This window comes from Thalassophryne amazonica, chromosome 10 (genome assembly GCF_902500255.1).
Source record: "Thalassophryne amazonica chromosome 10, fThaAma1.1, whole genome shotgun sequence".
In the NCBI taxonomy this organism is placed as follows: Eukaryota; Metazoa; Chordata; class Actinopteri; order Batrachoidiformes; family Batrachoididae; genus Thalassophryne; species Thalassophryne amazonica.
In genome coordinates, this window is record NC_047112.1 from 18217543 (window position 1) to 18470038 (window position 252496).

At 41.6% G+C, this 252496-nt stretch overlaps 1 protein-coding gene across 1 annotated transcript; it reads right to left on the minus strand.

The window, feature by feature from the left end:
- Nucleotides 1-2042: 2042 nt before the first annotated feature.
- On the minus strand, nucleotides 2043-226053 carry lrrc7 (leucine rich repeat containing 7). Its single transcript, XM_034179499.1, is given in 34 exon segments — nucleotides 2043-2487; nucleotides 7370-7444; nucleotides 17152-17244; nucleotides 17449-17717; nucleotides 18273-18486; nucleotides 27761-27880; nucleotides 32789-32950; nucleotides 35031-35243; nucleotides 37540-37788; nucleotides 38005-38324; nucleotides 38327-38354; nucleotides 38578-38812; nucleotides 39566-39790; nucleotides 40277-40786; nucleotides 47169-47382; nucleotides 50055-50166; nucleotides 51748-51870; nucleotides 52084-52302; nucleotides 57422-57546; nucleotides 58341-58440; nucleotides 58667-58736; nucleotides 61194-61309; nucleotides 61915-62044; nucleotides 64213-64230; nucleotides 64429-64501; nucleotides 68138-68282; nucleotides 68398-68472; nucleotides 71020-71083; nucleotides 74287-74343; nucleotides 75075-75164; nucleotides 79476-79554; nucleotides 88278-88395; nucleotides 99812-100014; nucleotides 225983-226053. Coding segments are annotated over 34 exon segments (4980 nt in total). The 5' UTR covers nucleotides 226008-226053; the 3' UTR covers nucleotides 2043-2376.
- Between the last annotated feature and the right edge of the window lie 26443 nt (nucleotides 226054-252496).

A 252496-nucleotide genomic window follows, 5' to 3' on the forward strand; every position in this document is an offset into this window, starting at 1 on the left:
TTTTGGAAAAATGATTCTTGCGCAAGGTAAGCAAATTTTGGTGGCGATCCAAATTTGCCTCTAGATTTTTATTTCACAACTGTAAGTTGCGTTTGTCAGGAGAAATCCCGTCCTTCTGGCAAACACTCAAATCTTACAACTCAAGAACTGTAAAACTCTCAAAATCCATTTTTTTTTACACATTAAACACTGGGAGGTCAAAGCACTGCCTGCTCCCCCGCCCCCCAAAAATCATACAGTCCTGCTTTTTTTTTTTTTACTGAATTTTGGGTTTCAAATAGGAAGTGCACCAGAAGCTCTGAAATGCTCACACTGCCCGCTAGATGGCGACAAAGCCTGTTCAAATGTGCAAGAACATCTCGACTGTTTATTCATTTGAGAAGTTAAATTTTGGTGAAAATAAGACGGGCTGACAGAAAAAAATCAACTTACAGTTGTGTCCCTTGATCTTGTGGGTAACTTAAGTTGTCGTATACCTCTTTCAAACATTTCTCGAGCTTTCTTGAACATTCACTTGCGGGCATCGCAAAGATCAAACAGAGATTAATGTCAGACTTGCTACTGCCCTCTTCTGTCAGTCGATGGAGGTAGTACCGGTAATTAATGCACACGTTGAAAACCGCGGACATTTGCAATGTTTGTGTGCACCTTCCCATTTAGTTTTGTGAAAATCCATTCATTATTTTTTTGGTTATTCCCAGAAAAAAAAACAAAGAATCTCAGGTATAATCTTCCTGGTGGAGGTAGAAGATAGATCCAACCAAGCTCAAAAAGTGCCCAACCAGACCCAAAGGGGACTAAGACGTAACACAAAGAGGACTAGACAGGAGATCGCACCAACCTGTGATGCATAAGTACTAAAACACACACACACAACTTGCAGCTGGAGAAGATAAAACAAAAATCTTGATGTTCTGCAATGATCTTGTTGCATCACATGATCACAACTCGTAGTGAGACGCTCCCATTTATTTGACATACTAACACAGATCTGGGATTGAACAACCGGGCCTGAGTAGACCGAATACAATTTGGATCCGACCTCACTCCAGCATTGAAGTGGGTCTTAATTTCAAGGAACTGAATGTGCCTGTGAAAACCTCCAGTGCTGCCGGGGGGCGGTTGGCGGATCAGATCTGGGCCACAAAGAGCTCGGAGGATTTGGGCCTGTTTAAAAAGCAACCGGGGCAGGGAAGACTGTCGATATGGCACCGACAGAACACGTTGCCTGAAACGCGACGATACAACACATCTCCAGTCAGAGTCAGAGGCGTCTACAAACTGGTAGAAAATATCTGGTCAATGACTTGAAAGCATTAATTCACGTCACTTTGTTGAGAAAAACCTCAAAATATGGCACAAATGATTGGGAATAGTGCTAGAATGTGTGTGTGTGTGTGTGTGTGTGTGTGTATGGCAGTGTGCACGTAAACATTTGCATGACTTGCACATGAGATGGCACTGCAGGACAAGGTTGGTTCTGCTGAGACTCTTCATGAACAGAACCTCAAAAATATTGCTTTAGCTCTATTCAGCACATTTGTGCAAGCGGAATTCTAAAAACAATCAATCAATCAAACAAACAAACAAAAAAACAGAACAGCAGCAGTAATGGACTTTGAAAGTTCTTCTGTACAGAAAAAAACTTTTATACTCTATGGTTTAAAAAGTTTTCACATCTTTTATCCCTGTATGCTCATAGGAAAGAAATAAGAATGTAGTTTATTAACAGTAATTAATATTAAACGCTCGTCTGTCCAGGCCCTAAGGAGGGCGTAGATTCAGAACGCTGCACCGCCGAACATGTACACAAGGCAGAAAGTCTTAAAATCTGTACACTGGAGGCAAAAAAAAAAAAAACAACAACAACAAAAAAAAACAAATAAAAACAAAAACCTGCTGCAAATATGAGGGAAAACAGAAAGAGCAGAACAGTAAATACAAAGCAAAGACAATGAAGAACATGGAGAACCCTGCGCAAACAATACAAATCAGTGGAGAAAAGCAAATTATATATATAAATAAATAAAAAATACATGACTGCCTGATTAACAAACAGATTACAAAATTCAAACTGCAAACCCCGTGCAGCGACCCGACGTGTGAAGTCCTTCTGTCGCCCATCAGCACTCCGACCACTGGCCAACACAAGAGCAGATATGTTTCCTATGGTACATTTGGCACTAGTATTTGCCTTTGGTCCAGCAATAGGCAAATAATGTCTGTGTTCCCCTAAAAAGGTTTAAAAAAATGTCTTGTTGTCAGTTCCACAAGCCTCCAGCAGAGGGCACATGGTGTGGCGTGGGATGGCGATGAGCAGAGAAGCATTTAAAAAAAATTTTTTTTCCTCTTTCTTTTTTAAATATAAAACTATTTTTAATGCGTGCTGCTGTCTCTCAAAACCACCAAGTCCACCGTCCGCTGGAAACTCTTCAGTAGAGAGACGGCTGTGTCGTGCTCCATGTGTAAAAAACTATGTCCGTTAGCCTGCAAGGCAAACACGCAGCACAGTCAAAGGCATGTGCTTGTGCGTATGAGTGTGTGTGTGTATGTATACATGTAATCGTGTGACGTATGTGTGTCTGCGTGTCTGCGAGTAGGAGGGTGGAGGGTCACTGCCATCACTAGCTCAGAAACACATCACTGCTGGGGAAAAGAGAGAGCATGCTGTGGAAAGAAGAACAGGGCAAAGACAAAAACCAGTCTTTAGATGACATTCGTCCAGCTAAAGTGTACATCTGTGGAGAGAAGGATAAAGTGGGGGAGGGCAGGGAGGAAGACGAGACGAGGGGAGATGGGAATGACGAGGGCTTGGTCTGGGACGACAAAGTGTTTGTTGTTTGGGGAACAAGGTTCATTTTGCTCACAGATTTGATATTTCAATTTCAAATTATTTTCATTTATATAGCGGCAAATCGCAACAAAGCTGCCTCAAGGTGCTTCACACAAGGTCTAAACTTACCAACCCTTAGAGCAAGCACACAGGTGACAGTGGTAAGGAAAAACTCCCTCTGATGATGTTGAGGAGGAAACCTCAAGCAGACCAGACTCACAGGGGTGACCCTCTGCTTGGGCCATGCTACCGACAGTTTGCAAAACAAATATACAGGCAATTTTGGGCATCCATGCCAGTGCACAGGATGGCAGGCTTGCAGAAGAAGATATTATATATTATAATACTGAATTATTCCTAACACATGAAAACTATTTTTCTTCTGCATGACATCACCAAAAGTAGAAAGATCATGGCTCTGGTACCTGGTTTGATATACCGTATTTTCTGGTGGGTTTTTTACTTCTTTTTTACTGCTTTGGGAGGTTCTCTGACTTGTGTTCTGAATTGACTTATTTGTCAAAAAATAAGGGTGTAGCGATACAAAAAAACAAAACAAAACAAAAAAAAAATCACGGTTTATGTTTTCAGTCCATTGTACAGCCTATATCTTCAAGACACCAGATTGAATCTTGTGAAATATACATGTAAAAAAAATTGTTACTTCTACTCCAGTGCAACTAATAGTCCAGACAATATGGTATTCCTGGTCACTCTCCATGTCTGTGTCCTTAGCAAAAACACTTTATGTACATTGTCCAAGTACACCAAGCTGTTAATGGGTACTGACCTTGGATGGGGAAGTAACCTACGATGGACTAACATCCCATCCAGGTGGAGTTCGACTCTCTAACTCTACCCTACAGTATCTGGGAATAAGCACTGGTACCAACGGGCCTCATAGTACTTATATATTTCTATCATAGTTTGTTAAGGTAGGTGATAATAACTATAGCAAGGTATAATCAGTCCAGAAGCAGGAAGCCCTCACGTCACAACCTCTACAGTCATCAGTGTTTTGAGATTTTTGACCACAGGTCAACTTTGGGAGCATGCATTGGCACCATGCATCATCACACCATGGAACGGCTTTGGGTTCTGGATTGCAGGCAGACAACCAGTCCATCCCCACCTTCCTGAAAGTCGCTGTCTATCTGCTGCAGTCAGGTGAAATATGGACATCTCCTTGGCCTTCTTTTGCTGGGGTCCTCAACAGTGAGGAATCTGGATCATGTACAGAGAAAGACCACATGGACAAAATGTCACAGCTGACACTCCCTGACTATGCAAGTGATGCTTCCCATCTGAGTCGCCACAAGTAGCAGTTTGAGATAATAATAATTAAGTTAACAGGTGACTCTGTGGGATAAGAGGCAGGCTACCAATGTACTTCCTGGAGCTCACTTCCAGGTGTGCACCTCAGGTGACCTGCCTGTTTTCATTGGACAAGAAACTTTATTTGCATTGTCCCAGTCTCCCAAACTCTAAATCAGTATCAGCCTTAGCCGGGGAAGGAATATGTGATGGACTTTTGTCCTGTCCAAGAGGAGCCATAAACTCTTATCCACTTCACGCTATGGAATCCAGAGGTAAGTACCTCCCCGATAGGCTTCAGAACATGCCAAGGGTTTACTTCTACAGATGCTGAGACATTGACAGCCAACAGGAAAAGTTTTTGCCTTATATAATCTTGTCATTTCTGAACTTTGTGTGGAATTCGCACCGACTGTCTAAACTAGAATGTGGACCTCCCCACAGTGATCCAGCTCTCTGTTGACATCAGACAGAGTGGTAGGAAGAGGTGATGTGAGGAGATGTTGGAAGATCCATATCACCCAAGAACCAAACTCTGCTGAGGACCCAACAACCTAAGAGGTTTGCTAGACTCAAACTCTGACATTTTGGTGACTCTATCTGGTTAAATCTTCCTCCCTTAAAGGAGGGATAGCTCACGTTACTCAGGACTGACAGCCAAAGTCAAGTTAATCTACATCCAGCTTGAAGTGGGGTTATTAGATTTTAATTTCCATATCCCCTTAATAACAAGCATGTCACTCCATCTTTCATGGTCATCTTCAGAAAGAAGATTGATTATATAAAGGCTTAAGTGCGAGTAAAAGTGGATTGGGTTTATAGCAGATGGTAGTGGTGGTGGTGGCTGGAGAGGGGAGGGGGGGCAAGGGCAGTCACGCCAGATTTTGATTGAACAGGTACACACACAGGGGCAGAGCATACAGACTAACCTGCTGTTAATCTATGTTTTGTGATGGCGCCATTACTGCAGTGGCATTAAACTGAAATCAGCTTCACTGGTGCCGACATCATGCTTTGGATTCCACAGTGAGAAGTTGTTTCCTTTGAAGGACACACTCATAAGAATTATTTGGGTGTCAAGTATTGTTACAGTTGGAGCTGCACAGGATGTTTAGGAAAGTATTAATTTGTAATGAAGGGTGTTTTCACACATACTTCTGACTTTCAGTTTGGGACGAACCGAACAGCAGGTGTGAAAGTCGCCTTGTACCACAGTTCTTTACCGATCTGTGCCCAAAACCACAATCTGGTGCTTTTCCAGTGCGAAAACACTTTTCGGATAATTTTGGACTTTCAGACAAATTACAGGAAGTTGAGGCAGATTATCGTCATGCATTAAAGAGTAGAAGAAGAAGAAAGAAAATTGACAATTTAATTAAGAAACCTAATTAAAATGGGGTAACTCTGCACCGCTGTACTAAACAACAAACAAACAAACAAACAAACTGCTGGATTTACTTAATTGAAGTATGTCAGTTGCACATGACCAGAATGTATCTAAATAATTTTCTTATGTTTCTAACTGAGTTGCTAATTCTGATCATGTGCAACCACTGTACATATTTAAGTTATGTTTCCTTTTTTCAGAGTGTCCTTTACCTCTCTTTGTTAAAGATAAAACATTTTTGTTGTGTGCTGCTGTTTCAGGTGAGAAAAGTTGAAAATTGTTGTGCTGTGATGTGGTGCAGAGGAATCGATTCTTTTTCTCCAATCAAATGGAACTTTTTTGTGTGTGTTCAAAAGGAACAATATAATAAACTGACATATGTGTGTGTTTAAGCCAATCAGTGTCAAATATTGGGAGCCGTAGCCTACACTGATGATGACATCAGGACACAAGCATGTTCAGAAAAGTTCTTTAGTCTGACCACAACATTGCAAAGTGAAGACAAACTCAAAGGACCAAACACATGCAAACACAAACCTCGTTTCAGACCTTGTTCCAGTCTTTGTGTGAACACGCCCTAAAAGTTCTTTCCCATTACAAAAAAAAAGAACCAGAACAAAGAACTGGAGCTACATGACTACGGAAATGAAAGAAAAACAAACACACAAACCCTAGAACATTTTAAAGTGGTCAGAGTGAGGTTTATCCAAAGGCGACTGGACTGGACTTCGTACTTGGTCGCCAAGAAGTTTCCAAGTAAGTTACTGAGGAAGTCAATCGAAATGGGATTGAATTTATGAAGTTGTTGCATTACAGTCATATCAGACACTTCAAACATATTGTGCAACTTTGGAATATATTCTGCCAGAGGGAAAGAAGCACTGTTGAGATGGTCTTTAAGTAAATAAACAAATAAAACTGTCAAAATTATGCAAGGAAATGTAAAAAATTTGCAAATCAGAAATACATAGAAAAAGAGAAACCATCATGAAATTGCTTCAGTTTGGAAAAACAAATGAATTAAATGAATTTAAAAAAATTAAATGAATTAAATATTACTAACTTGTTTCGTTAAATTAGATTAACCTAATTCATTTGAGTGTGATCAACTGAAGCACTTTATTAAGTTTGTTCAACAAATGTATAAGATACTAAGCTTAGAAACACTAAGTTTAGAAATAAATCTCTAAAAATTTCACAATCTTCACTTTCTAAATTTAAATCATAAGCTTTAATTTCATAATTATGACTTATGAATTAGAAATTCAGAATGTGAGCTTCATATATTTATGATTCATAAAGAGGAAATTCTGAAAGCCAAAATAAAAAAATAATAAAAAACACTGAATAATATATCAATCAAAATTTACATTTTTGAAATAATTATGACTTAAAACACTAGAATTTTACATTTTTATGTCATAATTTTGACATACTGCTGGAGTGTGTGTTTTTTTCAACTGTTCATTGCTTAGCTTTTTCTTCTGGCAGAAACTGGCTTTAATAATAACTAAATTACACTGGCATATTTTAAAATATACAGTTTAGTGTTTTGTTTTATTGTTTCTACTGTTTCAACACTATTATTGTTAGAACATAGCACATACTGTAAGTGGAATCTCTGAATAAGGTTGTTGTTAAATGTAAAAAAAAAATGTTGCTTAAAAAGTTAACTACTTTTCAAACATCAGAAAAATGCCACTGATGTAATGGCGGTTGGATTGCATCCTCATGCAACCTTCCTCTCGTGTCCTGCTAGTTGATGTGCCTTCTTGTTCAGAAAGAAGGAAAGGGGAGAAGGCAGAATGTGGCTGACGGGCAGTGAAAAGGTTTACCTGCATTATCTTGTCTCCAGGCTGCAGGGCCAAGGCGGCTGGGCCGTCATGCTGTACCCTAGTAACAAAGATACCCTATAAGTCAAAATGATACACCGTTAGGACAACACAGGGACACGATGGTTTAGAATCTTTGCCTTTCTTATCCTTAACCCCTCCCAAGAAACTGTACATTTCTAGTTATACTTCTGACAAAAATTCTCCTTGGTCCAAATTTGGAGAATCATGTAAAAGTACTGCAAGTAATTCTTAATTTAATGCATATACGTAATTTTATTTCTCCAGTGTCTAAGTATGTTTCTCAGAGTTTAATGTCTATATCAGTTAATGATGGAGGCCTCCCAAAAAGACAGACTACAAGAAAAGGATTTGGTATGCAGGGTAAAAATGAAAAAAGTTGAGAAAACTCGTTAATTTGAGGCAACCAGCTGCACAGACCTTTTCAATTTTCTCAGTTGAAGGATATTAGTTGTGTCAAAGTACACTAAAAGTTTCCTACTGTTATGTTATACTACTAATAGTACTAGAGTATAGTAGTATGATACTGATATAGTAATAAGCATTAACTAACAGTGACTTAAGAGTTAACTAATGTGACTACGAATTAGCATATTCATGGAACTTAATGTGGTAATAAGCATTAACTAACAGTGAATTAAGAGTTGATGAATGTGAATAAGAATGTGAATAGGATGTTCATGCTATTTAATGGAGTAATAAGCGTTAACTCACAGTGAATTAAGAGTTGATGAATGTGATTAGGAATTATTAACATGTTTGTGCAATTTAATGGAGTAATAAGCGTTAACGTACAGTGAATTAAGAGCTGATGAATGTGATTAGGAATTATTAACATGTTCATGCTATTTAATGGAGTATTAAGCATTAATAAAGATTATTCATGGTGTTCAGTATCTTCATAAATTATTAAATGTATGTACCTTATTTAACATGAACACCATGAATAGAAGATAAATACAATTAACTCTAAATTCATTCTTACACTTATTGTAAATGTGTTAACAGGTACTTTACAATAACTAGATTTCAACATGCAAATTTTGTGAATTTTGTTGAAAAATTAAAAGATAAAAAAAAAAAAAAAAATCCAAAAAGTCTGTGCAGCAAGTTGCCTTAAACTTTTACATTTTCTCAGTTTTTATTTAATAGTGTGGTACCAATATGAAGTTAGAAGTGGCAAATATGGTGCATTTACAGTAAATGTAACAGAACTATCTATGTTATACAGTTACTTAATCAAGCAAATTAAGAGGGAGGGCAAACTATATTTCATCCTCTGTTCTTCCTGTCAATAACCCAAGGCAGAGATTGTAAAAACACAAACATCTTTTCACCGAGTGCTGAAAGATGTTTTGGAACACAAAGTGTGGGACAACGTGGCCGTGTTGACTGAACACTGTTCAACAGGTTGTGTACGTGTTGAACACAATCGTGAGTTTAACAGATAAATGTGTCGTTTCACCAAAAACGATGTGACAGTACAGCAGCACTTACATACTACAGTGTGAGTGAACAAACACATTACATGTTAAAGCACATAGTTTAGACGTATTAGCTTAGCCTGTATATACACAACATTATACAGCGAGCTTCATAATGATATAGATTGCTTTTTGGTGGTGAGATTCTGTCTCTTAAATGGTTTTATGTTTTCTGTGAAACAACAAAATTTGTGATCATTTACACCATATAATGAACATGAATACATTAAAGGAGAAGGCCAGCTTTTTAGAGGTTATTTTATGCTTTTTTTGGGGGGGGGGCTGACTATATGAATTTAATCACTCAGGACTAAAATTAGTTTAATCAGCACATTGTTTATTTGGAATGCAAACACTGCATTAGCATGCAGAAGCTAAATGGCTAATTAATTAAAACCTGAGTAACCCACTTTCTGAACAGGCAAAAATGCCATTAGAAGTGCATGTTTGCTCAATAAATGTAAATAAATCTTTCAAAATTACTGATTACACAGTCTTTCCTTAGCCTGGCCATCATCTGTTGCTCCCATCTACTGTGAATGATTACAAGTCAAAGGCCAAGTAGTAGCTCATCTGGGGGGGGGGGGGGGGGGGGGGGGTGTTTGTGTTTTAAATAAATAATGTGAAGATTAAATTCATTTTTATCCAGAGTGAAAAGATGACCCCCCCCCCCCCCCCCCCCATGTGAAAATAGAGCAGAGGCTGTAATTTCCCAGAAATCTCCTTTAAATGTCATTTCTGATTATATAATCAATATAATAACAATGGGGTCCACCTCAAATGGGCCGGTATCAGAATCCATATGGAGCTCACTGTACACACATTAAAAAATTATGATAAAAATATATATATATTTGTCACAAACAAATCAGACTGCAAAAACCTCAACTCCAAAATGCATTCTCTCTGAGAAAAAAGGAGGCAGTATTGCAAACATACATAATTGACAATATTTGGGTGCTTATAAACAATTTCTATCCACAATGATGATCTCTGACAGGAAACAGGATTTAGGATGTGAAGTTTTTGCAGCTCAGTGACCATGTTTGCATCATATCTCCAGCGATGACGACAATCCTGCTTGCTCTTGACAGGCGCTTGAGTAGAATGACAGCAGGTCTCATGATGATCAGGAACAGACAATTGGATTTTTAAACCTTTGTGATTATGATCAGGCTAAAATCCATGTTCTGTTCCTCAACACACCCCCATCTGTCGTCCCTAAACTAAGACCGAGGAGCAAATGCATCAAAGCCCGGGATCCCACTTCTGTCAATAGAGGAAGTGAGTCACTGTATCCACTCACTGAATCCTAATTAGACAGAAGTGAAACTGATTCACTGCCCACATCGAGTGTGTCAACTCAAACTTCACGAAAAAACATTGAAAAAACAAATAAGTTTATTTTGGGATACCAAAAACCAGCTCGTCTTTTGACCTGTCTCCATAATTATTACGGTACGTCCAGAAAGTATTCACAGCGCTTCACTTTTGTTACAGCCTTATTCCAAAATGGGCAATTTCTTTTCCCCCTTCAAAACTGTACTCACAACACCCCATAACGATGACATGAAAAAAGCTTATTTTTTTATTTTTGCATGCGTACTTAAGTATTCACACCCTTTGTTCAATACTGTGTTGAATGTCAGCTAGTTACAGCATTAAGAAAGACTTTACAGGCTCAAGTCTTCTTGAATATGATGCCATAAGCTTGGCACACCTATCTTTGGCCAGTTTTGCCCATTTTTCTTTGCAGCATTTCAAGCTCCATCAGGTTAGATGGTGAGCGTCGGTGCACAGACATTTTCAGATCTCTCCACAAATACTCCTTACTCTTTTGAAAAAACTGATTGGCCATTTGAATTTTCAATAAGCAGCCAGGTAGGGGTCAACTAAATAATTGCACAGGGGTCTGTTGTGTGAGCCGCTGAAGAGGAGGTACTGCTGGCCCACCACCAGAGGGCACCCTGCCTGAAGTGCGGGCTTCAGGCACGAGGGGGTGCAACCGCCTCGCAGGAGCAACCGGGAGTGACAGCTGTCACTCATCATCATCACCAGCTGTCACCCATCACCACCATCTCCACAAAAGCCGGGCAGCAACTCCACCTTGCTGCCGAGATATCGTCTTACCTTCAGGTAATACTCTCAGCCGTGTTTGGTGCCCAACGCACGTGATTCTCTTCTGAACTGTTTGCAGGTGTCCTGATTCTCTCTACTTGAAGCTGGAGGCCGGGTTCGCGGATGGTGGAGGAGTGACGCCTTTCACTCCGAACTCCGAACTCCGATAAGTAGTGACTCAGACTCTGCATAAACTATGTTCTTGTTTCGGAGGTGGAGGTATTTTTCCCACCAGAAAAAGGAGAGACTGTTGCTGACTGTTGTACTGGGTGTGTACACACACACCCACCATTAACTGTTTCTGCCTCCTGTCAGCAGTACCAGGTCTGACAGCTGGAGACGGTGGCCACCTGGGGACTCACGACTTGGTGGCTCCGGTGTGCTTCAGATCCGTTGGCAGTGGAAATCGTGTGGAGCTTCTTCTCTGGACAGACGTCTTCTATCCTCGAGCCTGCCCACACGTCACCTTTATATATATTGACTGAATTCAAAATCTGTGATTGTCTGTATTTCGTTGTGCACATTCACAACATTAAATTGTTATCTTTTTGGCTCATCCATTGTCTGTTCATTTACGCCCCCTGTTGTGGGTCCGTGTCACTACACTTTCCCAACAGGGTCAACATTAAAAGGTGCTGCAATCATATTGAAAACTATACCACATTATTTGTCTGATCATAAAGATTCCAAAAAGGTATAGTTTGGACCATCTGTGACTGAGTGTTATGGAGTTATGAAGTAAAAACAGCAAGAATGGTGACAAAGCCCAATTTCGGTTTGTACAGGGGTCAAAAGATAAAGTTACTCCAATTTTGCTGAAAAGTGATTCAAATTATTGGTTGAGCTAATAGGATTAATAAATGGAATAGTTTTGACTATGTTGAATGCTTGGTCTGCAAAGTAAAGTTCAAACCATGTCGGCGTCCATTGGATTCTATGACATGTGACATACGAGTATGTTACACCATGAAGTGATAACTAAGCATGACACATGGTGGAAACTGCTCCTTTTTCAAACCCTGTTAACCAATAATATGAGTCATTGTCCTGTTGAAAGATGAAACGTCACCCCAGCCTGAGGTCAAGAGCACTCTGGAGCAGGTTTTCATCCAGGATGTGTCTGTACATTGCTGCATTCATCTTTCCCTCAATCCTGACTAGTCTCCCAGTTCCTGCTGCTGAAAAACATCCCCGTGTTCAAAACACCACCATGCTTCACTGTAGGGATGGTGCCTGGTTTCCTCTAAACATGATGCCTGGCATTCACACCAAAGAGTTCAATCTTTGTCTCATCAGACCAGAGAATTTTGTTTCTCATGGTCTGAGAGTTCTTCAGGTATCTTTTGGCAAACTCCAGGCAGCCATGTGTCTTTTACTAAGGAGGGGCTTCAGTCTGTCCACTCTACCATACAGGCCTCATTGGTGGATTGCTGCAGAGATGGTTGTCCTTCTGGAAGGTTCTCCTCTCTCCACAGAGGAATGTTGGAGCTCTGACAGAGTGACCATCGGGCTCTTGGTCACCTCCCTGACTTAGGCCCTTTTCTCCTGATTGCTCAGTTTAGACAGGTAGCCAGCTCTAGGAGGAGTCCTGGTGGATCCAAACTTCTTCTATTTAGGGATAATGAAGGCCACTGTGCTCACTGGAACCTTCAAAGCAGCAGAAATGTTTCTGTACCCTTCCCCAAATTTCTGCCTCAAGACAATCCTGCCTCAGAGGTCTACAGACAATTCCTTTGAATTCATGCTTGGCTGTGGGACTGTGGGACCTTACATGTAGACAGGTGTGTGACTTTCCAAATCATGTCCATTCAACTGAATTTACCCCAGGTGGACTCCAATTAAACTGTAGAAACATCTCAAGGATGATCAGTGGAAACAGGATGCACCTGAGCTCAATTTTGAGCTTCATGACAAAGGCTGTGAATACGTATGTACATGTGATTTATTAGGTTTTTTTCCTGTGTGTGTGTGTTTTTAATAAATTTGCAAAATTCTAAAAAACCCAACAACAACAACAACAACAAAATCACATTGCCATTATGGGGTACTGTGTGTGGAATGGTGAGAAAAAAAATAATTTAATCCATTTTGGAATAAGGCTGTAGCATAACAACATGTAGAAAAAAACTGAAGTGCTGTGAATACTTTCTGGGTGCACAGTACATCAATGAATTCTGACGCAGAGTAAAATTTCTACAAGTGCATAAAGCTGTTGTTTCCTGCACTGCAGAAAACTTCAATCTTAACCTTAAACCTAGATAATGGAGTGAAAGTGAAAAATCATCTCTGCTTTGATTAACAAATATCTCTTATAGCCATGAAGAAAGGGATGTGAACACACTTCAGCAGATATCTGGGATCAAATCTGTAATAATTTCAGATAAATCAGTGTATAAAATCTTCACAGAGGAGGGCAAAAGATAAACATTGATGTGTGTTTTACAATTAAACATACTTGGGTAGCAGTGTTTTGGGCAATAATTAATTGGTGTCAGTATTGCATCAATGATCCTTGTTTTGACATTAATCACAGGAACAAAACATAGATATCTTTAACTTGGTTTTATCTAAAGCAATCACAGAGTCAAAGGTGGAATAGAATCAGTTTGTGTGCAAAATGAACAACAAGGGTGCTGGGGGGGGATCAGCCAAAAGGAAGCTCAACTTGTTAGTACAACAACGTTAGCACAAAAAAGAACTTTTGCCAGAACAAATGTGTGGAAGCACATACTAAAAGTTTGCGAAAGTCCCCCTGTGGCTTTTTCAAAATCAAAGTGTGCGTCCAAAATGGCTGCCTATGCTGTTTTTTTTTTTTTTTTGCTTCTGGAAAAACTTAAGAATTGTATTTAAGTGTCTAATTATATTTTACAGCATCAGGAAAATCTTTACCATGATCATTTTGGATATGAACTCCTCAGACTGCCACATTTTTAGATCTACGTAGATGATGGATAGGATATAAAAAAAACTGTGCGTGTTCTCATCATTCCTTTGATTTCCTCCTTGAATAGTCATTTTCATGCTGTTTAGATTGTTTTGTAGTTTGTTTGTTGTCATGATGTGTTCCTCGTGCCTTATACATACATTTCAACACAAATGGGGTTTTAATCCTTTCCGAAAGGAAAGATATGTAAAAATAAGTGAAATGGCGGCCATTTTGGACACCATCTTGGATTCTGACAAAGCCACAAGAGGGATTTTGAAGACTGAGTCATGATTGTACAAATTTTTCTGGACCTATCCTGAAATGTTCAGCTTGTTCCACAAACCTTCCATTTTTGATGGTAAACCTTTGGTCTATATTTGTCGAAAAACCAATGGTGAAACAGTCATTCAGATGCTATCAGTTTACACCTGTTGAATGGGTGAGTAAACCCGACACCCGTTTAGCACAGATCACCTGCATTTCATTCCAGCCATCAGAGAATGGTATTTCAGTGATTTACTGATTTCCATTCTGGTGTAGATACACATTTGCTTGGCTGTGTCTCAAACGGCCATGTGTAAGCTGAATGTTTAAAACACTCTTCTCATAAACTTTCTATTTTTAGACCCCCGTGTCTAGTCGGCTAATCAACAGTTGAAGAACAGCGCAGAATCCGTCATTGTCACTGTCAGCAGATCAAAGTCTCGAGTGCCTAAAAACCACATGCCATGTCCCAGAATGAAACAGTCTTCCTAAAATAGCTATAGAGCTTTGCAAGCATTGCAGCTCAAAGACGAGACCAGGATGTTTCTAGGATGCACGGCCACGCACAGAAGGCCTGGGGGATCTATGACTCCAGATATAGGCACAGTGACACAACGAGGCGAACGCAGTAACAAAAGAATTCAACAAACTTTGCTATATGTCATCTTGGACACATGTGGACATGACTATTTGTAAGACATTCAAGTATTAATGTGCCCATGTTTTAAAGCTGCAGTGTGTAGGATTTAGTGTCATCCAGTGGTGAGGTTGCAGAATGCATTATGCCAAAGTAGGTCACAATTTTTTTTTCTCTTCCCATTTTGACTTCTTTTGACATGTTCCATAGCCTTTTCTTGTAATATGCTACATATATGATCCTTCACTTCACAAAAATAAGTGTCACACTCAACAGACTGCAACCAACCGGCAGTGTATAAGGGAGCAACCACCATCATGTTTTTTTTCAGTCTTCTGGTCATGAGGTGAAAGGCAGAGTAAGAATGCCCCTTATGGGCTATGGCATCAACTTGGGAGTGCAATAGACCATTGTTGCATTGTTTGCCAGGTGTGTAGTAGCTTGCTCTGCGTTGTGTATTTGACTCCTCCCATTCCCTCCCCTTGGAACGCAAACTCACGCTTTCCGGCATGGGAGGCAGACAGTCTGACCTGTTGGCTAAAATCTGGGCTCTGGCCTGAGTGGCCAGAGAATCCTGTGGATGTTGGGGGACTGAGGCCTACTGACTACCATATGCACCACGACTCCTGCTAGCCTCCATCACCCCCCCACCCCCACAGAACCTCACTCCTAGCTGGCTCATGGCACGAATGTAGCAGTTTGCTTTGCTTTGTGTTATGATTTTGGCTCCTCTCACTCGCTCCCCTTGTGAAGCAAACTCACAATCTCTGGCATGGAAGGCGGCTCTCTAACCAGAAGGCTAAAACCCAGGGCTCTGGCCTTGTGGCCAGAGAATCCTTTTAGCTCTTGGGGAGTGAGGTTTAGTGACTACTATTGCACAGCGACTCTGGCTGGTCTCCGTCACACTCACCTCCCTAAACTTCACTCCCATCTGGGTCACGGTACCAATGTAGCGGCTTTGCTCTGCATTGTGATTTTGACTCTTTCCACTCGCTCCCCTCGGGACGTGAACTTACAATCTCTGGGATGAAAGTTGGACTCTCTAACCAGAAGGCCAAAACCCAGGGCTCTGGCCTTATGGCCAGAGCATCCTTTGACTGTCAGGGGAGTGAGGCCTACTGACTACCATACGCACAGCGACTCGTGATAGCCTCCATCACATGTGCACAATAAGTACTCTGGTAGTTGCTTACGTGGAATGCCATGGGGTGAAAAGCGTTAAGTGAGCACTTCTCATACATGCATGCTCCACGGACATGGCTGAATATCGAGAGAACACTGTGGTAATGACCGTAACTTGCCCAAGGAAGCGTGGACAAAGTCCCTTATACGTATCCCAGACGCAACATTTGGAACAATACGACCTTTCTGGTCGGTAACACGTGCTTCACACTATACTGTCACAATCTTGGAATAACAATTTGGCATCTAATCAGATAGCGTAAGTGGGACTTCACACTTAGTCGCGGGAGATTTACACACCCTCTGAGCATGCGCATCCAGTTTGTAACATCAGACTTTTGGGGGCGCAACATGGCGGCTTCCATGAAGGTGCTTGCTCTTGTGTACATGTGAAGAGCTCATTCTATGCTTCTGAAAACCCACTGATTCATTTCTGCATGAATGCAGATGGTTATAAATGCTATATTCCTTTTTTGATAATAAACTCTCCAAAATCCCACACACTGTAGCTTTAAAGCCCCATTTTCCATGTGTGTCAGGAATGCTATCCGGTGGAAAATCTGTGCCAAATCAATATGCAGATCTTCTATGGTGACACCAAGGAAAACTAGAGAAGCCCAAAGAATTTAGTTCAACATTTGGTGTGGGGAGGCGAAGGTCTAGAGTAGAGGTGGGCAACAAGGGTCAAGATGGTGCAGGTTTTAGTTGCAACCAATCGCCTCAGCAGGTGGTTTTACTGATGGGCTCCTCCCCTGAACTCAAGGAAATCACCTGCTGCGGTGATCAGTAGCAAGTTAATCCTGAACCACTGTGACCCCTGGTCTAGCGATTAGAGAGGTGGGCCTGTGACCAGAAGATCTTCAGTGTGATGCCCTCACAGACTGGGGAAGGGGGGAATAAAAAAAAATCACTGAGGTAGTTAATGCCCAAATTTCTCCCGGTGTGCAAAAGCTGCACTCTGTCAAACACACAACCCCTATAAGTTTGTGACACAACTTCACGTCAGAAAGTCAGTGAACCAAGTCAACTGCTGCTCCACAGACAGACAGACAGACAGACAGACAGACCCAGAGTAACAAGCAGCAGTTTCCATGGCAACTCTGAGGTAAAGCTGGGGAGGCTGTGATTGGCTGCCAGGCTGGGTGGATCGTACCATGTCGGAGGGTTTGAAGGGGTTCCCTTGGCCGCTGATGCCACCAGAGATACTGAAACCCAGACCGGGACTCTTCTCTATTCTCACACACAACTACAGAGAGAGGGATCAGCAGAGAAAGAGGGGCAGAAAAACAAAATGTTTGCACACTGTAGTCAAAGAAGACTTACGTGATGTCATGTTATGTTGTGTCAGCCATATTGGGGGGGGGGGGGGGGTGTTCTACCCTCTGACTACAGCAATGACCAAGAAATATTTGTGTAAGACTGTGAACAGATACAAAAAGGCGAATGGTACCTGTTCCTGGAAACCATCCGTGCTCTTCTGGCCTTTTGTCTGCAAGAGGCAGCGAGCACTCTGAGGCCGCGGGTTGGTGTGCGTGGTCATGGCAACCTGGTTGCTATGGCTCATGCCCTGATTGCCGTGATACTGAGGGTTGGTGGCAGGGAGGGAGGGTTGATGGGATGTGTGGGTGGTGTGCAGGTTGTACTGGGACTGGTTCCCAGATGGGGAGATGGCCATCGGCAGGCCGGCACTGGGGTATGCCTGGCTAGAAACGGGCAGGGCTGAGCAGAAGGAAAACAGACAATAGTATAACTTCATCACAAGTGATTTGAGAAGCATGTGGCGCAAATTTATGATGTATTTTTACTCCCAGAAACAGTGACGTACGGCAAGGAGTGGGTAAGAACAAGTTAGAAGTTATGAATACAAGTATAAAAGTCATTTGTTTGAGTGTTTTTACTGTTACTTTCATGTGTTATCTCCACATGTGTCATCATGATGACACGTGGAGATAACACAATATTGGTTTCTCAAAATGCAAAAGATGGAGAGCCACGCCCTACTTTTTCTGGGTCAGGCTCAAAAATTCTCAATTTCCCATTGTATACCACAGAATTTTTATTTTTATTTTTTTACAGTCAATGGAAAATCTTTTTTCTTCTGATTTCACATTTTGTTTGAATGAGAGGATCAGAAATTTAGCTCCAACTATTGTATTATATAAAAACCATATAAAAACTCTAATTAAATTACAATACAAGTTGACAAGTTGCTTTTCTTGCTTGCATCCATTTTTCTCACTCAAATAAACAGACTTTTGAACAGCCATGATTTACCTTGAGGCATGGAACCTTGGTACTGCCCACCTCCTCCAGAGGGAACAACAGACAGGGCCATCCCAGTCTGGTATTGGCCCCCCTTATTCATCATGGCGGTTTCATAGCCCTGCTGTCCAACAACACGATGGGGGTTACCGGATGAAGAAGAGGAAGTGGAAGTGACGATCATGGTGTTGTGCGACTGGTGGGAAGGGTTATGGGGATGACCACTCTGTTGAAATAAAGCAGTCATTGGAGAAGTGAATCTTGATTTGTATCCTTTTCAACAAACTCATACTTCAGTAGGTATACATTTCTAGTACCGGGTTTCATCGTGTTTCACCTTCAATTTCGATTATCAATTTATTTTCATTTATATAGTACCATATCACAACATAGCTGCCTCAAGGAACTTCACAAAAGTAAGGTCTAACCTTACCAACCCCCAGAGCAAGCACACAGGTGACAGTGGAAAGGAAAAACTCCCTCTGATGATTTGGGGAAGAAACCTCAAGCAGACCAGACTCAAAGGGGTGACCCTCTACTTGGGCCATGCCACCGACACAATTTACAAATCAATTTACAAACCGAATATACAGGAAATTATGCCGGTGCACAGGACAGGAGGGCTGCAGAAACAGACACCACCCCCATCTCTGGATGGAGCCACACCTCAAACAGAGAGAGAGAGAAAAATAAACAGAATCGGCACTGGAAAGACAACAAATACAGTATAATTTGTCAGCATTAAGCAACAAGAAAAACAGAAGAAATACTAAGGTGATCACTGGTCACTAGCCCTAAGCTTCACTAAAAGGCCCAGAATTTAGATAAAGTTGAGGCTGCGGCATGCTCCATTTCCTAATAAAATAAATTTAAAAGGGTAAAAAGCATAGTAACATACTATGCCGGTATGCTAGCCATATGAAAGGGAAAATAAGTGTGTCTTAAGTCTGGACTTGAAAGTCTCCCCAGAATCTGTTTTATTGATGCAGGGAGATCATTCCACAGAACAGGGGCATGATAAGAGAAAGCTCTGTGACCCGAAGATTTTTAATTTTTAAAAGGTTTAATTAGGTCAGCTAAGTAGGGAGGTGCCAGTCCGTGAAAAAATTTATAGGCTAGTAGCAGAAACTTAAAATCTGATCTCACTGGGACAGGAAGCCAGTGAAGAGACACCAAAATGGGTGTAATGTGGTCAAACGTTCTGCTTCAGGTCAATAAGTCTGGCAGCAGCATTTTGAACCAATTGGAGAGCCCTAATGCTGGACTGCGGTAAACCAGAAAATAGAACATTGCAGTAGTCCAATCTACAAGAGACAAATGCATGAATCAGGGTTGCAGCATCAGGCACAGACAGGATGGGACGAATCTTCACTATATTTCGCAGGTGGAAGAAAGCAGTCCTCATAATATTTCTAATGTGGAGGTCAAAGGACAATGTAGGATCAAAAATTACCCCAAGGTTCCTCACTTTGTCAGTGTGATGTATGACACATGAGCCTAGGCTAAGCGTTAGCGGGTCAAATTGATGCTGATGTCTCACTGGACCAAGAACCATCATTTCAGTCTTATCAGAGTTTAAAAGTAGGAAACTGCTAGACATCCAGCTTTTCACTGATGCAAGGCAATCTTCTAAGGATTTAATGTGGATGAGATTACTGGTAGTTATCAGCACTTATAACTGAGTATAATCAGCATAGCAATGAAAGGTAACCCCAAAGCGCCACAATATGTGCGCAAGGGGTACATAAAGGGAGCTATATAAAGGGAGAAAGCCAGGGGGCCTAAGACGGACCCCTGTGTGACCTCAAATTTCATGTCACTAAGGTTAAAGGTAGTGTTATTGTACAAAACACAGTGAGAATGACTGTTCAGGTATGATGTCAACCACCCAAGGGCACTCCCAGTAATCCCAAAATGATTTTCCAGCCTGTCAAGTAGAATATGATGATCCACGGTATCAAATGCAGCACTGAGATCTAACAGCACCAGAACCTCAGTGGTATCCGAATCCATTGCAAGCAGAAGATCATTCACCACTTTAGTGAGAGCCGTCTCTGTGGAATGATATTTTCTAAAAGCAGACTAAAGTGGTTCAAAAAAAATTCAGAATACCTTTATTCTTTGTGGCATAGATTCAACAAAGTGCTGGAAGCATTCTTCGGCATATTGGTCCATGTTGGCATGCCCCACTAGTCAGGGGTGGAGCCACAAAATTTTGGTGAGGGGGCCTGATTTGTTGGGCAATCTGCTCATTCATTGAATAACAGCGTAATATTGTCGTTGATATTAAAAAAAAATTGTATAATGCACTGTTAATACTTAAGAAAGGTTACTGTATGAAATGCTGAGGGGTTTAGTTAATCTTGTCATCAAAAGTAAGAACTAGCCTGATAGTTTACTACACATCTTTGACTGACTTCTTCAGACTGTCTCCAGTATCTCAACTTCAAACTGACTCATCAGGATTTCCAGGATTTGAGATTGCTCAAACAGTCCTGGTCATTTGAGGCACTGAGGTCATGACCTGAGCTTCAGCTGAGGGCATTTTGCAGTATGTGGTGATCACAAAAAAGTTTCCCAACATCAGAAACTTGCAACAGCATAATCACCAGTGAACTTTTGACAGGCTGGCCTACTTCTATGGACACATGACATAGGGTAAAAATGATATGAGATATGCAGCTTTTTTCAGTGGAAGATATAGACTAAGAAACTGTGGCAGACATCAGGTTATCAAGCTTAAAAACTTTCAAATTTTCTTTTATTTGTCCTTTTGTCCCCCCTTTCTTCAATTAATTTTACTACATATCTACTACACCACCACCAGGCTGAATCAATTATTTTATGTGATGTATACAACATTTTGACCTACAGTCTGAAAGTCTGAATGTTCCAGCACATCATCACACCAGCCAACATTTTTCATATCTTACTTTGTCTAGTTTTGGTGAGGCCGTGCCCAATGTAGCCTCAGTTTCCCGTACTTTACTGACAGGAAGTGGCACCAGGTGAGGTCTTCTGCTGCCGATCTGCCTCAAGGTTTGATGATCTGCTCTTCTTCATACCATTGTTGTGATGAGTGGTTATTTGAGTTTGTAGTGCTTTTCTATCAAATCAAATGAATCTAACCCTTCTTCACACACATCTGCTATCAACAAGACATTTTCAACCCCCGGTGATGAGACATTTCTTCATTTTCAGACTGTTCTCTGTCAAAGCTGGAGATGGTTGTGCATGGAATTCCTACTGTGAAATACAGAAACCAGCCCATCTGGCACCAACAAACATGCCATATTCAAAGTCACTTATATTCTGCTGTCGAAATAGTTGAGTACTTGTAGTTTCTGCCATAGAGTTACTACAGAAGCTGTTGAACTGCTCATTAAGGAGTTTCTGGAATAACTTAATCAAGTAGCTGCAAATGCAAATGATTACAGCGGTGCTAATCTGTAAATGAAGGTGGCATCTGTTCCTATAGCCATGTTTTTGAGTCTGGGTGAAAACAGATAAGAGAAGGGCCACAGAATTTTTCCATTTTCTCTTACAATTCCCTCTTTTCTCCAAATAAAAACTGACAAATGTTACGAACACTACAATCTTTAACCCCTCTGTAACCACTACTGGCCTCTACTGGTGGTTGGCTCTCACTGCGGTATTGTATCACTTCCTGTTCCGGAGCACAGCTGTGTTTTGCTGTATCTGTTAGCTGTTTAATCTGCGCAGTTAGATTGATCTAGTTAACTAGATAACGATTTGTTTCACAGTGTACTCTTCACGTGCCTTAACTAAAGCACTCTCTCTGCTGAATCACCTCTAAATTATTTACACATTATTCACTTTGTGTGTTTTTAGGAATCCGCTAGCTTAGCGCAGCTACTAGCTCTTAGCCGGTTTAGCATGGCAGCTTCTCCTGTCTCTCCCACACTTTTCTGCTCTGGGTGTGAAATGTTTAGTTATTCCTCGGCCTCCTTTAGCAGTAATGGTACTTGTAATAAGTGTAGCTTATTCGTAGCTTTGGAGGCCAGGCTGGGCGAATTGGAGACTTGGCTCTGCAGCTTGGAAAATCCTACAGCTAGACAGGCCCCTGTAGTCGGTGCGGACCAAGGTAGCTTAGCCGCCGTTAGTTCCCCTCCGGCAGATCCCGAGCAGCCAGGAAAGCAGGCCGACTGGGTGACTGTGAGGAGGAAGCGTAGTTCTAAACAGAAGCCCCGTGTACACCGCCAACCCGTTCACATTTCTGACCGTTTTTCCCCACTCGGCGACACACCCGCCGAGGAACAAACTCTGGTTATTGGCGACTCGGTTTTGAGAAATGTGAAGTTAGCGACACCAGCAACCATAGTCAATTGTCTTCCGGGGGCCAGAGCAGGCGACATCGAAGGAAATTTGAAACTGCTGGCTAAGGCTAAGCGTAAATTTGGTAAGATTGTAATTCACGTCGGCAGTAATGACACCCGGTTAGGCCAATCGGAGGTCACTAAAATTAACATTGAATCGGTGTGTAACTTTGCAAAAACAATGTCGGACTCTGTAGTTTTCTCTGGGCCCCTCCCCAATTGGACCGGGAGTGACATGTTTAGCCGCATGTTCTCCCTGAATTGCTGGCTGTCTGAGTGGTGTCCAAAAAATGAGGTGGGTTTCATAGATAATTGGCAAAGCTTCTGGGGAAAACTTCTCTCCCCCTGCCATCCCCTCATTACCCCATCCCCGTAGAGACGGTGCCTGCTCCCAGACCACCAATAACCAGCAAAAATCTATTTAAGCATAAAAATTCAAAAAGAAAAAATAATATAGCACCTTCAACTGCACCACAGACTAAAACAGTTAAATGTGGTCTATTAAACATTAGGTCTCTCTCTTCTAAGTCCCTGTTAGTAAATGATATAATAATTGATCAACATATTGATTTATTCTGCCTTACAGAAACCTGGTTACAGCAGGATGAATATGTTAGTTTAAATGAGTCAACACCCCCGAGTCACACTAACTGCCAGAACGCTCGTAGCACGGGCCGAGGCGGAGGATTAGCAGCAATCTTCCATTCCAGCTTATTAATTAATCAAAAACCCAGACAGAGCTTTAATTCATTTGAAAGCTTGTCTCTTAGTCTTGTCCATCCAAATTGGAAGTCCCAAAAAACAGTTTTATTTGTTGTTATCTATTGTCCACCTGGTCGTTACTGTGAGTTTCTCTGTGAATTTTCGGACCTTTTGTCTGACTTAGTGCTTAGCTCAGATAAGATAATTATAGTGGGCGATTTTAACAGCCACACAGATGCTGAGAATGACAGTCTCAACACTGCATTTAATCTATTGTTAGACTCGACTGGCTTTGCTCAAAATGTAAATGAGTCCACCCACCACTTTAATCATACCTTAGATCTTGTTCTGACTTATGGTATGGAAATTGAAGACTTAACAGTATTCCCTGAAAACCCCCTTCTGTCTATCATTTCTTAATAACATTTACATTTACTCTGATGGACTACCCAGCAGTGGGGAATAAGTTTCATTACAGTAGAAGTCTTTCAGAAAGCGCTGTAACTAGGTTTAAGGATATGATTCCTTCTTTATGTTCTCCAACGCCATATACCAACACAGGGCAGAGTAGCTACCTAAACTCTGTAAGGGAGATAGAGTATCTCATCAATAGTTTTACATCCTCATTGAGGACAACTTTGGATGCTGTAGCTCCTCTGAAAAAGAGAGCCTTAAATCAGAAGTGCCTGACTCCGTGGTATAACTCACAAACTCGCAGCTTAAAGCAGATAACCCGTAAGTTGGAGAGGAAATCGCGTCTCACTAATTTAGAAGATCTTCACTTAGCCTGGAAAAAGAGTCTGTTGCTCTATAAAAAAGCCCTCCGTAAAGCTAGGACATCTTTCTACTCATCAATTATTGAAGAAAATAAGAACAACCCCAGGTTTCTTTTCAGCACTGTAGCCAGGCTGACAAAGAGTCAGAGCTCTACTGAGACGAGTATTCCTTTAACTTTAACTAGTAATGACTTCATGACTTTCTTTGCTAATAAAATTTTAACTATTAGAGAAAAAATTACTCATAACCATCCCAAAGACATATCGATATCTTTGGCTGCTTTCAGTGATGCCTTTATTTGGTTAGACTCTTTCTCTCCGATTGTTCTGTCTGAGTTATTTTCATTAGTTATTTCCTCCAAACCATCAACATGTCTATTAGACCCTATTCCTACCAGGCTGCTCAAGAAAGCCCTACCATTAATTAATGTTTCGATCTTAAATATGATCAATCTTTATTAGTTGGCTATGTACCACAGGCTTTTAAGGTGGCAGTAATTAAACCATTACTTAAAAAGCCATCTCTTGACCCAGCTATCTTAGCTAATTATAGGCCAATCTCCAACCTTCCTTTTCTCTCAAACATTCTTGAAAGGGTAGTTGTAAAACAGCTAACTGATCATCTGCAGAGGAATGGTCTATTTGAAGAGTTTCAGTCAGGTTTTAGAATTCATCATAGTACAGAAACAGCATTAGTGAAGGTTACAAATGATCTTCTTTTGGCCTCAGACAGTGGACCCATCTCTGTGCTTGTCCTGTTAGACCTCAGTGCTGCTTTTGATACTGTTGACCATAAAATTTTATTACAGAGATTAGAGCATGCCACAGGTATTAAAGGCACTGCGCTGTGGTGGTTTGAATCATATTTATCTAATAGATTACAATTTGTTCATATAAATGGGGAATCTTCTTCACAGACTAAGGTTAATTATGGAGTTCCACAAGGTTCTGTGCTAGGACCAATTTTATTCACTTTATACATGCTTCCCTTAGGCAGTATTATTAGACAGCATTGCTTAAATTTTCATTGTTACGCAGATGATACTCAGCTTTATCTATCCATAAAGCCAGAGGACACACACCAATTAGCTAAACTGCAGGATTGTCTTACAGACATAAAGACATGGATGACCTCTAATTTCCTGCTTTTAAACTCAGATAAAACTGAAGTTATTGTACTTGGCCCCACAAATCAATGGAGTCATTTTTGATCAGGATATGTCCTTCAATGCGCATATTAAGCAAATATGTAGGACTGCTTTTTTGCATTTGCGCAAATCTCTAAAATGAGAAAGGTCTTGTCTCAGAGTGATGCTGAAAAACTAATTCATGCATTTATTTCCTCTAGGCTGGACTACTGTAATTCATTATTATCAGGTTGTCCTAAAAGTTCCCTGAAAAGCCTTCAGTTAATTCAAAATGCTGCAGCTAGAGTACTAACGGGGACTAGAAGGAGAGAGCATATCTCACCCATATTGGCCTCTCTTCATTGTCTTCCTGTTAATTCTAGAATAGAATTTAAAATTCTTCTTCTTACTTATAAGGTTTTGAATAATCAGGTCCCATCTTATCTTAGGGACCTCATAGTATCATATCACCCCAATAGAGCGCTTCGCTCTCAGACTGCAGGCTTACTTGTAGTTCCTAGGGTTTTTAAGAGTAGAATGGGAGGCAGAGCCTTCAGCTTTCAGGCTCCTCTCCTGTGGAACCAGCTCCCAATTCGGATCAGGGAGACAGACACCCTCTCTACTTTTAAGATTAGGCTTAAAACTTTCCTTTTTGCTAAAGCTTATAGTTAGGGCTGGATCAGGTGACCCTGAACCATCCCTTAGTTATGCTGCTATAGACGTAGACTGCTGGGGGGTTCCCATGATGCACTGAGTGTTTATTTCTCTTTTTGCTCTGTATGCACCACTCTTCATTTAATCATTAGTGATTGATCTCTGCTCCCCTCCACAGCATGTCTTTCTCCTGGTTCTCTCCCTCAGCCTCAACCAGTCCCAGCAGAAAACTGCCCCTCCCTGAGCCTGGTTCTGCTGGAGGTTTCTTCCTGTTAAAAGGGAGTTTTTCCTTCCCATTGTCGCCAAGTGCTTGCTCACAGGGGGTCGTTTTGATCGTTGGGGTTTTTCAGTAATTATTGTATGGCTTTGCCTTACAATATAAAGCGCCTTGGGGCAACTGTTTGTTGTGATTTGGCGCTATATAAATAAAATTGATTTGATTTGATTTGAATACCGTACCTACATTAGATTTTGTAGAGATGTTATCACACTGCACAGTGCCTCTTTTTTCCACTCATGACATCATTGGGTATTCTGCTAACATTCACGGCCCCAAATGTTCCCTGTGCTGAAACTAAGGGAATGTTACTCCCTACACAGGGAACAGTTGGGACAATATTTAAACTGAGCATCATCTGCAAAACCAAGTGTAGACTCAAATTTATTACAGAGTTCTTTTTCTCTTTCCACTGTAACTGTCCATGGCAATTTAAATCAAGGTGCAATCTTCTATTGTTTACAGTAACAGGTGTTAATACAAGAGTTCAGAATGACAGGAACAATGAAAACATCCTCTGTTGGAACCATCACCTTATCATGGTGGAGAGGTTTGTGTGCCCCTATGAACCTGAGAACTGTGTTGTTTGGCACTTTTGTGCTCTTGGTAGGGTTTTCCTTGTAAAATTGGTCTCAGGAGAAAGGCCAGATTAAGAATGGTTCACAATGACTCCACGGAAAAACGAGGAAGAGGAAACGTGACCCCAGCCTGGAGAAAGCCCGGGGCCCCCGTCTGGAGCCAGGCCTGGATGGAAGGCCTCTCAGTGAGTGCCTGGTGGTCAGGCTTGCCACGGAGCCTGGCCGGGCACAGTCCAAAAAGGTTACGTGGACTTTCCATCTCCACCCTGTAGGCTCCCCACCCACAGAGGGAACAACTGGGGTTGGCTGTGTTGTCCCATGGGTGGTAGTGAAAGTCGAGGGCCTCGACAGACCAAACCTTCGCATTGAAAGGAGCCAGCTGAGGTGGTTCAGGCACCTTGTAAGGATGCCCCCTGTGCACCTGGCCTGGGAACGCCTCACTATCCACCAGTCAGAGGAGGTTAATGTGGCAAGGGAAAGGGACGTTTGGGGTCCCCTGCTGGAGCTGTGGCCCCCAAAACCCGATCCCGGATAGACGGTTGTAGATGTATGTATGTATGATAAACATAAGAGGGCTGATGCAAACCTGCTCTGAACAAACTCGACTTCCTTGTGATTTCATTATGGCACAACCAATCAATCACAAATGTGTTGCTGATCAATATACACTTCAGAACATCTCTCTACCCCTACTAGCTGCAGAGAGACAGCAGAAAATACTTTTTTTTTTACCATGTTTTTGGTGACCTTAACCATTGTCCAATCATCTCCAAATGTTCACCGTCTTGAGAGATCTACCCAAGAAATATTCCCACCAAGTTTGATGAAAATCCAGCCAATCTCTTTTTTTTTTAAGCTATCTTGTTCACATCCAGATACACAAAGGACTGATTACAATACCTTGCTTCCCCGCTGCACCACCGATGTGCAGGGTACTAAATGACAAATGCCACCCTAACATTAAGTGATGCGTGCCAAACTTTTGTTGTTGAGTATGATGTCATCAACAACACACGACACTGTTGGGTCTTACCCACAACAGGTCTCACCTTTTTAATGAGGTTGTCAGGTGGGACGTCCCTCCTCCCAAGTGAGTAAGGAGCCCACTGACTGCTCCCTGACCCCACCTCCTGGTCATTATCCAGCATGGCAGCCTGCTGAGAAGGGGTCTGAAAAAGAGAAAGAGACACACACAGACACGACTCCTGAGCATAAACTCCTTCATAACATGCTTCACGTGCCAGCCTTTGCCCACCTGATGTCGGTAAATATTAAAGCTGTGCGGCCTTTGGGTTTATTAAGGGCCCTGTCCCACTGGCGTTTAGGAGGATTTGCGGATGGAATGCGCACAAAAGTGGACCACATCCGCCAAACAACCGCAATAACCGTGTAACATTCCCGTATGAGTCGGCCGCCATCCGAACACGTCCGTGATCATCCGTAGAGGCACGCATGTCCGCAGCCAGGATTTTTGAGCGGCTCAAAAATCCTGCTGCGGATGAGATCCGCATCACTGCCTGAACACATACTGAAGACATACGCAGGACATACACAACCAACGCGCCGCATATCCCCTGTCATCCGCTGATATCCGCAACCGACGGGTTGGCGCGGCTTGGCGGCGGACCGGGACAGCATGCAAAACGGATATGACGCATGCCCAGCACGGCCACATCACGGTCGCAAATGGTATGTTGCGCATGCAGACAGAGTGGGCACGGATGAAGCGAGTGCATCACGGCCGCTGTGCCCCTCATGAGGGCGCCTCCGCGGTCGCCATCGCTTCTGTTCCCTGTTATATCCGCTTTTCTTCCTCATGTATTCGCTGATCCACCCCGGGACCTTTGTCATTTCCGCCCACCTTTGTTGCGGACGCTCAGCTTTTGTCTCCTCATTTCATGCACAAATCCTCCTAAATGCCAGTGGGACAGGGCCCTAAGATGCAAGTCATAAAAGGAATTTTCTTTGTTTTCACTATAATTTTATTCCTTAGCATTTAAATAAGGGATTCATAATATGACATTACCAATATTTTCAATTTCAATTTATTTTCATTTATATAGCGCAAAATCACAACAGAGTTGCCTCAAAGCTCTTCACACAGGTAAGGTCTAACCTTACCAACCCCCAGAGCAACAGAGGTAAGGAAAAACTCCCTCTGAGGAAGAAACCTCAAGCAGACCAGACTCAAAGGGGTGACCCTCTGCTTGGGCCATGCTACAAACACAAATTACAGAACAATTCATGGATGAATATACAAGAAATGCTATTGGCACACAGGACAGGAGGGTCGCCAACACAAATACAACTCCCATCTCTGGATGGAGCTGCACCTTAAACAGAAAAATATGATCAAAATTCACTCTGTCTGGAAACAATTTAGAATTTTTAACCCCGAAAGGGAGAAATTCAAGTGATCAGATGTCATGACATACATCTGGCTGAGAAATCATAAATCATGTGGAGGCTTCCCCTGATATGCACGAGGATCCTGGGAAGGACAGAGCGACTGCCAATTTGAGGAAAGAAAGGCAGCATGACGTCAGCTGGCTGTTTACTTGAATAAAATAAACCAAGATGGTGGAAAAATGCTCAGAAAGAGTTTATTTCTACACAAACCTAATAGGTTTCTCATATATTTTGTAAAATTTAGTAAGAAATAAACACTTCTAAAAACACAGTTTTTGAAAACAGATAACATGTCTAACGTGATTTACAAGACATGTTGTAGATGTTAGCATGCAAGTCCCGAAAATGCACATCCAGCATGAGCACACGCGCTTCCTCCTGCAGTTCATCTGCACAAGGTGTTACAAGGAAAAGACAATATTCACCATGGAATTTCACCCAGATAAATATTTCTGTGAAGGCTCTCAGTTGTCCAGGTGGTCCTCGCGTCAAGCAACCCAGTCCAGATGAAGAGTCAAACTTCTCTACCCAGATAAATATGTTCTCTTCATTAAAATGAGCTGTAATTTTACGACATTACAAAAATAAACCTACATTAAAATACTTGGATTTCAGTAGAAACTAAATGTTGTCAGTTTTGAAAACTTATATATATATATATATATATATATATATATATATATATATATATATATATATATATATATATATATATATATATATATATATATAATGTATAAATTCTCATCTCATGGCCATTTTTAAAATGTACTGTTTGATCGTGTTTATTTGGATTATTATAAAAATATACATGCACAGTAGGTACAAATATACAAATTAATTGAGGATTACACTTAAAGTGTTCATAATGGTTCTCAAAAGGAAAAACAAGACATTTGGTGAAAATGGTTTTGACAGAGAGAAAAAAATTTAAGAAAATTTTTAAATAAGCAGTTGTCATATCACATCATATAAATGTGAACTTAATGGTTAAAGTATTGAAGCACCACATGTTCATCACAATACAAGGACTATGTGTGTGTGTATGTGTGTGTCTGTGTATGTGAGTGACAGAGCGAGAGAGAGAGAGAGAGAGAGAGGTGGTTAGATCAAATTATACATACACACTGGGTATAAATATACAAATTAATTGAGGATTAATTTTCAGAGGGAAATCTTGCAGGTTTGAATTCACCAAGATTGTCCATGAGCCCAAAGCTAATTTTTACTTTATCTGTACCACGTAAAGGAACTAAAACAACACGTACAATCCAGCATACAAAAAAAGTATAACATCCCAGGGTGGCAGCTGCAGCCATGTCAGGGCCAACATTTAAAAATACTCCCAATATATTTAAAACTATCTGACATTATTTGTCTGATCAGAGGAATTCCAAAAAGACTATCTATGACTGAATGTTCTGGAGTTATGGGGTAAAAACAGCAAAAATGGTGACAAAAGGTTGATTTAGAGAATAACCGTGTTGTGTCTGATGATTTGTGGATGTTCATGCTTGTTATACGGTCGCAAATTGAGCTTTACCGGTGACGTGTTAGCTTACCGTCGAGGCAGCGTTGCTCCAACAGCGATCAGGACGCAGAGTAATCCATCAAATGTGAAAATCCATCAAACCCACATCACTACTTCGCATGGTAACTTAAAATCACCCATTTCAGCATCGTCATCGCTACGTGACTTTCTCTCACTACACGACTTTCTCTCGCTCTGAGCTGACACCACCATTACTGACATCTGTGTAGCAGCGCGTGCGGTCAGGGCGCAGAGTAATACATGAAATGTATTACCAACGGTTGCTTATTTTGCGACCTTACACCCGATATTATACAGTCTCACATGATTAACCAATCACATTTGTGGAAAAAAATATACAGTAACTGGATTAGAATTCAGTTTTATGGTGGTCAACAGTTAAAGTTGCTCCAATTTTGGAAACAAAAATTATGCAAATTACTAGTTGAGCAAATAGGATTAATAAACTGCATAGTTTTGACCGTGTTGAATGAATGTTTGGTCTCCAAAATAAAGGTCAAACAAGGTCGATGTTCACTGGATTCTATGACATATGTTACCCGTAAAGTGATAACTAAGCATGACAGATGGTGCAAATTATTCCTTTTTAGAACCCTATTAGCTCAACCAATTATTTGCATCCATTTTTGACACAAATCAGAGCAACTTTCATTTTTGATCCTTATACACGGAAAATGATCTTTGTTATGATTTAGGGATGTTTTTACCTCATAATTCTATAACATTAAGTCATAGATAGTCCAAACTACACCTTGGTGGAATCTTTATGATCAGACATATGAGTTCTGTCCAAAAAGTATCAGACCTTTTTATTTTTTTCAAAACCATATGGATTTGAATCATGTGTGCTTGCATGAGCCAACCTTGAACCTTCATGCGCATGCGTGATTTTTTTCACGCCCGTCAGTTGCATCATTCGCCTGTGAGCAGGCTTTGTGTGAGCACTGGTCCTCCCCCCTCGTTGGATTTTCATTGCGAGGAAAATGTCTGAACGATTTGGAGCTTTGCTGCATCAAATTTTTCCAGAAACTATGAGAGACAGCCAGGTGGAAACCATTCGGAAGATTCAGACGGCTTTCGGTGACGATCCTATGGGGATCACACAGATTAACGAGTGTTACAACCGGTTTAAAGACGGCGCACAATGGCGGAGGGTGCGCCGCGCTCCGAGCGGCCATCGACAGGCTGAAACGATCAAATCATTTCCAAAGTGAACCCTGTGTTGATCCGGGACGTCGTATGACTACCAGAGAAATTGCAGAAGAGGTGGACATCAGCACTTTTTCGGCACATTCCACTGTTACAGGAGATTTTGTAATGAAAGACATGCGGAAGTTGGAAGTCTCACAGGACATGTTGTGACATGTCCAGCTCTTACACAATTCCTCGGATACTCACTCGACTGAAAAGCCACTGAAAGCCGTCTGAATCTTCCGAATGGTTTCCACCTGGCTGTCTCTCACAGTTTCTGGAAAAATTTGATTCAGCGCTGCTCCAATCGTTCAGACATTTTCCTCGCAATGAAAATCCAACGAGGGGGGAGGACCAGTGCTCACTCAAAGCCTACTCACAGGCGAATGACGCAACCGACAGGCGTGAAAAAAAATCACGCATGCGCACGAAGGTTCAAGGTTGGCTCATGCAAGCACACGTGATTCAAATCCATAATGTTTTTGAAAAAAATAAAAAGGTCTGATACTTTTTGGACAGACCTCGTATAATGTGGTGTACTTTACAAAATGACATTTTTATATTTTGACCCCTGTGCAATCTTTCATTGACCCCTATTGGCTACAGCTCCCAATCTGGGATGGCCATCATATATTTATGTATGACTTATGGAGATCTTAGTATACTGAGGCTGGATTGATTGATGTAAGTGATGTTTGGGCACTTTAAGTTGTACAGACAGCCTGGTTGGCTGTCTGGACATGGACGAAAAGGACATGGACGAAAAGGTTTGTTAGAATTGAACAATTAAAAAAAATGACATCACACAATTAATTTATATCTCATATAAGGTGTTATTGTGCAGCTGCAGCTATCTTGCAGAATTCCTGTACCTGTGTGTGCAGTAATAAGACCAGGGGTTGATTGTTCTCGGTGGGATACTCACAGCATTAGCAGATGGAGGAGGAGGTAGTGGCAGCCAGCGGCCAGTAGGGGGCTCATGCTTAGTGTTATTGTATAGGTTAAAGTTCAAAGTGCTGCTGCGCCCCTGGCTGTGACCCTGACAGAGCATGCCCAGCGTAAGCGTGTTGTGCTTTAGGACACCACTCTGATTGGAGAAGACAACATCACGTGACATGGGTGAATGTAGGGGGAGGGGCAGAGCCTACAGCAGGCTGCAGCATGGTGACAACACACTGTGAGCTCCACAAACAAACAAACAACACCAATAAAAACAACAACAACATCAACAGTGCAAAGTTGCTGAAAGCACAGAGAAATGTTAGCGAGTGATCAGTCAATACACACAGAGAACATCGTGTCAAACAAGCAACAACTGGTGAATAACTTCAGTCTTGGCTAAAACATTCATCAAGTGATTTGCCTCCTGTTTCTTGTAGTTCTGTCTGGTGCTTCGTATGAGCAGAATCTTTTCACGTCTTGTATTTTGTGTTAAGCATAACTGGCCTTAAGAGAAAAATGGATGTCACATGGTCATTCACTCCCATTATGAAAAAGTGAAGCCAAAATACTAGTGGTCAACCGATATTGGTTTTTCGATGTGTCCTATATTGGTGGTGCCTGATATGCAATGGTAAAGGCACCTTGACCGTTGCACGAGCTTGATCCCCGCACTGCAGCGCGATTCAGCATGCCAATGCAACCCGCGTTGTGCTGCTGGACGCCGCGCTATAAAATAATCATTTCATAGCCGGTGATGCATTCTTATGAGTTAGATAATGTATTTGTAAAATTATGTTTATTACAGATGTAACAGCTCGTCATAATTGTTCAGATGTCCTGCGCGCAGTGAAACGCATTGACTCACAGTGTTTTCGAATAGGTTGTGCAACGTTCACGAAATTAATGCATGCCAGAAGTTTGGAACATTTCAAAATTTTCTTTACGCACTGGCACGCACAGTTCATGTGCAGTTTACAACACTGCCGCACTGGCACGCGACTCAAGATGTCGTGATGGGAATCAAATTTGTGCAAGTGTCAAGGCACCTTAAGTTGTTCTTTTCTTTTTGTGATACTATACAATGAATTAATAAGAATGAAACAAGAGAACAATTTGCTGTAGTTTAACATTTATTTAACACTGCCACTGTTTTTTTGTCAGGTCATATTACATCTAGCATTGGTATGTTTTCCACTGTTTTAAGGCACCCATCTGCATGCAAACTGACAGAAGGGAGCATCACAGCATAGTTCCACAGAAGCTTAACTGACAAGCCCATTTGTCATACATATATCATATATCATTGTAGATTTGATTTTTTTTTTTAATTAGTCAATGATGGCAGCATACTGTTAACTAGCTGCCTGTTTAATCAGCTGATGCCATCTTGATTTTCTGATGTCACTTACTGTAAAAACAGATGTGAAGTATGAGAAAATAAGCGCAAACAGTAAATCTGAATAAATCAATAGTTTGCGTTTTTGTCACATCTCCTCGATTAGCACGTAAACATTGTAAAAAATCGTTGGTGTTCTGGAAAAGTATTGATCCATACTCTATTTTATTACTGGAAAGGTGCAAAAAAACATCCGATCTGAAATGATGAAGCACCACAGTGCAGCCTTGCTACAAGGTTTGAGTCTGAATCATCACCAGATCTCGAAATAGCAGGAATCTAAACCTGCGACTGTAAAGGATAGAACTGGGTATTAACCCCCGCTGCCTGACGTGTGCCGGATGCTACGGCGTCAAAACTTCGCTTTATTCGGCGGATTTAGTGGCGTTTTATCTGCGTATTTGCGGCTAGTACGGCGCTCAAAACGCCGGCGAAATGTTCCGCCCCTTTCCACCGCGAAAACAGCCAGAACTACCACGAACTTTGGTCTACGTACTACCCGCCGACAAAACCGTCTATGTGTAACCTGGGTTTAAGATTATGTTGAAAATAATTTTTCAAGAAGCATTATAATCACCTACAATTGTCACCTCAGTTTACGTATCACAATGCAGATACTGTTGCATTGCATTTCAGGACATGTGGTTCTGTCAGCACATATCCACAGAGGAGGGAGTGTTGCAGAGTGACAGTGTGGAGTGGACACACATGCAGCCAGACAAAAATCTGGTCAACCTTGCGACACAGACACGGGACATGGAGAGCTTTGGAACGCTGTGTGCATGTATGTGTTTGTGTGTGCATGCGTGTGTGCATTACACAGACATACCCTGTCCAGCCGTTTGGCCTCTATGTGCCGGAGCAGCTGCTGCCTCCAGTCCGCAGGCATCTTGGAGGTGATGTCTTCAGGTTTCTGCTGTACAATGGGCCTGACTTTGATGGTGTCATCTGGTGATTTCTCAGGGCAAGTTGCCAGCGTGTAGTCAGGGGGCATCTTCTCCAGCAAAGCAGCCATGGTGGGACGAGCGGACACTGGACGGGCCTGATGAAAGAGACATACTTAATATTTTTAACCAAAAAACAAGTTGGACCTAATAGTAATCAGTAAGATATTTCATGATGTCAGTAGAGCTTATGTGGCTGCCAGGTTTTGTCTGTCAGTTGACAATTCTCAACAAACGTTCTCAACAAATTTTGCTCCTTTCAGAGAAAGAAGAACCCAGCAGGCCAGTTGAGGAATTGGACTGTCTGGGTTTACGATGGTCTTGGATCAAGACTAACATCATGGCTAACATCCCGGCCATCAGAAGTATATCTGTATGCAGTGAAAGTGTCGAATGTGTAGACACTTTCAGTTATCTCAGCAATGACATCCATTCATGGGAATACTATATGGAGTCATGAGACTATTAGACAGAGGTGTTTGGCAAAGCTGATATCTGTGTAGACGTATGGAGGTCCAAGTCTTTAAGGTCCTGGTGCTTCCTGTCTTATTGTATGTTTATGAGACTTGGACTCTAATAGTGACCTAAAGTGATGCCTTGATGTCTTTGGTATTGGGTCTCTTCAGTGGATCCTCAGGTACCACTGGAATTACTTCGTAAAATGAATGGTTACTTGGGGAGTCTCAGAGGAGGAACATTGGTTGCATGGTGAGGGAGTATCAGCTACAACATTTTGGCCATCTGGAACATTTCTCTGTGCAAGATCCACCATGCAGGTGACTCAGTATTGAGGACCCCGGTAGCCTGAGATGACCAAGAGGAGGACCATGCTACATCTGGCTGGAGCAGATACGTAGATGGCTACTTTCAAAAGATGGGGATAGACTGGTTTCTTGCCTAGGTAATTGTCATCCAGGACCCAAAGTGGCTCTGTGGTATGGTGGATATGGTCATGAACAGCACCACAACATGCTGCCAGACCTGACCTGACCAAATGTTGTTTGAAAGAAATCAAATACACAAAGAGTTCTTTTAATTTTGTTGTTGGTCGGGATCTCAGCATGGATTGTGGTTTACTGAGACTCTCAAAAACGAATATGCCAAAGCGGATTAGAAAGAATACATATCACAATGCAAATAAACAAGTGGAATTTTGTGCTGATATGGAAAATGGTTGCAGTGCAGTGATGTTGAAATTGATGCAATGTACAGTTGTGTTCAAAATAATAATGTTAAAAAAGTGAGTAAAGTTCAACATGTCATTTTTTCAACAATGGGACATTGTGGGGGTTTCTTGCCCACAGCTTGGCTTCACGTAGGCATCTTTTAATTGTTGCAGTACCCACAGGTAACTTTAGACCTTCTTTGATCATCCTGGAGCTGATCACTGGCTGAGTCTTTGCCATTCTGGCTATTCTTCGATCCATTTGAATGGTGGCTTTCTATTTTCTTCCATGTCTTTCTGGTTTTGGTTGGCATTTTAAAGCATTTGAGGCCATTTTAGCTGAGCGGACTATCATTTTCAGCACTTCTTTGTACGTTTTCTCCTCTCCAATCAATTTTTTAATCAAAGTATGCTATTCTTCTGAACAATGTGTGGAATGACCCATTTTACTGATTTTCACTGAGAAATGCAGGACAACCAGCGTGTACAACATTTGCTGCCTTCGGCCTTAAATAAGGGTCACCTGTAAGGGTGTAATAAGGGTCACAGAAAGGAAATTGCAGACACTGCTTTTTTTTTTTAACAGTCATGTTTTGATTTGGAATAGAATGTGCAGTGTTACCAATGCATATGAGTGTATGGAAATAAAATCTATATTAAAGTTTTTGAGCTTTACTCACCTTTTAAAACATAATGCTATTATTTTGAACAACTATAAGAACAAAGGCAGCAAATACTGGTTACGTATTTATTGTTTCCTAACACATGAGATAAAAAAATTCATGTGAATCGGTGATTTCCAGCTTTTTCCATTTCTGACTCTATAATTGGAAGGCAAGTATATCTGCAAGTTTTCAAATACAGTGTCACTTTTGGTAAAATCATTAAAAAATGGGATCTCTGATGACAGTAAGTTTGTGCATTTTTAATTCCTGTGTCAAGCAGCAACCATCAAGTTTTGTAATTTTGCACGACTCCTCCCAATGAGTGTATTTATAATCCCTCAGAACAGTGTGTCACTTGTGAGTAGGGGTGAAAAAATGTCAATCTTCAAAGCAAATTGAACATATAATAATTATTTTTTTTATCCACCTTTTTATTCCATGCTTTGTGTGGGAACAAAGGAACAATGGGTGGTCCTTACTCTACACGTCCCTCTACAGACAGTGCCTCTGACCGCCCAAACCTGTTCTTATATATATGAGGAAATGTGCAGAAATGCAGTTTACCTGAGACGCTCCATATGTCTCAGTACTATAGCTCCTGGCAGACAGGGGGCGGCGTTGAGTCAGGCTCTTTGTTGGATAACCAATCATGGGCTTCTTCTGCTCCTGGTAGGTGGGGTAGTCATCATCATAGCGGCCATTTCTTTTGTTGTGCATCAACTGGTTCTGATTGCTGTCGGCCATATTGGCAAGAGCCGAATGCTCCATGGGAGAGTTGTAGGCAAGAGCCCGACCATAATGAGGAGGGTCCACCTGAGGCGAGGTGACAGAAATGCTACTGGTCATAGTGATCATGAAATTCAAATGGCATTCATACTGCTCTTCTTAGGATTATCGTGAACGTACCATATTATTGTGACTGATGATGAATATACAAGACTGCAGGCTTGTCATGGTTATTTAATAGCATTGCTAAAAATATGCAGGACAAGCATGCTCATATGCACATGCACAGTTCTGCATAGTTACCTGTTGCCTGTAATGATTTTCTTGCAGTGCCTCCTGCTGGGCTTCATGGACTCTGCGGAACAAAGCCAGCTCTGTAGAGCTTACCAATGAATCTGCTCTCCTCAAAAACCCTGGTCTGGAACGCTGTGCTGGGATTGGCTGCTGTGACTGGGTGGGCATACCATCTTGGTTGATTGGGATTTGGGGGAAGGAAAACATCTCCAGTGGAGGGTAAGCACGATATCGAGGGCTCACTAACTCCTTGGGTAACGTTTTCCCAGGCTGACTGATGTACTCCAAGGCTTTCACTGAGTGGTTGACATAATCTGGTGTGTTGGGAAGGGGGGAGGGACCCGGCGGTCGATGGTCACCTGAATGGTTGGAATAGTTACCAAAAAGACTTTGTAAACTATGACATAAAACATTTGCAACTTATTTTTTTATTGTTCATCTTTTCAAGGAAAAATTAAACCTATTACCTGGAAAAATCTGATTGCTATTAGATGTTTGTGACTGAGATATTGATCTGTAAGTGAGATCATCTATGCACTTGTTAGTAGTCCCTCCATTAAGAAAGACTAGATGGCCACTAACCTGTGGGTTGTAGTTTTGATCAAAGTGATAGGCCTTCTGTGGTATGGCTGGTTTTTGGTTCTGTCCTGACTGGTTCTGGTTGCTGTTTGTATGTCCTGGGAAACCCAGCTCGTCGTCCAGCATGGGGGCAGACTGAGAACGAGCCATGCTTGTCTGCTCCATAGAACCTGGCAGTTCTGGACGATCCAAACTTGTTTGTTGCTCAATGGATGAACTGTAACTATCCACTGGAATACTGCAGAATGAAACAACAAAAAGAAACAATACTGCAGGAAAGGGGCATAAAAACTCTTGCCATTGGTACTTTTCTTTTTTAAAGACAAATATAAATATTTTTTAATAAAACCAATAAAAGATTCCTTTTGATATGACATTTCTGTTCCTGTTGAGCATCTGTCCAATCTGCACCAATCTGACGTCAGATTAAATATTTGCTGTAGCAGAAAATGACAATAAACAATAATTATTAAAAACTTTAAAACGTGTAACAGATACTCAGCAATACTTCCAATGCAATACTAAAACTATGCTGGGTGTCACATGATTGATTTTGGCTCGAAATTTCTTCAATATGTATTCATAACTTTCATTGTTGGTAGACTGTACAATGTGTCCAATTCAGTGATTTGTTCATGCTTGTGTGTTGCTCATTGGCCAATCCTTTTGAAATTGAATGAATAGATATTGAAGGCAGGGTCCACCTTAAATGCTAGTTTGTATTAGCTTGGTTCAAATTCTAGGGATGGTACAATTCTGTCAAATTTTAACTGAAGGGACGATCGTTAAACTCATGCATCGTTTACCCCTGCATCAACTGAAACTGACCTTCGCAACTATTTTTTTTTTTTTTTACTCTTTTTACCCCATAACTCCATGCCATTCAGCAGTCAGTCCAAATTATACCCTTTTGGAATCTTGAAAAAAAATCTTGCAGAAATTATCTCAACAACACTGAGATCAACAACACTGTTACTAGCATTAAACCTACCTGTAGACCTTGTAGGAGCCTATGTCAATCTCATCGATGCTCTGTGACTTCTTGAACTTGGATCTCGTCTCCTTTATCATGGGGGACAGGCGGTCCGAGCTTTTACTCATCACCACGGTTACCTTGTTGCCCCCGCTGACATTTCTCTGATCCTTCCTATTCTGGTCGTTCTGGTTGTTGTGGTACGTCCAGCTGCCAGGCAAAGGCCCTGCCACTTGTTCCGTTCTTGTAGCAAACCAATAAAGTTAGACAAGTTAGAAAACCTTTGAAATATTCTTAATACTGGAGCAGTTCTAAACTGCAACCTCCATTAAGGCTGAACAATGCTCATATTTTAACTATAGCCAGAAGAATGAGATCAACTCAAATCAAAAGCCCTGCAAATAAGCAGGAATGGTGCAGTGATATAATAGAGATAAGTCCTGTACAGGCCCTGAGGTTCTTTGTGGGTGAAATGCATGAGAGTTCACGACTCTGCCCTGGAAGGGATGCCAGTGCAATTCAAGTTACTTCCCCAGCCAAGGCAGGTACCCATCAACAGCTGGGTGGAAGATCTACATAATTAGATTATACAGACCAAACAAGGAATGGCTACTTTTAACCACAGAAGACTGTATTGATGCTGCAGTTGCAGGGTTTTGTTGGAAGCCTGCAAACATATGTCACGGCTATCTGATGGACTGGTAATATGCTTCAGGTGTCATCATTTACCTTCTGTCTATATCCTTGCGGTCAGGGTTGGGACTAGAGGCAGGTGTCAGGTCCAGCTTGGAGGGAAAGGCAGTTCTGTCTTCAAGTGGGCTGGGGGTCCGGGTCCAGTTCTGCCAAGGATTTTGGGAAGCATGTGAACCGGAGGCTTGGTTGTCATTGTCAGGGGTAGAACGCTGGTTACCATGGAAGGGGAGTGTCTGAGTGTCCAGCTCCAAAGGGACTCCAACAATCCGCTCCTGTCGGAGGAGGGGACGGCGCCCATGTGTGGACTGGCTGCGGGGTTTGGAGCCAAGCGTAGGGTTTCCCTCATTTGCGTTTGATGATGGGGGGTCCAGAGGAGATTCCTCTGCATCAAAACCCGTGTTGTCATAGTGAGGAGCTTCAGCCCAGTCGAAAGGCTCACTGAGTGGGCGTCGATCCCCGCGCTGCTGCAGGGTTCCTGATGGAGGGGTTTCTCTTTGAGATAGAAGGGGCTTAGAGTCAATGGGTTTGGGGAAGGACTGAGCCAGTCTACAAAAAAACAAAACAAAACACAATTTTTACTGCAAAAATTGCTAATGTGAACTGTAATCTCTCTCTCATTTTATAATTTTCTCAGTGACATTTCGTGCAATAAATGACTCGAGGTTTAGTTAAAGAGATCTGTGTTTTGAACCTCTTTGTAGTTTTCAATTTGCAAATACCTCTTTTCACAAGTACATCAAGAAGAGGACAAATTGTGATCTGTACTGCACCCCAGGGTCCTTGAAATAACAACTTTAATGCTAGACGGTGTGTTGAATCTGCAGTGGCTCCTCTCAAGTGGAGATGCACAGGAAGAAGAAGGAGAGAGAAAAGTGTTTTTCTCATTGTTAGAGCAACATTAAGGCCCCTTCACGCATAGCACGATTGAAGCCGACTAGCGCATGAGGAGGAACTGCATGCCATTCGTGAATAATCAGAGCCACCTCTAAGGGCCCCGTCACACATAGTACAAATAAGAACAAATCAGGGCGAATCGCAGCGAAACAGCCCGAATGAGCGAACCACAAAAACATCGAGCCGGCATCAGGAGGGACACATGGTCAGGCAGGTGATGGGGCACTTGCATGAAATGTTAATATGTGTGTACAGATGGGGACTGACCAGCCCGGCCCAACACACGTGTCTTTTGAGCGACACCCTGCAGGACAGACACAGCGTCATGTGGAACATAGCTCATGTGGGTGACGTGACATTCAGATCACCTGCTACGTGTTCACATGATGTGATGGTCCGTTTCACTGTTTTCACCTGACAATGTGCATGTGCCCATCACAAAAGTGATATACGCTTTATGTATTTCCACATGATGACAGCAAGCACACAGACGATTGTCACGGTTGACAATCAGTCTCCACAGCAGTGGCGCGATGTGGTGCAACACGTTCCAGGTGCTTGCACTGTGTTGGTGCACGCGCATGCACGAAACCGTCACAGTGGGATCTTTTACGCCTCCCTGACCATGTGTCCCTCCCGACGTCGGTTCAATGTTTTCGTGGTTTGCTCATTCGGGCTGTTTTGCTGCGATTCCCCGATTCGTACTTATTCGTGCTTTGTATGAAAGGGCCCTAACATCAGTCTGAAACAGACAGCACAAACCAGCTGGGTGTTTTTCTGATCGCTGTCATCTGTAATTTAACATTAGTGCAGTGAAATGGCAGCTGCATTGTTACAAGGATGATACCGTTTCACACATCTGTAGAAAAGAAAAAGTCCACATAGCAGTGAGGGAGATGCAGTATTTTAACGCATCTCTCTGACCTTAACTGTAGGACTGGAGAGGTGAGAAACACACTGAAAGATGGAGGGAAGAATGGAGAGTAGAGGATGGCAGGATAGACGAGGGAGAGACAAATGAGAAATAACAGATCCAATGGAGTGATGGTGTAGTCGAGAGAAGGAGGGATGAGAGATAGTTGGAAAGAGGGATAGAGTGAAGGACAGAGGTGAAAGTGACTATGAGTCTGTGCATCTAATTAAAATTCATTGGATCTTCCCAGGGCTAGATCTAATTTGAATCCACACTTGACAATGAAATTAGACGTTTGTGCTGAGATCACAATTTGGGTTTCATTTGCCAGTGTAATATGTCAGAACAAATGGAAACAGGTGTTCTCACTGTTTAAAAATAGGTTTTCACCACACAGAGGCTTTTGATGGAACCAAAAGCTCTAACCATTGCTCCACAGTGTGTTAACTATGAGAATAACTGAAAATGACCTGAATTTAAAAGTAACTGAACATAAAATTAATTCAATATAAACTGACTAAGAAGCTAATTGAATAAGATAATTGAAGAGTAAACAAAATCTAAAACTTTATATACTGTAACTAAATATAACAATTAACTGAATCTAAAGCCAGATAAATCTTATACTACCAGAATGTAAAGCTAACAAAATAAGCTAAATGTAAGCTGAATCTAAAACTTTATATAACTAAGTATAACAATCAACTGAATCTTTAAAGTTAGCTAAATCTGACACTATCAAACTATAAAGCTAACATAATAAGATAACTTTAAAGTAAGTCGAACATATAACTTTATATAACTAAGTATTAAAAAACAATTGAATCTAAAGTCAGATATATCTGAAACTATCAGCTAATATAATAAGGTAACTGTAAAGTAAGTCGAATCTTAAGCTGGGTTTACACATAACAGCAAATCACAAATGCCACGAAGTATACATTCTTGGCCGCTGATCACGAATGTGATGATTCGGGGCAGAGGGGTCAGGTGTCCTCAGGAACTGCTGCAACCTGTTACCACACTTTACGATTACTGGTGAATTACGTGTTGCTGGTGAATTATCAGGAACCATTATGCTCGATCAAGAATAATGTTCCGTGTTGTTGCACGCTATTGCGCATAACAACGTATCGTAAAGTTCTGTCACGTTGTGAATGAGGCGAATTGTCTCCACACACACCCCCAAATTCATCCAACCATCAGCTGCTGAACAACTTAGATTGCTCCAGTTTGCTCCTCAAAACACAGATTAATCCACAGCAGAAGAACTTTGTGACTGCATGCTTAGTTGGGCTCTGTGCTATAGAGTGGCGCAGAGGAGGAGACAGAGCCAGATGTGTGGCTCCACACGACTCTCGTCTCGCTCGTTTTTGCAAACATCAGGCACATGCAGCAGGTGGAACACTTGCAGGAGCGCGCTGAGTAGCACTAGAATGAGACTTTTAGCTGACTTGGTGTCACTGTCCTTCTTCAGCATGCCGCAGTAATGAAACTGAATGCGGTGCAGCAGGGTTTAATTGTGCACATGTCAGAGAAGAACACTGTCATGCTCTATTAAGGATCACCACTAATCAAGATGGATCAACACGCTCAGTTGCGACCTCCACAACATGAGGCGAAATGAGGGTGGTGCGTGACATTCGTGAAAGATTTTTTGACAGCCAAAAACGTGCTCCACGAAAATCACGAATATCACGCACCTTCTTCTTCTTCTTTGTCTTTTGGCTGTTCCTGTTAGGGGTCGCCACAGCATATCAATCACCCTGTCCTCTGTATCTTCCTCTGTCACACCAACCACCTGCATGTCTTCCCTCAGCACATCCATAAACCTCCTCTTTGGCCTCCCTCTTCTCCTCCTGCCTGGTGGCTCCATCCTCAGCATCCTTCTCCCTATATACCCTGGGTCCCTCCTCTGCACATGTCCAAACCATCTCAATCTCGCCTCTCTGACTTTGTCTCCAAACCGTCCCACCTGAGCTGTCCCTTTGATATGTTCATTCATATTCTTGTCCATTCTCATCACTCCCAAAGAGAATCTCAACATCTTCAGCTCTGCCACCTCCAGCTCCGCCTCCTGTCTTTTTGTTAGTGCCACTGTCTCTAAGCCGTATGACATAGCTGGTCTCACTACTGTCTTGTAAACTTTCCTCTTTACTCTTGCTGATATTCTTTGGTCACAAATCACTCCTGCCACCTTTCTCCACCCTGCCTGCACTCTCTTCTTCAGCTCTCTACCACACTCTCCATTACTTTGAACAGTTGAAATAATAATAATAATAGTTAAACAATATTTAAACTCATCTACTTTCACCACTTCTACTCCTTGTAACTGCACTATTCCACTGGGCTCCCTCTCATTCACACACATATGTACTCAGTCTTGCTTCTACTGACTTTCATTCCCTTCTCTCCAAGCTATCTCCACCTCTCCAGACTAGACTCAACTTGCTCTCTACTCTCACTACAGATCACAATGTCATCTGCAGACATCATAGTCCATGGGGACTCTTGTCTGATCTCATCCGCCAACCCTGTCCATCACCACTGCAACAAGAAGGACTCAGAGCTGATCCTTGGTGTAATCCCACCTCCAACTTGAATGAGTCTGTCATTCCAAATGCGCATCTCACCGCTGTCACACTATTCTTGTACTTGTACATGTCCTGCACAACCCTAACATACTTCTCTGCCACTCCAGACTTCCACATACAATACTACAGCTCTTCCACATACAATACTACAGCTCTTCTCTTGGCAGCCTATCATAAGCTTTTTCTAAGTCCACAAACACACACACGAATATCACGCACAAACATGCACTATTAAGAAACCTATTCAGATGTGTTAAGTCACATTAAGAATGTCAGGAATGTGCCAAGAATGACGCAAATATGACATTCCTATGTGTAAACGCAGCATTAAACTTTACAGAACTAAGTATAAAAAAATCAATTGAATCTAAAGTCAGATAAATCTGAAATTACCACAATATAAAGCTAACAATCAATCAATCAATCAATTTTTTTATATAGCGCCAAATCACAACAAACAGTTGCCCCAAGGTGCTTTATATTGTAAGGCAAGGCCATTATAACAGAATAAACCAACTGTAAAGTAAACCAAATCTAAAACTTTCTACAAGTAAACATAAAAATCAATTCAATCTAAATTCAGATAAATCTGAAACTAGCGCAATATAAAGCTAACAGATGAAGCTAATTGTAAAGTAAACTAAATCTAAAACCTTATATAAGTAAATATAAAAACAATTGAATCTCAAGTCAGCTAAATCTGACAGTATCAGAATATAATGTTAACAGAATAAACTACTTAAGTAAACCAAATCAAAAATTATATAAGTACAAAAATCTATCAGAATATGAAGCTAATAAAAGAAGCTGTTAAGTAAACTGAATCTAAAACTTTTATATAATATAAAAAACAATTGAATCAAAAGCCAGCTAAATCTGACACTATCAGAATATAAAGCTAATAAAATAAGCTAACTATTAAGTATACCTAATCTAAACATTATATAATAAAAACCCAATTGAATCTAAAGTCAGCTAAATCTGACACTATCAGAACATAAAGCTAGCAGAATCAGCTAACTAAAGCGTAAACTGAAAAAAAAACAACTTTATATACGAGGTCTGTCAATAAAGTATAGGTCCTTTTTATTTTTTTCAAAAACTATATGGATTTCATTCATATGTTTTTACGTCAGACATGCTTGAACCCTCGTGCGCATGCATGAGTTTTTCCACGCCTGTCGGTGACCTCATTCGCCTGTGAGCACTCCTTGTGGGAGGAGTTGTCCAGCCCCTCGTCGGAATTCCTTTGTCTGAGAAGTTGCTGAGAGACTGGCGCTTTGTTTGATCAAAATTTTTCTAAACCTGTGAGACACATCAAAGTGGACACGGTTCGAAAAATTAAGCTGGTTTTCGGTGAAAATTTTAACAGCTGATGAGAGATTTTGAGGTGATACTGTCGCTTTAAGGACTTCCCACAGTGCGAGACGTCATGCAGCGCTCTCAGGCGCCGTCGTCAGCCTGTTTCAAGAAGAAAACCTCCACATTTCAGGCTCTATTGATCCAGGACGTCGTGAGAGCAGCCGCCACGATGCTCCGCCACAGGAAAAACACCTCTGTTGGAAGCCTTAAGGACAATTTGGAACATGTCCAGCTGTTAAACAATTTCTCATACACTCACTCCACTGAAAGCCATCAAAAGCCGCCTGGATTTTACAAATGGTTATCAACACGGAGGTGTTTCCGACGCGGACCCGTCCGCACGTCTTTCATTAAAAAAATCTCCTTTAACAGTGGAATATCCGGAAAAAATGCTGAAACCGACTTCTTCTGAAACTTCTCTGTTCTCTCACGACGTCCTGGATCAATAGAGCCTGAATGTGGAGGTTTTCAGCTTGAAACAGGCTTGACGACGGTGCCTGGGACCGCTGCGCGACGTCTCGCTCCGTGGGAAGTCCTTAAAGCGACAGTATCACCTCAAAATCTCTCATCAGCCGTTAAAATTTTCACGGAAACCAGCTTAGTTTTCGAACCGTGTCCACTTCGATGTGTCTCACAGGTTTAGAAAAAATTTTGATCAAACAAAGCGCCAGTCTCTCAGCAACTTCTCAGACAAAGGAATTCCGACGAGGGGCTGGACGACTCCTCCCACAAGGAGTGCTCACAGGCGAATGATGTCACCGACAGGCGTGGAAAAACTCACGCATGCGCACGAAGGTTCAAGCATGTCTGACGTAAAAACATATGAATGAAATCCATATAGTTTTTGAAAAAAATAAAAAGGACCTATACTTTATTGACAGCCCTCGTATAAATACAAAAATCATCTAAATCTAAAGCTAGCTAAATCTGGCTACTAGAGTCAATTGACAATAATTGATTTTCACCCCAAAAAAACACCCCTAAAATTGTTAATTCCCTCAACAAGATGGGGGACAAAAATACAGTGGAAATGACGTTGCAGTCTGCTTTAGTCTTTCATTCTTTTATTATTATTTGTTTTTAACCATCTCTATGGTAGATCAGTTAGTCGTGAGTCGTTGAGGTGAGACGGTGTAAAGCAGTACCTGCGCGGGTCTGTGTATACCTGTTGGTCCAGTGCGTCTGAGGGGCCTGGTCTTTACTGGGGGCCGGCAGGGCGGGATTGTGTGGGTGTGTGTGCGAGAGCGTGTGTGGGTGTGCGTTGGCAGGAGGGTTGGAGGAGCCCGAGGAGCCCTGTGACGGGGAGTAGTCAGAATAGGTCGCAGAGGAGCCGCTGTGGTTCAGACAGTGGAGCTTATCCACGTCTTCATCGGTCGACTCTGGACACAAACAAAGACAGAGTGCTCTTTTATTCCCAATGTCACGTGCCTCTGTTGACCTGTGCTGATGTACTTATTGCAAAGTGCTGTTGGCGTAATCGCTGCCTGGCTTTCCTCAAACGATCTTAAGTAGAGGTGCTTGTATCGACACAAATCTGAGGTGACATAAAACGCGTTGGGGTGGCTACATGCATTTAAAGTCAAGACAGACAAGTTTCCATGATGTTGACTGCATGCACAAGAGAATACAACACATTACATTACAGCTACGTATATGAAAAAGCACTGGGACGTCTGCTTATGAGGGGCTTGTTCTTTAAGATCAAGACCCTCATCAGCAGTTGAATTGTAATGCCATAGCGGAGGACAGCTTTGCTGAGGTAAGCGGCTAACTATATAATTGGTATACGTAGCACTATATAATCAGTTTATTTCCATTTAGTGAGGTAAACATGCACACGTTCACTTCCGCAGGGGTCCCCTCTGTGCTACAGGACAATTCTAATGATATTTTAACCTGTTCAGTGGTGACAAGAAGTGATTTCCAGAGAGTGTTTCCAGCTTGCTCCATGCCATTGCATTCCATAGCCGGTGACAGTGTTTGGGTTCAAATTGAATATTGTCAATATTACTTTCATTTTTTGTTCCTGAGTGAAAAGATGACTTCCAAAATGTTTGAAAATAAAGACAATAGCTTGCCCCTGTGCAATTCTATTGTGTAACCATGATGATGTTTACATTCTAAATCAATACTGCACCAATTAAAATTCTTCCTGTCCCAAGTGAAAAGATGAACTAAAAAAAAAACCTGAAGATGGAACCAGGCTGAATAAATAAATAAATAAATCAGAGTAAATAAGAGTAAATAAATGAACTTATTCAGCTCTTCCAACAGGGTCGATCACAGTGTGTTGCTTATAAGAGTACAGGCCTGACCCTAGCCAGGCCAAATTTTATTTTATTTTTTTGAATTGTGCCAATGGAAAATAATACAGACAAAATGACAAATAATGTCAAATATCCATTCATTTGGAAATCAATAATCATTTTGGTGTGTTCCCATCAGCACTGCAGTGTTTCTGCAGTTTCTTTAGCAGTGCTACTACAGCCAGCTAAATCTTTCTACATTTGTCTTTGATTATGGCTCTGATAGTGATTGTAGCCATTAAGTATTCTTTAATATATACACTTGTGGGATTTTGTTTTGTTTTTTCTATGTGATATCCACTTGGTAAAAGCAGAACACGTTTAACTTTTTAAACCAAAGATCAAGCTATAGAGGACTATGGTAAAAATGGATACATAATGAGCAGATCACTGCATTATTACAGTGGAACCTCAGTTTAAGAACAACTTTGTTTATCAACTTTTTTTTTTTATGAAAAATGCATCACTTTTCAAACAAAGTCTTGGTTCACAAACTCCTCCGCCGCAGTAGGTGGCGGTAATGCACCATGTTGGGTTGGAATCCTCCAATAAACTCGAAAGAAGACGAAAAAGCAAGACAGTCCATCTTTGGAAGTTTATTAAATCATATATTTGGGGACTGTGCAGTGGTTCTCCTAACGGTTTAGTTTGTTGTGGACATTAATCGTACAATAAGTGGAGCTAACGGGAAAAGCTACCAACAGCTAAATGTGCTAATGTTGCAACAGGGGCGTCTGATCCGTTCAGAAGTTTACTTACCTGTTCTTATTGTCTTGTCTGTACAGGTAAGGTGAAATTAAATTGTCTATTGTTGATTACACCCAGTTCTTATTTTACAAAGTACAAAGTCAACCGACTTCTCAATTTAAATTTATTTAAAGTCACAGTGAAAAACAGGCCTGGATTCTGAAGAACGTCTCTTTCGCAGAAGACCCATCTGTTCAGAACCCTGAACAAAGGACTAAAACAGTGTTTTATAAAACACAACGTGGGTGTGACAAAGACGGATCTTATGTCGCAAAATCCTTCCCTTATTGGTCCCTGTGGGCATTAGAGGAGGTCCAGCCCCTGCCCATAACCTGTGCGATAACGGGACATAATATAATTTTTTATATTGTAACTTGAATCTCTTTGTTCTAAGTGGTAAACCCCGTTCAACCCAGTTCCACATGCACGTTTAAGCAAATAACAGACTAAAAGTATACCAAATTAAGAATATAACCATTTAAGTAAAGTTAAAAAGGTAAAAGCAGTGTTCTTTTTGGGTCCAGGAACTGATGAATCCTTTTTACATTTCTTACGGCCAAAACTGGTTTCAGTTAAGAACAACATTTAGGAACCAATTAAATTCTAAAACCAAGGTTCCACTTAATTATTATTGCAGCACCAGTAGCCCTGAAATAAATCAATTTAAAATTCTCAGAGAAACACTGCTTCACATAAAGTTCTCCAGCTAGAAGACTTTTTTGTGCCTGTTGAACATACTTCCATTGTGTTGTGAAGCTTTGCAGCATGTCTGTGGTTGTTAAATTGATGCAGATAGTGTAGTTCTAAGCATTTCCTGCACTGGCTGGTGTAGCTTTGAGTTGGAAGTGTTGTGGCGTCTATTGGCCACCACACTAAGTGTCTTCAAATGGACCATTTTACATTTCTGAATTACTGAGGTGTACCAGCTTGTCAGTGTGCCCACATCTATGTGCAAGATGCACCTCTGCATGCATGTGCAAGTTTTCACATGACTGTACCTTTCTTGTCTTTGCCCAACAGCACCACCTTTGGTTTGTACATCGGCGGTTCCACCAGTGTGGGCCTCATATCAGAGATACGGATGTCGTTGGGGGAACCACCCATAGAATCCTGCAGACAGATGATCACAGAGGTTCACCTTAGATAAGAAGCTCTTCCAATAAGGCCAAACAATCCATAAATGCACCTTGCATTGTGATTAAAAACATTATTAACCAGCCTTGACTGAATCTACAACTTCATAACTTTCTATACTATCCAACTGATGCTGAAGATTGCATTATCTTGTTTAATTTGTCAAAAATGCCTCAGCAATCTTTAGTCAGACTGAGTGATTCTACATCAACTATTGGCATTAGGTTTGATAGAAAACAAACATTTACTGATTATGATAACATTCCTACTTGGTATAGAGTTGCAAATTGTGGATAATGCTAAAAACACTACTTGACTCTTTGATCCATAACCAACAAAATTGTTTAAAGACCTCACTCCTGAAAATTGTGAACCTGTCATATCTGGTTCTGTTCCTGTTTGTTTTTAATAAATATCTATTCTCATGAAACCAACCCCAGATCTGGGTTCACTGGCAAAGCCACCTTTCTGCTCAAAAGTTCTTGAAATTTGTTTCACAGCAACGTGGCTCATCTTGTTGATAATTATCTCTTTGAGCGGCTGCACTCTTTGGATAGTTATTCTTTGGAGATGACACTTACTACAGTGGTCAATGATCTTTTGCTGGCGACAGACTCAGATACCACCACAGTGCCACTTCTGCTGGATCTGACTGCACTGTCCGATACAGTTCATCATCACATATTGTTGGATAGGCTTGAAAATTATGTTGGTATTACTGATCAGGTTCTTTCTTAGATAGCATTTATCTATATATAGCTAGAGTTCTAACCAGCAGAAAACGTTTGACCATATTACACCAGTTTGGCCTCCCTTCACTGGATCCCTGTTGAAATGAAGTCAGATTTTAAGGTTTGGTTATTAACATACAAAATAATCATGGACTAGCTCTTCCCTATCTGGCAGATTAAAAAAACTCCCTCTGGTGTTTTTTTGAGGAAGAAACCTCAAGCAGACGAGACTCAGAGGGGTGACCTGCTGCTTAGCCCATTCAGATCAGATAAATAAAATACAAAGACTCAGGAAGTATTCGAAACGAAATCCAGGTCAAATCAGGTCCAAAAAGTCCCAGTTGTAGATTGGTTAAATGTTGTAAATAAAAATCCAGTTGGGCAGGAGCCATGGGTAAGTATCTGGCTACGTCTTCAGCTTGGTAGTATTTGTTATTTTGTTATTGTTTGTGTGGCCAAAACATGGACATCCCACTGAGTCTGGTCTGCTTGAGGTTTCTTCCTGTAACTAAAATAAGCTGCTGCAGTTTTTCTTTACCACTGTTGCTAATGTGCTTGTCCAGGAGGAGGGTAAGGTTAGAAGATACTCATATAAATTCCCATGGAGCATATTATGTTGTGATTTGGCAGTATATAAATAAATTAATTTGAATTAACTATATTTTATTCATACTGCCATTAATGTTACACTGACTGTAAAAAAAAACCTAAACCAAATAAAAATTTTCATTAAACAAACAATTCTTAAATTATATTGAATGGTGACACCACAAGCACACCAACTGTATTATCCACTGCACACTGCATGCATTTTATGTCTAATAACCTCAGAGCTCTCTGTCATATCCTCTTTGTCCGTCCTTTTCGGTATATCGATGCCAGAGTTATGCATTGATCCCTGATCTATGAGCTGATTCTGAGAGAAGTCCTGCATCTCTCTGTCCGTCACCTGCCAAAACACGGACAACTTTATTTTCATCAACGTATCAAATGCAACAACTAAAGAAGACGACAGTTTTTGTCTTATACCTTTGCCATGAAAGACCTCATGTTGCTCTGTTGATTTAATTTGTTTGCTAAATTTGGTGGGGATTAACAAAAATAGGTTTGCTAGTGTAAGCCTCTGTATGTCTTTGTGTGTATGGGATTGTGCGTTTGATACCTCTTTGGGAGGAAGTGGCCATGGTGGTTCATATGGTTCTTTGTTGAGATGTGTGTGTTCCATGTTGGTTCCAGCCGAGGTCGCAGTTCCTGTGCTCAGCTGGTGTTGGTGGCCATGACCAGGGTGTACAGTTTTACCCACAAGGCTTTGCACTGACTTGACCATGTTTTTGAGGTCCTCCGGGTACGGTGTCGGATAGCGCTTTAGGTTTATCTCCACCTACATGCAGCAACACATATGGACATGAGAATGAATTCACACGCACAAAGGTTAGAACTCAGAAAGAACCATGATCCTACTGGACATTGTTAACTATTTGCACAAAGGAATCACAGCCCATTGTAATTCTTGAATTATAGTTTGTGTCATGTATTTTAGGCTAAATAATGTTGATAGTACAGAGACATGTTGGGATAGGTTCACAGAATAAGACAAGTCATCAAGAAGAAAATTTTTGAAATAAAAGTGGTTAAGCGTTGGGCTTGAGACCAGAGGATCTGTTCAAATCCCAGCCTGACTGGAAAATCACTTAGGGCCCTTGGGGAGGGTCCTAAATCCCCTAGTTGCTCCCGGTGTGTAGTGAGCACTTTGCGTGGCAGCATCCTGACATCGGGGTGAATGTGAGGCATTATTGTAAACCATTTACCATTTACCAAAACTGCAAGAAAAAAAAAAAAGCTGAAATGAAGCAGCATAAATGCCACTTATGCTCAATTTACATAATATTCATGGCATTTAAAGCAGGTTATAAACTTGAAAAAATTAAGTTAACTTTGATTGCAAAAAAGAGGAATGGAGTGTAAATCATCAATCTTCTCATATAGTTTCTCCCTACAGCTCAGTCCTGAACCTCCTCCACACGTATCCAGTTTGTCTTCACACCTACCTTTGCTCTATGCTGCAGAAGCCCTTTGGCAATTGAAAAGTAGAAAAAAGTCTCTCTTGCTGTTTCTGTAGGCTTTGTCATAATTATGAGTATGCACAGTACTAGACTTCCAAGGCTTTGAAAAGCCTCTGTGTGTGCCATGTAAAATTGAGTGAGTAAACAGATAAATGAGTCCAACCCCTCTAAATTAACATAACCCCAAAACAATAAATGCCATCATCACATAAGACCCCAAATTAAAATGGCATATAATGAAATTAAACTAATTAAACACTGGTGTACTTTGATGTACAAGATCAATAAAAATTTCCATAAACCAGCCTGCACCTACTGGATATTTCTGGGATTGTTCTCATCATTACATCCATAATAGAAATCAGGAGCAAATGTGGTTGAAATTACATGCAGCTTCAAATTAGCTGTATGTCAGTTTCTTTCACTGTCAAACTCGAATCTGGTAGCTACCAACGCCACCGGTGCCTGCATAGTACGTCAGAATAAACCTATGCAAAAAGTAGTAAATAAGCTAGGAAGGTTTGTGAGATAGGAATTGGACTTCCAGTTCCTTATGAACTGGTGTCCTATACAGGGGTCGTTGTAGACTCTCATCTGAGTCACATGACAGGATCCAGGGATAAGCACTGACCTGATGGGTCTCACACCTTGCATACAGTGCATCCAGAAAGTGGAAACGGGATGCACCTGAGCTTGATTTTTGAGTTTCATGGCAAAGGCTGTGAACGCCTCATGTGATTTCTTGTGATTATTTTTAATAAATTTTTAAAAATCTCAAAAACAAACTTTTCACATTGTCATTATAGGGTATTGTGTGCAGAATTTTGAAGGAAAAAAGAAAGAATTTCATCCTTTTTGGAATAAGGTTGTAACATAACAAAATATGCAAAAAGTGAAGTACCGTGAATATTTTCCAGATTCACCATATGAAGACAGGTGTGTGCTTTTTCAAGTCATGTCCAATCAACTGAATTTACACCCGGTGGACTCCAATTAAGCTGTAGAAAAATGTCAAAGATGATCAGTGGAAATAGGATGCACCTGAGCTCAATTTTGAGCATCATGGCAAAGGCTGTGAATACTTATGTACATGTGATTTCTTAGTTTTTTATTTTTAATAAATTTGCAAAAATCTACCCCCCCCCCCCCCCTTTTTTTTTTCTGATTGTCATTTTGGGGTATTGTGTGTAGAATTTTGAGGAAAAATTTATTTCCTCCATTTTGGAATAAGGCTGTAACATAAAAAAGTGGAAAAACTGCAGTGCTGTGAATAACTTTCTGGATGCACTGTAGGAGTTACTTCTACTATTTAATTATGACTTTTTCATTTGTAATTATGTCTTACTAGTTCACAACTATAAAATAGTAGAGGAAGCCGGGGCACAGTGGATCACAAATGTTTTGTGGCAGCAAAAACACATTATGCATAGGTTTAGGTCATTCTATTGTGGATTTAATACAGCAAGTTATTGTTTATAAGGCTGTGTTATTTATGTCTCCCCAAGTGTAATTTACAGGTGTTTAAAATCGATTTTAAAATTTTTGATTCACTGTGCCCCAGACACTAATTCACGGGGCACAGTGAATCAACTTAGAATATAATGAAAAACACATGATTCTAAAGATTTCTTCAAAATTATTAAACATATGTTGATGCATATACAAACTATAATCCAGCAAACCAGTTTGTGGATTATACTACAAAGTCATATTTGTGTATTTGTCTGCATGGCAGAGAACACAGAGCTGAACTATAACAAACTTGGCAAGGTTGGCTATAAAGCAGATCCATCGTTTTTTCCAACTTGGAAGGGACGCATTTAGCAAATTTCTTAAGGCCCCTTCACACACAACACGATTGAAGCCGACTACAGCACAAAGGAGGAATTGCATGCCATTCGTGAAAAACTGGAGCCGACTCAAACACCTCGTACACCTGTCGCTACAACCATTTGTGCACAAAAGTGGCTGAAAGACAGCGAATTCCCTGCACATGCTCATTCGATCCCCCTCTCGGCAGGTGTTGGCCAAATTCCGGGTGTCACACACAAACATCTAACACTGCTCGCTGCACACTTAGAAAATGTGGGGCTATTTGCGCACCTGGTATGATAGTAGACAGCAGATGATCACATTCAACCTGTCTGAAAATTGTCAAAGTGCAACACGAGTGTGGAGTCACCTAGCAACACACATGGGTGTAACTGTGCCGGCTCCCCCCTCCCCCAACACACACACGCACACACACACACACACACACCATGAAGTCAACATTGTCAGCTGTGGCTGAAGGTCCCGGAGTCCAGTCGCTTTGCTCATATGTTTTGCTGTGGACATATGGAGCCTGTCAGCTGACCACAGACTGTCAGCTGGATGACACCATGCATGCAAGGTGTCAAATTAAAAACACAAACATCAGACAGATGCAGGACAAACATAATAATACATACATTAAATTAAAATCACAGAGCAAAGCAACAGAGAGTGAGCCTTTTTGTTCTGTGAGCTGCGAGATCCGCTGACAGAGGTGAGCGTGTCCCCCTGTGACGTGCAGCTGGTCAGATATCTGTGCTCGCATGTCACAGCTCGCGAACACCTGTACTGGCTTATAAGATATGAAGTCACATAACTACAGCGTGAAGTGCGATGTCGGCAGGCTGTCCTCACGTGGAAATAAATTAAAACACATATTGCTTCAGCTGACCGCTGCATCAGTGCACCGCAATGCTGATGAATATTGTGCCATGCAGGAAATCACCCCGTGGGACACCCCCGCGTTTTGTCAGTTATTACGGTGCTTTTTTGCCATAATTAAAGACTTCCTCTTAGTCTACATCGTCTAATTTCTCTTTTTTTAAAAATGTGTTTATCTCTTTGTTGATTTTAGGCATTTTACGCTTCTGTTCTAGGACAGCGATGGTAGTGCAGTGGATGTCGGCAGGCTGTCCTCACGTGGAAATAAATTAAAACACATATTGCTTCAGCTGACCGCTGCATCAGTGCACCGCAATGCTGATGAATATTGTGCCATGCAGGAAATCACCCCGTGGGACGCCCCCGCGTTTTGTCAGTTATTACGGTGCTTTTTTGCCATAATTAAAGACTTCCTCTTAGTCTACATCGTCTAATTTCTCTTTTTTTTAAAAATGTGTTTATCTCTTTGTTGATTTTAGGCATTTTACGCTTCTGTTCTAGGACAGCGATGGTAGTGCAGTGGTAAAATTTCTGTCTGTTAATCAGAGCTTTTGTGAATTGCAGGTTCAAATCCTGCGGGCGGCATGTATTTTTTTTATTTTTTGTTTCCATAGCAGTGCACGATGTGGTTCCACACGCTCCAGCTGCTCGACTGTGTTCGTGCATGAGCGTGCGCAAAACTGTCGCCTGTGCAACCACACATCCCTCACGACAGCAGGTGGAATGTTTCGTGGTTCCCCGTTTGGTGTTTGGTTCGTGGATTTTCTTCCGGTTTCTGCGTCTTTCGTGCTATGTGTGAAGGGGCTAATGTGTGTTTTAGGTTCTTGACTGGGGTGTGAAACAAGTGGCTCGCATTATGTGGTACTCACATGTGTGCTTTACTGTTCTTTTTCAGCTATGAAATTAACAACAGAATTGTTCACCTAAAAGGATGAGTGACAGATGTCTCCGTGCTTGTACGCTGCCACATTTTTGAGCAGATACAGGATCATAATGAGGCTGTCTTGCTTTACTCATACCCTCCTAAAAAGCTTCAAGTCAACAACGACTTCTTCTTTTGGCTGCTGCCGTCAAGACTCACAACAGCAGATCATACATCTCATCTGGCCCTGTCTTCTGCATCTTCCTCTGTCACGACAACCACCTGCATGTCCTCCCTCAGCACATCCATAAACCTCCTCTTTGGCCTCCCTCTTCTCCTCCTGCCTGGTGGCTCCATCCTCAGCATCCTTCTCCCTATATAACCTGGGTCCCTCCTCTGCACATCCAAAACACCTCCTTGGCTTTGACTCCAAACCAGCTGACGTGAGTTGTCCCACTGATGTGTTCATCCCTAATCCTGTCCATTCTCATCACTCCCAAAGCAAACCGCAGCATCTTCAGCTCTGCCACCTCCAGCTCTGCTTCCTGTCTTTTTCTTAGCACCACTCCATCTAAGAAAAGCAACCTAAGTACCGTCTTTTAAACTTTCCCTTTCACTTTTACAGTTACCCTTTTGTCACAAATCATTTCTTCCACCTTTCTCCACCCTGTCTGCACTCTCTTCTTCACTTTACCATGTTTCCCGTTACTTTGGAAGACGTTTCAGTGCAACTAACGAAGTTTCCCTCATGAGATTCCAGTTTAGCTGCATTGGCTTGACTAATGCATCTTATCCTGAGGCAGAAGCAGCAGCATTAATTGCTCATTATCACCATTAGTATCAAAGAGAGAGAGACAGAGACAGAGAGAGAGGAGGCTGACCTTGACCTTCCCAGAGTTGTCTTCTTCTTCTTTTTTGTCCTCAAAGTCGAAGGCTACAGTCATCCTCTGCTGTCTCTGCTCCTCCCACAGTGTAGGATTAAAGCTGTCACTGTCTGACTGGTAATCTGCACACACACCATGGAAAGGACACAAACTGAAGCACCTTCACACTGAAGGTGCCTCAACACTTGTACAAATTTGATCCCTGCACTGGCACACAATCTGGCGTGCCAATGAGTAAACTTGTAATATGTGAACTGTGCGTGCAAGTGCACAAAGAAAATTTAGAAATGTTCAAAATTTCTGGGACGCATAAATTTCGTGCCATTTGCGTGAACTAGTTGTGAACATTGTGCAACCTATTCAAAAACACTGCATGTCACTGCGAGCAGGGAACCTCAAATTAGATTATGAAGGGATGTTACATCCATAATAAACATAACTTTACAGATACGTTATCTAACTCATAAGAAGGAATGAAAATGCAACTGTTTTACCAGTCCATTACAGTATTACCTTTGAGACAAGATTCCAAATGCATTTACCAGCGCACGATGTGCACAACACAACCTGTAGCTGTAGATATTTTCTCTGTGATTGTGGGAGCGATGAGAGAATGGTATCTTCAGCCATGTTCTGAGAGCAAATGCATCGTCGGCTACAAAATTATTATTTTATAAAGCATGGTGTCAAGTGGGACACATTGTCACCACAAATTGCGCGGCAGTGCCGGGATCAAATTTGTGCATGTGTCAAGGTGCCTTTACACTGTACAGACATTTACTCTGTACACATACCCAAGAACTAACTGTAAAGTCAAATGGTAAAGAGTATCGTAGTAGTAAGTGCAAAAAAAAAAAAAAAAAGAACAGTTTAAGATGTCGTTCGAGCAGCTCACATGCCCACACAGGGTTTGTACCTTCATCATGTCGCGGTTGCTGAGGAAACATGTAATTGGTCAAAACCTTCTGTTTGGTTTCAGGATGTGCTTCTGTCTGCAGCGGGATCAGAGCTTTGGACTGCAAACAAACAAAACAAAACCATTAATTTTCTGAACATGTTTATTCCAATTCAGGTTCATCGGGGGGGGCTGGGGGGGGGCTGGAGCTTATCCAAACAGAACACGTACTTATAGACCTGCTTAAACTGGGAACAGCAGCCGGTCCCCAATAACGCCCTGTTTGTGTGAGTAATATGTAAATATGTGTTTGTCATCAGGTTCAGGCTGTAGGAGGAGAAAAGTACCTGATTGTCAGAGAGCCAGAGAGCTGCCAGGTCCTTCAGCTTGGTAAAGGTGAAAGGTAGATTCTTTAACCTGGACACGGGAATCGGGGGGGGGGGGTGTAGAGAGAGGATGGAGGGGTATCAAAGAGAGAGACGTCTCTTCTTCCCACACGCTGTACAGCTTGCAGAGAATGTAACCATGGCAACATACAGCACTTGCCAAATCCCATGGTAACTGAAGGCCATTTGAGTAGCTTCAGACTGAAACAGTCATTGACAAAGTGAAGCGTGCATGATTCTGTGCACGAGTGTACGCACAGGTGACTCATAGATCAGCCATCTGTGTGTTTGTGTCAAGACGTTCATGAGTCACAAAACTCTCTGCACAAGGGTCCAAATCAGGTCTCAGGTCTGTGTCGTAGTTCAGATTTTATCACCCGCTGACTGATTGGCCCAGGACAGCGCGGGTGATACAGGAACACACACTCTGTCTGATGCATTTCATATCAACCCTATAACCCTGTGGTAACAAGTTGGGAAAATTGTCAAACTAACTGGGGACAGTTCTGTCCTTTTCATCACATCTCGTCTGCACCATCAATGCTGTCATGCCACCCAGTGTTCAGAATTAGATGCGTGTTGATGGATGCAACTTTTGAACCCTATGCCTGGTTTAAAACAAAAATGCTTGTTTGATTCCTTGGATGAAGCAGAGTTTGGTGCACCCTATGACATCCGTTTCTGCCATCACTGATTTTCCACCATATATGAGTTTTTTTATTATAATTATTTTATTTGTTTAGGAAATGCCTAAAATGGTCAAGGCCAGCCACCCCTTTTATCCAGTCTTGAAGATAACTGGCACAGTTGATCTAAAGACCAACCTAAGCATTCATTCTTTACAGCCAATTGTAATTGAGGGGGAGGTTGCCACAAAAGAAGTGAGGTCATACTTCAGGATCGCTTTGATTAGATTAGACAGAACTTTATTATCTCTTGGGAAGACTCCCTCAGGGAATTGAGGTTCCAGCAGCATGCACACAGGATAAGAAGCACACAGAGTATCAAAAGTAAACGTAAAAACAATTTGCAAAATGTAAATACAAATATAAATACCAGAAATACTGCTCGCTACGGACTTTCTGGCTTAAGGTGCCCTGACACTTGCACGACTTTGATCTGCGCATTTGCATACACTTCCTCATGACGATCCCACCCACTGTGTTCCCAGCTGGATGCCGCGCGTTGTGCACTGAACACTGCGTATGTAAAATAATTATTTCATAGCGGATTAATCATTTTCTCTCAGAGTTGGATGTTGAAAATGCCTCTAATCACTTCCAGAATTACAGAGGACTGTTCCAGCTGCCACTTTTCTCTCTCGCGCGAGCGCTTAATAAGGTGGAGAATGCATTTGGAACCGTCTAATAAGGTAATTATTTGTAGTGTTTATGTGAAATGGTTTGGTAGACTCTTTTGGAACACCAGCGGCTGTGTGTGTTTCTCCAGGTGAACTGGAGTTGTGTCAGGAAGGGCATCGGCGTAAACCTGTGCCAGATGCCTATGCGGATCTGGCTGTATCTGCTGTGGTGACCCCGAACAATAATGGGGGCAGCTGAAAGGACAACAACAACATGTTGTAATAGTTTGGTAAAACAGTTGCATGTTCATTCCTTCTTATGAGCAGCTGTAAAATCCTGTTATAATCATTCGGACAAGCTGCGCTGTGATGAGGTGCGCTGATGCAATCATTCGCACTCAAGCAGCGTTTTTGAATTGTTTGCGCAATGTTCACTTGAAGTTCACGTAATTAATGCATGATGGAGATTTTGAACATTTCAAAATTTTTCTTTGTGCACGTGCACAAAGCCATGCACATTTTTACACCGTTTTACGAGTTGAGACGAATTTACTTTCCTGCACAGCAGAGTGTGTGCAAGTGTACGGATAAAGTCATGCAAGTGTCAGGGCACCTTAATACTGGTCCTCTCCTTCCCGCCCCCTGTCTTCCTGTCCCCCCCCCCAAAGTCCTCCTCCTTCATGCATCAAAACCAAACTTGATCCATGGTGTTTGTTGAGACACTTTTGATGAGGAAGCACCAAAACCTGGAGTCATATAACCTCCATAGCGTGCTGCTTTCAGCGGGAGATACTCATCCATGAGATGCCTCGTTTTCCTTTGAACATTTTAAATATAGAAGCAGTCATTAGACCGAATACATATGCTATGAGCTGTATCAGCTGTATCTGGATTCAGATGAAACTGTATTGAGGACAAACAGTGCCGTGCACAAGCCATGAACTATACTCATACATATACATATTTGTTTAACTCAAGATATGATCCAAATGCTTCAGATCACAATGTCTAAGGAGTCATTATACCTTTTTAAGCAAACCAGTATATATGTCACTAATGCCTTTGGTACAGACACTAATGTTTGCATTCAAAACTACATCACAGGTCCCACTGAACATCTACTTGTGACTTCAGTGGGACTTGAACATGAGTCATCAAAGGTCCAATTTCTGGTTTATCTGGTTTTACCTGTTGTCACTTAGGTTCAGGACCCGCAGTTTGGTCATCTGCCCGATTTCATCAGGAAGGAACTCCAGTTTGTTGGACCGCAGTGACATCACTGTCACATTCTTACAATTACCGATCTGAAACACACACAATACCCCGTGTTATATTCAAGTCTTTGAGTGCTGGTCTACATGATCCCTTATTCGGTTCTCTTTTGGGTGCTGTTGTCTGCAGATGAAATCTCAGTCTGCCTACACTTCATGCTGCAGGGACTCTAGAAGTCAGACCGTTGTTTCTTTGCATTGTGGGTACTTTTCGAATACAACTTGTGTGCACTCAGATGCTTTACACATATTTTTATGACAAATCTTAAAAAATATCAAAGACGAAAATGATTATACACTGCAAAAGCACAAAACCTTACCAAGTTTATTTATGTAATTTCTCAACAAAATGTCTAAGCTGCTCATAATATCAGACGCAGTCACTTAAGTAACATGCCAGTAAGATATAAGAACTTGTTTCTTTCCTTAATTTGATGTCATAAGCAAAAGCAAATGTGCAAAACAGGTCATAAAATTTTCCCAGCACTGGATATGTATGTCTCTTGTTTGGTTGACAGATGGACGACTCAGGGAGGAGGGCAGAATTTTACTTCAGACCCCAGAGAGGTCAGGAGCAGTTTTTTTGCACCTGAAAATGTGTTGCCTAACACCGTCGGTGATTATATGTACATGCCCACCTCTCGAGGCAGCTCAATGAGGAAGTTCTCGTCTGCAGCAAAGGTCCTCAAGCTGTGCAGGTAGCCAATGGTGGGAGGCAAAGACTCCAGCTCATTACAACTACAATCCAACTCCTCCAGCAGAGACAGACTGGGCAAGAGAGACAGACAAGGATGCAAAGGATATCATCCTTCAGGCCACAAAAAACTGCTGTCACTTCATGTGAAGAAGGAAGAGAACTTCATGTTGAAGACTCAACAGCCAATCTGCTGTTCATAACATTTGGCTTTCACAAGGTCAGAAGTCTGATGATTTGTCACTTAAAGGTGTCATTAAGTTACTTTGTTCTGCACTATAAATTTTTTGTTTGACGTTCTTCAACGTGGATCCCAAACTTCCTTCTCTGCCAAGGCTCACAGGTACATCCACGACTGTCCTTCTGCAGGGCACCCTGACCTCCCTCCACGATCACCACTGGCCTAGAAGCACTCCAACAGCAGGCTAATGCTAATGAGACAACAATTCCACCTTAATGTACTGTCACTGTTAACACTGCATTAGCCTGCTATTATTATTCCCAACACAGCGGACCATCTGGGCCACCATACGGTCTGACCGTAGAGCCAAGGAGCAGGTCTGCGGACATTTCACTCATTGGACCGCTCATTCTAAAACAAAAATCAGTCCCTTGCCCACTCAGAGTACTTTTGATGTTAAAACATGCCAAAATGTGGCTTTGATTTATGTCGTGTTCATGACAATTTTAGTTTTGCACCCAGAATTCTGCAGAACAAATGACATAACCTGAACTCCACCTTGGTGCCAAATAAACCTGTGAATAAGTGATGTCTGAAAAAAGTTTTTTTCCCCCTTGATCAGAGTCATTTAGTACTGAGTATCTGCCAATACCAAATCACAATCAGATACTTGTATTTTCCAAGATAATACACTTGCACAGGGCACAGTGCAAAGTACATTAAAGCTAAAGTAGTTTATATGCTCAACAACTGAACAACTCTGCAATGCATTAAGAAAAAAAAATCTGCAATTAACTGCTTTTTAATTTTATTTTAAACTAAATTAAGTACACAAACCAGTTTATAAAGACATGGCGTCCCAGTTCCTCTTAGTGCAGCACTGTAGTATTTACATCAATTAAAAAAGGATATGATTGTTATGGTGTTTTAATTCTCACATCTAGGTGCCAGTAATGATAATTAAATGTGTGCCAAGTTTAAGAGAAGGTAGCAGTACACAGTCCTGTTGACAAGCACTGGTAATGTGCTAACAGATTGCCAACTACCAATAAACTCTACAAAAGTAGAATAGAAGGTAGCAGAATAAGATGAATGGGTAAACAAAAATCTGCATGGAAACTTCAAGGAGAAAAGCAGCATCCTTTAAAATAGACAGTTTGGGTATTTGAAGTGAAACAGAGCGTAAATATGCTTTTGAAATGCCTAAACCCATCATCACAGTTAACTAAAACATTAAGGCCTTTACAACAAACCAGCAGCATCTTATCTATAGATTACATCATGTAATGTAGTTATGGGATGCAGAAATGTTAAAGGGACACATTTGTAATACTTAAACTATGTGCCAAGAACCCACACACTTACACATTTATACTTATGAGTAACTTGTTCATGAACAGATTAGAAAGGGTTACTAACATGAACAACATTTATGGGTAACAACAGATTTAGTATCAAGATCTAGCAGGGATCTATAGTGTGACTTATTGAGGCTAACACACCGGACTCGTCAGGAAGATAAAATGTATCCAAAGCGTGCAGATACAAACATGTGCACAGATTTGTGGTTTTGATACCAAGTCGCTGCTCAGCTGCTTCAACATGCACATTACTTTTAAAAGCTACTTTATATTTTTCTTGCAAAACGCATCAAAATGGAGACTCTACAGAAAAATGTTGTAGTTCCATTTTTTAAAATGATCTGTCTTTGCCGAACAGGCAAACACTCATTCACAGTAACTTATGTGAAAAGTAACCAATCTGATTTGTGCAACTGAATCAGGATTGTGGATTATAACGGTAATTACTGCAATCCTTTTACAATCCATCACCAACCACTCAGCTGTATAGAGGCCAAGATAACTGGTGTGAAGCAAACTTTAAATTATCACTCAGTAAATTTTAGTTTGGCTTTAATTTAATGTAATATGTTTGGATGTAATTCATGTGAAGTATTTTCCTGCAGCTGCAGCAGCCGGGTTGCGTGTTTGTATCTGTAACGCGGTCGAACATCTGTCTGTCTGAACGCACCCCGAGATCCTGGAAGCTAAAGTTACTCACCCGTGTTTGGGCTTCGCACTAACGCCGCAGCAATGCAGCAAACACAACACACAGAACCCCCAATCATGAACCAGCAAATCAACACAACTGACATTACTAAACAAGATAAACAACAACCCACCAAAGAAAAACACCAAAGAACTGAAGGTGTTTATGAAATAAAAACCCAAATTTGACTTATTATTATTATTATTTTTACATTTGCTTGTTGCTTACCTCCCAATGGTGTTAGGCAGTGAGGTTAGCTGGTTGTCATCCACCTTCAATGTTGTCAGTTTCTTCAACATTCCTGCACAACATCCAACATGCATGTTTTCATGACGAGTTCTCACGATACGATATATATCAAGATACACCGACTGCGATTCGATATATCTTTAAATCAGACTAACAAGTGTTTTTAACTGTTTAAGATATATTCACATCACCTACAAAAACATGTTAGCGATCTAAAAATTATCAGACCAAAATTTATTGGACGATAATTGGTCGGATGATGGTTTTCAAAGTTATCTGAAAACCTAATTCGATAATGAAAACATTAGCTTCAATAATTAGCGGTTAGCTGATTAGCGGAAACTGTGCCCAACACTGTTATGCTAAATATGACTGAAATTAGTCAACTGATTCTTGAGATACTTCGCTAACAAGCGAAAACAGATGGACAGATGAACGAACATGTTGATCGCTATATCCTTAAAAGTGATATGATACAGGCCTCAAAAGATGATTATCGTGATACACTGTGTATCGTTCTGCCCCCAGTTTTCTTCTCCACCCCGTTTAGGAAGATGGAACAATAGGTAGCTGGGGTGTGTAAAGTACTGCCACAACGAAAGTGTACTAAAACTATGGTTGCTAAATAAGTTGAGCAAAGGTATTACAGTGCAGCGGAAGGCAACAGTGTCAAGGTAATCACTAACACATCCAGTCTATTAGGTACAAAATATCAACAATCAATGACTCCACATGATGGACCATGTTGTGGAACTCAAAAATTAAGATCCCACTTGGATGGGACTACTCTGGGTCCCGCTGCACTGCAAGTTGTATTTAAAGACATTTATGATGTATCTACGGCTAAAATACAGGCCTGAAGTTGTATTGTGATGTAATGGTTACCCCTAAAAAGCATAGTCCCCACAGTAGCACTGCAGCTACACATATGAGTAATGGATGTAAAATTGTGGCATCCATTCATGTCTGTTTTTGTCCTGTACAAATCCTTGTCTTATTCGTTAAAATGCGATCCTTTCCAGCTGATGTCCAGCAAGTCAGTCAGAAAGTTTTGTGCATGCTCAAAACATTGTGCAAACATCAGATGGAGAGCTTCCCAGCTGGTTGCATGTTTTGTTTACTGTTTTGTCCTATACTTGTTCGCTAGCGTGCCAGTGGATGTCTGAACATGTTCATTTTATCCATGCGTTATCTATTTGTCTTCTGTTCGCACCCATCGGTAAAGTCACCAACATTCGGTCGTTGTCCACTCATTCCATTAGAGTCACAAATCCAATGGAGATCCACTGATTAGTCAATTTTTGACAGCAGACAAATTATTTCAATTCGTTACTAATCAGTTAACTCAATTAATCACAGTGTGGCTACACCTTAAGGACTATCAATGCTGTTAATAACCAAGTGTCCAGTCTGTTGATTATACATTACTGTTGACATGCAAATATCAGCAAGACACCATGACCACATGAGGTCCCAGTGACATAAATGTGAACATTTAAACACAGAAATCTATGTTTAAAGAAAGTCACTTATCATAAGCAAAAAAGTATATGCAGATATCACAGTGACAGTCCTATTACCCCATCTCCTCCACATGAGACCATAATGGGAATATAAAATTCTGAAACTCAAAAAATTAAGCTGCACTCATTATTATGCAAATGGAACAATCTTCATGTTCCAATATGTACTCCAAAAGAAGTACACATTGTGAAAAAGATCATTTTGCACCATTCAGTATTACTGAGAAACTGTTGCCCAAAGATTATTTTCCTCTTATTATTATGCAAATATAAACAGGATTCTTGTGAAATCTAATCAGCTAATCTACATTCTAAGGGTTATGCTGCTAATGAAGGCATTCAAATTTGTGACAATATCAAAATGAAACATCCACTCCACATGAGGTCTCAATCAGAAAAATATAAATGTTCTACTGCACAGACTCAGCTCAGGTCTGGGATTATGTGCCGGCAGTGGTGGGCACAGTTCTGGTTTAGCTTTTAGCTGTAAGTTCCGCTAAATTGTTTAGGTATTTATCAGTTTAGTTTTATAAAAGTTAACTTTTCAGTTAGCGGATTAACGGTTATTGAAGCTAACTTTTTGGTTAGCTGTGCCCACCATTGTGTGCCGGTGTTGCTTCAAACCACATATGCCACTCAATGGAACTGCTCTGGATCCTGATTTGCAACCACCCCAACAGACCACGAGTTCATTTCCACCTCCCAAATCAAACCATTTATTGACTTCAGTCATGTAAAACATGGATGTCCTCTTGGTCTTTTCTACAACCCCAATTCCAATGAAGTTGGGACGTTGTATAAAATGTAAATAAAAACAGAATACAATGATTTGCAAATCCTCTTCAACCTATATTCAATTGAATACACCACAAAGACCAGATATTTAATGTTCAAACTGATAAACTTTATTGTTTTTGTGCAAATATTTGCTAATTTTGAAAAGGACGCCTGCAACACATTTCAAAAAAGTTGGGACAGTGGAATGTTTACCACAGATGTGTAAGTTGCCCATGTCATGGGCACTAACACACCCCCATACCATCACAGATGCTGGCTTTTGAACTTTGTGCTGGCAACAATCTGGATGGTCTTTTTCCTCTTTTGTCAGGAGGACACAACATCCATGATTTGCAAAAAAAATTTGAAACGTGGACTCATTAGACCACAGCACACTTTCCACTTTGCGTCTACAACTCCCCCTGGATGGGACACCAGTCCATCACAAGTTATTTCCCCAGCCAGTGACTGTTGCCCATTTTACAACTGAATGGACTGGCATAATGCAGGCTGGATCTTGTCCAAGAACATGGACCTGGAATCAAACCCTATATATTGGTAGCCCACAGACCTACCTGCTCCTCCAACATAAGTCTATGTATGTATTTTGTATGCATTTTGTCTGGTATGTATTTAAGGTGAAAATGATAACAGTGTGGTGGTGTGTCCTTGCCTCAAGTGGAGGAGTTTAAGTATCTCGGGGTCTTGTTCACGAGTGAGGGACGGATGGAGCGTGAGATCGATAGATGGATCGGTGCAGCATCTGCAGTGATGCGGTCACTGTATCAGACCGTCATGGTGAAGAGAGAGCTGAGTAGGGGGGCAAAGCTCTCGATTTACCGATCGATCTACGTTCCGATCCTTACCTATGGTCATGAGATTTGGCTCATGACCGAAAGAACGAGATCGGGAGTACAAGCGGCCGAGATGAGTTTCCTCTGCAGGGTGGCTGGGCGCTCCCTTAGAGATAGGGTGAGGACCTCGGTCACTCGGGAGGAGCTCGGAGTCGAGCCGCTGCTCCTCCATGTCGAAAGGAGTCAGTTGAGGTGGCTCGGCATCTTTTCCGGATGCCCCCTGGACGCCTCGCGTGGAGAGGTGTTCCGGGCACGTCCCACTGGGAGGAGGCCCCGGGGAAGACCCAGGACACGCTGGAGGGACTACATCTCTCGGCTGGCTTGGGAACGCCTTGGGGTTCCCCCGGAAGAGCTGGGGGAGGTGTGTGTGGATCGGGAGGTCTGGGTGGCTTTGCTTGAGCTGCTGCCCCCGCAACCCGACTCCGGATAAGCGGAAAAAAAATGGATGGATGATAACAGTGTCTTAAATAGTTGGTCTGATTTTTTATAACATCTTTATGTCTTGGCATGTGCATGACATCTGTGTCTATTTACCTATAGAGTCAGGGAGGTGCTGCAACATGTTGGAGGACAGCAACAAGTCTTCTAAGGCTTCACAGCCTGAAATATCCGTGTCCAGCGTTTCAATTCGATTCTTTGCCAAATCCAAGTAACGCAACTGACGAAGCTTCCCTATCGACTGCAACACACACACAGGTGACGAGAAGAGGGTGACCAAGAGGATATAAGTGATAAAAAGTGTTATTCACCTGTCTTTTTCATTTTAAAACATCTGACTGTGCCTGTATTCTTACCCCTGGTATAGACTGTAGAGAGTTGTTATCCAGCCACAGCTCCTTCAGGTTGTGGATCTGCTCCAACACCTCTGGCTGAGACACAGAGTAACACACAATGATGTCAACACAAACATATTTCTATCATAATGTGGTATAATGATAAAGAAAGGATGTTTCATTCCACCCAAGATTGCAGGAAGTTCAACATAGTGTACTTACAGATGCATAAATAGTCCAGAGACATCGTCAAAAAATATCAAAATAATTGTTTGGCACATATGTAGACTAATATGTTTGAAGTAAATCTGGATATTGAGCCCTATAGAATTTTGACCAGGAGACCAAAGGAAGCCATTTTTCAAAATGGCCACGTTCTGTATTGCGGTTAGAGGGGATGTGTCATTAACTAGATATTGATCTTAATAAGACCAGTCATACACCCTAAACCATGGTGCTAGACTTGATATTGTACAAATCAATAATTATTATGACCATATTGGCAAAAATTTGAAATTTTTTTGTAGATTTTCCCCCAAAATATAATCATATTGACCATTTTCAAATTTAATGTGATAGTTACTTTTGTGACTGGCACTGCAATATATGAAATGTAGTACCACTTCTGTTGTTCGATTATAATTTGAACTGGTTTCTAAGCTAAAGGACAAAATAACCCTTTTTGAGAAAATAGACATGGAAAAAATGCCTTATTTTTGCTTAAATAAGTGAACAATAAAATTTCTATTTTCAATTATCTGAAAATATTTACTGTGCCCCCCCCCAAAAAAATTAAAATAAATTTGAATTATTTTTCCAAAATGGCAATTATGTTGATTATCCTGTCCAAAACAGTTATAATAATTAATCAGTTAACACTTCATAAAACCTCCAATTCATATTCAGATTATTATCACAAAAACAAACAAAAACAACAACAAAACATAGTAAAATGTTCAAAAAGTAATGCCCCCCCCAAAACAACTGTACTTAACATGTTTCTGAATGCTAAATGTGAAATGTGCATTGTGCGTGCAAATTCACAGAAATGCGCATGAAATCATGTGCTTACTAGTGTGTTGCCAAACTAGAGCCTGTGCACAGGCTCTAGTTTGGGTAATGTTTATAAAATAGGTAGCTGCCACTTCTCAATAGTGGTAACAAATTGTGCAAAGTTTCTATAATGATTTTAACTGAAAATCCAGGAAATTAAAGTTAGAAAGTTTTATGAATAATTGTATTTATTATTTGGCACATTTAGTTGATGTCATGTTTTACAACTGGCAAAGTCGAGACGTTTCCTTGGTTCAAAGCTTGTCTGGTTGCCAGGGACTGATTAATGATGAGATCTATGTCCGTTGTTCACTCTTGTTACCCATCTCTAATTTCTCCAAAAATATTAGTCCTATCAACATGGTGTTCATCCTTGACCCAAAATACATAAACACACCAAATGGCAAATGTCGGCTCTCCCCAGTTTCTCCGTGATCGAAGTTACACACACATACTTGAAGGCCACTTGGCTTTTAATATATAGATGCGTCATGAGAACAAGCTGCCTTGCTAACACAAATATCCAGATAATGATGTCCCTCCTGTGACTGTAATATTGAATGGAGGCCATTTCAAATAAACAGCTACCATGGCTCTACTGGGTAAAATTTAATATGTCTCAATATCCAGATTTGCTTAGAATATATACATTATCTAGGTGTGCATGAAAAACAGCAAAACTGAACAATTGTTTCTTCATGCCTTCACTGTAACACAAAGCCATTCCACAACTTTTTTCAACCTTATCTCTGAGTCACTCAAAATTATTGTTATTTTTTGGTTTTGTTTCAGCTGCTCACATTTGTTTGGGGATCTTCCCTTCCTCTTCCTCCACTTTAGGTGACCAGTCATCAATCAATGCAACAACTATTTCCAGTGTTTGAAATATCACCTGAGCATTGTGGATTGTCCAGTAAACATTTGTGTCAAGTCCATTAAATTGATATTTAAACCAATCATAATGACGAAAAAATAAATCAATACTAAAAAAAAAGACCCGCTGGATGAACACAATTATGAGCAGAATTTCCATCTAATAAATATATGTAGCACCAACTCAAATAAAGCACATCCATGTAAGATAATATAATTTTATTTGAGTTGGGACTACATATATTTATTAGATGGAAATCCCATCCAATGAGTCAATTTTTGAAGTGCACTTCAAAAATTGACTTATTGGATGAACTCAATTATGAGCAGGATTTCCATCTAATAAATATACTATGTAGCCCCAACTCAAATAAAGCACATCCATGCAAGATAAGTTAATTTAATTTAGTTAGGACTACATATATGTATTAGATGGAAATTCCATCCAATGAGTCAGTTTTTTTGAGTGCACTCAAAAAAAAAAAAAAAACAAGACTCATTGGATGAACTCAATTATGAGCAGGACTTACATTGAATAAATATTGTAGCCCCAACTCAAATAAAGCACATCCATGCAAGATAAGTTAATTTAATTTAGTTAGAACTACATATATTTATTAGATGGAAATCCAGTCCAATGAGTCAGTTTTTTGAGTGTGCATGTATTCAGCATTCATGAGCAGATGTGTCAGTTTAGACTTATTTATTGTTTCTCACCAGTTCAGAAAATTCATTGCTACCCAGATCCAACCTCTCCAACTGGTTCAATCTGTGGATGGACCTGTGAGAGAAGAAATGTTAACTTTCAAGATTTTTGCTGTCTTTTTTTTTTTAAATAGTGGGCCAATCAGTGAGGAACATGTCAGCAGCTACATCAGTTATGATTTTACAGTTTGACATATTTCAAATAACATATTACAGATAACATAACAATAACATATTACACTGATCACATATATCATATCTTTATACCTGGATTAGTGCAATGGACTGCATTTATATAGTGCTTTCCATCTGAATCAGAAACTCAAAAGTGCCTTACAATGATGCCACATTCACGTCTCTTCTATCGATAGTTTTGAAAAATCGAAACTGGGCAACTTAAGCTGCTCTCACAGGTCACTAAATTTAGCACTGTTTTGTGCAATCAATAGGCTGAGTTACAATGCATTGTTGATTTCCACAAGCAGTTTCCTCCTGGCCATGCTGTATACCAAGTCCTCCTGATCAGGCACACCACTTGGCAAAAGTTTGGAAAAGCCTTTTTTTTTTTTTTCTTCTGGAGGTCAGATGGACTCCCAAACACCTTGGCCTGACCCACAGTTAACTGAGGATGGATTGGGCAAAACTTAGCGTACACTTCAGGCAAACTCATACTCAATTCTTGATATCTTTAACACTTTCCATGTTCCGGTAGTCCTGAGTCCAGCACAAAACGTGTTACAAGGTGAATTTTTACGATTTGTGCCTTGCCATTCCGAGCTATATCACTAGTACCCAGTGCCGAGCTTGTCCAGGCCTAAAAACTTCTTAAGCCTCAGATATGGTGGTCAATAATCATGCGTTTGGTGTCCCTTAAGTTCAGAAAGGCGCAAACAAGAACTGCGTGAGACCTGAAAGACTCAGACTACTGTGCCAGACTACGAAAGAAGAATACATAGTATTAAAATGTCAACGGCACAATGTGCTGTTTCAAGTATAGAATCATTTTCATGGGGTTGCACAGGGCAGCTGTGACTTTCAGTGTTTGGTTATGAAATCCTGATGTCTCATCCACATTATTCATCACATGCAGCACCTAGCACATATTAGCATTTGCTTCTGTCTGGATTTTCTGATTTGATGTCATTTGCTGATATTTTGAACTTTACGTTGCATTGTAGAGAAGCTAGAATCTTCGACTGGACTGGGTTGCTTGACGCGAGGACGTTTCGCTTCAAATCGCAGAAGCTTCCTCAGCTAAAATTCTTGCTCTGGTAGTCTGACTTCTGTCTTGACTCTTGTAGAGAAGAATAAACAGAAGCCACAAAGGCTGGAGTTTTAAACCTAACCAGACCCCTCCTACCGAGAGGCAGACTGCTAAGGCTAGTGACTAAACAATAGCTCTAATTAGCACCTATTGTGCTCTAGTTAGCACCCTCCTAATGACAGGGCAGCTGTCCCTCCTAATGATGGAACGGATGCCTCTCCTGATGGCTCCCTTGACGACTCTCCTGATGACGTGAATGACTCATTACCATGAACAAAAGACTGAAACTGCTTTGACCTGAGTGCCCCATTGTAAACAGGGGACAAAGCATGTCTCAGACCCCCTCCCCGGTTAAGGCTGGGTTTCAACTATTTCACATAGAATGCCTGCTTGACTCCTCTCTCAAACTATTTCTTCTTTCTGGCTAAGATTTTAACTTCCTTGTCCTCAAACGTGTGGTTAGTGTCTTTAAGGTGGAAATGAACTTCAGACTGAGGTCCACTGGCACCCTCTCTGCGGTGCTGGTATGGCCTTTTGTGTAAAGGTTGCTTAGTCTCACCTATGTAGTGTTCGTTACAGTTTCCTGACATCTGATAGAATACACTACATTGCTCTGTTTGTAACTAGGGATCCTGTCCTTTCAACCTTATCCGGCTTTCCGGACAAGTTGTTGTTCTTTAGCCCTTCTGCAGGCTAAAGAACAACAACTTGTCCGGAAAGCCCTCACAGTATGTGGGTACCCACGATGGTCCCTGGACAAAGTGCAGAAGTCCCACAGAACAAAGAGACCAGTTAGACAGGAGACGGAGACAAGAAGAAGAGGAGTGTCTCTCCCTTATTTAGCAGGAATAGGGGAAAAACTTCAGATAGCACAAAATCCCAGTTTACTTTAAACCGGTTAACACCTTGAGACAGAAATTAGTTCACCCTAAGGACAGGATCCCTAGTTACAAACAGAGCAGTGTATTCTAGTGTATTCTATCAGATGTCAGGAAAACTGTAATGAACACTACATAGGTGAGACTAAGCAACCTTTACACAAAAGGCTATACCAGCATTGCAGAGAGGGCGCCAGTGGACCTCAGTCTGCAGTTCATCTCCACCTTAAAGACACTAACCACATGTTTGAGGACAAGGAAGTTAAAATCTTAGCCAGAGAGAAGAAATGGTTTCAGAGAGGAGTCAAGGAGGTATTCTATGTGAAACAGTTGAAACCCAGCCTTAACCGGGGAGGGGGTCTGAGACATGCTTTGTCCCCTCTTTACAATGGGGTACTCAGGTCAAAGCAGTTTCAGTCTTTTGTTCATGGTAATGTGTCATTCACGTCATCAGGAGAGTCGTCAAGGGAGCCATCAGGAGAGGCGTCCGTTCCATCATTAGGAGGGACAGCTGCCCTGTCATTAGGAGGGTGCTAACTAGAGCACAATAGGTGCTAATTAGAGGTATTGTTTAGTCACTAGCCTTAGCAGTCTGCCTCTCGGTAGGAGGGGTCTGGTTAGGTTTAAAACTCCAGCTTTTGTGGCTTCTGTTTATTCTTCTCTACAAGAGTCAAGACAGAAGTCAGACTACCAGAGCAAGAATTTTAGCTGAGGAAGCTTCTGTGATTTGAAGCGAAACGTCCTCGCGTCAAGCAACCCAGTCCAGTCGAAGATTCTAGCTTCTCTACTATGGAAACCACCTGTACAACTGAGAGCCTACACAGAAACTTTACTTTGCATTTGTTACAAAAAAGCAAAAAAGTCAACGATATTGTCTTTTCATCAAAAAGATCATGTTCAGAATTTTACATTCTATTGAACTATTAGGATTTAAATCATACACACAAAGATTCTTTAACTGTAATTATGTTATTGCATTATTGTAACGTGACTCCATGACCTGATGTTAGTGTGTAAGTAAACATCATAGTGATGCATATTTCAACATGTTAAAAAGCATTGTAAGGTGAATTTTACAATCTGTGCCTCGCCATTCAATCTCTAAATCACACAAATGACCGATGAGGGTTGTCTTACTTTGGCATGGTCTTCAGGTGGTTCTCTCTCAGCTCCAGGATCCGTAGTTTGGAGAGTCTGACAAACAAATTGCAAGTGAGTGAGTGACAATTTTATTTATTTTCTCATTTATGTCTGTCAGTTGCAACAAGAAAAATTCAATAAAATATTTAAAAAAGGTCATGACCAAACACGTCAAAACACTGTCAGGTATAATTAGTGAGCAATGCTTGATTGATTTGTGCAGCTATTATTGTTGTCGTTTTGCATCAATGCTGTCATTACTATTATTTTAGTGATCTTTGGCAAATTTTACCTTTTCACTTCTGAAATTGATCCTACACCCATAAACATTTTTTTTTTTTTTTTGCAGGATTATGCAAAAGGATTATGATATAGGGGTGTGAGGGAATAAAAATTTAGAAATTTAAGGAGCAGACCCAAGCAACCCCTAGTTGCTCGGGGGAGGTCACGCAGCCCAGTAATAATCACGACGTACTCTGCCTCGTTAATTAAATTTCACCTTAAAACAGGTATTTTCTAAATGGTTTTAAATCATTCATCCACCTGTGAATAATTAGTACAGTATTGTTATTCTGAAGACAAACAGCCTTTGAGAAAAAAAATGAATGAATGACCAAATAAATCCAGGCAAGTTCATATAAACAGTCATAAATCTGGATCTGACCCTATAAAAATCTTTCGCACCATCGTTATAAGTGAATATAATGAGTGAAGCGTGTAAAACACCTTGTCGAGAACAAACACATCCTGATGACACAGACTGATGGATGCTTTCATGGTTTTACCTGCCAAAGTTAGCTGGCAGATACTCCAGGAAGGCATCATTTAAGAAGAGCTGGGTCAGATTCAGCAGCTGCGTAAAACCATCTGGGAGTCTGGAAGAGCGGGAGAGAGACAGACAGAGAGCAAGAGACAAAGAAAGTGTGTCCTTGAACAGCCTCAAACAAATAAAACACAGACAACCCCTGTAAACAACTAGCTACTGTTTGCTTGGAGACACACACAAACACATACAGTGTGTACGCATGCACGTATTTAAGTGGGATCAACCAATAAAGTATCTAAATTACAGTGTAAAATACTCATGAGAGAACTCATTTCACCTTCAGACCGTTGGTTTAGAACATGGGTGCGAGCAGTAACATGTTTTTCTGTTGCCGAGATAAAATGATTCTTGTGTCCTATTACTTTAATAAAAAAACCTCGGAAGAGTATGTGAAATACAAATAAAACCATGGAAATGATAATGTTGAAACAAGATCAACACAAAGCAGAGCATATGCCCAGGCTGGCATGTTAACTTGGTGCATAGTTTGATAGTTGAGCCATAATGAAGCGTGGAAATTAGTGAAAGACTGCTATTTTGAAGATGGCGTATGGTCCAGTTGCATATGGAAAGATTTCTGCTTTAAAATAGATACAAATGATGTGTTCTTTACCTCTGCCAATGAAGTTGGAGGTTGTTTTCACCCGTTTGTCTATTTGTGAACAGCCTGGAGCCCACAATTTGTTATATATCATTATGAATTTTTTATTGATGATTTATATCCTAATGAGCGAGAATTTATTCCATTTTTAAAAGGCATAGGTCAAAGAGCAAAGTCAGGAAAAATCTTGGAGAATTGGAAAAATCCCTACCTGAAATATTGAACGAATTTTCAACAATTCATAACTGTCAAAAAAAAAAAAAAAATCAAATTTCTTTCATTTTTGAGAATGTTATGTAGGATGTATTCTTTATCAACTGACAAAGTTTGATCAGAATCTGGTCCAGATTTCAGAATTTGTGGCCATTTAAATTTAACATTGACAACCCCATTTAACGTACAGTAAAACCCGCCTAAACCATCATCATACAAACTGGATATTCAAACTCACCGGACAAAGGCAAAAGTTCCCATGCGTTTGTATGGTTTTCCATGTAATAAACACTGTATATACTGTATTTTGTATGACGGATTTTCACTCACATCACACAAAACCTCTCATCTGCATTTCCATGAAAAACCCCTTGCATGTTCTGAGCAGAGCAGTCTGGACATGCCCAGTAACAGAGGTACAAAATAAAGTTCAGCACTGACACGCGCCGATTCAAGGAAAGTGGATACCGTATTTCCATGATTAAAATTCCGACCATTTTTTTCCCAAACCATGCTTAGGCCTGGGACCCGCAGTCTGACGTGCACCTGCTTAAATGACTGACACAGCAAAAGCTGTGATTTGTCACTTTTACGTTTTCACTCCTTCCTCTTTCATCATATTGTAAAAGCTTTTGCAGTGCGCACGCCGATTACATTTCGATCATGGATCAAATATGTTTGCCAGAAAAGTCCGCAAATGCGACAAACTTCATTACACAAAGTTAGAAAATGATGCTCAAATGACCTGAAATTCATGAAGGTAAACTGCACACTGTATCTTTGATTTGGAGCTTGACTGTAGAAAGAAAAGCTTGGTGAGGGACAAATTAATCCAGAAAAAGCATAATCCAGAAAAATTGCATAAAGACGGCGACAGAGAACTTCAAAACTGACACACACATCAACATCATTGCATGGCAAAATTTGCAGAAGCATAAATCAGGCTTTAGGATTTTAAAGTACCACTCTGTAGCAGACCGAGAAAAAAAGAGTGACTCGACCAAATGTAATCTTTGTAATGTACATAACGCCCACTGCCTATTTAAGGTAGGCTTTTTTTTTTTTTTTTAAACAGAGGAATTTTTGACCCAGTCATTAAATTAAGCAGGTCTCAATTCAGGATTCCCCATAGATCCTTCAGTGCCTCCTGACTGTAACTAATCTGTTACATAAATACACTCAACAAAAATATAAACGCAACACTTTTGGTTTTGCTCCCATTTTGTATGAGATGAACTCAAAGATCTAAAACTTATTCCACATACACAATATCACCATTTCCCTCAAATATTGTTCACAAACCAGTCTAAATCTGTGATAGTGAGCAAGTCTCCTTTGCTGAGATAATCCATCCCACCTCACAGGTGTGCCATATCAAGATGCTGATTAGACACCATGATTAGTGCACAGGTGTGCCTTAGACTGTCCACAATAAAAGGCCACTCTGAAAGGTGCAGTTTTGTTTTATTGGGGGGGGGATACCAGTCAGTATCTGGTGTGACCACCATTTGCCTCATGCAGTGCAACACATCTCCTTCGCATAGAGTTGAACAGAACACCTCTCCAACGTGCCAAACGCCAGCGAATGTGAGCATTTGCCCACTCAAGTCGGTTACGACGACGAACTGGAGTCAGGTCGAGACCCCGATGAGGACGACGAGCATGCAGATGAGCTTCCCTGAGACGGTTTCTGACAGTTTGTGCAGAAATTCTTTGGTTATGCAAACCGATTGTTTCAGCAGCTGTCCGAGTGGCTGGTCTCAGACAATCTTGGAGGTGGACATGCTGGATGTGGAGGTCCTGGGCTGGTGTGGTTACACGTGGTCTGCGGTTGTGAGGCTGGTTGGATGTACTGCCAAATTCTCTGAAACGCCTTTGGAGACGGCTTATGGTAGAGAAATGAACATTCAATACACGAGCAACAGCTCTGGTTGACATTCCTGCTGTCAGCATGCTCATTGCACGCTCCCTCAAATCTTGCGACATCTGTGGCATTGTGCTGTGTGATAAAACTGCACCTTTCAGAGTGGCCTTTTATTGTGGACAGTCTAAGGCACACCTGTGCACTAATCATGGTGTCTAATCAGCATCTTGATATGGCACACCTGTGAGGTGGGATGGATTATCTCAGCAAAGGAGAAGTGCTCACTATCACAGATTTAGACTGGTTTGTGAACAATATTTGAGGGAAATGGTGATATTGTGTATGTGGAAAAAGTTTTAGATCTTTGAGTTCATCTCATACAAAATGGGAGCAAAACCAAGTGTTGCGTTTATATTTTTGTTGAGTATATAATGGATACTGTCCGTTTTATACATGTAGCGGATTTCGATTATAACAAACAAAATTTGCTGGTCCACCTGAATCCATTATATGTGAGCTTTAGTGTATATTTTACATGATATCTTAATCAAATGTGCCTCAGTCACTCTCATATTTGAAAGTGATGTGCAGACTAACTATGCAGATTGACAAAGTTTGATCCGGATCTGATCCAGAGTGTGGATTCTGTGGCCATTTGAACTTAATATTGAAAAAACCATTTGGTGTACAATTTACATGATATCTCAATCAAAACTGCCTCAATCACTCTCATTTGTGACAGTGAGGTGCAAACCGTCACTCTCAATGAATAGACTATGCTTGATACATCTGATCCGTATTGCAGATTTAGTGGATATTTGATTTTAACATGAAAAAGCCCTTTTGAACTATTGTTTTTAAATGATATTTTATCTTATGAGAAATCACTTCTAACAGGACTCTGAACTTACACTTTTTCCAAGTTAAAAATTTGTGGAATTGGAACCTAGTGTTGGCGGATGTTTGCGCTCTATGAGCACGGTGCTCTAGTTACTTATTGTGTGGAAGCAAAAATTAAGATGACGTCCATAGTGGCCATACTGGATAATGGACAATGGCACTTTCATAAGGAACCTTCCTCTTGCCTCCCCAATACACCACCAAGAAATGGATTCAATCATTCAAGGCATTGTTCAGTTATTGCACAGAAACAAAAATGAAAATGGTGCTTGTGGCAGACGGACAACCTTCATTTCTTAAAGGAACTCTCCTCTAGCATCTCCAACGTCAGCACCAAGACACAGTTTCAATCAGACAAGGTGTTCCTTTGGTATTGCACAGAAACAAAAATCAAGATGGCATCTGTAGCAGCCATATTGGATCATAGACGACAGCCATTTTCAAAAAGAACTTTCCTCCAGCAGTGCGCCACCAAGAAATGGATCCAATCAGACAAGGCCTTCTTCAGTTACTGTGCAGAAATTTATAGTTTGCAGACAGACGCCTGGAAAAGATGAAAACATAATGCTCACCAATTTGAAAAAATAAATATATGCGGAAACTATGGGGATTTAGAATTTTATGCATGTGTGCGTAAGAAGAATTTGCCTGCTAAGCGTATGTGAGAGATCCGTTTGAGCATGAATAATACAGTTGGGTCCAAAAGTATTTGGATGTGACACAGTTGTAATTTCACCAGTGAAGAATTTTTTTTTGTTTGTTTTTTCCCCACAGTTTCTTACTTGGTGATGGGGTTGACACTGGCTTCCACCACTGACAGGCCTTTACAGCACTTTATGTTGTCTGGAAACTCCTGGATACCTGTCAGACAGAACACAGCAATGAAAACAAAGGCCACATGATGCTGTGCTCCATCAGTTACAGCAGCAAGAGATTTTTTTTGTTTGTTGTTTAACAATTTTTCATCCTGTAAAATAAATTGCCTGTGCGATGTTGTAGGATGTAACGTCTATCTACACATCTAAATGTATTATTACAGGATTAAATTGAGGATTATATTGACAAGATGCAGTAACACTTTCACAATGCCCTTGATTTAACTGAAGACCCCCCCCCCCCCCCCCACACACACACACAGATTATAATCCAACTGTTATGACCATGGTAAATGGAGATTATGAATCTGACACAGTTCTGTCACGCCCATCAGTGCCTGGAAGCTTTTGAAGCTTTCATGTTTGTGTAACTATAACAATGGAGCGCAACTAAACGTGAAACCAGAACACGGGTTCTGTGTTAATTTTTTTACTTTTCGAACATGAAGATGAAATACTAATATTAAAAAACACTAACTGATTTCATACACTCGTACATATCTGTGTGTGTGTGTGTGTGTATGTATATATATATATATATATATATATATATATATATATATATATATATATATATATATATGCCCATCTCCTGTCTAAATGGCATTTTGGAATTGAGCCAAACCTGGCACACATACTTCGACATACACATAGCTGTTGAGCAATTTAATAGTAGTAAAGGGGAGAGACATTTTTGTGCTGCATTCTATTTTCTTGTTTTTCCTTTTAATGTTTTACCTCTTCTTTTTTGCAAGTAGTAGTAGTAGTGTGTATATATATATATATATATATATATATATATATATATATATATACACACACACACACACAGTGCATCCAGAAAGTATTCACAGTGCTTCACTTTTTCCACAATCAGTTATGTTATTCCAAAATGGAGTAAATTAAATTCATTTTTTTCCCCTCAAAGTTCTACTCACAACACCCCATAATGACAACATGAAAAAGTTTTTTATTATATTTTTGCAAGTTTATTAAAAATAAAAAACTAAGAAATCACATGTCTCTCCAATGAAATACAGCTGGCGCTGTTTGATCAGCTGGTTTTACCAATCTTATTGTATGGCTCAGAGCTGTGGGGATATGAGGATATCTCACTAATCGAGGCTTTTCACGTCAAATTCCTGAAAAGGCTACTTAAGGTAAATAAAAATACTGCCAACGTGCAGTGTATGGTGAGGTTGGTAGATTCAAGCTGATAAAAAAGGTTGAATGCATGAATGGGTTTTGGTGTAGAGTGCTGAACGGCAGCCGAAATAAATTATCCTTCCTTGTTTTTAGGTTATTAAAGACTCAATATGAGAAAGGAGATTTCAAGTCCCAGTGGATTGTAAGGCTAAAACAAATATTAGATAATACAGTATTCTCATATTTGTGGAACTCTACTAGTGTGGTAAATGATAAATATATCAAAGTTGCAATAGAGCAAACGTTATCTGATATGTTTAGACAGAGTTATCAAACTGAAGTATATAACAACAGTCTTTGTAAGAATTATAGAACATTTAAACACACATTTCAACTTGAAAGTTATCTTCGTAGCCTAGATGACAACACATGGCGCTATCTATCAAAATTCAGATGAGGTGCTCGTGGAAGTCCAGTAGTGAGAGGTAGATACCAGGGTACTGACTATGCTAGTCGATAGTATACACTGTAACTTAGGAAAACTTGGTGATGAGTTTCATTACCTATTTGAATGTAGTCATTTTAGTGTAGGAAGAAATGGATACCCACCTGCACATATCAGGTCGAGACCCAATGTGTACAAGATGGATATGCTGCTTAATTCAGAAGACATTCTTACTCAGAGTAATCTTGCAAAATTTTGCAAAGAGATTGTGCTTACAGTTAAATGTCTGTAATATATATTTATTAATTGTTTGTTTGTTCTGTGTAGATCAACAAGTACTTGACTAGAGTCTAGTTGATTGTGCCATTTTAATTTATTGTACATATGTTGTGTTTATGGGGATAAATTTTACTGACTTACGTAATTACATGCACATAAGTATTCACACCTTTCCCTCAAAACTTTGTTGATGCACCTTTGGCAGCAATTACAGCCTCAGGTCTTCTTGAATATGATGCCACAAGCTTGGTGCACCTATCTTTGAACAGTTTTGTCCATTCCTCTTTGCAGCACCTCTCAAGCTCCATCTGGTCAGATGTGGAACGTCGGTGCACAGCCATTTTTAGATCCCTCCAGAGATGTTCAATCAGATTCAGGTCTGGGCTCTGGCTGGGCCACTCAAGGACATTCACAGAGTTGTCCTGAAGCCACTCCTTTACTCCTTTGATATCTTGGCTGTGTGCGTAGGGTAATTGTCCTGCTGAAAGATGAACCATTGCCCCAGTCTGACATCAAGAGAGCTCTGAAGCAGGTTTTCATCCAGGATGTCTCTGTACATTGCTGCATTTATCTTCCATCAATCCTGACTACTCTCCCACTTCCTGTTGCTGAAAAACATCCCCACTGCATGATGGTGCCACCACCATGCTTCACTGTAGGGATGGTGCCTGGTTTTCTCCAAACATAAGGCCTGGCCTTTTACTAAGGAGTGGCTTCTGTCTGGCCACTCTACCATACAGGCCTGATTGGTGGATTGCTGTAGAGATGGTTGTCCTTCTGGAAGGTTCTCCTCTTGCCGCATAGGAAAGTTGGAATTCTGACAGGGTGACCATCGGGCTCTTGGTCACCTCCTTGACCAAGGCCCTTCTCTCCTGATTGCTCAGTTTAGATGGGCTGCCAGCTCTAGGAGGAGTCCTGGTGGATCCCAGCATCTTCCATTTACAGATGATGGAGTCCACTGTGCACACTAGGACCTTCAAAGCAGCAGAAATGTTTCTGTGCCCTTCCCCAGATTTGTGCCTTGAGACAATCATGTCTCGGAGGTCTACAGAAAATTCTTTTGACTTCCTGCTTGGTTTGTGCTCTGACATGCACTGTCAACTGTGGGACCTTATATGTAGACAGGTGTGTGTCTTTCCAAATCATGTCCAGTCAACTGAATTCACCCCAGGTGGACTCCAATTAAGCTGCAGAAACATGTCAAGGATGATCAGTGGAAACACGAGGCACCTGAGCTCAATTTTGAGCTTCATGGCAAAGACTGTAATTACTTATGTACATGCGATGTCTTAGTTTTTTAAGTAAAAACTTTTTAGTTTTTTAACTTAGTTTTTTATAAATTTGCAAAAATCTTAAAAAAAACTTTTTTTCACATTGTCATTATGGGGTATTGTCTGTCGACGTTTCAGGGAAAACAATGAATTTCATTCATTTTGGAATAAGGCTGTAACATAAAAAAAACGTAACAGGCTGAATACTTTCCAGATGCACTGTACAACCCCTGGCAAAAATTATGGAATCACCGGCCTCGGACGATGTTCATTCAGTTGTTTAATTTTGTAGAAAAAAAGCAGATCACAGACATGACACACAACTAAAGTCATTTCAAATGGCAACTTTCTGGCTTTAAGAAACACTATAAGAAATCAGGAAAAATAATTGTGGCAGTCAGTAATGGTTACTTTTTTAGACCAAGCAGAGGGAAAAAAATATGGACTCACTCAATTCTGAGGAATAAATTATGGAATCACCCTGTAAATTTTCATCCCCAAAACTAACACCTGCATCAAATCAGATCTGCTCGTTAGTCTGCATCTAAAAAGGAGTGATCACACCTTGGAGAGCTGTTGCACCAAGTGGACTGACATGAATCATGGCTCCAACACGAGAGATGTCAATTGAAACAAAGGAGAGGATTATCAAACTCTTAAAAGAGGGTAAATCATCGTTCACAGTCAGCTGTGTCTAAACTCTGGACCAAATACAAACAACATGGGAAGGTTGTTAAAGGCAAACATACTGGTAGACCAAGGAAGACATCAAAGCATCAAGACAGAAAACCTAAAGCAATATGTCTCAACAATCGAAAAGGCACAACAAAACAAATGAGGAACGAATGGGAGGAAACTGGTGTCAACGTCTGTGACCGAACTGTAAGAAACCGCCTAAAGGAAATGGGATTTACATACAGAAAAGCTAAATGAAAGCCATCATTAACACCTAATCAGAAAAAAACAAGGTTACAATGGGCTAAGGAAAAGCAATCGTGGACTGTGGATGACTGGATGAAAGTCATATTCAGTGATGAATCTCGAATCTGCATTGGGCAAGGTGATGATGCTGGAACTTTTGTTTGGTGCCGTTCCAATGAGATTTATAAAGATGACTGCCTGAAGAGAATATGTAAATTTCCACAGTCATTGATGATATGGGGCTGCATGTCAGGTAAAGGCACTGAGGAGATGGCTGTCATTACATCATCAATAAATGCACAAGTTTACGTTGATATTTTGGACACTTTTCTTATCCCATCAATTGAAAGGATGTTTGGGGATGATGAAATCATTTTTCAAGGTGATAATGCATCTTGCCATAGAGCAAAAACTGTGAAAACATTCCTTGCAAAAAGACACATAGGGTCAATGTCATGGCCTGCAAATAGTCCGGATCTTAATCCAATTGAAAATCTTTGGTGGAAGTTGAAGAAAATGGTCCATGACAAGGCTCCAACCTGCAAAGCTGATCTGGCAACAGCAATCAGAAAAAGTTGGAGCCAGATTGATGAAGAGTACTGTTTGTCACTCATTAAGTCCATGCCTCAGAGACTGCAAGCTGTTATAAAAGCCAGAGGTGGTGCAACAAAATACTAGTGATGTGTTGGAGCGTTCTTTTGTTTTTCATGATTCCATAATTTTTTCCTCAGAATTGAGTGATTCCATATTTTTTTCCCTCTGCTTGGTCTAAAAAAGTAACCGTTACTGACTGCCACAATTATTTTTCCTGATTTCTTATAGTATTTCTTAAAGCCAGAAAGTTGCCATTTGAAATGACTTTAGTTTTGTGTCATGTCTGTGATCTGCTTTTTTTCTACAAAATTAAACAACTGAATGAACATCCTCCGAGGCTGGTGATTCCATAATTTTTGCCAGGGGTTGTATTTTCCTTTAAATTTTCAGAGGGACACATCAACTCCAACTCAGTAGTTGTGGAGATGATTTTCGGTGATCAGCTATAAATTACAGACATGACAATCAGCAAATAAGCCATTTGGGTTGTTCCTGAGCTCTTAACAGACTATCTGCCTGCTTTCACTGGAGCTTTAGTGTGCTGATGGAGGGGAAGGAGCAGATATTTTTTTTCAGTGATGGATATTAATAAGCACTCTGTCACATAACTGCTTTGTTTGCGTTTTAGACTTTGAAGATAAAATGGTGTTCAGATGGAGCCAGAACTTGTCGCTGTGTGCTTCTTATTCTGAGGTGTGTCGCATATTGATGGGTTTGTTTTTTTGGGGGTTTCATTACAGAGTGCAGGACCTGCATCTGCTTCACACAGTCTCCCTCAGACAAACAGCACTGTAGCACAGCCATATGGCAAATGTAATGAAATTAAAATGACATTTCTGCATGAAAAAATTACTTCAGTTAAAAGAGAAACACAGGTTTACATAAGGAACATGAAAAGAGCATAACTGTGGCCGGCGCCCGCGTCTCTACCGCCGCAATTAACACTGACATCTGTGAACTGATCCAGAATCATCCACGTAAAATGTCATTCTTAGGCTGTGTCGCAGTTAAACGGCTGCATTCTGTGGAGATCTGGCCTTCTGAGACTGCGGAGGCTGAACCAACCATTGTGAAATGAGATGGTCTAGACCACCGAGCATTTGCCATGATGACATTTGTATATTCTGGCCCTAGCCCCTGTCCCCCTGCCCCCCTGTCCCCTGCAGCCTTGTCAGCTGCACATGACAACCTAGTGTAGTGGGTGTAACCCAGTTTCATTTTTCAATACTTATTTATACTTTACTTGTAAACATTACCTATTTGTAATTGTACATTTGTAAATTGTCCTTTTCTTGATTTTTTCTTTTTAATTTATTAACCATGTTTTCTTTTCATAAAAGATGCAGAGTGACTCTTGGGATTGTTTGGGCTGAGAAGGTAGACCTGATGTACCCTTTGCTTTTGTGGGAGAGAAGGCTGCATTTGTCGGCTGCATTCCAAGCAGCCTTTGAAATGAGGCAGTTTAGTTGCACCACTATGACGAATGCAGCATTTGAAGGATGTGGGCCCTGCATACTTCTCAGAGGTGTGTACCATCAAAGTCTTCAGGCTTCAGCCTTCAGAAACACCGGAGACTTGGACAAACCACTCTGAAATGAGAGAGTCTCGCCCACGGAGCATTTCGCTATTGCATAGCATAATAGGCTTTTACTGTCCCTCGCCCCTGTCTTACCTTGATAATTGCACTCGACAAGCTAGCGTAGTGGGTGGAACCTGTACTTTATTATATACATTACTTATTTATAATTGTATATATGGAGCCTGAATTTGTCCTTTGATTTTATTTAGTTTTTTTTTTTTTTGCTTTGAGGTAAAGAACGCGGCACACATCGGCCACTTTCCAAGGTGCCTTTGAAATGGAACAGCCTAGACACAACCACTTATGCAGTGGTGGGCACAACTAACCAAAAAGTTAGCTTTGATAACCGCTAATCCGCTAGCTGAAAAGTTGACTTTTCTAACCCTAAACCAATAAACCACTAAAAAAATTTAGCGGAAGTTACAGCTAATCCCTAACTTTTAGTAGTGACTCGGTACACTGTCAGCTACTGATAAGCCAGTTTTGAGTTTAAGCACCACAAGGACTACTGGGTAAATTCAAAGGTGATTACAAACCTAAAACAAACAACCAGCCAGAGCTTTTCTCTTTCTGCACCCGACATGCAGCAACACAGACAGTGGCACAAGAGAACAAACCCAAAGCACTTTTCACTCATGGTTTAATTTATAAACAAAAGTCATTCCGGACAGTTGAACGGCAATGCGCTAATTCTGAAGTTTTGAGCACTAACAGATACGCACGCCAAAAGGCATCATGGGAAATGACTGAGTCTTCTTTCATCACCGCCCCCCCGTCAAAATCCACAGAACACTGCCATCTACTGGCTGGGAGTGTAAACAGACCAATTGTAACTTGTGTATGGTATTCCAATTTAAAATGATATACTGTCGTGAAACTGAAATAAACAAACAAACAAACAAACAAACAAAAAAAAACCAATTTTTCACAAAAGTTGCTGTTGAGTTAACAAAATTCTCATCATATCAACAAAACACATTTCTTTTGAATGATTGTTACACCCACAACATGAAATGGAATGGTAACACATCATTCACTAATGTTTTCCTATGCATAAAGACAGTGTCTGACACCCCCTGTAAAGTATGTAATCATGTCTGACACCCCCTGTAAATTATGTAATCATGTCTGACACCCCCTGTAAAGTTACTGTAACTGTGTGTTGGTTTTTACAAATAAATGTGTATTTGTAAATATGTCATTTTTTTCATTTGTTTAAAAAAAAGCATTTTCAAAACTGACAATGTGAAGTGTGATTGCCTTTGTGGATCACCGATTACACACATTCATCGCTTTGCTCACATACGCAACATTGAGACATTCTGAGCGTAAAACTGCTTTTGAGATTCACAAATATGTTGGTCTATTCACACTCCCATCCAGTAGATGGCAGTGTTCTATTCATTTTGACGGGGGGGAGGACCCTCATTTCCCATAATGCCTTTTGCCACATGTGTCTGTTAACGCTCAAACCTTCAGAATTAGCACATTACTTTAAAAGATATGTGTGATATTTTCACTTTGTCAAAATGACAGAGTTGCCGTTAATGTTGATAAACTGTCCGGAATTAGTTTTGGTTATAAAAAGTGAAAAGTGCTTTGCGTTTCATGTCTCCTGCCACACGTTGGTGTCATTTCATTTGGGAAGTAAAGAACAAATTTTTTCTTTTTTCTTTTTTCTTTTTGCAACAGCAGCTGGCAACCAGCTCACCTCCTTCTGCTGGAGAAAGTTTGAGCTTCTCACAGTAGTCTGACTGCTGCAAAACATATAATGGGAACTAACATGTATGGTTTTAGGGTTGTTTTTGACTGTTAAGCTTTACTCACTATGTCAGCAAAAATGTTCAGTGGACTGAAAGTTAAATTTAGCAGAAGCTACTTGGTTCACTGATGGCTTTCAAAGTTAGCTGAAAAGCTAATCCACTAAGAAAAAGTTAGCTTTGCTAATTAGCGGTTAGCGGATTAGCAGAACTATGCCTACCATTGCACTTACGGCATAAGCACCCAACAAATGCAGCCGTAGAAGCACGCAGCCACTTAAATGGGAGACAACAACAGTCACCTTTGATGAGCATCTTGAAAATGTTGGCCATCTTTGATTTTTAGGTGGCTAATGTCCCCCCCCCCCCCCCCAAATAACTGACCTCTGTGTCACCATTTGAATGACTGTGCCCAAATCTGCAGTTATCTGCTGCATGAATCTGACAAAAGGAGTGTTCAAATGGAAAATTTTATTTACTTATTTATTTTTGAAACAAATTTTCATGAAAAAGATGGGCTGGGTTTGAAACACTGATCATCACCTTTTGGGGTGGATTTGCAAAAAGGGGCAGAGCCAAGAAAATTTCACACTTTTTCCAAAAACAGCAAAACAAGGACTTTGGTGGAGTTATGCATCCTACCTAGTGCCCCACAAATTTTAGGTATTTTCAAAAGACTGAGGTTTTGTGGACATTGACAAAATGCATGCTTACCATTTTTACTAATGTCCAACTCTTTGAGGTTAACCAGGCTGGCGATGGTGGTGGGCAGGTTGGACAGGTCGTTATCAGGCATGCTCAGCTTTTTCAAGGCCTGGCAGTTGAAGAGTTGCTATGGAAACACAGTGGAAAAACAGGGAGATGTTAGGTCTGTTGGCAAAATAACGCAGTCATTTAGTAAAAGGTCCAAAAGGAGAAAGGGCAGAAGCGAAGGAGTAAACAGGAGGCAGGCACCACTTAATGTTGTGGAAAACCACTGCTATTTTCACAGCCATTTTCTATGAATAATACATAACTCTCCTCCTCCATACCACGCTCCCTCAGGACATGAGAGAGAAAGCACAAAGGTGACCAATATACAAAAATGCTGCACCTGGCCAAACACAGAGCAGACAAAACACATACACAAATCAAAAATTGGGCTGCGTCCACAAACGAGAACACTCAGAGTACATTCCTCCCATTTCTGGATGCAGAAGCAAAAAGTCGTAAATCTCTCACTCTGCACATTAAGCGACTTTCCCAGTGACCGCAAGAGGCCAAAAATTGCAAATCAAGACAACACTAGCCAATATAGAAAATACGTTCTCAAAACAAAGCCTTGCATCAAGTTGCAAACTGAGAAAATGTTTGCAGGCACTGAATACAAACAGCAGATAGAACTACACCAACGTAAAGCACTGCGCAATACAGCTAGCTTTACAGCTAGCACAATACAGCTAGCTTTAACTTAATAACGCTTTAAACACTCTGTCTGCCAAAGTCCTCTGGGCAGAAAGTCTTTTTGTGTTAGTCCTTATGCGAGTGTTGTGACTTGCTCTTCATGTTGTGGCTATGCTTCTGTATTCAATTTCTCTTTTTGTATTTGCACGTTTTCAATATTTGCTGGCATTATCTTCATTTGGAAGTGTTGTGGCCTCTCTCAGCCACCGTAACATTCCTGAAAATGGCACCTGGGGAAATGTGGTATTCCTGTTTCCAACATGGATTCCTAGCAAATAACTGATGTTTCTCTATGATAACGGTCTACATGGGCGCAATTTGGTGGGGGATAGGGAGGACATGTCCCCCCTACCTTTTCAACCAGGGGGGACAGAATATGGTATGTCCCCCCCCCACCTTCTGACATATATGTGTGTACTTGAAACATGCTATGCCAGTCTTATGTGCAAACCATGTCAGTCTTATGTGCAAAACCATGTCAGAATAGTATCTTTGTTTCTGCAAGTTTGTATTTTTAGCAGCACTGACTTGTTTACAACACGTGTTTCTTGTTTGTCACATTCAGAATTTTCTGGGACTGCATTTGCCCAGATCTGAAACCAAAAAGGCCTCTAGGGCCTAGTGTCTACACATAAGTATCAATGGACCATATGCTAATTTACTAAATTCTGAAAGTTAGAAAAGGATATCAGAAAAGCTATCTGGGACCTCAGAAAGCCCATCTGCAATTATTACTTGATCTCCAAAATCAGTCTATGCAAGTGAAATTATGTTCAGTATGAGTGTTGTCATTAGTGCCACTTTGAAAATTAAATTCATGATAAGTAATTTATCCTAAACTTATGATCTGTTGTATTTTCAAACTTATACAAAAACAAATCTTGAGAAAAAAAATACAGTATGCGATAGTTAATAATTATTAAGAGCCTGTTCTTTCATATTTATGAATACATTTTACCACATTGCAGTTGTTTTTTTTTTATGAGAACTCAACCTATCATTCTTTTTGAGTTCTACACATGTGGTGATACCTTATTTACACCAGGATGTTAATAAAATCAATGCTGGCTATTCTCAGAATAAAGTACTTATAGCCACAGTTTCAAATTGTATACGAGGTCTGTCAATAAAGTATAGGTCCTTTTTATTTTTTTCAAAAACTATATAGATTTCATTCATATGTTTGTACGTCAGACATGCTTGAACCCTCATGCGTTGCTGAGAGACTGGCACTTTGTTTGATCAAAATTTTTTCTAAACCTGTGAGACACATCGAAGTGGACATGGTTCGAAAAATTAAGCTGGTTTTCGGTGAAAATTTTAACGGCTGATGAGAGATTTTGAGATGATACTGTCGCTTTAAGGACTTCCCACGAAGCGAGACATCGCGCAGCGCTCTCAGGCGCCGTCGTCAGCCTGTTTCAAGCTGAAAACCTCCACATTTCAGGCTCTATTGATCCAGGACGTCGTGAGAGAACAGAGAAGTTTCAGAAGAAGTTGGTTTCAGCATTTTATCCGGATATTCCACTGTTAAAGGAGATTTTTTTAATGAAAGACGTGCGGGCGGATTGCAGCGGCGGATTGCAGCGGCGGATTGCAGCGTCGGCTCGCAGCCGCCGCAATGCTCCGCCACAGGAAAAACACCTCTGTTGGAAGCCTTAAGGACAAGTTGGAACATGTCCAGCTGTTAAACAATTTCTCATATACTCACTCCACTGAAAGCCATCAAAAGCCGCCTGGATTTTACAAATGGTTATCAACACGGAGGTGTTTTTCCTGTGCCGCCGCACCGCGCCGGCTGCATCCCGACGCGCGGACCTGTCCGCACGTCTTTCATTAAAAAAAAAATCTCCTTTAACAGTGGAATATCCGGATAAAATGCTGAAACCGACTTCTTCTGAAACTTCTCTGTTCTCTCACGACGTCCTGGATCAATAGAGCCTGAAATGTGGAGGTTTTCAGCTTGAAACAGGCTGACGACTGCGCCTGAGAGCGCTGCGCGACGTCTCGCACCGTGGGAAGTCCTTAAAGCGACAGTATCACCTCAAAATCTCTCATCAGCCGTTAAAATTTTCACTGAAAACCAGCTTAATTTTTCTAACCGTGTCCACTTCGATGTGTCTCACAGGTTTAGAAAAAATTTTGATCAAACAAAGCGCCAGTCTCTCAGCAACTTCTCAGACAAAGGAATTCCGACGAGGGGCTGGACGACTCCTCCCACAAGGAGTGCTCACAGGCGAATGACGTCACCGACAGGCGTGGAAAAACTCACGCATGCGCACAAGGGTTCAAGCATGTCTGACGTAAAAACATATGAATGAAATCCATATAGTTTTTGAAAAAAATAAAAAGGACCTATACTTTATTGACAGCCCTCGTAAGTCAAATGGTGTCCACTTTATGGTCTTCTCAAAACATTAAAATTACTGTTCTGAATGCTCAGAATGCATCTGAGCTTATCTAGAAACCGGTGGCTTCTGGGGGCCTAAAGCGGCTCCCAGATCCCCGGCCTATGGGCTTCGGCCCTGCAGGCCTCGCACTTTGTCCCCCCCCCCCCCATGTCTAGTTCTAAATTGCGCCTTTGATGGTCTACACAACACTGAGTTTCATGCACGGTACAAACGACCAGCAATGAAAAGCCTTTATTGGAAAACAAAGTACTTTTATTGCCTGCCTCCATCAATGTGATCTGATACCAAAGTGAATCTGCCAAATGCTGCTTCCAGAATTCTCCAGATGAAATGAACTTAATGTAGGTCAGAATTATCTGATGTGATGACTGAATCAAGGTCAAACATGCAAGAAAAGTCACAAACTACTTTGAATTCCCTACCACATATCAGAGAATTTGACCAAGAATACATTGTTTCAGCAATATCCTTTTTCCTCCCTAGTCAGCCGAATTTCCAGTCCCATTGTTTACACTGCTTGATGTCCACGATTTGTTATCTCTGCCAAGAAATGGTGGAGGAGGTTATGTTTTCACCACTGTTTGTTTGTTTGTCTGTTTTTGAACAACCTGGAGCCCACAATTTTTCAAATATTTTCACTGACGATTCATATCCTGATAAGGCAAAAACTGATTAAATGGTCAAGGTCATAGTCAGGAAAAATCTTGGAAAATTGGAAAAATCCCTGTCTTTAACATTAAATGAATTTTCAAAAATTCATAACTGTCAAAAAAGATGAAATTTCTTTCCTATTTGAAAGCGTTATGTAGGATGGTATCCTATAATATAATCCCCTGACAAAGTTTGATCCAGATTTGATCTAGATTACAGATTTTTTTGGCCATTTAAATTTAACACTGAAAACCCCCATTTAGTATAGGTATATTTTACATTATATCTCAATTAAAACTGCCTCAATCACTCATTTTTCTGTTATGGATTTATCTACATGACCAAAACTGGATGGAGGGTACAATTTTATGTCCGTTTGTCTAGCTTCCACTTATCAGTTGGAAACTAAGTGCCAAAAACCAATGACAAATTGTGCATAACAGAGATAACCTATGTTCTGTGAAAATGATCTAAAAAAGAATCCAGAAACCAAAAAAGTTGAAAAACAAACAAACCTGACAACACCACAAAAAAACTTTGATTCAACTGCGTGAAGTAAATACATACTCCTGACATTTGATCACATCGAATTCCGCTTATGAAAAGCCACTTCTAACAGGACTTTGACCTTGAAATTTTTTCCAATGTAAAATTTAATGTAATTACAAACTAGAGTTGGCGGAGTTTGCGCTCTACAAGTTTTTACATGTATCTATAAGAAAGCCCACGCAAGTTCATCTGATTTTGCCAAAGTGTGACCCTGAAGGCTTGGAGAGGAAGCGACGTTGGGTTAGTGATCTCAGCTGTGGTGTGGAAGTGGGACTTTGAAGCAGTTACCACTGCTAGCTGTTAGCGATGTTTATGCATACCCGCATATTGACTGGCTGGACAAATGAAAATCAAGAAACACAAAGATGGCGATGGCTATCAGATGTTTAATAACCATCATGTCAAACTCACTTAGAAATATTGAAGCTTATGAAGCCGTTCGAGCAGGACAAATATGCTTCATGGCTGCCGTATAGCTTGCAGGTTTTTACTTCTTTGGGAGTTCCTACAACTTCACATGTTCATTATTAATAATTTGAATAACTACTCAAACGGGGCTTTCCCATGAATCAAGGCATTAAAAAAATTTAACTCCATTAATACAAACTACACTACAACAACAATGCACAAGAATCCCAAATTAAATAGGTGATGATGCAGAAAAAAGAGTTATACTCTGGTGAGACTCAAGTGCTTTTTGACAGGTGCAACTTATCTTCTAGAAAATATGGGTATAGTTTATATGAAGTAAAGCTATAGTTTGTCGCTTACTGCATGAAACCAGTTAAAAAAATCAGTGTTCATTTTGGTCCGATAATTTTTAGATCGCTAACATGTTTTTGCAGGTGAAGTGAATAAATCTTAAACAGTTAAAAACCTTTGTTAAGTCTGATATCAAAAATTTTAGCACTTACCTAAAGAAATAAAGCTAAAAAAATAAAAATGTACATTTTGATTGTATAATGTTCATTTAGAATTGTCATCGTGGATTTTGTTCGTTTAAACCACAGCAACTCTCTGGTGTGCGAAAAAAACAAACAAACAAAAAACAAAAACGGGTACGCAAAGGATTATGGGTAAGGGTCTGAGTGTCTGGGCGCCAGTGGATGGCACTGTTCTATGCATTCTGACTCCGGTTATATCAGACGGTTGTCTAATCACAACTTGACTTTTGTCTTTTTTTTTTTTCTTTTTTTTTACATATGAATAAAATGGCATATTTTACAAAAGCACATTTATATGTAAATACCAACACACACGTCACGTCACATTAACATATTGGTTTTTACATAGAATGAATAAGTCAACCAATCAGTGTTAGTGAAGGCTCATTTAGCCATAATCCCTTTGGCATCTGTCTGTTTGTTACAAAACTTCAGAATTAGTGCATTATTTAAAATTAAAAGATATGTGTTATATTTTAACTTTGTACAAATGACAAAATTGACATTAATGGAGTTATTCTATACGGATTTGTTTTAAAAATCAAAACCAGAAGTCAAAACTGCTTTATTTTCCAAGACCTCTGCCTCACAGCAACACTGCTATATTCTGTTAAGTAATAATACTGTTGTTAAGGAATAATACTGTCTGTCTGTCTGTCTGTCTGTCTGTCTGTGTGTGTAGTTGAGCTTCGCTGCTGCAAGCTATGTAATAAACAGGAGCTTCCAGCAGTGGGCAGGGTGCACAAAGAAACCACACCCACTGTAAATGCTCACATTGTATAAAAATTGCTGTTTCAGCCATTTTCTGGGCCATTTCACAAGATGGACACTGTTTGTGAGGGCCTGGTTTTCACGTGATCTTTAATAAACTCAAAATGAGGAAAATAATTGTTTGGTTTTTGGTAAGGGGCAGCAAATTACAAAAAGAACTGGGGTAAAGGTTGCAATACCACTGATCTCTGTTCAGTGAAGATGCTGGATATGGTGGTCCTGATCTGCCTACTGGGCTCGTACTTTGGCAACAGGTGCTCATTACAAACAAGAACTTACATTAGATTAGACAGAACTTTATCGATTCCTTGGGAAGACACCCTCAGGGAAACTGAGGTTCCAGCAGCATTGTATAGCAGGACACAGGGTAAGAAGCACACAGAGTATCAAAAGTGAAAGTAAAAAACTGTATGCAAATACAAATATAAATATACAATATAAATGCCAGACATCCTGCTCAACACTGGTTTACTGGCTATAGCTGTTCCTCTAATTCCCATCCTCTGTCTTCCTGTTACTCCTCTGCTCCCTGTGTGAGGAGTTGTACAGTCTGATGGCCTGAGGGACAAAGCAGTTTTTCAGTCTGTTGGTCCTGGAGGAGCAGTCTGTAGCTGAAGATGCTCCTCTGGCTGCTGATGACGGTATGCAGAGGGTGAGGGTAATGTCCAGCATCTGTCCAGTGTTCTCTTCTCTGCCACCAGAGAGTTGGCATATTCTGCTCTGTTTTTCTTTCTAAATGTGCTTTTCGTCATATCATTTTCAAACCAAAGCATTTACTTTTTCAAAAACAAGTTTTGGTCTTCTGAAAGTATTTTTCCAAAAATGTGTCATGGGGTGGGGGGATTGTTGTCTTATAATCAGGGCCGCCTCATATTCGGGCCAGTCCAGTACTACAGTCTTATCAGTAAGTTCAAAGAACACAAGGAATGTTATATTTTCATAGTTCCATCATCTAAAGTAGTTCCCTTTAAACTGCACAGTTTGCCCGTCTAATTTTTTTGACCTTTGTAGACGTAAGCCATGTTCACTGTATCATCACTGGCTGCCGCTGTTGTCAGAAAAAGGGGGGGGGGGGGGGGGGGGGCTACATGTGACCAAACGGGAACAGAGCTGCTCCGCCTGGTCGTATGTGTGCTTTGAAAGTCACATCACTGCCTGGCCTGTGGGCACGCTGGCCTAACACACAAATATGCACACGTTCTAAACACACGATCACTTGCAAACTCACGCACACTTAAGAAACGCACAAAAAAACACTTACATAAAGGCCAATTACGCTGCGAGCCTAAGTAGCCGTTACATAATCTTGGCAAGGACACAAACACACAAATGCACACACACAATCGTACAGCCTAAAGACGAGCGCCTTTTAAAGATTTTTTCTGCCCCGTCTTCTTTCATTATTGCAGAGATGTGGTGCCTGTGATTTGCATTGGCCCTGTTAGACTGTCCTTATTCCTTAACACTATATTAAGAACTGAAATTCAACAGCTCTGTCAGTCAAACCAGGACAGGCCATCCATGAAAATGAGAGCATTCTTAGAAACAGCACTGATCGTGATCTGAGAAAAGGTTTGAAAAAAAAACCTCACTGAGGGTCTACTTAAATAAAATCACGTCGTCTGTGTAGGCATTAAGGTTTTCTATCATTTTTCACCTCAGGGTACAATCTCTAAAGAATAGTTCTTAAAGAAGAATCTGGCTTGCAGAGATCCAACATTTTGCTCTTGATGCCTCAGTTTAATTCTACAGAACTCCTTAATTACAACAATTTGTCATTGTCAGTGAAATTGAGTCACACTGTCGCCACGCTGCCTTCACTTGGAGAGACAGTCGCCACATCGCATTGCTCAGTATTTATATAAAATAGACTTCTCATCTATTTTGGCCCCACCGGGCTACTGGCTAATGGCTACTGATTGAAAATGAATGTCAGCTGGTTGCTTTGCCTCTGTCTCTTGTAGGTGATGTGACCAAGGGGTGATGGGGTCCTAGCTATGCTTGACTGCATTGTAAACAATGCCGTTGTAGCACCCTTGACTGGACAAACTAGACAATGGCACTATTTCCAAGAGATGAGTTTTTCTGCATTTGTCAGGATTGTACTAGTTTTGGTCGGGGTTTGGTTGTGGGATTTTTTACTGTCCTTTTTGTTCATTATTGGGTTTATTGTGTGGGATTTCTCTTGTCTTGTATCTGGATGTTTGGTGTTGGGTGTTTCCCTCCATTCGTCCCTCCTGTTTGCCACACCCCATTCTCCACAACAGCTCTGCATTTCCTGTTTATCACTTCTCCTTTATAAGTTGCACCTCTCCCCTCACTTCCTTGCGAGATCGTCGTGTCTTGTGCCTTCGTTTGAGTGTTTCTCCTGTGAGTTTTGTCCTGTACCTGCCTTACTGTGTTTTTGACCTGTTTGCTGTGTTTTGGACCTTGTTTTTTGCCTCATGCTTTGTATACTGTTGTTTTTACTGCCAGCCTTGTTGTGTACCGAACCCTGCCTGAACATTCATTAAACCCACAGCTGAATCCTGCAGTTGTATCTGACCACCTCGCACCACAAAGTCTGACAGCATTGTTTATTTTGTAAAATGAAATAAAAATAACACTGATAAAGATATTTTTGTGACCGGCTCATACCAACCAATATTATCAGCCAATTGATACGTTGGTTAGGCTCTAATTTAAATACACTGAAAATCTGACAAAGTGCATAAAAGTATCATAAATCTGTCATGGAACTATTATTTTTGAAATAACTTCATATGGAAATGAAGTTGACCTTTGAATTGTTGTGAGCTGCGTGTTTAGTAACATGAAATGTGTGGTGCTTGAAAAAACAGAGTTTGAACATTTTTAATCATGGTTCGTGTCAACTTATGGCTTCAATTGTACACATCCATCACTTGAAATAACCACTGAATAGACATAGAAGCATAGACGTCAGTCCTCCTCTGAGGCCAACAAATGCGACATTTGGGCGAGAGAAGAAAGATTGTGTGAGACGGGAGTGAAAAAGGCCATCAGTAAGTCCTTTTCCGCTGTCAGAACTCGGCCTACTTCCTAGATGCCTTGAACACTGGCAGGAACAGCCCCATAATGGGCCTCCTCAACCATTGCGTAAATTACAGTAAAGGCCCACTGGACTCATGCAGGTACATATACATCAAACTCACATATTCTGTGAGTTTCGGCCACAATGTAGATTTCCTCATTGTTCCTCAAGGGCTTGAATCCTTGCTGGATCTCATCTACTTGAGAAGAAAGGCAATAAAACTGTAAGCTCCTCATTGGTCCATCTGGCTACTCTCCTATCCATGTTTTGTTTTGGTTCTTCTGCTCTTGCTGTTTCACTAGTCTGGATTAGCACTTGGTGTCATCTTATCCTGTGGGTTATTAACCAGTCAGTGTCAAGCCCTCCCAATGGTTTTTCAGGGCCACTTAGAAGTACCTGCCCTGAAGTATGAACTGATGGTGCCTTTGAAAAAGACCAAGAAAACTATCTTTCGGGGCAGTCCCTGTGGTGGACACGTGCAAAGGTGTTTGACCCCCTAAAATGCCCCACAGGTTTTTGTGGTGGAAACAAGCTTTATGCCAAACTGGAGTTACAATTCCTATCAACACTCAAAAAACTGACACACTGGATGAACTCAATTCAACTATGAGCAGATTTCCATCTAATAATGTAGCTCCAACTCAAATAAAGTACATCCAGGCAAGATAATTTTATCTTATTTGAGTTGGGGCTACATATATTTATTAGATGGAAATCCTGCTCATAGTTGAATTGAGTTCATCCAATGAGTCATTTGTTTGAGTGATACACTCAAAAAACTGATTCTTGGATTTTATTTCCATCTAATAAATATATGTACTCCCAACTAAATTAAATTGCATTGTCTTGCATGGATGCGCTGTGTTTTTTTTTTGTTTGTTTTTTTTACTTTTATGTTTGAAAGTCTATGTGCTTCTTACCTTGTGTGTTGATATACAATGGTGCTGGAACCTCAGTTTCCCTGAGGAAGTCTTTCCAAGGGATGAATAAAGTTCAATCTAATCTAATTTATTTTAGTTGGGGTTACATATGTTCATTAGATGGAAATCCTGCACATAACTGAATTGAGTTCATCCAATGAGCCATTTGTTTGAGTGAAGGGAATGCTCAAGGCCAACTTATGGGAAGCTTAGAATACTGCTATAGCATTTCAGGATTTTTAACAGAACTTTTTGTGACTTGAATCATTTTATTAATGGCTGTCATATGACTAATGATATGTTACTATTATCAATGTATATACAATTCAAGGTCTATTCCCTGGTACTTCAAACCATTTAGAAGAACTAGAGAAACTTCCAGAAGAAATGATCCACAAGATCTCACTTTGCCTTAATCCCACTGATTCTCAACATCCTGGATGAAAAGGACACGACATTGTAGGGGAAACCGGGGCACGGTGAATCAGTAGTTAGATCTGCAAAACTACATAGACAGTGGGGAAAATAAGTATTTGACCCCCTCTCAGTTTTGCAGGTTTTCCCACCTACAAAGAATGGAGAGGTCTATAATTTTTATCATAGGTACACTTCAACTGTGAGAGACAGAATCTAAAAAAAAAAAAAATCCAGAAAATCACATTGTATGATTTTTAAATAATTAATTTGCATTTTATTGCATGAAATAAGTATTTGACCCCCTATCAACCAGCAAGAATTCTGGCTCTCACAGACCTGTTAATTTTTCTTTAAGCAGCCCTCTTATTCTGCACTCTTTACCTGTATTAATTGCACCTGTTTGAACTTGTTACCTGTATAAAAGACACCTGTTCACACACTCAATCAATCACACTCCAACCTGTCCACCATAGCCAAGATTAAAGAGCTGTCTAAGGACACCAGGGACAAAACTGTAGACCTGCACAAGGCTGGGATGGACTACAGGACAACAGGCAAGCAGCTTGGTAGAAGACAACAACTGTTATGATTATTTATTAGAAAGTGGAAGAATATATTTTTCATTATATTCTATTCATTATATTCTATCATTATATTTTTCATTATAATCTAATTTGATTCACTGTATCTGGGGCACACTGAATAAAAAATTTTAAAATTGATTTTAAACACCTGTAAATTACACTTGGGGAGACATAAATAACACAGCCTTATAAACAATAACTTGCTATATTAAATCCACAAAGAATGACCTAAACCTATGCATAATGTGTTTATGCTGCCACAAAACAACATTTCTGATCCATTGTGCCCCGGCTTCCCCTACACTTTGGTCTATTCTTCAATTTGATCAAAGACAGGACCTTCTGTTAGGTTGTGTTGTGATTTAAGCTGCAATGAAACAGTGCCATCCAGTCAAATTCAGGTATGCAGTCTGTTCCGGTTCTTCTTAATGGACAGGGATGGGAAGCTAAACAAAACATATTTAGAGGTTGCAGCAGAACGTGTCATGGTGTTGGCTCAGATTTACCTTGGGAAGTTCCTCAATCTGGTTGGCATCTAGGTAAAGCTCCTCCAAGGTTCTCTCAAAGCTGAAGATTTCTTTTGGAACCTGCTGTAGACTGCAATGAGAGTAGTCCAACACGGAGATCACTTCCTCTTCACCACGGAAACAACGGCACGGCACCAGCCGTCCAATCAGTTTCCGCTTGGTGGTCATTTCCAGACACTGCACTACAAAAAAAAAAAAAAAAAGAGACAGACATCATTTGATTATTTTCAGTTGATCTGATGCTCAAGCTGTATTAATGGAAGTGAGTCTGCTAGTACGTTCAACAAAAATATGTAAGTTACAAAAATAAAATTTGCATTTTGGTACGCAGTACCAGCCAGGTGGGTGGATTTTCTGCAAAACTGAAATACTAACAAATTTTAACACATTTCTGAACAAAATTCAAGAGAAAGGAAAATTGTCACAGGGCAGATGCTCCACACACACAATGATGTTAAATGATAAATGTACATCAGTGTGTAATCCTGTTTTTGATGATTTATGACCCATCATATGAATTCTGTCGAATTTCATTATTACGTCATTCACAAGAATCACTAACAAATATTTTGTAGATCAATATATGTTTTAGATCATCCTTTGAGCCTTCTTGTTTGTTGAGATATGCCAAAAAAAGAGTAAAAAACTGAAAAAAAAATTTTGTTTTCCAAAATCCAATCACTACTGGATATCTATCCAAGTAATTTTCACACCAAGTTTGAAGGAAATCTGTGCACCTGTCTGAGTTTTCTTGACACCCCCCCCCCCCCCCGCCCCACACACACACACACACACACACACACACACACACACACACACACACACACACACACACACACACACACATGTAACTTCACTACATAAACACTGGCCAAAAAGTAAAAGTGTTGCGTTTATATTTTTGGTGAGAATAGATTCAGACAATCATATGGTTTGTTTGACAGCACTCATCAGCACAGTAAATCACAAAAAAGAAAAAAAAAAGAAAAATACTAAACCAGCTTCAAAAGAAGCACAAAACTAACCAATAAAATATAAAGTCTGAATATTCTCCGAGTTATGTCACAGTAACTGCAATATCAACTGTGTCAATTAAAACCAATCAAATTCAATGCTTTTGGTGAGTAACGCTGCATTAAATGCACAAAGGAAGACATTTACACAAAACATCGACTACAAAAATTTCCATGATTTCCATGACTACAGTTTCCATTGTAATGTGTCAATTTACATATGAGGCCACAAAATGCCAGCGTTTGTACGATTCTTCAGCTGTCAGTGTTTAACTGACACTTAGATTAGTCATAACAAGCTGAACCATGAAGTTATGCAAAGTCTATGAAACATGTGATTTATTTTTTTAATTTTAATAAATTTGCAAAAAATGAAAAATAAAAAACTTTTTACATTGTAATTATGAGGTTTTGCCTGTAAAGTTTTACGTAAAAAATAATAATTTCAACCATTTTTGAATAAGGCTGTAACATAAAATGTGGAAAAAGTGAAGCGTTCTCGATGCACTGTACCTCCAACTTGGCACCAATGGCTATGAACCAAGGATTAAACACTGTGGATATACACAGAAAACTCAACAGCAGACATTTGTCCACCACTGAAACTTTTAATGCCTTCAAAGTATGAAATGACATCTCTAACTTAGAAAATTTATTTCAAATAGGACACATCATACTCATGCAAATGTGGGTTGTCATGTGGGACTATGTATATGTTTGGGTTTTGTTTTGCTTTGTGTTCAGGTTTGGGTTTTTATTGTGCTGTATTCAGGTTTGGGTTTTATTTTGCTTGGTGTTCAGGTTTGGGTTTGATTTTGCTTTGTGTTCTGGTTTGGGTTTTATTGCGTTGTGTTCAGGTTTGGGTTTGATTTTGCTTTGTGTTGTGGTTTGGGTTTTATTGCGTTGTGTTCAGGTTAGGTTTTGATTTTGCTTTGTGTTCTGGTTTGGGTTTTTATTGCGCTGTATTCAGGTTTGGGTTTTGTTTTGTGTTCTGGTTTGGGTTTTTATTGTTCAGGTTTGGGTTTTGTTTCACTTTGTGTTCTGGTTTGGGTTTTGTTTCACTTTGTGTTCTGGTTTGGGTTTTGTTTTGCTTTGTGTTCTGGTTTGGGTCTTTAATGCGTTGTGTTCATGTTTGTGTTCTGGTGTGGGTTTTGTTTTGTGTTCTGGTTTGTTTGTTTTTTATTATTGCTTTGTGTTCATGTTTGTGTTCTGTTTGGTTTGTGTTCTGGTTACTGCACTCTCGTCTTGCGTCTGGGGTTTGGGTCTGGGTGTGTTTTTCCTTTTATTGGCCATGCCTCTTTCCTGAATGTTCTGTCACACCTGTTCCTAATTTCTTCCTCATTCCCTGTGCTATTTCAGCAGTTTTTTTCTCCCTCTTGTCTTTGCCAGTTCGTCGTACCTTTGTGTTGTCACCACCCTTCTCATAGTCCTTGCTTGTTGTTATTGCCACGCTGTGTATTTGAACCTTTTTGCCTCTTTTTCGACCTTGTGTATACAAGTAGTATCATAATTTGGATACTGCTGCTGATTTCTTACCTGCCTTTCTGTGTACTGACCTCTGCCTGTTTTTGGAGTAAACCCTTTTTTCATCCCACACCACTGTGTGAGTACAGCATTTGCGTCCTGACTTTTTGCGCTAAAGTTTGTGACAGGTTGTTATTTGTTTGTCAGAAGTGAGGAATTTGTGGTGGACTTTGAGAGTATATAAGTCAATTTACATTCCAACTTCGCCTAAGATTATGAGCTCCTGTGACTAAAATAAGCCTTCTATGCAGCGTGGCTGACTCAGTTTTCGACAGGGTGAGTCATTCTGACATCTGAGCGTGTCTACGGAGCACAAACTGATGCTCCTCAATCACAGGTGATCCCACACCCTTAGGCCTAATTTATGTGGATGATATGAATTTGAGTGGATCTCTGATGGACTGTCCACATGTCTGGTAATACACAGCTCAAGAATTGTCATGCAAACTCAATACATGGATGGCACTTAACCACTGGAACTTTTGGTGGTGCTGTTGCACAAAAGAAGATGATGAAGAACAAAAAGTTTGGCTTTGAGGCAAGTTATTCAGAAGACTTCTCGCAGCTTAAAGCAGATAACCCGTAAGTTGGAGAGGAAATGGCGTCTCACTAATTTAGAAGATCTTCACTTAGCCTGGAAAAAGAGTCTGCTGCTCTATAAAAAAGCCCTCCGTAAAGCTAGGACATCTTACTACTCATCACTAATTGAAGAAAATAAGAACAACCCCAGGTTTCTTTTCAGCACTGCAGCCAGACTGACAAAGAGTCAGAGCTCTATTGAGCCGAGTATTCCTTTAACTTTAACTAGTAATGACTTCATGACTTTCTTTGCTAATACAATTTTAAACTATTAGAGAAAAAGTTACTCATAACCATCCCAAAGACGTATCGTTATCTTTGGCTGCTTTCAGTGATGCCGGTATTTGGTTAGACTCTTTCTCTCAGATTGTTCTGTCTGAGTTATTTTCATTAGTTACTTCATCCAAACCATCAACATGTCTATTAGACCCCATTCCTACCAGGCTGCTCAAGGAAGCCCTACCATTATTTAATGCTTCAATCTTAAATATGATCAATCTATCTTTATTAGGTGGCTATGTACCACAGGCTTTTAAGGTGGCAGTAATTAAACCATTACTTAAAAAGCCATCACTTGACCCAGCTATCTTAGCTAATTATAGGCCAATCTCCAACCTTCCTTTTCTCTCAAAAATTCTTGAAAGGGTAGTTGTAAAACAGCTAACTGATCATCTGCAGAGGAATGGTCTATTTGAAGAGTTTCAGTCAGGTTTTAGAATTCATCATAGTACAGAAACAGCATTAGTGAAGGTTACAAATGATCTTCTTATGGCCTCAGACAGTGGACTCATCTCTGTGCTTGTTCTGTTAGACCTCAGTGCTGCTTTTGATACTGTTGACCATAAAATTTTATTACAGAGATTAGAGCATGCCATAGGTATTAAAGGCACTGCGCTGCGGTGGTTTGAATCATATTTATCTAATAGATTACAATTTGTTCATGTAAATGGGGAATCTTCTTCACAGACTAAGGTTAATTATGGAGTTCCACAAGGTTCTGTGCTAGGACCAATTTTATTCACTTTATACATGCTTCCCTTAGGCAGTATTATTAGACGGCATTGCTTAAATTTTCATTGTTACGCAGATGATACCCAGCTTTATCTATCCATGAAGCCAGAGGACACACACCAATTAGCTAAACTGCAGGATTGTCTTACAGACATAAGGACATGGATGACCTCTAATTTCCTGCTTTTAAACTCAGATAAAACTGAAGTTATTGTACTTGGCCCCACAAATCTTAGAAACATGGTGTCTAACCAGATCCTTACTCTGGATGGCATTACCCTGACCTCTAGTAATACTGTGAGAAATCTTGGAGTCATTTTTGATCAGGATATGTCATTCAAAGTGCATATTAAACAAATATGTAAGACTGCTTTTTTGCATTTACGCAATATCTCAAATTAGAAAGGTCTTGTCTCAGAGTGATGCTGAAAAACTAATTCATGCATTTATTTCCTCTAGGCTGGACTATTGTAATTCATTATTATCAGGTTGTCCTAAAAGTTCCCTGAAAAGCCTTCAGTTAATTCGAAATGCTGCAGCTAGAGTACTGACGGGGACTAGAAGGAGAGAGCATATCTCACCCATATTGGCCTCTCTTCATTGGCTTCCTGTTAATTCTAGAATAGAATTTAAAATTCTTCTTCTTACTTATAAGGCTTTGAATAATCAGGTCCCATCTTATCTTAGGGACCTCATAGTACCATATCACCCCAATAGAGTGCTTCGCTCTCAGACTGCAGGTTTACTTGTAGTTCCTAGGGTTTGTAAGAGTAGAATGGGAGGCAGAGCCTTCAGCTTTCAGGCTCCTCTCCTGTGGAACCAGCTCCCAATTCGGATCAGGGAGACAGACACCCTCTCTACTTTTAAGATTAGGCTTAAAACTTTCCTTTTTGCTAAAGTTTATAGTTAGGGCTGGATCGGGTGACCCTGAACCATCCCTTAGTTATGCTGCTATAGACTTAGACTGCTGGGGGGTTCCCATGATGCACTGAGTGTTTCTTTCTCTTTTTGCTCTGTATGCACCACTCTGCATTTAATCATTAGTGATTGATCTCTGCTCCCCTCCACAGCATGTCTTTTTCCTGGTTCTCTCCCTCAGCCCCAACCAGTCCCAGCAGAAGACTGCCCCTCCCTGAGCCTGGTTCTGCTGGAGGTTTCTTCCTGTTAAAAGGGAGTTTTTCCTTCCCACTGTCGCCAAGTGCTTGCTCACAGGGGGTCGTTTTGACCATTGGGGTTTTTACGTAATTATTGTATGGCCTTGTCTTACAATATAAAGCACCTTGGGGCAACTGTTTGTTGTGATTTGGCGCTATATAAATAAAATTGATTGATTGACTTTTCCATGAATGAGGTCCAAAGTTACTGGCACCCTGACCAGTCAGTTTAGGTGTTTACTTGGCAGTAGTTTTTTGACACTGGAGCACTTGGTTAATCTGTATTGTACCTGCATTAATGGTAAATGTCCACCATGTGGAGATATTGCACAATTTCTAGAACCTGCTGCTGAAAGACACCGCCAATCTGATACTAATAGTCATTAGAAATTCATTCATTCATTGTCTGCCACTTATCTGTGTACAGGTCACAGTGGCAGTAGACAGTAGGTCATCTCACAATTCCTATCCTTGGACAAGGTGTTTAACTCTTGGGATGCAGCCCCAAGAAATTGAAAAATAGAAACTGACAGGCATAAACAGAACACCACAAAGAAAATAGGCATATCTGACAGCAACATGTCCATAATCTATAACACCAACACAAGTCCCAATGCTAATTTTACTATTAATGTTAGCACCTTGTCAGAACATACCGTCAGTTAGCAAAGTTAGCATCAACATTAACAGCTCATTGGGATCACCATGAAGTAACAAAGCAAATGAACTGAGAGATGTTTTATTATGCTTCAGTTCAGTGTAAATACTGAAACCTTGATCTATATATTTATTTTGGGTGTATGTGGTGGCTTGTGATAAGTCAGTAACTCAGACATCGGAACTTTGTTTTTTTTTCACGGTTAGATGTTGTAGACTTGGTCTGGAGCGGCTTTAGTGTGACATCATCTATGTCACAAAGACTTTCAATAAGATGATGGTGGTAATCACCCCCCCCCCCCCCCCCCACGCGCCCAAAATAAATAAATAAATAAATAACAAAAGAACCACTGTTGATGAAGGCCCAACGCCAGACCTGATGCCCTATCCCAGTTGCTCCCAACCTTGATCTTCAGGGACTCACTAACCTGTACATTTGCCATCATGCCAACAAATGATTAGCTCATTCAGGTATGCTAACCCGGATGGCAAATGTGCAGGCTACGCGATCCTTGAGGACCAGGGTTGGAAACCACTGCTCTAACCCAACCACAGTCAAGGCTGATGGAATGACCATTGATGTCAACACTGTCACTACTCGAGGAACCCCCAGAGACTTGTACTTAACATCTTGAGAAGACAACACAGTTCCAACCTCTGCTCTTTATTGCTGCAAAGAACCCATTCAGGTTATCTGGGCATCTAAGCATTCCATTTTTGGAATTCTTGGAAAGTCCAGCAGGGTCAGAAGATCTTAGATCGTAGACTTGGAACATTCTGAAATATATCTATTTAGGATGGGAATGTTTTGGATTCCCACCTAGGAAGAAGTTGAGAATTTGGTCTGGGAGTGTGTCATTATTCAGTCTAATTCCACTCCTTTCGATTCCAGAAGCAGATGACTCTGCTGATTTGCTACCAGGCAGGTGTAAAACCCTGGACAGATGGGTATTATAGTCATCCCTCACCAACCGGCAGTTATCCAGCCCAGGGCAGGCTGAGGCTCAACACACACACACACACACACACACACACACACACACACACACACACACACACACACACACACACACACACACACACACACACACACACACACACACACACACACACACACACACACACACCCCAAGCCAGAGCCATAATTAGACTGAATCCTTTGTAATTCTGCGACAACATCACTCCATCACTCCATTACACATTTAAAAAGCTCCTGGCGAAATGGCATAAGTAGGCTAAACATGGGTATTAAAATCCTTGAGTGAGGATTTATCACTCTGAACCAAAGCGCCTGCTACACTCAATCTACTGACAAATAAGAAACATTTTAATGCCACCCCCCTTCAAGCAGAACAAAGACTAAATTTTCTGTTGTCTGACTGCTGCCTCAGTTTTTTGTTTGATCTGGTTCAGTAGAAATCAGTGGCGATGAGGACAGTGAGAGGAGGAAGAGGGGACCGACATGAGGCGGAGTGATGTGCTGCAGTAGGAAGAAGAAGGCTGGGGGCCGAGACAAAGAATAGGGAGAGAACATGAAAATGGGGAGGTGCAGAGAAGACCAGCAGGGGGCTCAGAGATAAGACACGCTGCTTTATCGGCCTGAACACGCAAACCCATGCTGGGCTGCACAGCGCTATTCATAATGATGAATCTGATGGATAGATGGAGTGATCTTGAGATTTGTGAGGACATTATGTTATCTGCTCCAGTCTGCTGCAAGCGCTGTGAAATCAGATAAAGAGCCCACGATCTGACCAGGATTGTTTATCTGGAAGAACTGGACCATTTAAAATCAATGCTTCTTTATCCACTGTCATGTTCAAAGCAGGTGAAATGAGGCAAGCTGGTGTTTGTATGTGTAAAACCAGACATTAGAGCTTTTGATGGTGCTCACGCCTCAGGCTACTGGTTAATCGCTGCCTCCCGGATTTTCACCTTGATCTACATTTGAGCAGAGTGTGAACCTGCTGAACGAAACAGCAAAACAAATATTTATTGAGTGTTGATTGCATGATAACGTGTGAAAATGGCCTCTAGTCAAAAAGACCCCAAGTTAAAGAGACCCTGACCTAAATGGCCCCAACTCAATACAGCCCCAGGTCAATACTGCCTCTGACTAAAATGACCCCAAGTCAGAACGACCCTAACCTCGACCTCGACCTAAACAGCCCCTAAGGGCCCTGTCCCACTGGCGTTTAGGAGGATTTGCGGATGGAATGCGCACATCCGCCCACATCCGCCAAACAACCGCAATAACCGTGTAACATTCCTGTGTGAGTCGGCCGCCATCCGAACACGTCCGTGATCATCCGCAGAGGCACGCATGTCTGCAGCCAGGATTTTGGAGCGGCTCAAAAATCCTACTGCGGATGAGATCCGCATCACTGCCTGAACACATACTGAAGACATACGCAGGACATACACAACCAACGCGCCGCATATCCCGTCATCCGCTGATATCCGCAACCGATGGGTTGGCACGGCTTGGTGGCGGACCGGGACAGCGTGCAAAACAGATATGTCGCGTGCCCAGCACAGCCACATCACGGTCGCAAATGGTATGTCGCGCATGCAGACAGAGTGGGCACGGATGAAGCGAGTGCATCACGGCCGCTGTGCCCCTCATGGGGTCGCCTTCGCTTCTGTTCCCTGTTATATCCGCTTTTCCTCCTCATGTATTCGCTGATCCACCCCGGGACATTTGTCATTTCCGCCCACCTTTGTTGCGGACGCTCAGCTTTTGTCTCCTCATTTCATGCACAAATCCTCCTAAACGCCAGTGGGACAGGGCCCTAAAGGAAGTACTTCTCGGTTCTGAAGGGCAATCTTAGATTTGAAGGTAGGGGTCCATCCAACCATGTTTGAAAATGCTCAGGGTTAGGGTTTAGGGTTGCCCTTACTTATTTCTTGCATTCTTGAAAGTGAGTTATATGTTTGGAATGATGGTCAAATTGCTCAAAAACTTTATAGTTTGGTCAGCGGCCTTTTTGACGAGGGTTTGAACCGAGAACATTCCGCAGTGGAGACGAGTGCAGTAACCACTAATTGTGGAGATTATGCCACAATTCCACATTATGGAAACAAATTTTAATATGGTCTTAATTTTGGTGTCAAATTATTAACAAAATGCAAGTTTCTGTAGGAACAAGTCAGACGGGTTTGTGTACCTGAAGCATTAACAGACAAATTCACTTAAATTCACTCCACAGAACTCAGTAGCCGTTGAGGCTGGAGAGTAGTTTGGTAAATTATGCAGCGACCTCAAGATTTTATTCACACCAATTTGTTTTCTTTTTTCTTGAAAAAGCCAACATACACCGGTTTTGACCTTTGATGTAGATGAAACAGCCTCTCACTGTGTCTCATTAACTGCTAACACGTTCACACCACCATTATTGGTCAGTGCTCCTTTCTGTCACGATGTGACGAGTTAGGACCCCTCGGTGCATCATTTAGTATGGTGGCTGACAAGGGCCAAACGCACTGCAACGGCCAAATATATTGCAAGAAAAAAAAAACAAAACAAAACAAATGCATCATCAAAAATGCGCTGCAAATAGAGAAACGCTGCAAAGCACAAAACGATGCAAACCAAGAAAACACATGCAAATGAAAAAAGTGCTCAAAAAACGAAACAAATGCATAGTCACCAAATGTGCTGCAAATAGAGAAATGAGGCAAACCAAGAAAACACATGCAAATGAAAAACGCTGCATAACCAGTCACCACAACGGAAGTGCTCCAAACCTGCAGGGGGGCGCTCTCAGCATAACAGCCACAGAACACAGGAGAACGGCTGGATTATCAGATGGCTGTTTTTCATATGTCGAGCCTAACCAAGGTTTAGAGTTTGGGAACAATAAAAAGATGAAATTAAAACAGGTGTACTGTTTCAACAGAGGACACCCTCTCACTTTCCATTTACTCAACTGATGTGATTTTATAGATATCAATGCCATTGTTGATTCAGATTATTGGTTCAATTCTTTATCGAGTCCTGATTGATTTTCAGTTTGGAAAAAACAAATGTCAATCTACACAGGTTTTCAGTGTCAAAGTGGCTGTTTTCCTTGTTGCTAGATACAGTTTGGCATCATGACCTCACATTTTATGTCACAACAAAGCAGTTTTTGTCACGCCAAACTGTCAGGTAAACAAGACTGATGAGAAGAATGAGTCATATGATTTCAGTGGATTACAACAGCTGGAACCAGCTCTTAACTGGAACTGGTTCTCAGTTCCCATTCCTGCAGTTTCGTCACCAGAACACGCAAGTGCTTTAATATCGAAATACAGTATTAGATCACAAACACATGCTTCAGGGATCATCTCCTAATTTAACTACCAAAGTCACAAATCTTTATGACATCATCAGAGAGGCACTATGCAGCAAGAGGTATCCAGATTGAGGACAGTGTAGATGTATTGAACTTTACACACTGTGGAGTTGTTTTTAATAAACAAGATAATGTGGAATTAGAAACCAAGAAAATGCATAAATAAATCCAAAAAAATATAAAATATAACACAATGCTAAAATACCCTCGGCCGTATGAGCACTGTGTTCTTTATCATTTGCAGTTCTTTAATTAATTACTAAGATCCTATTATGTACAATTTGTACATGTTCAATAAAGCCCCTCTATCAAACAAAGCAATATTTAAGTTTTAACGGTGTCTGCATGAAGCCTTGCGTGTGTGCATATATGAGCTTTTGACAAGAGTGGAAGTTGAGCAAATCAAGGAATATTTGTACAACCCAATTCCATTGAAGTTGGGATGTTGTGTACAATGTAAAAAAACAGAATCCAATGATTTGCAAATCCTCTTCAACCTATATTCAATTGAATATACCACAAAGACAAGATATTTAATCTTCAAATTGATAAACTTTATTGTTTTGTGCAAATATTTGCTCATTTTGAAATGGATGCCTGGAACACGTTTCAAAAAAGCTGGTCAAGTGGTATGTTTACCACTGTGTGACATCACTTTGTGATGGCACCATCTATGCTGAAAGGTACATCCAGGTTTTGGAGCAACACATGCTGCCATCCAAGCAACGTCTTTTTCAATGACGTCCCTGCTTATTTCAGCAAGAGCTACATCCTGCACATGTACAACAGCGTGGCTTCGTAGTAAAAGAGTGCAGGTACTAGACTGGCCTGCCTGCAGTCCAGACCTGTTGCCCGTAGAAAATGTGTGGCACATTATGAAGCTCAAAATATGACAATGGAGACCCCGGACTGTTGAACAACTGAAGTCGTACATCAAGCAAGAATGGCAAAAAATTCCACCTACAATGTTGTGTGGGCCGCCAGAAGAGGAGGTACTGCTGGCCCACCACCACCAGATGGCGCCCTGCCTGGAGTGCAGGCTTCAGGCACGAGAGGGCACTACCGCCACAGACACAGCCGGGGGTGACAGCTGTCACTCGTCTCATGACAGCTGTCACCCATCAACACTTCATCATGCTACTCCATAAAACCCGGACGTCATCTCCACCTCGTTGCCGAGATATCTTCGACCTGTGAAGGTAATACTCTCAGCCGCTAAAACACAGAATTCTCTGAGTTGTTGCAGGAGTTCCTGAGGAGCCTACTGTTAACGGGACGCTAAGTTTGGGGAAACGTGACAAGTGACGCACGTCAGACTAAGTAGCCCTCAGTCTCTTACTGGGTTAGAGGTGGAGGTGGAATCTCCACCTTTGTTGTTACTGGGTATATACACACCCACATCTTATTGTCTCTGCTCCTTGCCAGCAGTACCAGATCCGACACTCGGAGACGGTGGCCACCTGGGGACTCGGAATTTGGCGGCTCCAGTATTCTCCAGGTTCGGTGGCGGAGGAAATCGTGTGGTTCCGGTTCTTCTCAGGACAGATGTCTTCTATCCTCGAGCCTACCCACACGTCACCTTTGTGATTGACTGTTTGCAAAATCTTATATTCCTCTGTATTGTGGTTGTGCTCATTCACGACAGTAAAGTGTTCATATCCGACTCTTTCATTGTCCGTTCATTTACGCCCCCTGTTGTGGGTCTGTGTCACTACACTTTCCCAACATACAAAGCTTCAACAATTAGTGTCCTCAGTTCCAGGTGATGTAACACAGTGGTAAACATACCACTGTCCCAGCTTTTTTGAAACGTGTTGCAGGCATCCATTTCAAAATGAGCAAATATTTGCACAAAACAATAAAGTTTATCAAATATCTTGTCTTTGTGGTGTATTCAATTGAATATAGGTTGAAGACAATTTGCAAATCATTGCATTCTGTTTTCATTTACATTTTACACAACGTCCCAACTTCATTGGAATTGGGGTTGTAGATCACCCTCTGTGCATTTGCAGGTATTAATAATGAGACAAATTTAACTCCATAGAAAGTTAGCTATGAGTTAGCGGACATTAGCGTGCATGCTTACATCCTCAAATGGTCTTTTAAATCAGTTCAGAGGTGTTATTGGGTTCCAAAACCAGTGTTTTCAGTTTTAGAAGTGTTTATTTCTTGCTAGCTTTGACATAATATGACAAAGGTGTCATTTCTAGCCAAAAATGAAGTGAAGTTAGCAGGCAACGACACCAGGAAGTGACGTCACTACAGAAACGCCCGCTAAACGTTCTGTAAATCCTTCCAGTTTACAAAAAAAAAACGTTTTCAGTTTTAGAAGTGTTTATTTCTTGCTAGCTTTTACATAATACACAAGAAAGAGGTTATTTCTAGCCAAAAACAAAGTGAAGTTAGGAGCTAGCAACACCAGGAAGTGACTGAACCACGCTAATGTCTGCTAAATGTTTTCTAAATACTTCCAGAGATGTTATCAGGTTACAAAAAACTGTGTTTTCAGTTTTAGAAGTGTTTATTTCTTGCTAGCTTTTACATAATATATGAGAAAGGTGTCATTCCTAGTCAAAAACAAAGAAGTTAGCAGCTAGCGACATCACCATGCTAATGTCTGCGAGACCATACCATAAAATTACGTACCTCTTAAAATGCCTCTTAAAATAGATCAAGGTTAGCCATCTTTGAACTTGTCCAAGGTCTGTGTCCCAAGAATGTTCCCTGTTAATTTCTTGTCAATTTCAAGGCCTAGCAGCAATAGGACTGGACTGGACAAAAAGCCTTCACAATACCCAATGGCAATATTTGATGGCCAAAATCAAGGACATAAAATCTGAAGTACTCCTGTCACTAAACCTGTACCAGCACAGTGATCAACTTGTAGCAGAAAAGCTGTAGGCTCAAAATATGACCTGGTGCCTTTCATTTCCTGGCGTATGTAAAGATTACAGCTATAGCTAAAAGGTTTTGCAAAAAAAAAAAAAAGACAACAACCCCAAAATTGTCCAACAGTGTGCACATATTTGACTAGTCGAGAGTCCACCTTGGGTGCTGTGTGTTTGTGAGGACGATAGAATTGCATTTGAAAGTGCTGAACCCCCTGAGGAGTGAATGGATGTAAGGGGAATGCTGAAGTGTATCTGGTGCTGCCCGGAGTCACAGTGACGATCAGAGAAGCAGGTGAGAGAGAGTCGGTGCAAACTGGCACCAATTGGGGCAAACCAGGAAGTGAGTGTGGTTGGCTGCGTTGGCTCTCCCTGCTGCTATGGAAACAGCGTGACAGAGCAGACTCAGTCTGGCTGCAGAGGTGCAGCCACATGTGCAACCTCCCAACACAAATACCTTCCCTATTTTAATTGTTAGTATTCTTTATGTCTATGAAGTAATTACGACAAAATATTAAGCACAATGCAAGAAGTTTTGCAAGAACTGACTGATCAGTATTCATACTAATTATGTTGTCCCTTTGCTTTTGTTTGTTATTGTTTATGGGCATTTGTGTGTCATCACCAGAAGGACTCAGGGTTATGTGACTCCTCTCATTTAACCTTCAGCATCACTGTCACCATGGTAACCACTGTCACAGAGACCATTTCCCAGGAGATGGGCTTTTTTTTTTACCCCTGCCAAGGAGATTATGTCTTTGTTGTGTTTGTTTCTTTGTTAATTTCTTTCTTCTGAGGAAATCTCAGAGACAAGAACCAATTTCATTGAAAGTTCGTGCAGAGATCAACCTAGAACTAGGGAGACCTGGTTAAATTTTGCTGCCGTCTGGATTAAGGGGCAGATATTGCCTTCAGTTATTGACCAAACAGCAACTGTGGGGCTTGGAGCTCCATCTTACACCTGAACAGTGGAGCACAGGTATGACTGCTGAGGCCGCTTGTGCTAATGTGGGTGTGTTTGTCTAAATATTGTTGTCAAGTTCACAGCCGATTTGTTTATATCATCTATCACAAAAAAGCCTTTGTGACTTTGACCTCCAAAAACCTGGTCTAAAGTCCAACCCTGTATATGTCTTTAATAAGAGAGGAAAACACTCAGATGAGCCTTACATAAGTGGGTTCACAACACCCGTACACCCGGTTTGCCTGCACATATCATCTGCAATCACTTGGAGTGGTGTATTACAAGGACGACAAATTATGACCACTCCAGGAAAGCAAAAATAAAATACAAAAAGACAGGGAGACAGGAACAAACCCATATGTATACAGACTCTCTCACTCCCTCAGTCTCTTTCTTTCTCTTGCACCTACACACAAAACATTTACTCCTTCATATAACACAAATGACAAATATAATATTCAAATGTTGAAAGCTGTCGCACCTCACTGATGTGCACATTACACAGCAACTTATGTATGTGAACTCAGGTTACAGACTGATGTGATATTGTTCACAATGGAAAACCCTCCCACAATCTCCTTCACCCTTCTCAGACACACACAGCTGTTGGTTGCAGCATACACACCCATGAATGAAAAGCAGTGGCCCTACCAACACTCTGTCTCAGGTGACTGTATATACACAGCAGCATTATATACAATAACAAACAACAAAAGTGGATTGAAAACAACCATAAAACAGAACAAAAGTAAATCCTCATGGAAATATTCAAAACATCCCTTTAGTGCTTCACCTCAGGAAGCCTTGGTGGCCACTGTCTGCTCCAACAGGTTGGCCCCGATCACTTAATATAGCAGAAAATCTTACAGTTGCATCTCCTGATGCACTCCCATTTAAAGAAAAAACACACATGCCACTCTGACTGGTTGAAAACATGAATGAAAGGCATTACAGGGTTTAGCATTCTCTGCACACTACAGTGTAAATGTAAAAGCAAATATACACGTTTGTAATGGTGTTATAACTTTGTACAACTTCATCATATGAATTCTGTGCAACTTCATTATGAAGCCATTCATAGCAATCAATCACTAATGTTTTGTTGATCAATATATGCGTCAGATCATCTATCTACGCTTCTTGGTTGTATATTTTTTATATATATATATATAAAAGGGAGTTTTCAAACCATGTTTTTGACCTTTGACACAACTGCTCCAAAATCTAATCACCCCTAGTTAGAAATCAAAATAATATTTCCACCAAGTTTGAAGGAAATCCGTGCATCTGATTTTGAATTATCTTGTCGACAAACACATGCATACACTAGTGAAAACAATACCCCAATAGCAGATTTCCTGGCACACAGGGTAATAATGAACACAATAACTCCAGCACCTTTCGACCCAGCACCTCACTTTGTACACATTTTATACAGCCTCTCGATAGCAAATAGAATTTGGACACGCCCATAAATCATCCATCCATCCATTTTTTTCCACTTTATCCGGGGTCAGGTCGCGGGGGCAGCAGCTCAAGCAAAGCCGCACCAGACCTCCCGACCCACACACACCTCCCCCAGCTCCTCCCGGAGCACCCCCCACAGGGTGCCCCAAGGGACATGGTCGAACGCCTTCTCCAGATCCACAAAACACATGTGGACTGGTTGGGCGAACTCCCATGAACCCTCGAGTACCCGATGGAGCGTGTAGAGCTGGTCCAGTGTGCCGCGACCAGGACGAAAACCACACTGCTCCTCCTGAATCCGAGGTTCAACCATCGGTCGAATTCTCCTCTCCAGTACTCTGGAATAGACCTTACCGGGGAGGCTGAGGAGTGTGATCCCCCTACTGTTGGAACACACCCTCCGGTCCCCCTTCTTAAACAGAGGTACCACCACCCCGGTCTGCCAATCCAGAGGCACTGTCCCCGATCGCCACGCGATGTTGCAGAGGCGTGTCAGTCAAGACAGTCCCACAACATCCAGAGACTTAAGGTACTCAGGACGGATTTCATCCACCCCAGAAGCCTTGCCACCGAGGAGCTTTCTAACCTGAGAGCAAACAAAATTAACCAAGTAAGTGTAACTGAATATTTTAAAAAAGACTAATTTAATCTGACCTGACAGTGTTTTGATTTCAGTTGAATTGATCGTTCAGTCATCAGTAATAAAATCCACATCTGGTGGTTACTGTGATGTTTGTCCCCAAATGCAATTTAGTCCCGATCTGGATCATCTGACAGATTGATGGTCTTTGATGGAGCATGCTGTGAGCCATCACTCTGTATTAGGCAATGCTTTATATACTGTCAAAGATCTTTGCAGCGCTGGATTTGAATAACAGATTCTCTCTCTCACTTGTCCTTTGCTGTCATTCTTCCTCCAGTTTCTAAGTTGTCCTCTTTGAAAAGCTTTGATGTAAAAGTCACAGAGAATTTTCACTTTTGTACGTTAGCATTTTTGTCAAAAGATGCATCATGGCTCATAGCAAATTGCACATAAAATGCTGTGAAATTTGCTGGAAAAGAGATGTTTGTGTGAAAGCGGAAAAAAGCCCAGAAACATTATGCATGCGATGTTCCCCCTCTCTCCCCGTGTGAAAAGGGTGTGAATGTGTCACTCACCCTGCATTTGTTTGTGCAAACACATAAAAAAAAAAAACTAATAAAAATGCTCATGCAGACACAAATCACTGCTGGACACACGTGTGTTGACCTTTGCAGCCACGCGTGCACGGACAGTTTGTGCAAACCTGCTTTTGTTTTGCAGTGACAGTGAGAGACAATGCAAGATCCTGTTTCACACCCCGGTGCTGCAGAATGTCAAGCAAATCCCTCAGCAACGCATTAGTCTGTGAGAAGCATTTGGCTAACTAGCGGCCGTGCAGGAACAGCAGCTTGGTCTCTTCCTTATTCATTCATTAAATAATCACTTAGAGCTAATGTACATATGCATATAAAATGCCTTTTTGCAAAGGGGGAGGCAGTGGGGTTGCAAAGCCACAATCATTTGCAAAAAGCATTTTGTCTTAGGGAAAAAAAAATCCAGCTGCTATTCACTGGAGACAAGAAATGCACTTCTGCAAAGGACACAAACATCCCAAAGGGAACTGTGAGTACTGATAACAGCCTTTAAAACTCTGACATTTTAGGCGGAGCTCTGTCTCCTAACCAGCGGAGTCTGGAATGATTTCCACCCACAAGTCACATATTAATATGATGCAAATAACAAGAGGAATAAATACAAGAAAACAAATCAAATCTAAGCTTGCATCTCCCATGTGCATTCTGGCAAACTGGAGCTGAAGTTTAAAATTTTTTGAATTACATCCTTCTCTGTGCCACTCCACCACGAGGGTGAATAAGTGGTGATGCCACATATACAAGTTGCACTGTGCACAGTTTCTCCAATCACAGTTGCAGATGCCTAACAGCTTCATGGTTGTCTGGGTGTCTTGGTGGCTTCCCTCACTAGTCAGTCAGTTAGCTTTTATATTTTTATTTAATTTATGTCATCTTGCACAGATTTTTTTTTATTGTTGGTTTAAATGACAACATTTTAGACATTTTAATAAAAATAGTTGATGTCAATACAACAGGTACTGACATCAGAATATCTGCAAGAGTGGAGGGGAAGTCAACAAGACAGTAGTGAGACCAGCTATGTTGTACGGCTTAGAGACGGTGGCACTAACAAAAAGACAGGAGGCAGAGCTGAAAATGCTATTCTCTTTGGGAGTGACGAGGACGGACAGGATTAGGAATGAACATATCAGAGGGACAGCTCAGGTAGGACGGTGTGGAGACAAAGACAGAGAGGTGAGATTAAGATGGTTTGGACATGTGCAGAGGAGGGAGCCAGGGTATATAGGGAGAAGGATGATGAGGATGAAGCCACTAAGCAGGAGGAGAAGAGGGAGGCCAAAGAGGAGGTTTATGGATGTGCTGAGGGAGGACATGCAGGTGGTTGGTGAGACAGAGGAGGATACAGAGGACAGGGTGAGATGGAAACGATTGATCTGCTGTGGCGACCCCTAACGGGAGCAACCGAAAGAAGAAGCCAATACAAGAGGCGGCACTACTGTAACAATGGCAGTTATGCAGTCAACTCAGGCAGGATATTTTATAATTTATGTAAGTGGAGCAGATAATGTTTGGCATGAAAATCTCTGACCTCATCGCCAAAAGTGGAAAACTCTGAGCTTGGACTTGTGGAGATTGGTAAGTGATGATACAAGACAAATTTTCCTTGCAGTGCAGGACCCGCTGTGTCACGAAATGCCTCCTCAGAAGATTTTTGGACTCGTTATATAATCCTGAATTTGGTGTCCAATCATTCCCAAAGTTCAAAGGGTGGTTAAGGCATTGGGTGTTGCGAAGGTGTAGGAACACGGACCCACAACAGGGGGCGCTAAATGAACGGACAATGGATAAGCCAAACAGTAACAATTTAATGTTGTGAAATGCACAACGGAATACAGACAAACACAGTTTTGGTACCACAGACAATTAAATGTTGAGTGACGTGTGTGCAGGCTTGAGGATAGGAGACGTCCGTCTAGAACCGAGCCAAATCCCACACAGCCTTCACCGCCAACGGATCTGAAGAACACCGGAGCCGCCAAGTCCTGGAGCCCCAGGTGGCCACCGTCTCCAGCTGTCAGACCAGGTACTGCTGGCAGAGAACAGAAACAGTTTTGATGAGTGTGAGTTCGCACACTCAGTAATTCCACCGTCTGTGTTCTTTTGGGAGGGAGCACCTCCACCTCCAATCACACACTCCTGCAGCTCCTGTCTAACCACTTATCTGGTTGGAGTGTGAAGCAAAGCCGTCGCTGATCACACCAAACGCCAATTCCCCAGATAAGGCAACACCACAGGAAAACGGCTGCAAAAAGAGTTCAGACTATTTGTCAGAGTTGAATACAGCAGAGAAGTTACCTCCAAGGTAGCTGATTTCTCGGCGGGGAGGTGGAGTTGCAGTCCGGCCTTTATGGTGGTGGTGGTATGATGTGAATGAGTGACAGCTGGTGCTGATGACGGGTGACAGCTGTCACTCCCGGTTGCTATGACGCCCTCTCGTGCTTGAAGCCCGCACTTCAAGCAGGGCGCCATCTGGTGGTGGTGGGCCAGCAGTACCTCCTCTTCAGCGGCCCACACAACAGGACCCCCCCTCAACGGGCGCCTCCTGGCGCCCGACCAGGCTTGTCTGGGTGCCGCTGGTAGAAGTCGGCCAGGAGGGCCGGGTCCAGGATGAAGCTCTTCTTCACCCAGGAGCGTTCTTCAGGTCCATACCCCTCCCAGTCCACCAAATACTGGAACCCCCGGCCCTTCCGACGGACGTCCAGGAGCCGGCGCACAGTCCAAGACGGCTCCCCGGCAATGATCCGGGCAGGCGGCGCCGCCGGTCCGGGGGCACAGAGGGGAGAGGAGTGGCAGGGTTTGAGTCTTGACACATGAAAAACCGGATGTATCCGCAGTGAAGCTGGCAGCTTCAGCTTCACTAGGGCTGGGCTGAGGACTTTTAGGATGGTGAAGGGTCCGATATATCTGTCCTTTAGCTTTTGGGATTCCACTTGTAGGGGAATGTCTTTCGTTGATAGCCAAACCGCCTGCCCGGGCTGATACGTAGGGGCCGGGGCACGCCGGCAGTCTGCATGGGCCTTGGCCCTCGTCCAGGCTTTGAGCAGGGCAAAGCAGGCGGTACGCCACACCCGACGGCACCTCCTCAGATGGGCCTGGACCGAGGGCACCCCGACCTCTCCCTCCACCAACGGAAATAATGGGGGCTGGTACCCCAAACATATCTCGAATGGGGAGAGGCCGGTGGCAGATGACACTTGGCTATTATGAGCATACTCGATCCAGGCCAGATGGTCACCCCAGGCCGTCGGGTGCACGGAGGTCACGCAGCGGAGGGCCTGCTCCAACTCCTGATTCATCCGCTCTGCCTGGCCGTTCGTCTGGGGGTGGTACCCGGACAAGAGGCTTACTGTGGCCCCCCAGACTTGGGAGGAGAACTGGGGACCGCGATCTGAGACAATGTCCGATGGAATCCCATGCAGACGCACGACATGGTGGACCAGGAGGTCTGCAGTCTCCTGGGCCGTCGGGAGTTTTGGGAGGGCCACGAAGTGGGCCGCCTTGGAGAACCGGTCCACTATCGTGAGGATGGTTGTCTTGCCCTGGGACGGCGGGAGGCCCATGACGAAGTCCAGGCCGATGTGAGACCAGGGGCGATGAGGCACAGGCAAAGGCTGGAGGAGACCCTGGGTTCTTTGGTGGTCCGCTTTGCCCCTGGCGCAGGTGGTGCAGGCCTGGACGTACTCCCGGACGTCGGCTTCCAGAGACGCCCACCAGAAGCGCTGCCGGACAACTGCCACGGTTCTTCGCACCCCTGGGTGGCAGGAGAGCTTGGAACCGTGACAGAAGTCCAGGACTGCAGCTCTGGCCTCTGGCGGGACGTACAGTCTGTTCTTGGGGCCGGTCCCCGGGTCCGGGTTCCGTGTCAGGGCCTCCCGGACGGTCTTCTCCACGTCCCAGGTGAGGGTGGCCACGACAGTGGACTCGGGGATGATGGTTTCGGTCGGGTCTGACAGCTCGGTCCTGACTTCCTCTTCGTGCACCCGGGACAGGGCGTCAGACCGTTGGTTCTTCATCCCGGGGCGGTATGTGATCCGAAAAGAACAGTGACCAGCGGGCTTGCCTGGGGTTCAGACGCTTGGCGGTCCGGATGTACTCCAGGTTCCGATGGTCAGTGAAAACCGTGAATGGCTCCGAAGCTCCTTCCAACAGGTGTCTCCACTCCTCCAGAGCCTCCTTCACCGCAAGAAGTGTCCGATTGCCGACGTCAACCTGCGGAAAAAATAGGCACAAGGGTTTAGAACCTTGTCAGACTCCCTGCTCTGGGACAGCATGGCTCCTATCCCTGAGTCAGAGGCGTCCACTTCGACTATAAACTGGCAACTAGGATCGGGCTGCACCAGAACTGGTGCAGTCAAGAACCGGCATTTCAACTCCCTAAACGCGGCTTCGCACTGATCCGACCAGGTGAAGGGGACTTTTGTGGAGGTCAGGGCTGTCAGGGGACTAACCACCTGACTATAGCCCTTGATGAACCTCCGGTAAAAATTAGCAAAACCGAGGAACTGTTGCAGTTTCCTACGGTTTGTTGGTTGGGGCCAGTCTCTCACCGCCGCTACCTTGGCCGGATCGGGTGCGACGGAGTTTGAGGAGATGATGAACCCCAGGAAGGACAAAGAAGTACGGTGGAACTCGCACTTCTCGCCCTTCACAAACAGCCGGTTCTCCAACAACCACTGCAGGACCTGACGTACATGCGTAACATGAGTCTCAGGATCCGGGGAAAAGATGAGTATATTGTCTAGATATACGAAGACAAAATGATGCAGGAAGTCCCGCAAGACATCGTTTACCAAAGCTTGGAACGTCGCGGGTGCGTTTGTGAAGCCGAATGGCATGACCAGGTACTCAAAGTGACCTAACGGGGTGTTAAATGCCGTCTTCCATTCGTCTCCCTTCCGGATCCGAACCAGGTGGTACGCATTCCTAAGATCCAGTTTTGTGAATATTTGGGCTCCATGCAGGGGCGTGAACACTGAATCTAACAGGGGCAGAGGGTATCGGTTGCGAACTGTGATCTTGTTCAGCCCCCTGTAATCAATGCATGGACAAAGTCCACCGTCTTTCTTGCCCACAAAAAAGAAACCAGCACCCATCGGGGAGGTGGAGTTCCGGATCAGCCCGGCAGCTAATGAGTCCCGGATGTAGGTCTCCATTGATTCGCGTTCAGGACGTGAGAGGTTCTACAGCCTGCTGGACGGGTACTCAACGACTGGGATCAAATCAATGGCACAATCGTACGGACGGTGCGGGGGAAGGGTGAGCGCCAGATCCTTGCTGAAAACGTCAGCAAGATCGTGGTACTCACTTGGCACCGCCGTCAGATTGGGAGGGACTTTGACCTCCTCACTAGCTGTCACACCAGGCGGAACCGAGGATCCGAGACATTCCCGGTGGCAGGTTTTGCTCCACTGAGCCACAACCCCAGACGGCCAATCAATCCGGGGATTGTGCTTTATCATCCAAAATCACACGGGAGGTAGAAGGTGTTACATAAAACACAATCTCCTCCCTGTGATTACCAGACACCACCAGTGTCACTGGAAGAAGGGTGCCATCTAGTGCCCGTACCTTCAAAGGCGAAGGTAGAGCCAGTAGAGGGAGCCCGACTTCCCTTGCCCATCTACTGTCCAGCAGATTCCCTTCCAACCCCGTGTCTACCAGTGCTGGGGTGTGAAGGGTCAGATCCCCACTCAGGATCGTAACTGGGATGCGTGCAGATTTACGGGGTTTCCCCGCGTGCGTATTATGGCCCACCCTTAGCCCAGCTTCTAAGGGCGGGCGTTGTCGTTTAACCGTTTGGGGCAGTTCCTCTGTAGATGCTCACTCGAGCCACAGAAAAAACACTCCCCGCGGACCAGCCTCCGTTGTCTGAGCTTTGTATTGACTTTAGCCCTGCTCGTGTACATAGCTTCGTCAGCAGGGGGAGCTGTTGCCACATGAGTCACGGGCTGTGGAGCGTGGGGAAGACGGCACCCTTTCGGACCCGGAAGGAAGAGGGACAGCTCGTGCCCGGCCACGCCCCCCGCCCTGCTCCCGACGGTGTTCCTCTAATCGGTTATCTAATCGTATAACCAGATCAACAAGCCCATCGAAATCCTGCGGTTCATCCTTAGCCAGTAAATGCTCCTTCAGGACCGGAGACAGTCCGTTTACGAAGGCGGCGCGGAGTGCAATGTTGTTCCAGCCGGACCTCGCAGCCGCGATGCGGAAGTCGACTGCATACTCCGCTGCACTCCGACGCCCCTGTCTGATTGACAGCAGCAAGTTTGATGCGGATTCGCCTCTATGGGGGTGATCAAAAACCTGCTTGAACTCCCTCACAAACCCAGTATATGTTGTTAGGAGCCGTGAATTCTGCTCCCAGAGCGCCGTAGCCCAGGCGCGTGCCTCTCCTCGAAGCAAGTTTATTATGTAAGCCACCCGGCTGGCGTCTGACTCGTACATGACGGGACACTGTGAAAAGACGAGCGAGCACTGCATTAAGAAGTCCGCGCACGTCTCAACACAGCCTCCGTACGGTTCCGGAGGGCTTATGTAATCTTCAGGGGATGGTGGGGGGGTTCGTTGAACGACCAGCGGAATGTCTGTCTCAGGCCTCCGGTCAGCGGGAGGAGGTGCTGCAGCAGCGCCCGGAGCATACGCTTCCACCCGAGCGGTGAGAGGCACCATCCTCCGATTGAGAATCACATTCTGCTCGGTGACTAAGTCCAGCTGAGCAGTGAAAGTGGTCAAGATTTGCTGCAGCTCACCTAACACGTCTCCTGCTGACGCCTGTTCACCTCGCTCTTTCAGCTGTTCAAGCGATGGTTGACGCCCCTCGGGATCCATGACGCTGGCCAAGAAATCCTGTTGTGAAGGTGTAGGAACACGGACCCACAACAGGGGGCGCTAAATGAACAGACAATGGATAAGCCAAACAGTAACAATTTAATGTTGTGAAATGCACAACGGAATACAGACAAACACAGTTTTGGTACCACAGACAATTAAATGTTGAGTGACGTGTGGGCAGGCTGAGGATAGGAGACGTCCGTCTAGAACCGAGCCGGATCCCACACAGCCTTCACCGCCAATGGATCTGAAGAACACCGGAGCCACCAAGTCCTGGAGACCCAGGTGGCCACCGTCTCCAGCTGTCAGACCGGGTAATGCTGGCAGAGAACAGAAACAGTTTTGATGAGTGCGAGTTCGCACACTCAGTAATTCCACCGTCTGTGTTCTTTTGGGAGGGAGCACCTCCACCTCCAATCACACACTCGTGCAATACAGCAGAGAAGTTACCTCCAAGGTAGCTGATTTCTTGGCGGGGAGGTGGCGTTGCAGTCCGGCCTTTATGGTGGTGGTGGTATGATGTGAATGAGTGACAGCTGGTGCTGATGACGGGTGACAGCTGTCACTCCCGGTTGCTATGACGCCCTCTCGTGCTTGAAGCCCGCACTTCAAAGCAGGGCGCCATCTGGTGGTGGTGGGCCAGCAGTACCTCCTCTTCAGCGGTCCACACAACATTGGGCTTGAGACCAGAAGATCCTCGGTTCAAATCCCAGCCTGACTGGAAAATCACTAAGGGCCCTTGGGCAAGGTCTTTAATCCCCTATTGCTCCTGGTGTGTAGTGAGCGACTTGTAAGGCAGCACCCTCACATCGGGGTGAATGTGAGGCATTATTTGTGAAACGCTTTGAGCGCCTGATGCAGATGGAAAAGCGCTATATAAATGCAGTCCATTTACCATTTTTTAAAGTCAAAACTCAAAGCATAATTTTCCATAATTTTTTAAAGGGGTGGGGGGGGTTTCTATGTACTTTAAGTTCAAAATCTGCTCTCTTTCCTCAGTACATCTTCAAAAGTCAAGATGCAATCTGGAACCATTAATGTTTCTTCAGAGTGGTGCGACGGAAAAAGCATTTTTGGGACAAGTGCAATGATAAATAATTGTCTAGTTATTCTGTTACTGTGAAAGATTCAATCATGATTTTTGTGGCCCAAATGTTAAATCTTGTTTGTTAAAGCTGCGTATAAACCCAGATACCCAACAGAGGAATGCCATTTCCATCATTTTGTATTCATGATCTTGTTCTTTCAGTTACAACCCAAAGATCTTGACCATAGGTGCGGATGGGAGTGTACATCAACTGCTAAATTGAGAGGTCTTGGTTCTCCGTGATAGTCGAGTACAGTGTCCGCAGGATCTCAGATGCAGCCCGAAACAATCTATCAACCTCACGCTCCATTTTGAAATTCTCCAACAACCCAGAGGGGACAATCTGCCCTTTTCTAACAGAGGAACAGATTTGGAAGTGCTGATCCTCATCCCAGTCACTTCAAACATGCCAACAGAACCACATCATCTGCAAAAAAGATGCAATTCTGAAGTCACCAAACTGGACACCCTTTAATCCCTGACTGCAACTTGAAATCTTGTCCATGAACATCATAAACAGGATTGGTGAAGAGGGGCAGCCCTGGCAGAGTCCAACACCCACGGGAAACAGGTCGGATAAAATTGGTGGTATAGAGAGTAGACTGGGTGTCACAGTAGACTCCGTACTACCACAGCACCCCCGTAATAGACCTCTGGGGGCTCAGATAAAGGCTTTATCCAAATTCATAAAACACATGTAGACTGGTTTGGCATAAAACCACACCACCTCTGATATCTGTGCAAAAAGAAAGCAGTCAAAAAGAATCAAAATTCAGCACTGTTGGATCTTATTCTTGTGTTTTCACACTCGGCCAGTCCACTCTCCCTTCCTTAGAGGCTCCAGGTGGCATATCTGTAAAACTCACTGACCTTTACATTATTGAGGCTAAAAATAACAATAGACTGACACAACGAAAAACACGGAACAGCTGACGGCTCACCTGTACAGAGAAAATCAAGAATCAGCGACACGAGTCAACAAAGCCACAGAAGCAGCCAATGTGGCCGAGGAGAGTTACCTCATCTCTGACTCACAACTCAGAGGGGTGTGAAAGGAATTTACAAATGGGTCTCAAACTGGGGGTCCAGGGGCTAAATAGGACATACAAGCCACAAGTTCATCAGTGTAACTTGACTTTTTTTTGTGTGTGTGTTATTTTGCTTATTGGGAAGGGTTGAGAGCAGCAAGACTTATTGGCTGAGAAGCGAGTCAGTAAAGTGCGATACAATTCTTTAGTTAGTTCAAGGACCCTCTGAAAATGGGTGGCACGGTGGATTAGTGGTTAACACTGTTGCCTCACTTCCAACCTTGGCCTTTCTGTGTGACGTTTGCATGTTCTCCCTATGTTCCTGCGGGTTTCTTCTGGGTCTTCTGGCTTCCTCCCACATTCAGACATGCGGATTAGGTCAGTTGGAAACAAGGTAATTGAATGCGTTTGTCTGTCTACATGAGGCCCTGTGACAGACTGGCTTCCTGTCCAGGGTGTACCCCGCCTCACGCCTTCTGACTGCTGGCACAAATGTCTCACTGCTGCCGTGCCCCCAACTTGATAAAAGTAAGGGGGTATAAAAAAATAAATGAATGAATCCCCTAAAACACCTGTTACCAACGACTGATTGGCATCCAAGTCTCAAGACAACATAGTTAGACCAGAAGCACTAGGACCAATACCAATTCAGGTTGCAGAGTTTTTTTGGGAAATTTTTTGAAATCAGTTCTTTGAAATGACTATATTTTCTGGAGTAAAGGTCACACTTTTTTTTAAGTGTATGTAGAAGCCCAGGGGCAGATTCAGGATTTTGTGTACCCTTCCCCAGATTTGTGCGTGGATTTGTGAATGAGTCTGTTCTGTTGTGACCTCTCGGTTGAGCTACCCTAGTGTGGTCTGGGGCCATGCTCCCCCAGAGAGTTTTGAACTTTTAAGTGCCATTTCCTGCATATTTCACCACAAAATACAATCACAGAGAACAAAATACTTCATAACTGTCAGGGCTGGTGATGGTTTGATGCAAGAAGCAGCAGGAGACCAATGCAAACTCGCAGACACGGTTGGTTGTGGAGAATAAGTAGCTTTATCTGATAACCAGGCAGTGGGTTCGGTACACATGAAGTCAGACATAGGCAGAGGTATCAGGCATGGAACAGGCAGGGTCGTGGCCAAGAAACGAGCAGGGTTCGTACCAACGGCGTCAAGGAGTATCCGGTTGTTAAGCGCTGACGTAACGCATCACGTGATGAATCTGTTTCCGGGTCCAAAGACCTCCAAGTTACAATTAAAGTTACGTCTGTATGATCCTTTTAAGGATTTACAGTTTAAGTTTAGTTTGTGTTTACATTGTGCGCAAACTTCCATCCCTCCCTTCTCCGCCTCCACCTCCGTTTACCGCATTCGTCTGTTTCTATGGTCAGAACACTTAATAAAACTTTTTTTTTAACTTTACATATTTTATTATGCACAGGTAAAATATACATGTCTGTTTGTTAATAAAAAATTATTTATTAAAATAAACAGGACGTTAAAGTGCAAACTTAACTTTCTCCCAGAACGACATGAACAGGAAGCGATCGCAGCTCACAGCAACTCCCATTGAAAATAATGGAGAAACAACCTGAGCGTCTGACATTTTTACATAAAACAAACGCAGTAACAAGGTCTAAAAACACAGTTAATATATCCAGGAGAGTTTTAGGCACAATATACAAAGAGTTTTATGTTGCAATGTTAATGCTGTTGTCCGCGTGCAGTGGTTTAAGTGCAGCCTGATCAGATCATCTCAGTGCAGTTCTCAATGTTAAAGACAGCGCGCCTTTTTTGTTTGGAGCCGGAAGTTGAAAATCACATGATCCGTTAAGTCACATTTAACAACCGGATAGCAGGCAGAGCAAAGGCAGAGTCAAAAAACTGGGAGAGTTCAGGGCTACGGGCTACAAGCAAAGTCAAAAATAACAGAGCGCAAACTGGACAAGACGAGTGGCGAGAAAGTGATCAAAGTCAACAATCAGGCAGTGAGCTGTGGAACTGTGAGGGTTTTAATAGGAGCAGACTAATCAGGGTGATGTGGAGCAGGTAGGTTTGTGGAAGGTTCTGGAAGGAGGTGTGGTTTAGTGAACAAAGAAGAGGGAAGAAAGGCAAGAAAGTGCAGGAGGGCAAAGCAAAGCAGTGCAAAGGAAGATAAGCAGGTGACAGAAAAACAAACTGAATAACGTGACGTGTTCTAGACAAACAATAATGTGTGAGCGAAACAAAAAAGGGCAGAACTAAGAAATACAGTGACAAGTCTAAAGAGAGAAAAAACAAAGAACTTTATATTAAATCAAACTAGGATGAAACAGATACTAGCTGAGACAAGAGAATACAATAACTGACGAAGGCAAAATGACTATGGATTAAACTGCAAATAACCAAAACCCGGAGAATATAGAATAATGCAATAAATAAAACAAGATAACTGATAAACAGAAAATGCCATGAATAACAAATGGAACATAATCTGATGAGCAACATCAATGATAAAAAATAATAAGAACATGTGACTAAGCATATACAATAAATTTGATAAACTCGTGCTAAAAAATGAAAACACAAACTGGCAGGACAAAACTAGAATGGAACTGAATCATGACAAAGGAATACAAAGTGACAAAGTGACAAAGCAAAATGGAACACAGTATAAACACATGATGAAAATAATCCACAAAATAAAACAAAGCAGGAGCTGAATAGGGAGGAAAAGAAAGAAGGAATCAAAGCCTTGAACAGGGTCAAACTATGACAATAACCTATTTTTTTTTTTGTATTAATTTGAACTTGCAATCTTGAATGTGATGATATGACATTATGATGACAAGTAGCAGAGAGCATCTGTAATGTCCGTGGCTAAAAAAAGTGAACACCTTTGCTACACCTTGATGAATCATGGTCTGGTACAAATGTGGTCAGATACAGTACTCACACTGCAGTTTAATTTTTGTTTCTTTTCTTTCACCTTTCTTTTTTATTTTTGTCTTAAAAGTATTTATTTTTTATTTTGGGTTCACGAAAAGGGGAATCTGCCGCTGTATTCACTTTTTTTAAAAACAGCATTTCCCTGTGGGCAACTTTAACCATGGACAGGAACTTGAGGAACATGTGCACACCACAGCATGTACTGTTTCTCAGCATATCTTTTAAATTCTAAGGATTCTAAAGATAAGCAAGATGTACAAATAAATGTGCAATAGACAACACAGTGGATGCCATTTGAATAACAGAAAATGTCACATGAACACGGATGGAGAAGTTAACAGCAGATTTTTGTAGGAATCTCTCTGCTTGTGGTTTGTGCCATAAGGACTCATATTCCAAAAATAAGCAACAAATAAACAAAATGGACAACATAATCGATGTTGTTTGATACAGATGAACATGGATTGCTGACCCACAGCACTGGAAACACTACAGTTAAAAAAGTGAGTCCATTTTATTTATTTATTCATTCATTTATTTAAAAAAATCAGCTCTTTAATGTGAGATTTTTGTGCATTCTTGAAGTGTACCTTTATTATTTGAATTTCTTATGTCTGGTGTGTTGATTTCTGGGAAAGTCCTATATAAATAGTTATCACCATCATCATTACTATTATTGTTGCTATTATTATTAATGAATGAGTGGTAATTTTAGTATAGAAGTCACACTGGATTATAGGTTGCAAGACCTTCCATACTAGTGAGAAAACAAAACAAAACAGATTTATATGCCAGAAAATAGAGTGGATGCTTTGTTTTCAGTGTTTAATCAACTGACTGATGATCCATCGGTGGTCAAACACACTAACTGTAAAGTCAAGCTCACATCACACTTCAGTTACAACAAATGATTTTTACTTGTTTTTATGATTATAGAGTTATAAAACAGACAGTACACTCCACGAGGCAGAGTGTCTGAGCCTGGTGTTGTGCCCATAAATATCTGTATGGAGTTTTTGTTATTAACGACTTGTCAGGGTCTGGATCGTCATACTGAACAATTGAGGGAAGCCACGTGAACACAATCTGAGTGTGTGTGTGTGTGTGTGTTTTATTTATTTATTTCATTTATTTGAGGTCACCTTGGCACGCCGGTGCCCCAGCAGCTCATCTGAAGCTCAGAGCCAGAAGGAGAGAAACCCAGAAGGAACACAAAGACCCACTCAGCCGTCCACGCCTTTTCCAGCCTCAATTTGATGACCTAAAAACTCTAGACTATTCTTAGTCTTCTTATTATGAGTTACAGGTTCATTTAATTCAACATTTTGCAGGACTAAATGTGAACTCTTTGCCCTTGAGGTACAACAGACAACACTGTGATGCCTTGTGTTCATTTAGAGTCGAGTTTCAGTCCAAATTACGTGGTTACCAGAGCGTCTCCATGGCACAAGACAACCGGAGCGGAAATCAACTCTACAAACCTGACAGTGCTCGTGTGCTTCAAATGACTTAACTATGCATAAAAACGACTGGAGTGCAGTCAGACAAATCACACAGAATATTTGAGTGCATAGCGGTGTCAAGGCTTTAACCTCGGCAAGAGAATGGAGAATGACGACGTTTTCCTCGATGTGAAGAACAAAGCCGGAGCCTACCGGTGGTTGCTCGCACAGATTAAATGAAAGCAAGCAGCGATTTCAGTGAAAAGGTGTTTGTAGCAATGCTGGTGCTAGGAAGCAAGGACCAAACAGCACCTCAAAAGTGGCAGCGATAGAGGATAGGATGGGATGGAACAAGTCACGTTTGATGTTTAGGATGTGTCTGGTCATGTCGGGTTCTTTTGGCACATTTGTGCAGTGGTAATAATAACATGCATGAACATGCAACTCGATACGAGTTGACGGTCCCATTTTAAGTGCAAAACTTTACAACTGAACTCTAATGCCCTGATCGGGTTTGGAAGACTTAAATCAGTAACTGCATAAACATTGAGATTCTGACACCGGAACAGGGGAGAGCTGACATTTGCTGTTTGGTATGTTTATGTATTTTGGGTCAAGGATGAACACTGAGAAAATGGAAAGCTGATATAGGATAAATATTTTTGGAGAAACTAAGACTATTAGCTAACAACACTGTGCAATGGACACTGATATTTCTGGACTCAGACGCCATTTCAGCGGGGGAGTAAATCATCTTTTTAAAAGCATGCATGCGTGCGTGACTTTATTTAGTAAGTTGAATGTAAGTACACAATATAATTATAAATATGTTAAAAATACATGAACACCAAGAAAGTGAAAACACTTATTTCCATTGTGGATCATTTAAAAATCAAATGACAAAATAGAAGTAATAATAAATTCAAATAATAACCATGTGTACATGATAACAACAGCCTAAACAATTTATAAATACATTAAGACAGTAAATTAACATTAAAAAATGATGTAATTAACAGAAAAAAAAATGGTTGAGTTCTTCTAAAAATTGTTCTGAGGTTCTAAAAACATTCTGGACTCACACGCCATTCCAACTCATTATAGAAATTTTTCACAATTTATTACCACCCTTGAAAATATCAGCTACCTATTTTATGAACACTACCCAATCTAGAGTTTGTGGATCCTCATGGGCAACACGGCAGTCTATATATTAATAACCAAGTGGCCTGTGTGTGCGTGCGTGTGTATTTATAGAGACCTGACATTTGTTGTTTGATATGCTTACGCATTTTGGGTCAAGGATGAATGCCGCCAAACTTAACCTTGGTAGGACTAATATTTTTGGGGAAATTATGGATATTATGTAACAACAGTGAACAATGGACGTTGATAAATAGATTCTGGACCCACACATCATTCCAAATCATTATAGAAACTTTTCATAATTTATTACTGCCCTTGAAAAATGTCAGCTACCTATTTAATAAACTCTACCCAATCTAGAGCCCGTGGATCCCCACAGGCAACATGCTCGTTATTTATATAATTTTTTAGGATTAGCTGAGTAAGAACATAGTACAGTATGAATGATCATTCTAACGAGTGAACAGAATTTTTTTGTTAATATCACATGCATGGTGAATGAATTGCAAAGACATCCAGCAATCAACGTAGCTCACTGGTTAGCATCCAGGTCTCACGATCATATTGTAAGACAGGAAGGACCAGGAAGACCCTCAAGACTTGCATCTTTATTCTCCTGCAAGGCATCAACATCACCATAGAGCTCTGTTAGGAGACCTCATTATTCCATAACCTCTACCCTGCCATTTCTTGATCTCAGAGGATGATAACCCAGACATATGGACATCATTGCCAAGATAAGCAACAGTGTCAACAGGTTTGACACTTTCACCATGTACAGATACCTGTCTGATGGCCGAGTTCAGGAAGTCACTGAAAGCCTGAATCTTAGCCTTGATCCAGGGTATTCACAAACCCACACTCAGCTTCTCAAGTAACCTACTCAGGGCATCCACTGATTCAATAAAGTTCACAGCATCTGTAAATTCAAGGGCGGGTAACTTTTCTGAAGTTGCTTGACTCTACAACAATACACAATACCCATGGACTGACTGTGATAGGAGCGAAAATGTATCCTTGATCAACAACAGATTTTACTGGTAAGAAGTCAGAATCACTGAATTACTAAAAATAGTTTCAATCCAATTCAGTTAATATATATTGCACCAAATCAAAGGGGCTGCACAAGGCTATTTATTCTCTTGTGACATCACACAGAAGATTGCTGCTTCAGATTGTGTGATTGAATACTTGTCAAAGCTAGAGCCCAACCGATATATCGGTTGGCTGATATGAGCCTTTTTCACAAACATATCAGTATCAGTGTAAACTTATTTTACCAAAAACAAACAAACAACAACAACAAAAAAACAACTGGCTGCTAGAATGGGTGTCTTTACCTGGTTTGTCCACAGAGGGCACTATGTCGGCATTGTATACAATGCTGTCAAGGATAGATGCAGTGGTGGGCACAGCTAACCAAAACGTTAGCTTCGATAACAGCTAATCAGAGTTATCCTTTATAAAGCTAAACCGATAAACCACCCAAAAATGTATCGGAAGCTACAGCTAGCCGATAACTTTCAAAATTGAGTTTTAACACCACGATCACAAACCCAAAACAATGAATCACTACTTCTGTCTTTGTGCCCCCTGCTGGAAGCTTCTGTTAACTATGTATTTTACTCTATTGCAACAAAAGAAGCCTGACCACCAGGTTGACAAAAACAAACAAACAAAACAAACAAAAGACAAAACAAAACAAAAAACATTATTCCTTAACCACATACAGCAGTTATGCCATGAGGCAGAGGTCTTGGAAAATAAAGCAGTTTGACTTATGGTTTTGATTTATAAAACCTTTTTTTGTGTATAGTATAACTACATTAATGACAATTCTGTCATTTGTACAAAGTTAAAATATAACACATATCTTTTAATTTTAAATAATGCACTTATTCTGAAGTTTTGTAACAAACACACACAGATGCCAAAGGGAATTATTGGTAAAATAGCCTCCTGTAACACTGATGGTTGACTCATTCCTTCTATATAAAAACAAACATGTTAATGTGATGTGTGTGTTGGTTTAAATATAAATGTGCTTTTGCAAAATATACCTTTTTTTCATATGTAAAAAAAAAAAGCCATTTGCAAAGGCCAAAAGTCAAGTTGTGATTAGACAACCGTCTGATATAACCTGATGATACTGCACTGCCATGAACACTACTGGCCAGTAGATGGCAGTTGAGACAGTGAAAACTTGCCAAAACAACTATTCCAAATACAGTGTCTGCTACATTTAATCTGCATGGAATTTAATAAACACAAACCGAATTTCAAACATCTTATATCTATTACTGTGGCACAAAGACAACAAACAGTGTTGTAAAGGACAATAACCGGACATTACATAGCAAACAGGAAGTGATTACAGCTCACAGTGATTCCAATTGAAAATAATGGATAAGCAACCTGGGCTTCTTCTGTCATTTTTACATAAAACAAACAATAACAACATCTATAAACCCAGAGAATATATTCACAAGAGTTTTAGGCGCAATACAAGGTCTGTTAGAAAAGTATCCGACCTTTTTGTTTTTTCAAAACCTGATGGATTTGAATCACGTGTGCTTGCATGAGCCAACCTTGAACCTTCGTGCGCATGTGTGATTTTTTTCACGCCTGTCGATTGCGTCATTTGCTTGTAAGCAGCCTTTGTGTGAGGATGGGTGGAGTCTCTTGTCATTTTTTCTTTGCAAGGAAATGGCGGAATAACTGGAGCAGCGCAATGCATCAAATTTTGCCAGAAAACTGGGTGACAGCCAGGTGGAAACCATTCGGATTATTCAGACGGCTTTCGGCGACGATCCTATGGGCATCACACAGATTAAGGAGCAATACAACCGGTTTAAAGACGGCCACACAATGGCTCCGGTCAGCCATCAACACGCTGAAATGACCAGATCATTCCAAAGTGAATGCTGTGGTGATGTGGGACCGTTGTGTGACTATCCGAGAAATTGTGGAAGAGGTGGACATCAGCACTTTTTCGGCACATTCCACTGTGACCGAAGATTTGGCCATGAAAAGAGTTGCAGCGAAATTCATCGGCACGAAGCTGATGGCGCAGCAAAAGAGCCTCCATGATGAAGCCTCACAGGACATGTTGTGACATGCCCAGCTCTTCCACCATTCGGAAGATTCAGATGGCTTTGGGTGGCTTTTCAGTCATGTGACTATCTGAGAAATTGTGCTCACTATGATACAGTTAATGCATTAACTGCATCATAGTGAGCCTTAGAACTTTTCAGCCTACCCTCTTGTATATATATATATATATATATATCTATCTTAGCGCAGCTACTAACTCTTAGCCGGTTTAGCATGGCGGCTTCTCCTGTCTCTTCCGCACTTCTCTGCTCTGGGTGTGAAATGTTTAGTTATTCCTCGGCCTCCTTTAGCAGTAATGGTACTTGTAATAAGTGTAGCTTATTCGTAGCTTTGGAAGCCAGGCTGGGCGAATTGGAGACTCGGCTCCGCACCTTGGAAAATCCTACAGCTAGCCAGGCCCCTGTAGTCGGTGCGGACCAAGGTAGCTTAGCCACCGATAGTTCCCCTCCGGCAGATCCCGAGCAGCCGGGAAAGCAGGCCGACTGGGTGACTGTGAGGAGGAAGCGTAGTTCTAACAGAAGCCCCGTGTACACCGCCAACCCGTTCACATTTCTAACCGTTTTTCTCCACTCGGCGACACACCCGCCGAGGAATAAACTCTGGTTATTGGCGACTCTGTTTTGAGAAATGTGAAGTTAGCGACACCAGCAACCATAGTCAATTGTCTTCCGGGGGCCAGAGCAGGCGACATTGAAGGAAATTTGAAAGGCTAAGCGTAAATTTGGTAAGATTGTAATTCACGTCGGCAGTAATGACACCCGGTTACACCAATCGGAGGTCACTAAAGTTAACATTGAATCGGTGTGTAACTTTGCAAAAACAATGTCGGACTCTTTAGTTTTCTCTGGGTCCCTCCCAATTGGACCGGGAGTGACATGTTTAGCTGCATGTTCTCCCTGAATTGCTGGCTGTCTGAGTAGTGTCCAAAAATGAGGTGGGCTTCATAGATAATTGGCAAAGCTTCTGGGGAAAACCTGGTCTTGTTAGGAGAGACGGCATCCATCCCACTTTGGATGGAGCAGCTCTCATTTCTAGAAATCTGGCCAATTTTCTTAAATCCTCCAAACCGTGACTATCCAGGGTTGGGACCAGGAAGCAGAGTTGTAGTCTTACACACCTCGCTGCAGCTTCTCTCCCCCTGCCATCACCTCATTACCCCATCCCCGTAGAGACGGTGCCTGCTCCCAGACCACCATAACCAGCTATTTAAGCTATCTATTTAAGCTAAAAATTCAAAAAGAAAAAATAATATAGCACCTCAACTCCACCACAGACTAAAACAGTTAAATGTGGTCTATTAAACATTAGATCTCTCTCTTCTAAGTCCCTGTTAGTAAATGATATAATAATTGATCAACATATTGATTTATTCTGCCTTACAGAAACCTGGTTACAGCAGGATGAATATGTTAGTTTAAATGAGTCAACACCCCGAGTCACACTAACTGTCAGAACGCTCATAGCACGGGCCGAGGCGGAGGATTAGCAGCAATCTTCCACTCCAGCTTATTAATTAATCAAAAACCCAGACAGAGCTTTAATTCATTTGAAAGCTTGTCTCTTAGTCTTGTCCATCCAAATTGGAAGTCCCAAAAAACCAGTTTTATTGTTGTTATCTATCGTCCTCCTGGTCGTTACTGTGAGTTTCTCTGTGAATTTTTTGGACCTTTTGTCTGACTTAGTGCTTAGCTCAGATAAGATAATTATAGTGGGGCGATTTTAACATCCACACAGATGCTGAGAATGACAGCCTCAACACTGCATTTAATCTATTGTTAGACTCGATTGGCTTTGCTCAAAATGTAAATGAGTCCACCCACCACTTTAATCATATCTTAGATCTTGTTCTGACTTATGGTATGGAAATTGAAGACTTAACAGTATTCCCTGAAAACTCCCTTCTGTCTGATCATTTCTTAATAACATTTACATTTACTCTGATGGACTACCCAGCAGTGGGGAATATGTTTCATTACAGTAGAAGTCTTTCAGAAAGCACTGTAACTAGGTTTAAGGATAGATTCCTTCTTTATGTTCTCCAATGCCATATACTAACACAGGGCAGAGTAGCTACCTAAACTCTGTGAGTGAGATAGATTATCTCGTCAATAGTTTTATATCCTCTTTGAGGACAACTTTGGATGCTGTAACTCCTCAGAAAAAGAGAACCTTAAATCAGAAGTGCGTGACTCCGTGGTATAACTCACAAACTCGCAGCTTAAAGCAGATAACCCGTAAGTTGGAGAGGAAATGGCATCTCACTAATTTAGAAGATCTTCACTGTTGCTCTATAAAAAGCCCTCCGTAAAGCTAGGACATCTTACTACTCATCACTAATTGAAGAAAATAAGAACAACCCCAGGTTTCTTTTCAGCACTGTAGCCAGGCTGACAAAGAGTCAGAGCTCTATTGAGCCGAGTATTTCTTTAAATTTAACTAGTAATGACTTCATGACTTTCTTTGCTAATAAAATTTTAACTGTTAGAGAAAAAATTACTCATAACCATCCCAAAGACATATCGTTCTCTTTGGCTGCTTTCAGTGATGCCGGTATTTGGTTAGACTCTTTCTCTCCGATTGTTCTGTCTGAGTTATTTTCATTAGTTACTTCCTCCAAACATCAACATGTCTATTAGACCCCATTCCTACCAGGCTGCTCAAGGAAGCCCTACCATTAATTAATGCTTCGATCTTAAATATGATCAATCTATCTTTGTTAGTTGGCCTATGTACCACAGGCTTTTAAGGTGGCAGTAATTAAACCATTACTTAAAAAGCCATCACTTGACCCAGCATCTTAGCTAATTATACGCCAATCTCCAACCTTCCTCTTCTCTCAAAAATTCTTGAAAGGGTAGTTGTAAAACAGCTAACTGATCATCTGCAGAGGAATGGTCTATTTGAAGAGTTTCAGTCAGGGTTTAGAATCATCATAGTACAGAAACAGCATTAGTGAAGGTTACAAATGATCTTCTTATGGCCTCAGACAGTGGACTCATCTCTGAACTTGTTCTGTTAGACCTTAGTGCTGCTTTTGATAATGTTGACCATAAATTTTATTACAGAGATTAGAGCATGCTATAGGTATTAAAGGCACTGTGCTGCAATGGTTTGAATCATATTTATCTAATAGATTACAATTTGTTCATGTAAATGGGGAATCTTCTTCACAGACTAAGGTTAATTATGGAGTTCCACAAGGTTCTGTGCTAGGACCAATTTTATTCACTTTATACATGCTTCCCTTATGCAGTATTATTAGACAGCATTGCTTAAATTTTCACTGTTACGCAGATGATACCCAGCTGTATCTATCCATGAAGCCAGAGGACACACACCAATTAGCTAAACTGCAGGATTGTCTTACAGACATAAAGACATGGATGACCTCTAATTTCCTGCTTTTAAACTCAGATAAAACTGAAGTTATTGTACTTGGCCCCACAAATCTTAGAAACATGGTGTCTAACCAGTTCCCTACTCTGGATGGCATTACCCTGACCTCTAATAATACTGTGAGAAATCTTGGAGTCATTTTTGATCAGGATATGTCATTCAATGCACATATTAACAAATATGTAGGACTGCTTTTTTGCATTTGCGCAATATCTCTAAAATTAGAGGGGTCTTGTCTCAGAGTGATGCTGAAAAACTAATTCATGCATTTATTTCCTCTAGGCTGGACTATTGTAATTCATTATTATCAGGTTGTCCTAAAAGTTCCCTGAAGAGCCTTCAGTTAATTCAAAATGCTGCAGCTAGAGTACTGACAGGGACTAGAAGGAGAGAGCATATTTCACCCATATTGGCTTCTCTTCATTGGCTTCCTGTTAATTCTAGAATAGAATTTAAAATTCTTCTTCTTACTTATAAGGTTTTGAATAATCAGGTCCCATCTTATCTTAGGGACCTCACAGTACCATATCACCCAATAGAGCGCTTCGCTCTCAGACTGCAGGCTTACTTGTAGTTCCTAGGGTTTTTAAGAGTAGATTGGGAGGCAGAGCCTTCAGCTTTCAGGCTCCTCTCCTGTGGAACCAGCTCCCCATTCGGATCAGGGAGACAGGACACCCTCTCTACTTTTAAGATTAGGCTTAAAACTTTCCCTTTTGCTAAAGCTTATAGTTAGGGCTGGATCAGGTGACCCTGAACCATCCCTTAGTTATGCTGCTATAGACTTAGACTGCTGGGGGGTTCCCATGATGCACATGTGTGTTTCTTTCTCTTTTTGCTCTGTAATGCAACCACTCTGCATTTAATCATTAGTGATTGATCTCCTGCTCCCCTCCACAGCATGTCTTTTTCCCTGATTCTCTCCCTCAGCTCCAACAGTCCCAGCAGAGACTGCCCCTCCCTGAGCCTGGTTCTGCTGGAGGTTTCTTCCTGGTAAAAGGGAGTTTTTCCTTCCCACTGTCGCCAAGTGCTGCTCACAGGGGGTCGTTTTGACCGTTGGGGTTTTCCGTAATTATTGTAATGGCTTTGCCTGCAATATAAAGCGCCTTGGGGCAACTGTTTTGTTGTGATTTGGCATTATATAAATAAAATTGATTTGAATTTTATATATATATATATATATATATATATATATATATATTATATATATATATATATATATATATATATATATATCATAAATTATTTACTCCCCAACACTGTATCAACCTCAAAAAAATCCATATCGTCAATCTGAATCAAGGAACTTGCACCCAAAAGCAGACAGGTTCAGTCCTCCATATGCTCTCTGTTGTTTTCAGAAATTTATCCTTAACCCTTTTTAGAATGGAAAAATAAGTTCTCTTTAGGTGTGCATGTGTGAATCCAGTCATGCGACAGCGTGAGCACATTTGATCACAACATGAGGAATGCGGAGCACACAAAGTCCGGAGAACGATTCACCTTCACCTGGAAAACTACTGCTGAGACCTGCTGCTCTTTGGAACAGCCTCTCCATCTCCATTCCTCCCTCTCTGGCCAGGACTCAATCTCTTCTTCATGGCAGCTGATAGCTGTGCATGACTGTTTGTCTGGATTCTTTCACCGTGTTCTCTCCATCCATTACCTGCTGTTTGTTCAGTCATTCTCTTCTTTTAATTTCTCCATCTAAACAACTTCCCATAAACCTATAACATTTTAAAAAATTTATTCCATCTTTGTATCCATGATAGATTTTACCCTGATCGATTTCACTGAACCCGTGTCCCAAGTATTTCCTCAAAGTCATCACTGGTGTCCATCCTCTGCTGTGGAAATCGACCCCGCGCCCTCTCGGTCCACATGCACTTTACTACTTGCAGGGTTTTAGTTGGAATGCACGATGGTTTCCAATTTGGATAAAACACCTTCAGCAGTTTTATCCCGAAAGCTTCCTTTAACAGTCCATGAAAATTGCACAGTGAGCCGTTGCCATGGGAACCAGTGACACAAATGCCCAAATTACCATAAAACAGTAATTAAAAAGCCTTGGCTCAGAGCACTGTTTTGACAAACTTTATGTAAAATCCCTCAGGTGTGAAAATTGAACTGGATTTCGCCACCCACTCTATGATGTCTTATAAGTGAATTCAGTGTGACTAAGTGTAGGTCGTGTTGGCAATTCTCAGGAAACAGTTTTTAGACCCAAGACATGGTAAATGAAATCCTGCAGTGTGAAAATAGTTCAAATCCCAGAAAGCTCTTGAAGAGCGCATACATTAGCCAAGGTCAGGTTTAGTGCTGGAAATGCTCGAGCTGCATATCAACCTCCAAATACATCATCTTTTAGCTGCCCGCTCTCACCAACTGTGGCTCATAGGGGCTTAAGTTTGGTGTCAGATTATTTGCAAAATACACCTTCCTCTAGATTCTAATGGAAGACTTTGATCAGAAACTGAAGTATTATCATGTAATTAACAAAAACAACTTCCCCACCACTCAGAGTTCAGAAGCCACTCAGACAATAGAGCACATTTTGGGACTTCATCATCTCAGTGTCTCTGAGGTTCAGTTTGATCCACTGAATATTTTTACCAGTGTTGGGCACAGCTAACCAAAAAGTTAGCTTCGATAACTGGTAATCAGCTAACTGAAAAGTTTAATGCTAAACCGATAAACTGCCTAAAAACATATTGGAAGCTACAGATAACTTTAAATTTTGCCTCTCATACGCTCTCAGCTACTAAAAAGATGATTTTGAGCTTAGCAAAGCTCAGATAGAACCAACAGCAATAACAAAACCCAAACAGCCAATGAGCCAGCGCTTCTATCTTTGTGCACTCTGCCCCCTGCTGTAGGAAAGCATCATTTACCCTGACAGATACAGTGGTGCCGCGATGAGGCAGAGATCTTGAAATGGAAAGCAGGTTTGAATTATGGTTTTGCTTTAAAAATAAAATTATTCCGGATAGAATAACTACATTAACGTAAACTCTTAAAATGTACAAAGTGATATATAACACATATCTGTTAATTTTAAATAATGCACTATTCTGAAGATTTGAACATTAACACTCCAAAGGGATTATGAGTAAACTAAGCCTCTGCTCATACTGATTGGTTGATTCATTCATTCTATGTAAAAACCAACACAAGTGATCAATGTAACGTGTTGGTGATAACAAAAAAATGTGCTTTTGTAAAATATGTCATTTTTTTCATTTGTATAAAAAAAGAAAGAAATTTTCAAGATCCCACTAGACAGCGCCTAAGCGCATGCGTGATCAATCAATCAATCAATCAATTTTTTTATATAGCGCCAATCACAACAAACAGTTGCCCCAAGGCGCTTTATATTGTAAGGCAAGGCCATACATAATTATGTAAACCCCAACGGTCAAACGACCCCCTGTGAGCAAGCACTTGGCTACAGTGGGAAGGAAAACTCCCTTTTAACAGGAAGAAACCTCCAGCAGAACCAGGCTCAGGGAGGGGCAGTCTTCTGCTGGGACTGGTTGGGGCTGAGGGATGAGAACCAGGAAAAGACATGCTGTGGAGGGGAGCAGAGATCGATCACTAATGATTAAATGCAGAGTGGTGCATACAGAGCAAAAAGAGAAAGAAACAGTGCATCATGGGAACCCCCCAGCAGTCTACGTCTATAGCAGCATAACTAAGGGATGGTTCAGGGTCACCTGAATCCAGCCCTAACTATAAGCTTTAGCAAAAAGGAAAGTTTTAAGCCTAATCTTAAAAGTAGAGAGGGTGTCTGTCTCCCTGATCTGAATTGGGAGCTGGTTCCACAGGAGAGGAGCCTGAAAGCTGAAGGCTCTGCCTCCCATTCTACTCTTACAAACCCTAGGAACTACAAGTAAGCCTGCAGTCTGAGAGCGAAGCGCTCTATTGGGGTGATATGGTACTACGAGGTCCCTAAGATAAGATGGGACCTGATTATTCAAAACCTTATAAGTAAGAAGAAGAATTTTAAATTCTATTCTAGAATTAACAGGAAGCCAATGAAGAGAGGCCAATATGGGTGAGATATGCTCTCTCCTTCTAGTCCGCCGTCAGTACTCTAGCTGCAGCATTTGAATTAACTGAAGGCTTTTTAGGGAACTTTAGGACAACCTGATAATAATGAATTACAATAGTCCAGCCTAGAGGAAATAAATTGCATGCATTAGTTTTTCAGCATACCGTCTAATAATACTGCCTAAGGGACGCATGTATAAAGTGAATAAAATTGGTCCTAGCACAGAACCTTGTGGAACTCCATAATTAACTTTAGTCTGTGAAGAAGATTCCCCATTTACATCAACAAATTGTAATCTATTAGACAAATATGATTCAAACACCCGCAGCGCAGTGCCTTTAATACCTATGGCATGCTCTAATCTCTGTAAGAAAATTTTATGGTCAACAGTATCAAAAGCAGCACTGAGGTCTAACAGAACAAGCACAGAGATGAGTCCCACTGTCCGAGGCCATAAGAAGATCATTTTGTAACCTTCACTAATGCTGTTTCTGTACTATGATGAATTCTAAAACCTGACTGAAACTCTTCCACTAGACCATTCCTCTGCAGATGATCAGTTAGCTGTTTTACAACTACCCTTTCAAGAATTTTTGAGAGAAACGGAAGGTTGGAGATTGGCCTATAATTAGCTAAGATAGCTGGGTCAAGCGATGGCTTTTTAAGTAATGGTTTAATTACTGCCACCTTAAAAGCCTGTGGTACATAGCCAACTAACAAAGATAGATTGATCATATTTAAGATCGAAGCATTAAATAATGGTAGGGCTTCCTTGAGCAGCCTGGTAGGAATGGGGTCTAATAAACATGTTGATGGTTTGGATGAAGTAACTAATGAAAATAACTCAGACAGAACAATCGGAGGAGAAAGAGTCTAACCAAATACCGGCATCACTGAAAGCAGCCAAAGATAACGATACGTCTTTGGGATGGTTATGAGTATTTTTTCTCTAATAGTTAAAATTTTGTTAGCAAAGAAAGTCATGAAGTCATTACTAGTTAAAGTTAATGGAATACTCAGCTCAATAGAGCTCTGACTCTTTGTCAGCCTGGCTACAGTGCTGAAAAGAAACCTGGGTTGTTCTTATTTTCTTCAATTAGTGATGAGTAGAACGATGTCCTAGCTTTACGGAGGGCTTTTTTTTATAGAGCAACAGACTCTTTTTCCAGGCTAAGTGAAGATCTTCTAAATTAGTGAGACGCCATTTCCTCTCCAACTTACGGGTTTCTACTTAAGCTACGAGTTGTGAGTTATACCACAGAGTCAGGCACCTCTGATTTAAAGCTCTCTTTTTAGAGGAGCTACGCATCCAAAGATGTCTTCAATGAGGATGTTAAAACTACTGACCAGATACTCTATCTCACCTTACAGAGTTTAGGTAGCTACTCTGCACTGTGTTGGTATATGGCAATTAGAGAACATAAAGAAGGAATCATATCCTTAAACCTAGTTACAGCACTTTCTGAAAGACTTCTAGTGTAATGAAACTTATTCCCCACTGCTGGGTAGTCCATCAGAGTAAATGTAAATGTTATAAGAAATGATCAGACAGAAGGGAGTTTTCAGGGAATACTGTTAAGTCTTCTATTTCCATACCATAAGTCAGCACAAGATCTAAGATATGATTAAAGTGGTGGTGGACTCATTTACTTTTTGAGCAAAGCAATAGAGGCTAATAATAGATTAAAATGCAGTGTTGAGGCTGTCATTCTCAGCATCTGTGTGGATGTTAAATATCGCCCACTATAATTATCTTATCTGAGCTAAGCACTAAGTCAGACAAAAGGTCTTGAAAATTAGAGAAACCACAGTAACGACCAGGTGGACGATAGATAATAACAAATAAAACTGGTTTTTTGGGACTTCCATTTGGATGGACAAGACTAAGAAACAAGCTTTCAAATGAATTAAAGCTCGTCTGGGTTTTGATTAATTAATAAGCTGGAATGGAAGATTGCTGCTAATCCTCTCGCCCGGCCTGTGCTACGAGCATTCTGAAGTTAGTGTGGACTCGGGGGGGTGACTCATTTAAACTAACATATTCATGCCGTGCGGACGGGTCCGCGCGTCGGGACGCAGCGGCCGCGACGCTCCGCCACAGGAAAAACCCTCTGTTGAAAGCCTTAAGGACAAGTTGGAACATGTCCTGCCTGTTAAACAATTTCTCATATACTCACTCCACTGAAAGCCATCAAAAGCCGCCTGGATTTTACAAATGATTATCAACACGGAGGTGTTTTTCCTGTGCCGCCGCACCGCGTCGGCTGCGTCCCGACGCGCGGATCCGTCCGCACGTCTTTCATTAAAAAAATCTCCTTTAACAGTGGAATATCCGGATAAAATGCTGAAACCGACTTCTTCTGATACTTCTCTGTTCTCTCACGACGTCCTGGATCAATAGAGCCTGAAATGTGGAGGTTTTCAGCTTGAACAGGCTGACGACGGCGGCTGAGAGCGCTGAGCGACGTCTCGCACCGTGGGAAGTCCTTAAAGGGACAGAATCACCTCAAAATCTCTCATCAGCCGTTAAAATTTTCACTGAAAACCAGCTTAATTTTTCGAACCGTGTCCACTTCGATGTGTCTCACAGTTTAGAAAAAATTTGATCAAACAACGCGCCAGTCTCTCAGCAACTTCTCAGACAAAGGAATTCCGACGAGGGGCTGGAAGACTCCTCCCACAAGGAGTGCTCACAGGCAAATGACGTCACCGACAGGCGTGGAAAAACTCACGCATGCGCACGAGGGTTCAAGCATGTCTGACGTAAAAACATATGAATGAAATCCATATAGTTTTTGAAAAAAATAAAAAGGACCCTTACTTTATTGACAGCCCTCGTATGTGTGTTAGACAGACACCACCGCAGTCGCGATGATTACGTCATCACGGGGATGCCCGTGGTGGTTGCTAGCAGTGCCATGCTAAGAGGATATGCTATGTGAATCCTCCGTGAAGTTCACAAATAAAAGGAGTTATTGAGCAGTTCCTTTCTGAGTTTCATTAACGTGACATGGTGTCAGAAGCCTGACGAACAGGACGCCCGACAGAGATGGCAAAATTTGGACCACCGGAGCAGTTTGACTTCGCAAAGCCGGTGGAGTGGCCGACGTGGAAGTGACGTTACAGCAGGTTCTGTGTGGCAACCAAACTTGATAAAGAGCCTGATGTGGTACAAATAAATTCCCTTCTTTATGCAATGGGGAAGGAAGCGGAGCCCATTTACGAGTCCTTCACGTACGAAGTGAGGACGAGCAGAATGACTTTGACGTGGTAATGGGCAAATTTGATTAACATTTTGTGCTGAAACGTAACGTGATTCATGACCGTGCGTGCTTCCACAGATGCACAAAGCGCCCCTGGAGACTGTGGAGGCGTTCGTAAGAAGCCTGTATGAGCTGGCCCAATATTGTGAGTTCGGCCAAGCTAAAGATGAGAACATTCGGGACAGAACTGTCATAGGCATACTGGACTGTGATGTGTCTCAAAAGTTACAGTTAGAACCGGACCTGACGCTTGAAAAAGCCATTCAGATCGCAAGACAGAATGAACAAATCAAACAACAAATACAGCTATGAGGGCTGAATGCTCAGTGGATGCAATGAGGCGAGGGGAGCAGCAAAATAACACAAAAAAGAACAAAAGTGGATGGCTGGGGCAAAACAAAAATAAAAAAGATATGATGTACAGGAAATGTGCACTCGATGTAACAGGCAGCACAGGAGGAATGAAACATGCCCAGCGAAAAATAAAAGATGTAAATGCAACAAAATCGGACACTTCCAAGTTGCATGTAAAACCAAGATGGTGAATGAACTTGTGGCAACAGCAGCAGAAGCCACAGGTGGTGATGATACATTCTTCCTGGGCCCATAGTAGATCAGGAGGCCACAGTTATAGACCAACCTGGGTCACGATGAATGGCATGTAACACTGCCGGTGAATGGCAGCCGGTGGAATTTAAAATTGACACTGGGGCTGACATTACCATAATGTCTCAGGCACATTCCACAGCCTGCCCCAGAAACCCCGACTGGTTAGGACCAGACCCAATGCCAGCAGCCCGGGAGGGAAGTGAAGTGCATTGGTAAATTCCTAGCCACCAGTCAGTATAAAGGGCAAAAATACTCATTTTGGATAACAGTCATTCATGGACTGTTCACACAAAACTTACTGGGGAGATGCGTGGCCAAACAAATGGGCCTCGTAGTGCGTGTTGGGGCAGTTAGTACCAAGTGCTCAGCGACATGTTTGGAGACATAGGGCTGATGGACTGTGACCCAGTTAAAATTAAATTGAGGGCTGATGCTGAGCCCTACGCCACGGCGACACCCCGCCGTGTGCCATTTCCCCTCCTACCCAAGTGGAGGCTGAACTAAAAAGAATGCTGAACATGGGCGTCATCAGGGAGGTGATGGAGCCTACTGACTGGTGCGCGCCCATGGTGCCAGCAGGAGAAAGGAGTCCGGATCAGCCCGGCAGCTAATGAGTCCCGGATGTAGGTCTCCATTGAATCGCGTTCAGGACGTGAGAGGTTCTACAGCCTGCTGGACGGGTACTCAACGACTGGGATCAAATCAATGGCACAATCGTACGGACGGTGCGGGGGAAGGGTGAGCGCCAGATCCTTGCTGAAAACGTCAGCAAGATCGTGGTACTCACTTGGCACCGCCGTCAGATTGGGAGGGACTTTGACCTCCTCACTAGCTGTCACACCAGGCGGAACCGAGGATCCGAGACATTCCCGGTGGCAGGTTTTGCTCCACTGAGCCACAACCCCAGACGGCCAATCAATCCGGGGATTGTGCTTTATCATCCAAAATCACAGGGAGGTAGAAGGTGTTACATAAAACACAATCCTCCCTGTGATTACCAGAACCACCAGTGTCACTGGAAGAAGGGTGCCATCTAGCCCGTACCTTCAAAGGCGAAGGTAGAGCCAGTAGAGGGAGCCCGACTTCCCTTGCCCATCTACTGTCCAGCAGATCCCTTCCAACCCGTGTCTACCAGTGCTGGGGTGTGAAGGGTCAGATCCCCACTCAGGATCGTAACTGGGATGCGTGCAGATTTACGGGGTTTCCCGCGTGCGTATTAGGCCCACCTTAGCCCAGCTTCTAAGGGCGGGCGTTGTCGTTTAACCGTTTGGGGCAGTTCCTCTGTAGATGCTCACTCGAGCCACAGAAAAAAACACTCCCGCGGACCAGCCTCCGTTGTCTGAGCTTTGTTGACTTTAGCCCTGCTCGTGTCATAGCTTCGTCAGCAGGGGGAGCTGTTGCCACATGAGTCACGGGCTGTGGAGCGTGGGGAAGACGGCACCCTTTCGGACCCGGAAGGAAGAGGGACAGCTCGTGCCCGGCCACGCCCCCCGCCCTGCTCCCGACGGTGTTCCTCTAATCGGTTATCTAATCGTATAACCAGATCAACAAGCCCATCGAAATCCTGCGGTTCATCCTTAGCCAGTAAATGCTCCTTCAGGACCGGAGACAGTCCGTTTACGAAGGCGGCGCGGAGTGCAATGTTGTTCCAGCCGGACCTCGCAGCCGCGATGCGGAAGTCGACTGCATACTCCGCTGCACTCCGACGCCCCTGTCTGATTGACAGCAGCAAGTTTGATGCGGATTCGCCTCTATGGGGGTGATCAAAAACCTGCTTGAACTCCCTCACAAACCCAGTATATGTTGTTAGGAGCCGTGAATTCTGCTCCCAGAGCGCCGTAGCCCAGGCGCGTGCCTCTCCTCGAAGCAAGTTTATTATGTAAGCCACCCGGCTGGCGTCTGACTCGTACATGACGGGACACTGTGAAAAGACGAGCGAGCACTGCATTAAGAAGTCCGCGCACGTCTCAACACAGCCTCCGTACGGTTCCGGAGGGCTTATGTAATCTTCAGGGGATGGTGGGGGGGTTCGTTGAACGACCAGCGGAATGTCTGTCTCAGGCCTCCGGTCAGCGGGAGGAGGTGCTGCAGCAGCGCCCGGAGCATACGCTTCCACCCGAGCGGTGAGAGGCACCATCCTCCGATTGAGAATCACATTCTGCTCGGTGACTAAGTCCAGCTGAGCAGTGAAAGTGGTCAAGATTTGCTGCAGCTCACCTAACACGTCTCCTGCTGACGCCTGTTCACCTCGCTCTTTCAGCTGTTCAAGCGATGGTTGACGCCCCTCGGGATCCATGACGCTGGCCAAGAAATCCTGTTGTGAAGGTGTAGGAACACGGACCCACAACAGGGGGCGCTAAATGAACAGACAATGGATAAGCCAAACAGTAACAATTTAATGTTGTGAAATGCACAACGGAATACAGACAAACACAGTTTTGGTACCACAGACAATTAAATGTTGAGTGACGTGTGGGCAGGCTGAGGATAGGAGACGTCCGTCTAGAACCGAGCCGGATCCCACACAGCCTTCACCGCCAATGGATCTGAAGAACACCGGAGCCACCAAGTCCTGGAGACCCAGGTGGCCACCGTCTCCAGCTGTCAGACCGGGTAATGCTGGCAGAGAACAGAAACAGTTTTGATGAGTGCGAGTTCGCACACTCAGTAATTCCACCGTCTGTGTTCTTTTGGGAGGGAGCACCTCCACCTCCAATCACACACTCGTGCAATACAGCAGAGAAGTTACCTCCAAGGTAGCTGATTTCTTGGCGGGGAGGTGGCGTTGCAGTCCGGCCTTTATGGTGGTGGTGGTATGATGTGAATGAGTGACAGCTGGTGCTGATGACGGGTGACAGCTGTCACTCCCGGTTGCTATGACGCCCTCTCGTGCTTGAAGCCCGCACTTCAAAGCAGGGCGCCATCTGGTGGTGGTGGGCCAGCAGTACCTCCTCTTCAGCGGTCCACACAACATTGGGCTTGAGACCAGAAGATCCTCGGTTCAAATCCCAGCCTGACTGGAAAATCACTAAGGGCCCTTGGGCAAGGTCTTTAATCCCCTATTGCTCCTGGTGTGTAGTGAGCGACTTGTAAGGCAGCACCCTCACATCGGGGTGAATGTGAGGCATTATTTGTGAAACGCTTTGAGCGCCTGATGCAGATGGAAAAGCGCTATATAAATGCAGTCCATTTACCATTTTTTAAAGTCAAAACTCAAAGCATAATTTTCCATAATTTTTTAAAGGGGTGGGGGGGTTTCTATGTACTTTAAGTTCAAAATCTGCTCTCTTTCCTCAGTACATCTTCAAAAGTCAAGATGCAATCTGGAACCATTAATGTTTCTTCAGAGTGGTGCGACGGAAAAAGCATTTTTGGGACAAGTGCAATGATAAATAATTGTCTAGTTATTCTGTTACTGTGAAAGATTCAATCATGATTTTTGTGGCCCAAATGTTAAATCTTGTTTGTTAAAGCTGCGTATAAACCCAGATACCCAACAGAGGAATGCCATTTCCATCATTTTGTATTCATGATCTTGTTCTTTCAGTTACAACCCAAAGATCTTGACCATAGGTGCGGATGGGAGTGTACATCAACTGCTAAATTGAGAGGTCTTGGTTCTCCGTGATAGTCGAGTACAGTGTCCGCAGGATCTCAGATGCAGCCCGAAAAATCTATCACCTCACGCTCCATTTTGAAATTCTCCAACAACCCAGAGGGGACAATCTGCCCTTTTCTAACAGAGGAACAGATTTGGAAGTGCTGATCCTCATCCCAGTCACTTCAAACATGCCAACAGAACCACATCATCTGCAAAAAAGATGCAATTCTGAAGTCACCAAACTGGACACCCTTTAATCCCTGACTGCAACTTGAAATCTTGTCCATGAACATCATAAACAGGATTGGTGAAGAGGGGCAGCCCTGGCAGAGTCCAACACCCACGGGAAACAGGTCGGATAAAATTGGTGGTATAGAGAGTAGACTGGGTGTCACAGTAGACTCCGTACTACCACAGCACCCCCGTAATAGACCTCTGGGGGCTCAGATAAAGGCTTTATCCAAATTCATAAAACACATGTAGACTGGTTTGGCATAAAACCACACCACCTCTGATATCTGTGCAAAAAGAAAGCAGTCAAAAAGAATCAAAATTCAGCACTGTTGGATCTTATTCTTGTGTTTTCACACTCGGCCAGTCCACTCTCCCTTCCTTAGAGGCTCCAGGTGGCATATCTGTAAAACTCACTGACCTTTACATTATTGAGGCTAAAAATAACAATAGACTGACACAACGAAAAACACGGAACAGCTGACGGCTCACCTGTACAGAGAAAATCAAGAATCAGCGACACGAGTCAACAAAGCCACAGAAGCAGCCAATGTGGCCGAGGAGAGTTACCTCATCTCTGACTCACAACTCAGAGGGGTGTGAAAGGAATTTACAAATGGGTCTCAAACTGGGGGTCCAGGGGCTAAATAGGACATACAAGCCACAAGTTCATCAGTGTAACTTGACTTTTTTTTGTGTGTGTGTTATTTTGCTTATTGGGAAGGGTTGAGAGCAGCAAGACTTATTGGCTGAGAAGCGAGTCAGTAAAGTGCGATACAATTCTTTAGTTAGTTCAAGGACCCTCTGAAAATGGGGGCACGGTGGATTAGTGGTTAACACTGTTGCCTCACTTCCAACCTTGGCCTTTCTGTGTGACGTTTGCATGTTCTCCCTATGTTCCTGCGGGTTTCTTCTGGGTCTTCTGGCTTCCTCCCACATTCAGACATGCGGATTAGGTCAGTTGGAAACAAGGTAATTGAATGCGTTTGTCTGTCTACATGAGGCCCTGTGACAGACTGGCTTCCTGTCCAGGGTGTACCCCGCCTCACGCCTTCTGACTGCTGGCACAAATGTCTCACTGCTGCCGTGCCCCCAACTTGATAAAAGTAAGGGGGTATAAAAAAATAAATGAATGAATCCCCTAAAACACCTGTTACCAACGACTGATTGGCATCCAAGTCTCAAGACAACATAGTTAGACCAGAAGCACTAGGACCAATACCAATTCAGGTTGCAGAGTTTTTTTGGGAAATTTTTTGAAATCAGTTCTTTGAAATGACTATATTTTCTGGAGTAAAGGTCACACTTTTTTTTAAGTGTATGTAGAAGCCCAGGGGCAGATTCAGGATTTTGTGTACCCTTCCCCAGATTTGTGCGTGGATTTGTGAATGAGTCTGTTCTGTTGTGACCTCTCGGTTGAGCTACCCTAGTGTGGGTCTGGGGCCATGCTCCCCCAGAGAGTTTTGAACTTTTAAGTGCCATTTCCTGCATATTTCACCACAAAATACAATCACAGAGAACAAAATACTTCATAACTGTCAGGGCTGGTGATGGGTTTGATGCAAGAAGCAGCAGAGAGACCAATGCAAAACTCGCAGACACGGTGGTTGTGGAGAATAAGTAGCTTTATCTGATAACCAGGCAGTGGGTTCGGTACACATGAAGTCAGACCTAGGCAGAGGGTATCAGGCATGGAACAGGCAGGGTCGTGGCCAAGAACGAGCAGGGTTCGTACCAACGGCGTCAAGGAGTATCCGGTTGTTAAGCGCTGACGTAACGCATCACGTGATGAATCTGTTCCGGGTCCAAAGACCTCCAAGTTACAATTAAAGTTACGTCTGTATGATCCTTTTAAGGATTTACAGTTTAAGTTTAGTTTGTGTTTACATTGTGCGCAAACTTCCATCCCTCCCTTCTCCGCCTCCACCTCCGTTTACCCGCATTCGTCTGTTTCTATGGTCAGAACACTTAATAAAACTTTTTTTTTAACTTTACAATATTTTATTATGCACAGGTAAAATATACATGTCTGTTTGTTAATAAAAAATTATTTATTAAAATAAACAGGACGTTAAAGTGCAAACTTAACTTTCTCCCAGAACGACATGACAGGAATCGATCGCAGCTCACAGCAACTCCCATTGAAATAATGGAGAAACAACCTGAGCGTCTGACATTTTTACATAAAACAAACGCAGTAAACAAGGTCTAAAAAACACAGTTAATATATCCAGGAGAGTTTTAGGCACAATATACAAAGAGTTTTATGTTGCAATGTTAATGCTGTTGTCCGCGTGCAGTGGTTTAAGTGCAGCCTGATCAGATCATCTCAGTGCAAGTTCTCAATGTTAAAGACAGTGCGCCTTTTTTGTTTGGAGCCGGAAGTTGAAAATCACATGATCCGTTAAGTCACATTTAACAACCGGATAGCAGGCAGAGCAAAGGCAGAGTCAAAAAACTGGGAGAGTTCAGGGCTACGGGCTACAAGCAAAGTCAAAAATAACAGAGCGCAAACCGGACAAGACGAGTAGTGGCGAGAAAGTGATCAAAGTCAACAATCAGGCAGTGAGCTGTGGAACTGTGAGGGTTTTAATAGGAGCAGACTAATCAGGGTGATGTGGAGCAGGTAGGTTTTGTGGAAGGTTCTGGAAGGAGGTTGTGGTTTAGTGAACAAAGAAGAGGGGAAGAAAGGCAAGAAAGTGCAGGAGGGCAAAGCAAAGCAGTGCAAAGGAAGATAAGCAGGTGACAGAAAACAAACTGAATAACGTGACGTGTTCTAGACAAACAATAATGTGTGAGCGAAACAAAAAAGGGCAGAACTAAGAAATACAGTGACAAGTCTAAAGAGAGAAAAAACAAAGAACTTTATATTAAATCAAACTAGGATGAAACAGATACTAGCTGAGACAAGAGAATACAATAACTGACGAAGGCAAAATGACTATGGATTAAACTGCAAATAACCAAAACCCGGAGAATATAGAATAATGCAATAAATAAAACAAGATAACCTGATAAACAGAAAATGCCATGAATAACAAATGGAACATAATCTGATGAGCAACATCAATGATAAAAAATAATAAGAACATGTGACTAAGCATATACAATAAATTTGATAAACTCGTGCTAAAAAATGAAACACAAACTGGCAGGACAAAACTAGAATGGAACTGAATCATGACAAAGGAATACAAAGTGACAAAGTGACAAAGCAAAATGGAACACAGTATAAACACATGATGAAAATAATCCACAAAATAAAACCAAAGCAGGAGCTGAATAGGGAGGAAAAGAAAGAAGGAATCAAAGCCTTGAACAGGGTCAAACTATGACAATAACCTATTTTTTTTTTTGTATTAATTTGAACTTGCAATCTTGAATGTGATGATATGACATTATGATGACAAGTAGCAGAGAGCATCTGTACTGTCCGTGGCTAAAAAAGTGAACACCTTTGCTACCACCTTGATGAATCATGGTCTGGTACAAATGTGGTCAGATACAGTACTCACACTGCAGTTTAATTTTTGTTTCTTTTCTTTCACCTTTCTTTTTTATTTTTGTCTTAAAAGTATTTATTTTTTATTTTGGGTTCACGAAAAGGGGAATCTGCCGCCTGTATTCACTTTTTTTTAAAAACAGCATTTCCCTGTGGGCAACTTTAACCATGGACAGGAACTTGAGGAACATGTGCACACCACAGCATGTACTGTTTCTCAGCATATCTTTTAAATTCTAAGGATTCTAAAGATAAGCAAGATGTACAAATAAATGTGCAATAGACAACACAGTGGATGCCATTTGAATAACAGAAAATGTCACATGAACACGGATGGAGAAGTTAACAGCAGATTTTTGTAGGAATCTCTCTGCTTGTGGTTTGTGCCATAAGGACTCATATTCCAAAAATAAGCAACAAATAAACAAAATGGACAACATAATCGATGTTGTTTGATACAGATGAACATGGATTGCTGACCCACAGCACTGGAAACACTACAGTTAAAAAGTGAGTCCATTTTATTTATTTATTCATTCATTTATTTAAAAAAATCAGCTCTTTAATGTGAGATTTTTGTGCATTCTTGAAGTGTACCTTTATTATTTGAATTTCTTATGTCTGGTGTGTTGATTTCTGGGAAAGTCCTATATAAATAGTTATCACCATCATCATTACTATTATTGTTGCTATTATTATTAATGAATGAGTGGTAATTTTAGTATAGAAGTCACACTGGATTATAGGTTGCAAGACCTTCCATACTAGTGAGAAAACAAAACAAAACAGATTTATATGCCAGAAAATAGAGTGGATGCTTTGTTTTCAGTGTTTAATCAACTGACTGATGATCCATCGGTGGTCAAACACACTAACTGTAAAGTCAAGCTCACATCACACTTCAGTTACAACAAATGATTTTTACTTGTTTTTATGATTATAGAGTTATAAAAACAGACAGTACACTCCACGAGGCAGAGTGTCTGAGCCTGGTGTTGTGCCCATAAATATCTGTATGGAGTTTTTGTTATTAACGACTTGTCAGGGTCTGGATCGTCATACTGAACAATTGAGGGAAGCCACGTGAACACAATCTGAGTGTGTGTGTGTGTGTGTGTGTTTTATTTATTTATTTCATTTATTTGAGGTCACCTTGGCACGCCGGTGCCCCAGCAGCTCATCTGAAGCTCAGAGCCAGAAGGAGAGAAACCCAGAAGGAACACAAAGACCCACTCAGCCGTCCACGCCTTTTCCAGCCTCAATTTGATGACCTAAAAACTCTAGACTATTCTTAGTCTTCTTATTATGAGTTACAGGTTCATTTAATTCAACATTTTGCAGGACTAAATGTGAACTCTTTGCCCTTGAGGTACAACAGACAACACTGTGATGCCTTGTGTTCATTTAGAGTCGAGTTTCAGTCCAATTACGTGGTTACCAGAGCGTCTCCATGGCACAAGACAACCGGAGCGGAAATCAACTCTACAAACCTGACAGTGCTCGTGTGCTTCAAATGACTTAACTATGCATAAAAACGACTGGAGTGCAGTCAGACAAATCACCAGAATATTTGAGTGCATAGCGGTGTCAAGCTTTAACCTCGGCAAGAGAATGGAGAATGACGACGTTTTTCCTCGATGTGAAGAACAAAGCCGGAGCCTACCGGTGGTTGCTCGCACAGATTAAATGAAAGCAAGCAGCGATTTCAGTGAAAAGGTGTTTGTAGCAATGCTGGTGCTAGGAAGCAAGGACCAAACAGCACCTCAAAAGTGGCAGCGATAGAGGATAGGATGGGATGGAACAAGTCACGTTTGATGTTTAGGATGTGTCTGGTCATGTCGGGTTCTTTTGGCACATTTGTGCAGTGGTAATAATAACATGCATGAACATGCAACTCGATACGAGTTGACGGTCCCATTTTAAGTGCAAAACTTTACAACTGAACTCTAATGCCCTGATCGGGTTTGGAAGACTTAAATCAGTAACTGCATAAACATTGAGATTCTGACACCGGAACAGGGGAGAGCTGACATTTGCTGTTTGGTATGTTATGTATTTTGGGTCAAGGATGAACACTGAGAAAATGGAAAGCTGATATAGGATAAATATTTTTGGAGAAACTAAGACTATTAGCTAACAACACTGTGCAATGGACACTGATATTTCTGGACTCAGACGCCATTTCAGCGGGGGAGTAAATCATCTTTTTAAAAGCATGCATGCGTGCGTGACTTTATTTAGTAAGTTGAATGTAAGTACACAATATAATTATAAATATGTTAAAAATACATGAACACCAAGAAAGTGAAAACACTTATTTCCATTGTGGATCATTTAAAAATCAAATGACAAAATAGAAGTAATAATAAATTCAAATAATAACCATGTGTACATGATAACAACAGCCTAAACAATTTATAAATACATTAAGACAGTAAATTAACATTAAAAAATGATGTAATTAACAGAAAAAAAAATGGTTGAGTTCTTCTAAAAATTGTTCTGAGGTTCTAAAAACATTCTGGACTCACACGCCATTCCAACTCATTATAGAAATTTTTCACAATTTATTACCACCCTTGAAAATATCAGCTACCTATTTTATGAACACTACCCAATCTAGAGTTTGTGGATCCTCATGGGCAACACGGCAGTCTATATATTAATAACCAAGTGGCCTGTGTGTGCGTGCGTGTGTATTTATAGAGACCTGACATTTGTTGTTTGATATGCTTACGCATTTTGGGTCAAGGATGAATGCCGCCAAAACTTAACCTTGGTAGGACTAATATTTTTGGGGAAATTATGGATATTATGTAACAACAGTGAACAATGGACGTTGATAAATAGATTCTGGACCCACACATCATTCCAAATCATTATAGAAACTTTTCATAATTTATTACTGCCCTTGAAAAATGTCAGCTACCTATTTAATAAACTCTACCCAATCTAGAGCCCGTGGATCCCCACAGGCAACATGCTCGTTATTTATATAATTTTTTAGGATTAGCTGAGTAAGAACATAGTACAGTATGAATGATCATTCTAACGAGTGAACAGAATTTTTTTGTTAATATCACATGCATGGTGAATGAATTGCAAAGACATCCAGCAATCAACGTAGCTCACTGGTTAGCATCCAGGTCTCACGATCATATTGTAAGACAGGAAGGACCAGGAAGACCCTCAAGACTTGCATCTTTATTCTCCTGCAAAGGCATCAACATCACCATAGAGCTCTGTTAGGAGACCTCATTATTCCATAACCTCTACCCTGCCATTTCTTGATCTCAGAGGATGATAACCCAGACATATGGACATCATTGCCAAGATAAGCAACAGTGTCAACAGGTTTGACACTTTCACCATGTACAGATACCTGTCTGATGGCCGAGTTCAGGAAGTCACTGAAAGCCTGAATCTTAGCCTTGATCCAGGGTATTCACAAACCCACACTCAGCTTCTCAAGTAACCTACTCAGGGCATCCACTGATTCAATAAAGTTCACAGCATCTGTAAATTCAAGGGCGGGTAACTTTTCTGAAGTTGCTTGACTCTACAACAATACACAATACCCATGGACTGACTGTGATAGGAGCGAAAATGTATCCTTGATCAACAACAGATTTTACTGGTAAGAAGTCAGAATCACTGAATTACTAAAAATAGTTTCAATCCAATTCAGTTAATATATATTGCACCAAATCAAAGGGGCTGCACAAGGCTATTTATTCTCTTGTGACATCACACAGAAGATTGCTGCTTCAGATTGTGTGATTGAATACTTGTCAAAGCTAGAGCCCAACCGATATATCGGTTGGCTGATATGAGCCTTTTTCACAAACATATCAGTATCAGTGTAAACTTATTTTACCAAAAACAAACAAACAACAACAACAAAAAAACAACTGGCTGCTAGAATGGGTGTCTTTACCTGGTTTGTCCACAGAGGGCACTATGTCGGCATTGTATACAATGCTGTCAAGGATAGATGCAGTGGTGGGCACAGCTAACCAAAACGTTAGCTTCGATAACAGCTAATCAGAGTTATCCTTTATAAAGCTAAACCGATAAACCACCCAAAAATGTATCGGAAGCTACAGCTAGCCGATAACTTTCAAAATTGAGTTTTAACACCACGATCACAAACCCAAAACAATGAATCACTACTTCTGTCTTTGTGCCCCCTGCTGGAAGCTTCTGTTAACTATGTATTTTACTCTATTGCAACAAAAGAAGCCTGACCACCAGGTTGACAAAAACAAACAAACAAACAAACAAAAGACAAAACAAAACAAAAAACATTATTCCTTAACCACATACAGCAGTTATGCCATGAGGCAGAGGTCTTGGAAAATAAAGCAGTTTTGACTTATGGTTTTGATTTATAAAACCTTTTTTTGTGTATAGTATAACTACATTAATGACAATTCTGTCATTTGTACAAAGTTAAAATATAACACATATCTTTTAATTTTAAATAATGCACTTATTCTGAAGTTTTGTAACAAACACACACAGATGCCAAAGGGATTATTGGTAAAATAGCCTCCTGTAACACTGATTGGTTGACTCATTCCTTCTATATAAAAACAAACATGTTAATGTGATGTGTGTGTTGGTTTAAATATAAATGTGCTTTTGCAAAATATACCTTTTTTTCATATGTAAAAAAAAAAAGCCATTTGCAAAGGCCAAAAGTCAAGTTGTGATTAGACAACCGTCTGATATAACCTGATGATACTGCACTGCCATGAACACTACTGGCCAGTAGATGGCAGTTGAGACAGTGAAAACTTGCCAAAACAACTATTCCAAATACAGTGTCTGCTACATTTAATCTGCATGGAATTTAATAAACACAAACCGAATTTCAAACATCTTATATCTATTACTGTGGCACAAAGACAACAAACAGTGTTGTAAAGGACAATAACCAGGACATTACATAGCAAACAGGAAGTGATTACAGCTCACAGTGATTCCAATTGAAAATAATGGATAAGCAACCTGGGCTTCTTCTGTCATTTTTACATAAAACAAACAATAACAACATCTATAAACCCAGAGAATATATTCACAAGAGTTTTAGGCGCAATACAAGGTCTGTTAGAAAAGTATCCGACCTTTTTATTTTTTTCAAAAACCTGATGGATTTGAATCACGTGTGCTTGCATGAGCCAACCTTGAACCTTCGTGCGCATGTGTGATTTTTTTCACGCCTGTCGATTGCGTCATTTGCTTGTAAGCAGCCTTTGTGTGAGGATGGGTGGAGTCTCTTGTCATTTTTTCTTTGCAAGGAAATGGCGGAATAACTGGAGCAGCGCAAATGCATCAAATTTTGCCAGAAACTGGGTGACAGCCAGGTGGAAACCATTCGGATTATTCAGACGGCTTTCGGCGACGATCCTATGGGCATCACACAGATTAAGGAGCAATACAACCGGTTTAAAGACGGCCACACAATGGCTCCGGTCAGCCATCAACACGCTGAAATGACCAGATCATTCCAAAGTGAATGCTGTGGTGATGTGGGACCGTTGTGTGACTATCCGAGAAATTGTGGAAGAGGTGGACATCAGCACTTTTTCGGCACATTCCACTGTGACCGAAGATTTGGCCATGAAAAGAGTTGCAGCGAAATTCATCGGCACGAAGCTGATGGCGCAGCAAAAGAGCCTCCATGATGAAGCCTCACAGGACATGTTGTGACATGCCCAGCTCTTCCACCATTCGGAAGATTCAGATGGCTTTGGGTGGCTTTTCAGTCATGTGACTATCTGAGAAATTGTGCTCACTATGATACAGTTAATGCATTAACTGCATCATAGTGAGCCTTAGAACTTTTCAGCCTACCCTCTTGTATATATATATATATATATATCTATCTTAGCGCAGCTACTAACTCTTAGCCGGTTTAGCATGGCGGCTTCTCCTGTCTCTTCCGCACTTCTCTGCTCTGGGTGTGAAATGTTTAGTTATTCCTCGGCCTCCTTTAGCAGTAATGGTACTTGTAATAAGTGTAGCTTATTCGTAGCTTTGGAAGCCAGGCTGGGCGAATTGGAGACTCGGCTCCGCACCTTGGAAAATCCTACAGCTAGCCAGGCCCCTGTAGTCGGTGCGGACCAAGGTAGCTTAGCCACCGATAGTTCCCCTCCGGCAGATCCCGAGCAGCCGGGAAAGCAGGCCGACTGGGTGACTGTGAGGAGGAAGCGTAGTTCTAAACAGAAGCCCCGTGTACACCGCCAACCCGTTCACATTTCTAACCGTTTTTCTCCACTCGGCGACACACCCGCCGAGGAATAAACTCTGGTTATTGGCGACTCTGTTTTGAGAAATGTGAAGTTAGCGACACCAGCAACCATAGTCAATTGTCTTCCGGGGGCCAGAGCAGGCGACATTGAAGGAAATTTGAAAGGCTAAGCGTAAATTTGGTAAGATTGTAATTCACGTCGGCAGTAATGACACCCGGTTACACCAATCGGAGGTCACTAAAGTTAACATTGAATCGGTGTGTAACTTTGCAAAAACAATGTCGGACTCTTTAGTTTTCTCTGGGTCCCTCCCAATTGGACCGGGAGTGACATGTTTAGCTGCATGTTCTCCCTGAATTGCTGGCTGTCTGAGTAGTGTCCAAAAAATGAGGTGGGCTTCATAGATAATTGGCAAAGCTTCTGGGGAAAACCTGGTCTTGTTAGGAGAGACGGCATCCATCCCACTTTGGATGGAGCAGCTCTCATTTCTAGAAATCTGGCCAATTTTCTTAAATCCTCCAAACCGTGACTATCCAGGGTTGGGACCAGGAAGCAGAGTTGTAGTCTTACACACCTCGCTGCAGCTTCTCTCCCCCTGCCATCACCTCATTACCCCATCCCCGTAGAGACGGTGCCTGCTCCCAGACCACCAATAACCAGCTATTTAAGCTATCTATTTAAGCATAAAAATTCAAAAAGAAAAAATAATATAGCACCTTCAACTCCACCACAGACTAAAACAGTTAAATGTGGTCTATTAAACATTAGATCTCTCTCTTCTAAGTCCCTGTTAGTAAATGATATAATAATTGATCAACATATTGATTTATTCTGCCTTACAGAAACCTGGTTACAGCAGGATGAATATGTTAGTTTAAATGAGTCAACACCCCCGAGTCACACTAACTGTCAGAACGCTCATAGCACGGGCCGAGGCGGAGGATTAGCAGCAATCTTCCACTCCAGCTTATTAATTAATCAAAAACCCAGACAGAGCTTTAATTCATTTGAAAGCTTGTCTCTTAGTCTTGTCCATCCAAATTGGAAGTCCCAAAAACCAGTTTTATTTGTTGTTATCTATCGTCCTCCTGGTCGTTACTGTGAGTTTCTCTGTGAATTTTTGGACCTTTTGTCTGACTTAGTGCTTAGCTCAGATAAGATAATTATAGTGGGCGATTTTAACATCCACACAGATGCTGAGAATGACAGCCTCAACACTGCATTTAATCTATTGTTAGACTCGATTGGCTTTGCTCAAAATGTAAATGAGTCCACCCACCACTTTAATCATATCTTAGATCTTGTTCTGACTTATGGTATGGAAATTGAAGACTTAACAGTATTCCCTGAAAACTCCCTTCTGTCTGATCATTTCTTAATAACATTTACATTTACTCTGATGGACTACCCAGCAGTGGGGAATATGTTTCATTACAGTAGAAGTCTTTCAGAAAGCACTGTAACTAGGTTTAAGGATATGATTCCTTCTTTATGTTCTCCAATGCCATATACTAACACAGGGCAGAGTAGCTACCTAAACTCTGTGAGTGAGATAGATTATCTCGTCAATAGTTTTATATCCTCTTTGAGGACAACTTTGGATGCTGTAACTCCTCAGAAAAAGAGAACCTTAAATCAGAAGTGCGTGACTCCGTGGTATAACTCACAAACTCGCAGCTTAAAGCAGATAACCCGTAAGTTGGAGAGGAAATGGCATCTCACTAATTTAGAAGATCTTCACTGTTGCTCTATAAAAAAGCCCTCCGTAAAGCTAGGACATCTTACTACTCATCACTAATTGAAGAAAATAAGAACAACCCCAGGTTTCTTTTCAGCACTGTAGCCAGGCTGACAAAGAGTCAGAGCTCTATTGAGCCGAGTATTTCTTTAAATTTAACTAGTAATGACTTCATGACTTTCTTTGCTAATAAAATTTTAACTGTTAGAGAAAAAATTACTCATAACCATCCCAAAGACATATCGTTCTCTTTGGCTGCTTTCAGTGATGCCGGTATTTGGTTAGACTCTTTCTCTCCGATTGTTCTGTCTGAGTTATTTTCATTAGTTACTTCCTCCAAACCATCAACATGTCTATTAGACCCCATTCCTACCAGGCTGCTCAAGGAAGCCCTACCATTAATTAATGCTTCGATCTTAAATATGATCAATCTATCTTTGTTAGTTGGCTATGTACCACAGGCTTTTAAGGTGGCAGTAATTAAACCATTACTTAAAAAGCCATCACTTGACCCAGCTATCTTAGCTAATTATACGCCAATCTCCAACCTTCCTCTTCTCTCAAAAATTCTTGAAAGGGTAGTTGTAAAACAGCTAACTGATCATCTGCAGAGGAATGGTCTATTTGAAGAGTTTCAGTCAGGGTTTAGAATTCATCATAGTACAGAAACAGCATTAGTGAAGGTTACAAATGATCTTCTTATGGCCTCAGACAGTGGACTCATCTCTGAACTTGTTCTGTTAGACCTTAGTGCTGCTTTTGATAATGTTGACCATAAAATTTTATTACAGAGATTAGAGCATGCTATAGGTATTAAAGGCACTGTGCTGCAATGGTTTGAATCATATTTATCTAATAGATTACAATTTGTTCATGTAAATGGGGAATCTTCTTCACAGACTAAGGTTAATTATGGAGTTCCACAAGGTTCTGTGCTAGGACCAATTTTATTCACTTTATACATGCTTCCCTTATGCAGTATTATTAGACAGCATTGCTTAAATTTTCACTGTTACGCAGATGATACCCAGCTGTATCTATCCATGAAGCCAGAGGACACACACCAATTAGCTAAACTGCAGGATTGTCTTACAGACATAAAGACATGGATGACCTCTAATTTCCTGCTTTTAAACTCAGATAAAACTGAAGTTATTGTACTTGGCCCCACAAATCTTAGAAACATGGTGTCTAACCAGTTCCCTACTCTGGATGGCATTACCCTGACCTCTAATAATACTGTGAGAAATCTTGGAGTCATTTTTGATCAGGATATGTCATTCAATGCACATATTAACAAATATGTAGGACTGCTTTTTTGCATTTGCGCAATATCTCTAAAATTAGAGGGGTCTTGTCTCAGAGTGATGCTGAAAAACTAATTCATGCATTATTTCCTCTAGGCTGGACTATTGTAATTCATTATTATCAGGTTGTCCTAAAGTTCCCTGAAGAGCCTTCAGTTAATTCAAAATGCTGCAGCTAGAGTACTGACAGGGACTAGAAGGAGAGAGCATATTTCACCCATATTGGCTTCTCTTCATTGGCTTCCTGTTAATTCTAGAATAGAATTTAAAATTCTTCTTCTTACTTATAAGGTTTTGAATAATCAGGTCCCATCTTATCTTAGGGACCTCACAGTACCATATCACCCCAATAGAGCGCTTCGCTCTCAGACTGCAGGCTTACTTGTAGTTCCTAGGGTTTTTAAGAGTAGATTGGGAGGCAGAGCCTTCAGCTTTCAGGCTCCTCTCCTGTGGAACCAGCTCCCCATTCGGATCAGGGAGACAGACACCCTCTCTACTTTTAAGATTAGGCTTAAAACTTTCCCTTTTGCTAAAGCTTATAGTTAGGGCTGGATCAGGTGACCCTGAACCATCCCTTAGTTATGCTGCTATAGACTTAGACTGCTGGGGGGTTCCCATGATGCACTGTGTGTTTCTTTCTCTTTTTGCTCTGTATGCACCACTCTGCATTTAATCATTAGTGATTGATCTCTGCTCCCCTCCACAGCATGTCTTTTTCCTGATTCTCTCCCTCAGCTCCAACCAGTCCCAGCAGAAGACTGCCCCTCCCTGAGCCTGGTTCTGCTGGAGGTTTCTTCCTGTTAAAAGGGAGTTTTTCCTTCCCACTGTCGCCAAGTGCTTGCTCACAGGGGGTCGTTTTGACCGTTGGGGTTTTTCCGTAATTATTGTATGGCTTTGCCTTGCAATATAAAGCGCCTTGGGGCAACTGTTTGTTGTGATTTGGCATTATATAAATAAAATTGATTTGAATTTTTATATATATATATATATATATATATATATATATATATATATATATATATATATCATAAATTATTTACTCCCCAACACTGGTATCAACCTCAAAAAAATCCATATCAGTCAATCTTGAATCAAAGGAACTTGCACCCAAAAGCAGACAGGTTCAGTCCTCCATATGCTCTCTGTTGTTTTCAGAAATTTATCCTTAACCCTTTTTAGAATGGAAAAATAAGTTCTCTTTTAGGTGTGCATGTGTGAATCCAGTCATGCGACAGCGTGAGCACATTTGATCACAACATGAGGAATGCGGAGCACACAAAGTCCGGAGAACGATTCACCTTCACCTGGAAAACTACTGCTGAGACCTGCTGCTCTTTGGAACAGCCTCTCCATCTCCATTCCTCCCTCTCTGGCCAGGACTCAATCTCTTCTTCATGGCAGCTGATAGCTGTGCATGACTGTTTGTCTGGATTCTTTCACCGTGTTCTCTCCATCCATTACCTGCTGTTGTTTCAGTCATTCTCTTCTTTTAATTTCTCCATCTAAACAACTTCCCATAAACCTATAACATTTTAAAAAATTTATTCCATCTTTGTATCCATGATAGATTTTTACCCTGATCGATTTCACTGAACCCGTGTCACAAGTATTTCCTCAAAGTCATCACTGGTGTCCATCCTCTGCTGTGGAAATCGACCCCGCGCCCTCTCGGTCCACATGCACTTTTACTACTTGCAGGGTTTTAGTTGGAATGCACGATGGTTCCAATTTGGATAAAACACCTTCAGCAAGTTTTATCCCGAAAGCTTCCTTTAACAGTCCATGAAAATTGCACAGTGAGCCGTTGCCATGGGAACCAGTGACACAAATGCCCAAAATTACCATAAAACAGTAATTAAAAAGCCTTGGCTCAGAGCACTGTTTTGACAAACTTTATGTAAAATCCCTCAGGTGTGAAAATTGAACTGGATTTCGCCACCCACTCTATGATGTCTTATAAGTGAATTCAGTGTGACTAAGTGTAGGTCGTGTTTGGCAATTCTCAGGAAACAGTTTTTAGACCCAAGACATGGTTAAATGAAATCCTGCAGTGTGAAAATAGTTCAAATCCCAGAAAAGCTCTTGAAGAGCGCATACATTAGCCAAGGTCAGGTTTAGTGCTGGAAATGCTCGAGCTGCATATCAACCTCCCAAATACATCATCTTTTAGCTGCCCGCTCTCACCAACTGTGGCTCATAGGGGCTTAAGTTTGGTGTCAGATTATTTGCAAAATACACCTTCCTCTAGATTCTAATGGAAGACTTTGTCAGAAACTGAAGTATTATCATGGTAATTAACAAAAACAACTTCCCCACCACTCAGAGTTCAGAAGCCACTCAGACAATAGAGCACATTTTGGACTTCATCATCTCAGTGTCTCTGAGGTTCAGTTTGATCCAACTGAATATTTTTACCAGTGTTGGGCACAGCTAACCAAAAAGTTAGCTTCGATAACTGGTAATCAGCTAACTGAAAAGTTTTAATGCTAAACCGATAAACTGCCTAAAAACATATTGGAAGCTACAGATAACTTTAAATTTTGCCTCTCATACGCTCTCAGCTACTAAAAAGATGATTTTGAGCTTAGCAAAGCTTCAGATAGAACCAACAGCAATAACAAACCCAAACAGCCAATGAGCCAGCGCTTCTATCTTTGTGCACTCTGCCCCCTGCTGTAGGAAAGCATCATTTACCCTGACAAGATACAGTGGTGCCGCGATGAGGCAGAGATCTTGAAATGGAAAGCAGGTTTGAATTATGGTTTTGCTTTAAAAATAAAATTATTCCGGATAGAATAACTACATTAACGTAAACTCTTAAAATGTACAAAGTGATATATAACACATATCTGTTAATTTTAAAATAATGCACTAATTCTGAAGATTTGAACATTAACACTCCAAAGGGATTATGAGTAAACTAAGCCTCTGCTCATACTGATTGGTTGATTCATTCATTCTATGTAAAAACCAACACAAGTGAATCAATGTAACGTGTTGGTGATAACAAAAAAATGTGCTTTTGTAAAATATGTCATTTTTTTCATTTGTATAAAAAAAGAAAGAAATTTTCAAGATCCCACTAGACAGCGCCTAAGCGCATGCGTGATCAATCAATCAATCAATCAATTTTTTTATATAGCGCCAAATCACAACAAACAGTTGCCCCAAGGCGCTTTATATTGTAAGGCAAGGCCATACAATAATTATGTAAAACCCCAACGGTCAAAACGACCCCCTGTGAGCAAGCACTTGGCTACAGTGGGAAGGAAAAACTCCCTTTTAACAGGAAGAAACCTCCAGCAGAACCAGGCTCAGGGAGGGGCAGTCTTCTGCTGGGACTGGTTGGGGCTGAGGGAGAGAACCAGGAAAAAGACATGCTGTGGAGGGGAGCAGAGATCGATCACTAATGATTAAATGCAGAGTGGTGCATACAGAGCAAAAAGAGAAAGAAACAGTGCATCATGGGAACCCCCCAGCAGTCTACGTCTATAGCAGCATAACTAAGGGATGGTTCAGGGTCACCTGATCCAGCCCTAACTATAAGCTTTAGCAAAAAGGAAAGTTTTAAGCCTAATCTTAAAAGTAGAGAGGGTGTCTGTCTCCCTGATCTGAATTGGGAGCTGGTTCCACAGGAGAGGAGCCTGAAAGCTGAAGGCTCTGCCTCCCATTCTACTCTTACAAACCCTAGGAACTACAAGTAAGCCTGCAGTCTGAGAGCGAAGCGCTCTATTGGGGTGATATGGTACTACGAGGTCCCTAAGATAAGATGGGACCTGATTATTCAAAACCTTATAAGTAAGAAGAAGAATTTTAAATTCTATTCTAGAATTAACAGGAAGCCAATGAAGAGAGGCCAATATGGGTGAGATATGCTCTCTCCTTCTAGTCCCCGTCAGTACTCTAGCTGCAGCATTTTGAATTAACTGAAGGCTTTTTAGGGAACTTTTAGGACAACCTGATAATAATGAATTACAATAGTCCAGCCTAGAGGAAATAAATGCATGAATTAGTTTTTCAGCAATACCGTCTAATAATACTGCCTAAGGGAAGCATGTATAAAGTGAATAAAATTGGTCCTAGCACAGAACCTTGTGGAACTCCATAATTAACTTTAGTCTGTGAAGAAGATTCCCCATTTACATCAACAAATTGTAATCTATTAGACAAATATGATTCAAACCACCGCAGCGCAGTGCCTTTAATACCTATGGCATGCTCTAATCTCTGTAATAAAATTTTATGGTCAACAGTATCAAAAGCAGCACTGAGGTCTAACAGAACAAGCACAGAGATGAGTCCACTGTCCGAGGCCATAAGAAGATCATTTGTAACCTTCACTAATGCTGTTTCTGTACTATGATGAATTCTAAAACCTGACTGAAACTCTTCAAATAGACCATTCCTCTGCAGATGATCAGTTAGCTGTTTTACAACTACCCTTTCAAGAATTTTTGAGAGAAAAGGAAGGTTGGAGATTGGCCTATAATTAGCTAAGATAGCTGGGTCAAGCGATGGCTTTTTAAGTAATGGTTTAATTACTGCCACCTTAAAAGCCTGTGGTACATAGCCAACTAACAAAGATAGATTGATCATATTTAAGATCGAAGCATTAAATAATGGTAGGGCTTCCTTGAGCAGCCTGGTAGGAATGGGGTCTAATAAACATGTTGATGGTTTGGATGAAGTAACTAATGAAAATAACTCAGACAGAACAATCGGAGAGAAAGAGTCTAACCAAATACCGGCATCACTGAAAGCAGCCAAAGATAACGATACGTCTTTGGGATGGTTATGAGTAATTTTTTCTCTAATAGTTAAAATTTTGTTAGCAAAGAAAGTCATGAAGTCATTACTAGTTAAAGTTAATGGAATACTCAGCTCAATAGAGCTCTGACTCTTTGTCAGCCTGGCTACAGTGCTGAAAAGAAACCTGGGGTTGTTCTTATTTTCTTCAATTAGTGATGAGTAGAACGATGTCCTAGCTTTACGGAGGGCTTTTTTTTATAGAGCAACAGACTCTTTTTCCAGGCTAAGTGAAGATCTTCTAAATTAGTGAGACGCCATTTCCTCTCCAACTTACGGGTTATCTACTTTAAGCTACGAGTTTGTGAGTTATACCACAGAGTCAGGCACCTCTGATTTAAAGCTCTCTTTTTTAGAGGAGCTACAGCATCCAAAGATGTCTTCAATGAGGATGTAAAACTACTGACCAGATACTCTATCTCACTTACAGAGTTTAGGTAGCTACTCTGCACTGTGTTGGTATATGGCATTAGAGAACATAAAGAAGGAATCATATCCTTAAACCTAGTTACAGCACTTTCTGAAAGACTTCTAGTGTAATGAAACTTATTCCCCACTGCTGGGTAGTCCATCAGAGTAAATGTAAATGTTATTAAGAAATGATCAGACAGAAGGGAGTTTTCAGGGAATACTGTTAAGTCTTCTATTTCCATACCATAAGTCAGAACAAGATCTAAGATATGATTAAAGTGGTGGGTGGACTCATTTACTTTTTGAGCAAAGCCAATAGAGTCTAATAATAGATTAAATGCAGTGTTGAGGCTGTCATTCTCAGCATCTGTGTGGATGTTAAAATCGCCCACTATAATTATCTTATCTGAGCTAAGCACTAAGTCAGACAAAAGGTCTGAAAATTCAGAGAAACTCACAGTAACGACCAGGTGGACGATAGATAATAACAAATAAAACTGGTTTTTGGGACTTCCAATTTGGATGGACAAGACTAAGAAACAAGCTTTCAAATGAATTAAAGCTCTGTCTGGGTTTTTGATTAATTAATAAGCTGGAATGGAAGATTGCTGCTAATCCTCCGCCCCGGCCTGTGCTACGAGCATTCTGACAGTTAGTGTGACTCGGGGGTGTTGACTCATTTAAACTAACATATTCATCCCGTGCGGACGGGTCCGCGCGTCGGGACGCAGCGGCCGCGACGCTCCGCCACAGGAAAAACACCTCTGTTGAAAGCCTTAAGGACAAGTTGGAACATGTCCTGCCTGTTAAACAATTTCTCATATACTCACTCCACTGAAAGCCATCAAAAGCCGCCTGGATTTTACAAATGATTATCAACACGGAGGTGTTTTTCCTGTGCCGCCGCACCGCGTCGGCTGCGTCCCGACGCGCGGATCCGTCCGCACGTCTTTCATTAAAAAAATCTCCTTTAACAGTGGAATATCCGGATAAAATGCTGAAACCGACTTCTTCTGATACTTCTCTGTTCTCTCACGACGTCCTGGATCAATAGAGCCTGAAATGTGGAGGTTTTCAGCTTGAACAGGCTGACGACGGCGGCTGAGAGCGCTGAGCGACGTCTCGCACCGTGGGAAGTCCTTAAAGGGACAGAATCACCTCAAAATGTCTCATCAGCCGTTAAAATTTTCACTGAAAACCAGCTTAATTTTTCGAACCGTGTCCACTTCGATGTGTCTCACAAGTTTAGAAAAAACTTTGATCAAACAACGCGCCAGTCTCTCAGCAACTTCTCAGACAAAGGAATTCCGACGAGGGGCTGGAAGACTCCTCCCACAAGGAGTGCTCACAGGCAAATGACGTCACCGACAGGCGTGGAAAAACTCACGCATGCGCACGAGGGTTCAAGCATGTCTGACGTAAAAACATATGAATGAAATCCATATAGTTTTTGAAAAAAATAAAAAGGACCCTTACTTTATTGACAGCCCTCGTATGTGTGTTAGACAGACACCACCGCAGTCGCGATGATTACGTCATCACGGGGATGCCCGTGGTGGTTGCTAGCAGTGCCATGCTAAGAGGATATGCTATGTGAATCCTCCGTGAAGTTCACAAATAAAAGGAGTTATTGAGCAGTTCCTTTCTGAGTTTCATTAACGTGACATGGTGTCAGAAGCCTGACGAACAGGACGCCCGACAGAGATGGCAAAATTTGGACCACCGGAGCAGTTTGACTTCGCAAAGCCGGTGGAGTGGCCGACGTGGAAGTGACGTTACAGCAGGTTCTGTGTGGCAACCAAACTTGATAAAGAGCCTGATGTGGTACAAATAAATTCCCTTCTTTATGCAATGGGGAAGGAAGCGGAGCCCATTTACGAGTCCTTCACGTACGAAAGTGAGGACGAGCAGAATGACTTTGACGTGGTAATGGGCAAATTTGATTAACATTTTGTGCTGAAACGTAACGTGATTCATGACCGTGCGTGCTTCCACAGATGCACAAAGCGCCCCTGGAGACTGTGGAGGCGTTCGTAAGAAGCCTGTATGAGCTGGCCCAATATTGTGAGTTCGGCCAAGCTAAAGATGAGAACATTCGGGACAGAACTGTCATAGGCATACTGGACTGTGATGTGTCTCAAAAGTTACAGTTAGAACCGGACCTGACGCTTGAAAAAGCCATTCAGATCGCAAGACAGAATGAACAAATCAAACAACAAAATACAGCTATGAGGGCTGAATGCTCAGTGGATGCAATGAGGCGAGGGGAGCAGCAAAATAACACAAAAAAGAACAAAAGTGGATGGCTGGGGCAAAACAAAAATAAAAACAGATATGATGTACAGGAAATGTGCACTCGATGTAACAGGCAGCACAGGAGGAATGAAACATGCCCAGCGAAAAATAAAAGATGTAAATGCAACAAAATCGGACACTTCCAAGTTGCATGTAAAACCAAGATGGTGAATGAAGTTGTGGCAACAGCAGCACCAGAAGCCACAGGTGGTGATGATACATTCTTCCTGGGCACCATAGTAGATCAGGAGGCCACAGTTATAGACCAACCTGGGTCAGTCGATGAATGGCATGTAACACTGCCAGTGAATGGCAGCCCGGTGGAATTTAAAATTGACACTGGGGCTGACATTACCATAATGTCTCAGTGCACATTCCACAGCCAGCCCCAGAAACCCCGACTGGTTAGGACCAGACCCAATGCCAGCAGCCCGGGAGGGAAAGTGAAGTGCATTGGTAAATTCCTAGCCAACAGTCAGTATAAAGGGCAAAAATACTCATTTTGGATAACAGTCATTCATGGACTGTTCACACAAAACTTACTGGGGAGATGCGTGGCCAAACAAATGGGCCTCGCAGTGCGTGTTGGGGCAGTTAGTACCAAAGTGCTCAGTGACATGTTTGGAGACATAGGGCTGATGGACTGTGACCCAGTTAAAATTAAATTGAGGGCTGATGCTGAGCCCTACGCCACGGCGACACCCCGCCGTGTGCCATTTCCCCTCCTACCCTAAGTGCAGGCTGAACTAAAAAAGAATGACGAACATGGGCGTCATCAGGGAGGTGATGGAGCCTACTGACTGGTGCGCGCCCATGGTGCCAGCAGTGAAGAAAAATTCAGACTCCATCAGGGTGTGTGTCGACCTTAAGCGCTTAAATAAGGCAGTTAAGCTGGAGCGCTACATGGTGCTGACGTTCAATGACATCACTCCAAAGTTGGCTGGAGCCAAGGTGTTCTCCACGTTGGATGCATCTAGTGGCTTCTGGCAGATTCCTTTGGACCCAGGTAGCCAGCTACTGACTACATTCATCACACCAATGGGCAGGTTTTGTTTCCGCCACCTGCCATTCCGTATCTCGTCAGCGCCAGAGATCTTCCAGCGGCTGATGTCAGAACTGCTCAAGGACCATGATGGAGTCGTTGTGGTCATGGACGACATCTTAGTGTGTGGATGGAGCGAGGAGCACGACCAACGCTTAGAGTCCGTCCTGCGTACTATAAAGCAGTCAGGCCTGAAATTAAATAAAGCCATGTCACTTTGGTAAGGAGGAGCTCCACTACTCTGGACACATAAATAGCGCAAATGGCATCAGGCCGGACATGAACAAGGTCAAGGCCATCACGGAAATGCCCAGACCGACCAATGTCGGGGAGTTGCGCCAGCTGTTGGGACTTATCAACTATGTGGGGAGGTTCCTTCCCAACCTGTCTACTAAACTGCACCTGCTCAATGAGCTGCTCAGGAAGGAGAACATGTAGGTGTGGAGCGAGCTCCAGGAACAGGCACTGGAAAAAGCAAAGCTTATGCTCCTATCTGCACCTGCGCTTGCATATTATGACTCAAGCCGCCAGATAGTTGTGAGTGCGGATGCCAGCAGCTATGGCTTGGGAACAGCACTGCTGCAAGACCACAGCGGCACTTTGAGACCTGTCGCCTTCTGCTCACGTACTTTAACAGAAACAGAAAAACGCTACTCACAAATTGTAAAGGAGTGCCTGGAAGCAGTGTGGGCCTGCGAGCGGTTCGCGAGGTACGTGCAGGGGGTGGAGAGCTTCCTCCTCCAGACAGACCACAAACCACTCGTACTGCTAATTAATGTGTATGATCAATCAATCAATTCAATCAATCAATTTTTTTATATAGCGCCAAATCACAACAAACAGTTGCCCCAAGGCGCTTTATATTGTAAGGCAAGGCCATACAATAATTATGTAAAACCCCAACGGTCAAAACGACCCCCTGTGAGCAAGCACTTGGCTACAGTGGGAAGGAAAAACTCCCTTTTAACAGGAAGAAACCTCCAGCAGAACCAGGCTCAGGGAGGGGCAGTCTTCTGCTGGGACTGGTTGGGGCTGAGGGAGAGAACCAGGAAAAAGACATGCTGTGGAGGGGAGCAGAGATCGATCACTAATGATTAAATGCAGAGTGGTGCATACAGAGCAAAAAGAGAAAGAAACAGTGCATCATGGGAACCCCCCAGCAGTCTACGTCTATAGCAGCATAACTAAGGGATGGTTCAGGGTCACCTGATCCAGCCCTAACTATAAGCTTTAGCAAAAAGGAAAGTTTAAAGCCTAATCTTAAAAGTAGAGAGGGTGTCTGTCTCCCTGATCTGAATTGGGAGCTGGTTCCACAGGAGAGGAGCCTGAAAGCTGAAGGCTCTGCCTCCCATTCTACTCTTACAAACCCTAGGAACTACAAGTAAGCCTGCAGTCTGAGAGCGAAGCACTCTATTGGGGTGATATGGTACTACGAGGTCCCTAAGATAAGATGGGACCTGATTATGCAAAACCTTATAAGTAAGAAGAAGAATTTTAAATTCTATTCTAGAATTAACAGGAAGCCAATGAAGAGAGGCCAATATGGGTGAGATATGCTCTCTCCTTCTAGTCCCCGTCAGTACTCTAGCTGCAGCATTTTGAATTAACTGAAGGCTTTTTAGGGAACTTTTAGGACAACCTGATAATAATGAATTACAATAGTCCAGCCTAGAGGAAATAAATGCATGAATTAGTTTTTCAGCATCACTCTGAGACAAGACCTTTCTGATTTTAGAGATATTGCGTAAATGCAAAAAAGCAGTCCTACATATTTGTTTAATATGCGCTTTGAATGACATATCCTGATCAAAAATGACTCCAAGATTTCTCACAGTATTACTAGAGGTCAGGGTAATGCCATCCAGAGTAAGGATCTGGTTAGACACCATGTTTCTAAGATTTGTGGGGCCAAGTACAATAACTTCAGTTTATCTGAGTTTAAAAGCAGGAAATTAGAGGTCATCCATGTCTTTATGTCTGTAAGACAATCCTGCAGTTTAGCTAATTGGTGTGTGTCCTCTGGCTTCATGGATAGATAAAGCTGGGTATCATCTGCGTAACAATGAAAATTTAAGCAATACCGTCTAATAATACTGCCTAAGGGAAGCATGTATAAAGTGAATAAAATTGGTCCTAGCACAGAACCTTGTGGAACTCCATAATTAACTTTAGTCTGTGAAGAAGATTCCCCATTTACATCAACAAATTGTAATCTATTAGACAAATATGATTCAAACCACCGCAGCGCAGTGCCTTTAATACCTATGGCATGCTCTAATCTCTGTAATAAAATTTTATGGTCAACAGTATCAAAAGCAGCACTGAGGTCTAACAGAACAAGCACAGAGATGAGTCCACTGTCCGAGGCCATAAGAAGATCATTTGTAACCTTCACTAATGCTGTTTCTGTACTATGATGAATTCTAAAACCTGACTGAAACTCTTCAAATAGACCATTCCTATGCAGATGATCAGTTAGCTGTTTTACAACTACCCTTTCAAGAATTTTTGAGAGAAAAGGAAGGTTGGAGATTGGCCTATAATTAGCTAAGATAGCTGGGTCAAGCGATGGCTTTTTAAGTAATGGTTTAATTACTGCCACCTTAAAAGCCTGTGGTACATAGCCAACTAACAAAGATAGATTGATCATATTTAAGATCGAAGCATTAAATAATGGTAGGGCTTCCTTGAGCAGCCTGGTAGGAATGGGGTCTAATAAACATGTTGATGGTTTGGATGAAGTAACTAATGAAAATAACTCGGAGAACAATCGGAGAGAAAGAGTCTAACCAAATACCGGCATCACTGAAAGCAGCCAAAGATAACGATACGTCTTTGGGATGGTTATGAGTAATTTTTTCTCTAATAGTTAAAATTTTGTTAGCAAAGAAAGTCATGAAGTCATTACTAGTTAAAGTTAATGGAATACTCAGCTCAATAGAGCTCTGACTCTTTGTCAGCCTGGCTACAGTGCTGAAAAGAAACCTGGGGTTGTTCTTATTTTCTTCAATTAGTGATGAGTAGAAAGATGTCCTAGCTTTACGGAGGGCTTTTTTATAGAGCAACAGACTCTTTTTCCAGGCTAAGTGAAGATCTTCTAAATTAGTGAGACGCCATTTCCTCTCCAACTTACGGGTTATCTGCTTTAAGCTACGAGTTTGTGAGTTATACCACGGAGTCAGACACTTCTGATTTAAAGCTCTCTTTTTCAGAGGAGCTACAGCATCCAAAGTTGTCTTCAATGAGGATGTAAAACTATTGACGAGATACTCTATCTCCCTTACAGAGTTTAGGTAGCTACTCTGCACTGTGTTGGTATATGGCATTAGAGAACATAAGAAGGAATCATATCCTTAAACCTAGTTACAGCGCTTTCTGAAAGACTTCTAGTGTAATGAAACTTATTCCCCACTGCTGGGTAGTCCATCAGAGTAAATGTAAATGTTATTAAGAAATGATCAGACAGAAGGGAGTTTTCAGGGAATACTGTTAAGTCTTCTATTTCCATACCATAAGTCAGAACAAGATCTAAGATATGATTAAAGTGGTGGGTGGACTCATTTACTTTTTGAGCAAAGCCAATAGAGTCTAATAATAGATTAAATGCAGTGTTGAGGCTGTCATTCTCAGCATCTGTGTGGATGTTAAAATCGCCCACTATAATTATCTTATCTGAGCTAAGCACTAAGTCAGACAAAAGGTCTGAAAATTCACAGAGAAACTCACAGTAACGACCAGGTGGACGATAGATAATAACAAATAAAACTGGTTTTTGGGACTTCCAATTTGGATGGACAAGACTAAGAGACAAGCTTTCAAATGAATTAAAGCTCTGTCTGGGTTTTTGATTAATTAATAAGCTGGAATGGAAGATTGCTGCTAATCCTCCGCCCCGGCCCGTGCTACGAGCATTCTGACAGTTAGTGTGACTCGGGGGTGTTGACTCATTTAAACTAACATATTCATCCTGCTGTAACCAGGTTTCTGTAAGGCAGAATAAATCAATATGTTGATCAATTATTATATCATTTACTAACAGGGACTTAGAAGAGAGAGACCTAATGTTTAACAGACCACATTTAACTGTTTTAGTCTGTGGTGCAGTTGAAGGTGCTATATTATTTTTTCTTTTTGAATTTTTATGCTTAAATAGATTTTTGCTGGTTATTAGTAGTCTGGGAGCAGGCACCGTCTCTACGGGGATGGGGTAATGAGGGGATGGCAGGGGGAGAGAAGCTGCAGAGAGGTATGTAAGACTACAACTCTGCTTCCTGGTCCCAACCCTGGATAGTCACGGTTTGGAGGATTTAAGAAAATTGGCCAGATTTCTAGAAATGAGAGCTGCTCCATCCAAAGTGGGATGGATGCCGTCTCTCCTAACAAGACCAGGTTTTCCCCAGAAGCTTTGCCAATTATCTATGAAGCCCACCTCATTTTTTGGACACCACTCAGACAGCCAGCAATTCAAGGAGAACATGCGGCTAAACATGTCACTCCCGGTCCAATTGGGGAGGGGCCCAGAGAAAACTACAGAGTCCGACATTGTTTTTGCAAAGTTACACACCGATTTAATGTTAATTTTAGTGACCTCCGATTGGCGTAACCGGGTGTCATTACTGCCGACGTGAATTACAATCTTACCAAATTTACGCTTAGCCTTAGCCAGCAGTTTCAAATTTCCTTCAATGTCGCCTGCTCTGGCCCCCGGAAGACAAAGCACCACTGCGGTGCCAAAGACTGTTAATGCGCCTAATGAGATTCAATGTGATGGTTGAGCATGTTCCTGGGAAACAAATGATTGTGGCTGATACACTGTCTCGAAACCCTCTAAGTCAGGAAGCAGAGTCAGACATGGACCAGGAAGTGGAGGCGTACGTCAGAGGGGTGGTGACGAACAAACCGGTGTCAGTGGACAGACTCTCCGAGATACGAGAAGCCACACAAAATGACCAGGATCTTCAGACTGTCATCATATGCATCCGGGGTGGTTGGCCATGCAAATTGGCCGAGTTCCCATCCTCTCCCAGGTTCTACACCGCTAGGAGTCACCTTTCAGAGTCAAACGGACTAATACTGTATGAGGACCGAATTGTAGTCCCAACACCACTGAGGGCCAACATCCTCAACCAAATTCACAGGGGCCACCAGGGGCTAACAAAATGCCGTGCGAGAGCCAAGTTATCAGTGTGGTGGCCGGGCATCAGTGGCGACACTAAGCGAACAGTGACGCAATGTGAGTTCTGTATAGAACACAAGCCAAAGCAAAGACACGAACCCCTTATTACTACACCTCTTCCAGAAGGGCTGTGGCAGAAGATTGCTGCAGACCTGTGTGAGCTAAATGGGGAGAGCTATCTGATTGCGGTGGACTATTATTCACACTACATCGAGATGGCACATCTGCCCTCCACGAGTAGCCTGCAGGTCATCAATTGCTTAAAGGCTATCTTCGCCAGATGGGGAATACCGCTAGAGTTTGTTAGCGACAATGCAATGCAGTTCGCTTCACTAGAATTCAGAGACTTTGCTAAAGTCCACACTACCCCCAGTCAAACAGGGCAGCTGAGAGAGCGGTCCAAACCGCAAAGAGGATCCTCAAGCAGCCAGATCCATCACTTGCTCTGATGACCTATCGAGTGACACCCATCACTGCCACTGGGGTCAGTCCAGTTCAACTAATTTTGGGAAGGCAGATTCATACCCCTGCGCCGACGCTAGAGACAAGCTTACAGTCAGATTCTGTGGGACGGGACCTAGTGTTCCAAAATGATTTGAAGGCCAAAAAGCATATAGGCACTTCTACAACAGGAGACACTCTTCCCGCCCACTCCCGGAGTTATGTCTGGGTCAACCAGTCAGGGTGATGTTCGATTCAGAGGGAGGGTGGAAAACCCCTGCGGAGATCATCGGACCATCAGGAGAACCGCGTTCCTATCTGATCAAGACGGATGGTGGCACCATGCTGTGTCGCAACAAGAGACATATACAGGCTGTTCCGGAGAACATCGTGCCCGGGGACCAGCCGCACATGCCAGGTGGGAGCCCGATGCAGCTGGTGACCCATTCCAGTCCTGCGCCGACCGGCTTGGAGGTTACAGCACAACCGGGCAGCTCAACTCCAGGGTCTACACTAGGTACTCCCTTGTGACCCTCTCTTTCCCAGGGGGAAACCAGGATGACCTCGAGGGGTCGTGAAATCAAACTACCTCTCAGGTACAGAAATGTTTAGAGATCAAGTTGCAAACATCACTTGGGTAAGTCACAAACTCTTCATTTGTTTTGATAGAGACGTTCTCGTTGTTAGAGGAAAAATGGAGATGTTTGTTGAACATTATGCTTCTGTTGCACTACCTTCTGTGTGTGTGACAGTGAAGTTCAGAAAAGGCTTTTCTTCATTATTTTAGAAGGACTTTGAGGTCTAGTGTTTGAAAACAAAAGAGACTTTCAATTTTGATATTTTGGAAATGGTTCGATGTTGCATGTGGACATGTTGTTTTGTTAGCCACTGTATTTGCTAGTATATTTACCTTGTTCAACGAAAGGAGGGAGATGTGGAGAGATGTGTGTGTGTGTGTATATCAAATCAAATCAATTTCATTTATATAGCACCAAATCACAACAAACAGTTGCCCCAAGGCGCTTCATATTGCAAGGCAAAGCCATACAATAATTACAGAAAAACCCCAACTGTCAAAACGACCCCCTGTGAGCAAGCACTTGGCGACAATGGGAAGGAAAAACTCCCTTTTAACAGGAAGAAACCTCCAGCAGAACCAGGCTCAGGGAGGGACAGTCTTCTGCTGGGACTGGTTGGGGCTGAGGGAGAGAACCAGGAAAAGACATGCTGTGGAGGGGAGCAGAGATCAATCACTAATGATTAAATGCAGAGTGGTGCATACAGAGCAAAAAGAGAAAGAAACACTCAGTGCATCATGGGAACCCCCCAGCAGTCTAAGTCTATAGCAGCATAACTAAGGGATGGTTCAGGGTCACCTGATCCAGCCCTAACTATAAGCTTTAGCAAAAAGGAAAGTTTTAAGCCTAATCTTAAAAGTAGAGAGGGTGTCTGTCTCCCTGATCCGAATTGGGAGCTGGTTCCAGAGGAGAGGAGCCTGAAAACTGAAGGCTCTGCCTCCCATTCTACTCTTACAAACCCTAGGAACTACAAGTAAGCCTGCAGTCTGAGAGCGAAGCGCTCTATTGGGGTGATATGGTACTATGAGGTCCCTAAGATAAGATGGGACCTGATTATTCAAAACCTTATAAGTCAGAAGAAGAATTTTAAATTCTATTCTAGAATTAACAGGAAGCCAATGAAGAGAGGCCAATATGAGTGAGATATGATCTCTCCTTCTAGTCCCTGTCAGTACTCTAGCTGCAGCATTTTGAATTAACTGAAGGCTTTTCAGGGAACTTTTAGGACAACCTGATAATAATGAATTACAATAGTCCAGCCTATAGGAAATAAATGCATGAATTAGTTTTTCAGCATCACTCTGAGACAAGACCTTTCTAATTTTAGAGATATTGTGCCAATGCAAAAAAGCAGTCCTACATATTTGTTTAATATGCGCATTGAATGACATATCCTGATCAAAAATGACTCCAAGATTTCTCACAGTATTACTGGAGATCAGGGTAATGCCATCCAGAGTAAGGATCTGGTTAGACACCATGTTTCTAAGATTTGTGGGGCCAAGTACAATAACTTCAGTTTTATCTGAGTTTAAAAGGGTGTCATCTGGCTTCATGGATAGATAAAGCTGAGTATCATCTGCGTAACAATGAAAATTTAAGCAATGCTGTCTAATAATACTGCCTAAGGGAAGCATGTATAAAGTGAATAAAATTGGTCCTAGCACAGAACCTTGTGGAACTCCATAATTAACCTTAGTCTGTGAAGAAGATTCCCCATTTACATGAACAAATTGTAATCTATTAGATAAATATGATTCAAACCACCGCAGCGCAGTGCCTTTAATACCTATGGCATACTCTAATCTCTGTAATAAAATTTTATGGTCAACAGTATCAAAAGCAGCACTGAGGTCTAACAGAACAAGCACAGAGATGAGTCCACTGTATGAGGCCATAAGAAGATCATTTGTAACCTTCACTAATGCTGTTTCTGTACTATGATGAATTCTAAAACCTGACTGAAACTCTTCAAATAGACCATTCCTCTGCAGATGATCAGTTAGCTGTTTTACAACTACCCTTTCAAGAATTTTTGAGAGAAAAGGAAGGTTGGAGATTGGCCTATAATTAGCTAAAATAGCTGGGTCAAGTGATGGCTTTTTAAGTAATGGTTTAATTACTGCCACCTTAAAAGCCTGTGGTACATAGCCAACTAATAAAGATAGATTGATCATATTTAAGACCGAAGCATTAATTAATGGTAGGGCTTCCTTGAGCAGCCCACTATAATTATCTTATTTGAGCTAAGCACTAAGTCAGACAAAAGGTCCGAAAATTCACAGAGAAACTCACAGTAACGACCAGGAGGACGATAGATAACAACAAATAAAACTGGTTTTTGGGATTTCCAATTTGGATGGACAAGACTAAGAGACAAGCTTTCAAATGAATTAAAGCTCTGTCTGTGTTTTTGATTAATTAATAAGCTGGAGTGGAAGATTGCTGCTAATCCTCCGCCTCTGCCCGTGCTACGAGCATTCTGGCAGTTAGTGTGACTCGGGGGTGTTGACTCATTTAAACTAACATATTCATCCTGCTGTAACCAGGTTTCTGTAAGGCAGAATAAATCAATATGTTGATCCATTATTATATCATTTACTAACAGGGATTTAGAAGAGAGAGATCTAATGTTTAATAGACCACATTTAACTGTTTTAGTCTGTGGTGCAGTTGAAGGTGCTATATTATTTTTTCTTTTTGAATTTTTATGCTTAAATAGATTTTTACTGTTTGTTGGTGGTCTGGGAGCAGGCACCGTCTCTACGGGGATGGGGTAATGAGGGGATGGCAGGGGGAGAGAAGCTGCAGAGAGGTGTGTAAGACTACAACTCTGCTTCCTGGTCCCAACCCTGGATAGTCACGGTTTGGAGGATTTAAGAAAATTGGCCAGATTTCTAGAAATGAGAGCTGCTCCATCCAAAGTGGGATGGATGCCGTCTCTCCTAACAAGACCAGGTTTTCCCCAGAAGCTTTGCCAATTATCTATGAAGCCCACCTCATTTTTTGGACACCACTCAGACAGCCAGCAATTCAAGGAGAACATGAGGCTAAACATGTCACTCCCGGTCCGATTGGGGAGGTGCCCAGAGAAAACTACAGAGTCCGACATTGTTTTTGCAAAGTTACACACTGATTCAATATTAATTTTAGTGACCTCCGATTGGCGTAACCGGGTGTCATTACTGCAGACGTGAATTACAATCTTACCAAATTTACGCTTAGCCTTAGCCAGCAGTTTCAAATTTCCTTCAATGTCGCCTGCTCTGGCCCCCGGAAGACAACTGACTATGGTTGCTGGTGTCGCTAACTTCACATTTCTCAAAACAGAGTCACCAGTAACCAGAGTTTGATCCTCAGCGGGTGTGTCGCCGATTGGGGAAAAACGGTTACAGATGTGAATGGGTTGGCGGTGTACACGGGCTTCTGTTTAGGACTCACAGTCACCCAGTCGGCCTGCTTTCCTGGCTGCTCGGGATCTGCCGGGAGGGAACTAACGGTGGCTAAGCTACCTTGGTCCGCACCGACTACAGGGGCCTGGCTAGCTGTAGGATTTTACAAGGTGCGGAGCCGAGTCTCCAATTCGCCCAGCCTGGCCTCCAAAGCTACGAATAAGCTACACTTATTACAAGTACCATTACTGCTAAAGGAGGCCGAGGAATAACTAAACATTTCACACCCAGAGCAGAAAAGTGCGGGAGAGACAGGAGAAGCCACTATGCTAAACCGGCTAAGAGCTAGTAGCTGCGCTAAGCTAGCGGATTCCTAAAAACACGCAACGTGAATAATGTGTAAATAATTTAGAGGTGATTCAGCAGAGGGAGTGCTTTAGTTAAGGCACGTGAAGATTACACTGTGAAACAAATCGTTATCTAGTTAACTAGATCAATCTAACTGCGCAGATTAAACAGCTAACAGATACAGCAAACACCACTGTGCTCCGGAACAGGAAGTGATACAATACCGCAGTGAGAGCCAACCACCAGTAGAGGTTCAACACCAACAAAGTATATGTGTGTTAGAGAGACACCACCACAGTCGCGATGATTACGTCATCACAGGGGTGCCTGTGGTGGTTGCTAGTGGTGCCATGCTAAGAGGATATGCTATGTGAATCCTCCGTGAAGTTCACAAATAAAAGGAGTTATTGAGCAGTTCCTTTCCGCGTTTCATTAACGTGACAGCCCCGACAATCGTGATGACACTAAATATAATCTTATCAGATATTCCTGCAGTGTGTGGTTTGTAACAGCGCTCTGATCTGCTCAGAAGGACGTGAGGAGCTAAATGTGACATGCAGCCAATCAGAAAGCAAGGTTTGACCTGGGAATATTTGTGTGTGTTGTTTTTGCCGTGTGGCTAACACCACACACTGTACAACCAAACCTGTCAGAGCTATGATTTTTTTTTTTCATCTCCATGTGTGGTCTCAGGTTTTGGAAACCTACAGATAATTTTAAAATCCTGTGGTCGACAACACTGTGGTATAACCGGTCACCAGTAGATGGCACTGTTCTATGCATTTTGTCGCCGGTTATATCACACAGCCTGAATCACAATTTCGGTTTTTGGAAAAGCAATCTGGGCTTCTTCTGGCATTTTTACATAAAAGAAACACATTAACAACATCTATAAACCCAGAGAATGTATTCACGAGAGTTTTAGGCACAATATACAAAGAGTTTAATGCTATTGTCCGTGTGGAGCCTGATCAGAGTGTCTCAAATGTATTTCTGCTGTCGTGAACGTTTACCCATAATGCACTGCGCACACACCATGTCCACACTAAAACCTTCAGAATTAGTGCATTACCTTAAAACTAAATCATATATCTGATATTTTCACTTCATAAAACCTCAGATGTGACGTTAATTTAAATAACTTGTCCGAAATTAGTTTGGTTAAAATTCTAACCATAAGTTAAAATTCTATGCCTCTGGATGACTTGGCATTATTGCCATCGTATTAGTATGGGATCAAAAGAAATTTTTTTTTCTTTTCTATGACCAGTTCTCCTTTGCTTGAAGAGGAGAGCGCAGTTAATTCTGGAACCAGCTCTGTTTGTAGAGGATAGGACTGCACGTCTACTACAAAAAAACTATATCTGCAAAAATATTAGTGGTCTAAAAATAATTGGACCAAAACTTATCGGAAGATGATTGGTCCGATGATGGTTTTCAAAGTTATCTGAAGAGCTAATCTGTTAATGAAAACATTATCTTAGATAATTAGTGATTAGCAGATTAGCGGAACTGTGCCCACCACTGATTTTTACTAAGTTAAAAAAAAAAGATGTCTTAATATGCATATCTTAATACGCAGCATATGCAATGACATTGCATATGCTGCATATCTTAATACAGAGGAATGTCTGATTCAGTTGTGCGCAGCGGGGGGGGCGGACTGCCTGGACAAGCAGATGGATTTGATACACAGGAAAAAGTCAAAATACATTATTTCCAGGAGTTAATGGACTTTATTACTGATTTCTCTTCTGGTTTATCACTTTTCCTGTGCCGGGCTGCAGGTGTGCGCTCTGATTGCTGTTCTAGTTTATCATTCTTCCTGTGACCGTGGAACTGTAGCCGGTGATCGCGGATGTGTGAGCCGTCTGTGAGTGGACGTGGAGATGTCCTCTGTGAAGAAACATGGAGATGTCCTCCGTGAGGAGTTATACTGGATGTGGACATGTCATCTTGCTGGCGATTGGTCTGTGAGCAGGAGTTAATGGACTTTATGTAACACAGTCATGAGAGAACTTGAGGAGGTGAAAGCGCCGAGGAGCTGCAGCCAGGCTGTAATAAGCATTTTTTTCTTTCTTTTAATTGTTCACATGTGCTCTTTGAGCTGTATAGTTACTGCATTGTGTAATGGTATAAAAAGTTTGACAACTATTCCTGTGTGATTTATAGCTCGGCAACAATGGAGCACAGCAGGAATCATAAATTGGCGTCGGGTAGCAATACAGTCACGTCAAGGGCCCCCTCACACATAACACGAAAGATGCAGAAACCAGAAGAAAATCCACAAACCAAACAGGAAATGGAGAACCACGAAATATTCCACCTGCTATTGTGAAGGATGCACGGTCAGACAGGCATGCATGACACACCAATGACAGTTTTGTGTGTGCACAGACAAAGTGTGAGCAGTTGGAGTGTGTGGAACCACATCAGCTGCTGTGGAAAAAAATAAATAAAAACCAGCTGATACATGTGGAACCACATCGCACCTCTGATGTGGATAAAAAGAAAAAAGAATAAAACAGCTGGAACATGTGGAACCACATCACGCAAAAAATACATGCCACCCGCCACATTCAAACCTGCAATTTACAAAAGCTCTGATTAACAGACAGAAACTTTACACCTGCACTACCATCGCTGCCCCTGTAACGTGAGCATAAAATGTCTAAAATCAACAAGGAGATAAATGTATTTTAAAAAACAAGAAATTAGACTATGTAGATGAAGCCTTTAATTACGGTGAAAAAAGTGCTGTAATAGCTGACTAAACGCGGGGGTGTCCCATAGGATGATTTCCTGCATGGCACTATATTCACCAGTGTTGCGGTGCGCTGGTGCAGTGGTCAGCTGAGGCAATCAATCAATCAATTTTATTTATATAGCGCCAAATCACAACAAACAGTTGCCCCAAGGCGCTTTATATTGTAAGGCAAGGCCACACAATAATTATGTAAAAACCCCAACGGTCAAAACGACCCCCTGTGAGCAAGCACTTGGTGACAGTGGAAAGGAAAAACTCCCTTTTAACAGGAAGAAACCTCCAGCAGAACCAGGCTCAGGGAGGGGCAGTCTTCTGCTGGGACTGGTTGGGGCTGAGGGAGAGAACCAGGAAAAAGACATGCTGTGGAGGGGAGCAGAGATCAATCACTAATGATTAAATGCAGAGTGGTGCATACAGAGCAAAAAGAGAAAGAAACACTCAGTGCATCATGGGAACCCCCCAGCAGTCTAAGTCTATAGCAGCATAACTAAGGGATGGTCAGGGTCACCTGATCCAGCCCTAACTATAAGCTTTAGCAAAAAGGAAAGTTTTAAGCCTAATCTTAAAAGTAGAGAGGGTGTCTGTCTCCCTGATCTGAATTGGGAGCTGGTTCCACAGGAGAGGAGCCTGAAAGCTGAAGGCTCTGCCTCCCATTCTACTCTTACAAACCCTAGGAACTACAAGTAAGCCTGCAGTCTGAGAGCGAAGTGCTCTATTGGGGTGATATGGTACTATGAGGTCCCTAAGATAAGATGGGACCTGATTATTCAAAACCTTATAAGTAAGAAGAAGAATTTTAAATTCTATTCTAGAATTAACAGGAAGCCAATGAAGAGAGGCCAATATGGGTGAGATATGCTCTCTCCTAGTCCCCGTTAGTACTCTAGCTGCAGCATTTTGAATTAACTGAAGGCTTTTCAGGGAACTTTTAGGACAACCTGATAATAATGAATTACAATAGTCCAGCCTAGAGGAAATAAATGCATGAATTAGTTTTTCAGCATCACTCTGAGACAAGACCTTTCTAATTTTAGAGATATTGCATAAATGCAAAAAAGCAGTCCTACATATTTGTTTAATATGCGCACTGAAGGACATATCCTGATCAAAAATGACTCCAAGATTTCTCACAGTATTACTAGAGGTCAGGGTAATGCCATCCAGAGTAAGGATCTGGTTAGACACCATGTTTCTAAGATTTGTGGGGCCAAGTACAATAACTTCAGTTTTATCTGAGTTTAAAAGCAGGAAATTAGAGGTCATCCATGTCTTTATGTCTGTAAGACAATCCTGCAGTTTAGCTAATTGGTGTGTGTCCTCTGGCTTCATGGATAGATAAAGCTGGGTATCATCTGCGTAACAATGAAAATTTAAGCAATGCCGTCTAATAATAATAATACTGCCTAAGGGAAGCATGTATAAAGTGAATAAAATTGGTCCTAGCACAGAACCTTGTGGAACTCCATAATTAACCTTAGTCTGTGAAGAAGATTCCCCATTTACATGAACAAATTGTAATCTATTAGCTAAATATGATTCAAACCACCGCAGCGCAGTGCCTTTAATACCTATGGCATGCTCTAATCTCTGTAATAAAATTTTAGGGTCAACAGTATCAAAAGCAGCACTGAGGTCTAACAGAACAAGCACAGAGATGAGTCCACTGTCTGAGGCCATAAGAAGATAATTTGTAACAGTTAGCTGTTTTACAACTACCCTTTCAAGAATTTTTGAGAGAAAAGGAAGGTTGGAGATTGGCCTATAATTAGCTAAGATAGCTGGGTCAAGTAATGGCTTTTTAAGTAATGGTTTAATTACTGCCACCTTAAAAGCCCGTGGTACATAGCCAACTAATAAAGATAGATTGATCATATTTAAGATCGAAGCATTAAATAATGGTAGGGCTTCCTTGAGCAGCCTGGTAGGAATGGGGTCTAATAGACATGTTGATGGTTTGGATGAAGTAACTAATGAAAATAACTTTGACAGAACAATCGGAGAGAAAGAGTCTAACCAAATACCGGCATCACTGAAAGCAGCCAAAGATAATGATACGTCTTATGGCAATATGTGTTGTAATTCATTTCCACGCGAGGACAGCATGCCGACATCCGCTTTTCACGCTGTAGTTATGCGACTTCATATCCTACTTGCCAGTACAGGTGTTCCTGAGCTGTAACATGCGAGCACAGATATCTGACCAGCTGCATGTTGCAGGGGGACATGCCCACCTCTGTCAGCGGCGTGTGAACAGCAAAGCATGTGAGTTAAACAACTGGACTCCGGGACCATCAGCCACAGCTGACAATATTGGATTCATGGTGTGCGTGTGTGTTGTTGTGAGGGGGAGACGACACACTCCAAATGCCATTTGTGTAGGGGTGGCGGACGACGTGTGTGTGTTAGGGGATGGGGGGGATGGTCGGCACAGTTACACCCATGTGTTGCTAGGTGACGCCACACTTGTGTTGCACTTTTCACAGACAGCTCGAAAGTGATTGTCTGCTTACTATTTTCATGCTGACATCACGAATGTCACCACATTTTCTAAGTGTTCGGCGGGCGGTGTTGGATGTTCTTGTGTGTCACCTGGAATTTGGCCGACACCTACACAGAGGGCGATCGAATGAGCACACGCAGGGAATTCGCTTTCTTTCGGCCGCTTGTGTGTGCAAATATTGTAGCAACAGGTATACGAGACATTTGAGGCGGCTCCGATTTTTCATGAGTGGCATGCAATTCCTCCTTCGTACGCTAATCGGCTTCAATTGCGTTATTTGTGAAGGGGCCCCACTACCATAATGTTACCTCAACTTGCGTGAAAACTACTTCCTTTCTGCGTCCAGTGCTCTACGCAGAAAATCTGCGAAAAAATTAAACGTTTATTTGTTTGCACCTGTTTCATGTTGCCCTTTGCGTCCAGCAGTGTATTGCAGCATTAAGCTGCATCGACTCTGCGTCATGATGATGCCACATGATGCAACTGTGTTGGCCCGGTGTGACGGGCTGGCTGACTCATTCATATAGCTAACTGGATAATTTGTTACATCATATTGTGCAGATGAGTCATTTAGCAAACTTGCCCATTGTCTTGTCACCTCGTGTAGCAATACCACCAGCAACCACCAGATGGCATCACATAACACAGATTTCCCTTCAGCCTCATGAACAAAAGCATTCGATTCCCAGAAGGCTGAAACTAGAGTTGTGCTTTGTGGTGGAATATGAACATGGATGCATTATTTTTTCACATCAAAATGAAATATAATACAGCTTTAATTTATATTTAATTCCTAATCAATTACTGAATCAAATCGCCTGCCATAAATCACAAATAAAATACTTCAGTTTGAGAAAACGTACCGATTTTTCACTCCTCACCTCATCCACCTCTACCGCCACCAGATGGCGAGCACTCAATGTATATACTCATTGATCACGCATGCTGCCAGATTTTATTTCCACACGACAGATATATTTCTGGGAGAAGACGCTGTATTTCATGCACACTTATTATTCAGAGAAACGGATTGTGTATCTTTAAGCTGGTGAACATACTGGGTGGTGATTCTGAGTTACTTGTTTGTGCTGAGCCTCGATGGGCAACATAGATCGAAGCATTACCACGTCGTCACCAACAAACTGTGGCTTCTTGGCTCGAGGAAAGGACCCATCTGTAAACAACATCATCTCTGATTCACAAGAGCGCAGTCACTCTCAGTCTGGTCAGTCACAAGAAACTAAGTTTCCTAGTATGACCCAGTCTGGGGAAATACACCAAACGAGACCTCCCCTAGAAGCCTCTGAGGGTTTGCCCATGCTGGAGGGATCAGACATCCCATGTTTCTTGGGAACATATTGCAATGTCTTGTGATCAATGGACGTGGCTCATGAGAGGAAGAACTACTTTAATGTGCCTGCCATCATGAGCAGGTCTCAGATAAACAGTGTGAAATAAATGGACAAATAATATGTGAAGAAGTGATGCATGTTGCTGATATTCAGTGCAGTCATGATACACACAGTGCTGCGTCTCCACCCATCCTCACAATTATTAAGAACACCAGGCAGACACAGCTTGTTGCACAGCACAGCGAATGCAAATTCTAGCTCCATCCGAGTCTGGACAGACAAACGGAGTTCTGTGAAAATACGGCGGCGTGAAACCCACGAGTCACGACATCAAGCCGCTTTGGAAAATGCTTTAATGCCGCAATGACGTGGGCATCACAAGGCCACAAGGCAGAATTCAGGCCAGTCAGTCAAGGGTAAGATGCATGACGCCCCCATAGAGGCGCCTTCGCTTCACCGTCACGATGCAGAGAGCTTAAAAAACTCATTCCTGCACTGTCCTTACGGAACGCTCCTTCATGCTTATTCTAACGCGGAATGAAGTAGAACTTATGTCACTGCAGACGACTTTATGACTCTTTACACTTAAGTTGCAAGACTTCTCGAACACAAAAGGTACAATATGTTATTTCTACACTGCACATAGGCTGTTTTTTACTTGATACTCCCATGGCACAACAATGCACACAGCTAGGAAGCTTTAGCTGCGTTTTAAGATATGAGCAAGCTAAAGGGTTGCCAAGGTCTACAAGACAAGTCGCTCCCTTGGAGGTAGCCAGCTCAGTTTCGTGACCACAGAAGAGACGTGCACTGAAAATGTCTCTCATTTTTCTGGATTAGTGTGAATTCCAAAGACAAATTTGGTTCAGTGAAGCAGGTAGATCTGTGGGATAGGAGTTTAGCTAACGATATTTAGAAGTGTGTTTGATTCGGTCATGCAACGTGTGTGTCTTTGGACAAGACAATTCATTTGCGTTGTCCCAGTACACCCAACTGAAAACGTGTGCTGGCTTTGGTTGGAGAAGTAAACTGTGATGGACTATTGTCTCCTCCAAGGTCAATCATAAACTCTCACCCACTTCATAGTATGGCGGTGTTTGCCAAATCCTGGTCCGTGGGACCCAAAGTATGACACATTTTCCTTTTCCTCCCGCACTAAGTACACATGAGCCAAACCAGGTGTTTTCAGCCAGCTGTTGACTGGCTGAACACCCTGACTGAATAGATCACGGCAAATAGAAAACTTTGGAACCCAAGGATCAAGAATGGGAAACACTGTCCTATGAAATCTCAGAATAAGCACCACCACCAAATGGCCTCAGGGATTACTTCTAGATAAAACGACTTCTACAACCCCTGGCAAAAAGTATGGAATCACCGGCATCGAAGAATGTTCATTCAGTTGTTTAATTTTGTAGAAAAAAAGCAGATTACAAACATGACACAAAACTAAAGTCATTTCAAATGGCACCTTTCTGGCTTTAAGAAACACTAAGAAATCAGGAAAGAAAATTGTGGCAGTCAGTAACGGTTACTTTTTTAGACCAAGCAGAGGGAAAAAATATGGAATCACTCAATTCTGAGGAAAAAATTATGGAATCATGAAAAACAAAAGAACGCTCCAACACATCACTAGTATTTTGTTGCACCACCTCTGGCTTTTATAACAGCTTGCAGTCTCTGAGGCATGGACTTAATGAGTGACAAACAGTACTCTTCATCAATCTGGCTCCAACTTTCTCTGATTGCTGTTGCCAGATCAGCTTTGCAGGTTGGAGCCTTGTCATGGACCATTTTCTTCAACTTCCACCAAAGATTTTCAACTGGATTAAGATCTGGACTATTTGCAGGCCATGACATTGACCCTATGTGTCTTTTTGCAAGGAATGTTTTCACAGTTTTTGCTCTATGGCAAGATGCATTATCATCTTGAAAAATGATTTCATCATCCCCAAACATCCTTTCAATTGATGGGATAAGAAAAGTGTCCAAAATATCAACGTAAACTTGTGCATTTATTGATGATGTAATGACAGCCATCTCCCCAGTGCCTTTACCTGACATGCAGCCCCATATCATCAACGACTGTGGAAATTTACATGTTCTCTTCAGGCAGTCATCTTTATAAATCTCATTGGAATGACACCAAACAAAAGTTCCAGCATCATCACGTTGCCCAATGCAGATTCGAGATTCGTCACGGAATATGACTTTCATCCAGTCATCCACAGTCCACGATTGCTTTTCCTTAGCCCATTGTAACCTTGTTTTTTTCTGTTTTGGTGTTAATGATGGCTTTCGTTTAGCTTTTCTGTATGTAAATCCCATTTCCTTTAGGCGGTTTCTTACAGTTCGGTCACAGACGTTGACTCCAGTTTCCTCCCATTCGTTCCTCATTTGTTTTGTTGTGCATTTTCGATTTTTGAGACATATTGCTTTAAGTTTTCTGTCTTGACGCTTTGATGTCTTCCTTGGTCTACCAGTATGTTTGCCTTTAACAACCTTCCCATGTTGTTTGTATTTGGTCCAGAGTTTAGACGCAGCTGACTGTGAACAACCAACATCTTTTGCAACATTGCGTGATGATTTACCCTCTTTTAAGAGTTTGATAATCCTCTCCTTTGTTTCAATTGACATCTCTCATGTTGGAGCCATGATTCATGTCAGTCCACTTGGTGCAACAGCTCTCCAAGGTGTGATCACTCCTTTTTAGATGCAGACTAACGAGCAGATCTGATTTGATGCAGGTGTTAGTTTTGGGGATGAAAATTTACAGGGTGATTCCATAATTTATTCCTCAGAATTGAGTGAGTCCATATTTTTTTCCCCTCTGCTTGGTCTAAAAAAGTAACCGTTACTGACTGCCACAATTATTTTTCCTGATTTCTTATAGTGTTTCTTAAAGCCAGAAAGTTGCCATTTGAAATTACTTTAGTTTTGTGTCATGTCTGTGATCTACTTTTTTTCTACAAAATTAAACAACTGAATGAACATCCTCTGAGGCCGGTGATTCCATAATTGTTGCCAGGGGTTGTATTATGATTTCAGAGCAGAGCAGGTAACTCAGTGGAATAGGAGTTGGATTACCAACAATTAGACCTGGGTTCATTTCCTGCTCATGCTACCTGCCTGTGTCCTTGGACAAGACATTTCATCTGCAGCATCCCAGATCATCCATCTGGAAATGGGTACCAGCCTTTGGATTTGTAGATTAGATTAGATGGGTGAGAGCATATCTCACCCGTGTTGGCCTCCCTTCATTGGCTTCCTGTTAATGCTAGAATAGAATTTAAAATTCTTCTTCTTACTTATAAGGTTTTGAATAATCAGGTCCCATCTTATCTTAGGGACCTCGTAGTACCATATTACCCCATTAGAGCGCTTCGCTCTCAGACTGCGGGCTTACTTGTAGTTCCTAGGGTTTGTAAGAGTAGAATGGGAGGCAGAGCCTTCAGCTTTCAGGCTCCTCTCCTGTGGAACCAGCTCCCAATTCAGATCAGGGAGACAGATACCCTCTCTACTTTTAAGATTAGGCTTAAAACTTTCCTTTTCGCTAAGACTTATAGTTAGGGCTGGATCGGGTGACCCTGGACCATCCCTTGGTTATGTTGCTTTAGACGTAGACTGTGTTTCATAATTATTGTATGGCCTTGCCTTGCAATGTGGAGCGCCTTGGGGCAACTGTTTGTTGTGATTTGGCGCTATACAAGAAAAAAGTTGATTGATTGATTGATTAGATAGAACTTTATTGATCCCTTGGAAAAACTCCCTCTGGGAAACTGAGGTTACAGCAGCATTGTATAACAGCACACAGGGTAAGAAGCACACAGAGTATCAAAAGTTAAGGTAAAAAAGAAAAGCAGTTTGCAGATATAAATAACAGACATACTGATCAATACTGGTTTACTGGCAACTACTGTTCCTCTCATTCCTGACCTCTGTCTTCCTGTTACTCCTCCTCCTGCTCCTGTATTTATATATATCATGTGCAAAGTGCTTCACATTCAGCACAAAACTGTGCACCATGCAAGCCACTCTCCTGGACACCAGGATCACCTTGGGGATTAAGAACCAAGGGCCCTTAGTGATTTTCCAGGATTCTGAGGATTTGAAAAAAAAGATCCTCTGGTTTCACGCCCACTGCCACTATCACGTTAATCAAGTCGCCCTGTGTAACCTGCGTCAGACTGTCCAGGTGGAGTTGGTAACCCTCGTCTGCTTCACACTATGGATTCTGGGGATAAACACGAGCAGCAATGGGCCTCAGAGCCTGTATAAGACTACTTGTCTGCCTCTCTCTCTTGCGTTCCCCAGAATTCAGTTTTCTTAATGTTTAATTACAATTTCAATGTTTATTTATACTTTGCTACCTTTATCCATTGCTTTTCTTCGATTCATTAATTTTATCTGACTTTTGGTGGTGACTGGAGCACAACCCAGGACCCCTTTGCACAGAGACACACAGGTGAGTGGATATAATGTTCTTTAATCAGGGTCAGGATACACAAAGAGATCAGTCTGAGAAGCAACCAAATCCATGAAGAATTAAACACAAATGGATGCTGGAAAGGGCGGCATGAAAACGCAAGACAATCTGGCGGATGAGAAGAGAGGAGAGTGTCAATAGATACACTGGGAACTAATTAGGGAACCAGAGATGGCTTGGGGTGACTTAATAACTGGAAACAGCTAGACAGACACGCACAGGAAAAAAGCTAAAAGGTACTCAAGGGAAAGGTGAGCACAAAAATAAAACAGGAACTGCACATTTAAAACCGAACTGCAACACTTGTCATTTTCCTGCACATGAAGGAACAGTATATTTCAAGCTTTCGTCAGTACTACTTTGAATAAAAGCTTGTTAAAAATTACAATTGATTTCCATGATGACGTACCCATGATGATTCTTCAGCCGATACATTACAGCTCCTATTCCGGTACACCACCATTCAACACAATGTCTGCATATTCTTGTAACCATCCATTTTCGACACCCACTCGCTTGATTCAAGGTTGCTGTACAAACTAATTATTCCACAAGATCATGATTGTAGAACACAAAAGGAGATTCTTTCTGTTTGCACATTTCCACTATTTTTCAGCATCCAGTATCAGTTATGACTGCTTCACAAAAGCAGGATGCGTGTGTGATTGTAAATTAAAGCAAGGATGGTTTATTTTTGTTGCGGCATTTTCAAAGCACCAGGTACAGCGTGCAGGAATAGTGGGACTAAAATAGACGAGGTGCATCACGCACAGCAATGAGCTTTACGTAATCATTTACAAAAGCGAACGTGAACTAAGCAAAAGAAAACGGAAACAAAATAAGCTTCACAAGCAATAACATGCTATACCTTATCAATATATAAAATGATTAAATCAAAACAAGAAAAAAAGTGGTTGTGACCATTTTAATAATGTGCAATGGTTTATTTTCTCTGACAAGCAAAAACTGCCCCTGGTCAAAGGTGGAACCTCTGAAATACAGCTGATTTGATTGTGCAAAGACTTGGATGCTGAGGGTTTTGAAGACATTTCAGAAAAGGCAAAGACTGCATTCACATTACAGGCTGCAGTGGCCCAGAATCTTGTCAGTGCAATGGTGTGGTTTCTCTGAGGAGCAAAGACTCAATTTTTAAGTTCATTCATCCTGCACTTTTAAACAATTAGTTATCCCTGGTCAAAGGTGGCAGCTCCGAAATACAGTTGCAGCAAAAGTTATATTCACATTACAGGCTACAGTGGCCCAGAATCTTGTCAGTCCAATGGTGTGGTTTCTCTGAGGAGCAAAGACTCAATTTTTAAGTTCATTCATCCTGCACCTTTAAACAATCAGATATCCCTGGTCAAAGGTGGCAGCTCCGAAATACAGTTGCAGCAAAAGCTGCATTCACATTACAGGATACAGTGGCCCACAATCTTATAATTGCAAGATCGCAGTGCTAGCTTTAAGATTCTGTTATAAAAATGGCTTCAATCTGACCTGAGCTGGTCACTTCATACAAGACTGGGACCACTTCAGATGTAGCCTTTGATCCAAAATGCATCTCATTTCTACCAGTATGGCCTTTGTAAGAACAACATATTTAAGAATTATGCAGGTTTGGCAGCATGTGTCACTGCATCCACTACATCATGGAACCATGATGGTCCTGACAACCACCACTTAGGCAGACAACCAGTCCATCAGTCCCTGTCCATTTGCTGCAGCCAGGTGAAATGTGGTCACCTCCTTGGGCTTTTCTAGTTGCTGGAGTCCTCAGTGTTAAGGCACCTGTGTGCTGTATCCTGCCAAGAGAAGTGTGTGACACTGCTAAAATGTCACAGGCTGTTCCCTCACTAAGTAATCGCTTGTTTGACACAAAGTTATTGTTGTTTTACTCAAAGGTCCCCAAAAGAGGCCTACAGTGCATCTAGGAAGTATTCACAGTGCTTCACTTTTTCCACATTTTGTTATGTTACAACCTTATTCCAAAATGGAGTAAATAAATTTTTCTCCCTCAAAATTCTTCTCACAATGCCCCATAATGACAACATTGTTATGTGTCGGACGCAGGCGGAGAACCGACCAGCGTTTGAAATAAGACCCAGTATAAAATAAGCAGAGCACGGTACAAAGGATAACAGAATTTAATAACATAACAGTGATGTGCTAAATTACAAACAAATGAGTGCGCGGTCTGGCGAGGTGGAATTACGGTGCGCTCCCAGCAGCACAAACGGTCCGGAGCCAGAAACAGTTCGGACCCAAGGACCCCGCCGACACCCCCCAGGTGGCCGCGACAAACCGAGTCTGTGAAAGAAGAAACCATCATGTGAGTCCACACTCCACACACAGAGAGACCACTCAAAGGTGTACATAAACAGCAAACACTTCCTGGCTTAATCACTAATCAGCTTCCCACCCTGCAGGCATGGAACACCCAGTTCACATTATCCACTGCAGTGGAAGCTGATTAAACGACTAACATAACAGCTCAATATAATAAGGTGTGAGAGACACCACATTTACTGACTGTACTAATGTTAGTCACAAAACCTACTGTACCTCAGGAAGTGTGCTGACGAGCGTGAGACCTCACCCCCTCCTCTTTCACAGACCATGGCATCAAAACCTGGTACGGTCTCTGCATCCATGATGATGAGATGGCTCTTGAGACGACAATCTCACCCGTCTGGTCACAAGGTCGAGTCTCTGGCAAATACACACTGTGTACTCCAGCCTTAAATGCAACCATGCCCCAATCCATAGAGATGCACCACAGCTGTGAGTCCTGACGAGCTGCACATGACCAGCCTCAGGTGATCAGGGTGAGGTCCTAATAACTCAGCCACACAGCCACTCAGTCCTGAACGCAAGCCACCTGGAAGGAAAAACAAAAGACAGAACAGAAGACAGAGACAAAAGGCAACCAGGCACCCCCAGCCATACAACAAACATGAAAAAATGTATTTTTTTTTATTTTTGCAAAAACCTAAGAAGACACATGTTCACACCCTTTGCTCAATACTTTGTTGATGCACCTTTGGTAGCAATTACAGCTTCAGGTCTTCTTGAATATGATCTTACAAGCTTGACGCACCTATCTTTGGGAGATTTTGCCCATTCCGCTTTGCTGCACCTCTCAAGCTTGATCAGATTGGATGGGGAGCATCAGTGCACAGCCATTTTCAGATCTCTCCAGCTTTTGTTGGCTTCTGGTTTATTCTTCTCTATAAGAGTCAAGACAGAAGTCAGACTACCAGAGCAAGAATTTTAGCTGAGGAAAGCTTCTGTGATTTGAAGCGAAACATCCTCACGTCAAGCAACCCAGTCCAGTCGAAGATTCAAGCTTCTCTACTATGGAAACCACCTGGACAACTGAGCGCCTATGCAGAAACTCTCCAGAGATGTTCAATCTGATTCAGGTCTGGGCTCTGGCTAGGCCACTCAAGGACATTCATAGAGTTGTCCTGAAGACACTCCTTTGATATCTTGGCTGTGTGTTGAGGGTCATTGTCCTGCTGAAAGATGAACCGTCGCCCCAGTCTGAGGTCAAGAGCACTCTGGAGCAGGTTTCCATCCAGGATGTCTCTGTACATTGCTGCATTCATCTTTCCCTCAATCCTGACTAGTCTTCCAGTTCCTGCCACTGAAAAACATTCCCACAGCATAATGCTGCCACCACCATGCTTCAATGTAGGGATGGTGCCTGGTGTCCTCCAAACATGACGCCTAGTATTCACACCAAAGAGTTCAATCGTTGTCTCATCAGACCAGAAAATTTAGTTTCTCATGGTCTGAGAGTCCTTCAAGTGTCTTTTGGCAAACTCCAGGTGGGCTGTCATGTGCTTTTTACTAAGGACTGGCTTCCGTCTGGCTACTCTACCATACAGGCCTGATTGGTGGATTGCTGCAGAGATGGTTGTCCTTCTTGAAGGTTCTCCTCTCTCCACAGAGGAATGCTGGGCTCTGACAGAGTGACCATCAGGTTCTTGGTCGCCTCCCTGTTTAGATGGGCGGCCAGCTCTAGGAAGAGTCCTGGTGGATCTGAACTTGGATCCGGCCAAAGTGCTCACTGGGGTCTTCAAAGCAGCAGAAATATTTCTGTACCCTTCTGTGCCTCGGGACAATCATGCTTGGTTTGTGCTCTGACATCCACTGTCAACTGTGGGACCTTATATGTAGACAGGTGTGTGCCTTTCCAATTCATGTCCAATCAACTGAATTTTCCCCAGGTGGCCTCCAATTAAGCTGTAGAAACATTTCAAGGATGATCAGTGGAAATAGGATGCACCTGAGCTCAATTTTGAGCTTCATGGCAAAGGCTGTGAATACTTATGTACGTGTGATTTCTTATGTTTTTTTTTATTTTTAATAAATTTGCAAAAATTAAAAAATATCACACTGTCATTATGGGGTATTGTGTGTAGAATTTTAAGGACAAAATGAATTTCATCCATTTTGAAATCAGGCAAAATGTGGAAAAAGTGAAGCACTAAATACTTTCTGGATGTACTGTAGTACCAAAGATCCCCAGTCTGACAACTATGCAGTAACACTTGAAGCATCATGACTCTAAAGACGTGGACCTTTACTCCATTACATAAGTATTGGTATCTCCAGGCAGCTCCATAACTGTCTACATAAACTAAATCCAGGCATGGCTCAACCTCAGAGGTGGAGAACCCAGAGATATGAACAACATGACCAAGATGATATCTACAAGTTTCATGCTTTCACCACACACTTGGCTTAGGTAAGTCACTGAATGCCTGGTAAGTCACTGAATGCCTGGATCTTAATCTTGATCCAGCACAATTGCAAACCCAAACTCTCCAAATCCTCACTCAGCTTCTCAAGTGCTGCATTCAAGGTATCTATTGATCTGGATGTTTTTGGAAAAGCTGGGGGGGGGGGGGGGGGGGGGGGAGTTAGACAACCTTGTGGATCCCTTAATGATTCCCAAGGTATGGATAAAGTTTCGAACACTGACCTTCTGGGATGCATATCTGTGAAACTGAGTATGGGACTTAATTCCGCTGGTATGGATTGATGACATGTTCTCATAGCCTTAAAGGACCATCATTTAAAGTAATCCCCAATCCTTCACCATCCATGTAGCTGCAGAGGATGCTGGCACATGGACCACACCTTTACCTCAGGCCATGGCCAGTGAAACCTTCCCTGTTTGTAGATTCTGAAAGAAGAAGAGAGTGTGAAACAACCCCAAGAACTCTTGTCACGTGGTGTACAAATTCAGGGTTTTGTCAAACTCTTCATCCACAAGTTCTTTGCAACTTTTGATGACATCCATCGCAATAAATGAGAAGACTTGTCTCATGGATGTTTTAACTCATGACTGCCCTCAGGTTTAACCACTCAATGGGGGACGGATGCTTTCATCCTCCACTGCCAGGTGTTTCCTAAAGGAATCCTCTGACATTGAGCTGATGGAACTTCATGTACGTATCAAACAAACATGGTATATCAACCCTTCTTATTTTTACTCCAACTGTCCTACGATTGTCACAATCCATCTCACACACCAAAGTTTCACAGGGTGGAGTCTGGCTCGTTTCGACCCATTTTATGAAACTTTTCTCAGATGTGCTTCCCTGAGGCCCTCATGAACTCATCATGCAGCAACATTTTCTAATCTGGTAAACCATCATTGCATTGCTTCATTACAGAACTCAATATCTGTGAAAGTGTATGAAGAATAAGCCCACAGACCTTCATCATACGCTTGTTTGCAGACACATACCAGTGTTCACAGACCTTGTACAAACTTTGTAATACACAAGTATCACTATACATTTATATGCCCAATGTTGCACACAGAGATGCCAGTATATTAAACCTCATTATAGAATGAAGTTACGTGTAAATACAGTCAAGTATAGCTGAGTGTTTAGTTTGAAAAGCTACAAACAGTTGTCAAATCTTAATATATATATATATATTTTTTACAATTATGAACACATTTAAGTATATAGACCTACTTTAGCAGTTTTGTGTTGCAGCATAGTAATCTGATGTTAGTGTTATTATTGCAAAGATACAATGTGTTGTCTGCCCAAAATGTGTTAATTTATATCTGTTTGTATTATAATGTTTGTATTGTGATTTTTGGATTGTAAATTTTGACGGATTTGTAAATAAAGCGATTTGAGCCTCCCTTCATTGGCTTCCTGTCTCTGTGAGTTTGGATTTTTAGGTTCTGTTACGAAGTTCTGTGTTTTAATCTTATTTCATTTTATTCTGCTTTTAAATGTTTGTGAAGCACCTTGAGGCGATTACTCGTGATTTGGCGCTATATAAATGAATAAATTATTATTAAATTATATTATTATAAGTTCCAACACTATTCATGGACTAGCGCCTCCCTACCTAGCTGACCTAATTACACCCTACGTACCGCCCCGTGCTCTTTGTTCTCGGGATGCAGGAATACTTTGTGTCCCTAAGGGTAAAAAAAAAAGTCGGGAGGCCACTGAACCTTCCGTTATCGTGCACCTGTCTTGTGGAATGATCTCCACAGAGATAAAACAGTCACATTCTGTAGAGACATTAAAGTCCAGACTAAAGACACATTTATTCTCTCTTTGTGATTGGGGCAGGTTTGATTAGCATGATGGTGTTGTGTGGAACTATGCTTCCTCTCCTTTTAATTCATATTATTAACAACGGAACAGGTCTCAGCCTCGCTCCATCTAAGTTCCGGGTCTGTTAGTGAAGCTCAGGGCTCGATGCCAGTGACCACTGACTGATTCTGCTCTTCTCTGTGTTCGAAGCACCGATAAGCACTTCAATGGATGCTGGCCCTGCAACCTAGGGTGCCGGAATGACCTCAGGATGCCCTACCTATTCAACACCTGGAGGCAGAAACTAAACATCAAGATGGACTGTTTTTATCTCAGTAATGGACTCTGTTTTTGTTACTTTTCTGTTTTTGTCTGTTCCTTCTCTTTAGAATATACTTGTCAGATTTGAAAAGTTCTGGTAAAAACCTTGTAACTGTTAGAATGGCCTAAGCAGTGGGTCACCCCTCTGAGTCTGGTCTGCTTGAGGTTTCATCCTCAACATCATCAGAGGGAGTTTATTTTAACCACTGTCACCTGTGTGCTTGCTCTGGGGGTTGCTAAGGTTAGACCTTACTAGTGTGAAGCAGCTTGAGGCAGCATTGTTGTGATTTGGTGCTATATAAATAAAATAAATTGAATTAAATTTGATTTTTATTTATTTATTTATTTTACAATATCCATAAATGGGGTCATGTAATAAAGTTAAGTCAAAGTCAAAACAGTCTTTGCTTTTCTCACCAAATGTGTTTCACAGATGCAAACAGATTTCCTTTCGCATTTATTCATTTTCTGCCGCAAATCCATTTCCTGGTTGTGGGAACAGTAAACCAAGCAGCTCATCCCAAACTTCCCAATCATCAGCCAAGCTGTCAAACACTTTCTGGGGGACCATGAGGCCTTCCCAAACCAACTGGGAAACATAATCCCTCCACTGTGTCTCGGGTCTTCAACGTGCCTAGAAAACTGACCAGGGGGCCTCCTCACCAGATGCTCCAACCACCTCAGCTCATTTTGAGAGGAAAAAGCAGCAGTTCCACTCCAATTAGTAAATCAGTTTGGTTTCAACTTTTTGTTTTTTTTATTTATTTGCGACTTGAGTCACCACAGCAGATCAGAGATGGATCTCCTGGACATTTCTCACCCTGTCCCTGAGTGTATCCCAGATACCAGACAGAGGAATTTAATTTGTGCCACCTGCATCTGTAACTTTGCTTTTGAGGCCATTACCCAAAGTTTATCACCACAGGTGAGGATAAGAGCAAATATCGACTCTTGTTTCCTTCAGCATGCATCTCGGAAATGTGACATCAAAAAGTACACTCTTCACCCGGGTCTGGTCCCGAGGTCGAATGACTCTTCAGTTCCACAATAAACTTTTTAATTGACTTATGATTTTTAGTGATATGTAACATAGTGACATACAACAGGTACGGATGAGCAGGTGCATCATTTGATTTTGATTTTTTTCATTTGATTTTGCTCTGTTAGCATAAAGCTCAGATTTCAGCCTTGTTAGCTCCGGGAACATCCCACTAGTCCGAAGGTTCAGGTCAAAAAATATGTTTTGATGCCAAGTTTCAGCTGTAGACTTACGGGTGATTCTTAGACTACGGGCACTTATTATGTCCTTTGATCATATTGTATGAAAAACAGAAAAAAGGGGAAATTTCACACTTTTATAGTTATTTTTACAATGAAAGTGTGTTAAGAAATTTGTTCTAGTAGTCTATGATGACTTTTTCACCTTTTTCAGCATCATTATATGCAAATATTGCTGTTTTGTGCTTGTCCCACACCCAGACTTTTGATCTTCAATGATAAAAATGAATGGTAAAGAAACGTTTTTTTCTAATGTTTTAAAATATCTCTGAATATCAGTAAAATAATCAAAACAAAATTGGGGTATTCAATGTCATACAACTGTTGTGATTTTTTAAACAAAATGTAGTTGTCCCACACTATTGCCGTAATTTCCACCACAACACTGTAATGTCCCTTTAAACAGTTTGTATGAAAGATTGTTTACGTAGTTTCTATGGAGATAAACAGTGACATCAGAGCACATGTATATAGCGCCAAATCACAACAAACAGTTGCCCCAAGGCGCTTTATATTGTAAGGCAATGGTGTGGTGGAATTTACATTTACAAGGCCAATAGTGCCAGTAGTTAAAGAATCACCCCTACACATGCTTTTTGTTAAAATTAAAAAGACGTTTGTTTCATCTGTGATGTGAGAATGAATGTTAATTTAAAAAATAAAAAAAGCCTCTTTGTTTTTACCTTTGCTGGTTATAAAGATGCACCATACAATATAAATGTCAGACACAATATTGCGTAATTAATACTTTGGCATTTAATTCAAATGGCAAATATCCAACCTCCAACCTCCACAGGTGACTCCGAATTGTGATGTTTGGATGTACAATTGTACGGTGGCCATCCCAGAGTGGTAATTATAGCCAGGTAGGGGGTCATCGAAGGATTACACAGGGGTCAACATTTAAAAATGCTCCAATCATAAGTGTACATCATTATATGTTTGGACATAAAGATTCTACAAAGGTGTGACTGAATGCTTTGGAGTTCTGTGGCAAAAACATCAAAATAGTGAGAGGTCAGTTTCTGCCCTTTGCCAGAATGTCAGTTTTTAAAGGGGTTAAAAGTTAATATTGCTCCAATTTTGGTAAAAAATGATGCATATTATTAATTGAACTAATAGGATTAATGAATGAAATAGTTTTACTGGTTTTGAATGTTTGGTCTCCAAAGTAAAAGGTCAAACAAGGTCAACATCCATTGGATTCTGTGACATGTGACATGTTACCTTGTAAAGTAACAGATGGTCCTAACCCTTACTTTTTAAAACCCTGTTACCTCAACCAATAATTTGAATTGCTTTTTACCAAAATGGGAGCAACATTAAATTTTGACCCCGGTACAAATGAAATTGACCTTTGTCACCATTTTTCATTCCATAATGCCACAACATTCAGTCACAGATAGAAACTATGCCTTTTGGAATATTTGCAATCAGAAAAGTAACAGTGTCTCTTTTTCACTATAAGTGGGGCATTTTTAAATGTTGGCCCCTGTGTAATTATTCATTGATCCCAACCTGGGATGGCCACCATACATTTGTTATTTACTGCTCTTAAATGGCGCCAAAAACCTTCTTGGTCCATGGACTAAAACATGTGCATTCAGTACAACAATGTAGGGATAGCAAAGAAACAGGAGCCGCTGCTTCAGGTGTCCCATGAAGGTCATGTGGCTTTCACAGAACCACTGGTGTCACCTCACACTGAAGAATATCCTCTTCTGAAAACCACTCATCAGTCATCAGACTGGCCTCACTGGCTCATCACCACTGGGAACAATCAGCTCAGCACTGCTTCAGAGACGCCGCCAGACACAATATTCAAATATTCACCAAGGCCACTGCCAAACCAAGCAATTGAAAATGACACACTACACTCCTGCAACCAATACTGTGTATCGACTCGAGGGACACCACGACGTCTAGGGCCTGTAGTGTGACTGTAAGCAACCAAACACTGATTTAACTAGAGGACCACGCACATATAATACAAACTACAGTATAGGTCAAAAGGGCTTTACAACGTTAAAAAGAATCAAATATCCGCTAAATCCGCAATATGAATCAGATGCAGCTCAAACTATTCATTAGAGTGCCAGTTTGCACATCATTGTCACAAATTAGAGTGACTGAGCCACTTTTGATTGAGATATAATGGAAAATGTACACCAAATGGGCTTTTCAATATTACATTCAAATGTCCACAAAACCCACAATCCGGATCAGATCCAGATCAAACTTTATCAGGTGATAGTGAGTGTCAGTTTGCACCTCACTTTCAAATATGAGAACGATTGGGGCATGTTTGATTAAGACATAATGTAAATTATACATTAAATGGGGTTTTCAATGTTAAATTTAAATGGCCACAAAATCTATAATCTGGATCAGATCCGGATCAAACCTTGTGAGTCAATAAATGATACCATCCTACATAACACTTCCAAATATGAAAGAAATTCCATCTTTTTTGACAGAGTTATGAACTTTGATGATTTGTTCAATATTAAAGATAGGCATTTTTCCAATTTTCTACGATTTTTCCTGACTTTGACCTTGAAAATTAAATCAGTTCTTGCCCATCAGGATGTGAATCCTCTGTTAAAAACAAACAAACAAACAAACAAAAAAAACATAATGATATATGAAGAATTGTGGGTGACAGGCTGTTCAAAAACAGAAACAAACAAACAGGGGTGAAAACAATCACCGCAATATGAGGTATGTAAATTTGTCAAATACTATATTCGTTTATTTATTTGATTGCAGGATATTAACTAAAAGCAGTTCTGTTCTATTAATACATTTGCAGCCACATTTTTTTTGTTAATAAAACAAACAAAACAAAACATTTATCCATTCTTTTCATGCTACTGAGGTCATTGTGAGTTGGAACTGTCTTCATGCACCAGATCACTGAACCCAGTGAGCAATAATCCGCATGTACCGTACGTGTGCATATCAACAGGCACACACTCAGTAGCTAATAGGCCCAGCTGACGGCATTTTAAAGCCAGCAGAACAGCTTGTCGTAGCACAGCGACCAACCCGGCGGTCATATGGACACCTATGGAAACCACAGGACCCATGGGAGCTGCCCTACGTACTCTGCACAATGCACACGACAACCAAAACTTTATGCATATTTCAACAATAAAAGAAAGAAATGTAGAAAATGCAAAAAGTAAAAAAGGAGAAAGAGAGGTGTTTTCAGAATGTCGAACAGCAGAGTCACGTGTGGCTCCGTGCACGGTAAACACGCACACTAACAGCACATGTACACTTGAACTGGTTTAAGGTCAGTCACATGGCGTGCAGTCATCTCTTAATGTTCTCCACACATCAGTGCCTTTGATGAGCCCAAGGGAACTTTGCATAAGAAGAAATAAAAAAAAAAAAAAAAAAAGCTGACACACAAAATAAATGTAGCGCTTCTCATCAAAGACATCAACTCGTGATGGGATAAAAAGCATTTCTATTATCTAATCACTCAAAAAGTAAAGTTTGACCTGACATGATCTGCTCAAGTTTCCTTCCCTGATAACCTTCACCAATGAAGTTGGAGGAGGTTATGTTTTCACCCCGTTTGTTTGTTTGTGAACAGCCTGGAGCTCACAATTTTTAATATATTGTTATGAAATTTTTACTGAAGATTCATATCCTAATGGGCAAGAACTGGTTCAATTTTCAGGGTCATAGGTCAAAGTCAGGAAAAATCTTGGAAAAGTGGAGAAAACCCTATCCTTTAATTTTGAAAGAATTTTCAAAAATTCATAACTATCAAAAAACAGAATTTATTTCATACTTGAGGGAGTTATGTAGGATGGCATGCTCTGCTGACTGACAAAACTTGATCATGATCTGGATCTGATCCAGATGGCAGATTTTGTGGCCATTTAAATTTAACACTGAAAACCCCATTTAATGTATATTTTACATTATATTTTAATCAAATGTGCCTCAATCACTCTCATATTTGAAAATGAGGTGCAGACTGACACTCACTATCACCTGACAAAGTTTGATCCAGATCTGATCTGGATTGTGGATTTTGTGGACATTTGAATTTAATATTGAAAAGCCCATTTGGTGTACATGTTGCATTATATCTCAATCAAAAGTGCCTCAATCACTCATTTTTCTGTTATGGATTTATATACACCACCAAAATTGGATGGAGGTTCCAATTTTACGCCTGTTCGTCTATCATTCAGTTATCAGAAACCAAGTCCCAAAAAGCAGTGACAAATTGTGCATAGCAGAAATAACCAATGTTCTCTGAAAATGATCTGAAAAAGAATTTAGAAACTGAAAAAGTTGAAAACAAAAAAACTGACACCACAAAAAAAAAAAAAAAAAAAAAAGATTCAAGTGCATGACTAAATACATACTCCTGATTTGATCATATCTAATTTAGCTTATGAAAAGCCACTTCTAACAGGGCATTGACTTTGAACATTTTTTTCCCCACAGTAAAATTTTGTGAAATTGGAAACCTAGTGTTGGCGGAGGTTTGCCCTCTATGAGTGCGGTGCTCTAGTTCATTCATTTTTACTGATTTATGTTATTGATTCCCTGCTCTATAGACAATTTTATTTTAAAGTATTTTAATTAAATTACACTCGATTGAATAGTGAAACTTGAAGATGTTATAAATGGCATTTTAAACATTCAGATTGCAGCCAACAAGTATTTTTTATGTAAACATTAGGTTGCTCAATGGCATCCTGTATAGAGAATGAAGCAACACTCCCTCTGCGCTCTGAGCTTTTCTATCCCGTTTACATTCTCAGTCTGGATGTTTAGGGCATGAGATTTGCACGTGTTCACGTTTCGTGTGTGCAAGTCCTACCCTGTGAAACCACCCCTTGTTCCATTTTTTTTTTAAATCCCAGCAATATTTTGAGGCTGAAAATGGCTCTGGTCAAGAATGTGGTAAGTGTTGGGAAAGTGTAATGACACGGACCCACAACAGGGGGCGTAAATGAACGGACAATAGATGAGTAAAAAATACAACACTTTACTGTTGTGAAATGTGCACAACGAAATACAGACAAATGCAGAATTTGGTTCACAATCAAAATATACAAAGTGACGTGTGGGTAGGCTCGAGGATAGGAGACGTCCGTCCCGAGTAGAACCGGATCCCACACGATTTCCACTGTCACCGAACCCAAAGCATACTGGAGCCGCCAAGTCCTGAGTCCCCAGGTGGTCACCGTCTCCGACTGTCGGATCTGGTACTGCTGGCAGGAAGCATAAGACAGAAGTAATGAGTGTGTGAAAAACACACCCAGTAAACAGTCAGCAAGTTCTTTTTGTATTAGTCGGGTGGGAAAGACACCTCCACCTCAAGTACACAGTTTATGCAGAGTCTGTAATCCTACTTATTGAAGTTCATAGTGAGGAGTGAAGTGCGTCACTCCTCCACCATCCGCGAACCCAGCCTCCAGCTGAAAGTAGCGATCAAGACACCTGCAAATAGTTCAACACACACGAAAACAAGTAACGTGCGACAACACAACAACGGCTGAGAATTTACCGTGAAGGTAGACGATATCTCGGCGACGAGGTGGAGATGTCGTCCGGCTTTTGTGTGTGTGGGTGATGACCAGGTGATTGGTGACAGCTGTCATAGTTGACGAGTGACAGCTGTTACCTCGGCTGTTCCTGTGAGGCGGCAGCGCCCTCTCGTGCCTGAAGCCCGCACTCCAGGCAGGGCGCCCTCTGGTGGTGGTGGGCCAGCAGTACCTCCTCTTCAGCGGCCCACACAACAGTAAGGCTAGAATCCACATACCGTAAGCTGACCTACTGAAAGGCTCCAACTGCTGATCGTTTTGCTCACTGCAGAGGAAGGAAGCTTTATTTATACTGAAGACTGGCGCAAGTCCAACATCTATGGATGGAAAAATAATTCATAGCGGCGTAATAATATAACCTGTTTGAGTTGAACTAACACATCAGGTTTCAGAGTGTGTGGAAACATGAACAGCTTGCTGCTGCCTCAGTGCCATGAGCAAGATCATTGAACCTCGACACAGTCATCTCCCAGTCTCTTCCTGTCCGATGGCCAATGACAGCTGAGCCGAGACAGACCGTGCAAGACGGGAGGCAGATGCTGTCGACTTAGACAGATTACTCTTTCCCGCCCCGTCCTCCTGTTCTGCCTCTTCGCCCCTCTGTTCATTCTGCTCTTCTGCCTCCTAAAATGTTCTCTGTTCACTTAAGTGTCACAAATGTAAAACTGAGACCTACTTTGAAGGCAAAGATTTTTTCTTCGTCTTCAGCGTTTTATATAATTTAATTTATCCTCCTCTAAATTATACTTTTAAAAACAAACAAAGGATTGCCATTTAATGCCCCCCCCACAAACAGTATGGGTAAAATAAAATAACGAAGGCATGAGCTTGCACTCCCAGTGTGCCAAGGTGTACTACCATTCACCTACCAGAAGGTGGGGTAGGAGCTTAAGAAATGCAGGAATCATACTTCCAGAGCTTGACATAGTGAAATAAAATAAAGTAGGCAAATCATTCCTTATTACACTTCAAGTCATCTTTCTTTTCACACCTATATCAATATCCACAATTTTTCATTCAGAATCAGAACAGCCTTTATTCGTCAACTATCCATAAGAAAACAAGAAATTTAGAATACGATATAATAGAGCCTTTACTGTCATTGCACATATACATGCATACAATTAAATTGGTCCTCTGCATTTAACCCATCCTAATTACAGTTAGACACAATCCATCCAGTAGGGGCAGTGGACAGCCACAGTCACAAACCCTTCTAAAAACAATTTAGGGAACATCAGTTATGACATGTTGGCCATTTGGTGCCTTTCTCTGGGCACGATCCAGCACGTACGTGCCTTGATGTTGAGGACACTAGCAGCTGGAGAAGGCAAAGGACATGCCCACATGTCACCTGACCATAGTAGACAGATGCTTACTTTTGAGAGCAGAAATGGAAAGGTTGTTCACTTACATGGTTGCCATCCAGGTTGCCATCCATGCAACACAAAATTCACTTAGAGAGGCATTTAGAAATGTCAGAAATGTTTGATTTTTTTTTTTTTTGGTAGGCAGACTTTTGACACTGCCCGAAGGTATGAATGTATAAAAATTTAGATTTTGAGAGTTTTATGGTTCTTGAGTTTTAAGACGTGGCAGGTTTTGCCGTACAGCTGGACATCAATTTCTCTTGACAAGGAGAACTTACAGTTGTGAATGATTATTATTCATTCATTCTTCCAACAGTTGAGCGGTGCAGGTGAAGTCGGAGGGTTTGAATGTGACAAATGATTATTTGAGAGAGTGTCCACATCCATTCATGGCTAAAGATGGGCATGGAAATCAGACTATTGTGCATCCTTTCAATGTCACAATGCTTGAGATTTATAAAAGAGTATCATGCGTAGTCGTGGCTTGGTGACCCTGGTGAAAAGTATGCATATGCACATTTCACAAATTCAATTTAATTCAATTTATTCATTTTATATAACACCAAATCACAACAGTCGCCTCAAGGCGCTTCACACAAAACAATTCAAAAAACAAAATAAAATGATTTAAAAGATTAAAAAAGCACAGTAAAAGATAAAAAAAAACAAAAAAAAAAACATGGGCACTACAAGAACATGATCATTTCATTCCTTCTCCACTGTAGTGATTTATAGAGGCAAAACTGCATAAAGAGTGCCACTGTCCAAATACCTATGGACCTGACTATCCTGGCCTCAGCAGACAAACATTATGCCTTTCTTCCTTCATGCTCTTTCATCAAAGTCATGTTTATCGGTGCTGCACTAATGCGAGTCTTATTCATAGACACAATAGGTTCAAATCCCCCCTGCGTTAAAAGCTCAGAGTCTGAAATGGATAAGAGCCTTTTAAAGAATCTCACAGGAGCCGCGGGGTCCTTCTCCGTCTCCCTCACATCAGGGCTCACACTCAAACACCCTGATGTGCTCAGAGTGGTTTAATGAAGAGGATGTCCGGGCCACTGCCCCATTAGGAAGAGCTTGGGTTGCCCAACCAAAACAGGATTCAGATGGACAAACCTCCTGCTCCCATCTCCTGGGAGACCTTCACATATTGCACAGCCTTCTCAGGGCTTACTGAATGAGATTTGACTCAGCACATAGTTTGGGACACCCAGTAGTTTCAGTTTGAAAATTTAAATGCAGAACACAAAGCTGTTTGGTGGTAAAATAATGTGATGCAGTGGATATTGCACAAAATTGTGCATTGAGTAGGATGTGACACAAACCTCCCGATATGATGCTTATCTGGATACTTAGGTGGCAATTTGATATATTTTGTAATTCTTATGAAATGCGATTGAACAAGTAATGTAATTTGATGTTATAATGTTTAGCAATAGGAACAACCGGAATAATACACTTTTAAAGACTGCATATCACAAATCATATTTACAAAAACAATGCACATTACAGTTTTGTGTTGCTTTCCCAGGAGAACCGTACTGCAGATTTTATAATTAAAGAATAAAACTGTTTCCCTGTCAGTGTATCTTTTACGATCTCAAAGCTGGCTGCCTAAAAAGTGGAAAAATCATTTGCAGTAGAGTTAGACGATGTCTGCTTACGATGTCTGTCACAGTGCAACAGGCAGATGAACTTTCTTGCAATCTTGGATTCCTTTTTTCCGTGGGTTTGCATCAAGTTGCTCCACATGCTTTCTGAACGCAGGTTGCCCGCTTTCGCTTTTTTTTTTTTTTTTTTTTTTGAAAATGGTCGCCACATCTCAAGTGTTTCACATCCCAGACCCCATCCTTAATTTTTGTGCTCTGACTCCCACTGGAGTTGAGATGACACCACATAATATTCAGATTATATCTATAACAAATACACTACACCCTCTGCTGAGTCAAAGTGGCACTACATCCCTTCCACCTGGTCTGTGAGACTAAACAGGAAATAGATCGTAATTCTATCTAGTAGATGCTCAAAGCACTTTGAAATGATGCCTCACATTCACACCGATGTCAGCGTGCTGCCATGGAAGATGCTTAACTGCACACACAAGCATCTTTGGGATTAAGGACCTTGCCTGTGGGCTCTTAGTGATTTTTTTTTTGGTCTGATGAGGATATGAACCAGTCTCAAGCTCACTATTGTAACCTTGAGTTTAGGCAGTCCCCTATAGGACTTTCAAAATTGATTCTCATGAATCACAGTATTCTGAGTATCAATTTTTTTCACCTCACTCTTGTATTGACGGTATATTACAGTACAGATAAACTGAGCCAACTAAATAAAAATTACACTTCATACACTATATGCTGGTATGTCTCAAGAACCAATAGATGTTTGATTTTAATTTTATTGTCAAATTATTTCCAAGATACTTAAACTCCTCCACTTGAGGCAAGGACACTCCACCAACCTGAAGAGGGCAAAGCACCTTTTTTCCGGTCGGGAACCATGGCCTCGGATTTGGAGGTGCTGATTTTCATCCCGGACGCGTCACACTCAGCTGCAAACCGCCCCAGTGCAAGCTGAAGGTCCTGATTTGACGAAGCCAACAGAACCACATCGTCCGCAAACAGCAGAGACGAGATTCTGTGGTTCCCAAACTAGACCCCCTCTACACCCTGGCTGCGCCTAGAAATTCTGTCCATAAAAATAATGAACAGAACCGGTGACAAAGGGCAGCCCTGGCGGAGGCCAGCGTGCACTGGAAACAGGTTTGACTTACTACCGGCAATGCGAACCAAGCTCCTGCTGCGGGCGTACAGGGACCAGATAGCCCTTAGCAAAGGACCCCGGACCCCGTACTCCCGGAGCACTCCCCACAGGGTGCCCCAAGGGACATGGTCGAACGCCTTCTCCAGATCCACAAAACACATGTGGACTGGTTGGGCAAACTCCCATGAACCCTCGAGCACCCGATGGAGCGTGTAGAGCTGGTCCAGTGTGCCGCGACCAGGACGAAAACCACACTGCTCCTCCTGAATCCAAGGTTCGACCATCGGCCGAATTCTCCTCTCCAGTACTCTGGAATAGACCTTACCGGAGAGGCTGAGGAGTGTGATCCCCCTATAGTTGGAACACACCCTCCGGTCCCCCTTCTTAAACAGAGGGACCACCACCCCGGTCTACGAATCCAGAGACACTGTCCCCAATCGCCACGCGATGTTGCAGAGGTGTGTCAGCCAAGACAGCCCCACAACATCCAGAGACTTAAGGTACTCAGGACGAATTTCATCCACCCCAGGAGCCTTGCCATCGAGGAGCTTTCTAACCACCTCAGTGACTTCGGCCTGGGTAATGGATGAGTCCGCCCCTGAGTCCCCAGTCTCTGCTTCCTCTTCGGAAGACGTGACGATGGGATTGAACAACGTAGGGGGGCAAAGCGCTCGATTTACCGATCGATCTACGTTCCGATCCTCACCTATGGTCATGAGATTTGGCTCATGACCGAAAGAACGAGATCGCGAGTACAAGCGGCTGAGATGAGTTTCCTCCGCAGGGTGGCTGGGCGCGCCCTTAGAGATAGGGTGAGGAGCTCGGTCACTCGGAGTCGAACCGCTACTCCTCCACGTCGAAAGGAGTCAGTTGAGGTGGCTCAGGCATCTTTTCCGGATGCCCCCTGGACGCCTCGCTGGAGGCACGTCCCACTGGGAGGAGGCCCTGGGGAAGACCCAGGACACTCTGGAGGGACTACATCTCTCGGCTGGCTTGGGAACGCCTGGGGGTTCCCCCGGAGCAGCTGGGGGAGGTGTGTGTGGATCGGGAGGTCTGGGGGGCTTTGCCTGAGCTGCTGCCCCCGCGACCCGACTCCGGATAAAGCGGAAGAAAATGGATGGATGGATATTTCCAACATACAAGTTTCTAGATGTTTGAATGGAACGCTTTACCAGAAATTGCAGCACTACCATGGTAATGAACAAAACAAACAAAATTCACCCAACAACAAGCTCTCCGTTACCACTCAGGCTAGAGAACAGACTGTGGTATTAAGTAAACCACATAGCCAAAGTATCTATTGGTTACAGGTGTACATTTATTTGGAAACGTTTTTTGACCCCATTTGGAATTTTAACAAACCTAACTAGCATAAAACGATTACAAAATGTAGACAACTGTACGGCGTAACCACATGAGGTGTTTGTACAAAAGCAAGAAAACACAAAAAGAACAGACAGAACCACTGCAAATGCAGTGTAGCTTCATTTATATTCTTTTAGGTGTCATTGATCACACCGGGTGCAAGTCGTCCCCCCCCATTACATACAGGAGCAGAAAAATTGTTTCAGAAAAAAATGTTGCCAGTGATCTGGAAGAAAAACACTGTATTGCATGTATGCTTAATACAAGTAAATTGCCCATAAGGGCAAAGAACAGAACTGTAAGTTGATTTTGGGTGTCAGCCTGTCTTGTTTTAGCCAAATGTTAAATTCTCAAATTAACAAACAGCTGAGATCTTGCCACACATTTAAGCAGTATCTGTTGCTACCAAGCAAGCCATGTGCACTTCAGGGTGTATGCACATTTCCTATTTGAAATCCAAAATTCAGTGAAAATGGAATTTCTAAATGTCAGAAATGCATGATTTTTCTTTTTTTTTTTTTTTGCAGACAGATCTTTGATCTCCCAGCATTAATGTATAAAAATTTAGATTTTGAGAGTTTTATGATTCTTGAGCCTTAGGTTGTGGAAGGTTTTGGGGAGGGAAGGACAGCAATTTCTCTTGACAAGCGCATCATAAAGTTGTGAATACCTAAGAACACATTGTGCACCTTGAATAGACGGCAAAATACTGAAAAGAGAATTTAATGGTTGAAAAAGTTGCTGACAGGTGAAAAAGGTTGACAAAGCTCTTCCCACTGGTTGCTATGGAGCAAACTGGAGACACCACAGCGGAAAATAACTGCACAGGCCGTGCACATGCACAGATTCAGCAAAAACCCAGGGTCACGCAGTGTGACACACTAGAGACGTGTGAAAAACTCAACTGTCCGCACAAACACGCTGCAGTGTGTGAGAAATACTCTGCTGCAATCCTGCCAACCTCTTTACAACTGTGCTTAGTTCACCCTGGTTTGTATTATTTCAACAAAATGACAATATCTGCTTCTGTCCATGAAGTGATAGGTTTTTGTTTTTTTTTGCATGGTGTTGTCATGTGTTCCGGCGTCACGTGCACGCAGAGGACTGAGCCTGCTGACTGCATGTTAAAGCACGGCATTGTTATACGGAAGTGGTACAACACAGACAACACTACACAAGGCTAGCTGAGGGAGGGCACCAACATACCTGCAAAAGGCGTCTCTGCCCCAGATAATGTCTCAAAATAGTGCAGCAGATAAATGCATACATCATAAGAATCTTTCATTTTTTGATACAAGCACTAAATTTGTTATAATGGTACTTCTTGGTCTACTTTTTGCAAAAACACCATTAGCCACTTCAATTCTCAAGATATTGCCCAGAAATATGCATTTTCCTCATATAGTTGCATAATCTTTCAGTGTTGTACCTGTTAAATATTGTACTGTGCACCAGGGTGCAGTTGAGATTAACCTCAGGCAATATTTTCATGCTTTTTAGATGGACCGTTTTATTGTGTACATGCATGCTGTAGGACTCACGATAGTGGTTGGGGTGTAAGAGTTTAATAGCACAGGTAGTATCTTTGCTTTTTAAAATCAGCCACGTCCTTTGGATGAACAGTCGCCCTCACTGCCAACAGTAGACCAATTGTGGATGCAAATGCAAGTTCTCCAACTCTGGACTGAGCTTGTAGGCCTCATTTAATGTCATGAAGTGTTAAGGACATAAAATGGCATGGACTGACTCGTGTCCATCTTCATAATTTGTCTCTTTCAATGTACGACAGTACATAGGTTCACAGCGCAAAAAATATTACTTATAAAAATGAAAATGACAAATTATATCTTAAAATGTTATAGTTGCATTTAGTCACATCACATTTAATGATTTAGTACCATAATTTCCTACATTTGCTTGCTGATGTGTTTTATTTGTGCAGGCTATTTTAAAATTTCAGAATCAGAATCATCAGAAGAAGTTTATTGCCATTGCCAGTGAACAGGATTCACAGACTAGGAATTTGCTTCGATACAATGGTGCAACATTAAGAAGAGATAAAATGCTAAGATAAAATATAACATATGTGTCAAAATAAGATAAAATATAAGATAAAAAAAAGAAATATGAAATATGAAAGGCTGTGTGCAACAGAAAAACAGAGAAACAGAAAAAACAGTGCAGTGGGAGGAGTGCAATTAAAACCCAAAGTACATTGTCTAAAGTGACCCGTGATAAAATGATAAAGTGACAGAGTTAAGCTTAAGGTGACTGAGTTATGAGGTGTTCATGAGTCTAACGACAGAGGGGAAGAAACTGTTCTTATGGCAGGAGGTTCTGGTCCGGATGGACCGTAGCCTCCTGCCCGAGGGGAGTGGTTTGAATAGACCGTGTGCAGGGTGAGAAGGGTAAGCTGTGATCCGACCTGCTAGGCCCAGAGACCTGGAGACGTGCAGGTCGTGGAGAGATGGAAGGCTACAGCCGATCACCTTCTCAGCAGAGGCCACAATGCTCTGCAGTCTGTGTCTGTCCCTGGCTGTGGCCCCAGCGTACCACATCGTGATGGAGGAGCAGAGGATGGACTCAATGATGGCCGTGTAGAACTGCACCATCAGCTGGACAGGCAGCTTGGCCTTCTTCAGCTGCCGCAGGAAGTACATCCTCTGCTGGGTCTTCTTGATGAGGGAGCTGATGGTTGACTCCCACTGGGTGATGGTGGTGCTGAGGAAGCGGTGACAGACCACAATGGTGATGGGGCTGTTGGTGAGGGCGAGGGAGGGTGGGGGGGCTGTGGCTTTCCTGAAGTCCACGATCATCTCCACTGTTTTCTGGGCGTTGAGCTCCAAGTTGTTGCTGCTGCACCAGGTCACCAGCTGGTCCACCTCCCTCCTGTAGGCAGACTCATCCCCATCCGAAATGAGTCCGATGAGGGTGGTGTCGTCCGCAAACTTGATGACCTTTACAGAGTCGTGGCTGGAGGTGCAGCAGTTAGTGTAGAGGGAGAAGAGCAGAGGGGAATGGACACAGCCCTGTGGAGATCCTGTGCTGAGAGCCCGAGTGTTCGAGACATTTTTTCCCAGCCTCACACGCTGACTCCGGTCCGTCAGGAAGTCTGTGATCCACCTGCAGGTGGAGTTGGGCACGTGGAGCAGAGAAAGCTTGTCCTGGAGCAAAGCTGGAAGGATGGTGTTGAATGCAGAGCTGAAGTCCACAAACAGGATCCTAGCGTAGGTTCCTGGGGAGTCCAGGTGCTACAGGATGGAGTGCAGGGCCAGGTTTATGGCGTCATCTACAGACCTGTTGGCTCTGTAGGCAAACTGCAGGGGGTCCAGGAGGGGGTCGGTGATGGACTTCAGGTGGGATAAAACCAGGTGTTCGAAGGTCTTCATGACTACAGACGTGAGAGCCACAGGCCTGTAGTCATTAAGTCCAGTGACGTGTGGTTTCTTGGGGACTGGAACTATAATGGAGGACTTGAAACAGACTGGAACATGGCATGACTCCAGGGAGGTGTTGAAGATCCCCGTGAAGACTGGGGCAAGCTCATCAGCGCAGTGTCTCAGGGTGGCAGGAGAGACACAGTCTGGGCCCGGGGCCTTACGTGGATTCAGCCTTTTGAAATGTCTCCTCACGTCCTCCTCTTGGACCGAGAGGGCAACAGGGGGAGTGGGGAGGGCAGCAGTGAGAGGGGGGAGGTCCAGAGTGTTTGAATATCCAGTTGTGTGGGGGGTGGGGAGGTGTGAGTCCTTGTCTTCAAAGCGTGAATAGAAGACGTTCAGGTCGTTGGCCAGCTTGAGGTCGTCAATAGAACGAGGTGCTTTGGGCTTGTAGTTGGTGATCTCTTTCAACCCCCTCCACACAGAGGCCGAGTCGTTGGCAGAGAACCTTTGCTGCAGACGTGAACTGTACATGGATTTAGAATTTGCCACCTCCTTGCTAAATCTGTACTTTGCACCTCTATAGCTGTCTCTGTCTCCTTCTCTGAAAGCCACCTCTTTCTGCTGACGGAGCTGCTGGAGTTTAGGTGTGAACCAGGGCTTATCATTGTTATATCTCACCCTGGTACGCTGTGGGATGATGCTGTCTTCACAGAAATGAATATATGACGTCACAGTGTCCATGTAGTCATCTAGACTGTCTGTTGAAGCCTAGTACCATAATCTCCTACCATTTAGTACCATAATCTCCTACATTTGCTTGCCGATGTGTTTTATTTGTGCAGGCTATTTTAAAATTTCATGTGGCTAAGGGCTTTTTTGAAGAAGAAAAAGACTTCTCAGAAGTATTTATAGCAAATTTGGTGTTCGTATCATCAACTGAATTATTCTTACACTTATCTGCTGCACTAAATTCTAATTTCACCCCAATAGATTATGCTTGTTTGCTTACATGTACTCAAAATAAATGTATCCAAAACCTTAAAATATGGAAGTCAAAGTGACATGACGTCATGGTGACTTGGAGGACAAGGAAAGACTTTGTGGATGATCACTCTGTGTTATCAAAAATGTCATTTTTACCAGAGGCCATCAAATATCGCCATCGGGTATTGTGAAAGATTTGCGTCCCTCTGTCCGTGCTCGGTATAAGTACAGTCTATTAGTGCCAGGGTCTTCAAATTTACATGGAATATTCTTGGGACACACACCTTGGACAAGTTCAAAGATGGCTAACCTTGACCTATTTTAAGAGGTACTTCAAGAGGTTAAAAAGTCACATTCTGATTCAATCTGTTGAATTTTGTTTTTGAGTGGCGGGTGTGACAGCCAATCAGAGTAGATCTGCACCGTGATGTCAGTGGTTGGTCTGTCCAAAATCGCTTTGTTTTCTTATATATTTCTTATATATTATGTAAAAGCTTGCGAGAAATAAACACTTCTAAAACCAAAAACTCTTTATGAAACCCAATAAGACCTCTGAACTTATTTACAAGACATTTTGCAGATGTTAGCATGATGACATCACAGGCTGGTAGCTAACTGCAAAATTAAGTTTCGTTTGTGTGTAACTATATCCTCTGTGTCATATATTATGTAAAAGCTAGCGAGAAATAAACACTTCTAAAACTGAAAATGCTGTTTTTGTAACCTGATAACACCTCTGGAGTAATTTTCAAGACATTGTGCAGATGTTAGCATGCATAGTAACTTATGTTAACTCAAAGCTAACTTCCTATCGAGATACATTTGGCTCATTAATGCACAGAGAGGGTGATCTACAAATATTCCTTCATTTGCACAACATCCGCTCTTAAAATGTAAATTTTGTTTTTGATTAATTGAATGATTGATAGAAGGGATTTACTGAACATGTACAAATTGTACGTAAGACAGTGGAATCTTAATAATCAATTAAACAACTGAAAATTATGAAGAACACAATGCTCATATGGCTGAGGGTATTTTAGCATTGTGGTATATTTTTAAATGAGCATTCAGCTTGGGACTCCAACGAGGACGGTCGCATCTCCTTATCGCTGTTCTCTGCCTTTAAACTTCAAGTCCCTACTTCACCAGACTGTGAATTCCTCAAATTATATTGGATTCTGGATCTATTGGACTACTATTGGATTAACCATGGAATTGATCAGCTGGTCTCTGAACGGTATTGACACCATTTTTTCTACAAGAAGGTCAGTACCGGGGGGATCCTACCTGCCCAGATGTAACGTATCCTGCGGGCTATGTTCTCGACTCCTGGAGTTCCTGGCGTGTGGCATGCTTGGCGCCTTTCTCCATTGAGGATGTCGAGGATTTATTCATTTTTGGTCTCATGGTAGTAGGGCTGGTACTTTTTGGCTTATGTGCTGCCCTGATCTACCAGAAAATTGGCAAGACGGTGCCATCAAGAACCGCGGCCCCTTGCTTGTCTGTCATGATTAACGAGGTTGGCAAGGCAGTGCATTCTCAGACTGCAATGACTCTTGAACTCAGACGCAAATTGGATGACATCTTGGAGCAGATGCGTGCCTTGCAGTTGAAGCTGAAGATTTCAGAGGCCGGTGAATATTCTTAATTCATAATTGGGATTTGGTTGTGCAAGTGGAACTGTTAAAAAGTGTTTTTCACTGCTCAAACCATAACACTACAGGCTTATCAAGCCTGAAGGTCAAATTGCCCGACTGTTTTTCCTACAGAGGGATTTTTTTTGGCCTAGGGAACTTTGGCTGTTTCTTATCTCATCTCACAAAGACAATAAACTGCTTTTCACAGGACTGAAGCATGCTCCATTCCCTTCCCCCATCAACACCCCCCCTTTCCGGCATCTGCTAAACGTCACTCCTTCCCCCTTCGGCAGAGGCGGTGAAGTTTTAGCTGCTGCTGGTCCTCGTTCCTCCCCCCAAGCTGACAGTGGCGCAACTCAGGGTTGCTGCGCGGCCTTCACCCACTTGCCTCTATTCGGATAACGGACTTCTTCAAACTTAGTGCACAAAAACAATGTCAAATGTTTATGTGTTGTCTTTAATTCTGATGTGTGCCATTATTACGGTAAACAAGTAATAATTGTGGACTAATTGCTGTCTGAGGTAACTGGAGTGTAAACAAAATTTCTCCACTGTGAGATCAATAAAGTATATCTAATCTAAAATAAATGAAAAAAAGGAGGATTCCTCAGAGACAGCTAATGCTAATGCCTTGAACTACATAGACAAACAGTCGAGCTAACAAATGATCAATCAATCAATCAATCAACTTGTTTCTTATATAGCGCCAAATCACAACAAACAGTTGCCCCAAGGCGCTCCACATTGCAAGGCAAGGCCATACAACAATCATGAAAAACCCCAACGGTCAAAACGACCCCCTATGAGCAAGCACTTGGCCACAGTGGGAAGGAAAAACTCCCTTTTAACAGGAAGAAACCTCCAGCAGAACCAGGCTCAGGGAGGGGCAGTCTTCTGCTGAGACTGGTTGGGGCTGAGGGAAAGAACCAGGAAAAAGAGATCGATAACTAATGATTAAATGCAGAGTGATGCATACGGAGCAAAAAGAGAAAGAAACAGTGCATCATGGGAACCCCCCCACAGTCTACGTCTAAAGCAACATAACCAAGGGATGGTCCAGGGTCACCCGATCCAGCCCTAACTATAAGCCTTAGCGAAAAGGAAAGTTTTAAGCCTAATCTTAAAAGTAGAGAGGGTATCTGTCTCCCTGATCTGAATTGGGAGCTGGTTCCACAGGAGAGGAGCCTGAAAGCTGAAGGCTCTGCCTCCCATTCTACTCTTACAAACCCTAGGAACTACAAGTAAGCCCGCAGTCTGAGAGCGAAGCGCTCTAATGGGGTAATATGGTACTACGAGGTCCCTAAGATAAGATGGGACCTGATTATTCAAAACCTTATAAGTAAGAAGAAGAATTTTAAATTCTATTCTAGCATTAACAGGAAGCCAATGAAGGGAGGCCAACACGGGTGAGATATGCTCTCTCCTGCTAGTCCCCGTCAGTACTCTAGCTGCAGCATTCTGAACCAACTGAAGGCTTTTTAGGGAACTTTTAGGACAACCTGATAATAATGAATTACAATAGTCCAGCCTAGAGGAAATAAATGCATGAATTAGTTTTTCAGCATCACTCTGAGACAAGACCTTTCTGATTTTAGAGATATTGCGTAAATGCAAAAAGGCAGTCCTACATATTTGTTTAATATGCACTTTGAATGACATATCCTGATCAAAAATAACTCCAAGATTTCTCACAGTATTACCAGAGATCAGGGAAATGCCATCCAGAGTAACGATCTGGTTAGACACCATGCTTCTAAGATTTGTGGGGCCAAGTACAATAACTTCAGTTTTATCTGAGTTTAAAAGCAGGAAATTAGAGGTCATCCATGTCTTTATGTCTGTAAGACAATCCTGCAGTTTAGCTAATTGGTGTGTATCCTCTGGCTTCATGGATAGATAAAGCTGGGTATCATCTGCGTAACAATGAAAATTTAAGCAATACCGTCTAATAATACTGCCCAAGGGAAGCATGTATAAAGTGAATAAAATTGGTCCTAGCACAGAACCTTGTGGAACTCCATAATTAACTTTAGTCTGTGAAGAAGATTCCCCATTTACATGAACAAACTGTAATCTATTAGACAAATATGATTCAAACCACCGCAGCGCAATGCCTTTAATACCTATGACATGCTCTAATCTCTGTAATAAAATTTTATGGTCAACAGTATCAAAAGCAGCACTGAGGTCCAACAGAACAAGCACAGAGATAAGTCCACTGTCCGAAGCCATAAGAAGATCATTTGTAACCTTCACTAATGCTGTTTCTGTACTATGATGAATTCTAAAACCTGACTGAAACTCTTCAAATAGACCATTCCTCTGCAGGTGATCAGTTAGCTGTTTTACAACTACCCTCTCAAGAATCTTTGAGAGAAAAGGAAGGTTGGAGATTGGCCTATAATTAGCTAAGATAGCTGGGTCAAGTGATGGCTTTTTAAGTAATGGTTTAATTACTGCCACCTTAAAGGCCTGTGGTACATAACCAACTAACAAAGATAGATTGATCATATTTAAGATTGAAGCATTAAATAATGGTAGGACTTCCTTGAGCAGCCTGGCAGGAATGGGGTCTAATAAGCATGTTGATGGTTTGGATGAAGTAACTAATGAAAATAACTCAGACAGAACAATCGGAGAGAAAGAGTCTAACCAAATACCGGCATCACTGAAAGCAGCCAAAGATAACGATACATCTTTGGGATGGTTATGAGTAATTTTTTCTCTAATAGTCAAAATTTTGTTAGCAAAGAAAGTCATGAAGTCATTACTAGTTAAAGTTAATGGAATACTCAGCTCAATAGAGCTCTGACTCTTTGTCAGCCTGACTACAGTGCTGAAAAGAAACCTGGGGTTGTTCTTATTTTCTTCAATTAGTGATGAGTAGAAAGATGTCCTAGCTTCACGAAGGGCTTTCTTATAGAGCAACAAACTCTTTTTCCAGGCTAAGTGAAGATCTTCTAAATTAGTGAGACGCCATTTCCTCTCCAACTTACGGGTTATCTGCTTTAAGCTACGAGTTTGTGAGTTATACCACGGAGTCAGACACTTCTGATTTAAAGCTCTCTTTTTCAGAGGAGCTACAGCATCCAAAGTTGTCTTCAATAAGGATGTAAAACTATTGACAAGATACTCTAACTCCCTTACAGAGTTTAGGTAGCTACTCTGCTCTGTGTTGGTATATGACATTAGAGAACATAAAGAAGGAATCATATCCTTAAACCTAGTTACAGCGCTTTCTGAAAGACTTCTAGTGTAATGAAACTTATTCCCCACTGCAGGGTAGTCCATCAGGGTAAATGTAAATGTTATTAAAAAATGATCAGACAAAAGGGAGTTTTCAGGGAATACTGTTAAGTCTTCTATTTCCATACCATAAGTCAGAACAAGATCTAAGATATGATTAAAGTGGTGGGTGGACTCATTTACTTTTTGAGCAAAGCCGATAGAGTCTAATAATAGATTAAATGCAGTGTTGAGGCTGTCATTCTCAGCATCTGTGTGGATGTTAAAATCGCCCACTATAATTATCTTATCTGAGCTAAGCACTAAGTCAGACAAAAGGTCTGAAAATTCACAGAGAAACTCACAGTAACGACCAGGTGGACGATAGATAATAACAAATAAAACTGGTTTTTGGGACTTCCAATTTGGATGGACAAGACTAAGAGACAAGCTTTCAAATGAATTAAAGCTCTGTCTAGGTTTTTGATTAATTAATAAGCTGGAATGGAAGATTGCTGCTAATCCTCCGCCCCGGCCCGTGCTACGAGCATTCTGACAGTTAGTGTGACTCGGGGGTGTTGACTCATTTAAACTAACATATTCATCCTGCTGTAACCAAGTTTCTGTTAGGCAGAATAAATCAATACGTTGATCAATTATTATATCATTTACCAACAGGGACTTAGAAGAAAGAGACCTAATGTTTAATAGACCACATTTAACTGTTTTAGTCTGTGGTGCAATTGAAGGTGCTATATTATTTTTTCTTTTTGAATTTTTATGCTTAAATAGATTTTTGCTAGTTATTGGTGGTCTGGGAGCAGGCACCGTCTCTACGGGGATGGGGTAATAAGGGGATGGCAGGGGGAGAGAAGCTGCAGAGAGGTGTATAAGACCACAGCTCTGCCTCCTGGTCCCAACGCTAGACAGTCACAGTTTGGAGGATCCCAAAAAATTGGCCAGATTTCTAGAAATGAGAGCTGCTCCCTCTAAAGTGGGATGGATGCCGTCTCTCCTAACAAGACCAGGTTTTCCCCAGAAGCTTTGCCAATTATCAATGAAGCCCACCTCATTTTTTGGACACCACTCAGACAGCCAGCAATTCAAGGAGAACATGCGGCTAAACATGTCACTCCCGGTCTGATTGGGGAGGGGCCCAGAGAAAACAACAGAGTCCGACATTGTTTTTGCAAAGTTACACACCGATTCAATGTTAATTTTAGTGACCTATGATGATGATGATGCCAGAGCTCAAGTTATGTAAAGATGAAGTTGGTAGGAACTTCTGCAACCAAAAAACACACATTAGTTTCAAATGTATGGATGAACACGACTGGCTGATGCAAGTCAGCTGAACTTGCAGCCAGAACACGACGGAATCAACGATTTACGAAGCAAATCAGCAGGAAATAAACATGCATGAAGCATTTAATACAGCTGATGTTGGAAAATGCAGATGAAGCATCCAGATGAGCCAATAACCTGCAACTTCAGCACTCTGCATGAACTTTGACAAGCAGTCTGAGTCAAATTGGAGTGCAGGACCAGGTGCAATGTGACCTGATAAACTAAACCCTTTAGGAAAATTATAGGAGACACATTTCAAACAAGAGATACTGGAATTCAGCTTTGCATTAATATCTGTGCATATTAACATGGCCTCAGTCCTTTGATGTTTTAAGCTTGTTTAGTACCTGAATGCCATTTGCAGTATGTCACTGAGCAAATATTACATCTGTGTCGGCAGAGAATTTTTTTGTTTTTCAATGCTTTAATTTTTTTCTCTGTATGAAAGTACAGGAATCATACACAGACTTTTATATGGACCAAAAAATAATCGTGACTTTCAGGGGAAAAATGTGCAAGATGCAACCATGGCAACACTGTCTTTGAGACCGGATGGCCATAACAGATGGTTATATAGGAATTTGCAGTTACAGTGAACGTAATTTACCTCAACCAGTTAACTGAACAACATGAACCACTGACTGACTGGTTTGGAACTGACTAATCGCTTCTATCTGTCCATCTTTGCATCAAACAGATCTGGCAACTTCAGAAATGAGCTTAAAACAACCCGCCTTTTTTTTGTAAAGTGGCTTCGACCATCTTTGACTAAAATATCATTTGACAAAGTTAAATGTTACATTGTCCCTGTACTAAAAGCACAAGACATACTTGACTCATCACTACCGATGTGACTGACATCACAAACATCTCCCAAACACCGCCGTCAGCGTGAGCTTCATCATCCTGGATAATATCACAATTCATCATCATCACTGCACACACTGCAGATGTACTGGTATCTCTAACTACTACTCTCACTGGGTCTCCTCTTCTCTTGGCCCATCACCATGACGATGGGAGCCAGTTCCATGGATACAGTCACTAAGCAACCGACAGCATCAGCAGCAGTTGTCCTGTCAGAGCATTGTGGAGCCAGCCTTCCTGCGCCAACTGCAATTTGGCTTTTAAACAAATATTACAAGCGTTTGGGAATTTTAAACAACATAAGCTTTCCCATTTGAATTACATTTTAATTAGAAAACTAAGAAATCACAGTCCATCTCGGTGAGACTACCAAGTTTGTATAAGACATCTGCTGCCTTTGGTTCCGTGGATCAGAGAGACAGATATATTAAAGTTCCACACAAACACCAGCAGCAGAAATAGAACATAAAGGTGTGAATATTAGAACTGAGGGTATCACCGCTTCATCACCATTCTGCGCTTTTATCTCACAAGGAACAACTAATTCCAATTTGTAACAAAACAGGCACCACCATCGCAACACAAATAACAGCCAAATACATCATGAGTGAACCACAGAAGGGCTAATAACGTGCACAGCGGATTCCTATAGAGAATTCAATTATGTGAAATCACTGGGAGGCTGAAATACATTTTCACCCACATTCATTTGAAAAGCACAGTCTCAGTAATCCCTGCAGGTTCACTGAAAAATGTTGAACAAGCACCAAACCATACATGCATGAAAAATGTGCAATATTATATGAATGAGAGGGAAAAGCCCCACACGGACACATGGAATGACAGGTGGAGCACACACACGCAAAAGAAACTGCACATTTACACTCTAGAGTGCTATAATATAGTCTGGACCTCAATTCTGGGCCTTCTTGGAAACCACCTTAACGAATTTTTTGATTTATAATTTTATTTTGTTGATTATTTTTCACTAAATTTAGCTTGTACTGGAATCCAAACATTATAATGTCAGTTTATTGTTGAAATGTGTTGCAAAACTACAGCTCATTGTAATGAAGACAACATATTTACCTGGTGGGGGGGTTTCCATGACCAATATTTTATTTTTTTTTCAACGCTGTCCAGAGGAGGAAGTGCGTGTGCACATGCATTGGGTTTTGAAATGACCGGAAGTTACCTTTGACCTTACATGATGCGCGTACATGGGGCGTGTGCACGCTAACACCTGTAAGATGTCTTGTAAATCACTTCAGAGGTGTTATCCGGTTTCAAAAGTAGCTAACTTTTACAAAACGTATGAGTAACAGATTTATACAGAAATAAGCTGTTTCGGAGGATTTCCACCATATTGGATTATTTTGTTCGTGCAAGCAGCCAGCTGACATCACTGTGCCTCTCTACTCTGATTGGCTGTCGCTATGTGCTTCCTGGCATCCTTTGGGCAAGTCGGGGGAATCCATCATAGACCATATTGGTCGCTGCAGAATGTAGCTCAAGGCTGTCTGTTCATTTGAATTTAGAGGAACTATTTATTTATTTTTCCCCAGACAATGCAAATTTTGATCATATTGGCAATGTCGTATTATGAATCCCCTATTTAAAGGCTAATAAATGAAATTATAGTAGTGCCAAATAAAATATTTTTATGACTTAAATCTTAAAAAAAAAAAAAAAAACCCAAGGCTGTACACTTTTAATATTTTAATCTATAAAATGTCAAGTGCATTACAATTTCCCACAGACTGAACTACAAATATCCTACAAATGTCTTGTTTTACCTGATATCAGTCCAAATCCCAAAGATATTTGACTTATAGAATAATAACCAATAAAATAGACAGAGGAAATACCCGCTTAAACCAGTCAAACCATGCTTTAGCTCCTCAATAAATGATTGAATTTAGGGGAGGTGATGGTCTAGTGGTTAAGGTGTTGGGCTTTAGTCCAGAAGATCATGGGTTCAAATCCCTGCCTGACTGGAAAATCACTAAGGGCCCTTGGGCAAGGCCTTTAATCCCCTATTGCTCCCGGTGTGTAGTGAGCGCCTTGTATGGCAGCACCCTGACATCGGGGTGAATGTGAGGCATTTGTAAAGCGCTTTGAGCGTCTGATGCAGATGGAAAAGCGCTATATAAATACAGTCCATTTACCATTTATTGAATGATTCATTGATGATCAAAGCTCATTTTTGTCAGTCCAGTAATGCTTTCAAAATAGGAGTTTGCTGATCCAGCAGTTTGGATTGTATCAGTCTGATTTTAGCCAAAATGACAGGATCTGATCTGAGCCTTCTACTGCACATCTGAGATACGTTGTGGTCAATGTAGGCTTTCCTTTAGGAAAGTGGAATAATGGCTTCACAGCTTCAGTTGTTCAATGGCCAGGTCATCAAAGTACATCCAGACAAATGTATTTATTAACACATAAGACAGAGTAAAACTTATCTGATTAGTATCATAGGTATAGAAGGTTCCAGTTTTAGCACTGGACATGAAAAAGTGGAATCCTGCCATCTGTACTTTCAACACTATGAATTTCATCATGTCCCCCCAACTTAGACTTCTGATTATTTTTAGTTTATGCAAAATCCCATCTTAATGATCACATCTATTCATGTAGTTCCATTTGTGTCACAATGATGAACACAATTAGAATCTGATGTTATAAAGCCTCTAAACCACCACAAGTAAAGAAAAAAAAAAACAACATTAACTTGGAAATGCATCTGTCAAGTAACTCTAAAATCTGATCAGCTCATCTACTCCCCAGGGCGTACCTACAGTTTAAGTATCAAGTGTTAACCAGTAGTCTGTTCAAAAATGATCCTGCTACCATTCAAACAGAGGGAGCTGAGCTGTAAAGGTGACTTATAAACCCTCTTGAAAAGAAAGCCTGATGAAGCTTGTTTTGAAGCATGAGGCTGAGGAGGATTGGAATAAAATATTCTCTTTGATTCCCAGAAGCCCCTACAGTATGAGCGGCACTTTAATACGCTGCATCACAGAAAGACAGTCAGTCTCCACCGAAGCTTAAATGCAAGACCGTCGACAAATTACAGCACACCCCTGGACAATGATCCGTAAAATAAATCCCTTCACCCTGCACAGCACCTGTGCACAAACCGGTGTCATCTGAGTTTAATGTCAGCCTGCAACAAGCATGACACTCTAATAACAGCATACAAAGGGTGAGAAAGAGAGAAGCTGGTGGTGGAGGCATCATGGCAGGAGGGAGTATATATATACATATATGACACTGCATCATACATCATCACCCCCCCCCCCCACACACACACACACACACACGCACACACACTGCCTTTGCCCATCAGGATCCCGGATGAGGGTTTGCAAAGGGACCATTTTGAGACACAGATGAAATCTTGTTGCCAGTGGCAACATTAAGGTGCAAATTAAAGATGCAATCTGAAAAACTGATCATGGCAACTCACGTATGAAAGGAAATGCACATTTTGACAGCACATACAAGCACCCAGACATAAAGATCGATGATGGTTACTGCAGCAGGTTGCCTTACGTTGGAGAGTGGAGTAGTTATCCATTTCTCAGGCTGCTGCTGCTGGATTAAAAAAGAAAGAAAGAAAGAAAGAAAGAAAGAAAGAAAGAAAGAAAGAAAGAAAGAAAGAAAGAAAACACTCTGGTGGCCCAAAAGGACAGAATCAGTCCACCGGCTCGAACCCAGCCGGTGCGGAACCAGGACAGAAACCTTCAGCCGCTTCCAGCCGCATCTTTAACCCCCGCGTGGGGAAGCGAGGAGGACGGAGGAGAAGAGCGCACCATCCCGCCTCACGCACAGTTCACTCACTACAGGCGGTGCCGCGCCGGCCATCGGTTTAAATCCACTCCACGGTGTCGTTACAAGCGGCGTCCAAAAAAAAAAAAAAAAAAAGAACAGCGAAACCAGACCGGGAGAACGGATCCGCGCAGCGCGCACAGGGGCGGTGCGTCTCCTTCACCGTTTCACCGTGACACGCGCGCGCTGCAGGGAGAACACGGCCAGGCAGCGTATCCTCTTCCCATCTGTCCCCCAGAGAGAGAGAGAGAGACCCACAGACAGAGATGGATGAAGATTCAGCGAGGGCGCACGCGAGGAGTGCGCATGGCGAGCAGGTGTCTATGTGCGCGCGTGTGAGACGTCAGTTCAGTGGATATGGTTCGGGGAGACCGTGCAAAGTTGCAACTCTGACCTCCTTATACCAGCACCTGCTCCACTGGTGAGGTGTCCTTAGTAGAGTCCTGGTTCACTTGCATCACTAACCAGCAGTCAGAGCCTGAGGTATCCATTATCCAACCCAGTGTCACGGGCTGCAACCCTGCCACACCAGATCAGCTAATCAAACAATGCCTCACCTGCTCTGATCATTCGTGCACAAGCTCATTACATCATAAACTAGAAGGGCACTAGGTACAGCACATTCCTCCGCCACGCCACATATCAATATCGAAGGATGTGGATTCACAAAAGGGCAAACTAATACATTATGCTATATTCCAGAATTTCATCCAAATCATCACCAAATTTTAATCGATTGATCCTGGACATATTTCCTATCATTCCACCAAATTTGGTTCACATGTATTCAAAACCTTTTGAGATATCCTGTTAAAAGACAAACAGACAAACAAATGCCAGTGAAATCATAACCTCCTTGGCAGAGGTAATAAATCATCTGAGTGAAACTGGGTCTTTCTCCTCAACAAGAATCATAGCAGACCCAGATTTAGTCAATCAATCAATCAATTTTATTTATATAGCGCCAAATCACAACAAACAGTTGCCCCAAGGCGCTTTATATTGTAAGGCAAGGCCATACAATAATTACGTAAAAACCCCAACGGTCAAAACGACCCCCTGTGAGCAAGCACTTGGCGACAGTGGGAAGGAAAAACTCCCTTTTAACAGGAAGAAACCTCCAGCAGAACCAGGCTCAGGGAGAGGCAGTCTTCTGCTGGGACTGGTTGGGGCTGAGGGAGAGAACCAGGAAAAAGACATGCTGTGGAGGGGAGCAGAGATCAATCACTAATGATTAAATGCAGAGTGGTGCATACAGAGCAAAAAGAGAAAGAAACACTCAGTGCATCATGGGAACCCCCCAGCAGTCTAAGTCTATAGCAGCATAACTAAGGGATGGTTCAGGGTCACCTGATCCAGCCCTAACTATAAGCTTTAGCAAAAAGGAAAGTTTTAAGCCTAATCTTAAAAGTAGAGAGGGTGTCTGTCTCCCTGATCCGAATTGGGAGCTGGTTCCACAGGAGAGGAGCCTGAAAGCTGAAGGCTCTGCCTCCCATTCTACTCTTACAAACCCTAGGAACTACAAGTAAGTCTGCAGTCTGAGAGCGAAGTGCTCTATTGGGGTGATATGGTACTATGAGGTCCCTAAGATAAGATGGGACCTGATTATTCAAAACCTTATAAGTAAGTAATAAGTAATTTTAAATTCTATTCTAGAATTAACAGGAAGCCAATGAAGAGAGGCCAATATGGGTGAGATATGCTCTCTCCTTCTAGTCCCCGTTAGTACTCTAGCTGCAGCATTTTGAATTAACTGAAGGCTTTTCAGGGAACTTTTAGGACAACCTGATAATAATGAATTACAATAGTCCAGCCTAGAGGGAATAAATGCATGAATTAGTTTTTCAGCATCACTCTGAGACAAGACCTTTCTAATTTTAGAGATATTGCGTAAATGCAAAAAAGCAGTCCTACATATTTGTTTAATATGTGCTTTGAATGACATATCCTGATCAAAAATGACTCCAAGATTTCTCACAGTATTACTAGAGGTCAGGGTAATGCCATCCAGAGTAAGGATCTGGTTAGACACCATGTTTCTAAGATTTGTGGGGCCAAGTACAATAACTTCAGTTTTATCTGAGTTTAAAAGCAGGAAATTAGAGGTCATCCATGTCTTTATGTCTGTAAGACAATCCTGCAGTTTAGCTAATTGGTGTGTATCCTCTGGCTTCATGGATAGATAAAGCTGGGTATCATCTGCGTAACAATGAAAATTTAAGCAATGCCATCTAATAATACTGCCTAAGGGAAGCATGTATAAAGTGAATAAAATTGGTCCTAGCACAGAACCTTGTGGAACTCCATAATTAACCTTAGTCTGTGAAGAAGATTCCCCATTTACATGAACAAATTGTAATCTATTAGATAAATATGATTCAAACCACCGCAGCGCAGTGCCTTTAATACCTATGGCATGTTCTAATCTCTGTAATAAAATTTTATGGTCAACAGTATCAAAAGCAGCACTGAGGTCTAACAGAACAAGCAGAGCGATGAGTCCACTGTCTGAGGCCATAAGAAGATCATTTGTAACCTTCACTAATGCTGTTTCTGTACTATGATGAATTCTAAAACCTGACTGAAACTCTTCAAATAGACCATTCCTCTGCAGATGATCAGTTAGCTGTTTTACAACTACCCTTTCAAGAATTTTTGAGAGAAAAGGAAGGTTGGAGATTGGCCTATAATTAGCTAAGATAGCTGGGTCAAGTGATGGCTTTTTAAGTAATGGTTTAATTACTGCCACCTTAAAAGCCTGTGGTACATAGCCAACTAATAAAGATAGATTGATCATATTTAAGATCAAAGCATTAAATAATGGTAGGGCTTCCTTGAGCAGCCTGGTAGGAATGAGGTCTAATAGACATGTTGATGGTTTGGATGAAGTAACTAATGAAAATAACTCAGACAGAACAATCTGAGAGAAAGAGTCTAACCAAATACCGGCATCACTGAATGCAGCCAAAGATAACGATACGTCTTTGGGATGGTTATGAGTCATTTTTTCTCTAATAGTTAAAATTTTATTAGCAAAGAAAGTCAAGTCATTACTAGTTAAAGTTAAAGGAATACTCGGCTCAATAGAGCTCTGACTCTTTGTCAGCCTGGCTACAGTGCTGAAAAGAAACCTGGGGTTGTTCTTATTTTCTTCAATTAGTGATGAGTAGTAAGATATCCTAGCTTTACGGAGGGCTTTTTTATAGAGCAACAGACTCTTTTTCCAGGCTAAGTAAAGATCTTCTAAATTAGTGAGACGCCATTTCCTCTCCAACTTACGGGTTATCTGCTTTAAGCTGCGAGTTTGTGAGTTATACCACAGAGTCAGGCACTTCTGATTTAAAGCTCTCTTTTTCAGAGGAGTTACAGCATCCCAAGTTGTCTTCAATGAGGATGTAAAACTACTGACGAGATACTCTATCTCACTTACAGAGTTTAGGTAGCTACTCTGCACTGTGTTGGTATATGGCATTAGAGAACATAAAGAAGGAATCATATCCTTAAACCTAGTTACAGCGCTTTCTGAAAGACTTCTAGTGTAATGAAACTTATTCCCCACTGCTGGGTAGTCCATCAGAGTAAATGTAAATGTTATTAAGAAATGATCAGACAGAAGGGAGTTTTCAGGGAATACTGTTAAGTCTTCAATTTCCATACCATAAGTCAGAACAAGATCTAAGATATGATTAAAGTGGTGGGTGGACTCATTTACTTTTTGAGCAAAGCCAATTGAGTCTAATAATAGATTAAATGCAGTGTTGAGGCTGTCATTCTCAGCATCTGTGTGGATGTTAAAATCGCCCACTATAATTATCTTATCTGAGCTAAGCACTAAGTCAGACAAAAGGTCTGAAAATTTACAGAGAAACTCACAGTAACGACCAGGTGGACGATAGATAATAACAAATAAAACTGTTTTTTGGGACTTCCAATTTGGATGGACAAGACTAAGAATCAAGCTTTCAAATGAATTAAAGCTCTGTCTGGGTTTTTGATTAATTAATACGCTGGAATGGAAGATTGCATTCAAATAACAACTATTCATAAGAAAGAGAATAAAAATAGGCTTTGAATCTTGACTTAAAAATGTCCACGGACTGTGACTGTCTCACGGTCGCAGGAAGACCGTTCCACAGAGTGGGCGCACGATAAGAAAAAGCTCTTTGACCTGCAGACATAGAAAACCTGTAAAGCCTACTTTTAGTACACAAAAAATTCACAAGAGGTATCGATAAGGGAATCGGATCGATAAGCGGAATTGATAATGGTATCGATATTGATCAAATCTTATCGATACCCATCCCTAATAAACAGGGGCGAAGTCGAGGATCATCGACATGGCAGTCTGCAACATCGGCACTGATAAAGCGATTTTCGATACACTTGATGAAGTTCTGAGGTAAGTTTTATTTTGTTCATTATATTCGATTTATTTTTAATTTTATTATATTTCCACTCGTGACACACAGTTCTTGTTTCTGTAAAAAATAACTAAATTTGACACATTCAGTTCTATAAAATTCAACTTGATACATGAATACTAGATCTCTATTGTTTGAAATTCAAGTGTGGAGGAAATACTAATGATCTGACTTTAATGTCATTGTGGCAACTCATAATATGTGGACAAAAACTCAGTTATTTCATACCACTATGCGGTTGTGTGTACTGTAATAAAACTGATTTTGGTGCGATTTGGAGGTTATAAGGATTTTGTGTTTATTTCCAAGGCACACACTGTACGTGCGGTAATCATGTTACTTTTATTTTGTATCTCTTAATAACCAGCGCACAACAAGATGGAAAACTGGACCACTGTGGTGAAAACAATGTTTTTTCTGAAATACAAAATATTGTTACATCACTCTGTGATAAAATGTGACTCGGGTTGTGACCAAGACAGGCCACCACCACATCGTACCCAAACATCCAGTCAACTCAGATCTAAGAAGTGACATAATATCTTATTCCATCTGCGCATTTGCTGTGCCAGGATGAAGCTCCGGTTAAACCAAGATGGCAGTGCCGGGATTTTCCAAGACTGAGTTTAACAGCAATCTGCAAAAAGATGGGAAGGCAGTCTGTTCGTCTGTCAATCATAATGTCATGTCTTCTCTCCGTTTTAATATGCAGTGTTTTCTGCCCCAGCTTGAATTTGAATAAGTAAAAGCTAAAGTCCACGCTGAACAGCTAACATTACATGAGTTGCCTAGCAACAACAACAGGCCAATCAAGGGGGTTTTGAGGTTTTTTTTTTTTTGATAAGTAAAGTATGCTACAATAAATGATCTACTTTTAGAAAATGGATAAGAGTATTAAATGTAAATATATTGTAAATAATTATTAAAAACAAAGAACAATTAGTGGTTCTATCAAAAGAGATCCGGAGTTTGATACTGCAGTACTTTTTCCACAATCGTCTCTTGAAAGAAGCAGTCTTTGTAGCACTTGCTTGAAATCTGACTTTTTCATGAGCATAAATGAGCATGTCAGGCTGCATCACAAATCTGAATCGTCCAGTCATTGCCCAGTTCAAATTTGAATAGATGGATGTTGAGCAGGGATCACAGACTTCTGCATTTTTCACTCAGGGAACAGGAAATTAGGACTTTAATAAAAATGAGCAAATATTATTTGTGTCAGATGACAGTTTCTCGGTTTATCTTCATAGGACACCAAATTGTGACATTTTTGGGTGTGAGCAAGAATTAATAAATGGTAATAAAGTTCAATGACATGGATACATTGCATGTAGTGAAATTGTGAATTCCAGAGAGAACAGAGTAAAATGAAAATGAAATAATCCTACCTCATTGCCACAAAATCTCATCCAGTCTGTTCTAGTTTCCATGCTGCTTATGCAGCCGCAGTGCCTCGTATTTCAGACCCTTCCCTGTCACACAAACGCCTGCCATTCTCCTTTCCTGGAACCATTTCATCAGCTCCTCTTCAATGTCCTCATCATGCACTTTCCTCCCTCCTCCAGGTAGTCACTTTGCTGTTTTAGCCAGGGTTGCAAGGTTATCCTTGTTCCTACACCACTCCCAGATGCATTTCCTATCAACTTGGAAAATCCGAGCAGCATGGTGCTTCCCCTTCTCTTCTGCTTCTTTTGCAACTTTTAGCTTGAACATTGCCAAGTAACATTTGCGTGGAGCCAAACTGTAGCAGCTACTGCATGCAGGAGAACAACATTCGTTTAGAGTCTGCACTGCATTTCTTGCAAGCAGTGTGTGTGTCCAGACATATCGTAAGGCCGTACTGTGTACAGCATGTGTGCATGCAAGTGTACACAAATGATCCTCAATAAATGCCCTCTTCACAAAATTGCAGGCCCCTGGGGTGTTTAATGGAGTAAATACAGTAAATTCATACAACCAGTTGTGAAATTTGACAATACAGAAATAACATTGAGAATATGGGACAAAAGTCAGTCAATAAAGAGAGAAATTTGACAAATTCAAAAGAATAGAGAAAATTGAATGAAACGCTCAGGAGGGTTGGCAAGGTTAGATGTTACTGTTGTGAAGCGCCTTCAGGCAACCTTTGTTGTGATTTGGCAAGATATAAATAAAATAAATTGAAGTCTGTAAATATGAACTGAAAATTTGAAACAACAAAAACTTATAAAATAAAAATCCCAAATTCCCAAATTCTAACAGCAGAGACTAAGGTTTGAGAAAATGGAACAAAATGTGAGAATACAGAATATCCAAATAAAAGTTGTTCATGTGGACTAAATGCCTGAAAATGAAACTTGAGAACACAGAAACAGTAATATTTTTCTTAAGTCTGAGTACAAAATTTGAGGATTATATAATGAATAGCTGAATGAGATTCAAACAATATGGCTGAGACTTGACAATATGGAACTAAATTTTCAAGATATGGAAAGAAATATAAAAGACATGAAAGGAACTACGAAAATATTGATTGCAAATCTGTATGAAAGTCTGAGAATATAGACTGAAATTTGAGAATATGTAAGAAAATTTGGCAATAACTTTGGATAGAACTGTAAAGCTGGTGTGTAAGAAAAAGTAGTAAGTCCAGTGGAGGCCCTGAGGTCCATTGGACTGATGGAGGACACTGGGTACCATAGTTTGCAGCTAATGAGATCCCACAACCCCCCTGGACAGGACACCAATCCATCTTAGGATACTTCCCCCAGGCAAAGCCCACACAAATTTTCCAGCAGGGTGGATTGGGATGATGCAGATTTCTGTAAGTATTTTGTCCAAGGGCACAAAGAGGCAACATGAAGCACTGACTTGTAATCGGACTGAGGCCTAGACGCCATTAGAAAATGTTATCGGGCTTTAAAAGGAGGCGTGTGTGGCAATTAATCTGTCTGAATCCTTATAAAGATAATATAATTAATGGAAGCCACCTTGATAATATTTAAAGAAAATTATAACAGGAATCTCGCTCTGTTCAATCCTTCCTTGGGTTGGGTGCTGAGTAGGATTGTGGAGAGCAGCAGCTTCGGTGCATTTGCTGTCAAGGAAAGATTTCCTGACCTTGATTTCGATACCCTGAGTGCAGCACTTAAGGAGCTGACTGACGAATCAGAGTATCTGGGTTTGTGATTGTGCTCGACCAAGACTAAGATTCAATCATTCAATGACTTCGGCCACCAGAAGTGAGTCTATACGCAATGAAAGTGTTGAACTTGTAGATATGTTCACTTTCTTGACTGTGACATTCATATCTTTGGGTAATTGTCCTTTGAGATCTGAAGATGCCTAGGAAAAGCTTATGAGCTTGCTAGACAGACATGTTAGGCAATGCTGGAGAATGAATGTCCAGCTCTTTAAGGTCCTGTATGGTTGTGAGACTTTGACACCAACCAGTGACCTAAGGTGAGGACGACACCTCTTTGGTACTAGATCTCTTCTGAGGATCCTTGGGTACCGCTTGAATGACTGTGTCAAACAAACACCTGGCTGTAGCAGATACTTTCTGCTTTGGTGGTTGCTATCCAGGACCCAGGGTGGTTCCATGGTGTGGTGGTTGTTGGAATGCACAGTACTGGAGCATGTTCCCAACCATGACCTGAACTCTTTGGTTATTGGTCAAGGTTATTCCTGTAGACCACACAATATCACCAAACCTTAATATTGCAGTAACACCAAGTCTACATACATAGCTGATCAGAAATACTTCCTCTGACTAGTGTGATTAGTGTGCAGTATGCATAAAATCATTTCACAGTGCAAATACAGGGCAAAATCCCAAATTCTTGGTGCAAAATCAGCGGCAGCTGTTCATCCTGCCAGATGTGCAATAAGCCAGTTATGATTGATTTGATTTGCAAAGATAACTTAATGTCATGAAGTGGGCCACAAATGCACAAAAGCAGCTTTCCATATATTCATTATAAAGCAGTACTGTTTAAAATGTAAGTTGCATAAGAATGAGCATGGCCATGGTAGCTAATTTTAAATAAAACAAAGAAAGAATATTTTACACCCTGTGTAACACTCCACTGGGCCACTGATGTTCTGTGAGAGCCAGGTTTTGCCTACAGGTCCTATTTTGGGAAACTTGGATCGAGCTGATTTTTGCCCACAGCTCCTATTTCAGGCAGCACTGGTTTGGAATGGAAGTGCTATAAAACACAGGTAACAGTGCTGCAAGAAAGGGCAAACATGTGCTCCATCTCTGCTGAGCAGCACAGGCGAAGTCATTTTAAGCGCCATGCATGTTCCCTTTCGGACATATGGATCCTGGTGAATGTAATAGTGTCTGCAGCTTTAAATGCAATAACTAAGATTTATGTACATATGGATCAGGGTGATTGTTCTCGCGCTCTCAGGTGAGATGGTGCATCGTGCACCAGGATGCCATGCAGTGAAACGACAGCCAGGTGTGCAGCTGTGTCATTAAATCACTGAAGCCTCAATAACTGTTTCATGTTGAGATGTTCATTTTGTATTTGTTGCCAAGCAACAAATACAAATCCAGCCAGTAAGAACAGCCTTGTTAAAACTTGCTTGGCAACAAAATTGTACAAGGATAACTTAAAAAAAAGTGTGTGTGTATTGGGATCAAAGGCCAAGTAGCTCCAAAGTTGAAATTTCACATTAAATGTTCAAAGAAGTCCACCTGGCTCAAGTGACAGAAATTTGAAGAACTGAATCAGAACTACAAAAGTAAATAATTTATAACTTTTTAAAATTTAGAACAAAATATTTATTCCTTTTCTGCCTCTTTGTCCCATATTTCTGTGGGTAATACACCCCAGGGTCAGGTTTTGGTGCATTTGTTGGCTTGGGTCAGGTCACTTTGGCATTCACCATCCAACAAGGATCAAACCCACAAACTCTCTCAACTAAGCTTCAGCTGTTCCAACTGATGACTCAGTAGTTAAAAAAAAAAAAACATTGACAAAAGGTGTAGGATCAGGGTCTGGTCCTGAATATTACAGGATTGTGAGGATTTCACCTTTTTCTGTTTTTCTTGTGAGCCTTAGGCTGGGCATTGCTGACCTGTTTGCCTCTTGCACCTGTAATCAATCATCTATTCCACTGCAGTTTAAAAGACCGGCTCATTCATCCTTGCTAGTTCGTTCATGCATCTCCCGTGCTACCCATGCCCAGCCTCGCCACCTGTTCTCCCCATGCCTGTGTTACACTTTGGACTGTTTGGATAGATCCTTACATTTTGGACTCCTACTCTTCTCTGTTGATAAATAAAATCACTTATTTCAGTGTGTGGTGTGGCTTTCTCCATTTTTGGGTCCAATTTATTCATCTGCATAACAAGGCTTGCACAGTGCTGTTTTTAATGGATGTTTGTAATGGATGTGAACATGTTCATTTAGTGTGACACACCCTCTCAGCTGGTCTGCATTTGTGGCAAACCCCAACCTCCAGGATTGAAAAATTAAGCCAATGCAGTTGTGACAAAACCTTCAGGCTAGTCGCATCTCAGTGACCTCCATGTTAAGATGTCAGTTTAAATTTTTTCAATTTATTTTCCTTTATATAGCGCCAAATCACAACAGAATTGCCTCAAGGCGCCTCAAGTTGAGGTTGCGGCCCGTTCCAATTACTAATAACATGAATTAAAAGAGTAAAACGCTTAAAACAAAACTGTACCAGTATGCTAGCCATATGAAAGGGAAAATAAGTGAGTCTTAAGTCTGGACTTGAAAATCTCCATAGAATCTGATTGTTTTATTGACGCAGGGAGACCATTCCACAGAACAGGGGCATGATAAGAGAAAGCTCTGTGACCCGCAGACTTCTTATTCACCCTAGGGACACAAAGTAGTCCAGCACCGTGAGAACGTAAAGCCTGGGCCGGTACGTAAGGTTTAATTAGGTCAGCTAGGTAGGGAGATGCCAGTCCATGAATAATTTTATAGGTTAGTAGCAGAACCTTAAAATCTGACCTCACTGGGACAGGAAGCCAGTGAAGAGACGCCAAAATAGGTGTAATGTGGTCAAACTTTCTGCTTCGTGTCAAAAGTCTGGCTGCAGCATTTTGAACCAAGTGGAGAGCCCTAATGCTAGACTGCGGTAAACCAGAAAATAGAACATTGCAGTAGTCCACTCTAGAAGAGATGAACGCATGGATCAGGGTCTCAGCATCAGCCATAGACAGGATGGGACGAATCTTCACTATACTTCGCAGGTGGAAGAGAGCAGTCCTAGTAATATTTCTAATATGGAGGCCAAAGGACAACGAAGGATCAAAAATTACCCCAAGGTTCCTCACTTTGTCAGTGTGATGTATGACACACAAGCCTAGGCTGAGTGTTAACTGGTCAAATTGATGCCGACGACTCACTGGACCAAGAACCATAATTTCAGTCTTTTCAGAGTTTAAAAGTAGGAAGTTTCTAGACATCCAACTTCTCTCTGCTGCAAGGCAATCTTCTAAGGATTTTATGTGAATGAGATTACCAGCAGTTATCGGCATATATAACTGAGTATCATCTGCATAGCAGTGAAAGGTAATCCCAAAATGCCGCAATATGTGCCCAAGGGGTGCTATATAAAGGGAGAAAAGCAGGGGGTCTAAGACAGACCCCTGCGGAACCCCAAATTTCATGTCACTAAGGTTAGAGGTAGTGTTACTGTACAAAACACAGTGAGAACGACTGGTCAAGTATGACGTCAGACATGCAAGGGCACTCCCAGTAATCCCAAAATGATTTTCCAGCCTGTCAAGTAGAATATGATGATCCACTGTATCAAATGCAGCACTGAGCTCTAACAGCAGCAGAACCGTAGTGGTGTTCGAATCCATTGTAAGCAGAGATCATTCACCACTTTAGTGAGAGCCGTCTCTGTGGAATGATATTTTCTAAAAGCAGACTGCAGTGGCTCAAAGAGACTATTCTCAGTAAGACTACGAGCACTACTCGTAAGGCACTACGAGCTGCCGTGACACCACTTTTTTCAGAATTTTAGAGCAAAATGAGAGATTTGATATTGGCCGATAGTTTTTCAATACACTAGGGTCAAGATTAGGTTTCTTAAGTAAATGGTTTAATCACTGCAGATTTGAGACGTTTAGGAACAGATCCAGAAGTTAAAGAAAGATTAATAATTTCCAGCACAATCGGCCGAAGAGTGTCCAATTTTAGAGCAGAAATATACATGTTTACAGCCTAGAACTAGTTTGCCCATTCGTTACACTTGTACAGGGAGTCTGTTTCAGTAACTCATTGAATGTATTTTAAGTCATAAATGCTTGTGGTGCTGAGGACAATGCAGATGAAGTGCCTTGTCCAAGAACATAGACGGGAAGCCTGAAGAATACACATGAAATCGAACCCCGGTCTGTGATATTCCAAGTCCTACCCCCCCCCCCCCCCCAAAAGAGATATATATATATACACACACACACATACACACATGAAAGAAAACAAACCATGAAACTGTTAATATAAAGGTGAAATGGGTTAAACTAAGCAAACACTTAAAAATACTGACATTTTCTCTCTGGATTTTTTCTGTTTTATGGGTGGTATCTTGAAACTCCTAAAAGAGCAAACAAGTAAAGTGACAAATCTAATTGTCAAAATAAAGCCATTTTTTTCAATGTCCTAGAAAGGGCACTTGAGGAAAGCACCAAAAAACAGGCCAACATTGTGTAAATAACGTGTGCCAAATGAAGATTTTATTTTAGTAATTTGCATGTTCGGGGAGCCTGTGATGGCTGTGAGGCTTCAAGCAGCTGTTCACTTTGCTTCTGCCTCAGGCTGGCAACAACACATGCATCAGCATCAGCTGCACCAATATGCACCAAGTGATTTGGAAGCCAGCACATTAACGTTGTTCCCCATGGTGTGAAAACCTAACTTGATTTGTCAGAAGTTGCCTTTGAGGAATAAAGTTAGGCTAATAAAACGGAGTGAAAAGTCCATAATGCTGCAACAAACCTGGCAATTTGGCAACAGCAGCAATAAACAGGGAACTTAACGCCACCCAATTGCTTGAGTCATTGATTTAAAACAAATTCGTGTTAGAATTTGAAATGCATGATCGATCTCCAGCGCTTTCCAACTTGGAGGTCCTCACAGGGGGATCGTAAGATGCTCTCCAAGTACAAATGTGTTTATTTTGTAACTTACGTTTTGCGTGTTTGAAATACTGGATTCCTCCTAATTTAAGTTCTGAGAAGGAACTTTATTGCTGAGCTCACAGTTAACAGATATGCAAATAGTGATGGCATTAGATCGACACAACTGTTGAAGACTGACAGTAACGGATTAGTGCGGAATAGCAGAACTGAACAGGCAGTGTTGTACCATCTGCCTTTGTCCTGCCAATATGAAATATCCATGGTTGCTATGGAAACAGTTTCATGAATCACTGTGATTTATTTTGTTTGGGACCCAAAAGCTCCAGTTTATAAAGCCGTCTTGTGCACTTTGCCCATAACTGTCTGCACTCTAAGCCTTGAGATCTGTTTGGGACTTCAGTCTTCCACGGAAATGACTGGACGGCTGCTGGATAACAAGCAGGCTGAACCTGTGACAGATAACAGAGTCATCGGGGACGATACACATCTGTATTTTAGGTAGAAGCTGTTATCTGGATTTCTTGGTGGGCTGTTAAATTTGACATTTATTTGACAAATAATGAACTATGATTGATGGCTAAAATCTTTTGACATTTTAAATTTATTTTTATTTAGTCTTTGGCTGTTCCCAATTGCTCTGAGTCACTACAGCAGATCTGGTGCAGATCTGCATTGAGATTTGACAAGTTCTTTTGTTTTGTTTTTTTAACCTACAGACCACCAACTAAGCCTGCATCCTGAGATCGCAAAACAGGGCTTGGTGTACTAAATGTAATAAGTCCCTGAAAATAAGTGGGTGCACAGCTATTAAGAATTTTGTAAGTCAGCAACAACAAAACCTTAAAATAGGCCATCACATTTACAGGAAGCTAGTGAAAGTACGACATGATGAAATAAAAAGTAGAAAATATGTTGCAGTCATCACTTCAGAGGACACAAAAGCATGCATCAAAACCGGAATTTGTCAAGGTTAATGTAGCATTGTCAACAAACAACATCGGTGATAATTATACCTAAGTAATCAAATAATTCCCACTGTAGCCAAGTGCTTGCTCACAGGGGGTCGTTTTGACCGTTGGGGTTCTGACTGGAGTGTTGCTGCATCAAAAACCTTGTTTCATTTTGGAAAACATACATGCGCCAATCAATCAGGTTTATTGTGGACACAAACAAGCCACCAGAAGTACTCCTGATAAAAGCTCAGAACATCTGAGACTGACAGAAAGCTGCTGTCCCCCTCACACAGTCTTTCTGAGGACGTTCAGCTTCTATACCGCATTGTGCTGTATATGGCGTTTTGTGAATGGGTGTTGCTAGGTAACTGGAGTGCAATAAAATGTGACAACTTGGTTCTTGTATTTAGGCTAATTAATGCAAACGTTTTCAGCGCTGGAACTACACCAGAGGAATTACTGTATGTGTGTGAAGAAGCTGTGTCATTTTAGTGTGTCAAATCTCTGACAGAGATGTTGTATGGAAAAATAATACAGTCCCAGCTGCAATTATTGGCACACCCTTTATTTTAAGCAAGTGAACCAAGTTTGTCTTATCAGAATATTTAATAAAAATAATAGCAACAACAGCACTTTCATGTAATATAATGAACACACACACACACAGAGCTACTGGATCACGGGGCAACAGCTCCAGTAGGGGACCCCAAACTTCCCTTTCCCCGGCCACATTAACCACCTCTGACTGGGGGATAATGAGGCATTTCCAGGCCAGTGTGGAGATATAAGCCCTGGGTCTTCCCCGGGGTCTCCTCCCAGCTGGACGTGCCTTGAACACCCCCCTAGGGACGCATCAAGGGGGCATCCTTACCGGACGCCTGAACCACCTCAGCTGGTTCTTTTCAATACGAAGGAGCAGTGGCTCTACTCCGAGCTCCTCGTGGATGACTGAGCTTCTCATTTTGTCTCTAAGTTCTTATCTCTAGTTCTTTCGGTCATGACCCAACCCTCATGACCATAGGTGAGAGCAGGAACGAAGACTGACCAGTAGTTCAAGAGCTTTGCCTTTTGGCTCTGCTCCCTTTTCATCACAACAGTATGGTACAGCGAGTGCAGCACCGTCTCTGCTGCACCGATTCTCCGGCCAATCTCACGCTCCATTGTCAACTCACTCATGAACAAAACCCAGAGGTACTTGAACTCCTTCACTTGAGGCAAGACCTCATTCTCTACCTGGAGTAGGCAATCCGTCGGTTTCCTGCTGAGAACCATGGCCTCAGACTTAGAGGTGCTGATCCTCATCCCAGCTGCTTCACACTCAGCTGGGAACCAACCCAGTAAGTGTTGGGAGGTCACAGGCCAATGAAACCATTACAGTAAATAATTTTTCTCAAAAACAGAGTTACCATGCACGAAGAAAACTAGTGAGGGAAGCCACCAAGTTAACGGAGTTATGAGCTTCTGTGGAAGGAATTGAAGAAACTGGGGAAAGCACATTTGAGTATTGCGTCAATAGTTACAGTTACAAGGTGAGGTGGAACAGAGAAGGATTTTATGACAAGAAAATGGATTAAATCCATGGTTCATGTGTCCCAGAAGAAAATACTTATCTGTTTCAGCCCACCAATATTTTACCAATCACAGCCACAGGAGCCTATAACTCTTTTAGAATAGTTATTGGTGTCTTACCTCACTAATCTCCTTCCAGCATGTGAACTTGGTCAGTTTTTTGTGAGCTGCCTACTTGGCACAGCTTCACCACACAGTACCATACTCTTTGTATTTCTTCATGGATTGATGTAAATGAAGTTCAAGAGATATTCAGTGACTTGAAAATGTTACTTCTTGAATCCATCTCTTGACTTGTCCAAAGAGAAGTGGTTGTAAAAGTGATGATTTAACACATATTTAGTTTGTCCAATTACTTTTTGCTTCTGAAATTGGAGAAACTGTGCATGCAAATGGCTGTAACTCCCAACTTTTAATGCAAAATTTTTGTTCAACCTCTTAAATTATAGCTGAAAGTCTACACTACAAGCAGATCTTGATTGTTCCATTTCAGCTCCATTTTGGTGGTGAACAGAGACAGAAGAGTACAAAAAAGCTGGCTGTGCATATTTTCTTAAATTTACATTTGGCAACCTTGGGAATCAATTTCAATTTATTTTCATTTATATAGCGCCAAATCACAACAGAGTTGCCTCAAAGCGCTTCACACAGGTAAGGTCTAACCTTACCAACCCCCAGAGCAACAGTGGTAAGGAGAAACTCCCTCTGAGTAAGAAACCTCAAGCAGACCAGACTCAAAAGAGTGACCCTCTGCTTGGGCCATGCTACAGACATAAATTACAGAACAATTCACACAACAATTCACGGACAAATATACAAGAAATGCTATTGGTGCACAGGACAGGAGGATCACCAACACGAATACAACTCCCATCTCTGGATAGAGCTGCACCTTAGAGAGAAAAAACAGAATCAGGCATGAGAAAGACAAAAAAATACTGTATAATTTGCCAGCATTAAACAACAAGAAAAACAGAGAAATACTAAGGTGATCGCCGGCCACTAGCCCTAAACTTCACTAAAAGACCCCAGAATTTAGGTAAAGTTGAGGCCGCAGCCCGCTCCAATTACTAATAAATGAATTAAAAGAGTAAAAAGCGTAATCTTGTAGAGAATCTTGTATTGTTGAATTATTGTTTTACTATGCCCATTGTGTTTTGGCAGTTCAGAGTGATTTGCTTCACACACTTTACTGCTGGTTGTAAAAACTTCTGCAGCATCTGGGTTTGCAGTACCGTAAGCAACCTTTTGTGTATTTTGTCCACATGGTAGAGGTGGGCGGATCGATCCTAATATCGATAATATCGATACCAACACTGGTATTGATACTGAACGATCCTCGTGTAAAAAGATCGATACTCAAGCTTTTTTCTCTCCCGCACGCACTGACTGCTGCGCACGCAGAGTCATCAAAGTCTACTCTATGTCTGCAAGACCAGTGCTGCGCTGTGTCACACAACACGGAGCAGCGCACCCTCCCCCCTCTGGTCTTTTGTTGTTGTGCCGTCACGTGGCTCAGCGGCGCCAGATTTTGTTTTAAGTTGTGTTGAGTGATATTTTTTAAACAAAAATGTTGATTGTGATAAAGTATTTTGTTGTCACGTACAATGTTTGGCGAAATTCTATCCAACGTCTTTTGGATCCTTTGGATCTATGAATCTTAAATATGAAAAAGTATTGTTATCGGTATCGATATCGGCGATACTGGGCCTGTATTTACTTGGTATCGGATCAATACCAAAAGTCCCAGTATCGTCCACCTCTACCACACGGTGCATGTGGAGAACATGATCTTCTAAAATGATAGTAAGTAATAAGTAAGTAATTCATGTTTCCCCCCCCACACACACACAGAAAATTCATTTCTGTCACTGAGCTGCAAGAACTGTATTTCACTGCACCTCTCATGGGTTTGGTTTAATTTCCATGTTCATTCCCGGCAATTTTTTATAGCCAGGCTCACTTCCAGGAATTGTAGCACTTCAAAATTGTCCGTTCGGATTCAGCAACATACGAACTCATCATTACATCATCGTATTTGTGGAGCATTTGCCTGCTGCAGAAGCACCACTGCCAAAATTAGGCAAAGAAATCACACAGAGCACAGAATTAATTAGCACAGGATTCATTCAGCAGAAGATGGACTTTGCTGCAACAGAAAAATACTTTTAATTATTAACAAAAGTCATGAATTTGTATCAGTATTATATCTTTCAATTTGTGTTTTCCACTTATTTCCGTTGCATTTGATTTTTGGAGGTTTTCACCTCATTAATGTCTCTTTTTGAATTGTCAGCACACATCTTTCATAGAATACTAAGCGGAATATCCTGTACTGTTGGCTCAAATGCATTTGTGTGTCAACAGTTCTCCTTTGCTTGTCGTCTTACATCTTAGAGTGTTTTACCTTTTTCCTCATTATTTTCATGCTCTCTTATTTTCTCAGTGTCTGGGCTCTGCGGAGTCAAACTTAATCACAGCCTTCATCCTCAAACTGCGCACCTGGTGTATTATTCTAGCTAACATGCTCTACAGTTAGCATGGTGGAACATTTGGGTGGGTTATTGTTAAGAGTTTCGTGGTTTTGTCACACAATCATGACACAAATGTCTGTCGAACAACTACAAAAATTATTCTGTAAAATCAGTAACTGGGTAGCAGCCTAACAAATATCGGATAACTAGCCCAGCCAACGGCATGGTGAGCATCTCTGCTAGCTAGCCTAGCTGCTACTTGATTATTAAGCTAATCATTTGAAATGAATGTTATAGTATTCAGTGGGGAATTCAAAGTATGCTGACCTGTTTTTGAACAAGATATAAATCAGTAGAATTATACGAGACTGTACAAAAAACGTTACATGACACAACAAGCTAACACGTCAGCCGCCACTATTATGCTGCATTCACGGCGGCTGCAGAACAACCATCACAGCGGTCATAGCAGAATTCCAGCTGTCTCCAGCGGCAGGATGCAGGTGACTAAAAGAGGCACCAATACGACAATTTACTTAACTGAAAGACACCACAGCGTTTTAATGTTTTGCACAGCATTATATTAAAACAGCAATTCCCGGCTCTGTTGGCATGTTATAAAAGTTCACTTTTTGTGAGGTTATAGATTAATTCTGTAATATCACACAAATTATTCACGTTTACTTGTTTAAAACCAGGGGACTCTCGGCACTTAATACACCGTTTATTGTCCATTTTTCCTCATTCTCAATAAAACATACGGTTTGTCCTTGTAGGTGCAGTAAGCCGCAAAATTTTAATTTTTTTACTTTTGATTATAATTACGGCATGCAGTCATCGCATTCACAACCAGAGGTGGCAGATACTGTAAAATGTTAACCGAATTATGACAATTTCAGGCAGTACAAATCCATCACAGTGACCATGGTCAGCCGGTCCAGTCAGTGATCCGCCATCCTACAGCTAATGGGGGTTGTTGGCAGGACACTTCATAACCTTCCAGGCGAGGGTAGTAGGTGATGTAAAGGTGATGGGGAAAATTGTTTCGAGCGTCATCTCAGGAGAGAACAAAACCACAGGACAGTTCTGAGGTTCTTGTCCTTGGATAGTGACTCGTGCAGTTTTGAGGGATTTCCCACTGCATATTAACTAAACTATTATGTTACATGTACTGCATTTCTATGGCACGTTACTATCTGAAGCAGATGCTCGAAGTTCTGCACACAGGGAACAACTTGGGGATGATTGATCTCACATGATGGAACTCGGTGATTTTCTGGTCTGAAGGAGAAATCGAACAGCAACATTTTGATTTGTATTTGAGAATTATATTTGGTCGATGTGGAAAAAAGCTGAGAAATTTTTTTTTAAATGACTTTTCCACAAATGATTAAATAATTGTCCACCTCATTTCTAAATACCGACAACCATCTCCGACATTTCCGTCTAATTTGTCACCTTACATTTATCAGCCAAACTTTTAGTTTACTTATCAGCTGTAATACAGTCCAGGTGTGGACCCTCATGAGCCACCTGAGGTTTGGACCTGGGCGCCGCAGTGCAGTAGAAATCCCTTCGCACCACACCACTCGCCACCTGCCAAAGGCAAGACCCTCAACTAGATAGATGGTTATTTTGAAGGGTGAATGTCATCCAGGACCCAAGATGGTTCTATGGTGTGGGGGTTGCACCGACATGCGCTCACAGACCTGACTGCATAGTAAAAAAAATTCATCAGGGTATGCATATAGCAAACCATCAGTAACTGTGCTTAGCTCCTGCACTTCTCACAGGGAAACAGTTTGCTTCATGCTTTTTTTTTTTTCCACACTGACCACACCTTTTCCCATCATGTGCATTGTGCATCAAGTCCATCATAATGCAATCACACAGAATCGCCCTCCACTGTGATGCAGTACTGATGTTATGACCAACAATGGCACCACAAACTTCCTGCAAGCAATTTCTTGGATTTACCCAAGAAGCCTTAAATTTTACTACACCAAACATTTTCCTCAGGCCACAATCGCTCAGCTATTATCCTTTTCCCATCATGCATTGCCTGTCACGAGCTGCAGTGCTGCGAGCAGCTCTCACTGGATTTATTGAGTGTAAATAATGATGTCTGACTGAACATTTCTTCCCATGCTTTGAGCAAGTTGCTCCTAGTATTTAATAAATGACGAATTAGAGCTCTGAATGGATGGATGGGTGAGTTTCTGGATATTTTTTTCCTCTTTCTTGCCTCACACTTTAGCTCACACTTTCTGCCTCTCACTTCCATCGTTCTCACTTGCGTCAGCACTTCTGCCTCCTGATGAATATATGGATCAGATTAAAACCACAAGCTTGCTCTCTTTTCTCACACATACAAGTACAACACCAGGGGACATAACCATTTTATCGTTAACATTTTACAGTGTGATGACACTTGTGAAGAACAGGGGCGTAGCAGTGCCAATGGGAGGCCCTCAGCCACCCGCCAACGATCTTACATCAGCAAAGAGTAGAATCCTGTTGAATTAATGCATACTTCAAATAAAAACTCCAACACTTGTTAATAAACTTCTGAGAGATCTCATCTGAACTCCTGTGGCTGGATCATGTCCCCACCCCACCACCACACACACACACACAAAAAGTAAGAATTTTCTCCCAATTATTTTTCCCAGTCTGCAGTTGCTGTCCTTGTCTGACTGAATAACAATTCATACAGACAGTCACCTGTGACTAATGTAAAACAGACAGACAGATACATACATAAATGCAATTGTTTTAGGCACAATTATTTCACATTTATTTATTTAAACATTTAGAAAAATTATACAAAAGTGCAAACAATTATGTATAAATATAAATACGTAAACTACATGACCTCTGTGTACTTTTTAAAATACATATTTTTATGACAAATTTACATATTTCTTTCATCAAGGTGATCTATAATTTTTCTATAAATTCAGGTTTTTCATTCAATTTTTGTGTGATCACTGGTAACTACACTGAGAAAAAAAGTGAAGTGATTTTTTTTTTTTTAAATCAACATTTTATCAGGTTTGAAGTATTCAAGTCCAGGACCAAATCTGGCACAAGTTGTGTTTTTCAGAACTCATGACGTGACTTGGACTTGAGCAGTGATGCCTTGGACTTCTACTCGCACTTAATGATTGACTGCATTTTTAACTCAAAACTTGGAGATGACGACTCCAAATTATTATACAACATAATATGGTACAGCATATTAATAGTTATAGTAATTTGATGACTAACATTATTGAATTTCACGTCTGGATTCACTAAGAAAAGAGTCGCCCCTAATAGTGCACTCTGCTTTCACAGCCTCAACCTTAACTCGGGTAACGGGTATGCAACTCTGACTCTTATTCATTGACTTGGACACTGGAGACATGACATTCAACTCACTCCTGAGGTTTAGTAACTGGACTACAACAATGACTTTTAGACAGCGCCAGATATATTCCATCGTTTCAGCAAATGTTACTTCCGTGTAATTACCAAATTCTACTTCAAATTTGTGCCAGAAAATACCTTGTTACCCAAGGCCATCAAATATGGCCATCTGGCATTGCAAAGACTTTGTGTCCATCTGTCTGTGCTCAGCATAACTCCAGTCCTATTACTGCCACAGCATTCAAATTCACAGGGAGCATTCTTGGGACACAGACCTTATGGCGAACCTTGACATATGTTAAGAGGTATTTTAAGATGTTAAACAAATGCATCCTGTTGCAATCTGTTCCGCTTTTTGTTGGGTTTTTTTTTTGAGTGGCAGAGGTGACAGCCAAAGTAGAGCACCACTGTGAGGTCAGTGGCAGGTTCATTTATATGTTTATATAACATGTTTCTCACATATTACGTAAAAGCTAGCGAGAAATAAACACTTCTAAAACTGAAAACACTGTTTTTGTAACCTGATAACACCTCTAGAGTGATTTACAAGACATTTGCGGACATCAGCGTACATGCTAATGTCCGCTAACTCAAAGCTAATTTCTGCTCTTATCAAAAGCTCAAATGTAAATATTGTTTATGATTGATTGATGGGCCTTTATTGAACATGTACAAATTGTAAGACAATAGGATCTTAACGTAAATAACAAATGTACAATTTTATATATACATACATACACACACACTTTAGACTGGGATACCAAGAAGACAATGCTCATATGGCCGAGGGTATTTCAGCATTGCCTTTTTTTTTTTTTTTTTTTTTTAATTCAACAGTAGTAAAGAAAAACTCCCTCAGGCATTTTTTTAATATAAATTGTAGGAGAAAACCTCAAGCAGACCAGACTCAGTGGGGTGACCATCTGCTTTGGTCATACTACCAATAAAAGTCAAATAGGCACAATAAAGAACTGTCAAACATACGAGGTCTATTAGAAAAGAAACCGACCTTTTTATTTTTTTCAAAAACTATATGGATTTGAATCACGTGTGATTGCGTCAGACAAGCTTGAACCCTCGTGCACATGCGTGAGTTTTTTCACGCCTGTCGGTTGTGTCATTCGCCTGTGGGCAGCCTTTGAGTGAGCACTGGTCCACCCCCCTCGTCGGAATTCCTTTGTCTGACTTCTTCCTGAGAGACTGGCGCTTTGCTTGATTAAAATTTTTTCAGAAACTGTAAGGCACATCCAAGTGGACACCATTCAAGAAATTCAGACACTTTTCGGTGAAAATTTAAACGGCTGATGAGAGATTAAGGAGTGTTACTATCGATTTAAGGACAGCCCACGGTGCCACGCCCGAGCCGCCGTTGTCAGCCTGTTTCGAGCTGAAAACTTCCAAATTTAAGCCTCTGTTGACCCAGAACGTCTTGAGAGAACAGAGAAGTTTCAGAAGAGGTCGGGATCAGCAGTTTATCCAGACATTCCACTGTTAAAGGAGATTTTGTAATGAAAGACGTGCAGACGGATTTGCGCGTCGCCACCCAGCCGCTCATCGCGCAGCGCCACAGCAAAACACCTCCGTTGGAAGCGTTACAGGACAAGTTTGAACATGCCCAGCTGTTAAACAATTTCTCGGATACTCACTCGACTGAAAGCCATCAAAAACCGCCTGAATCTTACGAATGGTTATCAACACGGAAGTGTTTTGCTGTGGCGCCGCGCTATGAGCGGCTGGGTGCCGACACGCAAATCCGTCCGCACGTCTTTCATTACAAAATCTCCTTTAACAGTGGAATGTCTGGATAAACTGCTGATCCCGACCTCTTCTGAAACTTCTCTGTTCTCTCACGACGTCCTGGGTCAACAGAGGCTTAAATTTGGAAGTTTTCAGCTCGAAACAGGCTGACGATGGCGGCTCGGGGCGCGGCGCGCCGTCCGGCGCCATGGGCTGTCCTTAAAGCGATAGTAACACTCCTTAATCTCTCATCAGCCGTTAAAATTTTCACCGAAAACCGTCTGAATTTCTCGAATGGTGTCCACTTGGATGTGCCTTACAGTTTCTGAAAAAATTTTGATCAAGCAAAGCGCCTGTCTCTCAGGAAGAAGTCAGACAAAGGAATTCCGACGAGGGGGGTGGACCAGTGCTCACTCAAAGGCTGCCCACAGGCGAATGACACAACCGACAGGCGTGAAAAAACTCACGCATGTGCACGAGGGTTCAAGCTTGTCTGACGCAATCACACGTGATTCAAATCCATATAGTTTAAAAAAAAAATAAAAAGGTCGGTTTCTTTTCTAATAGACCTCGTACAGGTGCTCACCAGTTCCAATGGTCATTGTGAACAATGTGTCTGAAAGAAGCAGCACAGACAGTTCTAAAAGTCTGAACATCACCTCTTAGGGGATGTGGTTAAGCGTTGGGCTTGAGACCAGAGGATCTACAATTCAGATCCCAGCCTGATCAGAAAATCATGAAGGGCCCTTGGGCATTCATCTAGTTTCTCCCGGTGTGTAGTGGGTGCCTTGCATGGCAGCAGCTTGACATTGGTGTGAATGTGAGGCATTGATGTGTAAAGCACTTTGAGCATATGATGCAGAGGGAAAAGCGCTGCTACAGTATATAAATGCAGTCCATTTACCATTTAAAAGTCCCCCAGACTCCACATGGTGGACCCCAACCATCTCCTTACCCCTGTCGTATTCCAATAAAGATAATGACTGGAGCTTCAGTTGATTAGTGTGTTCATTTAAATTAAAAATATATACTTTTTTCATTGAAATAGGAATTTTTCAACAAAATTCACTGTTGACACACTGTTAAAAAGAAATAAAACAGCACTCAATCAACAAGACAATGCCTTTACATTGTAAGTAAGTAAGTAAGTAAATTTTATTTATATAGCACCTTTCACAGACAAGAGCCACAAGGTGCTTCACAACATAAAAGCACAGTACACCACACAATACATCAGACAATGGCCGAGACATAAAAACATAAAACATAACATAGGATAGCAGAGCAGCCCAAAAGCTAAGCAAACGCTTGAGTAAAAAAGAAAGTCTTAAGTTGGCTTTTAAATGTATTGACAGAGTCCAGTGAGCGCAGAGAGAGCAGGAGACCATTCCAAAGCCTGGGAGCAACAGCCTGGAAGGATCGCTCTCCTCTGGTTGCAAAATGGGTGCGAGGAACCATCAACAGATTTTGGTCCCCAGACCTCAAAACCCTGGCAGGGGCATAAGGCTGGATAAGGTCACAGATATAGGGAGGCGCCTGGCCATGTAGAGCTCTAAGAGATAAAACCAAAATTTTAAAATTGATCCTGAAGGACACTGGCAGCCAATGAAGCTCCTTTAAAATTGGGGAAATATGAGTCCTTCTGTTAGCTTGTGTCAGAATTCTTGCTGCAGAGTTCTGTACCAACTGCAGTCGACGCAACTCCTTGTTTAGACATGAAAACAAACTGTTACAATAGTCTAAACGTGTTGACACAAAAGCATGAATAATAAGCTCTAAATCATTTTGAGACACCATTTTCCTGAGCTTAGAGATGTTTCTTAATTGAAAGAAGCAATTCCTCGTCAGCTGTTTACAATGCTGTACCAACGACATGTCTTTGTCAAAAATGACGCCCAGGTTTCGAAGACATGATTTAGCAGCCTGGCCCAGGTGTCCCAAGTACTGCTGAATACCTGGAATATGGGCATCAGGGGCAATAACCAATGTCTCTGTTTTGTCTGCGTTAAGCTGAAGAAAGTTATTCGTTAGCCATTGTTTAATTTCCGCCAAACAATGGAGGAGGGAATCAAGCCTCTTAATCTCAGATGGCTTAAAGGAGCAGTAAAGCTGGATGTCATCCGCAAATAACTGGTAAGAGACATCAGTAAATCTTTGAATGATCCTACCTAAAGGGATCAAGTACAATAAAAACAAAATGGGGCCCAATACAGAACCCTGAGGGACTCCACATAACAGGTCCGCAGACTCTGACCTTATCTGGTTAGCAAAAACGCTAAAGATACGCCCAGACAGATATGAAAAAACCACCGAAGAATTGACCCCGACAGTCCGACATGATCCCTCAATCTATTCAGCAGGACCTGGTGGTCAACAGTATCAAAGGCAGGCATTGTCTCAGTCTGTCCAGCTGTGAATGGATACGGGTCTTGGCTAGGAGAGTAACCTTCAATGGACTAGAATCTCATTCAGGGGGTGTCAAAGAATCATCTTTCTTTTCTTTTAATTTATATTGTACCTCATAAGAAACAATCCATTATTTTCAACTTTTTAAAAGTCATAATTTTTTTTAATTGAAATATAAACTATAGTGAATTAAGAAGTATTTATTTAACAATCCAAATATGTAAAGGGGGAGTGAAAGCCACGCAGCCAGTAGACGGCCTGTGCAGCAAGAAGTTTTATTCTTAATATTAAATGAAATGTCACATAAATATTGCAACGATGGAGCGTTTTTTTTTTTATCTCAAGCTGTAATGCAGCTTTCCCACATGGAGGTGTGTGAAGCACACAGTCTTATAATGTGTGCATCTGTTTGTCACGACCCAAAGGGTGTAATTGGCCCTTAACTCCAGGAACACAGAGGGCCAGATGAAGGATTACAAATTAAAGCCGGCGGGAATGGAGAGGGGAAGAACATGAAAGCTTGAGGAAAAAAAAAAAAAAACAGATGTGAGGAAGAGATGACATCCATGTAACTTTCAAGCTTAAACTTGTCGCTTTTCTTTCTTTCTGTCGCTGTGGACTGTGTTGCTATGGTAACCTCTTACGATTCCTGTGGAAGAAAGGATACATGAAAAGAGGAAGAGCTGTGAGAGTGGGGAAAATGAGTTAGACAAAAAGAGAGGGACTGATCCAGCTGTGCGTCTGAAACTATTTTTAATAAATATTTAATTGAACAATTCCAACATATGACATGCAGTTTAATTGAACAATTCCAACATATGACATGCAGGAAGAGGAAGATAAAAAAAGTGATGTTTCACATGTCATAAAGGATGTGAAACTCAAGGCCAGCATATGGACCAGTTACCATAATAGAGAGAGAGGAAAAAAAAAAATCCTCATTTTAAATTATTTTTATGTTTTTTGCCCCCATTGCACATATTGGTAATGGTTGTCATTAGTTTTATAAACAAAGAAAAACAAACATCCACGGGTGTGTTCACATTACACACTGAAGTGGTCCAAACCAAAAATTCCTCCAGATGGGAAATGTATACCAATTCAAATCTGATTTTCTTTTTTATATCAGATTCGTGACAATTTTATAT